Source organism: Hippoglossus stenolepis, chromosome 6 (assembly GCF_022539355.2).
Source record: "Hippoglossus stenolepis isolate QCI-W04-F060 chromosome 6, HSTE1.2, whole genome shotgun sequence".
NCBI lineage: Eukaryota > Metazoa > Chordata > Actinopteri > Pleuronectiformes > Pleuronectidae > Hippoglossus > Hippoglossus stenolepis.
Window position 1 is genome coordinate 20,188,036 of NC_061488.1, and position 228,563 is coordinate 20,416,598.

The 228,563-nt window shown below is 41.0% G+C and overlaps 12 protein-coding genes across 30 annotated transcripts; 5 read left to right on the forward strand and 7 right to left on the reverse strand.

The window, feature by feature from the left end:
* The first annotated feature begins 442 nt into the window (after nt 1-442).
* Nucleotides 443-18,281, forward strand: ano11 (anoctamin 11). 5 transcript variants are annotated; one of them, XM_035160044.2, is made up of 24 exons: nt 443-787; nt 935-1,055; nt 1,527-1,653; nt 1,763-1,956; nt 2,064-2,171; nt 2,875-3,011; nt 3,097-3,154; nt 3,242-3,352; nt 3,459-3,624; nt 4,034-4,124; nt 5,614-5,710; nt 5,812-5,955; nt 6,863-7,000; nt 8,480-8,578; nt 8,787-8,889; nt 9,355-9,466; nt 9,552-9,606; nt 9,769-9,866; nt 13,148-13,284; nt 13,395-13,600; nt 13,678-13,808; nt 14,160-14,250; nt 14,954-15,085; nt 17,176-18,281. In XM_035160044.2, exons 1-24 carry the CDS (start codon nt 564-566, stop codon nt 17,200-17,202), a joined length of 2,907 nt encoding a protein of 968 aa, XP_035015935.2. In that variant the 5' UTR covers nt 443-563; the 3' UTR covers nt 17,203-18,281. The 5 variants fall into 5 exon arrangements, with proteins under 5 accessions (XP_035015935.2, XP_035015934.2, XP_035015937.2 ...); XM_035160043.2 differs by having other exon boundaries at nt 444-787; nt 14,954-15,137; XM_035160046.2 differs by having other exon boundaries at nt 580-787; nt 904-1,055; nt 14,954-15,137.
* A 3,285-nt stretch (nt 18,282-21,566) lies between these two features.
* On the forward strand, nt 21,567-44,493 carry arhgef19 (Rho guanine nucleotide exchange factor (GEF) 19). Its single transcript, XM_035160049.2, has 16 exons — nt 21,567-21,939; nt 35,650-36,328; nt 36,434-36,919; nt 37,664-37,796; nt 37,876-37,961; nt 38,100-38,356; nt 38,483-38,643; nt 38,767-38,919; nt 39,239-39,368; nt 39,555-39,629; nt 39,727-39,816; nt 40,439-40,602; nt 41,580-41,738; nt 41,844-41,923; nt 42,004-42,108; nt 42,292-44,493. The coding sequence occupies exons 2-16, from the start codon at nt 35,671-35,673 to the stop codon at nt 42,444-42,446; spliced, it is 2,892 nt and encodes a 963-aa protein (XP_035015940.1). The 5' UTR covers nt 21,567-21,939; nt 35,650-35,670; the 3' UTR covers nt 42,447-44,493.
* Nucleotides 44,494-44,520: 27 nt separating this feature from the next.
* On the reverse strand, nt 44,521-52,826 carry LOC118111445. 2 transcript variants are annotated; one of them, XM_035160050.2, is made up of 11 exons: nt 51,562-52,826; nt 49,538-49,658; nt 48,817-48,963; nt 48,433-48,519; nt 47,413-47,500; nt 47,181-47,317; nt 46,952-47,098; nt 45,749-45,835; nt 45,412-45,487; nt 45,260-45,336; nt 44,521-44,942 (listed from the first exon to the last, which is right to left on the reverse strand). In XM_035160050.2, the coding sequence occupies exons 1-11, from the start codon at nt 51,654-51,656 to the stop codon at nt 44,811-44,813; spliced, it is 1,194 nt and encodes a 397-aa protein (XP_035015941.1). In that variant the 5' UTR covers nt 51,657-52,826; the 3' UTR covers nt 44,521-44,810. The 2 variants fall into 2 exon arrangements, with proteins under 2 accessions (XP_035015941.1, XP_035015942.1); XM_035160051.1 differs by lacking the exons at nt 49,538-49,658; nt 51,562-52,826 and adding an exon at nt 49,196-49,485.
* A 798-nt stretch (nt 52,827-53,624) lies between these two features.
* Nucleotides 53,625-74,466, reverse strand: ttll10 (tubulin tyrosine ligase-like family, member 10). Its single transcript, XM_035158298.2, has 12 exons — nt 74,212-74,466; nt 73,114-73,452; nt 72,650-72,800; nt 72,306-72,424; nt 71,996-72,116; nt 70,788-70,873; nt 69,277-69,463; nt 68,921-69,092; nt 68,300-68,440; nt 55,733-55,849; nt 55,554-55,647; nt 53,625-54,383 (listed from the first exon to the last, which is right to left on the reverse strand). The coding sequence occupies exons 2-12, from the start codon at nt 73,397-73,399 to the stop codon at nt 53,770-53,772; spliced, it is 2,088 nt and encodes a 695-aa protein (XP_035014189.2). The 5' UTR covers nt 73,400-73,452; nt 74,212-74,466; the 3' UTR covers nt 53,625-53,769.
* Nucleotides 74,467-112,715: 38,249 nt separating this feature from the next.
* On the reverse strand, nt 112,716-156,555 carry mib2 (MIB E3 ubiquitin protein ligase 2). Of its 9 annotated transcripts, none has more exons than XM_047340177.1 (19): nt 156,397-156,555; nt 144,412-144,807; nt 143,455-143,626; nt 134,045-134,151; nt 132,570-132,764; nt 131,985-132,127; nt 130,840-130,947; nt 130,608-130,736; nt 129,814-129,976; nt 129,051-129,184; nt 127,989-128,137; nt 127,308-127,464; nt 125,961-126,115; nt 120,540-120,666; nt 120,131-120,391; nt 116,979-117,157; nt 116,663-116,856; nt 116,486-116,551; nt 112,716-115,517 (listed from the first exon to the last, which is right to left on the reverse strand). In XM_047340177.1, the coding sequence occupies exons 2-19, from the start codon at nt 144,632-144,634 to the stop codon at nt 115,276-115,278; spliced, it is 2,904 nt and encodes a 967-aa protein (XP_047196133.1). In that variant the 5' UTR covers nt 144,635-144,807; nt 156,397-156,555; the 3' UTR covers nt 112,716-115,275. The 9 variants fall into 9 exon arrangements, with proteins under 9 accessions (XP_047196133.1, XP_047196130.1, XP_047196128.1 ...); XM_047340174.1 differs by lacking the exon at nt 156,397-156,555 and adding an exon at nt 155,298-155,551 and having other exon boundaries at nt 129,814-129,964; XM_047340172.1 differs by lacking the exon at nt 156,397-156,555 and adding an exon at nt 155,298-155,543.
* Nucleotides 156,556-160,304: 3,749 nt separating this feature from the next.
* Nucleotides 160,305-164,230, reverse strand: ubiad1 (UbiA prenyltransferase domain containing 1). 2 transcript variants are annotated; one of them, XR_004696983.2, is made up of 4 exons: nt 163,432-164,230; nt 161,889-162,511; nt 160,610-161,159; nt 160,305-160,578 (listed from the first exon to the last, which is right to left on the reverse strand). XR_004696983.2 is itself a non-coding variant. In XM_035158628.2 (3 exons), the coding sequence occupies exons 2-3, from the start codon at nt 162,451-162,453 to the stop codon at nt 160,672-160,674; spliced, it is 1,053 nt and encodes a 350-aa protein (XP_035014519.1). In that variant the 5' UTR covers nt 162,454-162,511; nt 163,432-164,224; the 3' UTR covers nt 160,305-160,671. The 2 variants fall into 2 exon arrangements, 1 of the variants encoding a protein (XP_035014519.1); XM_035158628.2 differs by having other exon boundaries at nt 160,305-161,159; nt 163,432-164,224.
* A 2,039-nt stretch (nt 164,231-166,269) lies between these two features.
* On the forward strand, nt 166,270-174,030 carry mmp23ba (matrix metallopeptidase 23ba). The gene is made up of 8 exons (XM_035158626.2): nt 166,270-166,910; nt 169,737-169,873; nt 170,500-170,639; nt 171,092-171,259; nt 171,399-171,563; nt 172,335-172,445; nt 173,442-173,568; nt 173,664-174,030. The coding sequence occupies exons 1-8, from the start codon at nt 166,776-166,778 to the stop codon at nt 173,836-173,838; spliced, it is 1,158 nt and encodes a 385-aa protein (XP_035014517.1). The 5' UTR covers nt 166,270-166,775; the 3' UTR covers nt 173,839-174,030.
* Nucleotides 174,031-175,082: 1,052 nt separating this feature from the next.
* Nucleotides 175,083-186,653, reverse strand: cdk11b (cyclin-dependent kinase 11B). 4 transcript variants are annotated; one of them, XM_035158625.1, is made up of 21 exons: nt 186,596-186,619; nt 185,850-185,967; nt 185,591-185,721; nt 185,188-185,327; nt 184,857-184,984; nt 184,607-184,751; nt 184,250-184,386; nt 183,837-183,962; nt 183,594-183,692; nt 183,188-183,319; nt 183,025-183,099; nt 182,430-182,653; nt 182,226-182,316; nt 182,015-182,136; nt 181,817-181,922; nt 181,557-181,678; nt 179,568-179,675; nt 179,160-179,276; nt 178,563-178,711; nt 176,201-176,390; nt 175,083-175,664 (listed from the first exon to the last, which is right to left on the reverse strand). In XM_035158625.1, the coding sequence occupies exons 3-21, from the start codon at nt 185,705-185,707 to the stop codon at nt 175,572-175,574; spliced, it is 2,421 nt and encodes an 806-aa protein (XP_035014516.1). In that variant the 5' UTR covers nt 185,708-185,721; nt 185,850-185,967; nt 186,596-186,619; the 3' UTR covers nt 175,083-175,571. The 4 variants fall into 4 exon arrangements, with proteins under 4 accessions (XP_035014516.1, XP_035014513.1, XP_035014514.1 ...); XM_035158622.1 differs by having other exon boundaries at nt 184,250-184,425; XM_035158623.1 differs by lacking the exon at nt 186,596-186,619 and adding an exon at nt 186,081-186,589 and having other exon boundaries at nt 184,250-184,425.
* Nucleotides 186,654-187,661: 1,008 nt separating this feature from the next.
* On the forward strand, nt 187,662-189,797 carry smim1 (small integral membrane protein 1). 2 transcript variants are annotated; one of them, XM_035159053.2, is made up of 3 exons: nt 187,662-187,793; nt 188,192-188,356; nt 188,599-189,797. In XM_035159053.2, the coding sequence occupies exons 2-3, from the start codon at nt 188,253-188,255 to the stop codon at nt 188,720-188,722; spliced, it is 228 nt and encodes a 75-aa protein (XP_035014944.1). In that variant the 5' UTR covers nt 187,662-187,793; nt 188,192-188,252; the 3' UTR covers nt 188,723-189,797. The 2 variants fall into 2 exon arrangements, with proteins under 2 accessions (XP_035014944.1, XP_047196286.1); XM_047340330.1 differs by having other exon boundaries at nt 187,688-187,793; nt 188,177-188,356.
* A 2,767-nt stretch (nt 189,798-192,564) lies between these two features.
* Nucleotides 192,565-196,924, forward strand: szrd1 (SUZ RNA binding domain containing 1). The gene is made up of 4 exons (XM_035159052.2): nt 192,565-192,715; nt 193,987-194,036; nt 195,048-195,308; nt 195,866-196,924. The coding sequence occupies exons 1-4, from the start codon at nt 192,668-192,670 to the stop codon at nt 195,975-195,977; spliced, it is 471 nt and encodes a 156-aa protein (XP_035014943.1). The 5' UTR covers nt 192,565-192,667; the 3' UTR covers nt 195,978-196,924.
* Nucleotides 196,925-199,032: 2,108 nt separating this feature from the next.
* Nucleotides 199,033-216,854, reverse strand: atp13a2 (ATPase cation transporting 13A2). Its single transcript, XM_035160160.2, has 30 exons — nt 216,827-216,854; nt 216,172-216,299; nt 212,337-212,410; nt 211,215-211,382; nt 210,408-210,466; nt 210,225-210,291; nt 210,061-210,140; nt 209,782-209,859; nt 209,623-209,692; nt 209,395-209,529; nt 209,234-209,300; nt 208,336-208,467; nt 207,790-207,951; nt 206,400-206,510; nt 206,155-206,201; nt 205,835-206,023; nt 205,548-205,754; nt 204,494-204,604; nt 204,130-204,286; nt 203,769-203,880; nt 203,538-203,662; nt 203,229-203,407; nt 202,765-202,857; nt 202,531-202,610; nt 201,976-202,128; nt 201,766-201,862; nt 200,932-201,155; nt 200,628-200,779; nt 200,309-200,481; nt 199,033-199,253 (listed from the first exon to the last, which is right to left on the reverse strand). The coding sequence occupies exons 2-30, from the start codon at nt 216,182-216,184 to the stop codon at nt 199,086-199,088; spliced, it is 3,483 nt and encodes a 1,160-aa protein (XP_035016051.1). The 5' UTR covers nt 216,185-216,299; nt 216,827-216,854; the 3' UTR covers nt 199,033-199,085.
* A 2,683-nt stretch (nt 216,855-219,537) lies between these two features.
* LOC118111651 (succinate dehydrogenase [ubiquinone] iron-sulfur subunit, mitochondrial) lies at nt 219,538-223,673 on the reverse strand. Its single transcript, XM_035160434.2, has 8 exons — nt 223,483-223,673; nt 221,896-222,029; nt 221,702-221,787; nt 221,463-221,599; nt 221,150-221,266; nt 220,803-220,904; nt 220,007-220,129; nt 219,538-219,917 (listed from the first exon to the last, which is right to left on the reverse strand). The coding sequence occupies exons 1-8, from the start codon at nt 223,546-223,548 to the stop codon at nt 219,837-219,839; spliced, it is 846 nt and encodes a 281-aa protein (XP_035016325.1). The 5' UTR covers nt 223,549-223,673; the 3' UTR covers nt 219,538-219,836.
* Nucleotides 223,674-228,563: the final 4,890 nt, after the last annotated feature.

Here is a 228,563-nt window from a genome sequence, read left to right on the forward strand (position 1 = left end):
TAATCCCTCGCTCTCGGTCTCTACGTCAGGCCAACACTGTCCAACTTCCCCCTGCCGTCTCCCTTTTCCTCCTCTTCTCTACCTACCTCTCCATACTCTCCTCCTCTTCTCTACCTACCTCTCCATACTCTCCTCCTCTTCTCTACCTACCTCTCCATACTCTCCTCCTCTTCTCTACCTACCTCTCCATACTCTCCTCCTCTTCTCCACCTACCTCTCCATTCTCTCCTCACATCCAGCCCTGTCTTGACTGCAGCAATGCAGTCAAGCGAAAAAGAGGCAAGATGCGGCAGAAAATAAATGATGTGACCTGTGGTGCTGAAGCTTCTCTGAGGAAAAATGTGATTTCTTTCTGCAAATCAGAAAATGGAGCGTAGATGGCTGGCTGGAGATTCTCCTCAATTTATTATTTATGTTAATTGTGTGTACATTTTAAAAACCGAAAATTAAAATAGCTTGTATGGATGAGGGAATACCCATTAACATCAAGGAGATTTCTCCCTCATGTGTTATCCGGCATCTTTCTCTCATCCACTGCCCCCTGACTGACTGCTGCATTATTTATGAGGCGGGGATGTGCGCAGCCGCTAGTGTATGTCCTGAAGTACATTTCCATTCACGCAGGCAGCAAAAGTATCAGCCACTGCCTGTATTCTACGTCCATTACGGTATTTCACAGCTATTTATCAGTGGAGCCAGACGGATGCAGAGATAGAGACGAGGGAGAGAAAAGCACAGGTTGGTGCAAATCCTCAGCAGCAGCAGCCTCATTTTCTCTCCAGCAAAGGTACTGTATCAACCTCTTTTTTTTTTTTATCCTTCCAGTCTCTTTTCCCCAGCATGTCTGGAGTCGTCATGTGTGAAATACTTCAGCAATGAGCACAAATTTCTTCGGCTGTACAGTTTAGGCAATTGTTCAGTTTAACGTGTCCAGACGCATCATGCTGAGGAAGGGAGACAGAGAAGTCCTCCTGGATCTGGACTATGGAGGCGAAGCACAAACCACCGAGAGCTATGGGAGTCTGCAGAACGGAGTCTTCATCCCACCAAGATATGTGAGCACAGTTTTACTATTTTCTCATACTGCTACTTTTATATACAAGTAATGACATAAACTTTGATAATAACTGTACATTGGTTCATACAGCTGCTTCTCTCCCTCATGCCTTCACACCTCAAACATGATGCAGTGAATCTAGAAGGGTTTTCTTCTTAATGTGATATCCACAGGCGGTGTGGTATATTAAAATCATCTTTTGGTGAGATATGACTTCTCTGCACTGAAGGATTGTTTTCATTCAGTCATTCTGTAGAAAATGGTTCTTATCATGTCTCCCTTGACTCTAAGAGGAGGCTTTTATGATGCTGTGCAGTGGCACATGCAGGAATTTATTGTTACACCTCATCCCAAGGAAATTAACCATCCTCATACAGAACAGATGGTTTACTTGCACAAGTGAAATAATCTTTTGCCTGCTGATCTAACTTGTTTTTAATCATGATAACTAAACTGTGGATGCTTTCAGCTTTCAGCAGCAGCTGCTGACGAAGATATGGACGATGACGATCCCATTGACCATCACTGGAATACAAGAAGTAACCAGCCAGTTCCACAGCCGGGGATATACTTCAGAGACGGAAGAACTAAAATTGGTAGGCAGCAGCAGCACTTTCTATTAGCTGTCGTAAGCTCACTGTTTAATGTATGACCGGGTCAGTCCCTATTGAAACTTTTGGCTCTTTATGGTCGATCTGAGTTCAGACTTCGTGCTGGTGTGGGAGGTTCGCTCGCGGAGGAAGAAGCGAGGGAAGGGGAAGAGTGAGGCGACCTGCGAGGAGGGGGAGGCCGTGCCCCCCGAGGAGACCAGCCGCTCTGAGCGAAGGAAGGCCCAGCTGGAACAGTGGAGGGAGAAGTTTGTTCAGAACCTGGAGAGTGCTGGACTGCTCATGGAAAAGGTTCAGTACATCAGATTATTTATCTTAATCATGAGGTTAAAATCTGATCATTGTTTTTATGGACATATTCACTAACAACTTCTCAATGTGGCCTGTCGTCCCTTTAGGAGGAAACAGCGAATGAAAAGAAAACAATACACTTTCTGAAAGTGAATGCTCCCTGGGATGTGATGGTGTGTTATGCTGAGGAACTCTGTCTGAGAGCTCCATTACAGGTCAACACAGCTGTCTAGAACTAAGTATTATTAAATAGTTCTAATCCTTAAAGTTCTCATTACATCACAGCCCACAGCCTCTGATTCTGGCTAAATTTGTTCGGGTCCACCACTTTGATTCCAACTGAAATATGTCAACAACTAATACATAGATTTCCTCCGTTTTTTTCACGACATTCTTTATGCCCACATGAACCGTGTAAACTTTTATTCCAAAAGGCACATTACAAATTCAATTTACTTACATATTTACATGCTGACATGAGCATTTAACTCAAAGTAGAGCTGTAAGCATACAGACCTTTTTTATTCCTCTTCTTACACAAACCCTAGTTTTTGGGATTCAAATGTATGTTAATGCGCAAGAGAATCACAGGGAGCTATGTGTGCACACACTGGATTTATTGTAGAGGATATAGAGTCTTACTGTGTTGGGCGACATCATTGATTGTGAAATCCTCTTCCTAATGACACCGTGAATCCTCCCAGTCCTCGGTTTGTTGTTGCGTCACCGACAGATTAACCTCTGAAGGTGTTTGCGGTTCCCAGTACTCAATGGACATCTCCCATTTGAATGAAATTCTGGCACAACCATGGTTGTCACACAATTAAATGAGATTTTAAGGATTACAACTTCACTGAATATAAGGAATATGTTGATCAAATATTATGAATACTGAATCAGTGTGTGTTGGGCTTCCAGGCACAGCCAAATCTGGATTTAAACACATCTGCTCGGGTACTGAGCAGACTATGCATACCTAATGTAATGACAGAGTCGGTGCCAAACAGGCCACTGGACTATTACACATGTGCATTTCGCAAGTCGAAGATGAGCAGGTGAGTTCACTAACGTCGATCAATAACAGAATCAGCTCACATTGTATTGTAGAACATACAGTAAGAGTGTAACTGGCTTTTACAGATTCCTCGGCTGTGAGGACCAGGAATCCTACTTCACTAATACACAGAGACACCGTGTTGTGAGTATCAGGATTTCCTCCACAACATATTTAATGTATTCAGTGTTTACTTAATCTAATGGAGTGAAAGTTTGTGTTTTATATCAGGTGTATGAGATTCTTACCAAGACGGTTTACGGCAAAAAGAAGAGGTCTGAAGTTGGCGTGGACAGACTGATAAACGAAGGGGCGTACACTGCAGCGTTCCCCCTGCATGAGGTCAGATGTTATTTATCTGCTCTTAAATCTGATGTAAGGTTTTGTGTTGTCCTCCTTCTCTTATCAGTTGCATGTGTATTTTGGGTTGTTTCGTTTTTTCCGTCAGGGCCCTTTTGAACTTCCTAAGTGTGAGATCCGTCCTGATGAACTCAACCAGAGGCAGGTTCTTTACCACTACTGGGCCCGCTGGTTCGAATGGTACAAGTACCAACCTCTGGACCACATCAGGGAGTACTTTGGAGAGAAGATTGCACTCTACTTTGCATGGCTGGGTAAATATACATTCTTATTGAGCCCCATTCAACTTTCCCATAATGATTTTTATCTTGAAACTGCAGAACAGAAAACAAAGTTATACAAATTATTAAAAAAATACAAATATTATGTAAAAAAAAGTATTTGTTTATTGTGACACACCTTCATCACCCTTTATTTTTTAATGCATAATAACCTGATTGGGGAATGAATTATTTTTGTCCTTCGGTCTCAATTTTTCTCCTCCTATTTAACAAAGAGAATAAAATCTCCTCAGCATGACAAACATTGTATTTTTTCTGTGATGCCAACACAACGTCTTGATCAAGGACTCTCCAGCATTAAACAGCAGTGCAGCAGTGTAATGGCACCTTCCCCCTGCATCAGCTGAGAGCTGTGGCCTAATGTAGCTTTATGTCTCTGCAGGTTTCTACACAGCCTGGCTGCTGCCGGCAGCAGTGGTCGGAACTCTAGTCTTTGTTTCTGGAGTCATGTCCATGGGTACCAACACACCAGCGTGAGTCCGCACACACTCTAAACACACATTAAAACACAGTTGATTGAGTGATGGGTTTGATTTAGTTCATCTATCAAGGGCTTTAACTTAAAGGATCTTTGTTGCATATCGTTCTCCCACGCCTGTCTCTCCTCATTTCCTGTCATCTCACTCTCATCATTAAGGCATAAAATGCTCTTCAATTTCTATCATCACCAAATAAACAAGAAGCAATGACAGCTTCTGTGAGTTAGTGATGTTCCCCAAGACATGAAATTACAATCAGTCAAGGACATATCTAGATATCAACTCATAAATATATATTCTTTTATCTCTTGAACGACAACAGCAAATACTTTATATAAAACTTTTTGACCTGTCAGTATCTTTCTCCTTGTAGAAAATACATGTTTTTGGCATCTGGTATCTGTAAGGGATAAAATAAAGAATAGGTTTTTGCTCTTAAAAATTCAAAATGACTTCATAACAATAACATCCTGACTCAATAATCAGACATTTTTCTGCTAAAGCCTTACTTGGTGTGGTATGACCAATACATTAGGGTGGCTAATGTACTATGTACCTGAACTACATGGATACAGATACTTTCCTCAGTCCTGATATCACTAGTAGTGACGTATCATTGTGCACCAAAACCTGGATTTGCAGTCCTTATGTAGCATCTGGCACCATAGCCACAGTGTAGCTCTGAAGTCAACACTCAGGCATGATATCAGTATCGATCTAACCAGGAATAAAACAAATAAGTATAGTTCCTAAAATGTTTGGTCGGAAATTTCTTTCCTCCCACATTATGTCCAACAATCACAATTTTAGAGGCAAATAGTTGAAAACACAGTCTGGTCTGCACAAAAACCAAAACTACTATACAATTCACATGGGGTATGTCTGTGCCTAGTGTTTTATACATTATTCACAGCACTGTGGACTGGCTTCTCTATACTGTGTATATTTAATATTAACTTAGCATCTGTTTTCTTTCTGTGACATCCTGTAGATTTCAGTACTAGACCATTCCTCCCACTATGGTGCATAACACGTGAGGTTAGAGAGCATGAAAGATGAGTCGATACATTAGGAAGGAAAACAATCCAATGGCTTAGATTCATGACGTTCATTAGTTCACACTGTAGATTAAAACCATTGATTAGTGGAGAATGGATGGAGAGAATCCTCCAGCAGCAATAAACTGCAGTCGTCTCATGTGATAATACACAATTAGTGCAGGATAATCACCCCATTGCAAAGTGTGTGTGTGTGTGTGTGTGTGTGTGTGTGTGTGTGTGTGTGTGTGTGTGTGTGTGTGTGTGTGTGTGTGTGTGTGTGTGTGTGTGTGTGTGTGTGTGTGTCCTTCGGCTCTCCCATTAATAATTATGAGTAGATGTGGTTAACCCCACAAATCTTCAAAAATCTGGAAAGAAGCAGTCCTAGACTGAAAGCTTTAGAAAACATTTCCTCAGATGTGACTGATCTGTGTGTCTGTCGGCAGGAAGGAAATCTGTACGAGTGGAGACACTTATCTGATGTGTCCTCTCTGTAACACCTGTAACGCCTGGAACATGTCTGAAATCTGCACCATGGCTAAGGTAAAGAACTGTCAAGACATTTCGCAGGTTAACTAAAGAGTTTTTACTAATTAGAATGTAGACAGACTAAGAGTTAATGTGTGAACCTCTCTGCATTGCAGATGGGCTACTTATTCGACCACCCGGGTACGGTCCTCTTCAGTGTGTTCATGTCGTTCTGGGCCGTAACCTTTCTGGAGTACTGGAAGCGAAAGATGTCCACCCTGGCCCATCACTGGGACTGCATGGACTTCCATGAAGAAGAGGTATCATAACCCTTCCTTTCTTTTTTGAATTCAGTATTAGTGTGGCCACATTTGTCTTATGGTTCTTGGGTAAGTCATGGTAAGGCAGTTGGTAACTGCCAACATCCCAATTGGTAAAACCTCTGGGTTTGTAGACCTTTTCCAAAAGAACTTCACTTAACAAGATTTAACAATGAGTTTTCCACACAGGAAAGTTTAACAGCCACAGAGCAATCTTAAATGCTAGCTCAGTATTTTTCTTACTTACTAACCTAGAAGGGCACATCCCTCCACCAAGGCTGATTGGCTACAAAGATGTCTGCACATATCTTGAGAAATTCACAAAACTGTTGAAAAGCGCCCTATTTTGCAATATTAAAAAAGTGGAAAAGAAAATCCCTGCTCCACTGAGGTGATGTAAGCCTGATGTAAAAATGATCAGAATTCAAAGTCCTGGGTGGCGCTCAAAGCGTGTACCTCCACCAAGGCCCAACAGTCCCCTTAAATTCAATCCAGCTGCACCAAATTCCACACATAGATATCAGCTCTTTCAACCTGCCTGATATTTTTCATCAAGATCAATGAATTATTTACTGGAAAATCTGATTGTCAAAAAGACCTGAATGTATAAAAGAAAAACTAACTTTCATGGTTCTGCTCCAAAATGTATCGAGTTCTTTCTTGACCTGTGTTGCTTCCTCCCCACGAGTCTCATTAAAATCTGTTCTGCAGTTTTTATGTTATCCTGCTGACAAACAAACTTACAGGGGTGAATACATAACCTCCTCCTGATCTTCCATGGACAACAGTTTTTTTTATGTTGCAGTACAGTTGCCTTCTCATTTCGAGCAACCAGGAGTAAACAACACAGGAAAAAAGTCAATTACACGTTACCACTGAGGCTGATGTCATCACTATGTTCCCTCAGGAGCGTCCTCGGCCAGAGTTTGCAGCGAAGGCCCCGACTATGGAGCAGAACCCAGTGACTGGGGTCAAAGAGCCCTACTTTCCAGAAAAAACCAGGCTGACCCGCATGTTCACAGGCTCCATGGTCATCATAATGATGGTGAGACACTGTTACAATGTTTAAAAGACAGCTCTGGAGCTGTTTATGAACTTCAGGCTCATCCGTTTATAGTAGCCATACCGTAAATGGAAGTATTTGGGTTAGCAGAACATTCTTTCATTGTGTCCATCTTAAGACCTAGTTTGATAATAAGAATATTCAACAGTTGTTTATATGAATCTGATATTGGTTGTCAAACTTCTAATCTGATGAATATAATACACCTTGTGTCACTGGATTAATTACTTGTTTTCCAAGAGTCACATGATGTGTTTTTACTGCAACATCCTGATCAGCTCCCACACATGTACTGTGTGTATAAACTCTCATTGTCTTATTGGTATAATCAGTCTCATTATTCTTGGTCTCAGTGAAGAGTCTCAGTGTCTTTTGACTCTTAACATCCTGAAGAGAAAGAGAGGTGGGGTTTACACCTGTGTGCTGTCCCACTGAATCCTAAAGTTGTAACTGAACCCTATTCTAATAATGAATCCAGGTCATTTGCCCACAGGGCTGGATATGATCTGATAATCTCAGCTACACGCTGTCATACTGTATCCAAGATTCACTTCCTCTTGGACAAGAATCTGAGGATCAGTTTTCCCTCAGCCTTTATTTCTGACGACAGTGAAAGAGGTGGGAAGTGGAAGATTCTGCATCAGGGTTATGTAATTTACATTCAGTTTTGTTGAAAAGGGGCAAGGAACTATTTCCTGCTGAAAAAACTAATTGTTACTTTCAGTGGTTCTGATTTACAATCTACAATCTATTTATATGAAGCAATTTCTCTTCCGATGTCAGAAACTGTGAAAACACATGGTTTATTGTGGATCGGCCTTGAAAGCATAAGCACATTGTGCTACTAAGTGCTTTTCATTTAGAGAATCTATTTTATAAATACAGTTTTGGAGATCTGCTGCTGTGGTGTGTGTCTGGGCTGGTGGGAAAAATTCCAACATGTGAGAATTGAGAACTGTCTGCTTGACACGATTTGCTACGAGACAGTCAAAATACAAACATGGGCATCATGAATGAAGATAATACGCATTTATAGCTAATCAGTGCTTCCTGAAAGTGTTTCTGATTGGGCCTCACAAAGCCAACTTACTGCCTGTTGTTTCACGGACTATGAGTCACAATAAAAAGCAAACTTCATATTTATTCACATGAACAGGAGTTGAACAGGAGCACATGTGTGTAGATCCCACTAGCAACCACACTACATTACACATACACACAGAGATCATGTTTCACAAATCTCTTCAGATTCATGCCGATTACAGCAACACACTAGGATCAATACAGTACAGCTCCCTACACCCTCGTGAACTGAGTGTGATAATTAATAATTTACTAGGCAGTGGTGTAAGTAGCACGGTGGGCCACATCATACATAGCAGCCAATGGTGTGCATCTAATAAAAATAAAAATCACCAACTTCATTGTTTAAAATCAATTTCCGTGTGTCTTTCCTCTCAGCTGTGTGTGGTGATGATCTTCCTGGTGACGGTGGTCATGTGCCGCGGTATCATCATTGTGATGATGTTCCACACTGAGAGCCCGGTCCTGCGTACAGAGGTACATCCGAGCCACACATCGTGTCTACCGTGGATGTGTGCATTTAATTTGCTGTATTTTAACCGATGTAGTTCATATGCTATTTTATTTTGAAGGCAGTGTTGTTCTTGTTATGCTACATACATGTACTGTACTGTAGGTCTGTGTGTCAAGGAGCTAGTTTGTGAAGACTGTGTACATTCATCCATGTGTGTGACTTCCTCATCAGGCAGGGACCATAGCCAACATCTCCAGCAGTATCGTGAATCTGGGCCTCATCCTGTTGATGGGCCGGGTCTACACTGCTTTAGCAGAGCAGCTCACTAAATGGGGTAAGAACCATTACTGCTCTGTAATATGATATCAGCATCTCACTGAGGCTAAACCCCTCAACTAAACTCGCTAAAGGTGGAGGATTCTCACAGATCAGATAACATCTTAAATTTGCTATCATCTTGAAATAGTCTATCACTTAGGACAACAAACACACACTGCAGCATGGAGGGTAGCAGACTGCTGAGCACCCTGCGTCACACCCGTCTGTCTTTCTTGTTGTTTTTGGTGCTTATTTCTACAAAGTACAGATGCACCTCATAGCAACCACATCTGGCAGCATTCTGAACGTTGCAACACTGCTATGAAAAGTCAGGGGGAGTTGAGTCACATGATCAGACAGGTTTTAAACAGACCCTGAGGTTAGTTCAGATTATCTGAGAGCGAAAACAAAGGTAACAGTAAAAGTGATATCCAGGGTTTAGTGTCTTTAACACTGTGCATCCTTGTTTTCTTTGTGGCAGAGATGCACAGAACACAAACCCAGTATGACAATGCCTTCATCTTCAAGGTGTTCATCTTCCAGTTTGTCAACTTCTACTCTTCTCCTTTCTACGTGGCTTTCTTTAAAGGAAGGTGAGACTTGAGTCAGGCACAGAGAAAGTAAGAAAACGTTGCGATCAATACGATTTTGAGTGTCTTTCTTTCTGCTTGTGTGCAGGTTTGTTGGTTACCCGACCAACTATGGGACCTTGTTTGGGATGAGAAATGAGGATGTAAGTCTGCTCTTCTACTTTTGGATGATAAATGTCAAAAGAGGATGATTTTATTGATCCTGCAATTGGTTTTTTTGTGTGTTTTTTTTCTTTTTATCTAAGCAGGTAAAAGAAAACTTACATCTATCTGTGTTTGTGTTTCTGTGTGTTTTCATATTGCAGTGTGGTCCTGGGGGTTGTCTCATTGAACTGGCTGAACAACTCTTCATCATCATGGTGGGAAAGCAACTCATCAACAACATCCAGGAGTTCATTATCCCGTATGTTATCATTTTTGTGATGTACCACTATCGGATTTCTGATTGATCTAAACTGTTAAAAATAAAGGTGGGCATATATACATATAAATATATAAGTCCTTATGACATCAGCAGTGTTTTAAGAATAGCAGTTTATATTCAAAATGTCGAGGAGAATTACTATACTACCAACAATCCTCAGGTAGTGACGACTGTGATTGGTGAAGCTTGCTGTTACCATAGAAATGTCTACCAGAACTGCAAAAATCATATCTGCTAGGATCGGCTCGTTCAGTGTTACACTGCGTTCACCACAGAGCGACCATGATTCCACTTTCTAACATGCTGCGTTTTGTTAGAGATGAGGAAAAGAGTCTAAAGGTGAGAGTCACTACAACAATGTTAAATTCAAGAAGAAATACTGCCGTTGGAAAGGGATCATTCGCAACGGTTTATGGGATGCAAAGTTCCTTCACTCTTTAAAAAATATGTACACAGTTTTATACCTTTTTTCCATTTTCCAATATTAGTTTCTTTTGCTCTGAATTTAATGTTTTATGGTCACAACTCATCTCATAGCTGGTCCATGTGGCTCCAGGGTTGCAACTCCCTTCTGAATCGTCAATGGAGAAAATTAATTAACGAAATTTACTTCCAGAACCAGAGCCGTTCTAAAAATGGGCAGCCACTGTTGTGCTCTACTGTTCTTCGATTAAAGATACAAACAAATACAATGGTAGCTACCCAGTGGACAGGATTTGTATTTATTTAACCTTATTAATCATGTTGATCAGTGTTCTGTTTTGTTGTACTGGACCTTCACGGTGTTGTCATGGCTGCTTTTTAAGTGATGCATTAGACTGCTCGACATCCTGACTGCAGCTGTGTCTCTTTGGTGCAGTAATGCTCACCCTGGTTCCTCTGCAGCGCTGGCACAGTGTGTGTGTCCAGACAATAGTACAGAATCTGGGTTGCAGGGGGCTGTAGTCAGTGTTGTGCATGAACGAGTTCAAAAGAACGCGTTCATTGAACACGTTCATTTTTATGAGAACGATGAACTGAACGCAACTTAATGACAAATAATGAATTTGAACGGTGAACACGTTCATATTATCTGAGGTCTAGGTAAAACGTTACGGAGTGTTTTCCTTCTCCTGAGGAGAGACGCTGTCTGAATCGAAATGCTTGCACCATGTCGTTGCTCAGTGCCCGTCAAATGTCCGCGATGTAGCCTAACCTAAACCAACTAACTCGACTTCGCACTACGTTACCCATGATTCATCGCACACACATGTAGTCCAAACAAGCAACGTATTCCAAGACAACAGCTCTCGGTCTCATATAAAAATGGCAAGTGAAAGCAGAGACGCAGACTCAGCGACTACATCCGATGCACATTATTATTATTTGCGGGATTTTTACACACTGTCTGATAAAGATTCCGACAGTAAACATCTCACCTTTCTATGCAAATTGTGTCGTCCTGCGCTGAAAAAGCAAGTCCGGACGTCAGCCTCATCCGCATCTAAGTTAAAACGGCATGTGGAGCTGAAGCATCCAGCTAGCCTAAAAAGTTATCTCCAAGTAATTGAAAGTCAAAAAAAGACCAAGACCCCTGCCAACAGTCCCAAATGACCCAAACCACATTGTCTGCAGCCTTCAAGGGTATGATTTCCCAGCAACAGGTAGACAAACTCGTGCAGGGTATGAATAAATAAACAGGCAAAATTAGCAATAATTTAAAAAAATTTAAAAAATCATTTCTTTTAGGAATTGATACATATGAAGCACAGTTTAAGGCAAGGGGTAGTGATGGATAAAGTTTTCTTTAAAAAACAAGTTAAGTCTTTCATTCTCACTTTCCACCTTAAAACTATGAAATGAACTGAACTATGAACTAGTTCAGAATTTCAATGGTGAACTATGAACGTGAACTATTCATGTTTACTTGTATGAACTGAACTTTGAACTAGTTCATGAGAGGTGTGAACTTGCACAACACTGGCTGTAGTAAACAAAACATGTTGAAGAAAAGTAAGGAAGAGGCTGCTCTTCCAGGTTTTGACCACCAGTGGCACTGTGATGCAAAAAGAGATGTATGAGGGGCAGTGAAAGGGAATGCAACTGACAGCAGAATCGAAAGCTCATGGAAAAACTGATTACAAATGTGTGGTGGTCCAGTGACTCTCCTCTTCTTATCATATTGAAAACACAGATCACACCCAGTCTCATACTGCAGTTGTGCATTTTGAGCTTCTTCCAAGGCATTAGCTATAAATGGCATGTTTAATGTTTAATGAATATAACTGAATAACTATATATATATATAATATATATATAATACTGAAGCCTGCCGCAGTTTGATCGATTAAATGATTGATTGTAGCTGAGTGAGTTGGAGCCAGGTTTTGTCTGCTTGTGTAAGTGGTTTTCAGCTTCTTTTTTTTTTACTGCAGCTGTATCCAGATTTAGGGCCCAAATCCTTTGAGGAACACAGCCCACAGAGTTTTTATGCTATTCACTAACCACTGGCTTAATCTAACCCTGACGTTGGCAGGACTTCCTTCAGGAGGCAGCGTCTTCCTCTTTGGATCAGCGTTCCTATTGTGCTCTCTTGCTTAAACCTGAGAGGATTGCTGCCACAGAGAAGAGAAAATGGGCTCGTTTTAAATAAAACCTATAAAGCCCTCGATGTGTTTCATACCGGCTTTAACTGAAACTGCTTTGACCTGTGACAGATCTGCATGTGAGTGAACATGGAGGACAGGGTTGTTTGTTTGTCTTTGGGATTGGAGATGGAAGGAAGAAGATTGTGCCTTTGTCTCAGTATGAAAACAAATGGAAGCTTGAACATGTGCAGTGAGATTTGAGGCAGATATGTGTTACAGAAAAGCAAGAATCAGCTCCGTTTTAAGGATTAGGCCTCTTAGTTACTGCGACAACAGCTCTAAATGAATCCAGCTTTGAAGAATGAAAAACCCACGTTCATCCCAAATTATTAAAACTGACACAAGTTAACTCAGTTAGCCATGTGATATAAGATCTTCAATATGAGTTCTAGATTTGAATCAGTTTGCAGGGGCAAAGACCAGAAAAGTAATTATAAACGAATGGCAGTGTGAAATAAAAAATATACACATCAAATTAGAATTAGATAGAACAACAGTATCTCTACCAGCTCCAGACCTGTGTTTTGTAAATGAGCCTGACCTCTGATTAACCTGTGTAAACGCTTCATCTCAACACTATGCTCATGTTTATTTCAAATCCGTGATTATACTTTTTTTTCTCTGCTCTGACAGTAAAGTGAAGGCCTGGCGCCAGAAGAGAACTTTGGCCAAGGTTCTGGGGGGTAAGGCATCCCATGAGCCTCGGCGCTGGGAGGAAGATTACAAGCTGGTGGAGTGTGAAGGCCTCTTTGAAGAGTATCTGGAAATGGGTGAGAGTCTGGAACTCTATGTAAAGAATGTGCTGCAGTTTAATCTGCGTGTGCAAATTGTCGGCTGTCTTTCATTGCACAAATATACAAAAACGACTCTTGTGCTGCAGTGCTCCAGTTCGGGTTCATCACCATCTTCGTGGCTGCCTTCCCCCTCGCTCCGCTCTTCGCCCTCCTCAACAACTGGGTGGAAATCCGTTTGGACGCGCACAAGTTTGTGTGCGAGTATCGGAGGCCGGTGGCCGAGCGTGCCCAGAACATCGGAGTGTGGTTCAACATACTGGAAGCCCTGTCGCACTTGTCTGTCATCGCCAATGTAAGATAACAGCATCATCACAGCACATCACTGTTGACCACGTTTGTTCTTTGACTTTATATTTTGTCTCTCTGCAGGCTTTTCTAATAGCCTTCACGTCCGATTTCTTACCTCGTCTGCTCTACCAGTACAAATTCGATAATGAGCTCCACGGATACGTCAACTTTACCTTGGCTTACGCCCCACTTAACTACACTGACAACTGCAGGTATGCTGATTGTTTCAATGAATGTAATCTGAAGTGGGGAAACAATCTCTGGTTTGAAATTCTCAAATATGTTTTGTTTTGTTTTGTGTTACTTTTAGCTAAAACCTTGAAAAGTTCTAAAGAGTCAGGGTTTCAGTTTTTATCATGCTGATTTCATGTAATAGATGTGACCAATAGGGGGTAGCATAACTGATATCTGTTCTGCTGCAGAACACATGCACGCACACACACACACACACACACACACACACACACACACACACACACACACACACACACACACACACACACACACACACACACACACACACACACACCATTACACAGTTTGATGTTACTTTTCTTTTCCAGATATAAAGCGTACAGAGACAACAATGGAAACCACACACTATTCTACTGGGAGCTCCTCGCTGTCAGACTTAGTTTCATCATTGCTTTTGAGGTACAAGGAAGCTACTCAGTCTCTCTGTTATTTTATTGTGCGTTCGAATGATGTTCCTGTTTTTTATTTATTTATTTTATCTTTCATCCACATCTCTCTCTTGTCAGTTGTCCCTTTGTTTTCACGAGTACACTTGAATTTCTGGTCATTTAACCCTCTGTTAGTGTATTTACGTTTTAGTTTTGACTATTTTATGTGATGTTTGCCTATATCGTCAGATCATTTAGTGTTATTTTGTAGATGATGACATTTCCTGTCTTACGATCACTCTCAATTTCTGTGACGCATCAGTTCATCTTCCAATTTCCTGTCGAGCATCTACCTTTGCTTCCTCTTCCTTACAAAGTCCCTCCCATCCGCCTCTGTTCTTTGTTTGAACTGATATGTCTGCTATCTGGTTGACACTGTTATACAAGATACACAAGTATAGCTAAATTCCTACACCTTATTATTTATTTATCATTATCTATGGGAATGGGAATTATCTTGAAATACCAGCTCCAACACAAAAACACATCTTGGAATGTCTACTAGCTCAGCTGGTAGCACAGGGGCCCCACCTCCTGCTGTCCTATTTTATGTAATGTCCAACTACTTGTTTACTAACCATTCAAACTGTAGATACTGTTACAGGACAGGTCTTTTTCCTCAGTCTGATGTGGAGGTCTAATATCTTGTCGTCTGGGTGTCTCCCCTCTTCCAGCACGTGGTGTTCTTTGTGCTGCGAGCCATCGACTGGATCGTACCTGACGTCCCTGAGTCGCTGGAGGTGAAGATCAAGAGGGAGCGCTACCTGGCCAAGCAAGCTCTGGCTGAAAACCAGGAGGCTCTGTTGGTGAGTCGAAACCGAGGGGCTGCCACTGCCTGTGCGGGCACTGCTAGCCCAGGTCAGTAGAAAATGGGACACACACACACAAACAACGCCATGCAACACACACACTATAAATTCAAGGTGTTACTAACCTTCAGTGAATAACCTCACTGTTTTGACGTTGGTAATAAAATACTTATTTCCTTCTATTCAGTTTTATGAGATCTGACCCAGATATCAGAGTCATAAACATGTTTTACAGACAGTATCTATGTGGTCTCTATGGATCCACACAGGCGGTCAATAACACCAGCAGAGTTCACAGGTCACAGGTGTTAAACCCTGACTTATGCTGTTGATTCCCATAAATACATTCCACATTTTAAAGACTTTTAAAAGCTCCCCCACCCACCAGCTCACCTCCTCAGAGTGTTTGTGAAGCACCTGCAGCTGCACTAGCTGCTATAAACCTGCTACACCGCACGCAACATGATCATTAAAGGTAATTTGTGTCGGATCAGAGCCAAATATATTGATGTCAGATGCATTCGATCGTATCCACAGACCGATGGCTGGTGTCTGCTGGCTTGTTTTGAATGTCAGTGTTTAACTGAAGAGTAGGACTCAAATGATTTACCTGAAAAAAATAAAAATCATTGCATTCAAAAAGAGAAGAAAGTCCCATAAAGTGTAGACTCATCTTCGTGTGTGTGTGTGTGTGTGTGTGTGTGTCCCTGTGCTCTGACCCATGCTGTTGTCATGTGTCTCATGTAGTGAATTATGCCAGATGATGGCAGGTGAGTACATCACAAGTAAGTAAATGGAATTCTCTAGGTGGACCTCATTATTTTATCAGATTATATCAACTCTAGTTTAACTCCAGTTAAATTGAATGAAAAGGAGCCGCAGTGATCGGGGATTGGAGCCATGTTGTCAAGGTCTTGCTGAAATAACCCCTCGACCAATCACGAGTCAGTCTCAGCTGTCAATCGTGATAATTCACCCTGTTTTTATAGCATCAAAAAAGCTCACTGGAATGATAGGCTCTTTAACGTACATCAGTGTTATTAGAAATAGTGAAAATGACGGAAGCCATCTTTGAGAAAATATATTTGACATTCACTTTCAATTAGTTTGATCCATGACCCATCCACTAACATGGAGGAGGTGGGATTTATGCCCTATACTGCAGCCTGCCACCAGGTAGCAACAAATATGTTGGTATTCCCTTTATGGAACTGTCTTGTCGTCCACCTTTATTTATAGTCTATGATCCTAAGTCAAAAAAACAACCTTAAGTTGCTTATACTTCAGTTTATGTGATATTTTAAAGGAATAGTTCACTTTTTAGGGAATATAATAATTTGCTTGCCGGTGAAGAGTGAGATGAGAAGACTGATGCTACTCTTATGATTGTCTGTACCAGCTAGCTTAGCTTAGCTTAGTTTAGCGTAGCTGAGCTTTGCTTTGTTTAGCTTAGCGCAGCGAAGCAAAAAGACTGGAAACAGGGACCAGTAACTTCCTGGAGTCTGCTCGTTGGCTGGAAAGAAATTGCAAGCAATAGTCCAACACATAATCCCTTTTAAAATAGTGTTTTTTTTTATCAGATTAAGTTAAAAAAAAACGTGTTGAGTAATGAGCATTTTATGTTCTGCGATGTGGACTATGTTCTTTCTGCACAGAGCCAAGCTAGTGGTTCCCCCCCTTATTCCAGTTTATATAATAAGATAAGCTAGCCAGGCAGAACACACTGTGACTCTAGCTTTATCAGAGATGAGATTGGCATCGATTCTATTTCTCACCCTTGAAAAGAACGTAAATACGTATTATTTATTATTATTCCAATCATGCCTTCAAACTCACAGTAACTAAAGTACATGTTTTATTGCCTGTGTCACTTTTATGACCAGTGTGTGTCACCAGGGTGTAGGATCTTGGTTGCAGGCTGTAATTCAGTAGCATGTTGCAGCAAAGATTGTATGCGTCAGCAGTTTTTTTTGGAACTTCATACCTCTTACAGTGGTTAGTCTGTCAGAACTGATTCTCTCTCCTGTCTCTCTTCTCCTTCCCCATTCCTGCGTTGTCCAAACCCAACTGCACTGCCTCCCCTGAAGCAAGCCACACGTCCTTTGGAAACATGAGTTAGGAGTCTACCATGGAAAAGCCGTGGTGGGAGAGAATATCAGAGGAGTAAGAGACACACCTCTGCATCTGGAAGTCAACTTTTTCCCTGAGTGAAATACTGTCTTCGCACTGGGATTTTGTGTCACAAATGTATACTGCTGCACAGACATTGTGATCAACAGCTATGTAATAGAGGCCAGGTCAGTTTACCCACCTCACTGACATTTTCAGCCACACATTGAAGGTAATATCTTCCCAATCTGTCCCTGATCTAAAAAGAACCATTTATCCACACTGGGTACAGACTACAGCAACTGGGCCTCAGCCTGAAGGGGCTAAAACGTCATAAAATACAATTTAAATGGTTTGATAATTACCTGGCAACTTCAGCATTACTAGAGTAAGATGTTGGAACAAGGGCATTTATTTTTTCTTTTGTCTTGACAAAAATGCACATAAATATAATTTCAATTTACGAGGTAAAACGTTAAAAAATGCAACATTCTCAAAGTAACAGGCACAATTTCTACCACAATGACGCCACATCCATGTCAATATTTTTACTGTGTTTCTACTGGATAATTAAAGTTGCAGCATAGTTAACGCTCTCACACTGTCATTAGGGTTCATCGGGTCGAGCCAGATTTTAACATGACATAGTTTTACCTGCAGCAGTGTGAGTCAGACTCAGACTGAGGTTGAACAGTGAAGGCCATAATGTTAAACGGACACTATGCACTGACGGGGCAATACAGCAGAGGCTGACCAGTAGTGTGGGTCAGACTCCATTAATCTTTACCATAATGCAGTTTGATGGCAATTTTATATAGCAGGAGAAGTTATTTGGTAAATCTGGCATAATGGGGAGGCAAATAATTTTGCATGAAGACTCCCCTGGTATATTAATCAATACAAAAGATGAGCAAATGCATTTGGAAATAGTTGGTTCTTTCCTTCAAAAGATACAAGGGTACAAGCCTGTTTAAAGGTTCAGTGTGTAGAATTTAGTGATATCTGGTGGTGAAGTTGCGTGTTGCAGCTGAATACCCCTCATCTCACCCTCCTCTTCCAAACATGAAAGAAAAAGGTGTTTAGTTTGTCCACTTTGGGCTACTGTGAAAAACATAGTGGCCTCCGTAGAGAGGACCCGCTCCCGATGTAAATATAAAGTATTTAAATATAAAGGTCCCATTCTAGGGTAAAGAAAACAACAATTCGTAAAATTTAGATGATTAAACACTAGTGAAAATATCACTAGGATTATTTAATATAAAATGTCTGCCAGTAGATCCCTTTCACCTAAATCTAACACAGTGGACCTTTAAATAAAAATGATAACAAAGGCTCAAAAGGTGCATTTATAAAAATGATAAAGTACAAATTTGGATGAATGTATTAAAGTGTTTTGAATTCATTACCAGTCCGATTTTTGACCAAGTTCTTCTCCATAGCAACAAAGGTCGAAGCTCATGGCTATCGTATTAAAATGTTTTGCCATGTCAAACCAGATACAAAAAAAATTAACTGTTGACCATAACATAAACATATTATGCTTGCACTATCCAGGAGCATCCTGTGTTTCTGTGTTGAAGAACATGTAGGATTTCATTTTAAAAAGCAGCTTGATTAGACTATGTTACGTGCCTAGTTAAAGCTGATGATCTGTTGTTGTGACTATGGGGTAAAAAATATGCAATTATCTACACCTACATCTGCAATGTATGCACTATGTTCATGCAATGCACATACTGTAAACTGTCCATAAATGCTGAGCATGCCTGTCTTTTTACTTGAATCTGCACAGTCCTCATATGGAGCATTTCAGAGAGTTACCAAGGTACTTACCTGTACAAACAGGAGTGAAACAGTACCTCAGTATAGGACATATTTTGTGTGTGAGCTGTTTTGCATTAAAATAAATCTAGTTTGATGAATGGCTCCTCAGCGTGGGATTCTGAAATACTGGTAGTTACTGTACCCGCTCTGCTGTAGGGATGAACTTGAAATGTTATCGTTCTTCTCCATCTACCTTCTCCACCTTCTTCTGTTCATCTCACCTCTGGATGTACAGTAGCCTCGCTCCCTGCAGGGCACTGATTTATTAGGAGTCAGATACAGACAGGTGTTGGTTAATGATTTCTCTCTTCCTCTCCCTCCTCCCTTCACACCCACCCAAATGGCCTTGGGCAACTCCTGACTTTTATGTAATCTCTTCCTTGTTACCTTTTTCTATCTCTCCTTCCTCTGTCCCTCTCATTTTATCCTTGTCTTGCTTAATTTTTTTTAATTTATGCTCTTTTCCCTTCCCTTTCTCTCTCTTTGCCACTTTCGTCTGCTGGTTGTTATGATTGCTGTGCGTTCCTCTGCCATGGCCTGCAGGAAGAGTGAGTTGGTACTTGTCAGTGTGCACAGGTATGCACCGTGGACACCGGCTGACTCTTTCACCTTCTGGTGGAATATGGAGAGAGATGCAAAACAGACGCCTGAGTCAACCACATGTTAACTGCAGTGAACAAATCAATGCAACATTGCCCATGAGAGAGATTTATTCATAAACACATTGTTACATTTTCATGTATAAAATCATAGAAATCCTGTATTGATCATTTATCAATGATACATAATTATCATCCACCTTTATGCAGATATGGCAAGGTTTTATACTGAAAACAACACAAATTGATTAATATTTAAAGTCCTCTAATAAATACCTGAGAACCTTACAGCCCTGTCAGTTGGTTAGACTTCACAAACTCCTGCTGTAATCTAAACATACAGCTTTATTTTCAACAAGTCAAAGCGTATAAGGCTGAATGTTGCCAAAATGTGTAAACAATAATGACGAAAACATCTACAGTATCTCTATTGGGTGGTGCAACCATAAATAACATGGACTTGATGTTTAGACGGTAATCAAGCTGAGCAACAGAATAAATATGTGGATACTGTCTAACAATGTGGAAGAAGATGATTTTTCCTACAGAAAGGAACTTTATTTATAAAAGGGGGGGTTTGAAATACCGGTGTACAGCCCATCTCTCGTATGACCAATTTGAAATGCAGTGTCCACTGTAAACCAGCCTGTTTGAATGGGCTGTTTGCTTTGCCTGTGGTGATGCTGGCTGCAGGTTTCTTGCTGAAACTGTGAAAGTGACCTGCAGTATTTGTAATTTCGGTAATTGAGTAAAGGCCGACCACAGAAACCTGAAGCTGCTCCACCACTGCTGCTGCACTAAGAGAAACTCACCTGTTTATTCAAAGTGTACAGAGAAGCCTGAACTGGAAAATCATTTGTTGCTGCTGTCGTAGTGAACGTGATCCATGAGGTCACTGACACTGATGATGCAGCTCAGCGCTGGCCGCTGGTTTTTTCAAAGTTTATCAATATTGAATTTGCAATTTGGTCAAATTGTACAAAATTCGACACTGATCTTCCTTGGGTCCAAAACTATACATATGCCAAGTGTGAAGCCGAGACGATGAACAATCTTGAGATATGCAAACCTCATGCACACAGAGATTTATGAAATTAGCGGATTGATCAATTTATTTTACAATTAACATCTTTACCAATGCAAAAAAAGTAAACTTTCAGTAATTTTGCCAGAAAAACATTTTTTCTTAGTAAGAATGTTTTTACAAGAGGAAAACGCCAAAAAGGCATTAAGTGACCTGTTTTCCTCCAGCAAAAGATGGAGACAATTAGACGTCCACCACTTCTGTGTAAACTGCTGTGCTGGGCTATAACTCACCCAACACCACCCACTACCATTCTTTTCATGTTTGAATAGTGAATGTAGCTGATACATCAGGGAGCACTCAAACAGATGAGGGAGTAGCAGCTTCTTTCCATCTTTTCCTATCTCACAGGCAGACTTTCAGTGGAAGCCCCCATGTTGGTGCATGCACATCATCACACACACACACACACACACACACACACACACACACACACACACACACACACACACACACACACACACACAGCCACAGGCAATAATAGATCTGCTCCCACAGTGATGCAAATGCATACATGCACAAAGACGAACATGCTAATGTGCACTTGCACTAGCATGCAAGGATTGGTGCCCTGAATTTGTTTTGGGTGACTTCCCCTCTCACACATTCAAATAACACAAATATACGATACAACACATTTTGTCTGATTAATTAGACCCAACTATTATCATGCAAAGTTTTATTCAGATGAGGAACAAAATCTCTGCTAGCTCACTGTCTCTCTGTCTCAAAGCAGGTGCTGAAATGAGACACTAAATAACTATTAGAGTTAGAGGATGGGCGAGAGGGGGAGGAGAAAGAGAAATGGGAGAGCACCTCCCCAACAGTAGCAGAGAGAGAGCGAGAGAGAGAGAAGGAGGGAGGGAGGGAGGAAGAGGGAACGAGAGGGAAGGGAGAGCAGAGGAGCTTAGAGAGGGGATCTGCATTGTAAGTAGCTCTGAGAGCAGCAAGTGGTGGTGGCCGTTTTTCAACCTGTTTTTGTTTTCTCGAGGAGCAGGAGAACGAGAAGGAGAAGTGTCAGGAAGAAGAACACAGGGTTGAAAAAGTCTTAGCTGTGTTTTTTTTTAAAAGATAGAAAGAAGAAGCTGTAGGAGGAGAAGTGGGAAAGAAGCCAGGAGGAACACAAGGCAGCAATGGATAGAAGAGTGGCTCAGTCTGACCCTGGGATGGCCTGGATTCTCACACTGCTGCTGGCCACCAGCCAGCACACGCACTAGACTGCTAACGCCAATGAGGTACAGTACTGAAAAACAGAAACAGACCTTTCTACACACGAAAATGAAAAATAAAAAGCAGCAAATCTATACACACATTTCACTATATTTCCAATAACGTTATGCTCAGAGTTGGAGGATTTTGCTGCTGGAACGGGAAAGTTGAGTCTCGTTATTGGCCTGAGAGTGCAAATTGTTCTTTGTATGGTGCAACTTGCAGAAAGTAGTGTTGTGCAGCCTGCCAGGTGCATTGCATACATGTGACAACCTACATGCTCCGAAAACAAAGGTAGACTCTGTCTGTGAATGGGAGTCAGTAAACAATACCACCATGAGATGGGTTATCTGCACTCTTGTTTGTCTGGATTCCAGTTTCTTCTCTACCAAACAAACCAGCGATTTAAACACAGCCCTTCAGCCTGACACCGTTCCCACTTTTTCTGCATCACAAAATGTTGCAGCTCAAGTGGATGCATAAATCCTGCCAGTGCGAGGGTTTGCTTCTCTATTAATTTATTCTCCTGGAAGAAGTTGCAGCTTGCATCGCTCGTGTTTCCAGCAGGAAGCTCCCTGAGCTGAGCCTCCAATGTGATGCTTACAGTGCAGCAATGAGTTGTTGCAGAGCAGGGCAGGTAAGTGCTTGTCTGGAGTATGCTGGATGAGGGGTTGTTAAAAACTGTACATGGCTGAAACTTGGCGCCACACACACACACACACACTCTGGGGTATTTTAGCATAAGACTCAAACACCTTCTCTGCCTGTATTTAGAGATGAAGCAAGAGTGTGTGGTAGTCAACTGAGGCCTGCACATGGTTCGGTGTGAATGAGTGTGTTTTCTTTTCCTCTGTCTCCCTCTGTTTGTTTGTTCACTCATGTGAAGCCTCCGGCGGGTCAATTTGTTGACACGGCTTCATGAGAGATAAACAACAACACAGTGATGACATTCAGCAACCAGGGTTTAATTTTTAATACGACACATAAAACTGCTCCCCTCCCCCTTTTCATGTGGAGATTGTGAGACACTTTACGGCTGTCCAGACATATGCTCAACATCAGCAAGAGGGCGAGCTGAGGGGACGTCTGGTGTCCTGATGAGTAAGTTAACTGTCATGTGTGTTGTGGGTATGGATCGTCTGAAAGGTGCATATTTTGGCTGGAGCACAATTAGACAGCAATGGGTGTTTTCTGGATTATCTGATTTACTACGGCATGTCTGACTCGAATGCACCACCTGGATGTTGTGCTAGATGTGTATCAGCATTGAGTCAGGACTTTATTACAGACTGGAGATCCACAGTACAACTCTTCATAACAATACATTTTTAAAAAATCCAGGTTGTTTGATTTCATTTAGCTGTGAATTCATTTTCTGTCCCGCCAGCACTCTGCTGTAGATTTGATGTCACTCTTTAGGCCTCCTCTTATCACTCAAAGATTTATAGCTCACCGCAGGGCCCTTTCCTCCTCCCACTTCCTCCCTCCCCCCACGACTATACGTCTGGAGAGCACCTGCCCCATCACCTGCCATTCAGACATGTCTGTCTGTCTGTCTGTCTGAGTGTCCTTGTTTTTGTTTCTTCTGTAGATCTATAAGCTACATTCACACTACTAAATTTTCTTTTGAAAATGGCGCTTTCAAACTAAAACAATCTCTGAATTGTCACAGATTGCTTGAATAATAACTCGTCTCCTACATGTAAGCATTTGTATTATTGTAAAATACAGAATTTAAGTGAACAACAGCTGTTAGCAAAGAGGGGTCAGCAACACTTTTCATGCTGTGTTCTACACTGGTAGCTCAGGCTAATGCTGGTTGCTTTCTTCTTTCGTGACAGAAAAGACAACGGTTATGATTGTCTACATCATCGTTTCCAAACATCTCAGTTTCTGCCCGTCTATACCATAACACAGCCATGGAGTTTTAAAACTAAGGGCCAGCAGCGTTTCCAAACTTCTCCAATTTTATTGACTCTAAAACTCCAGAGTATTGTGGACGCCAGGTGTATCTGTAGCAGATGCGTGCGTGCATGGAGTGTGTTGCAGGAAAGCGATCCAGGATGCCACACCTTGCCCTCATCCTACCCCTTACCACACACACACACACACACACACACACACACACACACACACACACACACACACACACACACACACACACACACACACACACACACACACACAAGCTCAGCTGCCAATTTGAACGTGACTTGGTGTCTATACTCTGTGTTTTGCACTTACCTGTTTTGGTCGAAACCAGGCTAAAATCATTACAGGCATCATTGACTGAAAGCGACCTGCCCTGTAAACATCAGTGACACTGATATCTTCTGGAGACACAGTCACTTTCCTAGCTTTTTGACTTGTGGCTTAAATAACTGTGGCGCTAATGGCCCGTAATAACAGCCCTCGCTCCTGCACGTGTATCGTCGAGTTGCTTTGTTTGTCTCCTGGCCAGCTTAGTAGTCAATTTCAGAGGAATGAGTTTGCAGAGTCATGCAGGGAATGTGGAAAAGTGTCTCCGTGTGTCAGGGGGGTTTCATCTTGGGGTTGGGCACTTCTAAAGTAGGACATGAACTTGTCTTCAAAACTGGACTGTAGAACAGACCACCTACTGAGGTGCTATTCATGCATTCAGTTAATTAAAATATGATGTTGTGTTTTGCTTCGACTCGTAGATGGAAAACTCTTTGAAAGGCAGGAGTGCACAGGCTTCATTATTTGATATAAATCTGTGTCTCTGGGCTGAATATTGAAGCCCAGATGTGAAGGTTAAAACAGACAAAGTGTTAAAAGTGGAGCCTGGAGCTGCTGTGTGCACATCGCTGCCCTGGCTGCATTGCTGCACACCTGTCTAGCACTGCAGCCCTCCGGTCATTTTACTTGGTGACTTATCCAATACAGCGTGGTCTGTGTTTCACATTTGCACTCATGCAAGATAATCACTTTCTGGCTTAGGAGACATTGCCTCTTCACTGAAATGCATTTTTGTGCCTCTTTGCTCCTCTAAAAAAAAAGACAAACCAGGTGTTACCCCTTCCTTTTTAGGCCATTTCACATTCTCTCTTAATCCATTGCTCTAATACTGTTGGCACTGCTGGTTTTGGGGTCTCAATAGTTTATAGCTTTAGCTGTGGGCTAAGGTAGAATTGTTTCAGGATTGTCTGCTCAATTGGCGTGTTCCACTTTTTCCCCATCGTATTTTCAAAACAACATGCAGGCCGGCAGATTGCTTGTGCATACCTGTCCAGATAATGAAAGCAAGAAGCAGAGGAGGAGGAGGAGGTGGAGGAGGGGGTTTGAGGAGAAACTGCTGGTGCTCAGCTGGGAAAAAGTGGAGCAGAGAGCTAAATAACAGCATGGAAGAGCAGGCGAGTGAACACAAGAGCAGATGAAAGCGAGAGATGCTTCAGCAATTTGACGTAAAGTAGGTCAGCTCGGTGGCAAAGGAATGAAAGTGCTCTGATTGACTATTAGAGTACAGCAAAGCAAGCCACTTAATTTTTTTAATTATTTTATAGCTGAAGAAAAAAATTATGAAACTAAATTACTGCAGATCCATGAATGACACTTTTTATGTTATACCCACTTACTAAAAAACCTCTGGTTCTGATATGATGATGGATCAACAGAAAATGTATCACTTTGAGAAAGGTATCCAAGAATATAGTTTGGCATTTCTGATTTGTAACTTTAACATTTAACAGATAAGGTTGGTTAGATTTAACATTTTCATACCGTCAGCAAATCCCATAAAAAGAACAAAACCAAAGATGCTTTTATTCCGTCTCTTTCCAGCCTGAATGGTTCCCACTGAATATGTGATTCTTTTAAAATAGGTCACAAATATTGAGTTTTGTGTTTTAATAAAGGCTGAGCAATCTCCTAATAAATGGGTGCTGTAGTTTTTAGTAGACAGGATTAAATACTCCATTTGTAGGGGACTATATTCAGCCGCGGAGTGATAAATATTTATGTGTGTTTGATATACTGGAATGAACAACAGTGCCTAGCCTCATGGTAATGACTTAAAAGTCACTCAGTCTATCATTTATGAGTGTTTAAAGCCCCTACAAGGAGTTTTTAACTGGTTATGAAACAGTCCTATTTTACTTTATGACCTACAACAGCAAAATGAGACAATCAGGGAGAAAATTGGCTTTTCCAACTATTCTCAACAACTGTGGTCGGAACAGTTTACCTGCAAGGTCAGAGCAATGATTTATGATGGTCAGGCGAGAAAAGCCTATGTTTAAGTGGAGAGAGAGGAAACAGAAGCGGGGGTAGTGAACCGGGCTACACGCTAGGGTAAAGGCTAACCCGTACAGACCAGCACTCCCGAGTCTCTCCCTCGCCAACTCCACATCTCTTACAAACAAGATGGATGAGATCGGAATGAGAATTACATTACGTCTTTGCTATGCATCCTGCAAACAGCTGTCTGTTACGGTGTGGTTTGATATTCCAGCCAACTTTAAGCCCCTATACATTGAGTGACTTGGTATAGTCTCAGGTGGGATTGTTCCATTTGCCCACCATAAGAGGGGGAAGTATGGATTTCTCGTACCTGTATAAATGTATTAAATACTCAATGGCTGTGGTGTCGCAGTGTTTTCTTAGTTTGTGTCCTGAACTTGCTACATGTGTCTTTTTTTCACGCTCTTTGGACCGAGGTTATTACGACAGGTGACAGTGGAAACACCGCTTGGTCTACAGAGGTGCTAAAATCAACGAAAATTTAAAGTTCAATGTCGGAGGTTTAATATATTTTAGAGAATATCTGTCTATCAAATGAGGCAAATTGAAAAGTTACACACTGCCTCATAATTTTTATTGCATTTTAGATATGTATTATTGGAGACATTGTTGTTTAGCTGTATTTGAAACATAAAATGGTCTCATGTTGAGTTAAAATGGCCTGTGTGTGTGTTTTTGAACATGTTGTTTGAGAAACACACTGTAAATCTTCAGGGTTTAGATATGTAACTAATGTGTTGGATTTAACTTTTCATATGTTCATGGAACCTGCAGAAAAAAATCCTAAATCAGAGCTTCTTTTGTTTTCGAAACTCGTTTCATACGAACAACCGTCGTCTGTCAGAAGCTGCTGATTATGGGATTTTCTGGATTTACTGTGTGTTGGATCCTTGCCCCTCAATCAACTTGGTAGCTTTTGTGACTTATCATAAAGCACCATAATTAGATCAGGTTATTTCCATAAGTTCGTCAATAGCCCCTTTGTGTCTGTACTATCCTGGCTGTTTGTCTCCTCTCCCATGTCAGCTTCTCCTCCTGCAGTTGTTATGGTGGGGCAGTAAAGCAGGGGGAGGGGAGGTTAAAGGTCAAAAAGTCCTGGCGTTTACATGTGAGATGTTCACCATTTTTTCAGACTTTTAAATAAGAGATTGCTGTTTGTCCTTGTTCAGGAAATACCACTGAGTGAGACGAAGCCTCTCTATGTCCTGTCACTTTCAGTTAAGGGCTCATAGCGTCTCAAGCACACACAAACTCACATCAGGTGTGCCTTGTGTTTGTGTGTGTGTGTCTTAGCTTTGTATGATCGTAAGTCAGGTTGTCAGTATGCATCTTCATAGTGTCTCAGAAGGTCGTGGGTAAGTTGCCTGAGGCTGCAGGGGAGGATTAGGTGGTCCCACACCATGTGTAAACATTTGTGTTACCCCTCCCCCCAAATAGCCTCTGGGGTGCTCACCTGTCTCGGTGGGTTGAGGCTGGAAGAGGAACCAATGCCAAGAAACTCCCTGACCTGAATTTACTCGACTATTCTCACACTGCGCAGACATTGTCCCCTTCACATCTGGTGCGCTCTCACTGATTGGAATTCGAGTCTCGCTGAGGAGTTTGTTTTGATTGAGTGACTCAGATGAAGCCCATTAAAATACCAAGATGATATCTGCTGGATTTCCATCCAGGTATTTAAGGTGAAACAAGGTGAAACAAGGTGAACATTTAAAATGTTTTTGCAGGATCAAATTCAAGTCATGTGCATTGCCATCAGCATCTGCAGGAAGAATTCTGATGCTTTTCAATAATTGGCATGACATTGTCGTCAAACAGCTCAACAGACAGAAGGGAGGACACGTGGAATAGAAGTTTTACTGTTTCATAATATTCAAGGCCACATAATTTACCAACAGTAAAAACCTGCCAACCTAACACAAGCACAGGAACGTATTGCATGATATCTGAATTTAAACATCAAGTACCCAGTTGCCCTTTTTATGACAACACGATACTTTACATCACAATAATTCCATGGATAACCATTTAAAGCTGTTTGAGCTTGACGGCAGCAGGTAATTACTGACTGTAAGTGCATACACTGCTCCATCACTCAGTAATCACCAGAGATTGTTAACGTATTCTCTAACACAGATAAATAAAAAACAGACTTTGATTGAACTTTGATTGACTGCAAAAACAACTAAAACTGGTTTCGCAGCACAGAGCACATGGAGCAAAAGTGACGCTGAATGATGTCACGTCTTGTCTCGGCAGACAATGCCAGCACTTGAGTCTGCTGCTTGGCAATTAGTGGTCTGATGTGACTGAGTTAAACTGCGATCTCGCACACACACATGAGCTGGTCGCACCACACTGTCAGGACACCCCAGTCTGTCTGACCAAACACACCGGACTCATGCTCACAGACAGAAAGCGTGCGGGGGAAGGAGCAGACACTCTCATTTTCTAAAGGAGGTTTGGTCATATTGTAAGTTCCACACTGAGCACTGGGATTTGATAGAGTATAAGTAAGATAGATGTACTTTATTGATCCCAATTTGGGAAATTATTGAATATCCATATATATCCAGATTTGAATCCCCAACACCTCAACAGTGCAAATTACTCAGAATGCCCCCGTATAACCCGTTAAGAGCTTATGCTGCAGTTTCATGGTCAAACTAAATTCTGATGTCATTGACACACTGATTGCTATAAGCTACACACTTAAGTTTATGATTGGGTGCTACTTTTTGTCTTGATTTATTTGACAGAAAACAGGAAGTGAGGAATGACATGCAACAAAGGTCTGCAGCCAAAATCAATCATGATATAATGATAATACAGAGTAAGACTTATTTATACAGCCCCTTTGAAAACACAATTACAAGGTGCTAAGTTAATATACAGATACAGATATAAAAAAATTTATAGATGAGAAAACAGTAAAAACAAGATAAGATAAAACATTAAAGATTAAAATAGGTGTTATGGTATGAACTAGATGGAAAAACACCTATAATATGTGTCTTTAAGAAAGATTTAAAAGAGGATAAGGAGTTTGCCAGACGGATCTCCTCAGGGACATTGTTCCACAGAGTGGGAGCTCTGATGGAAGAGACCTGATCACCTCTGGTCCTCAGCCGGGACTGTGAAATGGTAAGCAGGGCCCTCTGAGGGTCCTCAGGTCAGGAAAGTCAGCAATACAATCTTAATATCAATTGTAAAATTTACTGGAAGCCAATGAAGGGAAGCTAACATCTGAGTAAAATGCTCTTTTTTCGTAGCTTAGTGAGAATTCTGGTTGCTGCGTTTTGGAACGAGCTGTAGTTTATGTAGACTCTGTTATTCTGCTTTATGGTATTCATCTTAACCACTAGAGCATCAGGATGACCTGAAAAACATGTTGTCTTTTTTTTTACCTCTGGCACAGGAAGATCATTTCCAACACTTCCTTATCCTGCCTACAAAGCTGGGATGAGCTCGTTTTTTTTCAACTAGGGAAGCAGCACTGAAAAAAGAAAATAATTACCAACTTGAAATAAATACTTAGAATAAACATCTAAATTCGTAAAAACACCTGTAAGTAACTTGTAAGTATAAGTTGAGAAGTGCAAGTTGAACAAACTAAATTAATATGTGTTTTATCAGCCAAAGTATTTTTTTTCAGGTTGGTCCAACAATTTTCTATTTTCATAGTGAATACACCAGTATCTAGATATCTGTAACCTGGTTAATTATCCTGTACATCACCTTGTAGTATTTGAAAAATGTTTTAGGCTTTTAAGACTTTAAAGCTGACATTTTTTGCATCCTTGATTGCCTTGTTGTTGCAACATTCATGTTTGTGCAGCTGAAAAGTAAGTAGGAAGACTGGACACATCTAGGAACTCAAAAAGTTTAGTTTAAGATTATTCTTTTATATCGCACAAAAGGATGGTGTGAAATCTCTGTCCTGCCAAAGCCTGCAGGTTTAATCTCACAAGCTCAGTTTGAGCCTGGAAAACATCCCTCGAGAATAAGAGCAGCAAACTGTGGGGTACTGGTGCAACAGCAACAAAAGAAGTAAGACAATTTAAATACAAGAACCATTGCACGGAAAAATAACCGCCCAGCATTAATAAACCCTGCACCCACTACAAACAGAAACTAAACACACACGGTAAATAATCATAAAACTGAGAAGATAGAAATGTTATCAGTTCGCCTTTGAACATGGACAGCAACACATGACTGATGCAGTTTGTTACATAAATCTGGACCAACGTCTCAAAAGGCTCCTGCACGAGATGTGAATTTTAGTCCGGTGAGTGGCAGCCTGTGACGTCCTACGGTTTGGACCCAGCTTCCAGGCAACAGCACGACTCAACACTGTTATTCCTACTGTGAGTCTGCCATGGCTCAGCACGATTACATGATGAGGCTCCTCATATGCTGTATTTCTGTTATGTGATTGTCCAACTCTCATTTCTGTCTGACTTCTCTACTCTGGACGTGGCGCTGATCCCCAAACTGAACACTGGGTCATAGGAGGCTAAGGTCATTTGAGGCTAAACTATTTATTGGACCAGCATGAAACTGTAGATTTCAGCTAAATCAGAAGTGAGTTTGTTTGTTCTTTCATCGGGGGAGCAGCAGTAGGACACTATATAAGGGCATAAACTAATGCAAAGTACAGCGTCCATATTTCTATAATAATAGTTACTTCAAGTCATTCTTGGTTTTGTTCATGAGGGTTTTATTAACTTTCAGAAGAATTTAAAAGATTGTTTTGTAGTTTAGGTGGAATTGATAGATTTCTTGTTTTTTTCCGTTAGAGTGTCAGAGGCAGACTTGTCCAGGATGTTTGATGTTGATGTTGGAATTGTTGTCTGACAGTCGGCCACACTGAACAAAGCAGACTGCTGTTTCCAACCTAAGAGATCTCATTAGATAACAACCCTGTATCTGATAGATATGACACTTGTACATAATTTAACTGCATCACTGCATGAACATCAAATAGGTAGGAAAATATTTGTTTTGAACTCATTTATTATTAGTAGTGGAGTTGGTTGTGGTGGGTGTGGGTGAACAACAAGTCAAACTGTCACACCAGAGATGACGGTTGGTGTGCACACTCCCACCTGTGGTTTAGTTAGTGAACAAGGACATTTTGGCAAAGTTTTTTTTTTTATGTAAATAAACAGATTGTGGCTAAAGTCACTGTGAACGTTTTCTGAATGAAACCAGATCTTTACATCCACCAAGGAATTTATGCTTTTGCTGCGTTTATTTGTTTGTTTGTTGGTTCGCTCATTCGATAGCAGGATTACACAAAAACTACTGGACAGATCCATGATTTTTCTAGTTTTTTCCACATTTTCCTCGATTTCTCAATAAATAATTTATAGATCTTGATTTGGAATCTGGAATTTATGAGTGTGTGTAAGTTTAATTTAAGTTCAAGTTTAATTCTAGTGAATTAAAATGTGTTTTTATAAGGGGACTGTTGGGTCTTGTTGTACGAACTCTACTGAGTGAAATTGATCAAGTCAGTGAGTAAAAAAAATTGCATACATTTTTGATAATGCTGCAGTCAATATACACATGTAAAGCAAGACTGGATATTTCAGTGGAAAAGAAATACATTGTCTTGAATATTTTACTGATACTTCCAGTATGAACACATTTTCATATATGAACAACATCCTTACTATGTTTACAAAGATGTAATCCAGGCACAAGTTTCATACACATATTTGCTGTTGCAGATTGTTTGTATAGAAACTTAATTTTTATTGGTTGCAGATACTGATAAAATGTCACTCCCTAACATTATAAAAGCTCAAACAGCTCCAACACAGCTCCCCATGACAAACTTCAAGCAAACTTTAATGAACCGATTACACAACATTGACTCTGTAATGAAGCTGAATCAGGAGCAGATTTTATGTTCATATTCATGTGATACACTCCATTAAAGGATTATTCTGAGACCTTTAAGATGAAGAATGTCACAATTAAAAGAAATGCTTCTCATATGGCTGCTGGCAATAAAGTCATGCCAGAGTGCCATTCATTAACTGCTGTACGCAGACATGTCGTCTTAGAGCAGCCTTGTGAAATTACAGGGGGAAACGCTGGCAGCAAAGTCCATAACAGTCATAAATAACAGCCTGCTATGACAAGGGAAATTACACGTCTTTGGAATTGAAACTTTAATAGTGTGATATAATGGTGTCAGTGAGATGAATGTGTAGTACGTGTGATCGGATTCTTTCATGTTTTGATAAATATGGCGGTCAGGCTTATTGTCACTTTCTGGGATCTTGAATGTACTGTATAACAAATTTTCTACAAAGATTAGGTTGATTGATGACGAGTTGGTGGTTTGTGGAGGATTACGTCAACATTCATTCATTATGACAGTATTGAAAGATGAGACACAATACTTTGTCAGCAAATACTCTGTAAACACGGAAGTAATTCATATTTGATCTGATATGACAGACCGGGGAGGGAACAAAGTAAAGTTCATACAATGGTGCGCATCTACAGCAGGACTATACTGTAACCACATCCAAACACCAAAAAGCTTGAGTCATTATGCAGCTGTGGTCTGGATGTGTTTATATGGTTCAGTGGCTGCACTATATGGGTGGATCAGTATAAGCAGTTCCCACACCCTCTCAGGTGTCCTGTGCTCAGGGCAGCCGGGCCCAGGCTCACACATAAAGGCCGCCTTTGTCTGCAGTAGGGAACAGGTAACCATTTGTGCCTGCACTTCCGTGTGTGTGTGTGTGTGTGTGTGTGTGTGTGTGTGTGTGTGTGTGTGTGTGTGTGTGTGTGTGTGTGTGTGTGTGTGTGTGTGTGTGTGTGTGTGTGTGTGTGTGTGTGTGTGTGTGTGTACACCATACATGCAAACATTTGTGTGTTTTTAAGAGAGAAACAGAGCAGTTGGACTGACCGAGCAGCCTACAGTTTCCACAAGAACAGGTGTGGCTTTTCAGTAACCTCATAGTCACATACAGCACAAACAAAGGAAGATAAACCCTCCAGTAAACAAACATATTAATTTATGCTTGTATCCCCTCAAGGGACTGATACTTTACAGGTGCACAGCTTAATACAATGTAATGTGATACTACTTCAATAACTATAATGTAAAATATAACTGTCTCATAAAAAACATGTTACTATTATAAATAAAGTCTAAATTACAATTACAAATGCATCAATTGAATGGTAAATCCATGACCATGAGGCTGTGTGTGTGTGTGTGTGTGTGTGTGTGTGTGTGTGTGTGTGTGTGTACTAATAAATGAAAAGAGACAAGGTGTTAATTATTAACACTCACTCTGGCCCCAAATTGCACACTAGTGTAGTAATTTTGTGTTAGTTGAGAGAATGTAGCAGTTTGCAATGGAATAATGACAAAGTGAAGTTGGCTTAGAAATGTCAGAGTCACTGACTAAAAGCACAAGTTTTAAGTGTAGAGTTGATAAGTAGTTTTCTCTCACAAAGCACCACACAATGGTTCCAGGAGAGCTGTAAAGGGAGAGAAAAAAAGAGGTAAAGAAGCGCTGCGGCCTTGTCAACATCTTACAAAATATTCAAACAGACTTGAAATTGTGGAGGGAGTGGTTCAATGTGAGGAAGCTGATATTTTAAAATGTACGTGCGTACGTACGTGTTCGTGTTGGCTTTTCGCACCCTCTTAACCAATAGAACACATAAATACACCATGACTTGTGATATTCACACAGGAAATCAGCTCTGAAAGTTGCTTATTTTGCTACTTAGCTTAGTGCTTCTCAAAAAGACTTTTCTTAATCCCCATGACAAATACTAAATGTCTCAGCTGCTGGACCTGAAATATCAATGTACACATTTTTATTTCCAAAAAAGAAGAATGGTCCACAGTAGATTATTTTTGTTAATAGGTACTGCTATCTAAACTTATTTCAAAGGTCATTTGGACCTTTGACTGTTGAAAAATGTGAAAAAAAAATAAAAACAATTGAGGCAAACTCCTTTGTGTGTGTATGCACGCATGTGTGTGTGTGTCTGTACTATTCATTTTACCTGGTGTTTACCTGGCAGAAGTTAAGGATTACCTGCTCAGGAAGAAGACTCTGAGCTCCTCTGTTGTGTGTTTAAACAGCCGGTTAGGAGAGCCAACTTTATGACCCACTGCTGGGTTCTAACACACGCTCCCTGTAAATATTCAATCAGGAATGGTGCCTGCTCGCTATCGTGGGCGGACAGGAAGGTAGATCAACAACCAGATTGACAGGTGAGTATAGATCTCAGGTGCAAGGTGAGAGTGCTGAGGATGTGCTCTCTTCCTCTGCCTGTGCATCTGTTGTGGTATTCTGTCTGGAGCTGGTTTGTGTGTTGTGTGTGTGTCGGTGTGTCTGTGTGTGTGTGACAGAAAGATGTTAAATACAGGGGTTGGATGCTGTGTGTAGAGAGGTCTTTAATTAGAGCAGGAAGACACAGCTCAGGAGACACTCTACTCTAGACTTAAGTGTGTGAGATTGTGTGTGTGTGTGTGTGTGTGTGTGTGTGTGTGTGTGTGTGTGTGTGTGTGTGTGTGTGTGTGTGTGTGTGTGTGTGTGTGTGTGTGTGAGGACTGGGTCAGAAACATCCTGCATGTGTCAATAGTTTGAGGGTGTCTGCTCAGTGTGTGTGTGTATCTTGATATATGAATCCCAAAAATGTGCAGAAGCCCTTTTAGAAAGTCAATCCTACACGACCACCGTCGACTGAACATCCACAGACTGTCTAGTTTATTAAACTTACATAAGTCTGATTACTGTTCATTATAACCGTATATATTGTGTAACACTCAGTTGGGTCTGAGGAATCTCCGGCGAGTCTCAGCTAAGTAGCTAGCAGTGAATTGTGTCCAGTCAACCATACCTGATTGCAGGATAAGTGGTTTGCTGCTGTACTGGTTTACACTAAGGCACCGATTTGTTTCTTGTGGAAACATTCCAGTTTACCCCAGTGTGTCCCTAGGCAGTATAATCATATGTCAATTTTTTCGACATGCACATAGCGTAGTAGAAAGAGCAACAAACAAAAACCAAAAGTGATAAAGTGACAGGAGCTAAAACCAAGTGTTTTCTGACGGAGGCTGAAAAGAGAGGCCGCAGTACTGGACGGCACGAGGAAAGTCACGTGTTTTCTGAACATTAGAGCATGTCAACCTTTTCAAGTAATATCCCATGTAAAAATTATTAACCTGAATATGAGCATAATATGTCTTTGTTAATAATCCAAGTTTCTTGTTTGCTGAAGTGACCAAACTCAAATTCAATTTGTCTATATAAACCCGCTTTTGTTTTTTAATCATCACCCTTCTCAGGTTTGGGTCCACACTTCCTCTAGTTAAGTCATAAGGTGAAACAGCAAACTTTATCAGTGTGAAGTGTTGATTGGATCTTGGTGTATAAACTGTACAGTAAATATAAGTTTTTTTTTTTCCCACTCTCCCTCTGCAGCTCCCATGTTTTCGTTCAGCCATGCTCCCTGGGTATGGATTCTCACCTTTTCCTGATTTCCAACCTCACCTTCATGCTTTTCGCTGCGGGGGAGAGAGCCCCAGCATGTGGATCCCTGGCTCAGGAGAGTCCCAGGCTCTGAGCGAGGTCCAGGAGGACAGGCCTCTCCTCCACCCGTGCCATCTCAAGCATGTTGCAGTGTGCCAGGAGGAAACATTGGCTTTTATTGAGCTACAACCACCAGTGACTCCGAAACTAAATGGCCTCAGCTCCCCAAGGCAGGCTGTTATTCCAGATGCACAATGCATAACACACACTCTTTCATTGAATGGTTACAGACACGCACTAAATGAGCTGAATGACATGAAGAACGACTGCCAGAGGACAGACAATGAACATGAAACAACTTTGAATTTAAACTCTCATACAACTGTGGGCGATGGCGAACCTGAGCAGACTGAAAAGCCACAAACTGTCACAACAGTATGTCGTCCTCCCCACACAGCTCTTAGCCTCCCTCTGTCGTTCCCTCTGTCCTCTCTATACACAAACACAGACTCATGGGAATCTCAGTTACCTTGTTCACCATCCTCACCTGAAGGTCCAGGGTGTCAGAGCCCAAACTCCTGCCCGCTACAGAGGAGAACATCACAAGGTTCAGTGAAAGAAAAGTCTATCCGTGAGTGTGCATCTCATTTCATTACTAACAAGATTGACAAGACGCAACAAATTACGATTTAAAAATGCTTTATATGCTCTTCTTAAGGTTTTTTCTGGTTTCCAGGGCGAAAGATGCAGGTTTATTCTCCAGATAGCACGAGTGATGAGTCTCTCAGCAGCCCGATCCTGGACTACATCTTCCCTGGACCTTTTGCTTCTTTTCTGGAGGAGGACCTCAGTGGATTATCCTCCCTGGAGGCTATGTCAAGTCCCTCATCCACAGACGGTGCTACAGATCTCCCAGGCCTCAGTCATGATGATATTTTTAATCTACACACAGAACCACTGCAGATAATAGAGGACTCAATACTGGGGATGAGGGAAGATAGCGGGAGTGTAGAGATGTCCAGTGCCACGACGGGGAGCATTTTGTCACGCAGTCGTCATGGGGACCAAGAGCGGCGACGCTTCTCAGCCTCAGAACTCATATCTAGACTTCAGCTGTCTCAGAGGAAGAACTCCTTCACCCTGAAGCTGGGGAAGTCGCTGTCAGCACGGGTAGCCTCCAGGGACAGACAGAGCTCCAACAGCCTCTGTCCCAACCCTGACTGTGAGTAGACAAAAGATCTAATGTCGTTTCATCATAGGGTCCCATCCACTAACATGGAGGAGGCAGGATTTATGATTAACCCTATACTGCAGCCAGCCACCAGGAGGCGATTGAGATGCTTTGGCTTCATTTTGGGGAGCAGTCATGCCACTCATCTTTACATAAAGTCTATATTACATTAATTGGTAAGATACATAATGGATATATGAATGTTATGTATATATATATATATATATATATCATTTTGCAACATATCCAACAGGCCACATTCTCATTTTAACTTCAGATAAACTCACACACAAAGAAATCACTTTTGTTTTCCCAGCACCTCCATCAGAATCATATTAAAAAGGGATATTGTAATGGTCAGTAATGAAAAAGGGGAGCAATTGCATCAACCATAATATAAAATATAATACATATAATTAGTCAGTAGGAAAGAATTGGCAAAAAAATATGTTGTGGCCATTTGATTGTAAAGAGCTAAAAATGCCTGAAACTACTAGAATATATAAATATATAGCTGCAGCTCGACTTTATTATTAAAAGCTTGGACATTCATATATTTGGTACATGGCTTAAGAAGGCAGGTGAGCACGAAACAACAAACAATATGTCTGAAAATATCCAGACAGGTTTAAACTGAGGTTATTACAGTACAGGGCCTCTTGACCCTTTATTACATGAGGTGTCTTGCTTCATCCCTTCACCTCATCTTCAAGTCCTGCTTCTTATCTTTTTCAGATAAGTCCAACTCCAGGCACCGCAGCTCAGGAGGTTCAAGTAACAGCGCCCCCCACAGTCCTGTAGGACCTGCACCTCCTCTGCCCAGCAGTGACAATGGGATGCCGTTGCAAAGATGGAGCACAAAACTCGGGTAAATACAGACTTCCGTTGTTTCAACACAAAAACGTGCAAAAATCAAAGATCAATGTCATTTCACATTTTCATTACAGAATGCGAAAGAAATCCATCGAAGACGACTTGGCCGCACTTCCAACTGTTGCTAATTCAAATCGGCTGTCAAGGTTGTTACCGAGTTGTAAGTTTGCCTTGAAGAAAGATTTTTTTCAAAGTGTTTGTATTGCATCTATTTAGATTGTCTATCTAGATATTTTCCCCTAACTGTCTTTTCCATAGCCAGTATTTTTATTTATTTCATTCCTGCTTCCTCCTGTAGCGATTCTGTACCAGGAATACAGTGACGTCGCCATCAACAGAGAGATTCAGAGGCAACAGGGGAAGGAGCCGGGCACAGAGGACGAGGGGCTCAGGGACGAGGGGTCTGACGGGGCCCCGTCTCCATCAAACCTGTCTCCATCCAGCTCCTTCCGCTCCTCACGAGGTTCTGCTTTTGCACTCTGGCAGGATATTCCCGATGTACGAACCAGTGGTCAGCTTGACAATTTCAGCAATGAGGAGAGGAAGTTACAAGAGGTGAGTTAAGAGATTTCACATCTTATGATGGATTACATTTGGGTTTTCATTTGTTTTTCTATTGAACTGCTACAGCTGTTCATGCACTGTATGGCAGGCTGACATCCTGCTCCCTCCTCCACTCAGGCAAAGTTTGAGCTGGTGACCTCTGAAGCATCGTACATCCGCAGCCTAACCATCGCTGTGGACCACTTCATGCTGTCGCAGGAGGTTGCCGAGTGTCTTGGAGCTCAGGATAGGCAGTGGCTCTTCTCCAAGCTGCCTGAGGTCAAAGATGTCAGCGAGAGGTGAAATAAATTGCAACTGATATTTAATATATTTCTGCTGTGCTCAGGTCTTTGTTTTAACATCTCAGTGACCAGGTTTTGTTCCCTCATTGACTGTATTTTCTGCTCACTTATTGTATGCAGGTTCCTTCAGCATCTGGAGCGCAGACTGGAGCTCGACATTCTGCGCTTTGATGTGTGCGACATTGTCCTGGATCACTGCCCGGCTCTGCGAAGGGTTTATTTACCTTATGTAACCAACCAGGCCTACCAAGAACAGACATACCAGCGTTTGCTGTGAGTAACTGCCTCCACTGAATGTATAATGAAAACATGAACCAACCAAACTTGAACTTATATGTATATGTATGCAGGCTCTCTCTATCTGTGCACATTCATGGCTGTAATGCAGAAAATCCAATTGTTTCATGCAGTATGTCCAGAATTTCCTCTGAGCGTGTTGTTTTACACCTGCATGACTTAACTTGCACATGATTCATTGAAATGTATGCTTAAGAATTTCTTTTGTCAAAGCAAACAAGGTACTGGAATCTTCAGAGTTTCTCATAAAAGTCATTAAGGTGTTTCTCTAAATGTGCTCGTCCTGTCATCTCAGGCACGACAACCCTCGTTTCCCCGGCATCCTGGCTCGTTTGGAGGAGGACCCCATCTGCCAAAGACTTCCCCTGACCTCTTTTCTAATCCTCCCATTTCAGAGGATCACACGGCTTAAAATGCTGGTGGAGGTACATGATTAAATGTTCACTGCAGGATTCGTGTTCGCACTTGAAACCCAATTATGTGAAACTGTAAATGGGTTAATATTGGGACTGGCCAAGTAATTTGCCCCAGCAGGTTTCCTTCCCTAACAGAACATGACAAGAGCATTTTTTATTCCTCGGCATATCTTCAAAAACGTTCTTATTTTTCAGAATATCTTAAAGAGGACAACACCGGGCTCCCGAGATGAGGACACTGCCACGAAAGCTTTCAATGAGCTGAAAAAGGTGGTGATTATCATCCCTAATAGTCAGTTGGATAAGCTTCAGTATTATGGCTGGTGAGGCACAACAGTAATGACTGTGTTGGTGTGTGTCTTCTTAGATCATCAAAGAATGTAACTCCAGTGTACAGTCGATGAAGAGGATGGAGGAACTGATTCACCTCAATAAGAAAATTAATTTCGAGGGAAAGGTGACTGAAGTCTTTATGCATTGATCTAAAGTCCGGATGGTGAAGAATTAACTTTTTCTGTCTTCCTTTAAAATTGTGAATCAAAGCATCATAGAGCTGTATCATATCGGGGGCATTGTAGGTTTGAAAAAACATATGGAGCCATGGGAGGGAGGTTAATACTCTAAGAAAAAGTATGAATCTGTAAATTTGTCATAATTTGATGGGAAAAAAACTTGGATTTGAGATCTGCAAAAACTACATTAGACTACGACATTAAAAATGAAGATATAGTTAATATATTAGCACAATTTTCTAAATAATGTGTGTTATAAGAATACAAAAAACAATATAGACCTGTGGCAAAAAATGTATAATGTCGGTATTTTGGAGATACCCTTCTTGTCTTATGAAGAGGAGCCAACCTCCCCTGGCCTCACCTGTAGGTCAGACTTTGGTTGCTGAAGCTCAAAAGTTGCTTCCTCCTCCAAACACATTTTATTGGGTCTATTCAAAGTCTGGATGCTAATGATAATGTGATTTGGGGCTAAAAAATGTTTACCCACAATGGCCCATATATGCCACATGTACCATCTTATTGCACTGTGGTTATTGTTAAACAGCTTATTTCCTTTCTTTGTAGATCTTTCCTCTGATCTCTCAGTCTCGCTGGCTGGTGAAACACGGTGAACTCCTGGAGGTGGACACGCAAACAATGAGTATTTCTGGATCCAAGCTGAAGTTACCCACCAAGCCTGTGTACCTGCACCTGTTCAACGACTGTCTCCTGCTGTCCAGGAGGAAGGAGTAAGTGATGTTCAGTCGATGGAAGATATTGAACTGATGATTGAGGACATTCAACAAAATAACAGGGATTCTCTTCATATACAGTATTCTCCCCCTAAGTTACAGGATAGGTTTGGTTTTGTCAGGTCTATTTAATGCAGTGATCACATGCCATATACTTTATGTATGTTCAATAAGTCACTGGGTCTCTTCAAACTGGCAGTGAACTAATCCCTCTGAACCATCCTACAGTCTATGCTCTGAACACTGGTTTAAATAGGTTTAAACCCTCAGTCAATATGGATTTGAAATAAAACAAAAGGTTTCTTTAAATGTTTGTAGAGTTCTCATTTTCTGGTCCAAAGTGTAAAGTCTAGAATAAGTCTATACAATACCCCAAAGGACCATTGATCAACTGTAACTAACATAACAATGCATCACATTATAGAAATAAAGTTGTTTGACATACACTTGTGTTTTTGATGACAGTTAGATGAGAGGACTGATACCATACTCATCATGATTGTAACTAACTAATTGCTAACTGTGGGGCTATAACTAGCAGCCTGTTAGCGTAGCTTTGCATAAGACTGGAAGCATGGGCAAACAGCTTTAGATCTCATTTGTTTACTTCAAGCAGAAACCGAATTGTAGAAGAAACAACATTGTGGTTCTATTGGGGGATTATTTGTTGGACCATTTCTAGGCTGGATGCAAAGACTTCCTGGAGTATTGTTGTCAATGAGGTTGACACAAGATAAAATGGCCTAAGCTAAACTAAGCTAAGCTAATTAGCTGCTGAATGTTCTCTAATTCCATATGAAGGATTAATAATAAGAATTTAAATATTTCCAACTTCGGCCAAGTACGGATCTCAACCTTGTAGCAGACATTGATGCACATCCCCATTGATCTGATGCAAAGACAGTGAAAATGGGCTCAAAGCAACACAACATGGCTCTATTCTAACTATGAAAACAATGGACATCTTTTTGCAGTACCTGGAAGTTCATGGTGTTCGTACATGCCAAGATAGGAGAGCTGAAAGTGAAGGATCTCAGTCAGAAGCTGCAGGGCATCTCGGGCTTCATCTTCCACCTGCAGCTGTGTGAAGGCCAGCAGCTCAAACACCAGATCCTGCTCAAATCCCACACTGAGTGAGTAACAACCCTTCATCCCTTCAATGATAACTTAACTCATATGAAAACAAGATGCTAGCAGATGGTGCTTTAACTGGCTTTGTTGGTTTTGTGGCTTCCAAGGAGCGGGAAGCAGAGATGGATCACGGCAATGTTTCCATCTGATCCTTTGGAAGACATCGAGCAGGCCAATGAGAACGATGGTCAGTAGAGAGCTGCACGTTCATGAACCAGCCTCCAAAGTGCTTTCATTCATCTTTTCTTTCTTTTCTTTTCCTCTCAGATATATCCCAGGTCCAGTGCATCAAAAGCTATCAGGCCCAAGAGCACGATGAGTTAACACTGGAAAAGGCCGACATTCTTCACGCTAAGACCATTACAAGTGATGGTAAGAATTTGGATTAAGTCTTATTCTAGATTAATTGCATTCCACCTTCAACCTGCACCTGAATCCATCTAACTTGTGTCCATAAAAAGTTTGTGTTTTATTTGATTCTCACTGACTGTCTGAACTTAAATAAAAAAGACGTAATGACTTGTTTGATGTCTGAAGCATGTTGTATTTCACCAGGCTGGGTGGAAGGCATCCGACTGTCAGATGGGGAACGGGGCTGGTTCCCCAAAACCTACGTGGAGGAAATCACGAGTCGCAGCGCGCGCCTCCGCAACCTCCGGGAAAATATCCGCATCAAATGTGTCACACAGAAACTGGAGGGAGATGAGTGACCAGTTCAACAGCAGCTCGTCCTGTGTCAGAGGTGCAATTTAGCCGTTTAATTTGAAGGCTTCTGGATCATTCTTTTAATTCTAGATGGATGTGGGAGCCTTATGTAGTTTGCAGGTTCTTTCAAAAGCCAACACTTTTGACTGCTCTTACTAATTTCCTTTACCATGCTAACTATTACAGTACAAAGCTTCTGCTTCTCCATCACAGTTTTACAATAACACAAATTCATACAACATAAGTCTGTTGACAACAGTTCACATTAAGATATTTTAGCAGTTTGCCACTCTGTATTTCCTAAACCTTTTATGAGCTTTTGCTTTGTGCATGCTGTCTGTGAAGGCATTTTAATACCATTCAAAATCAGAGAAAAAAATATAGTATCTCTATTATAAATGTGGAGTACACTGTGCATGAATGCACATTAAGTAGAATGCATCCTAATCACATCTAAAGATAAATGTGTTCATGTCAGACGAGATCAACTCTTATCAGTAGCATGAGGTTAATTTAGCATCTGTGACTTTTCTTGTGCAGTAAACTGATCTCTGTGAGGTGCAGGACATTTATTCATGTATTATTACCACAGTAGAAAGTTACCTGAGGCAGATCCTGCTGCTGAGCTTCATCACACACATCACAGGCTTCTTATCTTTGGTCTTTGTTCTGCTGCTTTCATTTCAGTACACTACACAACAGTAGCACTACAGCGCACCAGTTAGTTTCCCTCCATGTGTTAAAGACGTGGATTGTCAAAATAAGCCTTAATATTTATTAAAAAGGACAACGCCGTCCCCGTATGTACTGTAAATGGTGTGTAGTAACAGTAATCCGGCCTGCATGAACACTCACAATTGGGTTAGGGTTAGTTTTTTGTTTTTTTTACTGAAGCAGTAATGTCTGACTGTCTCTTTAGAAGGCTGCACTACACAAATACTTTCAATGTTCCAATAGGATGTTAAAGTAAATATTTTTAAAACTCCATGAAAGAACCAAAGCACAACAATAAATTGATCTTACTGACAAGAATTGTCTATCAGAGCTTATTCTCCTGCTTCATAAAGTTACTACTGGGACTTCACACCATCCTACTGTTGTAAATACCGACTAGAGTATTAAATATATATTAATCTGCCACTGAATATAGTCCCCGACAAATTCACTGTTTACTCAGGTTGAAGTTCCCAGCTATTTTAGTGATTTATGAAATATTTTTTTAGATATATGCTCATGACCTGTCTGTTTTTAAAGGCATTGAGCCCCTGGCAGGATATAATGGGCTTGGTGCTGAAATACACATTCTGGCTTGAGGAACTGAAAAAGTAAAAACATTTACCACCACATTGTGGAATTTGAGCTTTTCATGGAATTTGCTCACCGCAGAAGAATACTTAATTAAAATAGCACGAGCCTTGTCATTTAAAGTAAAAAACAACAATACCAAATTCAAAATGTGCAAATGTAGCTTCAAAAGTACAGATCAATTTAGCAGCAGTTCAGTGAAGCTTGATGTTATTGCATTACACTAATAAAACACAAAACAATAGCACTGAGTTGAATTAAGGCCTTTATATCATTAGTGTTAAAATCCCCACATGATCAATAGTGCAGTGTAACTGTGCTGAATCTGTCGTTAATGAACCACTATAATCAGCATTCAAATGTAAACTCTACCAGTAGCACATGAAATGTTTATAACCCAACGTTTTTTTCTTTATCTAAGTTGTTAGTTGTAATTTAAGTGGTTGCTATGGCTGCGTGTGTATTTATACTCCTCTAGCTGGATGTTCTCTAAGGAGATTCTTGATGTAAATGTACTTTTCTGTAGATGGCCACATGTATAAAGAGTAGAAAATTGTTCATTTACTTTTTTTAACAGTAATTTATATATAAAAAAGATATCATGACATTCCATAGTTATAAACTTTGCATTCGGAGTGATTTCTAATACCACAGTGAATAAAGATACTGTGATACACTGGATGTTTACTGGATATCTCAACACTACTGTAAATGTTTAACCACTGAAATAAAAACACTTCCATTCTACGTTGTGTTGAAGTAATGAATTTGAACTCTTTTTTAAAACAGTTTATTCTGCAAAAGTAATGTTCATCAGTTCTGTTTCTGTTAAAACCAATACAGCTCTACAATGTCTACATCTGGTCAGAATCCAGGTCATGGCCTCATTTCCGTTTGTCCCCACATGAAAGAACTAAGTATCTTTTCAGTTCCTCTGTGACGAAACCTCATGCATCAAAATTAGGGCATCTTCATCTCAACTCTGTGGCAGAAATTATATGTAAAAGTAATATGTACAAGCTATCTACACAGTTAGTTCCAGTGAACTTTTACTCTCTGGTGAGTCAGCTGCGTCCATTGATGTGACATTGGTCGGCGGTCATTATCGGCTCCTGGGACTCCTTCCTGCTCCTATGCAGCTTTGGCAGGATTGGAGGTGCAGCCTGAATCACAGGGATGTGGCTGCTTCTGTCCGGCTGCAGATCAGAGACAAAAACCTTGTTGATGCGAGGTGGCTTCACAGACATCACCTTGGTGCATTTGTATTGCAACTTCAGAAGGTACTCTTTTATCCTGAATCAAGGAACAGGGCTAAAATTGAAAAAGAATAACCCAAAAATGTCCTTGATCCCCAACAAAGTTGCCAAACTAAAACCAGTGGTTGCCCAGGAGCTAGAAACTTTGCAGCATGTGTCAGAAAATGGCCTTAAAGCAGCTTAAAATAAGTATTAATCTATTCTTTTGTATGTTCAGCTCTCTCCTGCAGTATATATAATATATTTTACAGTCTAACCTGTTGTAGTTGAAAAATCCAGTTCTGATAATCCTCCAGACAGGTGCAAGAGACCTGCAGGGGCTCCACCAGATCACCTGAAACAAAACACAGATTATATGAAATAACTGAAATAAATATAGAGAAAAAAGTCACAGGTTTGTACAGATTACCTGTCAGCTCAAACTCCAGCTGTCCGGGCAAGGCTGAGCGCTCCACTGCTCTGATGCTGTGTCGAGGCAACCTGCCCTGTAATGGAGACGACCAGAGGAAAATAAAATGTGCAGGAATTATTCAACTGATCGTACAGTCAGTATCACTTCATCTTATCTGCAGACTCATTTAGTGATGACTCAGGCAGCAGGTTTGAGTTACATAATGTTCTACCCCTGATATATGTCATGTGTCAAAATAACAAGCACTGTGTAATGACTACTGGGACACGCAGTAATGCCACAGTGGTGGAGGAGGCGTTACTATGGATTTTCCCATAGAGTCATTTTACACTACCTCATATCTTATATTCAGCCGCTTGTTGTCAACTGACAGCAGCAGGACGTCTTGAGGGAAGAGAACCATCAGTCTTTCTTGGCGTCCCTGAGAGAACAAGGCCACTGTTACTGGTGCAGCTGTCTACAGTTAATACCACTGCAGAAGAACTGTGACACATAAACACATCAGATATTCTCCCTTCATGAATACTCATGTTTATTTACCATATGCACACGTAATACAACTTGTATCAAATCTGTACTATTCATACAATATTCTATTGAAACTTTAGTAATAATAATAATAGTTGGAGGGGGCAGGAAATACAAAATACTGTAAACAATATATATATATATATATATATATACTGATAGTTAGCTTACAACCAATCTCATTGTCTGACTCTCATTGTTTTTTCATTTGTCAAAACTACTAAAATAAGACCTAAGTTATGATCATATAATAATAATGAATTATCCTCGGAAAAACAACAAACATTGTCATGTTAATATGAATACAGTTACCATCAAATAAATAAGACTGTAGGTTCATATTTAAATTGAGGCCTGACTTTGTTAGAAGGTTTTTTTTATGTCAGAAAACTTGCAGAGGGTTCAGACGGAGCCACATGTTTACCCACATCATATACAAAAGAAATGAAGGGGCTTGTGGGAGATTTAGATTTTCAAATACACAGACAAGACGTCTTGTTGTAAGTGGCGCTGCTATATGATTTCTTACATTTTGTTTTATGTGGAGCCTTAATTCAAAGCTGACAAAAGACTTGTGTTTAGGTATCTATTACTTCATACTTCCTGCTTTCATTACCTGTGTCCATGCAACCTTTTCTTACAGAGCGTGAATAGACTGGACGTCAACTACTTCTTTACTTCTGTCTAATATAATGATAATAAAGTGTAAAATAAAAAGTGGAAGTGAAAACATGGGGCTGTTTTTTCTGTCAAACCACATACGTTCATATCTTCCACAAGACTGATTCATTCTGTAATTCTTCTTATGATTCAATGAAACTCAAACACAAAATTTATTTTGTGATAAGCTTGTAGTTATAGTGAGAGTATTGGCTTCTAATAGGATGTTGTGGTCATGAGAAGAAACAAGTACATGAACCAACTACACACAAAGGTCCTCTCTGGTCAGAGATGTTTAGTTGAACTAATATAGAGCAGATTATCCCAACAGAGTGAGAGTAGTGATTACCTGTCTCTGTGAGTTGACGATATGGATGATCGATATGTATCCTGGCTGACCCATGTGCTGTATGGGTGAACCCTCCCACTGCCATATTGGAGCTTGTAGTAAGTATTTGAGCAGTTCTTCTCTTTTCCAGAGCATATCACACGGTAACTACAGGAGAAATGAGTGAACAATTCAAAACTACAAATCAACCACTATCACAGTGATAACCAGATATAGAAGAGGGGATTACTAGATAGGAGAGGGCGCAGTGAGAGGGACTCATGGGTTGTGTCATTGACTTGTATCTCCTGTCTTCTATTTGCTGCGTCCATGTCTGTAACGCTGCAGCACTGTCACATAGGAACACCTTTGAATCCACCATTGGTCCTGGATTAAAAGAGGGAACAAAAATAGATCAAGCTCAGCATTTCTACATTGCGTCGCTGTGTTTCAACTGAATTAGGTAATTTCCACTGATTCACCGCTGATCTCAAACATGTGAGGTGAATGTGACGTGTCGGCCTCCAGGGAGACAGCCTGGAAGGTGAGGCCAGAAAGAGGAAGGATGCCCTGCAAGACAAGAAAAGACAAAAATAATTCATGTCATTGAGCTTCAGTTTAGGAAATCAGCATAAAACCAACATTAATGACTCTGGTGACAGTCTAATACGAGGGATCCCTTTCCCAGGACGGACAAAACTGCAGTAGATGTCAAGTGTAACAGCAACATCAACAAAATACCATTATAGTATAATATAATGGAGAAGAATATCAATGTTTAAAATATTTATACAAAAGTAAAAGTCTTACAGAGATTGAGGGAGGAGCAATGACAATTGAAATGATGGCGGTATTTATAGTAAAAGTGGTGTTCAGTATATGGACAATGTTTCTAGTTGTAATCTTAATCATAATCCACAATCAGATGCCACCACTGCTCACATTCACAAATGGAATTACATTTAATCATTCTTCCTTCTTCCATATGTGCACATTTCAATATATTGAACATACAAAGCTCAATTTAAAGTTTAAGACTCGCACCTAAAAATCACATGTACCGTGTAATCTCTCGTGTGTCTCTAGAGATTAGTCAGGTCTGAGATTCTGATTATGACAATTTGTCTAACGTATGAAGAAAAAGAAGTTTCAAGAGAAAACCTACAGTGTGGTGTTTTAAAGACGCAGGCATTTTACATTATTGTTAGGACTCCACCACCTCTGGGCAGTTTGAACAATTTGCTTCTTGAGAAGATTTCTGCTAAAAAAAAGTTAATGTTGCAGCTGGAAAAGGAGCAAATGAGAACAGAGTCTGTAGATGTAAAAACATCTGCAGAGATTCAGAACTTCACATTTTACATTAACGGACATTTGATCTGTTGTTAGAAACAGAGGCAGACAGCTGTGCTGCCAAGAGCGAATTGACTTGTGAGTTTTTGTTCAATATACAGGACTTGTTTGACATTTGTGAAGAGTTGTCTCCCTGAAGTCATAGAATATACCTGATAGATGAAGTCCTGTCGAGAGTGGTCCAGAGACAGGATCAGCAGGTGAAATGAGAACAGCACCAGGAAGTGTTCGCTGGTTTCCTGCGGAGACAAAAGAGCCCATGATTTCCTCACGTTTAAAACTGTTTCATCAACTTTGTGTTTATTCCTCTTCTGTTCACATCGATAAAATTAAGATATTTTACCATATGTCAAAAAAACATAGAGGTTTAACGTTCAGTTTTAGGGGGTGTATGCAGACCTAAATCCGGCCATACTAATTGCATCCAACAACAGAAACTATAACTATCTTCGAGTGATTTTTAGGATATGTTGCATGAGTAGATTATAGGATCTTCGAGTCTTCATTTCTCAGCTGACTGGGATGTGCCATGTTACCTGTGTGTAGCTGTTGTAGAGAGACACCAGAGAGGAGTGGGTAACCTCTCCATACATGTGGGCTGGTTGACCCTCCCAGCCTCTGATTGGCTGCTGGGAATAAATCCTATGGTGCAGCTCATCTCTGCTCCTGCCCCACAGCACCACCTGCAAACACAAAACTCTGTCAGTCCATACATACTGAATATTATCAGTTTTTTATTTGTTCATGATGAGACTTAAAGCTACTGTCACATATTACTGCCTCCATCAGTGTGTGTGTGCGTGTGTGTCCACATGTTTCAACATTACAGTGGCTCATGCATTACACAGTGTTTCACTGTTTCAGTAATTGTTGTTTAACAAAAATGTCACATAATCAGGGGAATTTGATATATACATTTGAAAACAACTGCAGGCTGATTGGATGCTTCATCATCGAAGTGGAACGACGTGTGAAACCTCAGGTTTTTGTGTGCCCTCTTTATTTCCTGTGAAGTTTGAATCACACCAAACACAAAAATGTGGCATCTCTCGCATTTGTCATGGAAATTCCCACAGTGTGTGTGTATGTGTACAGACTGGGTCTGGCCTACACACAAATAACTGCACCAAGTGGAAACTGTTGCTATTCATGTGAGGCACCTCTCACCACACTTAAACACCAAGCAGAGTGCTGTGAGAGTGTCTGACTGTGAAAAGTGCACAACATGCAAGCAGAGACACACACACACACAGTGACCTCTTGCTCCGGGTGTCGTACTGAAGGGTAGCGTGGCGGCGGTAGTGGCGGCGGCTGTGGCTGCTGCTCATCTCTGCTGCTTCTCCTCAACTGCAGCCTGGTTTCTCCCAGACTCCACACCCTGAAAGAACACATATGTGTATAAGAACATTTCACCAGACGTCACCGTCAGTGCAGCAGCACTAAACCCTCAGTGGCTCACTGCTTACTTTATTTTGTATGTGGTCAGTTTTTAGACACACATGACTCAGGCTGACTGCAGGCTTTAAAGTGTGAGAACTGTAATTATGAGTCGCTTGTTTGTTTGCATCTCCAGATGGTGTGAGCCTGGGCTGGATGCAGCCCTCAGTCAGCTCCAAGGAAAAATACAGCAGAGAAGATGCAACTATTTCAATGACCTGCCCTGACCCTCAAGCAGCAGCAGCCAGACATAATCTGCTTACAGTAGTCACAGCCGAGACAGACCCACCTGCTGACCCTTCACCACCATATTCTGTTGCCTGTTTCCATTGCAAACATAAGCTTTGCCTCAATTATCCCAGTGTCACCACGAACTAATGCTAAGCAGGTTTTTAAACTGTGGTGGATTTACTTACACAGAAAAGGGGCAATAAAAAGCAGTTTCAAAACGGAAACAAAATCATAGAAGTTATTTTACTAAATATGTTCTGTTTTATAATTTGCCATTATTAAAGTGGGACACAGTATTTCTGAGTCGGTTTATATGGAATCATATGGTGCTCTCTCTAATTTCTCCTTTGGACAACATCTTTCTCTGTTTGGGGTTCATGTTGATCGCTTTTATCACAGGGCAAAATATCAAAAACCTCAATGACAAGCACCAGATCAATCATGACTATAGATATAGACTGATCTGTCTTCGCTTTAATTTATTAAAACATTTGGATGTACATCTATCTATCTATCTATCTATCTATCTATCTATCTATCTATCTATCTATCTATCTATCTATCTATCTATCTATCTATCTATCTATACCACAGAAAACTTTCCAGGCTAATTTAGTGACATGATGACACTGCTGAAGTCTGTCTATAAATGTCCTGTACACACAAGTGCCTCCTTTTTTGCAAACTAACCATTACCATATATGGAAATGAGACTCACAGAAAAATGTGATCTCAATTATGAGTAAAGTCTGAATAAGTCTGAACTCAAGTCTGAATAAAGCACATCTTCATCTGTATGTGTGGCCTGTGACCACAAGTATGAATCCTTACACAGCCACACACACGGACCAGTAGCCACTGTTGTAATTAGCCTCAGTTAATCCCTGGGCCTGAGAACCAGTGGAGATCTGTCCCGCCCCGACTCTGTATTAAAGCCCTCCACGCTGCAGCCATTGTCTTATAGTAATCTGCTAATCACATCAGTGCAGCATCACCGAGTTCCCAAGTTCATGTTGACTAAATAGGAGCCAATTATTTTGGCTGGCTTGTTGTTGTGCTGGGTGCTGACGGGTGAAAATCATGTCGATGTGACCTGTTGTTCTGCAGGTGTTTTCATGATGGTTTGTAATTGAACCTTTTCTTCACCACAGAACCTGGAGGTTTTCTGTCAGAGAGCACATCCTGTTACCGTGTGACAACAAGTACATCCTGGTGTCACTGCAGCTTTGATAAAGGTTACACAGCGGCTTACACTCCTTTTTTTTGTTACATTTTCACCTCCACAACGTGACAACGTAACGTAATCACATGTTAGAGAACACCACAGAGGTTAGAGAGAAGCTGCTGCAGGATGGTGCTCTGTTCACTTCAGAGACAGTCACTGCTTCCTCCTTCGGAACATGCATTAAAACCACATTTTAACAAACCAATCCAATCCACTTTCTCTAAAGCTGTGAACATGGCTTCATTCACATTTTGGATGAATGCTCTTGTTGTTTCCATTGTAACTTTGTTCCAGGATCAAAGTGCTGTCATGAGAGTATCCATTTCCTACCAGTACTTTTCTACTTCTGAACATTTCTGTAGCTTTGAACTGTGAACTTGTGTCTTACCCTAAGTTGTCTCCAGAGAGTTCCAGGAGCTCGATCTCATCGGGGCCCACCTCGTCCACTCCAGTATGCCTCTGGGTCACACTGCAGCATCCCATGATGGACGAGGAGTTTGTCCCTCTCAGCTTCTTCTCAGCTTCTAGTCCACACACTGAGCACCATCTGCCCGGGCAATCATCCTCACACGTGTGTTTGTGTGTGAGCGAGAGCCACGCTAAAACCAAAGAGATAACATTAAAACGGGGGCTGGTTGGGTCCAAAAGAGGATATTGTGGGAGGAGGAGGGGGGTTGCTGCTTAAGCTCCAGTTCCCCCTTTTTGCCAGCCTGTAGTGTCTGATTCCACAGACACCCAGTGTCTGATGTTTCTGAGTTTTTGTTGAGCTGTGGCGTAGTAGTTAAAGTTGTTCCTTCCTTCCTGTCAGTTGGCTGTCTGCACAGAGCTGAGCAGCTTCCTCACTTTGACGCTCTGAACTCACACAGGGAACGGGCTGATGCTTCAGCAGGACAAGAAACAAAAGAGACGGAGAGAGAAAACATCCCTTGAGCAGCTTGTCTTTTAAACTCTCGGATGCTCTCAGCCTCCTCATTGAGAAACATGGATGAAGCAAGCATCCTGTCACGAGAGCTGGGAGCATACCTGCCTGTGTTTACATGCACGGAGCCCTGGGTCTGGACAGATAATTATGAGTTATGAAATGGTAAGAGGTAAACGGCTGCAGTCAAAACAACAAGGCACAACAACTGCAGAGCGGAGCCTCACGTTGATCTTACTGGTTAGAATTAGACGGTGGGAGGGTTTGTACAAAACCATGTCTGAGTGAGCTGCTGTTCTCCTGTGTCTGGAAGTGACACAAGCTTGATGCAACATGACGGATGTTTTTTTCCTTTTGATGCTGTTGGTCATGTGGTTCAGTTACAGAAAATAAATACGGGAAGAAAAGCCTTTTTACCTCTGCCGAGGAGGTCGTTTTTTTTAAATATGTGTTTGTTTGTTTGTCTGTTAGTTAGCATGATTACACAAAATCTACTGGATGGATTATCACGAAACAGAAGGTACTCTATGGATTACGAAAGAAGCCATTCAATTTTATTGTGGATCCAGATAAGGGTGCAGATCAAGAAATTGTTATAACTGATATTTATGAGTGTATGTAACTCGGTGAAGATCCAAATAAAACACTGGATGTAATGAGTTTAAAGTTGCATTGTGTAGAATTTAGTGACATAAAGTGGTGAAGTTGCATGTGGCAGCTGAACATCCCTCACCTCATCCTCCCCTTCCAAACATGAAAGAGAACCTGTGGTAACCTTCAGTTTTCATAAAAACTCAAAGGGTGTTTAGTTTTTCCCGTCTGGGCTACTACAAGAAACATGGCGGCCTCCATAGAGAGGACCTGCTCCCGATGTAAATATAAAGTATTTAAATATAAAGGGCCCATTCTAGGATAAATAAAACAACAATTTGTATAATTTAGATGAAAAACACTCACTAGGATGTTTTATATTAAATTTCTGTCGATAGATCCCTTTCACCTAAATCTTACACACTGGACCTTTAAATGTGGTTTCATTAGAGGACTGTGGGCTTGGAGGAGGTTTGTGCTCCACTGATGCCATTCTAGTTTGTTTGATTGTGAGCAGCGTTACACAAAAACTACTGTACACATTACCACAAAACTTTGTGGAATCATATTGTATACATTAGGAAAGAACCCATTACATTTTGGTGCAGATCCCAATTATCTAAGATTTATTTTCACGTTATTTAACATTGTGAGATAGAGCAGGTTTTTTGGGGGGTGTTTTCACCAATTGACCAGGGAATAATTCATGGATCTACATGAAAAAATCAGGAAACTAATATCTATAAGTGTGTAAAATTTGTTGCAGCTTGAATTTAAGGGGACTGTTGGCCCTCGGCACCTTGGAGGTAATCTCTCCACGGCTTTTCCAGTTTAAAGTTGAATTAAAGTTGAATTAAAGTTGAATTAAAGTTGAATTAAAGTTGAATTAAAGTTGAATTAAAGTCTTTATGGCGTAGTCCCTACAAAAAAAAATAAACGTATTGAAGACAAAATTTGTTTCTTTATTGTCACAGTAAGCATTTCTTGGCATTTCTCTGAAAATAAAAGCACCATGTGGGCGAGGTGTCAATTGTTTTTAGCTGTTTGGATCACTGCTATTTGCATTTATGTTCACACTTCCTCTTTTCATTCTAACACTAAACTCTTTGTATCCTCTCCGAGCTTCTCTTCACCGGGTTCCTCTCCTCTTTCACATTTGTTTACACACTCAGGAAGTCCAGATAGAGGAGCAGACTGTGTTGTTTTCTGAGAGCCGCAGACGGAGACCCCTTCAATTAGCTCTGATGATGACGGTGACATGATGACCTGCGTCTTCACGTCACCTGTGGCCTTCAAATGGTGATGCAGAGTACATTTGCTGAGCTTGAGCTGGAGCTGAGGCTTCAGGGTTTTACTCCTGACACTCTGTGTGCTGTAGTTGCTGCTGTGTGGATGTGAAGCTCTCTGCGCTGATGATGAGGAGGAGGTAGGATGATGGCCGGACTTTGAACTGCCCCGTCCTGCACCACTCTCGGAGACATTTTTACCCTCCAATCCTGACTTGCACCTTCTGGGTTCAGCCTTTTGTGTCTTGTTGGTGGTTTTCTGGAGGGTTTCACTGTTTGTGTCGTTCTTGTTGCAGGCCGGCCTTGAATCAGGAGGAAAAACTCCGTTGTAGAGAAGCACAAACTCTCTCTGGCTGGCCAAAGGAAGGATTCTCTGCCTGAGACGACACTTGTTGAAGATCTCCAGAGTTAAATCTAGAGAAAAGCATCACAGCAAATAAAAGAAAAAACTGTTAACCGATACACAAATTAGAAAAATGTAACGTTGATTAAAGGAACTGTGACTGTGTCATGCAAACAATGAAATAATGAGGCTGTCTTCGGTTGACTTTGTGATGGCCTCAAGGGGGGTCTCTATCTTTTCCTTGTGTTTTGGTTGTGTATTCTTTGTTTCAGGATATTTAAACGTATAAGAGCTGAGACCAGGGGTGTGTTCGAATAGTCAATTTTGCTTAGGAACCTGAATGAAATAACTGAAGTATTTCAGTGGCTGCCATGAAAAGAGCTGTTTGAATTCTCTAAATGATTAGGTAATCAATGCTTCCTATCTTATCTCCATTAGAATAGGAGACACTGGACTATCCTTTAAGAAAGGAAAGGAGGAAATGCCATCCCACAATTCATTGCAGCAACAACATTTAAAGCATCATAGTTGCACCTGGACAGACCCACGTAAATATATAAAAAGAGAACAACTGTTTCATTCTCCTGACACAATCCAGTTCCAGATTATCTAAGCTCCTGATTTCTTCTCTGTGGCATCTGTCCAGTCAGGACTCACAGTGAACAACAAGCACACTGAAATTCTATGTCACAATATCATCAGCAATACTAAATAATAAAGTCATTCCAATCCCTCTTGTGGAATACATGAAACTAACCATTTTCTTTACTTGTGTAACGTATATTCCTCATGTTATTATATTATTATAATGTTTGGATCCTTTTGTTTTCATTTTCAAAAAAATCTATTTTGTTAATGCTTCCTGTGAATATGGTTCAATTATTAGATGTTTCCTCTGTAAACTGAAAACATCTTTTATTACCAGGTGCCATTCTGTTTTTGACAGGAAACCAGAATTATTTGTCACTTCACCATAAAGTGAGTACATATTTTATGTCGTAAATAAACTTAGGTTTTCTCTGCACACTGGTTCGTCTGACATATTCCATCGGGTTGAAGGAATAGTGGTTAGGAAAGGAGAATATTTTGACTTTCTGACCGCAGACCTGGTGAGAGGTGCAGCACACCTGAGCAGGCTGTTCTCAGGAGGCCATAAGGCAGGTCTGCAAGACTCGGGCTGGTAACAACATGGCTATCTGCTACACGTGAGTTTCTGGTGCTGACGTTAGGTCTGAGCTCACCCAGCATCTCCACGACTGCGCTGGGTATCACCTCCCTCAGCACCTCACAGTTTGTGTGCAGAGCTGGATTACAATTCATTTCCAACAGCCACACCTGTTAGCACCACATGGAGACATCATTAAGACACATGTTGGACACTGACCCCCGTTTGGACATTTACCAGCACCTCCTCACCCACCTTGAAGTCCTCGTCGACCATGAAGTCGCAGCCAATCAAGTCAAAGAAACCCAGACGGCAGTCTAACTTGGATTTGACTGCAAAGAAACACTGAGTCATGATCCGCTGCATGTGCTTCTGATGCATGGGGAGGAAGAAAACAGTCAAGCCATTGTTCATTAGGCTTCACAGAGACACACAGCATAGCGGCCATTTTGGAGATCTACAGCTTCATATTTGAAATGTTGCATTTCTTCATTTATTTGGCGGGTCTTTTTTAATGACTCACATGACTGGACTCGTGTTAATATAACTCATAGGTACACACCAGAGAGAACACTGTTGCGTCAAAGAGAACACACACATCCAAGATAACTAAGCAGCTAGTCTGACATCATAGCACCAGGCTTTCCAACAAGCCACGCCCCCAAATATTGACTGTTGCTATAGCATGGTAGCTACCTTAGGAAGCCATGGGTTCTTGCAGCTTCATGTCACTCTGCACCACTTGCAGTTGCTGTGATGCACATGCTGGTTAGAAATTTTTGTCTGACTTTTACCAGCGCTGCAAAACATCACCATGTCATGACCTTAAAATATTGTGGGAGGCGAGTCAGCTGCAATCAGACCATGCAGTTGTTCTCCTTCAGCTGCAGCACCTGGGTGCATAAAAAGTACATAAAATAGCCGAAAAACTATCGTTGTTAAACTTTATTCAACAATTCATGACATAGTAAACACAGAACATGTGCAAACTGCATCATCGTATAACATCTGTCAAAACCACACATGTTCTGATAAGACAAGCTGGAGGTTTACTTTGCATTTCTTCTTCACCCCTTTAAAAAGTCCTCTCATAATTTGTCATTAGGAATTACAGATTTTGTATTGCTGCAGCCGGAGAACTGTACTGTGATCACTCTGCAAGGGCTAAACGAGGAGCTGCCTTTGGGCAATCAAAAACACACATTCATTTTTAACATCTGCTGTGGAGAAAGGTCACTTTGCTGAAAATCTTTGTTCAAAAGCCTTCCAAATGTGTGAGCAACGACAATTAAAATGGAAATGGGAATCTGTGGGGGACTAAGGGCTAAAACTTATCCAAGTTACACTACTTTCATTCTGGTAATCTGGTAACAAGATTCTTGATTAAAAGGTTTGGAAGGCGTTGCACAGTCTGGAGAAGAACCTGCTGATGGCGCTGGATCTTGATGGTGGTGTCACAAGCAGATCTTCAATGACGAGACAATATATTTGTCCAGTGTTAGGTCTTCCATTTCCAATTCTGACAGCACGCTTACAACCCGTGCCACTTTTTGCAGATTTTTTTGAACGGCTTTGTCAAGTTGTTTCATCATTTTTGGGGTGATCTCAAATCTTGTCCTTGATTTAGAGCCATATGTTTTGAGTAGGCGGCTCGATGATGGTGTTTGGTGATCTGAGTGTTCGACAACTTTGCTTTAGCAAAAGATCTCGAAACAGCTTCAGAACAATTATCTGATGGGTAATTTCCTTCCTTCCACTGTTGGTTCTTGCTCTTCTCTGTATTCTTCACTGAATTCAGGAGTGGTCTGCTTTCTGAGCCAGACTTCCCGTTATCAGGTCACCGAAGGCAGACTGGCCCTGTCCGGGCCCTCTGACACAGCTTTCTAAACTATGTGTTATCACCGTGGAGTAGAGTTTCTGACTGTGTGGCAAGCCACCACCTCATTACTCCAAGGAAACACCACACAATGGCAAGGATGTCAACTGATATTATAGCACATGGCGGACAAACCGTTATGCTTGTGCAAATGGTTGTGAGGCTTTTGGTCTTGGTCTCATCTTAAATCTCATCTATCTATGTGATTGCTGAGGATATTATTCAGCTCGTTGGTTAACTTTCGGGGGTTTCACCACAGAAAATATCATCCATCATTGGACCCATTCTGCCCCTGCTGTATCTCACCAACACTTATTGGAAGCAAATCAATATCACTCGTAACAGATTGCATTGACTGCCTACTGAAACCTTGTCAAAGGCCGGGTTGTAAAGGCTGTCAAAGTATGACCAGTTCAGTCTGCCCACAATACGACAAATGGGCGGCTTGGGCAAACTGCTTTGCAACGATTGTCCTAATCCTTTAGACACTTTCTTCAGAGAGGTGTGCTCTGGGCTATTTCTGGATCATCTTTGTTTTGCGACATGATTTCATCCACAATCACCTCAGCAACGTCATCTGCAACATTCTTAATCTCAAGTGGAGCCAGATTCCAACTGATCATAATCTGATGGGATATTTCAACGTTAGTAGATTCTGTGTATTGAAGACCTCCTCCTTAATGATCTCCTGGACAGTTGTGGATGTTGCAGACAGAAGACTTCCCTGTCTTCTGAGATTGTCTTCTGGGATGAGGATGATGACTGACTGTCATCTTCATTGACCAGTTTGTGAACCTTCTTTTTGCTCTTAGAAGGTGCACACATACGTTTCAGATTCCTCATAGTCCCTTGATCATTTTACCGGCCTGTTGAATCATACCTTGTAGTCTTTTGGAGGTGTGACACGAGGAGTAGTTGCCTTCACTGTCACGCCCATGGAAAGGACAGAGTTGACACACTCTGCAATCTCTTTAGCAGTCAACTGGGTCAAATTCTCTGAACACAGATTGATTCATCTGGAGCGTCAAAGAGCCTGAGCAAAAACCTGAGGAAGTGTGTTGCCCAAAGAGCAAATCACACTCTTCTCAGACACAGGCACAGCTGTGCTCAAGATCCTTTGGGATGGATTGTGTCATCAAAATGACAATTTCAGCAGTTTCTCTCCGAGTATGGTCATTGTGGCCACATCAGGTTGCCTTTTTTAGAAAGATTCCTTCCATTGTTCTGATGTCATGCCTTGGAAAAGGACGTCACAATGGGCAGGAATGCCTGTCGATGTCCATCTTCATGTTTCTGATATTGTTTTCAATACTTCTCTTATTGGCTTAGTTTTAAAAATCGTACTATTCCTGTCGGAAGTGCTCTCTCTGTTCTCCGTGTACTACCCCTACCATACACTGATCAACTAGGACAAAGGAGATATCAGAAATGAGATTATAGCACACACCAAAGGGAACACACACACCAAAGAGAACTTGGTGCTAAAGCCTGGTGCTATGATGTCAGACTAGCTGCTTAGTTCTCTTTGATGTGTGTGTACACACCATAGGTACACACCAGAGAGAACACTGTTGCGTCAAAGAGAACACACACATCCAAGATAACTAAGCAGCTAGTCTGACATCATAGCACCAGGCTTTCCAACAAGCCACGCCCCAAATATTGACTGTTACTATGGTAGCGGTAGCTACCTTGGGAAGCCATGGGTTCTTTTTGACTTCATGTCCTCTGCAACACTGATTTAACATGATGCATGCTGGTTAGAAATTTTGTCTGACTTTTACCAGCGCTGCAAAACATCACCATGTCACATGACCTTAAAATATTACAGAGATGGAGTCAGCTGCAATCCCAGACCGTGCAGTTGTGCTCCTTCAGCTGCAGCACCTGGGTGCATAAAAAGTACATAAAATAGCCCGAAACTATCGTTGTTAAACTTTATTCAACATTCAACGGCACCAGTAAACACCAGAACATGTGCAAACTGCATCATCATTATAACATCTGCTCAAACCACGCATGTTCACAGTAAGACAAGCTGGAGGGTTTTACTTTACAGGAAATTTGTGCTTCACCCCTTTAAAAGTCCTCTCATAATTTGTCATTAGGGTACAGATTTTATTGCAGCCGGAGGAACTGTACTGTGATCACTCTGCAAGGACTCGGCAAGGAGCTGCCTTTGGGCAATCAAAAACACACATTCATTTTTTAACATCTGCTGTGGAGAAAGAGTCACTTTGCTGAAAATCTTTCATTCAAAAACCTTCAAATGTCGCAGGCAACGACAATTAAAATGAAATAGGAACAATGGGGGACTAAGACAAAACATCCAAGTTACACACTTTCATTCTGGTAATCTGGTAACAAGATTCTTGATTAAAAAGGTTTGGAGAAGGCGTTGCACAGTCTGGAGAAGAACCTGCTGATGGCGCTGGATCTTGATGGTGGTGTCACAAACAGTCTTTGACGACAGAGACAATGTTGTCCAGTGTTGGGTCTTCCATTTCCAATTCTGACAGCACACTTACAACCCGTGCCACTTTTTGCTGATTTTTGAAAGCGGCTTTGTCAAGTTGTTTCATCATTTTAGGGTGATCTCAAAATCTTCATCCTTGATTTCGACCCATATGTTTTGTTAGGCTCGATGATGGTGTTTGAGTGATCTGAGGTGTTCGACAACTTTGCTTTAGCAGAATCCTCGAAACCAGCTTCAGAACAATTATCCTGATGGTAATTTCCTTCCTTCACTGTTGGTTCTTGCTCTTCTCTGTATTCTTCACTGAATTCCAGGAGTGGTCACCTTGCTTTCTGAGCCAGACCCGTTACCAGGTGCAGAAGGCAGACTGGCCCCACCCGATCAGGCCCTCTGACACAGCTTTCTAAACTATGTGTTATCACCGTGGAAGTGAGAGTTTCTGACTGTGTGTGAAACCACCACCTCTCATTACTCAAGAACACCACAATAGCAAGGATGTCAGCTGATATTATAGCACGTGGCGGACAAAGCGTTATGCTTGTGCCGTGGATTTCGGCAGGGGCTTTGGTCGTGAGTCATCTTAAATCTCATCCTATCTATGTGATTGCTGAGGATATTCAGCTCGTTGGTTAACTCGAGGTTTCACCACTGAAAATATCATCCATCCATTGAGACCCATTCTGCCCCTGCTGTATCTCACCAACTGCTGTTGGAAGCAGAGCGTCAATATCACTTTCGTAACAGATTGCATTGACTGCCTACCCAAAAGCCTTATCAAGGCAGGTTGTAAAGGCTGTCAAAGTACTTGTTATTCAGTCTGCCCACAATACGACAAATGGACGCTTGGGCAAACTGCTTTGTGATTGTCCTAATCTTCAGACACTTTCTTCAGAGAGGTGTGCTCTGGAGGCTGTTCTGGATCATCTTTGTTTTGCGACATGATTTCATCCACAATCACCTCAGCAACGTCATCTGCAACATTTCTTAATCTCAGAGGTAGGCCAGATTCCAACTGATCATAATCATAATTAGGATATTTCAACGTTAGTAGGTCTGTGTATTGAGAGACCTCCTCATGTGATCTCTGGACAGTTGTGGATATTTGCAGACAGAAGACTTTCCTGTCTTCACAGAGATTGTCTTCTGGGATGAGGATGATGACTGACCTGTCATCTTCATTGACCAGTTTGTAGACCTTCTTTTGCTCTTAGAAGGGGTGCACACATACGTTTCAGATTCCTCATGAGTCCCTTGATCATTTTGCCGGCCTGTTGAATCATACCTTGTAGTCTTTTTGGAGGTGTGACACGAGAATGGGTGCCTTCACACTGTCACGCCCATGGAAAGGGACAGAGTTGACACACTCTGCAATCTCTTTGTGATCAACTGGGTCAAATTCTCTGAACTACAAGATTGATTTCATCTGGAGCGTCAAGAGCCTGAGCAAAAACCTGAGGGAGTGTGTTGCCCAAAGGCAAATCACACTCTTCTCGAACACAGAGCACAACTGTGCTCTCAAGATCCTTTAGGATGGATTGTGTCATCAAAATGACCCAATTTCCAGCAGTTTCTCTCCGAGTATGGTCATTGTGGCCACATCAGGTTTGCCTTTTTTGAAGATTCCATTGTTCTGATGTCATGCTTGGAAAAGGGCGTCACAATGGGCAGAATGCTGTCGATGTCAGCTTCATGTTTCTGATATTGTTTTCAATACTTCTCTTATTGGCTTAGTTTTTAAAAATCATTACTATTCCTGTCGGAAGTGCTCTCTCTGTTCTCCGTGTACTACCTACGATACGCCTGATCAACTAGGACAAAGGAGATATCAGAAATGAGATTATAGCACACACCAAAGGGAACACACACACCAAAGGGAACTTGGTGCACAAAGCCTGAGTGCTATGATGTCAGACTAGCTGCTTAGTTCTCTTTGATGTGTGTGTACACACCATGAGTACACACCAAATGCTATTGCGTCCAAAAAGGCACACACATCCAAGATAACTAAGCAGCTAGTCAGCATCATAGCACCAGGCTTTCCAACAAGCCACGCCCCCAAATATTGACTGTTGCTATAGCAGCGGTAGCTACCTTGGGAAGCCATGGTTCTTTTGACTTCATGTCCTCTGCCGCACTGATTTAACGTGATGCATGCTGGTTGAAATTTTGTCTGACTTTTACCAGCTGCAAACATCACCATGTCACATGACCTTAAAATATTGACAGGAGGCAAGTCTCAGCTGCAATCAGACCGTGCAGTTGTTCTCCTTCAGCTGCAGCACCTGGTGCATAAAGTACATAAAATGGCCAGAAACTATCGTTTGTTAAAGCTTTATTCAACATTCAATGACCATAAACAACACCCAGACATAGCTGCAAACTTCCATCATCATTATAACATCTGTCAAACATGTTCACAGTAGAGACAAGCTGGAGGTTTTGCTACATTTCTTCTTCACCCCCTTTAAAGTCCTCTCATGGCATTTGTCATTAGGGTACAGATTTTATTGCAGCCGGGAGGAACTGTACTGTGATCACTCTGCAAGGACTCCGGCAAGGAGCTGCCTTTGGGCAATCAAAACACACATTCATTTTTAACATCTGCTGTGGAGAAAGAGTCACTTTGCTGAAAATCTTTGTTTCAAAAGCCTTCAAATGTAGGCAGAGCAATTAAAATGGAAATGGGAATCTGTGGGGAGACAAGACTAAAAACTTATCAAGTTACACACTTTCATTCTGGTAATCTGGTAACAAGATTCTTGATTAAAAAGGTTTGGAGGCGTTGCACAGTCTGAAGAACCTGCTGATAGCGCTCTGGATCTTGATGGTGGTCACAGCAGATCTTTGGCCGACAGAGACAATATATTTGTCCAGTGTTGGGTCTTCCATTTTCCAATTCTGACAGCACACTTACAACCCGTGCCACTTTTTAGATTGCACAAAGCGGCTGTGTCAAGTTGTTTCATCATTTTTGGGGTGATCTCAAAATCTTCATCCTTGATTTAAAACCCATATGTTTTCGATGGCAGCTCGATGATGGTGTTTGGTGATCTGAGTGTTAAACGCTTTGCTTTGGCAAAGATCCTCGAAACCAGCTTCAGAACAATTATCTGATGGGTAATTTCCTTCCTTCCACTGGTAGTTCTTGCTCTTCTCTGTATTCTTCACTGAATTCAGGAGTGGTCACCTTACTTTCTGAGCCAGACCCGTTACCAGGTGCGAAGGCAGACTGGCCCCACCGATCAGGCCCTCTGACACAGCTTTTCTAAACTATGTGTTATCACCGTGGAAGTGAAGTTTCTGACTAATGTGAAGCCACCACCTCATTACTCCAAGGAAACACCACACAATGGCAAGGATGTCAGCTGATATTATAGCACGTGGCGGACAAACCGTTATGCTTGTGCACCGTGGTGTGGGCTTTTGGTCTTGAGGTCATCTTAAATCTCATCCTATCTGTCGATTGCCAGGGGATATTCAGCTCGTTGGTTAACTCGGAGTTTCACCACTGAAAATATCATCCATCCATTGAGACCCATTCTGCCCCTGCTGTATCTCCACCAACTGCTGTTGGGAAGCAGAGCGTCAATATCACTCGTAACAGGTGCATTGACTGCCTACCCAAAACCTTGTCAAAGGCCGGAGTTGTAAAGGCTGTCAAAGCCTTGTTATTCCAGTCTGCCCACAATACGACAAATGGACGGCAGGCAAACTGCTTTGCAGAGATTGTCTAATCCTTTCAGACACTTTCTTCAGAGAGGTGTATGGGCTGTTTCTGGATCATCTTTGTTTTGCGACATGATTTCATCCACAATCACCTCAGCAACGTCATCTGCAACATTCTTAATCTCAGAAGTGGAGCCAGATTCCAACTGATCATAATCATGATCGGATATTTCAGCGTTAGTAGATTCTGTGTATTGAGAGACCTCCTCCTTAATGATCTCCTGGACAGTTGTGGATGTTGCAGACAGAAGACTTTCCTGTCTTCTGATTGTCTTCTGGGATGAGGATGATGACTGACTGTCATCTTCATTGACATCCAGTTTGTAGACCTTCTTTTGCTCTTAGAAGGTGCACACATCGTTTCAGATTCCTCATGAGTCCTTGTCCCATTTTGCCGGCCTGTTGAATCCATACCTTGTAGTCTTTTGGAGGTGTGACACGAGGAGTAGTTGCCCTTGCACATCACGCCCATGGAAAGGACAGAGTTGACACACACTCTGCAATCTCTTTGTGATCCAACTGGGTCAAATTCTCTGAACTTACAAGATTGATTTCATCTGGAACGTCAAAGAGCCTGAGCAAAAACCTGAGGAAGTGTGTTGCCCAAAGAGCAAATCACACTCTTCTCCAGACACAGGCACAGCTGTGCTCTCAAGATCCTTTAGGATGGATTGTGTCATCAAAATGACAATTTCCAGCAGTTTCTCTCCGAGTATGGTCATTGTAAGCCACATCAGGTTGCCTTTTTGAAGATTCCATTGTTCTGATGTCATGCCTTGGAAAAAGGGCGTCACAATGGGCAGAATGCTGTCGATGTCCATCTTCATGTTTCTGATATTGTTTTTCAATACTTCTCTTATTGGCTTAGTTTTAAAATACGTACTATTCCTGTGAGTGCTCTCTCTGTTCTCCGTGCTACCCCTACCATACACTGATCAACTAGGACAAAGGAGATATCAGAAATGAGATTATAGCACACACCAAAGGGAACACACACACCAAAGGAAACTTGGTGCCTAAGCCTGGTATATGATGTCAGACTAGCTGTAGTTCTCTTTGATGTGTGTGCTTTTCACCATAGACTATATATATAATGGACGTAGAGTCGTGGCGTACCCGTTGGTTTCTGAAGAGTAGAAAATTAGGCTAGTAGTAGGCGTTCACCGGCGCCATCTTGCGGTGGCTCCTCCCTAGTTCCTGGCTAACCAATAAATGGGCAAGAGGAGGAGCGGCAGTGAAGACTGACAGCTGAGCCACGCCCGCAGGCTCAACGTTACCTGGTTAGCTCCAGGCTAAGGAGCTAGGCTACATGCTACCCACATGACTGCTAACCGGCTAAGCTGCGGTGTTGTTGCTTTCAGGATATTCGCGATGTTTACAACGAACTCACTAGAGGTAAGTAACCTTGAAACTACAACAACAAAACCTATTGCTTTATCTATTATCATAATCATTTGCTTAAATGCCTCAAGTGTTTTTAATATGTAATTGTTATAAAAGGTACGTTTATTTAACACGTGTAATGAACAGATTGAAGCAAATTAACTACACTACCACAGTGAAGTGTTTGGTTGTGACTTGATTTTTAATAAGTTAATATGAATACGCTACATGTGTAAGTTGCATGTGATATTAACTATATGTTTCCTGATATTGTGATACAGCCAATTATAACCAACATTACTATTGCCACCTTGTTTATTTAGCCTGTTATGGAATTTACAGTGAATTAGACAGTTTAGATATGATTATAATCTCCACACACCACTGTTGGTTCTCATATTTATTATATAATTATGTTTTCACACTGAAAGTGGAGAGACTTGATGTGGACTATTATCAACAGCTCTGTGGGAGATTATCACCTTGAATATTACAGATGAGTGAAAGACATTTTATCTATTTGTACAATGTTTTATTTCTTTCAAGTACATTACATTTCATTTAGCTGATGCTTTATCCAAAGCGACTTACAATATGTGCATTTAACCATGAGGTACAAACCCAGAGCCCAGTACATTGGTTCTGTCTGAAATCCTGGTGCTTCCACCTGCTGAACACAGAATAAACTGCCAGAACCAGTCTTTGCTGGAACATACACAACATAAAACATCAGCACATGGTAGTTTCTTCTTTTCATTAGATAGACACTGCAGCACCTGATGCCTCAGCATCCACTGTGGCAGCAGCAACATGGTGGAGATCGGCATTCAGGCTGAATCAAACATGAGGGCGACCTGCACTTATTCATCTGCACAACACTTCATGTTTTCCTCCTTAACTAAAGATGGCCTGCAACTGTTTAGAGTTGGCAGTCATTGCTAAGTGTCATGGATAATAGGTTAATTTCTATATTCATTATGGTTGGTTAAAATGAACACTTATCAGAACAATGTTTATCTTTTACTTTCTGATTTAATTACACTTTAGATAAAAAAACAGTGTTTTATTTTTGTTCTTTATAGAGACAAAACACAGTCAGCACTCAGTCAACCACGTCGTCATAATAAAATGACAGGAAACACAAAAGTATGGCATTATTGTAGTGTTACTTATGAACAAGTTTGTATCCTTATTTTCTGTGGATATTCAACTGTGTATTTGAATATGGTTTTGGATTAAACAGTGCACTACGAAGACAATGATTGTACAGTATGGAGTTCTTCCACATTAACAGTATTGCATTTATAATTTAATGCATTATGTATTATATGCAATACTTTACTTTGATTGTTTGTAAGTTATGAAAACAGGTCTGTACCTGGAGTCATTAAAAGTGATGACCCTCAGTGTTCAGTCTGGTTGGATTCCAGTTGTGTCTCATGTTGGACATCCACAGGTGCAGGCTGTCTGAGTCACCCCTAGAAGGAACATTCAACACAAATACAGATATGTAAAGTCATACATGTACTGAGTTAACTCCTGTGGTTTTACATGGTAAAAATAAAAGTTTATTACTTCAAAGTTCATCAGATCATAATCATTTCAGCTTAGGAAATGAGTGGTGGACATCAGCCTCAGGTTCTCTATGTGAATGTCTATTCTAGTAAAGTTACACTTCCTATAGTTATTTATGTGACAAAAAATACATTATTCTGCATGTCCACTTATTTAACAATAATTCAGTAGAATACTGCCTAAGATTAACGATGTAAAAACTGAATGTGGCAGACAGGTTTAGTTTTTCACTAACCGTTACAACACATCAACACCAATACTCTGAATAAGAGCTTTAGGAGACGTAATGCTACTTTAAACAGCTACTCCTTAAAATACAGATGTGACTTTAAATATCACGTTCCAGTTGATCACAGTAAATCTGTTTCTGCAGAATAATAATCTGTGTAACGTAGTCAAGTCAAATGGGTTGTGGCATTGAAACAACTTTACATAACATTACATAACATTAGATATCTTACGTGGTGGAGCTTATTCTCTAAACACACACGGTCGCCTGTCTCGGTTCATGTCGGTAATAACCGTACGGTCCGTTAACATCGCCATCACTGCTGGTATCTTGCCTGCAGGCCCCTGGCCAGAGCTAAGCTAACAAGCCAGGTAGAACACCGATACCTGCTCATCACTACCTAACACTAACACATACTAAAATGACTTTACTTACCACAGAAAGCAGGAGCGCAGGCGTCTTTAAGTTCTCCGTCCGGGAACAAGCCGGGCATCAAACCGTATTATTCATCCGATATGTAGGTGAAACCTCCCTGCAGACTCAGGTCCTGTTCGGTGACGGGGGGTTAGCCTGTTAGCCTGTTAGCTCAGGTGCAAGCCGAGGCAGGCAGCAAGGCTAGGAGCTGGGTCATGAGCTAACGGTGGCGTCACCTGTCCGTAAGTGATAATTATTCATAATATCAAACCTCTATATAATTTAAGCAGGTGAGTTAGAAAAAAAATTCCCCTCCAGAGTTGTCATGGAAGGAAGAGCTAAGTGATTGGGACTAAAACCGTTTTTGAACCATGCTGTAAAACAGGTTTAATTCTGCTCTAAAGTCGGGCTTTTTAACATGGGAGTCAATGGGAATTGACTCCTTCTTGGAGCCAGCCTCAAGTGGCCACCCAGTGAACTGCAGCTTTTTGCACTTCCGTATTGGCCTCATCGCTCAGCCCGGGATGTTGCCCCTTGATATAACTGCAATATATAGTTTTTTGGCCACTTGGGGGCAGCAGAACAACTATATAATATATAATATATCCCCTTATAAAGTTATCATTTATTAACTAAGGCTAATGGCGTTTTTTATTCATATGTATTTTGTGGAGCACTTGTTAGGTGAACATAGTGTCTTTCAATTAATTGTAATGGCCTACGTTATTGTCTTCATTAGGTGACATCAGTCTTTCTTTGTGGTGTGTGTGTGTGTGTGTGTGTGTGTGTGTGTGTGTGTGTGTGTGTGTGTGCAGAAGATTCTCATCCTAACTTTGTGAAGCAGCAGCAGGTTTTATGTAGAACTGCACAGACTCATTTCAAAGTCTGTCACTGTCAGGGATTGAGGATTTATTCTGACATGTGCCACTGATACTAAACAGCACGCTGTTTAATGTACGACTCATCGGATTAAAAAAACAAACAGTTAGTGTGATACTTCATTTCAGTAAGAGGATGATTCATCCTCAGACAGCGATGAAATCACCCAAACCAAACCACAATCTCAATTAGCTGCGAGCACTAGCAGTCATCATTAAAATGGTAATTGGTCCCTGAGAGCTCCATCACACAGCAGCAACTCACTGCGAAGATGCCCAGCACCCAGTCCCTGGGCAGACCCTTGGCAACCCCAAAGCAGTCGTTGATGTAGGCGTTGAAGCTCTCCATGGACCACACGGTGTCCTCCTTCAGCTGGCTGTACAGGGGGTTCTTCTTCTGCATGTACTGGAGACGGACAGCAGGGGGACCACAGACACACAGAGCAGAGGCAGAGAGATAGATGGTGACAGAACTGCATTTGATTTAAACAGCCTGACTGGAAGTAATGGAGGCGAGCGCTGCTTTTATTCACTATTATCATGATGAATTTAGTCTTTTTTGTGTAAACATTAGAAATCCTTTAGACCAAACACATGAAATAATGTCCCCTGAAATTACGACCCAGAAAATCACACTGTGAATGACTGACAGAAAACTTTCAAAATCCCCAAATGAACTCAGTGTAGTGTCAATAGTTACATTGGTACTCTGTGTTTTTTTTCCAGTGCAGATAACCACTTAACGTTTTTTGCCCATGTTCTAATCTACTTTGATGGGATGAATCATTAAGACATTGTAAGTGCCTGATTTACAAAAAAGACTCAATCTAACATCACTGCAGATCATCTCAAATTCTTGATTTGCGCTTGGTTCCGTTGCGTGTACCTGATTGGTCAGGTGGGCAGAGAGGTTGTTGGAGCTGGGGTCGTAGAGGTCACAGGTCAGTCGCACATAACCATGGCGAAAGAAGACCAGGTAAGGTGCAGTGCAGGCGATCAGGAGGTAAGAGCGAACGTCAAACTTCTTCCCCTTTAGGAGGAGAGGACTCTTGATGTAACTGAGGGCAACAATGGCAGGTTAGCTTCAAGACAGTAAGAACGACAGTACATCCACATTCTGTGGCATGCACATTTGCAATTGTGGAGATTTGTATTTCATTTTAAATTTAATTTCCGAGTCTGTCGGTGCTTGTTAAAACTTCTCCAAACTTTTCATTTAATTTTGAAGCTAAGTTCACCCACTGTTGGACAATGCGAGCCTGAGCCTGGCAGTGATGCAGCTTCCTGTCGGCCTGACTGTCGTCCATGTGCTGCAGCTTCAGTCTGAGGGCGGCTAAGTCCTCCTGGCTCTTCAGCAGAAAGATCCCTCTGCCCTGGTTCAGACCCGTCGGTTTACAGATCCACATGCGACTCTCGTTGTTCCTCTCACCTGCTTACAGTCACACAGATACAAAAGGTAAATGCTACTCTAAATCTGTGCTGTTTTAGGTTTTTCTGTTCTGCTCTGTACAATTTTTGAATGTTGTGTTGTGTTTGGTTATAAAGTATTTTTTGTGAAAAGGTAACAATATAGCATTTTTTTATTCTGTGAATAATCTTTATTCCGTATGTGGAATCACCCTCTATTTCCCAACATTTGTGCTGGTAAAAATCCCACAATGCAATTCTTCCCCTTTGAAAATTAGCATTATGGAGTAGTGAAACATTAAGTATATATATATATTTATATAATAACACTGACAGGGGACACTCGATGTCTAATGAGTATTTTATGATTTTATTGTCATCTACGTGATGCCATTTCAGATATCATTAAAAGTAATGACATTTTTAATCTTGTGTGAATGTGTGTGTGTGTGTGTGTGTGTGTGTGTGTGTGTGTGTGTGTGTGTGTGTGTGTGTGTGTGTGTGTGTGTGTGTGTGTGTGTGTGTATCAAGTGATAGCTTTTGCAAATAACAGTAATCTTATGAATGCAGGACTTGTAACAACTGAAGTTTCATGATGGCAGTGGCTATATTATATTGAAAATACTCAACAGGAGAATTATCAAGCGATTTTAGTGTGTCCAGTATTTATTTCCTTCATGGTTGTGTTGTTTTTTTGTTTCTTTTTGTTTCCTTTACTTTTCTCCTTTCTTCTCCGCCGTAGATTCATCCATCACTTAGAGATCTAACCCACCTGTCCATCTTTCTCCTGTTTACTTAGTGATAACCATGTTTGTCATAACCTGCACACCACTGGTCATAATGCTGTGCTATCAGTTGTTACAAACAACACAGAATCAGGTAAATCATTTAATAACCAGTCTGTAATATAATGAAAATCATTTTTAGGTTTCCGTGTTACAATCTTAAAGGTATTATTATTTGTCTCAGTTCAGATCAGAGCTGCAGTGACTCTGCATCCAGATCCTGCTGAGCGTCTCTCCTTGTGTTTGTGTCTCAGCCCTGCCCTCTGCTGACTCATCTCTATGGAAACAGCATGTTCCCTAGGTGATTTTATCAGGGCCTTATGGGAGGTGAAGTGCATTATTTTCCAACGTCCTCAACCTCTTGATTAAACAATCACCAAGGCAACTGTTGTCTTAACACTGCTGAGCGCATACTGCTTCTTTTCATTGTTGGATGCAGTATAGGTCATGTTTGATTGGGAGTCTTCAAACAAAACATATCGAACTGAAGTGGTGTTGTGTTGTTGTTGCATCAGGATGTGTTGCATGTTAATGTGGGTGGGATGTGTTTGGGTGTTTTACCCTCCTGCTGGGCAAAGAAAGCTTCCCTCTCCTCCCTCACATCCATGCGGTAGGTGATGGGAATGAACTCCTCCATCTTCAGCCTCCTGTGAAGTACAACGCAACCAGGAGAGTGAATGTCTACATGTCCTCAGCTAGTTGTCTAGTCAGACCTGCCAGGTTTTTTTTTTTAAATACACCAGATTACTACAGATTACTTTACAAATTTGAACAGTTATGTTGCCAGTGATTTGAAATCCCAGGTGTAATGTAATTAAAAGACTGGAAGCCAGTGGCTGAAGGTAGGAAAAAAACATAACGCTACAGTATGTTTATGTGCAGAGGAAATTCAAAGTATAAATGGGCTAAAATATACAGAACCACTGCTATTATTGCCGACACACTCTATTATATGCAGCACACAGGTGATGAACACAAGGTGATGAACACAAATGTACAGTTTCCAGGTTTAGGTCAAGTTTATTTTTCAATGAATAAATGTCAGCAGTCATATTTTTGGCTGAATTTTCTGATAAATTTATATTTTCAGGTATTAGGGAAATTTTATCACAATCTGTTCTCTAATCTCATCTCTCATTAATCATTTTAGAGATGCCCAAATGTTTTCTATACTTACATTATATATTTAGCATACAGACATGACAATGTTGTCAGTCTCTAATTTCAACTCTAATATCTGATTCTATTTTTCAAAATGTCAAACTATTCCTTTAAAATATATAGAAATATCCTGCTTTTGAAAAATAATTTGTGTCTGGTTTGTTTTATTCCACTATAAAAGTTCGGGTCACATCATTTTTTTTTCAACTCTACCTCCTTCTTGCTTATAAACAAAAACACCCAAACAAATGTTAGGTATTTAAGTCATATTTCCTGTGTTAAAGGTGTGTGTTAGTGACTGAAGAACTTTATATAGTTGACATATTAAAAACTTTAAACCGTGCTTGTGTGACTCAGATGTGTAGACCTAATTCCTGATTAGGCAATTTGCCTGTGTTTATTAAATAGTATCACAAGCTGATACGTGTTTCAATGTTTGCAGAGTCAGGCAGAGCCGACTCTCCATGGTGGTACCAGATGGTTGCTAAGAGATCTGAGCCACAACTGTCGGTCCTGTGAATCGACGGTTACATCTGTCTGCTTTTAATAGATACAAGGTGTCTGGATAAGAGAGACGAACGCAGCAGGGAGACAGGGACACACTTCACCTCAGTCCTTGACCGTGGCTGACTTTGCTGCTGACTCGCTCATATTCCCGCAGACTGCTGAGGAGGCCGATCTTAGTGGTGAGCACCTTGTTGTTAGGAATCTGGTAGAGCAACTGTTCACCTGGAAACAACACGTGAGGATTTCTTTATGTGAACAAAAGGCCATACACCTATTTCTACCAAAAGCAAAATGAGAGCAGGAATAGAAAGAGGAATGAAACATCAGATATATTTTTCAACTACAGATATATGGGGGTAGTAGATATATTTAAACACTTTAATTAAGATTCTGTCCTAGGCACTCTTATACCTTCTCTAAAGTTGCAGTAGTTGGCTGGTGATTTGGTTTCACACCACTTGAGTTTGAAATCCTCCCTGTGCTTGTTGTAAATCCTCTTCCACCCTCTGCTCTCAAAGTAACTGCTCACGCTGAAGGAAAAACCCCAGAGGAAATCAATCACACTTCAGCTCACACAACAGAGGAAACTAAAAACTGAAACTAAACTGAACACATAACATAGACATTTGTTTTAACTGTGTCTCTCTTTATTAATGATCAACCTTCTTAAGGTTTCCATCACAATCACAGGAAAACCTTTCATATGATATTTTTTTTAATGTGAAAAATCTAGCACTTCATATTTTTCTATTTACATTTCGGCCCCATTGGTTCCACCTAAGAAGAAGAAAGGACCAGGCCCCCGGGGCTCATCTCGATGCCGCTCTCTGTCCTTGTCTGGATAGGAGCAAATTGACAAGCCCCTGGGAGAGGACCTACGGAGACATCGCTGCACTGAGCCAGCACCTGTTATTTTTACATACACAAACACACAGAAAACAAGCAGGAATACAGTTAGCTATACACTTGCATAAGCTCTATCACGCGTACATGTCAGTATATGGTGTTAATACACTGACATTGTTGAACACTTACAATACACTGCAGAATAATACAAATTTACAAAAAAGAAATCAGTGGATTACAACAGTTTTTCATTAGCTTCAGGTGGTTTCTGAAGATTTACAGATGTTTAGATTTGTATATTTATGTGTAAAAACAGATAACACAGTTTGGACAGGATCTCAATTACAAATCTCTATTTATGTCCCACACACACCTGACCCTCGAGCTCGGCCCTCCCGGTTGACGCTCATGTGGGAAAACTTCTTTCTCTGCCTCTCCTCCCTCTGGACCTGCTCCAGTCCACCCGCTGATGTCACTTCCTGCGTTCCACTGTGCTCAACTGACGAACATACCTCTTGCCTCAGGTTTGCCGGCTCTGCAAGCTGGTCGTCCTGGCAGGGAACCTCCACTTCCTCTGTCTGCACTCCATCTTGTTTCTTCTCCAGCCCCATGTCTCTCCGGCCCTCAGTGCACGACTCCACCCAGGACTCAGACGACATGAGCAGCTTGTTAGTGATGGCTAGAAATGTTCCACCAGGGGAGGAGAGTAGACCTGTGTTAGTGTGTGAGAAAATGGGATTAGGTATGAGATCTGTTTTACCTTTAGTCACAATATGCTGAGGATTTGATGATGTGTGGAAAGGAAGGGTAACAGTTTACTCTTCATTAATAACGCTGTACACAATTAATGAGATGATACATGATATTATTTTTAAACTATGATGAACTCATTGCTCTGTGTGGCAATGTGGGTCAGTTCAATGCCTTGGTTCAGACTGAAATATCTAAACAACAATTGGATGTTGTCACTGTGTTAGTCTAGTTGTTAAGGCTCATATCAGATTACCTCAATCTCCATGGTTACTGATTCTGTCTACAAGCCATCCATCCATTATCTATACCGCTTATCCTTTGAGGGTCGCGGGGGGAGACAGAGCCAATTGGGTAAAAGACGTGAGAGTATACGCTTGACAGATTGCCAGTGTATCACAGGGCCAACATACAAAGGCAAACAACAATTCACACTCATGATCACACCTACAGTCAATTTCTCCAATTAATCTAACCCCAACCTGCATGTCTTTGGACTGTGGGAAGAGGGAGAACATGCAAACACACAGAGAAAAGCCCTGTCTGACCCAGGATTCAAACCGGGAACCTGCCCCCTAATGTAACATTTGGCAATAACATTTTTTAAAGATGTCATGTTAAGAACATGTAGCATCTGGAAACAAATGCAGTGTAATGTGATAGAAAGCAGGAGTTGAACTATGACCTTGTTGTAGCTACATTTGGAAGCAAATGGATTTACCTGCCACTCCAGTGTCACACACGTGCACCGTCTGACTTCATGAAAAACCTACTCAGTCCACTCTCTTTCCGCCATGTGTGCTCAACCTTGTAGTCCATCTGCAGACAAGCAGCAAACCGACGGACTTGACAGAGACTGAAATCACTCGGCCTGTCTGCAGTTGAGCCCACTGCAGTCTTCTGCGCACTAGACCAGAGTAAACAGTCAGCGGTTACCCGGGTAACGGGGCCTTAGCAACAGTTGCCCCTTGCGCACTGAATCTTACAACAGCTCAAGACGAGCTAACTACGATTATGTGTCCCACCCCACCTCTGAGTTTAGCTTCATACAATATTAATTGCCTGTAAGCCTCTGTTGTATGAACCCGATGGTAACATGAGAGTGGAGTGTCAATCAAAATGGATTTGCCAGTTTTCCACGGTATTATATCCTGACACAAAAGGTAAAGTAATATTTTCTGCCGGCTCAGAAATAATTGTTCCGCAAACAGAAAAAAAATCTTACCAGGCGACATATTTTAATATTATTAAAAAACTATGAGTTATAAGTGCAAAACGCCTAAATAAATTCCACGTTCATCTGACCACTTGTTAAAGCCTCTAGACATTATTTTACTGTCAACCCTGATTTATTTTGAAATCCATTCATCAGGTCGAATCATTCTTGGATTTTATTTAGCAGACATTATCATTACTCATTCTGTCTACTGCCAAATCCTGTAGCAAGTATGCAGTTGAGCAACATAGTATTTGTCTGCTCGCATGGCAAATCCACTAATCACCTTCTGTCTCAGTGATTTGACTCAGGAGGAAACACCCAGGCACAGCCATGGTCGGCATCGGCAATTATGCATAATCTCCCCTCTTCCTCCCAACTGCCTGATAATTGACAGGGGCGGGTGCCTCTAAGACCCAGCATCTATGCATCTGTATAATTACACATGCAGTCTGGTCACCCTGAACTGAGATGTATGCATTATACATCTCAGTTTGATGTAGATAAAGTGCATCATGTCTAGCAGAGTGTATTTGGAAAATGTTTGGAGCAGCGAGTCAAAGTCTGGAGTCACTCTGGAGCTGGTCTTTTAATCCTGACAAGAACTGAGTCCCACTGACACTTAAAATGCAATGTGAAGACCACAGGAGAACATGGTTTGAGTCATATTTAGTCATATTTAGTTGCCCCATCACTAATAGGCTCATATCGGATGGGGACACAGGTTACCAACCATGTCCCGTAAACTGCTAATGAGTCCGTATTACTCTTTTCCTCCATAGTTCAGATAAAAGAACAAATGCAGCTGTCATCACAACCTGCAGCATGTGTTATCACACATTTCACATGTACCAGAAGGAAGCAGCTGTCACCCGACAGTCTCGTCAGTTCAGTCATTTACACACACACACATGGCTGTAAACGTCCCATGTACTTTTGGCGCAAAATGGCAGCGATAACCAAGAGCTGCTAGGCAATAACGTGAGTCCAGCACCGACACCCCAGTAGCTGGAAGCAGGCCTCCAGTATTCCTGTTGAACAGAGCTTTGTATGGAGCCAGTGTCAACCACACCTTGATAAAACGCTGCCATCTGATAGACACAGTGTGCAAAGTGCTGCGTAGGTGGACAAAGAGAACAGGCTTGTTTTACAGCCCTGTCAACCTCATGGTTCACCATCTGCCAAGAGGCTGAGTGTGTGTGTGTGTGTGTGTGTGTGTGTGTGTGTGTGTGTGTGTGTGTGTGTGTGTGTGTGTGTGTGTGTGTGTGTGTGTGTGTGTGTGTGTGTGTGTGTGTGTGTGTGTGTGTGTGTGTGAAAACGCATGTATAAATGTGTAAATGTACATGCCTGTGTAATTTGTGTGTCTGTGTTCCTATTGTTGTGCTACCTTTCTTCTTATTTGCGTTTTGTTAATGACTGTTATTTTGTTTCGGCCTTTCTTCTTTTTACACAAAATCCCCACATCACGTCACATCATAGGTTTTTCCATGTGGAGGCAGGGGAATGAAAATGTACAAGGCTTTTCATAAGGTTTATGTGTTTTATCAGAGAAACAAAACTTATATTCAGTAATGTGAAATTAAATGAAACACATAGAAATGAAATGTGTGTGTGTGTGTGTGTGTGCTAGTCCGGTTATCTCAGGGCGGTGACACCATAAGGTGTGTGTGTGTCTTTGGAGACTCGCCTATTCCCATGTCATCTCAACTGCCGTCTGTACCAGGAAGTGCTTAGCAATTACAGGGATGCAGCCTGCAGCAATGGTGTCCCTGCACAACCCATTATTTGCAGGGATTCTCCTTGTCAAGGTGTTATAGCGGAAGAAATGGAGTTAAGTTACAATGTAAAGAAAGGGCCATTTAAAGAGGGTCTCTCTCTCACTCCCCTGCTATTCATGATTTCCTTATAGAATTACACCAATAAAGCAGAGAGGGTTGTAGAGGCGGGGGGGAACACCATGTTCCCAGGGTGTGTACTCACTCACTCTCGCTGGAGATGGAGACACGAAGCCAAGACTGACTTTAACATGGGAAAATGTACAAGCATGTTTTTTAAGCCAGATAAACAGCTGTTGTGCTAAATAAAGGTGGTGCCGTTATTGTCTTTATACATCATTAGGTCAGACTTGTATTATACGTATTATTCTATCAACATGGCGTCTGTGTGCGATATTTGTTGACTGAACACATCCACAGGTCATCATCAGTCTTTAACACCAGAGCCTGACTGAGAGTTCATGGCAGTGACATTGGGAACATCTTAAAAGACGTAGTTTGAGTCATATAAATGTAATGAAATGGCTCTTAAACAAAGACTTCATGTGATCCATGTAACTTGGGTGCATCTCGTCATCATCACAAAGGGAGGGAAAGGGTTTAGCCTCTGTGGTTTCTCTAAATGCAGGGAAACATGCAAGGTGCTTGTTTTCTGGTGATCCAAGGCAACCTCCTGGACTAACGTCACTCATGATGATGGTTACACCCTCCAGAGCAACGAAAAGACACGGTGGAAAATGACTCACCAATCACACTGCAGCAGACAATAGTATGACAGAGTAGGGAGAGCAGGAATAACAGCAGCAGTTGGTGAGATTCTCCAGGTTCAGTCTTAAAATACACCAACTAAGGAGAAGTGTGCTTGAAGCGAGGAGTGCAGAGACCGCTTCACTGACCAGTACTTCAGAAGTCAGTCAAGGAAACCAATACCACTGACACACAGTCTAGGTATTCAAACTGCTTGAGGTGACCTGGGCTATGGCGGTTATTCTGCTGAATATTTAGGCCTCAGTTAATGGGACACAAGCAGTAACAATACATATAGAGATATAGCCAGAGATAGTGAAACTCATCATACTAGTTCTAAAAGAAAAATCGTATTTTAACCTGTGCAAATTACCATACATGCGTCAATTAGCATCAAAACTATTTAACCATTAATCCTATGCATTCTTACTCCTAGTAACTACCAGCTGCAGGCCACCATATGTCTGTGTACCTGAGTTAAGTCCATTCAGCTACTAAGGAATTTATCAGCAGAAGGACCTGTTTAAAATGAAATCAGATACAATACAAACACACTGGGAAGAGTAATACCTCCTCTAATGTTCCTGGGTTTGTGTCTGTATGTCAACTAAGCCACAGCGCAGTGCTCTAACAACACAAACTGAACACGTGTGAACTTTACATGGCACACTTTTAATAATAAAATGCTCATCTATATTTATAGGGTATCAATTTAATGATTGGTAGGAATCTGATTACTTATTTTCAGCACACTGAAGTATTACTGACGGACAAATGTTGTTAAATGCAAAAGCGTAAAAAAACATAATATGTAGAAATATATTTAAGTACAGATATATATATATCAGCAGATGTCTATCAACAGATAAAATGTCAGAAACAAATGATTAAAATTAAACTAAACTAAACCTTTGATCTGTACTTTGACTTTTCAGTTGGGTCCATGTCCCATTTGCTAACATGGTTTGGGTGGTGTTTATGACATATACTACTGCCAGCCACCAGGGGGCAATCAAGAAGCTTTGCTTTCACTTTTGGGGTGCTGTCATGTCGGCCATCTTTATACACAGTCCATGCTGTTGGCACATTTATAAACTAAATGTTAGCAAGCTAACATTGCTAACAGGTGGGGAATATTTCAGTGTCTAGGGAACAACTTTGTAGTCATACATACAACAATAAATATCTGCATCACTTTTTAATTTGTTTTATACAATATAACACAATTTATGAAAAGTTAGTTAATGCTAAATGATCATGTAACATCTACAATAATGTTCTGAAAGGATACATAAAGACAAGACAACATCTGAAGAGAGGCTCAGGGCTGAGTCTAACAGCAGAGGCAGACATCTGGAGTAGCAGTTTTGTGTGTAAGTAAAAAACTAAACCAGTTATTTGTTATTTGTTGTTGTTCTGTTATAGACTGGCCTAAAATCCACACAAGTGTGTGTGTGTGCGGGTGCGTGTGCGTGTGCGTGTGTGTGTGTGTGATTTCTTATGTCATCTACTTCTGTTCAAACACTGAGCTGACAATGGCCGACTGATTATATTGCATCATAACAGTGATCGAGTCTTCAGGTACCAAATGTTGCCTTTCAGAAATAACAGAAAAGAGCTGAACACAAAATATACAAAAGATGGCGCCTACAAAGTACCACATCTGACCACTTTCTGTAAGAGGGGGTGGTGGATGGAGTGTGTAAAACTATAACACTACTCAGGGGCCCCAGGTTTGAGAGGAGGCCTAGTCATTCTCTTCATAAGTATCTCATAATACTATGTCATAGTGTATTCTGAATGTATCTGAAAATGGTTAAATGTTTGTGCACGTTTCTAATATGCTCAGATTGTTTAGTTATTTAAGTCCTAATGTGAAATGATGCTGCATTTTGACGCTGGTGTGCAAGTGTGGGGATGGACTGTTGGCAGCATAGTATAACACCTCTTTTACACCAGAATTATCAGTATATGTGGGCTTTTTAAATGCGGGTAAACTCTCTAAAAAGGTGATTGGCATCTTTCCCATTGCCAGTAGCGGCAAAACTGACGCGCTCTTTCACATGGCTATCAAATTAGTACATTCACCTGGGTGGTTCGTGTCTATCACTGCCATCTGGAGTCAGAGCTGATGAACCCACATCTACTGCAGAGTCATTTGACCTGGGAGTGAATGCAGACACAAATCCAGATGTTGGAGGGTGTTCGTGTGTTTTTGACCAGTGGAAAAGGGGCTTGAGTGTCACGCAGGACACGGGTTGCAGTGGTGCCTCTACCTCAAACCTGGAGTTAGTCCTGGCTGCTGCACTGTGGCTCCTCACTGCTCATTAACAGGATGGGACGGATGCAGTTGACATATTTACCCGATCTGCACGTACTTCAGCTCCAACCCATTGCTTTGTGATTAACCATTAAAGGAGTTCCCCGCATACAACAGCCTGTCACTTTGAATGTACATCAGCACTCAGGTATGTCACAGCCGTTTAAGGTTGGTTGTGCAGCTGTTCCACCCCAGTGACAAACCCTCCTCAGTGAACCTGGCCTCCTGATCCACAGCCGGCAGTGCTGCAGGAATCTGGTCTGACTGCACCAAGCATGCACAGACCAGCGCAGGAATCCTCTACAGGCTCTGCGCCAGCCAGGAATGTGATTCAGTAGTGTTACGTCACCAAAGGGGGAACTAACTAATTACAGTTACCTCCTGTTACTATCCAGTATTTGAAGCGGTTGCATTATCATTTTATTGATACATGCTTTAACTTGTATGTCTCCATTTGCTGCTCTGTCAAACCATGTGCATCACAAAGTAAATAACCCTTTTAAGAGATTACTTCATGAAAAATGAAACAAATATTCTCTAGCAATTTAAGAATAGAATAAGTGACATTTTTCATTATAAAAGGGTTGATGGTTTTATATCGGTTGAAGGGTTGAAAACAGAAAAAGAAAAACCTCTCCAACCAGGCAACATTGATGCTTAACTTAATGCTGGTAAAACCAAATAAGCCATACACTTGGCAATACCTGAATAATGAGTTTCTTTTAATCACAGATTATATAAAGACTTCAGAATTGTAATTTATCCTAGAAGTTTACATAAATTAGTCAAACCTTACTTTCAATCATTTCATATTACACAGAAAAGACCATGTGTGTGTGAATGGTTGTTGAGCTTAATATTATGTGACTCAAATTTATTTTACTGTAAATTATGAAGAATGTTTGAACCACATAAAGCAAGTGCTGAACTTATAATAACACACATGTATCTTCTTTACTTGCACTGAACAAGGATTAAACCAAAGACCTTAAAATAAAGCTTCACAACCCAATTGGTTTTAGTTATGTTTATGTTTGAGCCATATAAATATAGTTGTTTAAATTTGGACTCATCATAGAAGAAGATGTGCATGTGGTTCTGTTTTTTTTTTCAAATGTCCCAGTAAGTCAGACCAGTTTCACTTTGAGCCAGCAACACCAGGGCCCTAAAACTGATTTCAGACGTCTCACTGATGTGTGTTTCTCCACGTGTGACAAAATGTCTTTTGTTAGACATGGATAGACTCATGTCTATTTGCAATCAACTAATATATAACCAACATGAAAAAGAAGGGACACTTATTTATCTTTTTTTTATTCTTTGCAGAGTTTGATGCTTAAAAACAATATTAAAGTAGGAAGGGGAAAACAGCAGCTGCAACAGGACACAAATATTTCTCCCTGTCATTAGTTTTTCCGGCAGAGAAAAATCTTGTTTGTTAACTGACAAATGGCCCACTGGTGTGAAACAGGTTTATATTAATAACTTAAAGGATAATTTGCCAGAGTTAAGTGTATTTATTTCTTCTTTCATATAAAAAAATACCACAAACATTCTGAATATTTAGGACTTTGCTGTAAAGGATGTGATGTTTCTGGGACTTTGGTCATTTCTTGAGCCTGAATGTGAAAACACAATGATGTCTTCCTCCCCAGCATCAATGAGGCTTGGGGCTGATTAAGTTAAACGGCTAAATGGTTTTTGTGTTTGTGCTCCAACTGATAAAATCAGAGGTGCGTTTAACCAGTCAACTGAACCCATGAACTAACAGGTCTATTTAAACACCACGTTGGCTCTGTGTGTGAGTCACTGTGAGAGGGAAAGAGCAGTGCTTTGAAAAAAAAATCCCATGTAATTTAACCAGTGACCAAACAGAGTGAGTGCATGGATCTCAGTTGCACTGTACCCACTGTAAGTCGCCTGGTTCCTGGCAGTGAAAACACGCCTTGTGCTTCTCGGTTTATCAAGTTAGCCTACTGTGTGCGGCTATAGACTGGGACACAATGAGGGCTTAGCAGGTGGGGGGAACTCATGGGTAAATTGAGGCATTTAAAAAGAAGCTCTGTTCAGTGGTAACCTGATCCACACCTGACTGGGCCTCGACATTCCGGTCTGTCGGAGGGAAGAGTTCACAATCATCAGAAGCTGCAACAAAGGGCCAGAGCACGGGAGATGTGGAAAAGAAAGTTTGTAAAAACTTCTTAGGGAAGAGAAAATGAACCGGACAGACATTTCAAATTTTATCCAACTTTATTTAATCTTTTTGTTTACATTACATCATATCACAAAACTTGTGCACATTGTTGTACTTTACCTGAAAGCTCCTAGAAGGAATTTATTTATTGTGGTTAGAGGAATAGGGATCTTTTAACAGATAAAGGTATTTTCTATTAGACATTTATTTTTACATGGCTTTATTAACACTTATTAACACATTAACACTCCTGCTGCTCCACGGTGCAGACTTCATCAATAAAGCCTATTGTAAGTAGAGCGGTTGTAACCTGGACTGCTGCTCAGTGAAGAAACTCTGACTCAAGTCACATGGAAGAAACCCCCATAATCAATCACTCTTCCAGTGCGAGGATCATAGTTCCATAGTCATCGTCATTTGGCCCGATCTGCCACTACTGTCAATATGTTCATGTGCTTCCCTGGACTGCCCTTTGTCAATACGCTGCACGTCAGTTGCAGGAAAAGCGACAGAGGGGGAAGTAAGAGAGCAGAAGGTAATGCCATTTAATGGACGGCATTACCAGACAGTATTAGACACCAATTATTACATCTAACCATGTCTGGTAAGACGCCTATCAACAGGCTGGAAGGATGACCTCTGAGCTTTCACCTGTGCAAGGAGGAAGAACAAAGTGCCGCAGGAAACAGAGCAGTGTGTAGCAGAGACAGAGTGAAATGAGCAGTTCCTCTTTTTATTGCAATCACAGATGCTGTAACGTACTAAGCTGTACTTTCATCCATTCATCCATTTAAATTACAACCCTTCATGCACAGCGAGAATAAAAGGCGAGAGTACACAGATCGAGGAGAGAAGCAGAGTAAGCTTGGTAAACTCTGTTCCAATCTTTCTACATTATTGCATTAAAACACAAATATGTGACGCCAACGCAAATGTCTCTGTGGCTTGGATAATGGAGCTGGGTGGGCAAATAAAGGTGCGGCTCCATGTTTGCGGGGTAATTCTCCCTCCTTAAACAAATATTAGGTTTCTGCTCGCCTAAGTCTATTATTTGCCTTTGTTTCTTTTGTCTGTTGAAAGGCTGAACGCATTAAATTAGCATTTCTGCATTTCTGACTTCTCAATGTCCTCAGTTAAATCATATTTAATCTCCATTGTTTTAAATCAACAGTGCAACGGAATCAGTGCAAGTTTTACATTTCTACATATTTAATTGTACAAGCTGAAGTTCTTTTTTGAGGTAAGAACTCTGTTTAGTGTCTGCCTGAAGCATTAACGTATCTGTCAACCGTCTTAGAAAAGCCTCAGAAACCAGAGAGGAGGCAAAAGCGGCTGTAGCGGTTTTTCTTCTTCTTCCTCTTTAACCAGTAAAGCGCTCTCAGGTGAGCTCATGTGTCAGTTTCAAGATGTGCCACGCAAGTAAGTCTAGTTGGACCAATCAATGCTACACAACACAAAGACCAACAGTGTTGAGGGGAGGGAACAAGGAAACAAGGCCTCGCAGGACCGGTGGAACCATCAACTGACTGCTACTCTTTGGGTGCGGTGGGGTTGCCATAAAAGTAAAAAAAAAAGACAGGGAAGTAAGTAAAGAAGTAAAAAAAAAAGCATGAAAGCTGGCCTTTAGGGCTATCACTGTGTAAAAGATCGGTTTGTAACAGAAATCCATCTCTTTCAAAAGAATTTACTCCAGAGAGGAAACTTAAGTTCGAGTGACAAACTTGACAATATTTTCCAAGCTTTCAACCTCAGAAAACAGAGCTAACCATGTGATTACTGCCAGTGACAACATCAAAAAGAGAATTACAGATTTGAACAGTTTGGGATTAAAAGATACATTTCAATGGGCATCTACCCAAGAGTCACGCCGGAGACCAAGGAGTCACCCAGGAAACATCGTTACCAGACAGTGTTAGAACAACAGTTGTACAATCCAGCACTGTAAGGTAAGATGGATCCTGAGAGCCATTTCTGCCGCTCAAGCACCTGAGCCGTCCCAGGGCCCCCGCCAGGGGCACGCCGCTTCTAACATTGCAACGGTGGTTTGTCCTGTGCAGGCCGCAGATGACTATCATCATCATTACCAGGCAGTATTAGAGAAAGTGATGATATCCAATGCTGCCTCGTAAGATGGAGATAATCACCCAAACACAAAAACATCTTGTAACTAAACCCACTGAGGTGAACAGCACTTACTGATACTAGGCTGAGATACCTTTGCCTCTGGAACATAATGTGATATCAGTGCCCATTATTAAAGGTTAATGAATAAATCAATGTGATATCTGCTGAGGCAGACTGAGGTGAGAGCAGTACACCAAACTTACATATCTTTGTCTGAAAGAAAAAAGGGAACTCAGCCTTAAGTAATATGTGGTTTGAAAAGCAGAATATGATTGTAAATAAGAGTGTGGAAGTCCATATTTGGAGACCACCTCTCTGTAGTATAATTACTGAGTCCTTGTTGTGGCTGAGGTTTTTAGCTTAAACTTGCTGTCACAGAAGACTGGGCCACAGTAGTTGTTAATGATTGCCCAAACCTGTTCCAACTAGTCTAAATCTACGGCACGGCAAGTCTGGGAGGGCTGCATTTCACACAATACATGGCGGTTACTAATTTTAAACACAGCACATCACATCACATAGGTGCAAACCAAAATGCCACCAAGTCAAACGCATGCCTCAGGCTGTTTCTGCTCCTGTATCCCAGCGGATGGGAAACTGTGTTTTTCTGCTGCAACATCTCATCTTGGCTCTAATAAAGCTATACCGTCAAATTCTTTTTAAAATATATATATATTTTTTCAGTTTTTCGTTGGTGGACCTCTCAGGCCGTTGGCTTTGTTTGCTGAGTGATGAAAGGCTGATGGAATGCTGCTCAGCTCGACCTGAGGCTACACCATGTATGCAGAAGGTCACTGAAACAGCCCTCGTTTACTGAATAACGTGGATCATTCACAGGTACACTGCGTGAAAACCCACACCCCAAACGGATGCTTTAACATTATTATTCAATTACTTAAACATTAAAGAAATATTTTATCCACTTATCCGTCCAAAATCTGTATATTATCCTGTATATTTCATCACATAAGCCATTGGTTTTAGTGGAGAGTTCCCTTTTTCTTTCAAACAAAGATTTGATTAAGTGTAAAATTTTGTTTAAAAAGAACATTCTTCTCTTCTTAAAAGCACATGACAAAATTCTTTCAGAACAGAAGCCTCCTGATGATAAGGTGAGATCTTATTGTGTTCGGTAAGAAAGAACAGGTTTCCAGTCATCCTGAAAGCAATGCAAAAGTAGAGCACAAGCACGAGGGGGAGGGAGAAGGAGAGAGAAAGAAAAGAGATTATAAGGGAGGGAAAAGTTCAGGGAAAGAAGGTGGAGAAGGAAAATGGAGAATGCACCTGTAACCTTACCGTCATGAAAGGTACCCCAAGGAAAGAATGTAACAAAACCAAAGTAAAGTGAGTATATTTGGAGGGAGGGGGCTGGAAAAAGAAAGAGAGAGGAAAAAAAAGGATCTTGAATTTCCAGCCCGCTGCCTGAGAATGCTCCGTCTTCCTCCCGGTCAGTCAGGCCCCATGAAATGAGAAAGCCAAGCAGACCTGCTCTCCCAGACTCTATTTAGTTAATCATCAGCATTATAAACCAGATCTGCAGGCCCTCTGAGGAAGAAAAGAGGGAGAGAGAGAGAAAGAAAGAGTGAAAAAAAGATTAGCCCAGAAAATTCTAAAGAGAAAGATCAAAGTGGAGCACGTCCTGTGTTACCTTTCGAAATGTCTGACCCCTGCGTCCAACAAACTTCCTCTCACTTTGTCCTTCCTTTAGTCCAAATATCTCTTCCTCTGCTCCCTCTCAAGGTTATACACTTCAGACCTTTCCTCGTTCATTTACATGCAGCGGGAGCTTCAGCCACTGACGGCTGCCCGTGCTTTTTGCCTGTTGGAAGTGAGGCGTGATCAGGTAACTCTGCCCTCTGTGCTGGAATGTGACTCCACTGTGAAGTGAACAACCCGATAGGCAAACTGGCCTGGCCCTTAATCAATAGTTGCTCTCTTTGTGAGAAAACAATGGTGGGGGGAAACCCAAAACCTTATTTAACTGCGGACGTTATCTCAGCGCCACCTAACTGGGCCCTCAGACCACTGAGGGCCATATTCAGGCTATGATAGTGATAATCACCACATCCGTCTGCACCTACCTTTTTCATGAATGTATACTGTAGTTATAATTTACACATTAAAGCTAGGAGTTCCTCCCTCTCTTTTCCTGTTACTCAACCTTTGTGGTTTGTTAAATTTTAAATAAGGATTAAAATATTCAACAGGTTTGATTATCAAAAGGGGTTTGAACTTTTGTTGTCATGTGCCAATTTTTTTTTTTAAATTAGAGTTAGACTTAAATTTAGCTGCCTATCCATGGCTCCTCCTTTTTACTGGTTGCTTCAGTGGTTTAAAAAAAGTTGAATTATTCATAATACTATGAATAATTATATATTAACATGTCGTCGCGTCCCTGGAGGCACAAAATGTTACATTACGTTTACCAAAGTTGATTAAATGTGGAATAAATCCAAAAAGAGGAAATAATTTTTTTAATATATATTATATTTCCTTATTATCGTGGCTTTTTGAGGAAAAAAGCAAACAGCTTTGTTCAAACATTAGCATACCATTAAACGGCCCATAATGCTGGGTCATTCCTCCTATCAGCTGCATCAAACTGCAGCTTTAACTTCACCTCTCACCCTATGAGGTGATAAGAGCAACAGTTCCCCTTCCTCTCAACCCTGCAACTGGAAACAGGAACAAACAGCGTTAAAACCGCTCCACCATTTCATCTGGTCTCAAATCCCGGGTTCTGCTGAAATTCTACTCTGCACTTCCCGCCCCCGTCGTCACACTCTGGCAGAGTGACTCGCGCTCATGTGACTCGCAGCTATTCAGGTTTATGAAAGAAACGAACAAATGTTTCTCTTTCCACCAATCACAATCCTCCACCTCGCTCTGGGGCCGCCGCCGTACAGTATGCGGTCGACATTTTCCCTCCATTTTCCCTCCTTCTTCCCAGACTGCATCCCGTGTTCATCATCTTAAAAAATATCTAACTCAGTACCATATACCCGCCTCTATCCAGTCGAAACTCTCTGCTCTGATAATTCCAACACTGCCGTCTGTCTAGACTCGCAGCAAAACCTCTGAGGCGAGGAAAACAGACGAGCAGACATTTTATGTCCGACAGAGATCCACTTCATTATCCACTTCCTTTTTTTCATTCTAAAAGTGCACAAAACTGTCCCTGTTCTATCAAATATCTATCCTAAAATGCTAATAGAGAAAAGCAGAAACAGGTTGACAGTGGAAATAAAAACTCTGAACAGGTAACTAAGGCTTTACAGTTCAACAGGTTGTGAAGAAAATTAGTTCTGAACTAATTTAATTATTACATAACAATAATGTTTGTTAAACTAGTGTGTTGCTGTTGATAGATTATAAATTCGTAAAACTGTTTCATACCGTAATTTGGTGGATGTCTCCTCGTAAAGCGTATTTGAGCGCTCTAAAAGAAGAAGGAGTCAGCCGCTGTCTTCATATCCTTTGACAAGTCTGGCAGTTTGCCTGTACCTGCCCCAACTGGTCGATCCAGTTTAGGAATGAGCGTTGGCTTCTATTGTTTCCTGTTCTTTCTCTGTGGTTAAATGGAACTGGAATTCGATACACATTATTTTCGCTTCCCATCGAAACTACCTATACCCTGCTAGACCCGCTCGCAATCGCCGAGGGCTTCGTACAATGATCTAATTTGTCTGTCGCACATTTCCTGATCTTAGCCGCTGAACAAATGTCCTCAAAGTTTTTTTAACTATGCCACCGCTATTCAACAGGTCATGACGACAGCTCGAGCCTCAAAGATGGAGAACGAAGACAAAGGAGGGATCACGTTTGTGAATTTACCCCGTCTTTTTTCCCAGGTGTGGTCGCCGAGCCATAAACCCAAGACAAGAGGAAGCATTGTATGAGGGCTCTTGACGCCCCGTTGGCTGGTCTTCCTCTTTCCTGCTCCCGCTGAAGGACAGTCGACCTCTGGAGTGGTGGTTAGGAGGAGAAAAGCCGTCCCTCTCAGGTCGATGCGGTTGTAGACAAAACCCGGAACAAAACCAACCAGTTTGAAGAGCGTCAGCTATCTTCCTGCTGCCCGAGCGGAACTTATCTTTTTTTTCCAGGTGCTCTTGTCAGCGGTGTTAGGCGGTTAAGCTCCTCGAGTAGACAGAGACTGAATTTGTAAAGGGCTTGGTTTACATGTAGCCTGACCCCCCCCCTCCCGCGTTCCCCCACAGGTGTAATTTTCAGGTCGCAGCCAATGTCCTTAGCCTCTGGCGCTCACAGGTGTGTCCCCCATGCAGCCTTCAGCCAATGGTGGTTGAGACCAAACCCAAATCCCCCCCACCCGACTCCCACCTCACCGGTTCGCTCACCTCCACCCTCCTGATCAGCCCCCAGGTACCTTGTTGTGTGTTTTTTTATGATGTCAGCTCAGGCTTCTGTGGGAACAACCTCCTCTGCTCCTATTACTACACAGACAACAGCAAAACCACCATCATCCTTAACTGTAGAACACACCCATCCTGTCCAAGCCGAGAAAATAAATCATGAGGCCCGACATGCACCATGGGGGCCTAGCTACTCAAAAATACTGTCTGTAAAACTGTGAGGTATTTTCACATGCACAAACCTTCACCTGCTTCTCAGCTGTATAGCTCCGCCATAACCTGAAATACCTGCCCTTTGCTCTCAAGCCTTCCCTCTCTTTGTGTTCACACACCTTTTTTTTCCTGACAATAATCTGACTGAGTTACAGCGAGAGCGGCAGGTGAACAAAGTGCAGGTGAATAAAAGTTAAGAAAGATCCACCAGCACAGTGATGTCAGTCTGAGGTGGGGGAGCAGCAACAAGTGGGGTGGGGTGGGGGGGGTTCTTGGCCCCCTCGGGGCAAACAGGGGCCCAGTCCAGAGCCTGCATGGCCAGGGCTTGGCTGGATGCTGGGCAAGGCAGCCACTTTCGGTCTTGAGGTGTAATTGTCGGGATTAGTCTCTCACAATGAGCACAATGCCAGAACCGTATCCTGTTTCAGCAGGGGCGTGGCAAGGGTTGCTGCGGAGCTACCTGGCAAAGATGGAGGACAGCGATTGTTTGAATTTGTAAGTCATAAAACAAACAGCAGTCGGGAAAATACTGGGCCAAACAACCATAAATCACCCATTATCCACCAATCAAATAGTTCAACCTTTAATTCTAGGAAAGTCATTACAATAAAGCTTTGGTTCAAATGACACTGTGGATAATGAGCTGATTCACAGTGAATGGTTAGTTCCTCAACAGAATATACCTTATCCACACTGCAGAACAAAACAAAATAAAAGAATGAAACAGTCAAAACCACCAATCTTCTAGATATGAGTTATATTTGAGGCCACAAAATAGATTCAAGTGAAGTTTGTATTTTTATTAAACAGAGTTTTGCTTCATTTAACACTCAACCAGACCGCCAGACTTAGACTTAGTAAGTAGTGACAGAAATCATATGCGTGAGCGTTAAAGGTAACCTATTCGTTTTTTTGTCTGTCACTGCGTCAAACCTGAGTGAAGCTCAGTCTCTTCAAAGGGACAGGTTGGTAAATGGCTCTGTGCTGAAAGCTTTGCCTTGTTTAGGTTTTTCATTTGCAAACCAAATGAGATGTGGAGTGAAGCACAGGGGCCTGACCTGAACTTATTTGGGTACTGATGGCTATCTGGCCTGCAGGTCACGCAAGGCAGGATATGCATATATGCATCGGCAGCACTGACCCAACGGATACATTACTACTACAAACACACAGGAGCCAACACATATGCTCACATACACACGCTCAAGCTCTGCCTAACAATACTCTTATGCAAGGATTTATATATATATATAAAAAACCTAATGAGGAAACATAAAGGAAATAATGTAGGAAAAAAGTTTAAACAATTTCATAGTTTGGGCTTTCTTAACAATAATAATCTTTGCTTTCAGTGAAGCATGAATTATCACCCAATGCCACAAGTCTTGTCACGTGCAACCTTTAGACTCACGCTATACATCTCTTGGATTTATTTTGATATTGGACTGAGAAATGTGGATAGTTTTGACCATAAACACATCTAAAAGACTGACTACATGCTGCCCTTCACACAGTGGTGGAAGACATATATCCCTGCTTAAGTAAAAGTAACATTGATAAAATAGAAATTACACAATTAAAATATAAACACTTCAAAGTGTACTTGTATTAATGTACTTACTTTCCACCGCTGCCTATACAAGAGGGGTAGGGACGAAATATATGATGTTCATGAGTAATTCAGGTGCACACATTTTTTATTTGAAAACATAAAATGATTAAATTGTTCACACAAACTGGGAAAATAAAACTCCATGACATCTCCCTGCTCTATACAATAAACCTCACTGTATTTTAACTGATTTGTTGTTGTCACACTTTTACTTTCTTACCTTTTCAGTTTGAAATTTGAAACTGAGGTTTGAACTATGGGGACAAACCTGTGACATGTACAATCTTGCTCACTAGAAAACAGTTAACGTCATTAACGGACACACAACAGGACAGTTTGACAGGTTCGTATGTATCTCGTTTGTACAGTAACAGCCAACGTGGGGATCACGGTCTGGATCCATGCCACAGCTCCGTCAACGGCGAGAAGAAAGACAGTGACGAATGTTTTTTTGATCTTTCCCCGTGCGCTGTTGCAGAAACCTCCACTTATCTTCGTTCAGTATCCAAGGTTACTAGTAAAGCTGGACATGAATCTCCCCTCAGCCCTTTAACGGAAGTCATGATGCAGCTTTTATGGTGCTTAGCAAGCTGAGAATGACATTATAAGAGGTGACCTTGGAGGGTTCACTTCAAACAGAAGACAGTGAGAGTGTAACCTCTTTAATCATCAAACACGTGAAAGATAAAGGAATAAATCATTTAACTTGGACGTATCAGTCAATCCCTCAGCATGCTGTGTCTTTATGTGTCCATCTGTATGTTAAAGTATGACTTAATCATTATTTTATTCAATCACTGGTGGTATTTTCACCTGGTTTTGTTACAGTTTTCCTTTTAATAACTCCAGAAATCTCTGTGTGTCTGAATGTGGCTCGCATATCTCAAGAACTGTGCATCTTATTGGCTTCACACTTTGTATGTGTATTGTTAAAGGCCTAATGAAGTGCAGTGTCAACTTTGGTGTGATTTGGACACGTGATATGTTCAACAGCAACACGTTAACAACAATGACAGCTGATTTTTCAGTTCTGGGTTCTGGGTAGAGCTTACCTTAACTTTGAATAAACAGGTGAACAGCTCTTCGTGCAGCAGCGGTGGTGCAGCTTCAGTGCTCTGCGGAGTCCTGCAGTCGGTCTTTACTTACTGCCACAAAATTACTGCAGGTCACTTTCACAGTTTCGGAGAGGAAGCTGCAACCAGCGATACCACATATCATTTTTCACTCTCTCTATCTCCTTTGCTAATTTTATGAATGTGTGACATTATACCTGTGAATAAGACTTTGCTATATTGATTGTCTGAAGTGAGTTACACGCCTCAGCAAGTAGTTTCATACAGATCATCTGACATGAACAGAAACCAGGTGAAGCATGCAAAGCAAGGTATTCAATGAAAGAAATAAAGAATTTAAATGTGGCATCATTTAGGATATAGTGTAAAGCACTAAATATACAATTTGTGTTAAAATGGCTACAATACCATATTAAATTGTCTTAAGCTACTCTCACATAACAAACCTGTTTATGTGCATGAATATTAAACTATTGTAATGTTTCATATTTGGTTCAGAACAAAACTGGATAAAGTAAATTTAGAGCCTGCTAGCCTTAACTAGAGATCCGTGTCCAAGCACTTTTGAGATCATGGCAGAACTAAGCCCAAAACAACAACAACAAATAAACAACAATGGGCTTTTAATACTTAAAACTGTTGTCTGACTGTTGTTTTCTACACTCACCCACACAGTGTTTGAATTTAGGACAGTTTCGAACCTGATAGAAAGAGTGAATCTACCTTAATGTAACAGTGTGCCGCTGGTTTACAGCCTGTATGAGTCTGTACACAGGGACATGGTGTTGCTTTGAGATAAATGCTAAAGTCAGTGTAGTACTTTAGAAACCATATTAGTTTTAGTGTTTAATATACACTTGCTCAACATCTCATTAACAGACTGAGACAAAACAAATCAGAGATATGAGAGAAAAACTGTCTCAAGACAGCTGGGCATGTTTTACCCAAATTATTCTATATACTGTATATATATATATACATATATCTATATGTATGCTGTAGTATCTGGAATATTTTTGTTCTTTATATAAACACTTAAGATATACCCTATCACATATTCTGACGCTGTCCTCTGAACAGACACAAAGCATTGTGAATGCAATTTACACAGATTCTGATTATTAAAGCAGTGAATGTTGCATGTAATGGACGAGTCACAGCACTCAGATGGGGCTGTGTTTGCATGTCCTGAAGTAAATAGACACCTCGTACTGTAAACCAGGCAGCTCATGAAACTGATCCTGAACACTACCCAGTGTGTTATAACAAATTCATCAGTGATGAATAATGGATAACAATCTTTCCATGCTCTGTGAAAACTCATAGACGTGGTGAGAAGCCATCAACAGATGATATTCTCATAGGTTTTCCCCAAATTAGAGGCCTCATCTCTCAATATGCAGCATCTGTCTGCTGAGTCCTCTCTGTTGTTTTATCCACCTGTCTCCTCCACACTGCCCTTCTGCTCAGGTGACTGTGGGATAATTACAGAGATTTACTTTGTCTATGAGGAAATTGGAGGACTTAGCCCAGGTGTGATGTATAAAGGCCCCTCATTACACTGATCAGCACTCAACCACTGATTTTTACCAAGTCTCTCGCCAATTAGCTCCCTGTCTGCCTCACTACCGGGACGGCACAGCCCCACACCACGTTACTGTATAGTAGAATGCAGATATATGAATTACATCACTTTTATAGGAGTTTGGATTTTTCCTGTATTGCAATATTTAAAATTGTATTATATTCAAGTTTTGGCTGGTGATGTGAGGTGATTCAAGTCTGATTTAGTTTCACAAAAGCCAGAGAATCCTCAGGGGAGCAGCGTGCACACCAGCGGTCCAGAAGCCACAGCCGTGCTCTGACTTGCCGCCTGCCACCAGCAGCGGGTAATTGGCCCCCGAAGGATTTAGGGTGGGATGGTGTGTGTGGATGGTGCGGTCGTATCCCATAATCTCCGATGGGGCACGTTGCCATAGAGAGACAGAGCGAGGCATACCAATTATTATTGCATCTTATTCCACAACACACCTGTTTGGCTCATCTGCTAGGTCGGAGCCAAACTGCTGCTGTGATGAGTCTGACATTCAGGACAAGGAACAAGACAAATTTACTAATATTCAATAATTCAATAATATATACACATCAAAAGCCACATAAACTTGCCCATGTTTATTAGTAAGGATATATAAATGTACAATAAACATCCCAAAACATTACAAATACAATCATATACATCGCTTTTCACTTTAGCAATATATGTTTTTGAGAAAAGTTGTTGTGTTAGGTTTATGTTTTCCTCCAACATTTCTCAGCTGATTATTTCTGTTAAAACATAATAGAATACCTACAGAGTTATGTGCTGGTTCAAAGCTTAAATCAGAGAAGGAGGTTGGTCATAGTTAAATGCGGATGTCTTCTGGGATGCCTACATATCCTCCAACACACTCTGTAAACAGCACAGTGCTCTGTGCATGGCACTAAATGTTGGCTCTGAATCACATTTTACTGTGAAAACTAGTGAAGTAATATTTCTGTTTACATTAACCTTTGTTTGTATTCCATTTTCAAGGATTAACATATGATATCCTAGAAGCTAAAACTATAAATATGTTTAAACAATGTAATATCTGCTTCTGCTTCTTTTCTACTGTGAACAAAACACTGAAAGTATAAAAAGACTGACTGAGGGGAACACATGGATCAGGAGAAACAAATTCACTTAAAAATACAAATACCAGCATAGTGAGGAGGCAGCTATGACAAAATGTATCAGAGATACGACACTCAATGAACAATTTAATCTTGTCACTCAAAGATGTATTTCCTTAAAGACAGCACTGACTCAAAATGTTATGTACTTCTTCCGGAATTGTGCACAAAAAATGAGGAAGATGTTGGTTGATGCAACTATAGATATAGTCCAGTTATAATCAGTGACCCGACTCTAGTTTTAGGTCATTAGGAAAGTGAAAGGAAAGTTGTTTATAATCGTATGTAGTGTTTCAGAGGCAAAAAACAATACTTGACACTATTCAGATCATGTGCAATGCATGATGGCAGTTGAAATGTTGAGTGGTGTGGTTCAGAGTATAACCAGTGTACCGTTTGTAATGGTTTTCTCCAGAGAACAGAGCTAAATTAAACATTAGTTCTGTATAGTTAATGATTTGAAACACATGATGTATCTTTGGCTGCAACAATAAAAGATGCATTGTCACTGCCAACGGCAAAAACTTCTTTGTGTATTTCTGTATGGAACCCTGTCCTCCTTAAACATCCATGTGCACACATCTTACACAAACACTGACACACACACACAGACACACACACACAGTCACTGTCAAACACACCTGCAGAGCTGCTGGCCCGGGTCGAGTTTCAGTCATTCACAGCCGAGACGTTGCAGTTTGTTTAGGAAATGAGCTTAAATGCCGACCTCAAGGTCATCATTCATTGTGACCGACTCTAAATAGCATGTCAGCCTTTGCGTGCCTCGTGGTCGAATATGGCATTGTCAGGCTGTGAACGGTGTGTGTGTGTGTGTGTGTGTGTGTGTGTGTGTGTGTGTGTGTGTGTGTGTGTGTGTGTGTGTGTGTGTGTGTGTGTGTGTGTGTGTCTGTGTGTTCATTGAGGGCATTATGAGGTGCTATGATAGCATACCGTCTCCAAACACACCTGCCTGTTTCTTCCATAAGACTTTCTGTAGGGTAATTAGCTCACTGTCTAACGTGTTTACTGAGGCATTAGCATGTGCAGAATGACAATGATTTTCAGAGAAAGGGCTATAGGCCTTAGCTCGTGTGTGTATGTTGAATTCATACAGGCATGAAAACATATGAAAGGCACAGACAGAGAGAGAGTGTACCATTACATGAGCCATTTGACTCCTCCGGGCAGGAAACGTTATTCTGTGAAGCTGAAGCTGTACAGCTGAGGATCATTTGAGTCAATTTCACACTTATTAGATTAGTGGAAAGGCTTATGATAGACAAAAGTAATATTTACAGTTACATTTACATTAAATAGGAACTCCTGTCTCCTCCAGATCAGTCCAGAGAAAGGTTCTTGCTCCAGAACAATTTGTAGGAGAATCAAAACTGGTTTAGAAACGCTTCTGTAGGATCATAGTTTCATTGTAAGAAACATGGCTGATGAGTCTGGTTTGGTCTCTTTGTGTATCAGGCAACGTGTCACTACTTTCCCTTTTCACTGAAAGTCTGTTTTGCAATCTTTGCTCATGATGCTAAAAGATGACAGAGTCACCATGTTGTTCTTCTAGCTCACAAACACACAACGGACAGGAAGTCCACTGCACATGTTTTCACTGTCGAGAAACATTGCAAGTAATGTCCTCTCACTGATTCGCTCAGTGGCTTCTTATCTGAATGAATGCTGCCACAGTGTCATGAATGGCTCGTACCGGACCAAACTCCGCCCTGAAAGTTCCTGAGTGCAACCTCTGAAGCAGGGGCCATTTCAGGGAAGGGAGGAGGAACTAAATTGACTTAGTTCTTCTGAAATGCAGGTCAAGTTCCTAACAAAAAAGTACCCGGAAAGGGGCCTGTGGTGGAAAAGGGCTACAGGATGTTATATCAAAGAGAAGAAAGTTAACCCAAAATAAAGCATCACAAGACTTTAGATCTAAGACTGCTCACCACTATTCACACTAAGAACCTGCTCTTTGTATCAATGCCCCGAACTACCAAGAATTTCATCTGTGAAAAGATTCCTGCTGGATCCCAGTGTCAGCCTGACATCACATCTCTGTCCTCAAGGGTTTTATCAGTGGAAATATACAAGTCTCTTTACACAATGCAGAGAGGTGGTTTCATACTTCATACATCAACCATTTAGCATTTTTTTTTGTGAATAACTATTTTATCTCTTTGAAAGATAAAAAGATAAAAGAACTAGAATAGCCGCTCTGTCGCCAACAGGTGCAGTTTCAGTCTACATAATCTTTTTCCAGACTCATATGAGGTAACCCTGACCTTTGACCACTGAAATCGAATCAGTGTCCAAGTGACAACAGGTCCAAAAATTTGAAATTCTCTAAAGGCCAAAAAGATGTTCTCTGAGGCCACCGTGACCTGGACCTTTAACCGCCCAAATCTAATCTGTGAGTCTAAGTCAACATTTGTGCAATAAAGGTTTCCTTTAGATGTTCACAAGGCAAAAAGATGGTTTTGTGAGCTTGACCTTTGACCCTAGACAACCAAAATTCTAATGATATTACCCTGAAATCAAGTGAATTTTGGTGCCAGATGTGATTCATTTCCCAATGGGTGTTCTTGATGTGTCACATTTAAAAGTACATGTGACATTGACTTTTGACCTTCGACCACTAAAATGTAATCAGTTCATCTTTGAGTCTAAGTGAACGTTTGTACCAAATCTGAAGAAATTGCCCCTGTAGGTGTATATGAGATATTGTGTTCACAACAATCCAACGCTGGACAGATGGACAACCTGGCTCTCCCAGCACTGAGACATAAAAATCACTATTCGGTTAAAAAGGTCACAAGTGGAAATATTCAACCACTACAAGAGGTCCAAGTTCACATTACTGTAATTGAAGGAGATCTGAATTTTTAAAATATTTTTAAGGACATCAGCAATAAGAACTAGTGGATGTGGGAGTGCGATGGATTTTTTTTTATATTACTTCATTACTTGTACTTTTATTATCACCATCAATAGATGTATGACATCTTCTATAAATGCTGTAATCCTATACTCTATATACTGTGTTAAAAATCTCCCCAAACACTGTACAGCTAATCATAGGACACAACTGTATAACCCACAATATAGAGGTTTTTATAGTATCAATGCTTTATAACTTTATATTTTTGCATCCTTCAGTGTAATGCTCCATCTCTCTGTGTGTTCCTGCTGGTTGATATGAGGCCGTGACAGAGAGGGTGTTCACTGTGTGCTAGATAATGACTGATCTCTCCCACTGAGTGTATCATGGGCTCTGGCTGCAGGATAACAGCAGCTCCTGCTAATGATGCAAGACATGTTTTTGATGTGGAGGCTCTCCAGGGAGGCAGGGTTCAGGTGAAGCCAGAGTCGGAAAGCAGCCCAGTGGGACCAGTTACCAAGAAACACTGCCCACCAGCCCCCTCCCAACACCCTCACCTGTACACTGCACCTCTCCACTTCCTCTGTGTGTGTCGGGGCGAAGGCTGGGCCAAAAGTAAAATCATACACTTTATCAGACATTTTAAAATGCCTGAAGAAAATTGGAAGTAGGTCAATAAACTTAAATCTACTGTAGTTAAACAAGGATGTTTTTTTTTTTTTAAATCAACATATAAACTGAAATATCAGGGGGTCTGTTACCATATCAATATCACCACATTTCCCAGAACTCTCCCCAGCTCTTCCTGCATCATTTACTTAACTGAAAACAATCACAATGTCAGGGCAGATTTTCCAGTCGCTTTTTACTGAAGAACAACGCCCTCTTTACTCTATGCATGGTGAAGGAACTACTGCAGAGTCATTCTAAACCTGCCTGTTTGGGCTGATCTCCTGTGTTAATGGTCCAGAGCTACTTCTGAATGATTCCTTGTCATTCGTGAGTCCTCCTCAAACAGTTCTACAATATATTGTCACTCTTTATTGTTTGTGTGCTGGATGTTGTGTGCAGAGATTTTTTATAAACTGTCTATGGTGCAGAGTGAAGTTAGAAAACGTTATGTTTGTCCTAACTGGTTTATCTGCAGTGAAGATTCAATAATCAATATTTTTCATTAACTGAAACTGAATTTGCTTCATTACTGTTCATGTGTGTGATTTACATATACATTTTAATTATTTACTATACTGGTGTTTTTTTTTTCATACATTGCATGTCAACAATTTCAGAGTTCTGTTTAGCAATTGACACAATCTTCCGACCTTTAGATCCAAGATCCCAACATTTCAAAATAAAAGCTTTGTAATTCAGCTGAATACAAAACAACAGATCAAACATTGAGCTTTAACTTTGAGGACAAATTGCCGAACAAGAAGTGACTCTGTGAATGTTGTTGCCATGATGGAGATCAGCACCTGCAACACCCGTGAACGTCTGTGTCAGTCCGACATGGCGAAACAAAACTCAGAAACCTGCAGCCTACTGTTGACCGCAGGCTGCCAGTTACTGAGTTTATCTGAGGACATAGAGGAAGACATGTTCAACTCGGTCCGAAGACTGAAGGCACACTGCCCTGCCCCCACTGAATCCACCTGTTTATCCCAATCCTATTAATAATGAACATATTGTGTGTCCAAATCGCAACACTGCACTTCCTTGGGCCACTAAGGACACACAGGTGTGAAGTCAATAAAATGAACAGTTCGTGAGATATGAGGTCCACTTTTACACTCAGACAGACTTTTGTGGAATTAGAAGAAGGACGCAAATGGGACTGCACATCTGATCCGACTGCGCACAATATTAAATACAATGAAAAAGAAAATGGAAGCTGTCAAACGTGTCCCTCGTGTTCAAGTTTGTTCCTCATCATCCAGAACAACTGTCAGATATAACTCAACGTTTCCACCTGGAGAAAATCGTCATTGTGAGAAACCTGCTGCATCAGGCTAAATGCTGCCGATTCAAACACAACAGGTGACACTAACTGCATGCATGACATTGTTAGCTTGTTCTTTCCTATTTAACTTTCACTTGTTTATTGTTCCTCAGAAGAAGATGCATTTGTGCACAGAGATCTTCCACGAACCAGATTTTTTTCAACACAAAAGATACGTGCATTGCACACAGAACTATGACAAACCACTTTTCGGGTCTTCTCATGATTTCAGCTTACAAAACTAACTTGAAAGAATTGTTTCCCATCAAGGCCAGTTGGCAGTAAATTACCGCTGAGAAATGTAAGACCGTTGCAATTAAGTGAGATTTATAGCTTGGAGAAATTTACTGCTCTATGTAACGCTGATAGCCAAAATGTACATCAGACCTCAGCAGCGAGCAGGGCAGAGAGATACCAGGACAGTCAACCTTCCCACTCAAAAGACATAAATATTCATAGGGAGGAGAATATCAGGCGGAGATCTTAAACATATACAGTATGATTCAAGATATTTAAAAAGAAAATCGATTAAAGGTGTTATAGTCCTCACCTCATCCGACCTGCAATGGGAAACAGAGAAGGAGAGCACTGATTTCTTGAAGTTATCCTTAAAAGAAAGTGTTACTGAGAGTTCTACAGGTTTTACCTATGCAGATAAAGTTAATGACTTTGGTTCTTTTGTTCCTCATGCAGACAATGCTCAGGTTCCTCAAATATAAAACTATGACAAAGGTGGTTGAGTGGTTATTTTAAAGGGAACTGATTTCCCAGCTTCGCTGATTAGATCATAGATCTTTCCAGTCTTGATGACCACTCACACACACATTCATACAGTGCATCTATGTGGAGCCCTTTTTTATACATCAATTATACATTTCGGTCATGGGCAATTTGGGTTTTTTCTTGCCCAAGGACACTTCGGCACGCGGAATGGGGGAGACGGGGATCAAACCGACAACCCTCTTTACCTCCTGAGCCTCAGCCGCCAGGAGCTCAACTAGTTACAATAACTCACAGAAATACACCTGCTTTATAACACATAGAGCATGTGTACAAAGGCTGTGTTGTTGAGTGGTTATGAGCCAATCGTATGTAGTAACTTCAGCCTCAGTGGAAAACCATCAGTGCAATGTAATGTGATGGCAAAATCCCTGAATTGCAGGTTGCTATGAAGGGGTGAATAGAAGTGAGGTTAAAAAATGAAAACTCCTATACAGGCATCCTACTCTGGAAAATCCCAGATCAGCTTCGACCTTGAGTAGCCCTGAGTCTGTGCTGAATTTGTATGCAGGTAAATGATCGGCAGATTTCATTCTTTTGTATGAATCAGGCAGAAACGCGTATCAAAGTCCACAGGCCTAAACATTACCTAAGCCACTCTGTTACGCAGAGCCGTCACTGTAAAGAGCTACACATTAACACATTCAACACACTGGCCCTTCTCAAAGCTCAGCCAGGCTTTTACAACCCTCCAACACACCCTTTGGATTTGGGTGCCGCTCTGTCAACACTGTAGTCTCCAGACGCCAGGAACATTGGTTTGTCTCGTTCTCCCAGCCAATCACAGAGCGGCAGCTAGGTGCAACGCAGTCCCATGAGAGCCTATAGCAGAGCAGGAGCCATGGAGACCAGCTGTTCGTTGGACGGTGATGGGCAAGGAAGTGTTGAGGGTGCAGGTAGAGTGTAGACACTGAGCTGCTGGTGCAGGTGTTTTACAGTCAGTAAACTTTGCATAGTTTACAGAGTCTAATCCGCGAGCCATTCAGGAAGTGGCTCTGAATCAACATTGTGGAAGTTAGCTGTGCAGTAGAAATATATCACAAGCTGCATATAAACGGCTTGAATTTACAAATGCATCCTAATCACCTGCCTTCATCTATTCTTTATACCTCTGAAGAAGACTGAAGCCAACAAAACCGACGTCTGTACATTTCCCATGAGTCAAACCTCCCTCCTCTGTTTCCACAGTCTGTCTCCTATCAGGTCGGAGGCTACAGACACTCAATAGATGTGGGAACACCTTCAGCTTTAACCCCAGCTGACCTACCTCTTGATGAATATGGCCTCTGCCCTCGCAGATCACCCAACCTCTCCGTCTATTCAAGAGGGAGAATCTTCAAACACAACGCCTTAAGTCCTGTCTCCTCTTGAAAAGGGTCAGAATGGGAAACTTGTTCTGTCCAGCTTGATTCTGCTCATCCTGGGCTGTGAGACAGACTGTATTTAACTGGGAACTGGGAAAAAACCAAAGATGCTGGCAGCTGTGATGTGTGTTGAGAGGAATGCACCGGTGTTATCACTCACTGAGTTATGCAAGAACGATTCGGTGGAAACCTTTGCCTGGTACAGTGTTAGGCCTCAGCCCTCCTTTTGCAAAGGGGAAATTCACACACACACACACACACACACACACACACACACACAGTCAGAGCCAAGCAGATCCTGCCCTAAGGATTTTCTAATTACCCTCAGTGAAGGGAGGCAGTCCGACACACACAGAGCTGACTGCCTGGGTTATCACACACACAAACACAATGACTCCCCGACTTCTTCCAAATGTCCTATTTTTAGCTTTCATCTCTAACTTTTTTTTCCGAGAGGGCATTAGGTGTATGGGAGGCACGGTGAATATAAACCTTGTTTAACTGAAACTTTGTACCCTGAGCCAAAATGTAAAAAAATTATACAGAAAAAAAACGATGCACTGCCAGCTTCTTCTCCTGCTCAGAGGAAATGATCTGCAGAGGCCTCAGAAAAACTAGTGCTTGATCTAAACAAACAGACGTCTTTACATTTTCAAGTAAACGCTCTTAAATGGAAAAAAGGAAAAATATCAAACGGGGGTCTTTATTGACTGTATGCAAACTGAAACGTAAATGTCAATTGCCTCAGACACATGTTCAGTATTTTTTGGGATATTTTAACTTTTTATTTTGTGTCTAGCGTGGCTGGATTTACAGGTTGGGAGGCCTCAGGGTAAAAATTGCCTGTGGATCGATTCCTTCCTTGTCTTAATGTCTGCGGTAATTTGATTAAAACAACTGGAGTCAAAAAAATGATCCATGTGACAATTAAATGTACAGTCTAATAAGGAGAACAGTTATAGAAGATCATATTCCCTCCTGAAGGCAGCTCTACAACAACATATGATCAGGATGCAGGATGTGTTTACACACAACTAGTTCACACACGCCTCAAATCAAACAACCTGCATTACCCTGAGAAGTGTTTGAAGACTGTTGAGGACCACAACAGTCACAGAAATAGTCATAAAGTATTTTATGAATTATTAGTTAATTCTACGATATAAAAAGGCAATTGTTTATACATAGATTTTTTAACAATTGACTAAGTTATTGTCTTATTATCTGGGTTCAAATCAGGTGCGAGTATAATCATCATCATCATCGACATCAGACGGCTCTCCGTAGAGAAGCAGTTCCAACCATCACATGAAAGAAGTTAGTGTGACATGTTCCATAATTCAGAGTGGCCTCAAAGGATGTAATAAAAATGGAAATGGCCCCTGATTGGACAAAGGTTCCTGACCCCTGGTATAACAACGCTGTTAATTTCTAACACAGCTGCACTGGTCTTTTCTCTCCCTCTCTCTCCTGTAAACATTCAGGGGGGCCAAATGATTCCACATGGTCCGCAGGTAGAACACAGTGCGGTAACAAGCTGCAGCCTCAGGCCGCAGAGCTGAATGGAGTGACAGTAAGGTGAGGAAGACTGGTATCGGATGAACACATGAAAGAGGGAGGTTGCTGGATTTAAGGCCTTTTTTGTCTTTGGTCGTTCAAAGGAGACAGCTGTCGACTGCACAAGGCCCGACTCCATTCATGTGGGGGGGACCGCAGACAGGGACCACGCCAGTGCGCGCACACACACACACACACACACACACACACACACACACACACACACACACACACACACACACACACACACACACACACACAGTTCAAAGAAAGGTGTGTGTGTAACCTGTTCCATCAGATTCACACTATTATTATAAACACAGGACATTACCATATTTACATTAATGGGACCAACGTTTCTGTTCACATAACCTGATGTATTACTCATGGAGAGGTTGTGAAAGAACTACAATACCTGACGCACAGTGCATCTCTTCAGTAGCTCTCTGGTTTTGTACTTCTTGTATTCAGACATGCTCTGCACTTTAAAGGAACGCTTCAAAATTTAGGGAAATGCCCATGTTTGTTATTCTGTCTTGTGTAAGAGGATTTAAATGGCTTTCATCTCTGTGTGTCTAGAACCGACAACATGTTAGCTTAGCTAGCTTAGCACAAAGACCGGCGGCAGCTACATTAATTACATGGTATGTCTTGATTATTTTTGGAAAATTAATTTGTATGGTCACTCACAGCTGGAACTACAGTATAAGAATCATTCATCCAGGAGCTGTTGATGTTGTTTCTAAAGGCTGTTTCATTCAAGTCCGAATTCATCTGTATCATCATGGAGATAAAATTAAAGGTAGGGTCGGTAATATGTTTCTGCAACACGATTTCTCTTATTTGTTGAAATCATCCTCACATGCTGAAAGCTATCAATAAATAAAGTTAATAAACTGTGTCTGTGGCCCTCAGAGGACTGTAATGGACACGACCAATTATTTGACTTGAACCAAATAAAATGATTGGCTGACGTACCTCTCTGTCACTTACTGTACCTACCTGCCTGGCTGCCTGAACACAACCTGCCCGTGTTCACACTGCACATGACCGGAGTCTCCAAAACTCGGAAAGACATACACCACTGAAGCAGAGAAGAGAACAGAAGTCAGTGAGCGGGTATCGGAAAAGTTGTCTTCTATCAGTTGTCACACAGTGTGCGTTCATATGGGCGTAACTTTCATTAGAGGTCCCATGGGAGGCGATGGGATGTATTGGTTGCATTTTCTCAAAGTGTGGCCTGCTCTTGCTAGCTTCTCTAGGATCACCAATCACTAATCAAACTAATGTGGATTAAACACACTTTAGGACAGTCTGCATGGTGTTGCCAAGAAAAATGTTGGAAGAATCAAAAAAGAGCCTGAGAGAGAAAGTTTTTTGTGTTGCACTATATATGCTGCACATGGATCAAAAAACAAAAAAACTCCAAATAAAGCATTATATTTCCTTGGCAAAGTTTTTGATTGACACGTGATCTCAGTGTAGTACCGATGTAAAACATTTTTTAAGAAAATTGGAAAACTAAGAATTAACTTAATTTAGCATTCAAATGGTCACACTTATTATGTGAGGGTGATGCAAACATTACAATTTAATGTCCATTACTCAGTGTGTTTTCAGATTCCATATACCATTATATATTTTGATAATGAAAAACTGAACATGGAATAACGAGACCTGTTTTGATTCAGTAGAAGCAAAGTTTCACCAGGTGAACAGATAACTCCTGGTACTGAAAGTCAAATCTCTCTCTTTTTTGCCTACAGCTATTTTTTTCATTGACGTCTGAGCTGCGTCATGGCTGCACCATGTCTTCAGTTGATATTTGCATCAGAGGCAAATCAGTCAGTCGGCCTGTACGAGTGGGGGAGACTGTGCCTATTAGCAGAGCTGCAGCTACAGAGCAGATCACACTGTAAAAGCCATATGTTTTGTAGCAGAAACATAAAAGGTAAAGCAGCTTAAAGGGAATTTGTAGTCACAGCTCTGGAAAAAGCTGTAGTAATATGTAATACAGTTTATAATACACTTCTAAAAACATTTTTTATTGTTGTTTTTTTGTGTTAGGAAACATTCACTTTTTCTCCTAAGTGGATCCTCGAGTGGTGGGCCACACTCAAACTCCCCTACTCCCAAAGACTTCACTTGTATTTTCCTATGCAAATAACTTTGCATTGACTGTTCGGATGCTGCAACGGCTGCAGGAGACAAGGCTGCTCTCTCGTGCTCGGGTCTCTTCCTGATGTCTTTTGTTCAAGTCAAACCAAGATGCAAAACCTGCTTCAACAGCAGCAGGAAAAGCTAAGACAACACCCTCTGTCTCCTACAGTTTTTTGAGAGGAAACCGACTGAGATGATCAGTTAAAACTATGCAGATTTGGTTGTGGGAGGGGGGAAAGGAATGAAAAAATTGTTTTAATAATAAAATGAATAATAATAATATCTTTATTTGTATAGCACTTTTCAATGCAGGTAACAAAGTGCTTTACAACCAACAATATGAAATTCACAAAGTGTTCCTGGCTCATAGGGAGATAAAAGGTCGGAAATATAGGGCGGGGCCAGCCCATGCCTGGCTTTAAATATATTTAAAAGAATTTTAAAATCTATCCTAAAATAAACAGGCAGCCATTGCAAGGATGCTAAAAAAGGGGTGATATGGTTGCATTTTGGGGATTTTGTTAAAAGCTAAGCGGCAGCATTCTGGACTAACTGTGGACGTGGATTGATTTCTGAGTAAGACCAATATAAAGGGAGTTACAGTTAAGAAGATAAGAAATAAGGGCATGAATGATTTTTTTCCAGGTCTGTGAGAGATAAAAGATTTAACCATTGCAATGTTTCTTAAATGAAAAAACACGATTGCACAACCTTCTTAAAGTGAGGTTTGAAGCTCAGGATTCAGTCAGAGACCACGCACAGATGTCTAGTTGAGGACTTGGTAAATGGTGCTAGTTCACCAAGGTTTGCCGTGATATCATCCATGCTGGAGGTGGGACCAAAGACAATTACATGGGATTTGGAGAGGTTCAGTTGGATAAAGTTGTTTTCCATCCAGTGTTTTATTTCTGCGTGGCACTTGTGGAGAGTTGCCATGTTTGATTGGAATGTAGAGATGTGTGTCATCAGTGAAAATGGACATTATGTTTACAGATGATGTTACCAAGGGGGAGCATATAGATAGAAAATAGAATGGGACCTAGGATTGAACCCTGTGGGACACCATACTGCACGTTTGAGGGGGGTGAGACTGAGCCGGTCATAGTCATTGAGAAACTTTGGTTGGAAAGGTGTGACCTGAACCAGTTTAAGGGTATGAGGGTGACCCCTGCCCACTTCTAGTAGAGTCACTGGTCACTGCGACTCCCCCCCTCTGCCAGGTAGCCTGGGTTACTGAGCATAACAATAGGCTGCAGGGGTTGTTTTTATGGGAACATCTAGGAGATGAGAAGACAGAGTTTTTAGGGGAATGTAAATTACATTACCAATATTCACTTTTCTGCTAGTGAAGACCAGAGTAGATTTTTGGGGTTATTTTGCTTGTTAGTTTGGCAAAGTTATAATGAGTTATGTAAATGCAATGAAATTATATTATAGTTTTTTCATGTGGTATTATGAGATGTGGATTCCTTAAATATTTAACAATTTAGAATGTTTTTTTTGTTTTGGAAGGATATGACGATGATGAACTTAGAAAATATTTCAATAGATGTGGAAAGTTTATTGAAGCTGAGGAGGGGAACAAAACTAAAAGCCTATGGGAATTCCCTTTGTTATTTAAGTAGGCTGTTGGACCTAAAGTTGTCCGGTATTGTTTAGTGTGATTTTGGTGTTGTGTTTTCTTTGTGTATTGTTTTTGTCTGTTTTTGATGAGTTATGCTAAGGCTCTGTTGTTAAAGATAGAAAAATAAAATCCTGATGAGTAATTTTCTGATATTATTTATGGTTTTCAAAAACTCGACAGACTGGACTTTAAACCTCCTGCGTGTATATAATTGTTTAAGTAATCTCCAAAGAAAAGGCATCACATGTTATCTGGGTCTCATCAGGCGTTAACTAACCTGCTTCCCATCCAATTTACCCATCTGCTGCGGTGAGTCTCTCTACATATGGCCTGTATTCTCCTATAGGAAATGTAATGACCACCTTCTTAACAAATCCGCTGCAGCAGAGGCCTCTGGGCCGAGGCAACAGCAGGTTGACTACAATGAGGGTGGGATGGAGGAGGGGGGCCCACCAGTCGTAGCATGGGCAGGCCATTGAAGTGTTAAGCAGGTACACAAAGGTGGGGCTGGTCTGAAGGGAGTTAAAAAAGAAGGCTATACATTAAAACATGGCTGTTCAGGTGATTCACTGTCACACAGAGGCATATGAAGTGGAATAAATAGTGGAAATGTATTTTATAGCAGATACGAAGTCACATGAAACATGATCTGGTGCTGGAAAACACACAAAGAAACTGGTTCTTGTTACACCTCTCCCATAACAACTGTAATATCATGAGCGAAAACACGACAGACTAAAATTAGGCCGTGTGCGTGTACCCAGAGAGGGGAGCGGAGCTCGGCCGATGTTGCATCAGTGGGAATCCCATCATAGCAACCAGGTGGCTGTCGTCAGCCTGGGAGGCTGCAGACAGAGGCAGAGACGGAGAAAAACAAGATGCTCTCTCTTCATCTCACCTCCCAGAGTGAACATCAGCTCATCATTTCAAATTCAACACACACACAAGCTCCTATATTATTCATATCGATTGTACATGTGTTTTCTATTTTAAATCTCATTGTGACACAGCAAAGCAGAACAAAGAACAATAAACCTGAAGGTCCTTAATCATTAACCACCGATGACAAAGAAGTGACTGTGGCAGCCAATAGTCAGGCCATTAATGTTAATATCACTCACTATCATCAGGATAAAAAGACATTTCTGTTCTATCTTTCCTCTTTTATACACATCAGCAAAACAATGAACGTGAATCAGGACCTTTCTCATCTGAGTTATAACATATAATGTGTCATGTGTTATTCATGTGTCATCATCAAGTAATGGGATGATTTACATTTTCAAAAATCAGTCTGTATAGTTGCTGTAGTTACCTCAGCCATGGAGGTTATGTTTTCACCCCTGTTGGTGGAAGGATTTCGTATGTGTCAGGGAAGAATCCATTCGATTTTGATGTTAATGCTCCAAAAACCCATATCTTACATTTCCCATAATTCATTAGTTTCTTTCATTATAGCCTGTATGTCTAAAATGTCCATTTCAGTAATGACCACACTTCCAGTTGGTAACACAGGCTGAATTAACTGTATTATCTACAAATTGTGATCAAACATAACCATGGTGACATCATTACAGTGTGTTTGTGTTTGTTCATGATGTAAAAAAAATCATGGAAAAGAAATTCCACAGGGTGGAAAAAGTGGCACAATGAAGCACACAACTGACAAATATAGAGCTGTATTAAAATATCATCTTAGATTACGAAACAAGTTTGGTTGAGGTGATAACTAAATTCCCAGAAATCTCAATAACTGTCATCAGTCACAGTAAGTGTTGAATAATAAGCATTGGTTCATGATGTAATCTGTCACATTATTCTTCTATTATAATTCTTTTTTGCTGTTATATGTTGTGTGGCAAAAATCTAAATGAAGTGTTGTTGTGATAAACTGAAATTATTCATAATAAATATTTGTATGAGATAAATAATGTCAAAGACACAGACAATGGTTTGACAGAGTGTCAGAAAAAGTCAAAGGAGCTCAGTGTTTCTGCTTGAAGCTGTTGATTGTGTGTTGGAGGGGTGGAGGAGTGGAGGAGTGGAGGAGGGGAGGAGGGAGAGGCACATCTTCCTTCCTTTGTCCGTCCCGTCCTCCTCCTTTTGTCACATTTTATTGAGTGACTGAAATTATCTGATCTTGCAACTCAACTTTTTTCTCCTGAAACCAGCATCTGCTTTCAGACATTTTAGAGCAGTAAGATGATCCGGAGGGAACCGCCGGCCGCTGCATTCATCAAACAATAACGTAACAACAACGCCGTCTCCCCCCAGCCTAACAACCCAGTTTCACCACACAAACCCCATCAGCAAATCCTCTGCAACTGCTCAACTGCCGGCGATCTTTTCGTTTTCGGAAAAGCCAATGATGCGGTGCAACTTGTTGATGGAACAACAGGTGTGTAGTGACAGTGTAAACAAAGCCACCTCATCTTGAATTGCTGGTTTCTTTTGTCCTGCACGAGAGTCGATTCTATAAAGCCCTAAGCTGCGAAAAAAAAAAGAAAACAAATCCCAGGAGCTCATGGTGCTTTCCTCCAAAACACCTGATTACTGTATAAAGTTCAGATGACGAAGAGGAGCAAAGGCTGCTGGGACAGTATTTTGTCAATGTGATGTCAGGACACCACACCATGTAACATACAGCTCATTGTAATGTCTTTAGTCTTTAACTTAATTCAGTTTGTTTACATCTATTAACTGGAATGGCACCCAGCAGAGCTCGTACCTCAGCCAAGGCCCAACAGTCTCCTTATATCCAATCAAGCTGCACCAAATGTCACACACTCATAGACATCAGTCCCTAAATATATCAGACTTTTTTCCATCAAGATCCATGAATTATTCCCTGCATGGGAAAACAGTGAAAATTCCCTATGTCACAATGTTAAAGAAAGCGGAATTTTATTTTTTCCAGAATCTGCTCCCTGATCCGGATCCTCTTTAATGGAATCTTTCCTGACACATTCTGTCACCAGATTCCACAGAAATCCATCATATAGTTTTTGCATAATGTTGCTAACAAACCAACAATACAACAACCAAACAGACAGGAGTGAAAACATAGCATCACTGTCATCAGAGTAAGTCGACGCTCCAGATATGGAAGCTGTTATTCAAACAAGTGAATCTGATCATCATTATTGCATCAAGCTCATGAACTCTTAGCACAACACAATCAGGACACAGAGGTTTCTGTGTTTGAACGATGTTGGCTGGGGATGGAAATGTTTGCTGCATTTTCTGAAACGTGAAATGTTTGACAAGAGTGTCTGGCAAACTGCAGCGGTGGAAAATAAACAGAATTTATCAGATAGACAGTTAACAAGACTGGAGAGATAATAATGGAGCGATAACAGTCACCAGTAACCAGGCAATAGTGTAATCATAGGAAATCTCTGAGCCGTGTATGTAGCTTCAATAATCATTGACTTTATTTAAGGCTCGGTGTGAAGCATTTAGTGACATCTAGCGGTGGAGTTGCATATTGAACCTAACTGAGTGGCCTCCCCCTCGAGGCCGACAGGAGAAGCTACAGTGGCTCTCAGGTGATGTAAGAACATGAAAGCTCCTCTCAAGGAGCCAGTGTCTGGTTTGTCCATTGTAGAAACAAATCTGTGTGAGATTCATAAAACTTAACTCAATGGTTTCTGCTTATTATCTTTATATTTACGGTGCAGGAGCAAATGACAGAACAGCAACAGGAAAATAAAACCTAGAAGTTTCAAATAAACCCTCTAATCTGCAATATCATCTAATATCATGCAGAGAAGACCTCTCTCCTTTATAAATCAGAAAACAATTGACCCCTGTGAAATTATAGGAACATAAGCTATAATATGAGAGCAATGGAAAACAACCAGACCCTGTCCAAATGTTTCAACACACACTTTTAAAATACGTGACTCTTTATGATCTGTTTTCTAACCTGAGCGAGACTCTGTTGTTTTTTCACTTGAACAAAGCTGAACTGTTGACCTGTCAACGAGTGTAACTTTATTCAACTAAATCTAAACCTACTTTTATAAAATCCAGGGATTGTCTTTTCGTCTTTCAGTGAGTGAGAGGTCAGCTCCAGCAGGATGAAAACACATCAACTAAAAACCAAGCAGGAAACAAGAGTTTTAATCTGAAGGGGGTAAAAGCTGATGTGACTGTGCTCGGCAGTTAATGTTGAAACAGAGATATGAGAAAGGTATTGGAGAAAAATTAGTTACTGTGTCAGTAGGAGGAGGAAGCCTCAGCTCACATGGAGATCAGGGAGCAGTTCTGTTAACAAGTGCGCCCCCTGGAGTAAAGGCTACACAGTGCTGATCCTCCCTGATAACCAACTGTTAAAATCCAATGCAAATTCATGTGAAAATACAGAGAGTGGCTGATAACAGTCTTGTGGGGTAATTGAGTAAATTGCCTCGTTGGTCTTGTAGATCCAGCTACTCATTTGCCTGAGTCAGTTTTCTGACGCTAGCCAAACTCCATTCACAAAATGCACAAATGTAATCATAGTAAAACACACATAGTATAAAATTCACAGAAGCTGAATAAAACATACCAAAACATGACAATGATTAAATTGTTACATTGAGGACATTGAGGCTGCAGCCCTGAAACTGCAGCCTCAATGTCCTCCAGCTCCCCCTACAGGCCACTAAGGAAACTTTCATGAACACATATCTGGATGTGCAGGTGTTGTGGAGAAAATCACAAAGGAAATTACACAAAGACAAACTCAGACAATATTCAAATTCACTCCATAGAAATGCATTCACACAATTCTAACAATAACATATTCATGGAGTGTGTGTGTGTGTGTGTGTGTGTGTGTGTGCGTGCGTGTGCGTGCGTGTGTGTGCGTGTGTGTGCGTGTGCGTGTGCCTGTGCGTGTGTGTGATCTGAATGTCTGTCTGTTTTTTTTGTATCACTAGATGGCGCTCTCATCCCATCATGGTGTGGATAACATACATTCGACCTGCAAACAGCACAAGCTCAGAACGTAAATGTTTAGTGTCAGACAACTGGAGGTTATATTGTGTCAAAATGCATAAACATCACAAAGAGATCAATAGAAACAGCTGAAAACAGTAGAGCAGTATAAAAGAACATACATGTACACAGAATGTACACAGTGATACATACATGTAGATGGATACTGGAGTGTAAACTATGAACACATTTGAAAGCATGATAATATTCACAACCCTGGATAATAGTTTGAAATAGTTCAGTAGCCTATGTCAAAAATTTTGGAAAAATTGTTAACAGCTGCAGTAACATTTTGAAGTTTTAAGTCAAAATCAAATTGATTTGAATGTTTGGGTATTTTAACATTTTCATATAATTGTAAGGAGGAAACTTCATTTTTAATTTCAATGTCATATTTCAAAAGTGAAAATGAAGGTCAGGGGGTTTGCATTGATTTATTTCGCTGCCAATCACACCTACAATTACATCATGTAGCTATTTTGATCTGTGTGCATATAAGTGGAGATATACAGGCCAGTACATTGGTCATGAAAAGATACTGTGTCACTCTGATGGATAAACACAAATATGTGTAAGATAAAGAAATACACAAGTTCTTTGCTGAATAAAAACAGTTCAATAAACAATGTGCTGACACAATTTCATACATATGCTGTGTATCAGAACAACCTATTAATAAAGGTCATATATATATATATATATATATATATATATATATATAAACAGGACATTGGTGGTAGGACACAGTGGCTCTGTGCTTGTTCCCAGTGTTCAGAGCTCTCTTCCTGTCCTCAGAGAGGACGTCACTGCTAAAGCGCTGAGTCATATGCCAAAGCCATCTGAGCCCTAAGACAATTAGGACTGAGAAGTGGCACGCAGCAGCAGGAGACTGCTGCACAAATACCAGTCTGTCTAAATGGGTTAGTGAAATCACAACCTGCTCGCCTGCTGTTTACCTGCACTGTGGAGAAACGCACGAGGAGGGAGTGACTTCCAAAGAGGTCAAGAAATGTTAAGATAATACTTTACACTGTAAATTACAAACAAAATCCCCAAATCGTCACATCAGCATATTCATTTATTTCTCCCAAAATGTCATTATGGAAAGTTTGAATTTATTTTTTCAAACTTCCTAAATTTGAACACCACTAAAATATTATCACAAAATGTTTGGGACATCATGTTAATAATTAATGTCAAAGAAATTAATATAAACCACTGTTAATAATGTGAATGTCAATAAGTTCCATGTTAACCATGTCACGTCCATATTGTAACTACCTGCCTTAAATAAACCACTAAGATATTCAGCTGTCATCAAAGTAAAGAGACAACACTGATGTTGTGGAGAATCAAATGTATAATATGAATATGATGTTTTCAGGTGGGTCAGGGGGTAAAGGGGAGGAAGCAATTCATGAGTCAAAGCTTTTTTTATTTCACGTGACTCGTCTGCAGTGGGACGACATTTATAAAATCATTTCAAAATAGCTTCAAAATTACAATTACAAACTCGACACCAGGTCCTTAGAAAACAGTTCCATATTTATTGCAAAATATTTTTGTACAGAATACAACTGAAAAAACACCAACAGAGGAGGAATGGACAGTAAGGCCAACATCAGAACTCCAAGAGCTGAACTGTACAAACACCAATAGTAACGTTTGCTGCTTTTATCGTGTGTTTATACATAAATTGTTTCCCGCCGTTGCAGCAGCCTCTTTAAGGGGGAGGGAAAAAAAGAACTCAAACGTCTTCCCCCTTTTTCTAAAACATTATTGCCTTTTGCCTGTGAATCCATCATCTTAGAACACCAGTGGACAGATCCTTAAAATGGTGCCATTTCTGTAAGAAACTCGTTGCTCGACTGATGTCTCACAAAATATAAATATATATACATCTATAGATACATATAGATATATATATATACTTGTAAAAAGCTCCAAACAATATGGGACTGATCATATTTTGGAAGTGAGCGTAGGGTCACCTGTCACTGAGAGCATGAGGAGGTTGGGAGCACTACAGCTAACGCCATTAGCTCAGCCGCTAATGTCAGTACTGTAACCAGGTGTGCTGAGTTGCGTAACGAAACATTGACGTTTAAAGTTTGCTTTTAGTTTACTTCACACTGCTGGAATTACAGAACCCTCGCTTGAGCTTAGCAGGGTTTTTTTTTAAGATAAATTCGGGCGTACATGCCCATGCACATCCTCATGCGATTTGGCACTGATGTAAAAGTTCTTTCCTCAAAATAAACCTTGTGGTAAACACATTACTCCTTCTCCTAAACCTTTTCTTTTACACATAAAAAGGCAGAGTGAGACAGGATACATTTTTTTCCCCCTCGACATTCAAATGTACATCTTTAACATTGGCTCTCCCAAAATTTGGGATCTAACAAAGACCAAAAAGAAAAGAAAAAAAACTCCTGTCTGCTGGAGCTTATTATAGAAAATTAAAATTAAATAAAAGATTAAAATACAAATTTTTTTCTCATATGCATAAGCCCTTCAAGAAAACACACCAAGACAGAAAGGATGAGGATGATGTACAATCCAGAACTCCAGAGGAGAAAGGAAGGGAACAGGGTTTATACTGAATTGACTCGACTAAGAACAAGGAACCACAGATGCAACACAACAGTGTCATGTTTTTGCCCTTCTGATTCTTTATCTTACAATACGTCTGGTGGATAAATAACAGAAACTTGAGCGCCCTCCTTGAAAGTGTGAACTTGGATCTCACAGGGGTCTCAACATCAGTCAGATGACAGACAGACAGACAGACTGTGGTCAGACTAACACAATTCTTTCTGTCCAAAATAAAACAGAGTTAGAGCTGAGTGGTGCTTCTGGGATGTTTTAAGGACATTTATTTTGTATTGTTTTGAAGTAGAATGCAGGAGAATGTCAGTCTGTTGCAGAAACTCATCTGCAAACATTCAATTCACTAATGAGAGAAAACAATAGTTATGGGTTTATAAAAAGGGTTTTTTCCACCATCTACAGGGTTAGTTATCAATTACCTTTTCCTTCAGTGACCCTCCACTAAAATGACCTGACAAACTGTGTGTGTGTGTGTGTGTGTGTGTGTGTGTGTGTGTGTGTGTGTGTGTGTGTTAGGGGGTCTTTAACCTTTCATGGATATCACAAGTGCTTTCAATAATTTGATACCCTGAGTAGAGGACATAGGCTTGGGGTGAATTTCAGTAGAAACAATAATATTTTTGCCAAGCAAACACCAACTGAGAAAAGGACATTACCAAGTAAAACCACCTGTCACACATAAATAAAAACCTGCACTTATCGGTACATTAAAAACCACAAATGTAACCAGAGAGAAATAAAAACAACGACAACAACGACAAATCACCCATGACGACACAGTCATTTCCAGCTTTACAATATGCATATACTCATGCATATATAGTGTGTATTTCCCCTTGCATACAGGCGAGTGGTTGGGGACTATAAAGAGAGCCTTTAGTTATACCAACTCCCTCTGCAGAGACTAACACTGATTATTAAGCGATTGATACAAATGAGAGCAAACATAATTCACAGGACAGGCCGAGGGGGCGCGGACACGGGACTGATTCTGTGCAGCTTTGTAAACAGAAGGGGCCAGACAGCCAGAGAGGATGATGGGTAACAGACATCCACTTAAAGCAGCAAAGAGAGGACAGATTACAGGTGGTGGAAAAGAAGATGCTGAGGACATTTTTCTCCCAGCTTCGCATTGTCTGCTTCCTGTTGAGCTTGACGGATGATCAGTACTGACGGCAAAAAATTTAGTTAAAGTGATCGACGTGTTCCTGCCCGTGCTGCTCAGGAGGGAAACTACAGAGAATGTAACAAACAGTGGATGATGTAACACAGCGTCTTATAGTAAAGCATCATGGGCAGAGTGCGCATTTGATTACGTGTGGTGGGCATGAGCAGGAGGGTGCGACAGGCAGATACAGGTCGCTGGGTCTTCAAGCGGTAACAGCTGCCCCCTCCCACCCCCAACCCCCACCCATACATCTTTCCAATCCCCTACCGACATCCTCTTTGGGTCGTGTAAGAGCTACAGAGGAGCTCAGACGAACAACTGGATCCGCTCGCGGATGGTTTGCCGGCAGATGGGGCAGGTCTTGAGCGCAGCGCTGCAGTCGATGCAGGAGGCGTGTCCGCACTGGAAGACCAGCTTGATCTGGTTGTCGATACAGATGGGGCAGGTGATCCGCTCCTCCATCTGCCGGTAGCGGGACTGCAGCTGCTCCAGCAGGTTGTGCTGCTCCGAGTTCTCATTTCCAGGACTGCAGTCTACCTCTGTTTGGTCTGTGTGTGTAAAGGATTGTAATGTAAATGTCAATTAAGGACTGGATTTACAGACTTAGACAATAACTGTAGATTACTGCCCTGCTCTTTCACCGAGCTACTGGGTCATATATGGCTGGGTACTATGGAAACTATAGCATGACTCAAACATTTTTCATTAGTGTCTTGCTCTTGACATAGAGGTGCTTTAATCTACCATCCAAAGCTGTGTCTCACTGATACCTGATCAGGACCAGTCCTCTCTGCGATGTACACATTGTGGAAAACTACAAGGGCCCTCTTAGAGTATATGTCCGTCGAGCTTAATACCCTATCTCACCATGTCAGAGAAGCTTTTCCCATTCATTATCTGTGGCCCCCGCCACAGTTTAATTTGTCCTGCCACAGCTTTATAATGAACCAATGAAAAAAAATTTAAGAAGAGATCTGAGGCTTGGTGTTTGGCTCTGGTGCTGCATTGTATCTGCAGCACAATTTGCCATGTGCTGGCGCTATGTCCATAAAGTTGTTACCATCCAAGCAGTCAGTCAGACCTCAGAGTTTTAGCTGCAGTTGTGGCTATACAGTTCTCACTCAGTCACCCAGAATCTGTTAAATCTGCTACCACTATGGATTGAGAATAACATTTCTGGATCCGTCCAATTATTTGGATCCGTGCCTAAATTGGATGGTTTCTTCCCTGGGCCATGTCCCAGCCCTCCCCAAAATTACATGGAAATCAATGAAAGAGTTTTTGAGTAATCCTACAAACAAATGAAGATCAAAACTTAAACTCCTTGGCAGAGGTCATAAACACAAAAATGGTGACTTTAAAACTTTAAATCACTAAAAAAAAACTCACGAATGAACATTAGATCAGTAACAATTACAGGACTGAATGCAAAAGTTAAACCTGGTTGGAGGGAAACAGTGAAACATGTAAGACAGTACATGCAGTTACATTCCAACATAAAAATGCTTAGTCTTACCTTGTCTAATTTTCTTTGTGATTGTGACTTGGCATTTGATGCATTTCTTCATCCGATGGGCGCATTCTGTTTGGACAAGGACCAGGTCAGCAAAGACACACACATGAACTCTGAAGGCAGATCAATATGATAAAAAAAGCATGCGTTTGTACAGATCCATGTTTCTCAATAACGCACCTTCACAGGCCACGCTGTGCTGGCAGGGGCAGAAGAGAACCAGCAGAGCCAGCTCGGAGCAGATGAGGCATTCGCTGGGCCCCGGTGGCGTGGGAAGAACCAGGTTGGTCATGGTGTTGGGCGTAGTGTGGACCCTCCGCAGGCTCGCACTGCTCAAGCCCTGTCCAGATGTGATGGCCTGCAGACGCTGCAACCTGATGGACAACACAACACTCACTGTAACAACGCATAAAACCCAGTACAATTTTTTACACATCACATTGTCAATGGAATATACTGTATATGAGAAAATATGTATGAAGAATCTGACAACTACCTGTGCTTCTCTGAGAAGCTCTTGATGAGCTGCAGCATTGTGCTGTCAGCCACAAGGTCCAGAGGACTCTTGCCCTTGTGGTTGGCATAGTTGATGTCAGACCCTTCCTGTGCTAGAAAACAGGCCAAAGCTGCCCCGACGCTCAGCTCCGTATTCCCCAGAAGACCTGAAGCGCTCAGCTGTGGATCCACACAACGAGGAAGGGAAGAGAGAACGAAAGAGAATAAACAGAAGAAGGCAGAAGTCGTCAAAACACACGCTCAATAAGACCAAGCACTCATGCAAATGCTGACTAGAAAACTTTGTCAACAACGATGTAAACAACAAAGCGGTCACTGAAATAAAACCAGTGCAATCCAGCTAATGCCGATACATAACCCCAAATCTAATCATCACTGATAAAAACTCATCTGCTGACAGTGGTCGAAACAGCTCTGAGCACTTAAGTCTGACCACCTTCAAGGCTGTGTGTGTGTGTGTGTGTGTGTGTGTGTGTGTGTGTGTGTGTGTGTGTGTGTGTGTGTGTGTGTGTGTGTGTGTGTGGGTCGGTTTGGCAGGTTCCCAGGACGTTGAGTGGAGCTGCAGTGTTTGCGGTCATGTAGACTGGAAAGGACATTCTTCATCAGTGCAATGATATTAACACTAACTGAGTAATAACAGTATTTAAAGTGCAGCACAGATCAGAGAGTCAAGGTCTATTAATGATGAAAACCAAACAAGAGTATATGTCTCTCAACAGCATGAAGGAGGTTTATTAATTAAAATTCTGATCCTCATTACAGTGTGGACACAGTTACAATGTGAACATATTATGTACAAATCCCTTAGCGGGTGTTAAAAGCTGCTCTAATCAATATACTTATATTAAGAACAGGTCAGATGACTGCATGTAATAATGAGAGCATGAATCCACAGAGGATTATCAGATCTACGGAGCATCTCTCAGCTCATTGTTTTGGTTTTACAGTCCACAACTTTTGCTGTTTTGATTCAGTCTCACCGCTCCCAGCAGCAGGTGAGACTCTGATAAACCTAGTGTACACTACCAGCCTCGCAGATGCTTCTTTCAGAAAAGCTAAACAGATCTCAAACTTACTTATATGACTTCAAATGAATGTTATTATAATGCTGCTTTGTGTTATTTGCTTTATAAGGTGATGATGTGTCCCTGATGTGTTGACAGCTCGTTGCTCTGTCTCGAGGTGGGAAAGATAATCAATAATTTCAGTGTAATGTTACCAAACTCCAGTGAAGAGTCACATGCAGCTTCGGTTTCATAAAAGCTCTTCATGCGCTTTATAAACATGAATAACTTTATCCTCGCTTGTGATAATAAAAATTGGAATTGCCATAGGTTTTTTTTTTTTATGTGCAGCAGTGATGCATGGAATTCTCTCTCCACAGATAGACTATAGAGATAAAAAACTGAACACCAACAAAGACTAGATGGAATCCTGAGGACTCAATCAGATATGTCTGTGCCTGTGGGAGTAAATAATACCACATGACTTCTTTTAAAATCCCTGGATTAATTGGTCTTTTTCTTAGATCATGACATCCTTTGGGGAAAAGTGGCACAATGTGTGTTTACACTGTACTCAGTTTACATTTATCATATATCTTAACTGGAGGGCCATCTTTGCCATATCAATATTGTCACTGTAAAGATGTTTTCAAACATGCACTGAACTCTGAATAATCTCCTAAATTATCCAGAGGGACTGTATGTGAGAACGCAAATTGATGTCCGAGGCTCTGGACAATATCTGGAGGTTTTCTTCCCAGACATTCTCGGTAGAATCTACAGAGAATACCGCAGGATGTTGAGGATTCACCGTGAGTGAGTGTTCGTGATGATTAGGTTTCTATCACGCAACAGACGCAAAAACGGACAAAAACAAGAACAATACAAACATCTCAGGAAGGAAAAGAGGGGCCATATATGAAGAAGATGCCAAAGAAGACGTCAACTTGGAAAAACAGTGAGATTCAAGGCCTTTTGGTAGTAAGGACCAACGCCTGTATCAATGTGCTGTAAACAATAACGTGATCTCCCCAATGGAATTTACACATTATGTCCTGCGTCCTGCATGATCTACTCAGATGCTCGTAGAATCTCCTGCTGCATTCTTCATATATGAAATGCAAAACTCAGCACAACGTCTGGAGCCCATTATTCTGACATATGTCTGAATAAATACCTACATACATTTTTTTGCCTGTGCATCCTTTAAAAACTTGTAATTAAAGGTACATTTTATCTCTAAGAAAATAAATCCTTAATAAATACAGTAAAATAATTTAATCCATTTGGTTACTTAGCTTTTTGATTCTTTTCTCTTGTTCCCCCAAGAAACATTCGTTGCTTCTTGCTTATATACCACCGCAGTGCACTCTTATCTGATTACTTTCTCCTAAATTAAGCCCTCTCCGTTATCCTGTTTACACAATACTCTTAAATTAACCATCTCTTTAAGTCTTCCCACCTGACTCACTCCATTCATTCCATCGTGTACCTGGCAACTAGCTCCTTTATCCTAGATTAAACCCCCAAGACGATAAGCAAATAACACTGACACTCATTCCCTCAGGTTTTGTTTACCATTCCCTCCTTGTGCTTTATTTGCTTATTTACCTGACTCTTAAGCTGTATTTACCTCCTTAATACTGTATTAATCCCTCCTCCTAGCTTCAGTCTTAATTTACCGATCTTAGGTGTCTATTTATTCTATCTTGACTCTTCTTTGAATGTTATTTTGTTCTCTTCCTTTCGTAACCGTCTTTATTTACCCACTGACTAGTCTGTATTTAGACACTTCTTCCTGTGGGATCTTTTAAAAGTTTTGTTATGTCATTTTTAAGTCCCAGCATTACCCAGAATTCAGCATTAATGAGTTATAGGCAAGTAATGACTCTTGCCCATTATGAGTTGAGTAATTTAAGTAAATACAGAATAAGGCCTGTTAACAATCCTGAAAAAATAATAATAGTAATAGCTACTGAAAGTAATATGAATGATAGAATGTTCCAGCTATAGTTGATTTAATAAATTGCTCCCCTTAAAATAAATATCAATTCTTTAAAAACAGAAACATATGTTTAAACAACAGGTCAACAATATGCTACTTCCCAGCCATCCTGTCGGTTCTCACCCTGCAGTAGAGCGACGTGGAGGAACAGCCCTCACTGCTCTCCTCTGTGCTGCTGGTTCCCACAGTGGGGCTGAGCATAACGTTGGCCAGCTGTGGGCGGAGGAGGGCAACGTGCATGGCCGTGTCGCCGTCCTCGTCCTCCATGTTGACGTCCGCCCCCTCGGCCACCAGAAGCTGCACCAGCTCGGTGTGACCCTGTGTCACTGCCAGCTGCAGTGGCGTCTGGTTGCGGTTGTTGCGGATGTTGATGTCGCAGCGTCCCTGTGGAAGAGGTGGTATGGAATAAAGGATATTGAAATTCCCTACTAGGAACGTGTGCCAGAAATTCAAAATGAAAAAAGCAGTGAAGAAAAGATGTCTGGACATATGAGCTTTAAAGGACTCTGTTTTGCTCCTGTCCTCGGCTCACCTCCTTGACGAGCATCTCAGCAACATCTCTGTGGTTGTTGAGGGCGGCCAGATGCAGTGCGGAGAAGCCATCTTCCTTCTTAACGTCCACCAGCTGCCGTGCTCTGCCGAGGATCTTCTCTGTGGCCCTGCCGCCGGGTCAAACAACACAAGACTCAATTAGCCAGTTTGCAAAACAGCCCTCATGACTCATGGCCCTAATTAACAACAGTTATATCTTTAATAGCTGCCCCGGTGCTTTTTACAATCTCCAAAAAAAAAATACTTTAAAAGCTGCTGAAGGTAACAATTCAACTGTAATTGAACGTGATAAGCTTTCATGACAGGTTAATTCGTCACCTATTAGTCTGGTATTATGCCCACAATCCTGATTAGACAAAGGGACATTGACTGCAACCACACAAGTTCAGACAGTACAACAGGAACACAACATAAACTTCTCAGAATACGAGGCTTATCCTGTGTCACAGCGTACTTGACATGAGCTTGGACAGAGATGCAGCTGTTGCAGAACTGGTAACAAGTGGATCTAACAAGAAAACACTGAGACACAACAGGCAGACAGTTGTCACTAAATGTAGTCACCTGACCTGACCTCCTGATGAACGACTGTCCGTGGTGAAAAGAGCCAGCCCTTTCTGTTGCACTCCTCTAGTGTCCTCTAAGTGTTCCATGTAAATTGTTGCTTTAAACTCTAAATAATAATATATCACTGCCATCCTCGTAGTTTGCCATTATATTCAGACATTAGATCAGACATTTAATCTTAATCTCTTCTCTTACTTAAATCAGATTGTGTCCTGTTCTCTTTAAAGTGAAACTTGCCAAAGGAGAAAAAGGTCAGTTGCAGTGCATCATGAGGCCACATTCAGTAAAGTGAGACTATGAGAACTTTGTTTTCTCTGATTTATGCAACTGGCTGATGCTGCAGTGCGAGGTAGGGCTGCACTGTTGAGCTGTCCTCTGCTCCGTCGCTGAGTTTGTTTGATGACGTGTGAAATTGAAGCCGACAGCCTCAGAGGCTGCACAGCAAGCTGCCTCGTCACCATGGAGGCTTCAGTGTGAGGTGAACTAAACTTTCTATGAACATTAGATTTATTTTAGTATTAGCTCTACTGGGGTTAACTGCTTGTAAACACTGGTGTTGCACAAATTAAACTATAATTATCTAAATGAAAAAAAGAAGGAACAGCACATAAGCGATGCTATTGGTCTTCTACTTAAGGTTCACTTTTTGACTTCCATCACTGAATAGGAAGACAGCTTCTTTCAAATAAATAAAAAACAAGAGTATGTAAATGTATTGCTCAATATCTAGAGTACAGAAAACCTGCACACCAGCAACTATTGAGCTACCAGTAAATGTGATATCCATCCAAAAATACAACCCAAGCTATTTTATGGCCAATACAACAATAAAAAGCTTATTAATATAAAATGAAATATAATCAATAAATAAACAATATACATACTGGGGAGCAAAGAATGTCAAGAAAACAATTATTCAGTCTTAAGCTAACCTTACAGCTGGGGAACAGATGATTGACCTAAAATGTTTGTTTTTGTTCACTTTTTATTTTAGTTTAAGTTCGTTATACTTATGATGTACATGGTTGATTAAACTATCAACTATATGCATTGGAGGAAGACCTGTGCCAATAAGTACCCTCTACCTGTTATTTTAAATTATAACATAAAATTAAAACTCTGCTATGACCCAAATGAATAATATGATACGGTTTTGAAATCACTCATTCACACACACTGTGTTGGAGGTCATTGGTACTTGCTATGCAACTCAGTGTGTGTGTGTGTGTGTGTGTGTGTGTGTGTGTGTGTGTGTGTGTGTGTGTGTGTGTGTGTGTGTGTGTGTGTGTGTGTGTGTGTGTGTGTGTGTGTCTGCAAGTGTGTGTATCTGCAAGTGTGTGTTGTGAAGGTAATGAAAGGGGGAATATTGCCCCTGCATCTGAGTCGTCTCCAACGCACCTTAATTAACTTAAAGAGCAGCTCGCCCTGGCTACTCGGGAGAAGCCTCTCAGATTAGATAACAGCCGCGTCAGCTGTGTCAGCGCTGTACCCACAATGCCTCACTCCTCTGGATTATTTCCATAATCATTACTCCAGCGTGTTCATGAATATTCAGACCTGGGCTGACGTTTTGAGGCAGTTTTGTGCAAACATGCCTTCGCAAAAAACAGCCAGAGGGCATCCTGGGTAGACTGCTAATGACTTTTGTGGAGACTGATGTCATCATTCGGTTATTTTTGGAGTTAACATCACTATTTGATAGAACTCTGATAAAATCTGAAGAAATGTACCAATTCTACGCCTATAAATGACAAAAACAATGAAAATAAAGAATTTTCATTTTGTGTATAATTATAGTGAGTATGTTGTGGAATTAGAAGAAATTGTAGGGGTCAAAGTGCTTCTGGTGAAAGTGAGGAGAAAACAAAGCTGCAATGAGGAGTTGAGATTACAGGAAAAGAGGGAGAATCCAGCCAAGTAAACTTACAGTAAACAGACTAACCATCCTCTACATCTATTTGCTTCTTCTGTCATGTCGGAAAAAAATCTGGCCGCTTGCCTCGTTTCATTTCTTTCCCAGGACTGTTAGTGAACTTGGCCTCTAGACCCTTTTTTCCATTTCCCCACAATAAATAAATAATCTAATAAACAAAACATTTTCAACTTTCTGTCAGAAAAAAACAACAGAGGGTCACAGCTGCTGACAGGAGCTCCAGAGTAGCGTCAGACATAAAATATATACTTTATGGATGGTCTTTCTACTCTCAAAGCAACCATCAATTTAGGTACCGCAGGGGGAAAAAAAATCATCCTTAAACCCCTTAAAAATACTATTAATCTTTAATTCACTCTACAGAGGTTAAAGTAACCCTCAATCTAAAGTCTGGATCGATTCAACTGCAGCTTATGGTTTGTATTAAAGCCAAAACAAACTAGGAAAACACACAGCGACTCCACTGGACCTGGACTGTATCAGTGTAATGTGAGGCCGGCTTAATGATATATGAATGAACTGCTGAACCAAGCTGGTCCTGAACACTGTAAATCCTCTGTGGTTCTACTTTTGGCTCGGCAGCTGATGTCAGGCTAAATGAATGCTGGGGAGCGTGGCCTAAACTCAGCACCGCACATATGACACTAGCCAGAACAGATTGGATGTTAATAAATGACCGTCCACTGCGGCCTCCATTCCCTTCCTTTTTCCTCTCTCGCAGTTATTGCTTGCCGAATGTATTTCCTGCTCTGTCCGACATTCGCACATGTGCTCATGTACAAGGCTGTCCTGAGATTGTATTTTTCGTGGGATCATTTCTAGAAGGGTGGCTGACAGTAGGAGTGATGAGGACATGTAGGTCACTGGAAGGAGAAGATAGGATATCAGATTCTTTACGGCTTTCTTTTGATGAGAAATGACGTGTGTGTGACTCATTTTTGACTGGTTTAGTATTTGACAGTTGGCGCACGTTGAGTGGAGGGTCTGCAAGCAAATGGACCAACTGTGGTAATCTACTCTGTTGACGAGAACAGCGATCCCTTCCTCTTTGAAATTTAAACTTCCAGGATATTATGCATCAAATGACATAAAAGACCTTAAATGTCTCAGACTGAAACCTTAGTGATGTGGCGTCACTACAGGGCAGAAATAGTATATTAAGAGGTATTATGAGGCAGATGTATTCCTTTTTCTTCCTTTCCTTCATGGCCCCTTGGCCAGGGACAATTCTCCATTACAGGGCTATGTTATAAGTTGGGAAGGAAAGTTCATATCAGGTAGTAAAAGCCCTGGAGCCAAGGACCAGACCAGTCAGGCGGACTCTGTACACAGTAAAAAATATCAACTCTAAGAGATCCTTCAAACTTTTAAGAAGACTTAGTATTTTACTTATTTTTTCAAACAGGTATAAAAAAAAAAGATATTTTCTTGATACATCCTACTTTGAACTCTGTCTAGATATCTTCGCACGTGATCAAATCAGCTCTGGTCAGTTGCAGTCATGCATATATAAGATCAATGATGATGTCTGAGCAGTTATTTGATGACGCACATTGCAAACAGTCAATAATTATCATACCTAAGACAAACTGAACAGACTGGTTTAAAATGACGGGTCATGGGATTGGAAAAGTATGAATTACATAACTTGTACAGTACTAAATTTATCAATAACATGATTTCGTAACATAGTCACAGTACTAATGAGAACTGTGATAAAACCCCCCAAAAAAGGTAACCACTGATCCTCCATGTTTAGTTTTTTCAACATTTCCAGGCTACTCAGGGTGTGTGGGAGCTGATGTGAAAAAATGCACAGAGGCACACACTGATACACTCAAAAGGAGCCAGACATAACAGTCGTGTTTGAGGAATCAAACCTTATCATTGTGAGAATGTTCAGTTAAGTACTGCGTTTTTCAGCCAGGCTGGGTCAGTGCCTCGATGAGGATCAGCGTCAATCAGCGTAAAATCAACACTGTGGAACCTTGGAGGCAAGCTTGATGTTTGGCCTCAAGCACCTTGGTGAGGATTAAAATGGCCTGAGCTGATCTTTCCCCAATTTCCTCATGGTGTTAATGACAGATGTAGGGAGGAATGAAACGTATGGAGCCATGTGGGGGGTAATTGGGTTAAAATCAATCAATCAAAAAGTGCTTTCCTTCTGACTCTCACCGTGACAAAGCAGTTATACAACCTATAGTTGAGTCATTCTTTCCTGGGAAATAATTTGTTACACACTGTTAAGAATTTGTTTTGATTTTTTGTCCACTCAAGGATCCCAAATCTGCATTGCCGAGAAATAGCTGGACTAAATGTATTTTGGGAGAAAATTTGAAGGACAAGTCAACGTGCTGGGTGCAAAAGTAAAGGTTGCTGCATTTTTACCGGATATTGAACGCCAGCCTGCTGACACCAGCAGAAGCTGTGTGGGAGATGAGCTCTCCATTTGTACTGATAGTGCAGAGAGCTGACCTTTGAGTCCTCATTCAAACACGCAGGAGAGATTCCCACACAAGCCCATAGCAATCAGTTCCATTGCTCCCATTAGACGCAGGCACATGAGAACAACTGAGCTGATAATTAAGAAAAAAGACGTGAGACTATTTACTAGGTCTTATTGTTAATCTCTACCAAGTGACAACCACAAAGACTGAAAGTTAAAGCCTTTACAAAAGTATACCATAAGATCCAGTTCTGGATATTAGCTCCAAGGGAACTTCAATTGTGTTAAAGTGTTTGACAAAACATCGCTAGCCTCTTGAAAAATAGAAAGTCAATTCGTTTTGACTTTGGATGTCATCACTTATTTTCACTTCGTCTAGTACGTGTGGGGCATGTGGATCCATGTCTGAGCTTCAAAAGCTGATATTTTAGATTCCATCTTTTATTTCTACTCACAGTTTGTTTCCTTTTAGAGAAGCATGGTGCAGGAGGTTGAAGCCTCTGTGGTTCTGCTGAGTGAAGTCAATGCTGGGCACCACAACCAGGATCTCAATGATTTGGCGGAAATCTTTCGCAATGGCGTCGTGAAGAGGCGTGTCCCCATATGAATCCTGTTTGGGGAGGGGGGAAAAAAAGGTTGTTCAACACATAAAAATTGGTGCTGCAGGTTTATAGACCTTTTCTTAATACATGCTGTAACATGAAAACAAAATGCCCCCCCAAAAAAAAAATCACAATTCTGTTATAACGGCAATTATATGAATTACAGTAACTTAAGTCGACTTGAGCATCATTAACCTCTACAGAATAATATCCTGTAATTCAAAAAGGTTCTAATTAGTAAACTTAAATGAGTTTAGTCTCTAAATAGTACACACACACATTAACAGACACTCTGCACACGAACAATTTCTGTGCCGACGTGTTTTTGGCTGAGTAGCTACACAACTCAAGCAGAAAAAGAAGAGTTATGAATTCGGGGCTTGGTTGGAGGCGTGTAAGACAAAATGCCCTAAAAGAGAAACTAAACTGCCTTAATGAGGCTGAGGGATGAAGTGAAACAGGGCCACAGTCAAACACCATAAATTCATGTGTGTTTACAACTGCTTGAAAAAAGCAATGCGTGAGTGGTTTATGACATGTGTCGAATAAATGACTGACACTGGCACAGAAGCTTGTTTATTGCTGCCCAGACTTACACCCAGTTTTTTACGCTCAATCTCTGGCTACACGTCACTCTCTATTCAGTCCTGATGGGCCAGAGAGGAGTGGGACAAAGGTTTGCTCTCTCTTATCACACATGACACAAAAGTGAACAAACATTTCATCAGGTCATGTTTACAAAGACAATCGTTTGATGTCCTCTACAAACTACACCAGCACAGACTGGTTATTACTTGTACTTATTGCCTCATTGCAGAATTAATCAACACTACCACAACATTGATATAGTTAAATAAGATAAACAAAAGAAAAGAAAAGAATAATACAAATACCGCAATAGCCCTGAACCACTGAAATTCAGTGACTACTGATCAAAAGTAGAGGAATTCTGCCTTTAAGAGGCCAAAAACATGTTTTAAGAGGCCATCATGACCTTGACCTTTGACCACCAAAATCTAATCAGTTAATGTGTCCAAGTGAACATTTGTGCCAAATTTGAAAGAACTCTCTTGAGGTGTTCCTGTGAAATCACATTCACAAGGCAAAACATGTGTTTTGACCGTGACCTTTCAACACTAAATCTGATCCAAACGTTTAAATGGAGTAGCATCAAGTATTAAGCATCCTAAATCCTCTCACCTGGAGATTGACGTCAGCTGAATGTTCAGTCAGCACCCGCACCACATCAGTGAAGCCCTTGTTGACAGCGATGTGGAGCGCCGTGCACATGGAGTTGTTCAGGAGGTTGACGTTTGCCCCCTTGCTCAACAGCAGCCGAGCGATCTCTGCCTGATTACTACACAAAAAGACACAAAAAGACCCACATGCAGATTAATCCTCATTGTCCTTCATTTACGTTGAGTGATTCAACCTGTCCAAACAGTGTTTTGAATTAAGGTAATTTAAAGCAGTATATAAAAGAATCTCACGTGTTTGTTGTGTAAACCTACCAGGAGCCACACAAAGCTCCAGGGTTGCGTGCTAAGGCTGACATTTTGTTTGTATGGCGCAAGACGTCGGCATTACAAAGTTATTTTGAACAAGTATAAATTCCCACAGAGATTTTATCAGATGCGGAGATTCTGAGCATGTGCTCATCTTGTGAGGAGGGGAGGAGATATTGCTGACTGATTAGGCAACACTTAAGTGCTGTCCCTGGTGTAAATGGATTATCACATAACATGGTAGGAGAGCTCTGCTGAACAAGTGGGAGTGTGTGAGTGTGTCTGTGTGTTACCATGGCAGTTTTGTATTCTGAAAATGCATGTATAAAAAAACCTGAGCATACAGTATGTATATGTGTGTGTGTGTCCTCCTCACCCAAAGGCAGTGTAGTGCAATGCCGTGTCTCCATCTTCATCCTTGACCTCGACGGAGCTGTTGGCCTGCAGCAGGGCCTTCACCACCTCCATGTGGCCTTGGTGAGCAGCGACCTGCAGTGCAGTCTTGCCCTGGTTCTTTATATCCACCTGCCAGAGACACAAACGTGGTCGAAGATTCATTTCAGACGAGGGAGCCTCAGAACACTAACAGAGCTGAGCACAGACCGGCTGGAGATAATCTGAGCATGAACAGCCAGCAGCGTCATACACATGATACATAATCTGAGCATGTTGTGTAACCATTAACATGGAGATGCAGAAATGCAGTTGAGAACACAAGTGAAATTTACTTTGATTTCCTTTTGCAACAAGATATTACTTTTCTTACTCATTTTTTAATAGAAACACATCTCATATAATATTCTACTCTATATAATGTGTTTATATAACTGTCATATTACAATGTAATTCCACAGAAGTTAAGTAAATAATTTTTATGGTGGCTGTTGAAAAAGAAAACTTTGTCCCTCCCTTATTTTCCTATTATCATTACTATTCAACCTCAGTCTTGACTAAACAAGCCGATGACATAATGAGAATCAGTTTCATAAATTATTAATGGACACAGTTATCCTCATCATGTCCAGTACTAAATTATTCATCTAATTTCCATATTTATAGGTGTAAATATCATAAATTAACAACCCAAAAAAACAAGAAGCTGTTGACTCTTGTGTGTGTAAATCTTATTATATGGGAGTCCATGACCTAGGAGAGTGATACAATATACAGCACCATATTCACAACAACAAAGAGTGGAGAGACAACTGCTTCACCCTACGTTTTGGTGCTGGGTTGTTGGAGAGGTGTGCAATGTGAACATTTAAATTTATTTCAGTCTTTTACTTTATCTGACAGAGCCAGCAAAGGCCAGTGTATCCTATGTCACCAAGTTACTTTAACCCCCTAAATTCCCCACCCCCAGTCTTGGTGTCCTGGTGGAAGGAGCTCTTGGAACGGGCAGTGGACTGCAGCAAAGAGAAGGGAGTGCTGCACTAACCTTGTCAGGATATTTCTGCACCAATTCCCTCACTTTGTTGGCACTGCCATGTGCTGCCTCAATGACCAAGCGGCTGGGATTGTCCTGCTCTGTAGACTGAGACAGCAGCTTCTCCAACACTGAGATGACAGTACCTGCACACAGACGTAGTCAGATGGAGAGGAGATGGGATAAAAGGAGAAGAAAAGGGGAGAGAGAAGAGTGAAAAAGTGATTAACTAACTTAATCAGTCTAATTGGAACCACATGATTAGAAATGTTGTCACAAAGACTTGCAGAGGCCAAAACAGCACAACAGATTCACACTGGTTAATCTTTCAAGGCTGAGCCAAATGCAAAAACCACAGGAATGAGTCAAAATGTCCCCCCATGCAGTGCAATTGGACCACACACACATGCACACACATCACTCTGTTGACAAGCTCCCATCTGCTGAGGTGAACACATGCACAGGAAAGGTTTAGTCATGATTAAGAGACCGCTAAGAAGTTCTGACATGATGACAAATGTCTGCTGTGCGGCCAGAGCATCTCGCTGTCAACATGCAGGATCATGACATGCCACAGAGAAGAACATTTCAATAAATGGACACCCTGTCCACCGGTCGCTGAAAAAAGACACAGCAGCAGCCTGTATGTGAAAGCATGCATGAGGCGAAGGAAGAGTAGAGCTGAAGGCAGGGGAAGATGAGTGAATGCACGCAGAGGGTAAAGCCGAAGCTGGAGTGTTACAGATGAGCCCCCTCGTCCCGGCAGAGGTCTTACTTCCAGATTCGTTGGGGTTCTCGGCCGTCATGAGGTTGGCGTCCACCTCCACGGGCTGGGCCGAGAGGCACGCTGGATTGAACGTCCATGTCTGACCTCCGAATGCCACCCGAAGGTCACCATCAGCATATACTTTCAACACCTTCCCGACCTGGCCAAGCACCTAGGACAAAAAACAGTAAGTGAGGTGGATGGGGCATGGGTGGGTGAGACAGGGACCAAGAAAAAAAAAAACAATGGAAAAACTAATCCAGCAGAAACTACTTCTTTCTACACCTCTTCAATTTTAGGCAAATTACCAGACTGTAATCAAGGAAACAAATCGGAACTTGACAACTTCCAGGTGTACTGTCAATTTTGGTGAAATAGGGTGTTTATTTTAGCAAGTTGTTGACAACAAGTAACCTGAGGACACCCGGATATAGAAGTAGGCAGAAGTCATTGTTTTGTAAAAGTAAATATTGGTTACGAAAAATCAAGAGTAACAACCACATCCTAAATAAAGCAATAAATGTTTTCTGTTTAATTTTGAGTTAGTTCAATAAACTTTCAGGAATAAAATACTAAATCTTATTATTTATGGTTTGTTATTGCTTACAAATACATTTTTGAATATCAAAACCTGTTATGGTGCATTATTCCTGCAGCAAAACTGCAATTATTTGTAACTGTTTTTCAATCACCAGTGTGCTGTGTCTATCTGAATGTGAAATTGTAATGCATCGTCTCTAATCTGAAGTATTGTCTCATCAGTCATGCTGCATTCAAAGAGTTATCAGGCTAAATGAGCGTACAGGAGCCATGCTGTCTGTCCACTCTCCATGGCCAGCCTGCAGTCTCTTCACACTCTCCATGTCCTCCAACACTCGGACTTGTTCACCGACTCCAAACGTGTTCACCTGGGAGAAAGACAGACGGACAAACTATTGACACACAGACAAAGTTGAGGAGCTATTAAAATCAACTAAAGATGTACTGATTAAGTAACTACACTGTCTCTATCCTTTAGTAGAAACTTATCTGTACCTTGGTCAGGGCCCCAGGATGGAAAGTCCAGCGGATGTTGTTGCTGTACTGGACTCTGACATCTCCTCGGTCAGTGATTCTATGGACAGTCCCGATCCGACAAATGTACTGCAAACACAAATAGACTGTTTCACCCCGGGTGTCCCTCTCTGCATGTCTGTGACCTTAATGTTCCCTTTAGCAGCTGTGATTTGAGAGTTGGATGTTCTGTTTCTGTTCACTCCACTGCATGCCAACATCAAACTGAGCTACTTATATAATACAGATATTCTATATGCCAGGTTCAAAAGCCATGTGTGAGGCCATGTTTTCCTAAAGCACAAAAAATACATGCATGCACTCAGTTTATTATGTTGTTGGAAAAAACTGGTATAACAGGTTTGAATTTAACAGGTTTCAATGATAAAATTGTGGTCACTTGAGTTAGGTTTGTTTAATGTATTATCTCCATCAAGGAGGTTATGTTTTCATCCCTGTTGGTTTGTATTGTTGGTTGGTTTGTATGATTGCAAGCAAGATCACACAAAAACAACAAAACAGATTTCCACAAAACTTGGTTGAAGGATGCGGAATGGGTCAGGGAAGAACCCACAAAATGTTGGTGTGGATCCGGATCAGAGGACAGATTGAGGATTCTTTTTCATCAGTTTAACATTGCCACATAGAGCATTTTTCAACATTAGAGTATATGAGTATGTGAAATTTAGAGCAGCTAGATTGAACTCAAGGGAACTGTCCTGAGTGCCAGTCTAGTCCTTGAGATCTGTCTCAAACTTCACTGGGATCAAACTGTGCCAAACTGAATTGATTGAATACAGTTTAGAAAGGCAAACAAATTAATGAATTAAGAGTCTGAATACTTGCAATTAGCACTTTTAGTTGTATATCTAAAAACACAATTTCACTGTGTCATGATGAGTTACTGAGTTTAGATAGGTGGGAAGAAATGGCAGATTAATCCATTTAAAATGAAATCTACAATCAAGTGGAACAAAAGTGAAGGGGTCTGAATACTTTCTGAAGCCACTGTACACTTTGTACTTGTGCATTATAGAACAGTTCAACAGGGAGTTATGTGATGCTGTCAATTGTTTCATCTGAATTGTGTTATTTGTCTTTGTGTCTTGAAGGAAACAGTTTAGTACCTCTGCCATTTTGGGGTTCCACCCTCCGTGGCCCTCCTGCATCTGTCGCAGGATGTCCACCTCCAAGAGACACTTGACCTTGTCTCCCTGCTGGAAGGAGTGGCCATCAGCACTCTCCTGGCGCTGCAGCTCTGCGTGCTCTCCTGGATGGACAAGTGTCAGCATCAAACTCAGACCCCAACTCATGGGGGCTTTTCAAAACTAAGAGTGACAATAGTTTAAAACTAGTATTTATCGCTGTGTTGTCTCAGGACATTGCAGTGATAAAAAAAAGAATTACTGTTAGTACTTTACAGCTGTCACCCAATAATTAAGTAAATTAGAGGGTAGTTTTATACTTATCACAACGTAGTGATATTACAGACTATGATCTGATTATGCATGAAAGCAAATATCCTTTGATTTACTTCTAATTTTGAAATGTGAACCACAGAACTGAGAAATTAATGACTAAGTGTCTCAGGAGTGCAAACTTAGATAAAATAGACTAAAATATAAAAGAATAGAATAAAATGAAATAAAATAGACTAATATATAAAAGAATAGAATAAAATGAAATAAAATAGACTTATAAAATAGTCTTACCGAGCTTTGGTAGGTGGTCTTTGTAATAGAAGCCTCCTTGGCCGTCAGACACATATTTCAGGTCTACCTTGCCCTTGTGGCCCATTCGGTAGACATTGGTGGTGCCGTTAGACCAGGTGACACTGGCCACGCTGCGACCAGACTCTGTATCCCAGCCACGAATATCCACTACCTTCCCAACCTTACCCTCCCCGCCTACACACACATAAATGCACACAGATAAATATGCAAGAACCAATAGCATATCAGCTCGTTAAAGAAAATCATGGTTAGAGAAAGATAAAGTGGATTTTGTTATGTTTGTGAGAACATTTCAACAGAGTGAACACGCAGTGACAGAGACAATATTTAAACATCAGGTAAGAATGGAAGACAGAGACATGTGAGACAAATGAGATGACACAGAGAAACATGCCTCAGTCACTCTCATGTTACCTACAACACAGCTACCCTTCTCAAATCAAAAATACAAAATCATCAAAAAGAAAAATCAGAAGCAGAATCACCATTAAACAATAACATAGTTCCAAGCCACATTATTAGTGTCCATGCTGTTTAAAGGATGGTTAGAGATCCATACATCAGGTTTTAATGAGAAGAACCCTAAAGTCACTGAAGTCCTCAAGCTGCCTCAGTAAGCACACCAACTAATCCAGTGACCCGTAAGACTACATGGTGGGATGGGGGTCTGTGAGCATCCTCAGAGCGTCCCGAATGCACTTATCGCAAACGCCATTTGAGCCTGATGAGTGACTTGACCTAACCCCGGGGCGTTGATTTTCAAAGACACTAAAGGGACATTTTGACTCATTCGCTCCAGCCCAGAAAAGGGACCATTACTATTCTCAGAGACAACCACGACCCCAGACCAGGAATCATAAAGACATATTAACATTCTCCCTCTCCCTAAAGGGAACATTCAAGGGTTTAAATTTAGTCCACGGATGTGGAAGATTGTTTTTTTCAATTACTATTTAAACAATTTCAAACATCACCATGTGTGGGCTGTTTGTATCTGATAGGCGACAAATTTCTCAAAACACTGCAGACTCACAGCTTATCACATGATAAAAAAATGCAGACGAAAACATAATTCAAGGCAAGAAATAATCTCCAGTCTCTGCCTTCTTATTACTTGCACCGCAGACAATAGTGACTAAATGAAGGGGGTTCTCAGTTTGTGCAACCTAACAGGTCTGAACAAAGAAAAACAAGGACACACAGAGACGGGCACATCTGTGGAACAGACTCAAATAAGTCACTGGCAATATAAGTGCATGCAGACACATACTAATTGAACATTTCATGGGTTAATGAGACGTGAGGTTACAGTGTTGGTATGGGTTATGGATAGTGGAACACTTTGAAGAGGCACAGCTCCATACTCAGGAAGGTAGGGGGGCTTTTGAGTTGGCAATGGCAGTGCGACCCCCCCCCACCAACAGACGACACACACACACACACACACCACTCACCGTCTTGGTTGCCCCAGTCCCAGTCAGGTCCTCGAACGACTTTAACCCCCTGGAAGATTCCTTTGAGGATGATCCGTGGGAGGTTCTGCCTCGGTGCCAAGCTTACTCTGTGATTTAAAGAGCATGGACATACAGCTGAAAAAAACTGACTACACACCATCTGAGAAAAAATTAAGACATGACACTTTGATTTAGGGCTGTTGCAATATCGGATTTACACTTAACGATTATCTTGGCCAAAAGAATTCACAACAATATAGTGATATCTAGGTTTGAAAAACAACAATAATGGAATCGGTCAATTGACGTTTTAACATTGTTTTAAGTATGTTTTATGTAGTTTAGCAAATTCATGACACTCAATTATTCCAAAACTACTAATAGAAATTACTAATACCAAGTGGGGTTGTGCAGACAGATGCTGATGGTCAGAGCAATACTATTTACACAAATTTCCCCATTATGATAAAGGGGAAGTGGATTGATTTACACAATGTTATCATATGATTTTTATTAACACAATATCAATAACTCATGTGATAATTGTCTATTATTATTATATTATGATTATGAGTTTAAATGATGCTGAGTTGTTTAATTTGTTGTCCTTAATTCTAAATGTTGTTTTTTATTATTTGTCTTGTTTTTATTTGTACTCTTTGTGAAGCACTTTGTAGTAGCTGTTTATGAAAGTGCAATATAAATATCATATTTTGATTTGATATTGATTATTATTATCAATATTAGGATGTTGCGACAGTCCTACATTGATTAAGTATGCATATACTGTTAAAGCATTTTATGTCTTAGAAAACACGATAGAAAACACAAATATGCACAGTTGGAATACCAATTATTGAGGTATAAAAAATGTGTCGGCCAAATAACATTAATAAAGCATTTAAACCTTATGAGATACAAATCAAGGAAAAACATTATTTCTGACCAATGAACATGGTATATTTGAACATGAACTTGATCCATAAATCAAATCAACAAAATGCTGTTGTCTGACTTAATTCAATAGACAGATTATAATTAAAAAGCCAATTAAAATAGATATGGTGGAACCTTCCTAAAGAACACACATGTGATGAGGCTTGAGCATATTATAGCATACTATACATGTCTGCTGTGATCTCCTGACAACAAAAAGGTACATTGTGGAGTTACTAGCACAATTAGCACAATCAACAATGGGCTGAATGTCATGAAAACCAAATCCTTTGACTTCCAGTCTCATATCAAAGTATAATACTGATAGGTCTCCTGGCTCCAAAGGTGATCTCTTATAAGTTTTTTGAATGATGTCTATTCTGTGGTCGTTCTTCCAAAAATGGCCAGGAGATAAGCAGGATATCAAACTTGAGACAAGGTTTTTGACTGAAAAACTAAAATACACTAAGGAAACATTCCACACCAGTGTCAACACCTCACTTTTTACTGAAGTGCAATCATAGAGTCATTTCCTAAAATGTGACATACCTTATGGTAAAGATTTGATCAGATCTTGGTGCAAAGGAGCTGCCTATTCCCATACTTTTTTGAAGAAATCAAACCCCAGCTTCCTTTTTTGGATGAAGTCAAAATCATATAGACGAAGAAGATGAGCCTCGTAAGAGCCGTAGTCCTCAGGCTTTGCTGCCTCCTTGTCTCTCTAACACCAGGTTAATGCTGTAGTATCATCTACCTTCATCCTTCTTCACTGGCAAGTTTTCTCAGGTTCCTGGGTGCTACAGTGGAAAACAGTCGTACGCTTGGCTCTTTGAGTCAACTAACAGGAAGTCTCCTGTGTGAGACTGACCTTCGACAGGTCTGTTCTGAGAAGAGAGCACAGAGCTTTGAGACTAATCCCTTGACAGCAGAGAATCAGAAAGCAGGCTACCTCAGGGCAGGTCAAAGAGCATGAATGTCTGTGAATGTATTTATGTCAATATCTACTGTATATAAGATGGAAACACTGCACATGTAGAAACAGTACAAAAGGTTTGTGCGTACATTAGTCTGCACTGCTATAGTGTATCTGTGGTTTTAGAGCTTTTCAAGGAATTCAGGATATGTATATATGGTTCAATTGTGATAAAGACAACTATATCAAACTTGGTTAACAGACTTCCTGAATTCATAGTTTTATGGTCCATGGAGATACTGTGCACATCTATACCAATTTCCTGATGGCAAAAATAATATTTAATTCAGCATTGAAGAATTAAAACCATACCAGAGAACGCTCTATGACAGGAGAACTACTACAGCAAGAGAAAACTATTCCTAAAACTTGACTAAAAAATATTTCATGAGTAAAGTGGATGTAAACTGACAGATGGCCCAAATTCACATAAAAAATACATGACCTTGGGGTTTGTTGTGTTGTTTGGTAGTGAAGCTACTCTGAAAAACAAAACAGCTCTTTCAAGGGATTAAGATTTCTAATCCTACATGAGCATGTCACCTCTGCTCCCAGACAGGATCAAGACAAGAGGCCTACACCAACTGACACAACAGCCAGGTCAACAGTCAGCCAAGGGTTAGCGTGAGTCTCTGAAACAAACTAAGTGGGATACACAGATTAACCTTTGTTATGCAGGAACTAAAAGGACCAAGAAATTATCGAGAACATTTTATTTTTCACGAGAAAGGTGACAGGGATTTATGGAATTATAACAGGTGTAGGTATCATAGTTTTTTAGCTCAAGTACAACGGCTGTGGTTTAAAATATCTGCCCTGTTTACCCTCTACTTAAAGGCCTAGTGGAAACTTGACAACTGTGAAAACACAAATCCAGACTAAGTCTACTTGGTGAGACATAAAATAACTTAATACATTGACTTGTCATCTGCACCAACTTTGTTTTAGTCCACATCTTGCATACAACGAAACCCTTTTCAAAATACATTTATAAAGACAGCAGTTTTGTGGTGGGAGTGGAAACAAGAGTAAAATCTACAGATTTTCCAATTCCACTTCCCCCACTAGAAACAAGTTTTTGCAAATTCCAGTCACTTCTTTTTTTTTTTTTACAGAGAAAGCGCTGGAAACCCCTGCAGGAAAGTTGTAGCGACGGGTATGATATACTTTGAACACAAACTGTTGAGGTCAGGTTTAGCATTGTATCTTGATAAGCAAAGGAAGGATTAGACTGATAGGTTTCCTAGAAAGTGCACGTGTGTTGTTTGTGAGTTGAAGAGCTGATTAACAAACTGCATACCAACCACCCACTTGTAAACATATGGTACACACATATGCCCTGAGCACTGTCAGCATGCACACACACATCTATGTACTACAAGACTTAAACCACATGCACAAAAAGAAAACACTGAACACAGTTAACAAGCAGCGACAGCACCTCTCTGCATTTGAATCCGAATAATTAGGTTTCAAATATAGTTTATTTAAAAGTCATATTTTAAAAAATGAGGAAATATACAACAGTCCCTTAATAACAGCTTAATGCTTTAGGAACAGCACATAAAACCTGCACCTTGATTTACTTCCCATCTGACACCTGTTGTCTAATATGTCTTCTAGGAAACTGGAAATGTTAACATGCTAATCTGCACATCTGAGAATGTTAGCATGCTAATCCCGTGAAATCCGTTGTAATTACAATGGAACACTCGTGCACAGTACATCCAGATCATGTCTTGCACTGTGTCTGTGATGGTGCCGCTCCGGTGTCGGCTTACTGCAGCAGTTTATTTTGTTGACAACTTCCTATTGCTCCCTCGGGACACTAATAAAGTTTCTGCCTACAGTTTGGCTGTAAACTACAAATAGATCTACCCTGCTTTTGTTGCCATTAAAGTCTCACACATGTTTGGTCCACATGAAAGCGGTTCCCTTTTAACTATGCTGAGCCCAAATCAGTCTCCTCACATAAATCACTGCTGGCACCACAATAACTCCCACTCATTATGAAGCCAAGTTAAATTTGCCTTTCCAGGCAAATATCAGGGTGTCTCATGACTGCCAGATAATAAATCAGTCTTTTGAAAATGCTGTCAGTGAAATATGGGTCAGTGTAGTGGGGAAATAAAGAAGTGCTGTGTGTTCGGTATCACATACTGTACAGTGCTCCTCTCTTTAACTCATCTGATGAGAAAATAAGTGACTTTCATGTGATGTTCTCCCAGATGTACACGCTGTCCCAGTGCCGGGCAACAATCACAACTCTTTTCACTAAAATTAGACAAAGATGTATTTGATAAAAGAAAGAATGCAGAGATACTATGAATAGACCATTTCATGTTAAAATGGTATGCAGCAAATTGTGACTTATATTGATAAAAAATGTATTGTTTGATTTATTTATATTTGTTGAGCTGGAAAATGTGCAAGCATTGACTTGTTTCTTTACTATCAGGGAAGTTCAACACTGGCTGCTGTTAAATGCAATTGCATGAAAGAAAATCTAACGAATTTAGTTGTTATTAGGGCCCGAGCACCGACAGTGCTATTGCTTTTCTTTTGATTATTCAGGCAAATGAATTGCATTTTTGACGGCTTGAACATACTCGAAAACTCAAACTTTGCGGGTGTGCAGGCCTGATGAAAATGTACGTATTCTGGAGTAATTCGAAAATGGGCGTAGCAAAATGGCTCAACAGCGCCCCCTAAAACGCAGCAATTCCGTTTAACCAATCTTCACAAAATTCGGTACACGCGTTTATTATGACCGAACGAAAGAAAAAAGTCAGAGGCACCAATTTAATTAACGCAACAGGAAGTCGGCCATTTTGGATTTTGAAAATTTTAAATTTGGTGAGTGTCTTCTTAACAAGATGGAGATTAAAACAACCTCTATTTTTGAGTTTTCGCCACACGGTGTGAGCGTGGCGGGGCATCAAAGTTTGATGGGTCGCCATTAAAACACAAGGTTGTTGTATCTCGGACATACATGGTCCAATTGACCACTGATTCAGGAAGTTGGCCATTTTTAATTAAGTGGTCATTTTTGACCATTTAAACATGTATTTTGATTGACTCCTCCTCGAGCTTTCATCAGATCAACTTTAAAGTATTATTAGTAGTATTATGAGTATTATCTCAACAACATGGAGATTAAAACTAACTCAAAGTTTTAGTGTACGTCACACGGTGTGACCGTGGTGTGGCGTCTTAAGTTTGATGATTCGCCAGAAAAGAGGGATTTATTATAACTCATCTGTGCATTGTCCAATCAGCCTTAAACCTCTTTCACACGATCACAGTCCTGCCCTGATCAGATCCATCTGTCAATATTGACTCATCGTTACAGCGCCACCTGCTGGCAACAGGAAGTGACATGTTTTATACTTTGATGAACTGCTCCTGGCTGCTTTACAATATACAGTTCAAATGACCTCAGACAAGCTATAAGACCATGGTCAGAATTGTGATTTCATCAAACAGTGTAAACATTAAGGTGCGGCGAAGGTTGATCCTTCGCCAAAGGAGACGAAGTTGTCATAACTCCACTGTGCATTGTCCAATCAGCACCAACATTCTGTCACATGATCAGAGTCCATGCCCGAACAGCTCCATATGTCAACATTAAGTCACAGTCATAGCACCACCTATTGATTCACTGTGAAAAGGATGTTAAACTCCACTGTGCATTGCCCCAAAAATCTCACCTATGATCAGAGTCCCGACCTGAACTGATCTATTAGTCTGTATGTAGTGATACCGCCACCTACTGGCAACTGGAAGTAAGCCTCGTTTTACAACTTTAATCAATTTACATAAATTTTTCACTGTGTGGTCTGCACTTGATGGCGTGGACCGTAATACGTGATAAGTATCGTTTCGCCCCCGGTCCCTGTCCACTCTCCCCCGCAGCCGCATCAGGTCCCGAGTTCGCAAGTGCTCAGGCCTGCACAGTGCTGCTCGCAGCCCTAGTTATATTATATTATATTATATATTATCGTACAAAATGTCATTGTAATTACACTTCCAGAGGGTGTATAACTGCAATTTAATTAAAGGGTATAATAGGAATATTGAGCAGCAGAATGAGCAATCCTGTAGCCAAGTGGCAAAAAATATTGAAAATCATGATGAGATTTATGTAAATGAGTTCTTAACACTGCTGTCGTGACCAAATATGGAACTTGTCCTCTTACAGTGGTCAGTGATGAACACCAAGCCAACATCCGATACACTGTCTCAAAAGTCACAAAGGCTCTGAAGTGATGTTTGACGACTTCATTCACATCATGACTGAATGACTTCAGCGGAGTCACAGTCTTTTATGCCACTTATGAGCATCAATATACCATTCATGTTTCAGACACCATGAAAATATTCTCACTGAGAGACAAAGTGGAGAGAGGCCCAGTGTGTTAGCAGTGACGTCAATTCATTCAAAATGTCTGCAGATCAGATGCCTGAATTGTTCGCAAATTTTGTTTTTCAATATAATTCATATTAAATTAAACTAATTTAGGGGTGACATAATTTTGAAACGCAATATTCATCCATTTAAGAAATGTAGCACTCAATCTCCTATATAGACTTTTAAATATCAATCTTGACTATTCTATAAAGATAAACAGTTTTAAAATGTGCTATGTTACTGTAATTTCATCCACATTTTACTTCACTCTTATTAACTCCACTGAGCAGGAGGACACTTACAATAGAATAGGTCCCTAGTGTTGAACTACCAAACAACAGCATGACTGAGTCTTTAAAATACTTTTGGCTGTGTTATTAACACACTACGCATTTAAATTGGAGCTCTGGTATTAACACGCCTCAATCCTCAAGAAGGGAATCTCTGTTGAGTTATTTTTAGTTGTCTAAGTTTAGCTTCATCTCACTCAGATGCTATGAACCACCCCAATTCAAGTGGGATTAAAACGGCCTCTAAATAACGCAGATTAAAGATTAAACCAACATCAATGATCAAACAAATCAATTTCTATTTATTGATTACTATCTTAAAACTGAAATTGTATAGTATAAATTATATAAAAAGATTAAAAAAATGTTCCAAATTCAGCAAAATGAAAATTGACTCGTCAGTGAGACCAAGCCAGTGTTTGTGCAGTGTCGACAGACGCAAAGCAATGACCTGTTGGGAGGGTCACATTTATAAATGTGTTTGCTCCACCAATAAAATATCACCTTAATGAAGGACACTGCTGAGCCAAACAACATTTGGGCCTTAATGATAAATCAATACTGAGGAGGGCGATGAAATGAGACTCTACCTCCTGTCAGAATGGTAAACTGTGCTATTCTGTCTCACTGGAAGAGGGCCGGGGTTTCATTAAAAGTCAAAATCTGCTGCTCCTCTTCCACCCTCGTCCACGCAGTACACAATCAAATGAGGCCACAACCAAAATCTAAAATTAGATTCTACTGAAGATGTTTTTCTGTTTAGCGAAGACGTGATCACAGAAAAATTTAAGCATGAAGTGATAGAACAGAGATGGCAAAGATACTAGGTTCAAGTCACGACCAGGAAATATTTTGGAGGTAGAACAATTCATTTGATTCACTGATGCATGAGGTGAACTGTTTCAATACGCACTAAAACTGTGAATTCGTTGTTCTGTCTGTGACACTGCTGTCATTGTCAGACATTTGCAGATTTTTCCCATATGGACTTTAATGAATAAACTCTTTATGCTCATCCTGACCGATTTAAATAGTGGTTTTTAAGCTCTTGAGAAAAAAACCTCATGGCTGACTTCAATATTTAGTTGTATTGAAGCGACAAGTCATGATTCACACACACACACACACACACACACACACACACACACACACACACACACACACACACACACACACACACACACACACACACACACACACACACACACACACACACACACACACACACACACACACACACACACACACACACACACACACACCTATTCACAGCCTTCACTGAACATCAGACACAGGAAAATAAATGCTACTGCGTTGAAACCCGGACCAGGCTAAACTATAGAAGAAATCTGGGTCATACATATCACCTCGTTAAAATGAGAACAGGCTATCCAGCTGACATTCAGACAGTGCCTAAAGCCATTTGGAGCTTTACTGTGAACTGATGCAGAAGAGTAGATTCTGAAGAGGAGAACTCACTCCATTAAATCTGCATACGTAGGAGACTTGGAATCAGCTCACTAAACATTAAGCCATAACAAGGCCAGGCATGTTTTGACCAAGCTGAGATAAACAACATTAACAACACCTTTTGGTTCTTAGCCACATCCTGCTCACCGTAGTTATTAATAATATAACTGTGCTGCTTATGTATATGAGGTCTATGGTGCAGTTAGAAAACGTTACGTTCACCCTACCATGTTTTTCATAAAATTAAGCTGATTTTTCTTTATTACTGTTCACATGTGTGGTTTATTTAAAAGTTTGAATGATTTTCTGAACTGCTGTAATTTTTTAATACATTGCATGTCGACTATTTCAGAGGTCTGACAAATTTTCAGACCCAAATTCACAACTTTTCAAAATAAAAGCTCTGAAATTTGAAACAACACATTGAAACAAACATTGTGCTTTCACTTTGAAGACAAATTGCCAAACAGGAAATGATTCCATGAATGTTGTTGCTATGACATTTTTATTTTGTTGCGTATGGTGAAATAAAAATCATCAAATTATCACAATGATCTGGCGACGATTTCGACTGAAAGTCTGACCCACTTTCCGACGACTTTATCTGAGGACTTAGAGAAAGGACACAGTCTGCAGACCGAAAGCACACTGCCCCGCCCCACTGACGGGCTAAAGCTATAGTCAGTAAAAGTGCTTTTCTGTTTTTAGTTAGAATGGACTGTGTTTGACACAAATTAAGTGAATCATGATGTAATCACCTAGAAAATTGGCTTTTGGTTAAAATTTGTATTTTGTAAACAAAGCTGAAATAAAAAAACAGGAGCCCAAAGCACCACATCTCCTCAACTCCTCTCTAATCCCTTCAAAATAAAATACCTGTTTGTTGTATCAAAGGGTCAACGCTGATTATTTGACCAGAGTCCAAGACCCTGCCCATGACATTTACACTGCAGGCTAATATATGAGTGTATGTAGTAGTGGCAAAGTCATTAATTTAAAACTGCAGTGTATTGAAAATGAAACCAGAAATGCTCCATCTGGTCAGTTAACTGAGGAAGACAAGCTGACAAGAGCTGATTACCAGATTACCAGAAGAAATTTAGCAGAGGGTATAGGAATGAACAAAAGTGGAAAATGTGATGATATTGCCATGAAAGCCTTGCCTGAACCGAATGTCGCCGGAATTAAGGCAACAGCACAAATAAAGGCTTACCTCCTATGAGTTGAATTGGATGTGAAGAAAGCAAGTTAAGTCGAGCAGAGATGTTGTAATAGACGACATCATAATTAGAAATCAAATGAGGATCAACGGTGGCAGCGCAGTACTCACGGCTGGGAGTGTGCCGTCTCGTAGCGCTCGAAAGCGTGGTTCAAGTCGTGCTTGTTGTTCATGTAACACTGGGTGCAGAGGTCGTAGTCGAAGCACACCTTGCACTTCCATCGCATTCCCATGATGCCATGCTTCTTGCAGCTGTCACAGATGATGTTGGAGTGACGCACGCCTGGAAAGGTAGAAGAGGTGGTTGAACATATGTTCCTATTTCTATGTCTTTCTATTTCATTTCTGTTGCTAAGAAATACATTCTTCCAACAACATCTACTTCCGGTACTGCAACTCACATTTGCAAGTTACATATCTTGTGTCTCACAAAAACGCTAATATCGCGAGAAGTAGAAGAACTGAGGCATAAACAGCATGACAAAAATACCACGACCTCAGTTCCTCATCTCTTATCCTCTATTTCTTTCGCTCCATTAATTGAAGCTTCTGAGGCAGAAAAATGTCACATTAAATGGAGCAAAATGCTAAGAGTCCAGCATTAATGTTTGTGTCATTCAAGTCAAAAATAGGACTGGATGGGCTGATGACAAGAAATGGCACCAGGCTTACTCAAACTGGGCATTGTGAAGGCTGCATGAGCCACCAACGCCATGACCAACAGACACAAGCAAGTGAGATAAACATGTGGACACAGCTTTTCAACAAAAACATGACCATCGCAGCTGATGGACAAGTGAATTAGGAAAACTTTAACATCTAGGAGGTGGGATTCTAAAGGCTTAACAACATACTGCACTTTTTTGGGGGTCCTTGCCTTCAGAAACTGCCACTTCTACACTATCAATATCTGATAAAGGGTCTGTGTTGCTGGCAACATTGAATTACATTGCAACAATATTGAATACACTGTAACACCTGTTGGTGTTCCCTGTGGACAGAAACACAAAGTGCAAAGTGGCTAACACCAAAAAATACATTCAATTGATGATTGGATTGAGTGCTTACCAATTTGAGCATTATCATAAAGCAGCAGGTCGTAGGCACCCTGGTAGCCTGTGCGGTAGTTGGTCCTTGTGCCACTGTCCCATTGTACCACCACTGTCTTGTCCGGTGTAGTAGTACTGCCTTGTCGACCGATCTCCACCACAGTGCCCACGTGGCCCTCGCCATCATCCTGGTTTCCCCATTTCCAGTCCAGGCCGCGCACCACACGCATACCCACCTCCATGCTGCCTCTGCTGGGGCCTAGCCTGGGAGCTGAGCGCAATGGGTGGGGCCTGGCAGCACTGTCACTCCGGCTGCTGCGCCTCTGGGGCTTATGAGGGGCGGGACCGGCTCGCACCGACGATATTGCGCGTAGGGACGGCACCAGGGGTGTTTCCGGGAACAGATCAGGGGAGACTGGAGATAAAAGAAGAAAAAAGTTCAATGAAAAACACAGCAACAAATCACGGTACAATACTAGTATTTATGAAGTCAATAAATGGCTGTAACAAAGTTAAAAAATATAAAAGTGGATTAACTTTTTTTACTGAGTCAAAACAAACAGCTGATCCTTGTCCAGAGTTCATGTCACATCTTCAAATAAGCTTCAGTGGGACCATTCCACTGCTTTTAAACAAGGTAATCAAACAACCAGGGTGTTGCTTCTTCGTGTCTATCAGTGGCTGCTGAGGGGACTCATAAAGCAACATGCCATACGTCTCCATTTCTGAGCAGTGTTTTCTCTGCTGGTGGATCTTGCACTGGAGGCCTCGCTGCGTGTCATGGCACACTTCTGGAGAGAGCAGCTGGACTCGACTGCAACGCCCTAGTGAGCTAATCACGCCCTGACCTGACACAGACATGCACACACACACACACACAGGTGCACACACACACACACGTGCACACACACACGCGCACACGCACACACACACACACACACACCTATTAACAGACAGCCCATTGGCCACATTCATGCACTAATCATAACACACAGCTACTTAAACATAACCCTATACTTGAGGTGTAAGCTGTAAACACTTAAGAGATCCTAAAGGAAACAAAACAAACAAATTGACATGAATCTGGAATGCTCAGCACTGTACAACTCCGATAACATTTTGTATGAACCTTCCTTGATCTCATAAAAAAAGTCAAAATCTCATCACAGGGACAGATGTACAAGAACTGACACATTCACACCCGTGACTGATGACTGCAGTGTTTGAACAAATTCCTCCAGGCGCTAATACAGGAAGGAAGCAGCATTTACAGTGGGGGAAGCTTGAGTCAGCAATATACTCAGAAAAATGAACTTTTGCAGAGGAACCTGAGCAGCAGGATTCATCCAATCACACGCATTAATCAGAAATATACACTGGTACACTTTCATACACTGCACCTCCAACACTACGATTATAAAGAAGGTTTAAAAGTAATTGCTATAGCTAATGCTGTTTGTGTATAATCATACAATACAAGTTGTAGATAACATTTGTTCATATGCACTACCAACAATATAACTACAGCTTTAAATGACAGAGAGAACAAAATGTATCCACATTGTGTGTTCATGCTTCTTTCCTTTACAACTGATATCTTATATGCATCAAGAAGAGGACAAGCAATATAGATTTTTTAGAAAATCTTTCAGAAAACCTCTGTTAAACTATAAGTTAATACACACAGGCACACATCCTACTTGCTGTCACCAATCAGTGTTAAGACAGACTCACACTCACAGCTCCTGCTTTGAATTAACACCCCATACAAACAATACCACCCTATGTGTTGCAGTGAAGATGAAGAAAATTGACTTTTTAAAAACCTATTTGTTTTGATTGTACTTTTACAATCAGTAGCAGCACCTGGACTACAGCACCAGACTGTATTTCAACATAAAACAAGTAATAACAGAAAACAGTCTAAAGTCACACAACAGCCTGCACCCTGAAATCACGTCTCGTGCTTGCCAAAGGGGTCATACATTTGACCACATTCCCTAGCAGATGGTGGTGATAATCCATCATGCCCCTGTTTACAAGAACCACAGATCTAAATTAGAAGGACAATGAAGACACTTAAGCCTTTAGTGTGGACAGAGAAAATCGAGTAAATCATCTATAAATGCTGGTGTAGACACAATCTTTCAACACAATCCACTTTTGTGTGAAACAAATCCTAGAATCTTTCTTAACACCCTCCATTTGTCAGGTACTTTTCACTCAGTATGACAGCTCAGTGAAAGGGTTTATTAAAAAAAAAATCTTTCAATAACAGGGTGGACAGATGTCTGTAATGTAGCTGAGATTACACTCGCATGCTTATCAAGATTACAATTTCATTTAGGTATTAAAGGCATCTGCTTACGCATGAAAACATATGGGATGTAGGGGATCAGAGGAGGGAAAGCATGCTGCTTATGCTCCTTTTACTGTCCAAAACGACAGCTTAGCCTCTTTCATGCGCTGGAATAATATCCCAGCCAGTCATTTACCATATCAGCGTGCAAACAGAGACGCTGTCACAGACACACAGATCCCAGCATGCTGGGTGTGGATGGATGCAGGAAATGCCAAGTTGATCTAGATCTGCCGAGAACAGAGAATTCAATCACGATGAATTTTCTCAGTGACCGAAACTAGGGAGGAGAACATTCTGTTCGAAAGGTACAGCATGCTGAAAACAAAAATTCATGATAAAACCGATTAACAAACTTGCACTCTGGGTTGGGGAACTGTAGACATAAATAAATTCTACCTACCACCTACATTTTAAACTGCTATACCGATACAGACCCACCGCCTCCCACTCTGTTGCTCCCACACGTTGTGCTCCAGAGAGGATTCAGGTTGAACACACTGACATCATGATTAAATAGACCAGGGGATGAATTTATACCCACACAACAAGTTCCTATCACACATCTACAGGGAAACCACTTCATACTGTCAGCTTTATCTTTTTCCTCTGTACATAATAAAGCAGCTGCGCTAGCTTTACAGAACACTACTCAGCACCTTTTTAAGTACAGAATATTAAAGGTTAACTGTAAAAAAAAAAAAAAGACTTTCAGAAGTTTTTCAAGAAATTTTAGGAGCTAAGTTCTAAACGTTTTTTAATGCAGAAGTGAAAACAACTCTATTCTGTAGCCTGACGTAACAATGAGCGCTGCTACTTCAATTTTTGTATTTGCACTTCTATGTTGACTTAGGCATTTCCATATCTTGTGTTTAACGTCACAGGCCAAATTCCAGGGCTGTGCCGATGGACCAGACAGCAACAATTTGTAATGGATCTTTTTATAGTTCACTAATGATCGGGCGGACATTAAATGCAGGACTGAAAATCACTCAAATCACCAATAGTGAAGATTACAAATCATGTGACTTAAAAGACATGAAAGAGCACTTATGTATAAATAAATCAGCATCAGAAAAACATCCAATCCTGGTTATGGTCTAATTTTTTTTCTTTTAATAAATGATAGTAACCAATTCAAATAAAATTCCATCTGTTAATAGCAGTTTAATACCAATAGCAGTTTACTTATTGAATTATTTGAGACATCTGCCACAGGCTGCAGAGACTAAACTAATTCAACATAAATGTATGTCTGTCTCAAGTACATTTTGTAATTTGTCACCAAACCCATTTTCTGGTATATTTTGGATACTACATCAGATCCTGATGTATAAACTATAGGACAGAACTAGTCAAACATTTCCTCTTCTATATGATTCAGAGCCATTATGTACTTTTCAATGTGAAAGTCACGGTTGACAAACAGCTGGCAAATGAAAAAAGTTTAAAAAACAGAGAAAGGTTGGAAGCTTCATAAAGATGAGCCATTAAAATGGTATGAAAAGGTTTTGTCTGTTGTTTATAAACACACAAAATTGACATTTTAGCCACAGCTTTACAAATATTTGGTTCTATTTTTATACTTTCCAGGTGTCTGTTGTCGGCTTATTTCAACAATGCAGGTTAACAGCTTTATACAACAGGTGCAGCTGAAAGTGAGCATGGTTCCTCCAGAGGTTGACTATCCAGCATACATTCAATCTTCTTTTCTGTGTGTCTGTGTGTGTGTGTGTGTCCGTGTGTGCGTGTTAAAGGCAGCCATGACCAGGCCACCTGTGTTGCTGAAATGTCGCTGCCATTCTGCGACCAAGGGTTGAGAGAGGCAGGATTACAGCTCTCTGCCTGCAATAACAGATGGACTGGATTCCGTCATCCACACTGCTGAGGGCCAATCACACAAACAACCAGGCGTGTGGCCACAACACTAATGCACACCATAACAATACATATTGCTCACACTCAAAATATTTGCTCTGGAATATTATGTCATTTCCATTAAATATGTTTATTATGGTTCCAAAGATTCAGCTTAAAGGCCTTTTTGAATTGTATCCTTTCCCCATTTGTGCTCTACATCAGTCTGCCATTGTGTTATAGAGCAGATCAGCATGTTTCCTCTCAGCTGAGGGAACGTAAGTCGGTGGATCTGTGTGAGTGAGTTAGTGGGTAGTGGTGATTTCAAATTCTACAGGTGCACGACGGAAACAATAGTTGGTTTGAAGTGACCACATATAACACGTTTAAGAATCAATACAACACTGTAACACATGTCCCTGCAGGCCAGTGTTACATAAGACTCAGGCGCACAGGCCAGGAACCAGACAAACTACCTACAGACTTGGATGATTTCACTGAGGTCGGGACACACACATCGACTGTGAAGCAGATAAGCATATTCGCAGCTCTTTATCAAACCTACAGCCAGACCCAGCGCAGCACTGTAATAATTGTCACTGTGCAGTTTCAAAATGGAAAATGAGTCAAGAGTATTATTATTGGCAGAACCAGTGCAATTAGACATGTGCTACTGCCTGAGGCCTACTTGGGGCTGTGTGTCCTGTGACACGTGGTCTAACTGGATTGTATCCCCACTCTAATGTCTAATAAGAATAGGCTGCTTGCCTGTGTTGTTTTTCGCAGTAGCCACTGGGCTCTAAATGCTTAGCAAAGTGTAATCTAAACATAGGCTTCTGTGACTTTAGCCTCATCAACCTTAATATCAGCCTGCTGCAACTGGTTCATGTCTGAAACATCTGGTGGCCGGGGGACTTTCAGGAAAATCAATAAGGACCCTGAGTAAATAACACATTTACAAAGATTTCTTCAGAGTGAGCAAATAATACATTTCAGGCTTTTGCTTGGTCTGCCTATCTTTTCTCAAATCCCACTAAGCAAAGCGATATCAATATCTCCATTAAGAAAAGCAGCCTTTGAGTGTTGAATGTGGGAAATAATTCACAATGATCACATATAACTACTGAAACAAATCCACAGTGTACTAGATTCTCATCCTTACACAACTTGACGCTCGCAACAATATTCAAAAAGACAACTTAATACCAGCAGAACCGTACCTATATATCACTATACCCCTGCAGCCTTTCATGAAGACACTTGCAGCACAGTGAAGCCTGTTCCCTTACTGGACACTTACTTTACATTAAACACTGCTGAAATTATCATATCAACTCATTGTAAATGATCATACTCACTCCCCATGATCTTCAGCCCACTTTTGAACATGCTGGCTGCTGTTACGATTCCAGTTTGATGTATCACCGCGAGCCTCGCTCTGCCGCTATCCCAGGTCAACCTGCAGGATCATCTGAAAACCCTGAGTGCTACGAAACGGTCATCCTGCTAACAGGGGAGTGAACCCTTTTTTGGCACATTCTTACTATTTGGTTTCTTTTGAACTTTGCTCTTGAACATGCAGGACTTTTTCTTCCTCCGCTTTTTTTTGTCAGGCAAATGTTGCTCAATTAAGACTGGATAAGCCTACTGCATTATCTGAACAAAAAACCACTCTCACCAGCTGGCTGAGTTAGGTAACGAAATGACTTACAACAGAGAAGTTGTGATCCTATGAGGGGATTGTGTTTCAGGAAAAGACTTTACTTTTTATAAACATGAGGCATTGTTCCGTCACATAATCGTTGCTGTGTGGGAGCTTTGATCATCTGCAGTGTTTGTTAGGCTTCTCTTGTAAGATGAGCATGATTCACTTAACTCAAAGTGCAAACTGACCTCAAGTCAAACGTCAAGTCAAAAGTCAATATTGAATCACATGTTGGTACTTACGTATTAAGCTCCCCTAACTTCATCTGAGGTAAACATTAAAAGCATTCAGTTTTATCTGGCAATCCTGGGATAGGATCATTTCAATCAGTGCTCGAGAGATGAATTTGATGATTCAATTTGAAAAATGTTTACAGTATTCTCAGCAACACAAACGTCCTTAAATGAAGCCTTCACCTACACAATGTGATTAAAGTCTGTTTTTTTTATACTGATCCTTACTTTGCTGTGGCCATTCTCAATCTGAATTCAGTACTACTTAGCACTAAATGTTGTAAAGCTACTAGTAAACCCAAATGCCTCTAACCTCTGCAATGCACATGCTGTGATTAAGCTGCCAACAATCAAAGGTCCATACACTGAAACACAAAACGACCTGCAGGACAGGTAGAACAACCATTTATGTGCCTGTTTGTCACCAGTCAGTCACACAAAAAGCAATAAGCAGCAGCCAGGCAAGCAAGGTGTTACCAGCCCGGCTGCTTGGCACATCTACTAGCTTTACTTCAGATTGCAATGACATGTTGCACAACAGTGGTAACCAGCCATGGACACGGGTACACACGTGTTGGCTTTGCACGAGATATCAGAAAACTTGTCCACTGATGACAAAGAAGCAGCCACATTTCACTGAAAATAGATGGACTCATCCTTTTTCTGAAATGCTACTTGAATTTATTTTCAAAGAGAACAAAAATTGTCAAGAAGAATATATTCTGCTCTTTGTTCAAATATTAACAGCATCAACAATTCATGAAAAAAGACTGAAACTACCCAAACAGATAATGCATGCTTGATAAAGCATGTCCTGTTTAGCTGGTTTACCTGTTGGTATAGTGATGTGCAGCTGAGCGAATAAAGACACCAACAAAAATAGGGAAGGAGAGGTAGCAGCTCCTACCTCCTGCTACATAAATGCAACAGAGGATGGACAAAAAAATATGCTACCATCGTGCCACCAAAAGCTTCACCAGCAAAAAAAAAAGAAGAAGCCTCCTCAGGGCTGAAGCCGTGTTCTAACGTCCTCCTTGAATGAACTGACCGAGCAGGAGGAGGGGATGCAGGGGGCAGAGGAGGAGGGCAGCCAGGCCGGTATTCCAGAGACGTGATATACAGCCGCGAGTAGTGTCCGGCTGTAAAGGCAAACAGCCGAGCTGTAGACGATCAAAGCAGGAGGAGGAAGAGGAGAGAGCCCTGCTGCTGGAGGATGCAGCCAGCATTTAGTCCTTTGTGCGTTGTGTCAGCAAGGATTACCAGCGTGTAGGAGGAGGAGAGGAACAGAAAGGAGAGGAGAGGAGAGGGAGGAGGATGGCCAGCGAGAGCGGCTGCCCAACGAGCTCTGCATTCAGGTCGACGTTCTCCGGCTCTCGCATAAAAACAGGCCAATGGGCTTTGCTCGGCATAGGACTCCCCTGATGCTGAAGTCAATCACCGGGGGGACGTGAGCTTCAGCGACACTCATTTGAAGCCAACACACTGTGTTTATGGATCAGTATGTACGAAAACATGCGCATCACGCTCCACATAAGGATGTGCAGCCCTCTCTTTCATAGCCCACAGGGACACCATTCGCTCCACTGCCAATGAGCAGACAAGCAGAGGGGAGGGGGGAAGGGCATACGTTTCAGGGGGAGGGTCTGCATGTTGTTATTTTTTTGGGGGGGTGGGGGCTTAGCAAAAAAAGAAAAGGGGTGGGGTTGGAGGATGTTTGATGAATGGGCACCTGCCATGATGCTCATTTTCAGTGGCAAACTGGTCTGTGCCACTGCTGTTGCTGATGAGCTAGCAATACCAACCTCTGTGTGTGTGTGTGTGTGTGTGTGTGTGTGTGTGTGTGTGTGTGTGTGTGTGTGTGTGTGTGTGTGTGTGTGTGTGTGTGTGTGGGGTATTACTGTGCATGTTGAGCGATGTTTTTATGTCTTAAGGTTAGGATAAGGTTGGTTTTAGGTTAGGTTAGCCTAGTAGTAGTATTGTTTTCCCAATGCTTCTCTAACCTTGAACAACACTATTTACTGAGGCCACAGCTCTGGGAGACATCCACAATATGGTTCCAAAAAAAGTCCAGGCAAACGGCATTCTGTTGATGCCGCACACACATATGAATGTACAGCTGGCACTGCCAGGGAGTGAATAGCCCATGAATGGGAGAATGAATGGGGGCTTAGGAAGTGGTTGAGACATAGGCTTATAATGAAGTTTATTACAGCACTCTCCCTAGTAAACAAAGCTGCTACTGTCCATGTAATAGACTTGTTGGTCTAGATCATATAAAAGGAAGCATTCATGCACACAGCTCCTCCTCCAATAAACACAGACACAGACACAGACACACACACACACAAACATGGTAGTCATCAGACCAAAGAGACTAGGGGGACTATTGAAATATGGGCATGTTGCAGCCTGGAAAAACTGATCATCATGTGTCTGATTATTCTGCAGGTAATTGATTATATTAAAAAAGACAGGAGGCAACTGCAAACATGTGTAAAGCTAAAAAATCCTCTCATATAAAGTAAAATACTCTGGTCTTGTGTACTTGATCGAAACGTCCTCATTACTAAGGCAAAAGCCCAAACATCGCTGCATTGTGAATTCTAATCTAGCACCATGATGACATGTCACCCTTTACCTCATTAATATATTAGTCTATAAAACACTGTACTAGAACCAGATCAATTCAACAGTTGCCCAATTTCCTTTGACAAAAATATTGGTATCAGTGCATGATACATGTATTTTATAATAAACAATAAAAAAAAATTAAAGACAATGTGCATTCATGTTTACATTGTACTTATATAGATAAACACGTGGCCGCCTGTTCAGGGTTTACATATGTAATGTGAGGGTGGATGGATGGCCCACACAAGCCACAATTATATTTCTTTGTCATAATGGTTTGATAAGGACATCCTTCGAACTGACAATCGACAGTTTCTGAATTTTTTTACTGCTTTATATCGGAATCGACATCTGTCCAGAAAAATCCATATGGGCCAGTTGGACACAGTTTAAGGGTAAAACGCACCAATGGTTCCAAATCTGGACCTGCGACTACAGCATGTTAAACTGCTGCCATGAATAACAACATTTATTCTGAAAGAAATCAATGACTTTGATTCACTCTATATCACAGCAGATGACTCTCTCAGGACAGCTTTATACATTGCAACTCAAACTGTCACCTAAAGTCTGTTAAACTATTACAGACTTGTGGGCAGAAGGCTATTGGTCTGACCAGCTGGGAAGTTAATGGTAGGGGAAAAAGAACATTACAGTCTCCCCTCTGGCCATGAGGCAAAGCTCAGGGTGAAGGATATAGATGAAACCCTCCTTTCCTGCATGTACTTAATTTGATATTCTATTGGGTAACTAACAGTGGACAAATGTACAGGATGAGAATGTCTCTGGCAGCATCAGATGTCTGACCATTGACAGTCTGACAATGCATCACATTGACTTGAAATTATTCCAACTCTAATATTGTCATACAACAACACAGCTCAGTTGTTTAGAAAAGTATCTGCAATGGTCTAATTCAACCAAAGATATTAATGTAACAGATTCTGCAGTATTAATCAAAACTGTTGGCACGCTTTTATTATCATGTTTTAGATGTAATACTGACCAACCTCATGAAGAGCACAGCACAGCAACTCACTGGTCAACTACACTTGTAATATGCAAGCATAAGATCATGTTTTGATTCACCAAAACCTGCATTCAGTTTTCAACAGGCCAGTGAGAGTCATCCAGTAGAGTTATAACAGATGGGTGGAGGTTTGATTGATTACATAATGTATGACTGAATCAATACGATCGGTTGCCCACTTGTACCGATCCTTATGCAACATTTCATTTTGCTTCATACAAGTGCTCCAGGTTGATTTTCCTCTGGCCGAGTTGTTTATACTCCAAGAGGAATTATAACATATCCTGCTGCAAAGTTTAACATTACAAAAATATACACATTTTATTTAAATATACAAAAGAATATATATACTAATACTCAAACAATACATGCTACTGTGAAACCTGTTATTGCACTGTGGTGATTTAGATCCAACTGTCAAGCTCTTACATTTCAATATCACATCAGTCTGTTCACCAGAAGTCTGTCTGATGTTTTGCCATCAAGACCCATGAATTATTCTCTGAGAGATCAAAGAAAATGTTGATTGAATCAATGTTAACAATAGTTTTCTGGATCTGCCCATTTATCCAGATCAAAACCAAAATGTAATGGATTCTTCTTTGGCCTATGTCTCATCCTTCCACAACATTTTATAGAAATCTAGTTAGTTGTTTCTATGTAATCTTGCTTACAAACAAACAAACAAACAAATCAACCAACAAACAAAGGGTCAGGGGTGAAAACATAACCTCCATAAAGAAGCATTTTGAAGCCGGCTATGATCCACAAACTGAATATTTTAACTCTGTATTAAAATTATAATATCTCTAAGAAAGGATGCCATAAAACAACGAAGTCTGGAGAAACTATGTATTTTGCCTCGCAAATGCTGACAGACACAACTTGCGTACCAAGAATCTATGGGAAAAGAGCTGTTCAGAAAACCAAGCACTCAAATACAATCAAACAAAAAGAGCTCTCGAGAAATTAGTACAATTTTTTTTTTTTAAGCTAGCAGTTGCACAAGCTGCCTCGATATTCCCAACAGATGGATGACCACAGGGGCAAAGCTTTCCCATAACTTAAGCCAAGTGTTAAAGCGTCTTACCGTGACCATTTCCACTCAAAACTTCCCCCATTTCTTCTCAAGTCGCAATCAGCTGATCACCTCTGTTTCTCTGAGCCACTAGTCATCTCTGTGATGTAACCCGGGGAGCACTTCAGGCTTGATTACTGTGATTTAGATGTGTGGAGCCAAGCAGGGACAACAACAAGAACAGAGAGAAACGGCAAATGACTGAAACTTTGCTCCCCGGAGTGGGTGTGGCTGGGAGCAATCCTGACTATGTCCAGCAGCAGCAGCAGCTGGGCTCCGCTTCATCACTGTAGCACGATGATGAGCAGAGGGATGACAGCTGAAAAGGCTCCTGTAACAGCTACAGGACTTTAATGTCACAGCCCTGCAACACATGTGAGCTCAGCAACAACCCAAGGAAACAGCTAGTGCTTCCATCATTGTGCGGCATTTACTCCCATAATGCTTCATTCGGTGTGAAACACTGTTCTCGCCGTGTAATGTACAGACTGACAAACCTGACCAGAGCTGTCGGTGCAGTAGAACAACCGACACCTCCCACTGATCAGCTAGCCTGACTTAGCTTCCTAGCTAGTCAAACCACAAAGCCCGGACACTTTCGGTTTTCTCGTGTGGGTTACACCAAACCTCGTTCAAAATGTTGGTAATTTAATCACTTGGGTCTCTGGGAAGAGCAACCACACGGTGTAAAAGAGAAGAGCTGTGATTAATCGGTCTGATAAACACATACACTAACCAATCAGAAGCAGTAAAGGACAGCTGCTAACATTCACAGCTGACGTGAACAGGCTTCCTTATCACCAGCTTCCTATCAGCCACCGTAACGTTCATCTGTGACTGACGGGCGAACGAACTGGACACGTTGGGTGTCAGCAGCAGGGAAGTGCAACATGGCAGCTCACATGTAAACACATCAGCAGTCTGTAAAGTGCCGCAGCTTACAGACAAAAGAGACGCTGCGTTCAAATTGGCGAAATTGTGAGCGGAGCGCTGCGTGACTCTCCGGTGACAGAGTGATAGTGCTTTAGCTGGTGTCACATTGACGCTAGCTAGCTAACTCGCGTCTGTCCATCGCTGTGAACACCGCTGGTCCTGTTCTGTAGCCACTTACCAGACCTCCGTCCGGACTGCTCAGTCCGCGCGGAGCTGTGACTCCGTGTCGCCGTCCGCCACCAGCGCCGACATGACGAGTTTCAGCTCGGTAAGTATTTACAGCGCGGAGCCGTCCCGCAGCGCAGCCATGACAACACGCCCATGTGTGGCGTCACTGCTGATGCTGCCTTCACGTGCTCCCCGTAACAACCACAACATTTCCTGAACTCAAACCCGGTTGGTTTCGACCTGGTTTCAATGTGACCTGATGCAGAAAACAAGACAGTGAAGTAATGACACACGGTCACATTATGCATCTTCATCGCAATGCAAATTAAAGCACATGTGGATTTCTGTTACTGTGGAATTCTCTTTTTGTTTTGTAAAATTGCTTTAGATTGGCACTGATATGAACAAAATTAATTAATGAAACTATTACACTAAAATGTCATTTTGCACGAGTGTCCTCTTGCACAATATCTGTATAACGTATACCAATTATATCATATTGTATCATTCCACATGTGTACCTCCTATTGTGAATTGTACCCCTCTGATCTGTTATACACCACTCTCCTTGTTGTACCTTGAGATCCTCGGCCAGAGGTTTGCTTCCTGTCCCAGACTACCAGCTGAAATCTAAAAGTGACAAAGGATTTGCAGTCAGGGCCCAAATCTGAAATGATTTGCCTATCGGCTGACTCAATCATTTCTTCTTAGCCCCTCCCTAAGACATACTCTCATCAGAGAGTGTTTCATAATTTTTGTTGAATTCTAAAAAATGTATCTAATTTTAGATACATTTTTTAATAATAATAATAAGAAGAAGAAGAAGAAGAAGAAGAAGAAGAGGAAAATAATACCCCTAAAATATTTGCTCAAAAAGTGTGCAAAATAATAATCACCATTTCAGCAGTGTTTTCTTTTCAAAAACAGCAAACAGACGTGTGACAATTTCCCACTTTTCCCCACTTGTATTAAGGTCTTTGTTGGACCCATGGTGGCCCAACAGTCAACTATCTATTTGTGTCATAGCATAGCAGTTTTTTTTAAACTGACTGGCTTGTATATGGCAGTACTATAAAAGCCATGTGGCCCGCTCAGTAGATCAGGCATCATTACCTCTATGCCTTTTTAAACTAAACTCTTTCCCATTTTAGAACGTAGGACAAGATGGAGAATATCCCTTGTAAGTTCTACCGCACTAATTAATGCCAACCACCACTTGATGTTATCGGATGTCAGAGACCACCAGCGGTGTCAGGGACATGTCTTCAGTTGTGTACCTTAGTGTCATCAGGTGTGTCATCCTTTTAATCACAAGACACCCTCTTCTAAGGCAGGCCCACCACCGGTTGATCCGACCTGGGTGCATGCCCCTTGCATCTTGGGGACCACTTGGGATCTTTCCTCCTGATCCAGAGCCATTGGCTCAGCAATCAGGGTTTGTCCATGGATCCCCAGATCTTTGATTAACCTGATGGTGGATGTTGCAAGGAAACCCCTGCAGCCAACCTCCACAGGGCAAACTAATGCTTTCCAGCCATGTTGCGCTGCCTCAAATGCCATGTCTGCATACAGCAGCCTTCTCCGCTCATTCGCTTCATCAACATTATCCTCCCAGGGTACTGTCAACTCTATGAAGTAGACAACGTCCAGGGTGTCGGACCAGAGTACCAGCTCAGGTCTTAAGGTGGTAGTGGCAATATGTGATGGGACTGTAAGCTGCTGGTCAGTGGAGGAGGCCCTCTCTGTCCCTGTTCCCCCACACGGACAAATGTTGTCCTTTGAACTTCGTTTGATGTTTTTGATGGCAAAGCAGTGGTAGCAGTTCTCTTTGTTTCTATTGTTGCTGCAAGGCATGACTACCTGGTTGTGTCTCCATGTATACCTACCTTGGGAGAGACTTATTTTACAACCAGTGAAGATGTGCCTGAGGGTAGCTTCAGTTGAGCATAGTGGGCAGGATGGATCTTCGTTCAGCCACTGCTGTAGGTTTTTGGGTGAGGGAAGGACGTCATAGATTGCTCTAAGCAGGAAGCTAATCCAGCTTGCTTCCATTCCCCACAGGTCCTTCCAGCTGATCTTTCTTATTTGTTATGCTCTCCCATTTCATCCACTGTCCCTGTCTGGCTTGACCCTTTGCACATCTTGCTGCCTCTTCCTGAAGCCGGATTTCCAGGACTTCCAATTTTGGCCACTCTGAAGGACTTGCCTTGTTCCACAGGGGTCTACTCTGACCTAGGCCCAAACCTCCTCTATGTGTCCCTCTCTATCTTATATCTCATAATAAGAAATATGTTTAAAAAAACAAACAAAGATTTATAATAAATAAAGTGTAACAGGGTTTAACAACTAAACTACTATTTTATTAACAGCTGTGGTAACAATACTATTTCATAGCATGATCATATTAATATCACATCTATATTCTGAATACACAGACAAAGGCTGAGTATGAACTCATTCGAATTTTGATTCAGTATTTACAGAACATACGAGGTGGGAGTGGCAGGCTCCTGTTACCAAGTCATCCTCCCGACATGTCTTAGAGCTGTGGGTGGAAACCAAAGCACACACAGACCAGCCACAGAGATGCAGAGGGAAGTCAGATAATTATGACGCCTGGGGGGCAACTTATTAGTAAAATTCAATTAAAGTCTACACACTCGAACACTGTACCTAATTCGAAATGTCCAAAGGCTAAAATGTTTTCTCTGCACCTACATAGAAGAATGGGACAAACTGCAAGGAATGTATAAACATCTATAAAAAGGGTTAAATCTGGATGCTGCAAAAGATGTGGCATCTATGCTTTGTTGTATTTCTTTGGAGGGTTTTGGGCGTATGTTAACAAAATGACAAAATCAATCTTGTGGTCTAATGGATGTTGTGATATAGTAGAGAAAACCAGCTTGATCAAAATACTGGCAACAGCCTGACAGAGACACAGACAAGACAGTGGAGGTTCGAATAAATCAACAAACCCACCAGTTACATTAGGGTGCATAAATAGGGACGTTAACAATAATTCCACAAAGCACATAACAGCTGTCCATGTTGATTTAACGGTTGTCAAATATCGCCTCCTGCTGACAAAAACACCACTATGCATATTCAATTTTTGATATAATTTATAATTAGAAATTATAAATGCTGCAACTTTGATGGATATTTATCTCATGAGATATTTGACATATCCTAGCAATACAGACCATGTCATCCATAGAAAGTCAATTAAAGACAAAACTTTTCAGTGCAAAATGAATAATATTTTTAATATATGAATAACAAATTATCTATATAATATTAAAAAATATTAGGTGAAGGAGTAATGTTGCTTGTCAACTTACAAGGAACTTGTAATAAAAAAATAAAATACTATTATATCTGCTGTATTCTACTACTATATCTGTAGTGTTTGCTCTTGGTGTCTGGACACACATGAAACTATGAAGTGTTTTCTGTAGCAATATGTCGTAACTATGTATTCTGTCAATGGTCAAAGCCAACTTTGTATTTCTCATTTCACATACAAGAGGAATGTTTCTATAGGAGAATGTATGCTGCTCTGATAGTGTCCACAGCTGCAGGTAGTAACTCGATGACCTGGCCTTCATTTTTGTTACAATGATACAGTTCTCCACATTAATGGAGTTCACCCTGCAATCCATATTCCATCAAACATTTTGAATGGAGATGTTGTAATATAACAATTCTATAGCTTTAAGATATGTATTCTGGTCTTCTCGAATGTAACCTCATGTCAATATTCCAAAGAAACTGTCATATGTGTTTTGTTTTAAAGAAACACTATCTTCCTTGATCCAGAATGATGACATGGAACATCAGCAGCAGTGAGTTTTATTACAATCTCATAAAGGTATATTTGGCTCAGAAAGAAAGAAAATGTCAATGAACAGTATGTACCGTACAGAGTACAATGTTAAAAATAACGTTTTATTGAGGAAGTATCAATGTTACATATTGTGTCTTTAAAATTATGGCAACTGTTGGTTTATTGTCTGTCCTTACCTATGAAAATGTTGTCCACCTCTACAAATAACACCAACATTTCTTAATTTTACCAACATGTGGCTTAATACTGAAAAAAAAAAAAAGATTAGGCTTTCAGTGTCACAGACGAGGACCTAAACTAAATCTCTGCTCGACGTATAAATTAGACAATAAATTAAAGCCAGTGAAAGTCTTCAGATAGCTTTGTACAAATACAAGGAGAGACATAAACTAGTCTGTGTTAAAACAACAAAATTGAAATATCAAACCTAGAGAATCACAGTAATGGCAAGCTACCAGGAGGTGCCAGGATGATTCCAAACACATAGAAAAGTCCCATGAGGAGGTTGAGCTTGGCCGTCTTCTGGGGGATCTTGGCGTAGTATCGGCTGCGGAACTGCCTCTCCAAGGGGAAGGCCATTGGCAGCGTGAGCAGAGGCAGCGCCATGCTGATGGTGTAACGGGTGGCGAGGATGCAGAAAAGCACATAGGGGACGAAGAGCAGGAGGTTGTAGAGGACATAGGAGAGCGTAGGACCTATGAGGATGGCCAGGGTGACGATGCCTGCCTGCTTGTCAGAGTCCATGTCTCTGGTGTTGTTGCTATGGAGGATGGCTTCTGTGTTGAGCGCCAGCGGGACGGCGTACACTAGCGGCAGCACTGAAAGGTATCCGACCTGTACTGCGTGGGCAAACATGACTGCCAGAGGGCCGAAGGTGATGAGGATTACCACGTCCCCAAGTGCCACGTACTTGAGGCCGATGCCTGGGGAAAAGAGCAAACAGAGGCGATATTTGACTATTTCATTAGTGGTCGTCCACACCTTATCATCAAATACCCAAGAGGGGTAGAAGGGTAGCATCTGTTTTTACAAATTATTGATTAGCATCTGACGTCATCGGATGATGATGATAAAATGATGTCATCAGGGTTATTTACTCAGACTTGCAAAAGCTCCTCCAGGGCTACAATAGACAACCATACAAGTGTTTTCATAGGGTGAGTATTACTTCCCATGAGAACTAAACCAACATTTGTTTCACTTCTTGGATGAAATCTAGTAAACTGTCATGTGAATCACGAAGTGAGCATTAAAACAAGAAGCACAGTTCTGTATTTTGTTAAATAAAATGTTGACGCTGATGGAAGGTGTGCACTATACACCTCTGAGCTAAGTGTATTGACATTTCAAATCAAAGGGTCAAAACTAGACCATCTTTTGTATACATTGCATTTTTGTACCCACACATTTTGTGTACGTCACACATGCAAGAAAAATATTAACTTTTTGAGCATCAAACTCAAGTTGGTGTTTTTCAAAGAGCAACATTTTTCTGGCAAAAGGAGCCATTAACATGCAATATTGCAGAGTGTATTTTAAATAAAATATGTATGCCTCTCCATGTGTGAGTGAATGTGTGTGTGCTTTTGGTGACTGAGGTGGCTTATCAACTGAGGCAGCAATCCAAGAGATACAAGTTTTGATTTACTCACCTCCAGTGTATAAAAATGAGCTGGATAGTCCCCCAAAGTAAATAAGAGCTAGATGTTCCAGTCTGAGTGTGGACAGGAAGTAGAGCAGGGTGGCACACAGACACCCCAAAGAATATAACAACGCTCCAAACATGACAACATCCTGCGGTGCCAGAATTTCATCCACTAGAGTCCTATCGTCACTCTTCTTGTGGTCAATCCCTTTGGAGAAGTCATAGTAGGTGTTCACAAGGTTGCCTGCCCCGTGGACTACAAGGACGGCCACCGCACACACCATCAGGATGACCAAGTCCACAGAGCCATCAAGTTTGTACGCCAGGGCGCTGCCGAGGGCCACTGGCGTGAGCGAGGCGCTGAAACTCCACGGTCTCAGCGCCAGCACGTATGCGGCACACTTAAGCCTGACATGTGAGGCGACGCGGGCCATCTTCGACTTGTGGTTTGTGGCTCCTGGAGGGTGATTGGTCATGTTATTCATGCCAGTCTGCCATTGTAGGTCATTGTGACCATTAGATCCAGCCAGAGATAATGTCTCTGCCCTGCTTTGTATCGGCTCTTTGGCCATTTCTGTGCAAGGTGTCTACAGAAGCAGTGATGTTCCCAGATGCCAGAGTTTGATGTTCCTGCAGGAATAAAAACAAATTACAGCAGCTAGGTTAGGAACTAGAATTAAGACATATGATCACATCATACCTGTTTTATCATTTTCACATTGGCCCCCAGTTTATTTTTGGGATGGATTTTAAGATTGTATTGATAACTTTTAAGCCTTTTCTAGGCTGAAAACTAGTGGGACAGCCCCAATCAGAAATTCCCTAAGGAAACAAAGCCGTCTGAGAGGGTGTGTTCTTTTCAGTCTTTTCTAAAAACAAAATATTTTCAGACGAAATGTTCCTTATTTACTTGGGATGCCCGGCTATTATTGGTCTCTCTTATTATTTTATTATTCCTTCTGAATTTTAACCATTTGTTTCCCTGTGGTACAGCACTTGGTACTTTGAGCTGAAAAGTCCTCCCTATAAATAAAGTTATCATTGTTATTATTTAATCAGAAGAGACACGAGATGGTTGACAGTGCATTGGAAACACAAAGTATGCCACACAAACTCTTACTGCACATAGTCTGACCATTTAAGAGAGGACGTTTGTTTTTGGCCACTGACCAATTCACTCAAACACAAAGTGCACACAGTTTAATAGTTACATGTCCAATTGCTGCAGCAGAAGTGGTAATCAGGTGGTCCCCAGCAGACCCAGGGGTTACAGAGAGCGAGACCGTTTCTAACAGTAAAAGTCATGTGGGTGGTTTCTGAGCTGAACTGACATTGGCTCGTTGGTAATCTTATTATAACACACGTGGGATTAAACTATTACACATCTCCCGCTCTCACACAGTGGGAAATACAAGGTGGAGGCACCAGATAAGGACACCGATCCGCGGGAGGTGCAAACAACCCCTGGCTAGCTGTTGAGATTATGGGATTAGAGCTAACACGCTAGCCGCAGAGCTAATGTTCTGTGTGCGGGGACAGCAGCTACTTACCAGCTATGTCCTCCGTGTCCGACACCACCCGGGCTCCTCTCTGCTTGCAAACATGTTTCTGTGGCCCGCAGAGTCCGCTCCGTGTCTCAGCGTACGTGTCAACTTGGAGGATACTTGACTGGCTGGCCACTGCTGTACATGACGGGCGCCATTTCCTCCGCTGCAAGTGCACCGTCGCACACAGGTTCGAAGGAAACGCATCATCGCTCGCACAAGGTTCCGGCTTGTGTTTTACTCCGGGAAATAAAAAGTACTAAACATGAAAACATTAAATATAACGATAGAAAGTGTATAATCTCAGAGAAGAGTCATGTTTCATACCACATTGGACTTTATAGACCACAGAACCATAAAATGAAGGCAAAATTAAATACACCACAGGACACGGAATATAAAGAAGTGGGGGAACTGGTCAGTTGTAACACTTGCTACAAATACAAAAAAGTAATGCACATCATCAACATGCAATTGGTAAATCCAGTCAAGTACAGGAACACAAAGCAAAAAAAAAAAGAGATGGAAAAACAAATAAAAAACTATATATAAATACAAATGAGGTAAATTAGAGTACCCCAAGATTCCTCACATTTGCATTGACGTTATTTGGTTTCAGTTTCCCAATGTGCATGACTGAGACACATTCATGCAGCCACTTACCAAAGCACGGTGGAGTTGATGGCCTACAGACTGAATATAATATTTCTTGCTATTATTTTGTAATTAAACATTGGAGTGGAGAGAAATAACATGTGGGGTTCCTCAAGGCTCCACACATGGAACCTCTTTTTTTTTTTATTGAATCAAGTATTTACTCATTACTTACACTCCACAAATACTTTTATTATTTTAGTTATTGTTATTCTACGTACAACTCTATTTTATTTATATTCAAATCCATTCATGTATTGTCTTATGTTAATTTTACAATTTGTTATGATGCCTTTTAGATATTATGTATTAAGTATTAAGAATTGCCTGGTTGTTGAAATTTGCTATACAAATAAAATTACCTCATCTTGCCTTACAATAGGAGTTTAATCTAACAAAAATCCTGCTGTAGTAAATCCAATACAAGGAGTCAAGTAAAATAATGAAAAGGGCCCTGTGGAATCAGTTTATAATTAAATCTAGTTTTCCACATTGTTCATAGTCCAACGTAGGGTTGAGGGTGGCAGGGTCAGTGGACAGATGATGTATGTTGTTGTGGACAATGGTGGAATACAGCTATGTCATTTAAAAGATGATCTGGACCTTCCAAGAAGAGCTGCATAGCATCATGGGAACAGAGAGGACTGGTTGGGATTAGGACACAGTTCTGGATACAACCTAATTTCCTTTGCCAGTAATTAAACAAGCTATTGACCAGAATTGAGAATAAATGTATTTGGCCAAAGCTGAACCATAACACAACCACGTGGCTACCAAAAGTGAATCTGTTGAGAGTGTCTGAGGCAGAATTGCTTCGCTTGAAAACATGCCGTTTGATGCCAGAAGTTTAGAAGTTTTATTAAACCATGCAACAGTTCTTCTGGGATGCTTTAAATTAACATGAAACCACCCATTTTGAAAATGTAGCTAGAGCTAATGATCTATTTTTACAGCAAACATTTTGACTCCATAGTCATAGTAGGAAAGGACTTGTGTTACTGAGAACGTTTTCTATGACTTGTTCTGATGCATCATGACAGCATGACTACTTCACACTACTGTGTTGATCATGCATTCTTAATAATCAGAATTAATCTGTGCAGGCAATATTTTAATACATCTATATGCAACTTCACCACTAGATGTCACTAAATTCTACACATTGAACCTTTAATTCCACCTGCACCTTGAATAATGTTAAGCAGCATGCTGGGATAATTTTCACTTCAAATTCTGTTTTGATGCCCTAGTGAAGAATGTTGTACTTTCACCACCAGACAATCTCTAAATTCAAGTCGTTATTATCAATTGCTGATTCTCAAACTTGTATCTGCTTTTGTATCATCTCGCCTTGATTGCTGTAATGCACTTTACTCCAGTTTCAGCCAGAGCTCCCTATATCTTCAATTAATACAAAACACTGCTGCCCAGCTTTTCACTGAGACATGACCACATTACATATGTGCTTTCTTCTCCACACTGGCTCCCTGTTAAATTTCATAATGATTTTAAATTACAACTGCTCCCTTTTAAGGCCTTAAATGTCCTTGCACCACGATACCTTTCAGACCTTTCAGACCTATTGACCTGCCTTCTTGACCACTAAGATCCACAGATTTAATTCATTTTTTCGTCCTTGTAAAGCAGTCTGTAACATTGTTAACAAAAGTGCCACATAAATAAAAGTTTATTATCAAAGTTAATTAATGAAATGGTAAATGGAAACACTTGTCTTTGCATGCATCAATTGCAGAAAAAGACTGCACCTAAAATACCAAATTTGTGCAAAAGATGCTTTCAGTATGAAATGTTTACTGTTTGTACTTTGTACAATCCATCACCCAACCATGGGCCCCAGTGTCACTTCTGCATATGGCATAACTCCAAACTATAATTCAGCTTTTCCATTCCAGAGAGCGTCATGTGTATACTCACCTGCAATGTTCCTGTCACCCTGTCCTCACTGAACAAAATAAACACTAACAAATCACAGAGGGAGGCTATGCAACTCGAGCGCTTTGACATTTTACAAAACTCTAAACAATAAATTGTTTGGAAAAACGCTGAAGCTGAATTTCCATTTAGTTGAAGACCTGGAATGTAAAAAGTGGATTTTGTTTGGAGCCCTGGGTTGTTTGGAGTTTGGGGAGATGGTTCACACCCTGACCATTCTCCCTCCATCCAAAGGCCTCTTTGTCTGTGTTCTTCCCTCCTGCAGAAAATGTGTGTGCATGCCATATACTGAAGTACCTTTCCCTTTCCCGCAGCAGCGCTATTACATAAACCTCTGAAAGCCATGTTCAAAATGAACCATCTGATTCCGCTTTAGCTCTTCTCCAGCGGTTGCAGCAAGTGGTTTTTGATCGACAGAGCGCGTTTGGTTTTCATTAGATCGTCTCGACGCTGACCCCCTGCCCCCTCTGGAGTAATGTGAAACCAGCCCTCTGGCAGACGCGCTGTGCGGCCGGAAAGGAGCCGAGCGGAGCTGCTGCAGACTGCGCTGCCTCCACCACCCGGTCCGCAGGCTGCGCCGCTGCCGCAGAGCCCCGCACATTGGTCCGCGCAGCGACACACTGCCGAAACGTGCGATGGCAGAGAAGTAGTGTTCCTACATGCTGAACCTGTGCAGTCTTCGCTGAGGAGATCTTTTTTTTTTTAATTGTTATTACTTTTCCTGGAGGTGTGATATCGCAGCCATGGGGAGCTGTCAGACTCCCAGAAGTTTACGCAGAGGCAGCCGGGGCTTCGCTCCTGTGCTGGCCGCGGCGCTGCTCACTCTTCTGTCCGCAGGGATGCAACAAACCACAGCGTTTCCCTCCCGGAGGTTCGAGGTATGACCACTCCATCACATGCATGTCACCGCAGCTCCAACACCACAATGTGCGCTTTCTTATCATCAAGTTGTGTAGGTGAGCTTCCGTTTTCTTGATCATCTCAGGAAAGTTCAACACCAAACTCCATTCAAAATGTTATGACTTATGATTTATTATTTCTTTTCTGCAAAACGACACACCAGTAATGCTTCTGGTTGAAATGCTTTTGAATAACCAAAGGTCACTTTCAAATTCGGCATAGACAGTATTGTTATCTCATGAGGCAACCCTTATCTAAAAGGGTAAATGATTTGTAAATGTACGAGTTAATTACGTTTTTTTAATTACTAGTTTCTATGATTATAATAGCAATATAATATAAACTTGTAATTGAAAACTATGTATAAAGTTAATAACTTCCTGTCCACTATCCCTCACTAAGACACCAATAGTATACTATATAATTTAAGTTGTATGTAAGAAAAAGGTAGTGGATCCTTTATACCCCAAATTCTCCCAAGTATGCACGGATTAATAACCTGCTTCATCATATGCAAGTGTGGTCTTCAGTATAGAGATAAACAGGTTTCAGGATATTCACAGGTAAAACGAGAATAATAAATTTACTCACATTATTTTCTTTTGCTGTTATTGAGTAAAAGTCTTTAGCTTTTAAAGACTTTTAATAAGAACCCACTTACTATGCAACTTACATCACTTCTCTGGTTTCCTTAAACGTATTATCAGATTCAATCACTTACACTTGAGCAAACGCATTACATTCAATTAATGTTGGTTCTCTTTTAGAAGTTGGATGAATCATATAATTAGGTTAGGAATGGAATGGATCCCGGTGCACTGATAAGCGCGTTAAATCCACACGACTTCAATCACTGCCACCCACCACTCTCTCACATTATATGTCAATCAAGCCAGGCTGCTTGTGAGGATTATATAACTGACTTAGATAAGCTTGTGGCAGGCTGGTGAATAAAGAGGTCAAAATGCAGCCAAAGAGCATTTTAATGAGTTCTCTTGTATCTGTACTGAAACTAATGCACTGATATATAGGAATCCTCAGGGTCAGCACTTACTGGCTTTAAAGTTTGGTTTAACACCCCTGTTTCTGCCTTCATGGCTTATTCATCTGTATTTGTGCCACAGTGTGAGATGAGACTTGCAGTCAAAGACACAGGAAGAACTGAGCTGGCTTTACTGCAGTAAACACCTCATGAATCACTGCACACAAAACAGTGGCAGCTGAGGTCAGGAAAGCAACTTCTGTCTAAAATAATGACCTTTACGTACAATGCAATATAGAAGCATTATGTCAGCAAGAGAGGCAAGAGACGTCATCCAGTGCAGCAGCAGTGTCGGAGCGTCTGCCAGACGGCCAGCCCCTGCTTCTCTATTTTGGTAAGGAAATGAAGGAAGTACGGCATCTACTTGTCTTGACTGGGCAAAGCAGGATCAGGAACCATACCAGGATATGGTGTAGAATACAAAGTGGTTGGGGTGGCTTTGATATTTTCTCTACGTCTACAGGATCTTTTCCCCCCATGCAGTAGGAAAATGCTGGGGCGTGGGTTTTAAAGGCTCTGCTTCTTCTCCTGTTTATCAGATTTATCTTACGACGCCTAGGCTCTGAACCACTGCCTTAAAAGTACCACTGCATTGCTTTTCATCCCAGTGTATTAGTCAGACTGAAAAGTGCACCAATACACCTGAGCAAAAGCTCTGTACACTGGGGGGGATTTTTTTTTTCATCACGGAAAACATTGTGGGACATGACCCTCACAAATCCACTGTCCAAATGGGTTTGGGGAGGACGTTTTAGATGCTGTTGTGAAGTCTGACACATACTTTTCTGAAGCATGGCCAACTCTTGGATGTGTCCTGAATTCTAAAAAGGACATTTCCAACACTGTTAAGACAATTCAGCAAGTGTAGTTTGAAGCATATTGAGGCTTTTACTCTTACTGAACCCTGTGTGTCATTGGCAGGCTCTGTATAGACATGTATTCTCATCAGTCTCAAGTACATGATGTTAGGGTTGAAGTAGGAAAAGTGCTCATTTCAGAGAAATCTTGATTCAGGGTATGTGGACGGTTGCATGTAGCAGTTTTTCACTTTTGATGGATTTGTCTTTGAATTCACCACTGAGGACAGACGGTCTTCCTGCACGAGCACACAATGGGCTCCTTGGTTTGAATCACGGCTCGACTTCAAGTGTTGGAAAGTGGATTTACTACTTAAACCCATCTCCATAAAGAGTTATAGATTTTATCAACTGGTGCAAGCACTATTATGGAGTTCTGCAGCCAAGACAAACCACAACTATACTTCAGTCACAGAATATTTATGAAAGCCTTTCAAAGCTATGAAAATAGTGCAGAATCCAGGTGTGATTATTTTGAGTCACTGTCGCCCATCCCCAAAGGGTCATCCGGTACAACCTATCCGTGAAAAGGATCGTATTTAATGTTTGGAAAGTACTTTTACTGCTGATCACTTCCCTTTTCCAAGAGATGGAATGCCCTTGCATGAAAATAACTTTCACAAGCAAAATGCTGAAATTATAGCAGTTGAGCACAGTTTTAGCTGTCAAGATAACAAATGTAGTCTAATGCCTGCAGCTACAAAAGTCAAACTTTTTCCAAGACATGTAATAAGCAAAGAATTTAACGTATCTCATTGGATTCCTTGCAAAAGCCTAACCGAGGAGTGAGACTGCATCCTCTTTCAATTAGAGCACAGAACCAGTTTCAGATGTCACAGATGTTCAGTTCCTAAACTTCACTTTACGGTGCGAGCTGATTAATTAAAGGTTTTTCTTTGTCCAAGGAAGAAGCTTACACCACTGCCTTACTCATCGGGATCCGCAAAGAGGCCCGGTCACAAGTGCTTCACCTCTCCAGGAACAAGCGCTACACCCTCACGCCGGAGCAGCTCAAATGGGACAAGTTTAAGCTGACATACAAGTATTGGTTTGAAACTCTTTCTGTAGTCAGCAAAGCAGGAAAGTGCAGCTTTAGGGAGAGGGGAACAAAAGGTAGACAAATACTTCTGGGAAAAAACAAACAAACAAAAAGTTCCACTGAAGGTTGTCCGACCACCACAAGTTCATAGTGCATCTTCTGACAGAACCCTACTTGCATTTGAAAGAGGGGGAATTATAAAGCCCAACCTTTGGATGGTGCACTAGCTGTTTGGAGAAGTTCCAGTGACATTTAATTCTTTCTGGAGCTGTAAAAAGAGGATCTTACAAACCTAAAAGTCCTTTAGAAGAGTTTAGACTGAGCTAGAGAGTTTTGATCATGATGTCCTGCAATCTTAATGGAAGATTCAACTGACAGGTCAGCAGATAAAAAGTAAATCGATCCTGAATTAGTCGTCTTCATCTCTTCCATATTACAAACAAATCCATATTAGTCTAACTCTAGCTGATACATCAGTGAGTATGAAGTCACACAAATGGAGCTGTACGTGCTTGTGGGATTTCTGGTCTGTCTGAACAGTAGCCGTTGAGTTTTGGCAGATTGCTCTGCTGTAGAGGGATGTGTGTCGAGACCAGTATTAACTACCCAATGCTGTTGTGTCTGAGCAGGTTGCTCTCCTTCCCAACAAACCTGATAAATGCCAGCGACACGCGCCGAGGGATCGCAAGGGCTTTTGGCATGTGGAGTGACGTCTCGCCGTTCAGCTTCAGAGAGGTGCCAGCTGACCAAGAAGCAGACATTAAGATTGGTGGGTACTCCGCATGTGGCTGTATCAGCCCGCAACAGATGTTCCTTGGCTTCGAGTTCCAGACTTCTGCTTTGTCGTTACTGTTTTTCTGTCTGCGCTGTCGTCGCTGAAATGCCTTGGCCTCCAAATTCATTAAATCACGCCACCGCAACTATATTACCAAGCTTATATTTAGCATGATTCATTATTCTAAATGAAAAAAAATAAAAGCTTAACAACTTCTATGCATGTCAACCCATGGAGAAGACGTCTAAATTAAGTTAATCTGTCCCGTTGGGTGCTAACGCTGTAGTCCTGCATAAATTCTCAGCGACAGTGAAAGGAATGGTCGTCATAAACCTCTGTCTTTAGTAATTCATCATCCCCCTGCTGTAGTCCACACACAGCAGAAGTAATGGAGTGAGGGTTTCCCTCCACGGCTCTGAGGTATGCGTCTGTCTCTGTTTTGGCAGGCTTCTACCCCGTCAACCACACAGACTGTCTGCAGTCCTATTTGCACCATTGTTTCGACGGCATCACGGGAGAATTGGCTCACGCATTCTTCCCGCCAACAGGCGAGATCCACTTTGACGACCATGAATACTGGATTCTTGGAAACATGCGCTTCAGCTGGAAGAAAGGTATGTGTCTTTATCATGTTTGTCGAAACCGCTGATATTTAATCCAGAAGGTGATGGAGGCAGCAGACCCTGAACTGGACAACTCGTGGGGGGGGATGGGTCAACATAAAGAGAAAATAATCACATATCTCTGTTGCAGGAGTCTGGCTCACAGATCTTGTCCACGTGGCAAGTCATGAAATTGGACATGCCCTGGGACTCATGCACTCCTTGGACCCGAAAGCGATAATGCACCTGAATGCAACTCTGACAGGGCGCAAGCTAATCACACAGGATGAGGTGTGGGGTGTGCACCGTCTCTACGGTATGTTCATATATCCGATGTTTCTTACAGAAGACAAATGAGGAAGTTCTTTGTAGACAATTGTAAATAACTCTTAGGCCGTAGTCAGTCATCCAAGACAAAGATCTAGAGGTAGTCAGTCAAAGGCAAACTTATTGGGTCTCTTAATATATTAAGCAATTCCTCCAAAAGGTGAATAACTAAAACCTCATAATACCAAGTGATAGGACTGATGGGCCGACCTGACAGCGACTGCTTGTTTTATCCAGAGGAGTCTGGTATCGATGCAGCACCAGGGAAGCTTCATCCCATTCGGACTAAAAGAACCAGTGCCCAGTGTGACAACGTCTACAACAGTTCAACAGAGCAAATCAATAGAAGAACGTTGGTGCTGTCATGAGGGACCCTTTACACCATCTTCACCTGTGTTTGTCATAAAAGATTTCAAGCTAGGATAAGTCAGAGTCCATCATGTATTCAGCAAAGTCTGGTCCCAACATTGAAAGAATTCATCTAGATCCTCTTATGACGAACTAGTGGTACAAAACCAGCGATCCATCTTTGGTCACAACCGACCAGAATGTAGACCACAGTCTTTGACGACTGACACTTAAAGCCAACGTGGCATTAATGAATACTATATAAACTACTCATGAGTCATGATTTGTGTATTAATAGTGAGTCATTTTCATTGGAATAAAAAGCAGAACAGGGATCCAGATTCTTTAGTTGCTTACTGAGAGCTGCTGTCTGATCCTCCTCCTCCTCAGTCAATCTCCTCCTCTCTTCCAGGATGTTTGGACCGGTTATTTATCTGTCCAGCCTGGGCTCGGAAAGGCTATTGCGACAGCAAGCGCAAGCTGATGCAGAAGCACTGCCCCTCCAGCTGTGATTTCTGTTACGGTAAGACACAGCAGCAGCAAAAAACAGCAGCGGTCCAAGGGAAAAAAAAGAGAAAGTTTTCTCTCAATTGAGCAGCACAAGGAGCTGCTGTGAACCGTTTGCCAATGGAGCAACGGGAGCCAACAGGTCCAGCCATGCAGAGATGTGATGGGGGCTTTCAAGAATTTCATTTGAAAGGAAATTGCTCTTACTACTGAAGGAGTGTGCGTTTAGTTCTGGAGAATAGCAGCATCCCAGAACACAAACAGAGCAGAGAGGGTACCTGTTGTTTCCTGTGTCTCTATGAGTACTGATAACACATCTGCAATTTAACAGCCTAAGCCTCTTCAGGCTTATTTGTGGTGTTCTGGTGCTGAGCCCTCTGCTGCACAACAGGAAGTGGCTCCTTTAAACCGTCACAGCTCGCGGATTGTTGTGGCCGTCTGAGATTTTTGTCAGCAACAAGGGACAGTGTGGAGAGAGGCAAGAGGATACGATTCCTGGCTCGCAGTAATCTGTTCCTCATTGTTGATTGGGAGATGTTGTACGGCTGTGGAAAATTCCTGAGTCAGTCCAAACCCGCTGGAATTTCAGACTGTGGCTTGAGGGTTAGAGACACACAAGGTCAATTTGGATTTTTGTGGCATTAACGAGAGCGACTGTTTTTAAGCAGAATTTGACTTGATCAGAAAGCAGACTGTTGTGTTTGTCAGGGACCAGATGGGAGAGATTATGACGATAAGGCAGTCACGGCACCAGCAGGTCAGGGGTTGTGAAAAGTAAACGTGATAAGGTTTGCATCGAAATTTTGACCGTAATCGATTTCAGTGGTGTTTTTCAGCGTGACAATTCCAGATTATGAGATGCACTGAGATATATTGTAAAATATCTCTCTTAGCTCCTTTACTTCAGCACAGTAGTCTTAGATGATCAATGCATGGACAGGAAAATTGTTAGATCAATAAAGTTATGAATTTTTTTGTATTTTTTGAGGATTTCCTCTCAATCTTCTTCCAGAATTCCCGTTCCCCACAGTGGCTCCCACACCGACTCCACCAAGGACCAAACACAAGTTAGTTGTTGAAGGCAAGAAGCTGACTTTTCGTTGTGGGAAGAAAATAGCATCAAAGAAAGGCAAAGTATAGTGAGTATTCCTCTGGGATCTTCGCCTACTTGCAGCAATGCTACAGTACAATTTCTCTCTGCACTGTCTGATACTGTCTCAAACCCTCCTTCCAGCTGGTACAAAGACGGGGAGCTGCTGGAATTCTCTCACCCAAACTACATCTCGCTGACAGACGACCACATCACCATAGTGGCCAACGCCATCAACGAAGGCACATACACCTGCATTGTGAAGAAAAAAGACAAAGTCCTCACTAACTACTCCTGGAGGGTACGCGTGCGCTTCTGAAAGCCGCGCCGCACGTTGAACAGGACACATTCACATACGTGGTCACCAGGAGACCTCATTCTCTAGGGTACATAGTTCTTTTTATTTTTTAAGAAAATGTTTTCCTGAATCTACCACACACAAACACAACTGTCTTGTCATTGTGTAAATGTGTTTTCATATGTTCAAATAATAAATGATCCGTGACCTGTAGTCTTTTTGTGAAAATACTACCTGACAGTGAAAAGCCAGTGATGACAGACCTTTTATTTGGGGATGAATAATACTTGCGGCCCTCGTCAGCGGACGATGTCCGCTCTGCCTTCATCGAGCCTGGACCTCTTCAAAGATCTTCCTGCTAAGACAGTCATGGCATGCAAAGTCACCCAGGGGTTCAAGGGTCTCCCTTAAGAAAAGGGGGCTAATTTGCTGGATAGAGCTTAATTTAAATCAAGATCAGATTCTAGAAATAGGTTCTAAGAAAATACAAACTAAAAAAGTGCCCATGTCCCTAATGTGTTTCTTTTCAGCTTTACAGAAGCCCTTTGCGTCGATGCATGCCATTTGAGTAATTTACACACTAACCAAACTAAGCTAATAAAGCCAGAATAAGCAATGTTGTCTACAGCCTTTAGAACAATTTGGACCTTCGACCGCATATGGAACACCTCAGACGTCTAGCTTACTTTACTAGCCTCGCAGTGAAGCCAGCAGTCTGTCTCCAGAGGCCCAGCAGTCAGCTCCACTAGCAGCTCTCCTTCCGAGCTTATTCAACACATCAGGTGTAATAATCTGCAGAAGGGCTCCGCTGGGGTCTGGGGATAGATAAAACTGATTAATGAACATTTCCATTCAGTGCTGGCTCTAGAAGTCCAAAGACCAGGGTATTGTTGCGCGTGTATTCCAGCGAAGGCAGCGAGCAGTCTTGCAGGCAACGAAACTGTGCTGTTTATTTTTCTTCGGCTCGAAATCAAAGAATTTATTGGTTTAATACTGAAGCTGCAGAGCCATTTAAAAACAAAGGCAGAGCAAATTCTGGGCCTCTTTTCCCCTGAAAGAACAAAGTACTGAGACAAAGTGTGCAGTGCAAAGAATGACATCACTTTTGGACAGCGACTATTAAATTGGGTTCAAGGCTTCTTTCTTTTTTTTTTTTTTTTTTAAAGCTCGACTTCCCTGGATTTTTTTTCCTCCCGTGGCAGTGTGCGGTTGTGTTTACATAGCTTGTAGAGAGTTTATAAATACGGGGAAAATGGCAGACCAAACAAAGTTTCAAGCTTTATTTCTAACAAAAACATCGTCCCGCTGTCATCAAGTGAGCTGACAGGCCCAAGTAAATTTTTAACATTATGCTGGAGGGAAAACACAGCCAATTCTGCATCATTATACAGTAGCTCAGGCAGCCAGGAAATGCCAACCATTTATAAAATCAGCTCCTCTCTCATGAAGTATAAAAGGGAAAATAAAAATAAAAGTCAAACATGAGAGCTGAAGTTCTGACAGATTTATCGTTGTCTTCTGTTTATGAGCTAAAATGACCATTTGTGAAATGGTAAAATGGCTTGAAAATACAGAGAAGTGGCTTAAAAGTGGAGGGGAAAATTCTATATTTTTCGAGCCACCAGTCTTGCTGTGAGACAGTCCTGACTCTTTGGTGAGAGTTGTAATGGATCAGACATTAATCCAAAAAGTCCCAGAACTCTTTGCTCCCCCTCTTCCTCAGTTCGACAGCCAGGTGTCGTGCAATCCTGGGCTCAGAATTTGAGGCTGAATCCTGGACCGACTGCCGACACTCCCTGGTTGCTGGTTGTCAGGTGAAAGCCTGTGTCCTTTAGGTCATCGTCACCCTGAAGACAAAGTGGAAACAAAGTTAACTTTCATCATAGTCTCATTTCTCACGTGTGTTGTTCAACTGATAAATACAATACTGATTAACTTTGGAAAACCAGAATAGACCCTATTTAGACATTTAGATTGTATTCCATTGTATGCACGAACATGTTTATCATTAATATTGTTATTATTCTTCCTTGGTTTTGAGTGTTGATGGTCTCTTACACAAGCTGTTCCACATGATGAGAATAAAACTGAGGTTAAACATGAGAAACTTTGGCAAATTTATTGATAAGACAAAAAATATCACCTGTAACTTCCACTGAAAAAAATATCAGCATCATCAGCCTTTATAAAAATAAACTTCAGGGTGGGTAGGACCACTGCTGAAAACATTAAGATCTAAAGTGTGCTCATCATGGAAAACACAAGGAGGAAATACGCGGACACAAAGCAGAAGCCTGTAGGTCTGTAATCTATTTAACACAGGCGGCGTTCGGAAAGCCTGGTAGCTGTATGTAATGGAGAAAGTGGAGCCTAATGTCCTTACCAGTTGAGCATAGCCCAGGCCTCCCTCGGGTGGACGGGGACTGGTGCCTCTCTTCACCCTCTGCTGCTCGCTCTTGGCCGGCCAGGTGGGGAACATGGACGGTTCAATGGGCAGTGGCGTCTCTCTGAAGTACTCGTGCTTCAGTGCCTCATCGGACACAATCCTCTTACTGGGGCAGTAAGTAAGAAATCTGGAAAACAGTCGGTGATCAGGTTCCTATTGAGATTCTAATACACTGAAGAAACATTTCAGTAAAGAATCACATGCCACCAGGAAGCTCAGACTGTCTGCACATTGTAGGTGGGCTCAAGCGCGGAGGTGATGTCTATCCGGGCCAGGGGGCACATGGGGCCGATGCTGGCATTTGAAGGGGATAATCTACCACTTGTGTCTGACTTATTGTTTGTTTTGAAATTCCAAGAATGTCTGCTTCTTCCTGCACCTGTGGGTTTGATCCTCCCCAGAGCTCTGCTGATTTTTATCTGAAGCATACAGACTTGTTTATACCTAGAAAAAGGCGATGAATCACTTAGTAGAAGGGAAAACCAGTAATATTCCGCATCTTTAGGCTCAGGATTAAAATCTAAATCTCTTTTCTATCAAATCTTATTAGAGTTTGAAGAAGATCAGAAGGGCTCAGGCAGGATACTCAATGCCTTGACCTTCAAACACTTTGCTACACAGAGGGGTGTGATATTCCAAACAGCTCTGTGATGTCTACCTGCCAACCTAAACCGCCAAGCGTCTTTTACACAGTTGTCTGAGGTTTTTCAAAGAGTAATTTTACGTGTTGACCTCCTGCAGTGTGAATGTGTCCCTGAGTAAATGCTTCATGAGTCTTCTGACAGCTGGAAAGCTTCAGCAGCGTTGGCCATGCGCCAAACTTCCATTGAACCATGATCCCTCTGGCAGCACAGTGGACATGTTGTTACCGTCCTCTGCAGCTGTGAGGAGAAGCCAGTGGTATGGTTTTGTCATTTACAGGTGCAGGCAGAAAAAGCTCTGTGGGTGGGTTAAGATCTGAGAGAGGCAAATGTGGAGAAACGCATCTCTGCTCTTTGGAGCTGTTAAACTATTCTGATCTCTGGAATGTGCAAGATAGAATTATAAAGCTGTTATTCTCTATGTTTAAAAATGATTTTCCCCATTAAATGTGAGCTTTCTAAAACATTTTCCTGTAGCGTGGAGCATCACCATGGTGAGTGTGTATGTGTGTGCGTGTTGGAGAAACAGAACAGGAGGATGGAAAGGGACTGCTGCTATGGTATGCTGATGAATTACCAATCCACTACCATTGTCATGTTTGAAGTCAACTTGCCAGAAATGCACTGACTGAATAAGAAGCTCTGGAAAGACAGAGAATGCGACAGAGTAGCACCGCGCTCATCCAAGTAAGGCAATTTCCAGTGTTGGCATGATGCTGATTGTTACGGATATTAGTGTTTGATATTTGCTTTTCACTGACCTGTGATAATATTAGATTCTAATGGACGGAAAATACTGCCATAAAATATTTTTTATATAATGCATACATGGATATTTCATTTTTTTTCCATTATTGATCCTTGATAGACCAGACCCTTAACGCATTAAGAACCCTAAACTCCTTGGAATTCTTTTTTAAAACCAACAGTCTATAAACTTGCAAAGACCCCACTCCCTTTCTTCCGCTACCTCAAACCAGTCTCCTAAGCTGCTTTCAGACATGCACTGCACTTTCTCCAGAGGAGGTGCATGTGCGAACGCAAATGTCAGAGTGAGAGCCTCCTGGTGTTAGGTCCTGGCTCTGCCTGCTGCACCTGACTGTTCCACCTCTCAACTTTATAATGCAGAGGATTTGTTGCTGTTGTGATCGCGTCTGTGCAGAGAACCTCCCGCTGTGTTGTGTGTGTGAAAGGCAAACTGCAGGTAAAGTCCAGACCCAATTCTCCAGACTTTACCCACAAATCATGTCTTAAAACAGTTTTATCTAAAACGCGACTTTAAAAACTTTTTGCAGGCTAGGAGCGCTAAGAAACAAACTACATTACTCATCATGCATTTTGCCTTTCCTACGAGTAATTCAACAAATCAAGATGCATTTCATTAGTCACATTTCTTAAAAACGATGACATTATGATGAGACAAACGTTTCATCTGGCTCGTAAGGGACAAGCACGCAAACGTCACAGCCGTCTTAAAAGGTATATAAACACGTCGCATCCGGCCTTAATTAGTTAAAAATCCAAATCTGTCAGTAGTTGGGGTCAGTTGGGTCAACACCGGCAGCAACTGGCACACAGCTGGAATACCATGCTGAGCCTCATTGTGGTGCAGTAAAGAGGCAGTGTTGTGTGGAATAAGACAGTCTTTAAGAACCTACTTGTTCATGAGGTCAAAGCCCTGGTCTGAGAGCAGTGCTCCAAATCGCTTTCGCAGGTTGTTGTAGGGATACTCTGTGAAAGTCATCTTCTTCACAGCGGGCAGCTCGTTGTAGCCGGGCCAGATCTTCTCACTCGGTGACCCCAGATCCTACAGGCAACACAGACGAGCCAGCAGACAAACTATGAGTGCGAGGACACATGCATTTGAGATATTTCCATTTTGGCTGAGTAGTTCATCAACCACAGACATGTGGTAATCTACCAGTCCCAAGTACATTTCAATACGTTAATTCATCACTGGTGACGACTGTAGGATGACATAGTCGCAGTGACATCAGTCCACACACAGGGCTGTCACGCCTAATGCAGATCACCTACTGAAAATTATTCAGCTAACTGATGAGCTTCTGGGTTAAATAACTTCATCAGCTGCACTGACATTTACCAACAGCACCACCCTGTGGTGCATTGCAGAACTGCAGGTTGGTATGCAGACATAGGACACACAAAAGTTCAACAGGCAGTTAACAGAAGAGCTGCATATACTTTATGGTGAGGATATATTTCATTTTATGACGGAAAATGGCGGCATTTACCTTAAAAATCTTGTTAATTTGGTCAATTTCAGATTTTCCAGGGAACAGAGGCTTCTGGGTCAGGAGCTCGCCAAATATGCAGCCCACTGACCACATGTCCACAGCTGTGGAGTACTCCTGCGGAGAGAAGAACAAACACAGTGGCAGTCCACAGAAACATAAAATCCTCAGTCTTCCTGGCAGATTTCTATGTTTGAGATCGTCTTGCATGTAAAACTGAATGTGCCCTGACAGGCTGCTGGACATCTGTCACCTGGGTTTGTAAATGATACACTATAAAACTCAAATGGTGTTTCTCGGTATTTAGCATCTTTAAATCAAATGCTTAATGTCTCTAGCTTAAACCAATGCATAGGCATTTCATCTGCTCCTGTGATGTGGGGAGGTAGTGTGAACTTGAATTCTCACCTTGGCTCCAAGCAGCAAATCTGGCGACCGGTACCACAGGGTCACCACTACAGGCGTGTACGGCTTCAGGGGGGAACCGTACTCCCGCGCCAAACCAAAGTCGCCAATCTACAGGAGAAGACAGATGGAGGGAAAAAATTACTTTTAAGACAATTTATGTTGAGTAGAAGATCAAGGCCTCTGCTTTATTGATGTTCCTCTAGAGGGGAGTATTTTGTTAAAGGGAGACTTCACCGAAAAATGTACTCATTATCTACTCACCACTATGCCGATGGAGGGGTGGGTGAAGTGTTTGAGTCCACAAAACACATTAGGATTGTCAGGGGCTAAAAACATGGAGTAAATTACCTCGTTTCGGGTTCGAATATGAATGTCGGGGCTTGCGGACCCTTGGATGACACCACATGAGCAGTATGGAGGCATGTTGTGTTTTTTCTGTCGTTTTATTACGTCTGAAGTGTAGGTCACCATTGAGTTCAATTGTATTGGATTCTGCTGCAACAAAGTTTACTTCTGAGACTCCAGAAGTGTTTTGTGGACTCAAACACTTCACCCACCCCTCCATCGGCATAGTAGTGAGTAGAGGAGTGAATTTCTTATTTTTCGGTGAACTATCCCTTTGAGCCCTTGAGCTTTCATAGAAAATGAAATGACAGCACCACACAGGATACAACTTTAATTTGAAAAGATGTATGATGGATTGTGATTTTTATTTGCTACTGTCATCTTCCATTAAATTCACACTAATAAATGTCTGTCTGAACCTAGTTTATTTACACATGGACCCAGCCTGTTGGACATTTTGTCAGAAGTTCATGCTCTAATTGACTTTTAGTAATCATAGGCTGTTTGTGCAACTGGACTGTGCCGCGACTAGCTTGGAGGAAAGTTGTGCATCATCGACAGACGAAGTAAAGGAAACCCTTTTTTTGAGTTTGTGTATTGGTACATCTATATATATTATAATTCCCTTGCTGGACGCGGGGAAGTTTCCTAACTACCCCAGTGCTTGTAAAACAATTCTATCTATATCTCTATTTAATACTGTAGGATTAAATACTCCAACTGTAAATTTCATTTTCAGACTTACTTACTGCCCTTTCACAGCAATATATAAACTAAAATATGTGTTTGGGTAGGAAAGTCCACTTCGTTTTATGATCATGAACCTAAAATCATGTTGATGCTTTAAGTTTTACATTGACTGCTGAAGCAAAGAATGAAAAAAAGTTAGGACTACAATAACAGATATTGGAAACACCAAAACTCCACATCAAACTTTAAGACCGTTTAGGTCGTCCTCCTGAAGTGGAAAAGGAAAAATGTAACATTTGATATCAAGAAGGATTAGCACAGTACTAGCACAGAGGGCATCCAAAGCACTAGAACATATTAGTAGAGGTGTTTTATCTGCAACCCTAGATCTACTCAAGGTTTCCTGATGAACTTATTCTACAGTTAGTATACAGTAGGTGTAAAGTACATGTATTATACATTTTAATTTGTTGTCTATTAATTGCAATAGTGAGGATTAAGTAATGTAACTATATGTCTAAACACAGGGTAGATGAACTTATTCATGCTTTACACAGTATATTAATCTGTAATGTTTACTGTATTCCAAGGCAACCAGCAGTCTGCCTGATCTCCCACATTTTCCTACATTTCCCAGAAAGCCATAGGAAATTTGAAATCAGTCTAATCAAACGTGGAGGAGTGGACATATTATTCTATGTTCAGAACCTAATTGTCCCAGATATCTGTGAGAAAGACTAAAACCAATGATGTAAACGTGAACTAAAAGAAAATCGGCAGTGAATGTAGAACTACTTCACTTTAAATTACATAATTGCAGAATTAGATTTTGCTACAGACCCTTAGCTCCTTAAGTTGCTCTCTAGGATCTCAGGAAGAGTAGCTGTTGACAAGGTAACAACTAACGGAGATCTAATTAAACCATATCAATGGGATCCACAGTCCTAAACATACCTTGAGGATTCCCTTGTGGCTCAGCAGCAGATTGGACGTCTTCAGGTCACGGTGCAGAATCCAGTTGTCATGGAGATGTCGGACTCCTCGAAGCAGCTGAATCATCAGAGTCTTTACTTCACCTAAAAAAAAGGGTCATGATTTAAAATAACTTTTTTGAGATGCAAGAGAGACCTTCACTGCTAAAGGTCACATCTACATCTGCAAGAGAGAACATATTTCTATCAGATGGACCACAGCTCAATCACGTCTAAAATCACCTGGTAGGAAGGGCTGCTTCATGGTTTCCATCAGACTCTTCAGGTCATGTTCTACATAGTTCATCACGATGTAGATCTTGTCCATATTGCTTCCAACAACTATTTCCTGGTGTAGGGAAAGAGTAGATACGATTATTTTCTGGAACAGCATCAATAAAAGCATTGGTGCCTATATAAGAATTTTCTAAGTCTTCTCACCCTCACGGTGACGATGTTTGGGTGTTGAGCTTTCAGAATGGTATTGATTTCTCTTAAAGAGGTTATGGGGAAGCCCTCCTTCTCCTTCTCCATCTTCAGCCTTTTCAGGGCCACAATCTCATCTGCAAACATTAGACCGCATTGACTGTCTCTTCAAACAACAAGACTGATAATCGTCAATGCAAATCTATCTGCTCAGTTATTCTCATACCTGTCTTTTTGTCCTTGGCTCTGTACACTACACCATAGGTTCCCTCCTCTATTCGGTTCAGACACTGGAACTCCTCAACACTGCGACAACCCTGAAAACAAACAAACCAACAATATAACTGACTGAAGACTTCTACATACACTCACTTGTATTAGGGGATTACATACACATGGGGGATGTGGTTTGTGCTAATTTGGTGCTGACCTGTAAAGCAGGCAGATACTTTGGCAGCTCCTTCTTCAGCTCCACAGGTGAAATTGGGGGAGAGTCTGGGATGTAATTCTCTTCGGGAGTGGGGGAGCGTGAGTGAGTCTGAGACTGAGGAGTGGGGTCACCGTCACCTGCTTCATCCTCATCCTCCTCCTCATCATCATCCTCCATGTCTTCTCCACTTTCCTCTGAGTCGTGGTCAAAACGGGACTCAGGCACTGCAAGGTGAAGGCTTAAGTTCGTTTGTTTTTTCCCGCTTAGTGATATACAGCTTATAAATATGAATAATATTCTGAAAGCTTAGCATTTTGTGTCTTTAGCCACTAATCACAATTCAAAATGTAAGCGTGACTGTAAAATTTAACAATAACAAACAAAAATGTCACAATATGGATACCTTAGTAATCTGAAAAAAGATTCCTGTACTTTTCACTGTTGTAATCCAAAAATATTTTGGGTTTTCTAGTGTAAACCCCAAAATTAAAAGACCCGTCAACATGTCTTCCCCACAGAAGACATTGGGCAAATTACAGAAAGTTGTGGACATCGCAGTTTCAGCCACAGAATCATTTCTCAGCTTCAGACCCACCTGCAGGGATGTGATTTCCATTTTCCCTCTCCTCTTCGAAGTCCTCCTCCGACTGCTCGTCCTCACTCACATCCTCTGTAAAGGAGGAAGCTGCTGTGTTAAACCTGAGATACTGTCAAAGTAAGAGAAGTCATAATAGTAGAGCAGTTTAAAAATGTTTTACCTGCACTCTGCTCAGACCTTTCTGAGCCTGTGACTGACTCCCCTTCATCCCCCTCTTCTTCCGCACCCTCACTCTGGCTGCTGGACTCCTCTTCATCTTCGTCATCCTCTTCCTCAGAGCCTGATCCTGACGCTAAACAAGAATGAGATGATTGGAGCACAACTGTTATATAATCGGAAGAAATGTAACTGTAAAACTGTCATGTCATCATGATATTGGTTCTGGTGGTTATGTATCGACACCTTCTTGTACAGTTAAAAGCTTTGCTGTCAACATTCTAAAGAAGTAGCGATGTCACTACAGATATTGAACATAAATTACTGTGAGATTGCTGTAGAGCGCAAATTGGTCTTTGCATGTGCTGTCATTTGTTCGCTCTAGAAGTGTAGATTAGATGGTCCATTACCTATGGAGGATTCTGCACTGCTGGTCTTCCTTTCACTGTCACTGATGTCCTGAAGGTCTGCGAGCAGGTCTTTGCCATCCGGCTTCTCATCCTTCAATGCTGCAGAGAAAAGGTAGTGTGAGCTATGCTGAAATGTGATCTCAGAGAATCATACCAAAAAACAATGAAAGGGTACATTTACAGCTAAGAAATATGAGGAAATAGAGATTTTTTTAACAGACTGAGATATAATGGTAAACTCACTTGCACTCGTCCGTTGTTCGCTGTGTTCTGTTCTGTTTTGGGGAAGGCGGGTGGGACTGCGGCTGCGGTGAGTTTGTTTTGTCTTATCATCATAGTCATCAGGGAGCATCCTGTGGTGAGACGGCACTGTGGAAATGAAAGTCTCTATTATTCACTGCTGTAGACACCACCTTAGAGTCCATGTGTTAGGTGTTCAGTAAACTGACAATGAATGCTGTGGATTTTGTGCTTAAATGAACATTTCCACATTTTGGGAAATATGTTGTCTTATATGTATTCTTGAGTGTGTGCATTAGCTACAGAGTTGGAGTCAGGAAGTGTTTTTAGATAAAGACTGATGACAGCTAGCTTGGCTCTATGCAAAGTGTAAAAAGCCCCTGTTGTCCAGCACGTGTCTGGGTTAGCTCACTGACCTTCTCGTCGACCCCCTCTTTCTTTGCGTCGCTCCTCTGCCCTCCTCTCTCGTTCCTTGAGCTCTCGTTGCTCTTTCTGCTGTTCTCGCAGCTTTCTATCCCGTTCACGCTGGCGCTCCTGCTGCTCCAGGCGGTCCCTGTGGTCCAAAAAAAACCCAGGAGATTCCACTCGAGGTCTGTTCAGATAACCAAAGGTCCAGTTTTGTCATTGTTTGCTGTATTTTTTGTTTGGGTTGATAAAATTTGACACAATTAGTTTATGGTCGTGAAATTGCTCTGATGGCTTCACAGCTATACTCAGTGATTGACATATTGTCCCATCTGAATTTGTGGTTCCTCTCTAGGGTCAACACTCACCTCTCTCTTCGAGAATGAGCTCTGGCCTGTTCCCTTCGTTTCTGTCTCTCCCAGTCTCGCCGGGCTTTGTCCTCCTCCCACAGACGCTTCCTGCGCTCACTCTCTCGCTCTTTTTCTTTGTCTTTCGGTCGGACATGTTTAACTACTGTAGAAGCAAAAATCATGAGTCGAAAAACACCCCCAAAAACAGTTCAAAATGTGTTTCATTCAGCTTCAAAACAATGTGTTTTTATTAAACTATATCTCATACCTCCTTCATCAGAGTGACTACGGTGACGTCTCTTATCTTTTCTCTTTTCCTCCTTTCTGTGGTGAGATTTGTCTTTCCTCGCTATCTGCTGTGGAGGCTTGATAGCTAATGAGTCATCTTCCTCTCCTCTGCAAATAAATGAAATACTGTGAGACTCTGACAAGCCAGTGGTACTGTCTTGTATATCATTTCCAAAGGATGACAAAACATTAAATTATTACATTTAATTATTACATGTATACTTGCCTACACCATAAAAATACAATTTCCTGACTTTTCATTCAACAACAATAAGTTTACTCATGTTAAGTTTTCAAAAGATTCCTAGCACCTGTCCTCTGTCGAGTCTTCCCGTGTGTACGGGGAATTACGAATTGTTATTTCCATTCTTTGATCCTGTAGTTCTCCTTCCTCCGGAGTGTCTCGTTTGGATTCCCGATCATCCGCCTGTGGAACAAGGCTCTGTGTGAACTGTGCGAAACAAAAAGAGCAGAAGTTTAGGCTGCAGCTACAGTTAATTATTAAATATATCCTCAGATAATGATTATGGTGCAAAAGCTAAGTTAATTATCCAATATGCTATTTGTAATCATTTATATTAATAACTCATCACATTGACCTGTATCATTAAATTACAATAATTATAAGTCACAGCTATGATAAAAGATCATTTTTAATATTGACTCAACGTGTACGTGTCATATGGGTCTTAGATTAACTTTGAAATACTTTACATTTTTCTGGCGCTTGGGGTCTGTTTTCTCTTCTAATTCTCTTCTACGTTTCTTCTCAAGTAGGATTTCGTCAAGAGTTTTAACTTTCCAGGTCTCCTTTTCGTCCCCCATCAGCATCCACTCTGCACCGCCTGGTCCACATCAAAACACACAAACACAACACAGGTGTTCTTTACATGTGGTCTCAGCTCAGTCACATGTGAATAGTAAATAAAGAAATGTGGTTATAACAGATCGAGGACAGAGAAGAAGCATCTACCTGTCAGTCATTGCTATGTTTTTCTTTTCACCTGGTGTACTTGGATCTTTTTTACTAACTAGATCAACTGTTTATATTCCATTTCACTTTTTCTGTTAGTCGTGCATGTTCCAAACACCTTTACGGACAAAAACCACAGTGACATAAGATCATTTAAAACAGATGCACACGCCGCAGACAACCAGTCCCGACGACAGCAAAACGATTTATTAAAACGTCACTTCTACTCACATATTTATGTCTTAATTATATCACAGTTTCACCAATGCATCGTTGCACCGACAACGAACTGGGGCTCGAAGCTCACCGTGTTTACATTACGACGTGATTCTGGCGGTCATTTGTGTTTAGCTGCAGTGCAGCAAAAGACTACAGCGCGTGTTAGCTGACAGGCTAATCAATGAGACACGTAGAGCCTGCTAACGTTATACAGCTGTTAATTACGTAATGGTTGAGTTTAAACCAGCACATGAAGCAAAATGGTCGGTAGCTACTTTTAAACCCGCTGTGTGTTGTTAAGTCCAACGTGATGCTAACGTATTAGCTAACGAGCGGCTAAAACTAGCACGGGGTACAGTTGCTAAACAACTCCCGCAGCTAACTAGACGGGTTTAAAAAGAATCATTAGAGTAGCGGTTTGGGGAATGAACTACAGAACATCTATCCGTTTCCGAAAGGCTCATTAAAAGCCCAGATACAGTAAAAGGTGAAGTTATCCACGGCGCATTGAAAACGGTTCAACAAACCTGAAGTATGCGCAGCGGTATTATGGCACACACCGGAAGTGTTTATGCGATGGTAACGTTTGGAAAACGTCCGGTGTGAAACAACGACGTCCTATAATATGATATAATATAATTTTATAATAATTGGGTTTTCCCATTTCAACCAAAATTGTTATTTTACGTTCAAAGGCATTGCTAATTTAAATTGAAGTATTTTGATTTGGCAGGAGACATTTTATCTGCTGTGAACTAATCACTGTCACAGCAACACTCAGGAAAACCCTTGGCTCTGAACACTTCTGATTACTTCTTAACTACCATGTATTCCCAACCCTGTTTCCATGGTGATGTGGGATAATGATGCCGCAGAGTTCCACAGGATATTTTTTCTGTCATTCTTAATACCCTTTATTTTAGTTCATTCATTTTTTGCCACAGGTTTTGTGAAGCCCTTTGTAACCTTGTTTAGATAAGTGCTATACAAAAAGAGTTATTGTTATTTTATTCTTTGTCTATATTATATTATATATAGCAACTCTCAAAATCTCAGTGCAGTGTCTACCTGTCCATGAGGGGGCAGCAGTGTCCAACAATGATGTTGAGCCATAAGCTCCACAGATCCTTCCAGAGTTAGTCAGAGTTACAACTGTGCAGCAAAACCCAAACACACACACAGACCAGTGCTGAGGTCTATGGGTCTCACAGAATGTTCCATGTGAGGCCCTAAGCCCTGGAGGCAGCTTCCTACTCCCCTAACACTGGTGGAAAAGTTAATATGTAAACTGCAACTGTATGCTTGATGCTTATCACAGTAATTATTTTGTCCTGATAGTTAAAATAAAAAGTCAGAAGTCAGTTTATCGCTTCATATTCTTGGCAGTACTTTTAAACATATTATGGTGCAGAGGAAGGAGAACCAGGAAATGTATGAAATTGCTTTACAGTCCACTATCTGCCCAGGATGTGATGAAACCGGAGACTATCCACTGATTGAATTGGTCTTTATCACTGAGTAGGAGTCATATAAGCCGGTGAATGTCAACAGTTGGAAAACAACCAATGAATTTATGACAGAGTGACCTCAGTAAACACATGTACTGAGGCCAAGGTCTCTTACCGAGCAGGAGGAATGGCTCCAACAGTCTCAGTGTCCGTCGTGGTTTTAAAAGAGCTGGAGACCAGAGCTTTCTGTGCAGAGCGTGGACTGTTTCTGACTCAGGTGAGTACAAACTCAGTTTATTTTCATGTGGGGACATGAACTGAATTCTTCTTTGAGTGGGAATCATCAAATCACTGCCTTTTGAATCAGATTATTTCCGTCACATGGTCTGATTAAACAATTGATTTTCTCTAAATATTTTAAATGTAAAAGGTAATAAACACATGTGATAGAACTTTAAATACAATATGATGTATATTAAGAAGATTATTAATACACTTGTAAAAGTTGTCATATGTTGCCTTTATTTTGTAAAATTACTTAATATTAGAATTAAATATTCAGCTTTCCTTGTTGTAACGATGCCTTAAAAACACTTTATGTTCTGCAGAGTTGTCCATGTTTTGTTGCACACAGTCGACTTGTCATCCTCACTGTGTCAGAGTTCATGTGTCCAGGCTGAGCAGTGAAGCAGTGAGTGAACAGTGATTCCAGCATAAAACTCTGAGGAGAGGAAGGATGTCCGACATGGAACCCGCCAGAACCGGCAGTGTGCAGTATGATCGCTGGAACGAGGACAACGTCAACATGAATGTGGAGGCATCACAGTCCACTGGGATGAGGTGAAACATGAGGACGTCTGACATAAAGATCCAAAAGTTTATATATCAGAGAGAATATTCTGATGCCATTGAGGAATCAATATATACAGTTATAGGAAGATGTGTGTGAGATAAATCAGATACTGAGACAAGTCAGGACTTAACTGGCTGGGTGGGGTTCTGGAAAACCTTTATAGTCAAACTTAAGTCAGAAAAGTCAATTTTACTCTGTGTCTCTTCCTCCACTTCTCTTACACTCACAGGATCTACAACAGAGTGTGTGTCGGCAGCACTGGAGTAGCAGTGAAGACAGCAGGAGCTCTGGCTGCACTGGTGTTCATCTACATCATAGGATACGCGACAGGGTACTACGTCCATAGGTGCTGATGGTGGAGCCCAGCAAGGAGAGAAAAGCACTCGCACATTGTAGATTAAACCACAAATTTAAGAAGACCACGATGACGATAAGGCATCTTTATTCAAAAAAGCAATCAATCCAAGTGTGTTCAAAAGTCAGTGATCATTTCAGTCTTATTGTTAATACACAAACTCAAGTCACACAGAACTCTGCAAGTAAATCTTCATCAGTTTAGTCTAGTTTTTGTCATTCATTATCCTCATGTCATTTTTTAAATACAGTTAAAGTAATGTAAACATTATTTTTGTAATAATGTCTAATCTGAAAAATATGTTTATTAATTAAGCTGCAGTGCTGCAACCATGAATCCACGAACTGTCAAATCAAAATCAAATTGTGTCTTTCTGGTTTTGTGTCATAATTGAATTGCATTCAGGGGATATGTTGTATTATCTGGTTCACAAAGAGTCAGTGCAGTGACAGCAACAGTGATGGCGGAGGAGAATCTGATTTGGCTGTACGACCTCTGATTTGCTTCTTCCCATTATGTAACTATTACATGAAACTCTTTATTTGATTTTATTCCCCTCCAAATGATATCCCTCTGAGAAGCCTCTTCATCCACTGATAACTGGTGGAAGGATGTAGCTGCTGGCCAAAGACATAGATTACCCTGGTTTAGGGGCTTGGAGTAATTCCCTAGTTATTTATTAACTTCTTCAGTTGTCTGAGGCTCTGAATCCAGGTCATTAAAAGTTCATCAATCTACTTTTCCAAACTCTCTTTTTCTTTCGTCAGACAAATCCTCTGCTGCTCAGAGAGTGATGCCAACACGTCTGATTGATGAAACTGATTTGTTCTGCAATGAAAGCTCACTTTTGGATTTCAAATAAATCTACTACTTTTCTTTGATGCATTTTATTTTTCCACAGCAGAGTCTGATCTATATTTGCCACTAAGGGTGTCCACTGACATTGTGGACAAATGGAGTTGGATCTTCAGAGTTTGTTCTTTACCTTATGGCCTTAATCTGAGTCTTTATAAAATGTATTACAAAGACAATTTTAAAGGATAATTAAAATGTTCTATGTAATGGACCTTGGACCTGTGAGGATGATTTCCTGTCTCTGTGCACCCTGAAAGCAGAACTGTGTCCTATAAAAACTGCTGCACACACTTCCATTCAAACTAAAATTAACATTCATTCTCTGCAGATGAATCCAAGTATTTCTATTTTTGTCATTAGGAGAAAAGGTCAGCTACACACCAGATATCTCATTAGCTGAGTCCTGATTCTTTACCAACACCAATCACCAATATGTACCACAGTAATACAATAGTATCCTTATAATCGCCTTAACTTGCCTAACGTATCTATATCCTTTGATGGGTCACTGTGGAGCGGGTGCCAATCCCAGCTGATATTGGGTGAGAGACAGGGTACACCCCTGACACAAAGAGACACACATTCACACTTTAACACCTATGGTCCATTTAGTGTCCCAAATAAGCCAACCCCAATCTGCATGTCTCTGGACTGTGGGAGGAAGCTGGAGTGACATGACAACTCCACCGGGAACCTTCTTTCTGTGATGCAACAGTCCAATACCATGCCGACCCTTGTTTTATGTAAGATAGGAAATTATACAAGAAATACAAGTGTTATTAATCCTACTGGCAATGTGCCTATAGGCAAATGATATATTCATTGTAGAAATAGTCTTTCTAGCAGTCACTGAACATCTAACAGACGTGGTGTTTTCATGTACGTTATTTTGTACAGGTAAGACTAAGGTCTATTCCAGGATGGCAGAGGAAAGAGAGTGGAGGTGAAGCTTACTATGATCAGTGTCCATGTCTTCTTTAAAGACCAGCAAGCAGGTTCAATTCAAAAACGGATCTCTGGTCATCTCTCTGATCTGTACAGTGTAACCAGTTGATCATGAAAACATTAACATTAATATCTACATTCAATAATGAAACAGAATCATCTTGGACATGTATATCACTTAGGTCTTTGAATACATTTTGATATCAGTCAGCATCAGCTCCTGTGTCCGGTCCAAATCTCAATGAGATATTTTTTTTGTTTATTTCTCAACTTTTTAAAAGATAAGATAATATATATTTGTAGAAAAAATAAATCTAAATAGATAATTTGCAACATACGTGAAAGGAAAAAACATAACAACATAAATATTCAGAAACATAGATTAACATTTAATTTTCCGTCCCAAAAGGAGTAGTTAGATTCAACATGCTTGTCTTGTCTTGTTCTAAACCTATTCTTTACCACCCTGTCTCCCAATGTTAAAGAAAGTGAAAAACAAATCCTGGATCTGCCCCATGCATCTTAATTTACCCATACTGCATCCTTCCATCAAGTTGCATGAAATCTGTTCTTTTGTTTTTGTGTAATCTTGCTCCCAAACACATGGAATCAAATCTGCATGAGAAGGTTTAATTTAAAGCAGACATAATTCCAGTAGTAATAAAGTCTGATGGAGCCATACTGTGCTGCCCTCATGTGTCCAAACAGAAAAAAGTCTGTCCTCAACAGAGTTAACACAGAAACTGCTTGAGACAACATACGGCAGGGATGCTCCTGAAGCTGCCGTCTGTTACAGCACATCAGACACAAATCAGTGAAGATGCCTCAGAGTGTGTGTGGTTCTCTGCTGCTGCTCCTGGTGCGTCGTCTGCAGATCACTGATATGGTGGTTACTGTAAAAAGTGAGAGAACGTTAACTTGCCACACTATGTACACTCACAGGATCATCTTCCATGTACTGTAAACAAATAAAACATATTTTCAAACACAGCACTGGATTCATGATGATTTTGCAGACTGTCTAATAAAACCCATAATAAGCACCAAAGGCACATGTGTAGTTTGAAGAGCTTCTGTATGCCCTTTCAGACATTTCTCTACTGTTGTAAAACTGAGAAGAAAGTTTAGAAATAAATAAACCTAATGTAAAACGGACACTTATTTATACCGTACCCAATTCTGTATAATTCCTGCCTTGAACTTAATATTGTCATCCTGAAAATGACTTAACAAACATAAAAATCCATAAAGCTCAACCCAAGCTAAGATGAATTAGTTCTCAGTACCAAAAACTACAATAGCACTAGTGGAGTTTTTAGCTCCGCAAAGGAACAACAGTGTCCTCCTTGGATTCAATTGAGCTGCATTTCACACACTCACAGACAACAGCTCCCTAAACATGCCTGTTTTCTTTTCAAGATCAAAATATTGTTATCTGGTAAGATGGTGCTAAGGTTGAAAAATCTCTCAATGTCAAAGAAAGTGAACAAAAAATCCTGGATCTGCCCTTAAATGTACCCATACTGCATCCTTCATCAAGTTTCATGGAAATCTGTTATTTTGTTTTTGTAACAAAACACACACACGCACACACACACACACACACAGAAATGACTGATAATCCTTATGCACTTTCTCTATAAAGCTGAGCCATAACCCTAAACCAAAAATATACGTATAAAATAAACATACATGAACCATATAAAGTTAACACCTATAATAATCAAATATTGAAAACAAATCATGAAAATGAACACAAACTAATAAATATCTCCTACATCTGCTCTGCCCAGTTAAGGTAAAATCTTAAAGTGACACATTACTTTTGCAATGCTTTTTCTTCATTCATCTAATTGGATTATTTTATAATAATTATTTGTGTCGTGATGTTGGGTCAAAAATAAATCCCTTCTTGCTGTGTTGCATATCACTCCGCTGGTTCCGTGATGTGCACGTGAGTTCCCTCCGTGATCAGCTGTGGGGGGTGGGGGGGGGATCCGTCCGTGTGACGTCACGGGCCGCAGACAGCCGGGGGGCGGGTCGCTGCGAGCAGGAGCAGCCCGGGAGGAGTGAGGGGGACTCGGGAGGAGTCAGGGGGGAACGGCCGCCTCTTCCACCACAGCGTGTCTGAGCAAAATGAAACATGGATGAGGAGGTCGCAGAAAGTTGGGAGGAAGCGGCGGACAGTGGGGTAAATACCGAGGCGCTCCGTGCAGCTCCACCGCGGAGCTGCCGATCGCGTTGCTGTCCACTTTGTTTCCACTCTGGCGCGTTCAGAAGTTCGCGTTACGTTGATTTTCCGCGTTCACGACTCCCACGGGCCAACAATGTGGCTAATGCTAACGCGCTAGCTCTGCGAAACTTGGGGAGCTAACGTCAAGTAGCTGGCGAGCGAGACGGGTTCAACACAAACAAGCTGCGGGACGATTGTTATTTCTCCCTGACTTCACACGAAGTGGCGTTAATGTGCCCGTTTACTGGCTGAACAACACACACGAGCTGAGCCAAGTGAAGTTAACGACCAGCTAGTGGCAATGCTAAGGCGTCAGCTAATGCTAGGCTAACTGTGGAGTACATGGCTAACGTGGAAAAACTGTCAATTGGATATTGATTTTCTAACCCCCCCACACGAGATCATCCACTATAGTCTCATTCGGTTGTGAAAACATTAAGATGTAGAACTGTTATTTGAAGAAAATGTCAACTGGAACACTGTTTCCTAGAAATCCGACCAGGCGGCTGACGGCGACTCTTCGCACCGCGGATCACTTTGCGATGTCCACATTTTGTGAAGAAGATGAGTAACTTCACAGGATCGTCGGCCTTCACGTATCAGATTTTAACATGGACCCTGATTTAACCTGCTCATATCGAAATGCTAGCAGGCGGGATGCCGGCGTGCTGAACTAACTTGTTGGCTTCCTGTTAGGTTACAAGGCCATGTAGTTGGTGGGCAACATTATCGGCCATGTTACCAACTCGTAGCAGAGCAGCGAGGTAGTTCTCTGGCCACACAGGCAAGCTGTTACCCTCCAGGTAACATTCCTTTAGACACTAGCAGTCATGGCGGTGGTCTGGCGGACCATCACCAGCTCACGACGACAACAACGTGGCTCTGAGAAGAAGTGAACGTCATCAGCTAGTCCCCCTCGAGGTCCAGATCACTGATCTGTGACTTTGGTTAGTTGGTGTGAAACGTGAATAAAAAGCAACCTCAGCGAACCCCTTCTTAGAAAGTTTCTGTGTCAACATCTGCCGGCTAATGTTGGCTAGCTGAGCGGGTCTCTTCTGACTTGGCAGCTCCCCGACACATGTATAAATAGCTCGTAACTGAATCCTGCTCTTCCAGCCGCTCGACTACTTGCTTCATACCTGCAGAACTTTTCTTCGCATCCACACTCAACGTGAGCTGGTTGTTTGTTTCCACGAATACATGTCTGAGTTATTTTCTCACTCCCACAGGAAATGGAAAAACGGTTGGAAGAGAAGATCAGGATCAACCAGAAAGAAAGGTAAACCCACATTTCTAATACTTTTTTAAAGGGTTATTTCACCTTTCTTTCAAAACTAATGTGTTGCTTATGATTAGCTTAGTTTATTTCTCAAGTTTTTAAATGATACAATTTTTTAGGTAGATAGATAATCCGCAACATACGTGTTAGGAAAAAACACGTCTAACCCTATTCTTTATTAAATCATCACACAAAATCATATAACTCCACTCTCCCCCTTGTGTCCATCCAGCCACTTCATCGCTGTAGTCGCCGTGTCTTCTTATGTGCATCATAATGCTTTCAATTCATCTTCTGGTTTTCTGTACCTCTCATAAAAGATGTCTTTGTACATCTTATCAAACTGGGTTTTCCTCTGTTTGATTTCTTCCCTCGGCCCATTCCATAAAATAATTCTTACTTGTCTTTTTACGTACCTACCTGACCACACACTAAGAGTTTTTACAAACTACTATGAGCCACTCTTCAGTTCACTATGCATGTGATCTCTGAAGAACTAATAATGCACTGGTTCGTTCATATGGTGGCTGATACTGGCTTTATTAGGTAGATTGGATACTGGTCTGACTTGACTGATGGATGTAACAGTCTCCAGTTACATTCATGCATTCCCAGTTTTAGCCTCGCAGTAATTCCTGTCCTCATAACTTAAAAATGTACACAAAAACGTTTCATGCCGAGTAATATGCAGTTTTTTTCACAATGGAAACACTGGCAAATGATTCTGTATTGATACTGTACCTTTAGTTGAGGTATTGCTATTAGGAGGGGAATAAATTGGATTGTTGCATCCCAATTCTTCATAAAAATATTTTTGTCAATTGTTAAACTAAGCTTGCCTGAAGAACACATACTAACTATTCCTTTACCACATGTTATATTGATGAGCAAGAAAAAACTGAATCAGTCCTGAATGTGTTGGGGTTTCTTTCACATGTCTTTTGGTCATGTATGTATCTTCTAAGCTACTGACTCCCCGTCTTTAATGATGTGGCCTTGTCCTCCCTCCAGGGAGTCCAGTAACAATTCTCCGCCAAAGACAACCATGATGATACAGGACGACTCTCTACCAGCGGGGCCCCCACCTCAGATACGCATTTTGAAGCGGCCGACGAATAACGGGGCACTGGGATCCCCCTTGAATCAGAACAGACCTACACCGCAGGTCAAGTCTCTGGCTCAGCGAGAGGCGGAGTACGCAGAGGCAAGGAAGAGAATCCTGGGCAGCGCCTGCCCAGAGGAGACGCCTCAAGACAAGCCCAACACTGACAGGTAACATTCCACAAATATTGACAGGCTGAGAACTGTTTGCTAGGTGACAGCAGTAAACACCTTAAGTATTTAAATGTTTTTTATCTCCAAAACACAATGCCATCCTATACTCTGATTTCATAGCAGTTTTTTTGTATTTACCATTAGATTTGGCATTTTATACAATTTTTTTTTAACTCAATGATAACATTTATAATACAATTAGACTCCTAGAAACAAAACAGCTGTTTCCTAAGTGAAAGAACTGTATGTAAACACCTATGGGCTTAAATAAGGCCAATTATGTTAGCAACACATGCTAACAATCAGCTAAAACTCTTTAAAATGTGTTTAAATGCAGTTCTGAAGCTAACTGTCCTAAAACCAAGATGGAGCTCTGTAACTAATGAGAGACTGCAGGGATCCTTTAATTAGGACAGTTCAGGAGAAAGACTCATGGAACACAAACATGCTGCTGAAACCTGCCAACGGGACTCGTGAGCACTTTCTCTCTGGCTGCTGGCATTTGGAAAAGACTGCTGTCACTAATTTATTCCTCTTTCCTCTCTTTCTGACAGGCCAGGACGCAATAACTCTACAATGCCTTTAGAGGACACCCGATCAACCAATCACACTGTCCGACAGCCAGCCGGTCCAGACGGCACCCATGGCTTCCGACAGCACAGATAAGTGGGCCTCAGCCATCGAGAGGAGAGAGTTCAGGGGCCTCCTGCGAGCAAAGACACATTGTATTCTTAAACTTCCTTCAGTTCTATGATATCAGAGGAGCAGTGAATTACAGAGGGGCACTGCTGCTCCACTCCTCCCACCAGCAGTCGTGTGGAACTGCCAGGGAGCGAGGAACTCCAGGACGAAGTCAAACATGCTCTTTTCTCTCTCCCAATCCCGTCTGTTTGACACTGTGATTATGGACATATTCTGGACTCACTGTGATGATCCCTTTAAGAGACGCCTCTCACCTCCATCTCGCTCCTCCTTCAGTGCCCGGCGGCTCCTTCTCAGGATGCCTGCAAGGCAGAAGCAAAGACTTTACAGGAGACGTGATGGGCCATAGCAAAATGAGATGAGCTGGTGCTTGTGCAGCAGCTTCTCCCCAGCAATAATACCACACATCCCATCTCAAACTATTCATGGTTTTTAGTTTTTCAGATGTTGGTTCACATTTATTTTTTATCTTTTTAAGGATGACCAAGTGCAGATTAAAGTATTTAATTATTATTCACCACAAAAACAGCAATTATGAAGAATTTTTAAAATAAACAGGAGTAGCTGCAGTTTGTATTGAATAGACATATAGATATAGATAGCATTCAAAGTTTCGCAATTTGTGTTAAAATGATTGTAAAATGCCACATTTAGGTTTTTACACAGTTTGAATGCAGACTCCAGGGCTGCAGCTTGTGGTGTCAGATCTCCCACAGTGAACTCACCCCGAATGCTGAGTATTTAATTGCTACCTATTCAGTAACTGAGCTGTTAGCATTATCAGTGCACCCCTTAATGTGTATATTGCCATTTGTTTTTAAAAAACTGAGTGTAAGGGTCATGTGTGTCTAGTTGTATGTCTGACATGTTATGTTTACGGTTTTTGTTTTTTAATTAAGCTTTACAGCTGTCTTCTTTTGACTGTCACTTCATTATTTCTATTTAAAAGCAAAAAAAAAAAAAGGATTGTGGATCTAGGTCCATTTTTAAGTAGCTTTTCTGCCCTTTTGTATGAGATTGCAGCAATGTCAGCAGTATTTTAATCAAAATGAACCAAAAGCCCATTTAAAAATCAACCTGTACATGTTTCAGGTAAATCGGATGTCATTATTTGAAGGTGTTGTTGGCAGCAAGTCAAGGGAAGTTCAGGCGGGGGAAATTAATTCACTGCTGTACTTCAATGGCCGATTCATTGCGTCTGAACCTTGTCGTCGGCGCGCTCGTCTGATCGCGTCCTTCGCTGACGTACAGTATGTAGGAACTCAGGTGCAAGTGATTGAGACTGAATGAATGAAATGAACGAAGATTGTATTTTTCCAGCAGGTTTGATTGCGCAAAAAGCAAATGTCCATATTTGAGTTTGGGTCTGCACTTTGTTCGAAGAAGTGCTCTGTGAACTTGAAACAGTGTTCACGTCCCAAGATGAATATGTTTTATTTTTGTCTTAAGTGTTGGCAACTTGGTCACAATATGAAACGGTAACACCCACTTTGCTCTCGTGTTCAGCACCTGATGGTCCACTCCTGAAATGTAGACACAGCTGGATGTGAACCAGAGAAGTAGCAGTTAGATCACTTTCCGCTGTGCCCCGATAGACATGACTAGATTTTCCACATTTACTTGTTCAAATGGAGAGATCTCTATAAAGCCATATTCAGCGATGCACATCATCAGTAGAAAAGTAATAAGAATGGTTGAATTCAGCGTGTGCCTCCTGTATCATGTCTTTACTTTGCGGTTGTTGATTTTTATTAGGGTAGTTCAAGAAAGTGAATATATTTGAGGGAGATTTCACGATCCTGGTTAAGAGATTTTTAGTTGAGGAAGTCTAGCAGGAGACAGACTGGTCCGGCTGAGCTCTGAGTGAGAACACAAACTGCCTGTAAATACTGATTTAATAAAATGATTTGCCAAAAAACTATCTGCTGCATGTGGTGATGCTTGCTCTTTAAAGGAGTTTCATTTCTGTAGTTGAAAGTAGTGCCAGTGGATCCATGTCTGGTGTTACTGCTGATATTTAGAAAATCTTTTGAAAAACTACTCACCAACTACTCTGGGAATGAAACAGAAATCTCAACCCACACAACTAAAACCAGAACTATACCCAGACAGGAGGTGAGAGAAAATATATATGGTTTGGGTAGCATGACCCTTTTATATACAACATGCAAACCAACCATTAAAGTCTACTAATAATCACAATGATCATTGATTGGAAATATGAACAAAATTCAAGACACACTGTGGTATAAATACATAAAAATAGTTTTTAGAGGTAAACACAACTTTGCATTGTTGGTCAAATTGTGGTTGCAGCTCAGACCTCTGCACCGTTGATCGACTCTGCTGACCGACAGTCAACTCTCTCTTACTGCCAACATTACTGCAACAACGCGCTCCTGTAGATACATCAGGAGAATACGTCCCCTTCTCACTCAGGAGGCGGCATAGGTTCTGGTCCAGGCTCTGGTCATCTCACACCTGCAACTCCCTCCTGGCTGGTCTGCCTGCTAGTGCCATCCGACCTCTGCAGCTCATCCAGAATGCAGCAGCTCGACTGGTCTTTAACCTACTTAAATTCACTCATGCTCCTCCGCTCCCTTCACTGGTTACCAGTGGCTGCCTGCATCCATTTCAAAACACTAGTACTTGTGTACCGTGCTGTGAACGGTACACAAGTACTAGTGTTTCGGGTCCAGTCTACATCCAGGACATGGTCAAACCTTACACCCCAGCCCGTCCACTCCGCTCTTCATCTGCCAATCGGCTTGCTGCTCCCTCACTGCGAGCTAGCCACTCAACAAAATCACAGCTGTTTGCTGTCCTGGCTCCTTAATGGCGGAACGAGCTCCCCATTGACATCAGGACAGCAGAAAGTCTACAGATCTTCTGCTGGAGACTAAAGTCTCTTCCGACTATACCTTGAAGAAATTTGTATTTTGTTGTTCTGGGTTTGTACCCTCATGGTTGAATGCACTTATTGTAAGTCGCTTTGGATACAAGCATCAGGTAAATGAAATGTAATGTACAAATTTATTGACTGTCAAGTGTCCATCAGAGGGGAAGCGGATGCTAGGACAAGCAGATGAGTGTGTCATCTGTGGGAAACAGTGTCTGATTGAGGGGCGGCCATGATGGCGAGTTAGACAGGAGGATGTGCAGACGTTTGTAATGTTTCTTGGACGGACGCCACCCACGCAGCAACCGAAGACAGTTCAGGAGACCCAAGTCAATCAGCACCTGGATGAAGATAAAACAGTAAATGTACAGTTAAGGGCTTCGGTACCATAGAGACAATCCATCAAGAGTTTATTTGTTACTGGTGCAAATAAACAATGAACCTTTTTTTTTACTACAGATATTTTAACTTGTCAGAGCCTGGACTTATGGAGCCGATACCAATGTAAAACAGGAGTAAAACATGTTTGATACCAATAAATATTCAAACAAATATTAGGAAATGTTTCCTAAGATGTCGCTATGTAACCTTAATGACTAAGAAATGTAATTGAGGCTTGATATTTTATAGTTTAGCCATAAACAGATTTTCATAAAAAGGCTCTGCTCTTTTAGGTGGTGCTGGAAAACTCAGACGTTTGCGCGGGGAAAACTAATCTAATCATTTCCTTTTATATATAAATTATATAACAGATTTTCCATGACACAAGAAAAGGAGTATGACGGTACAAGGAAATAGCTTATACACTCACAAGACAAACCAGTGGAACATGGCGTGGGTGGGGGGTTTCTATATGAAACAATGTGACCATAGGAACATTTGTATGCAAGTGATGTTACCCCAACACAAACTGGGCTCCATCACATAAATACACTTTTTTAAAAAGGTAGAAATTCCTTACACAGAAAAGACACGACCAGGCCTGAAACACTGAATCCGGCCAAGACACAATTTTATTAGAAAAAGAGGAGGGCATGTTGTGAGCCCCCCTTTCCGCTTAAAGAGGTTCAGGAAATTCTCCAGTTAATTATTTAAGTTTAAAAATTAAAAGTGTTTTGTTGCCAGGTATGTTACCTATCTCTAAACACTGAACAAACATGAACCTTAGTGTGTATCAAGTAACAATTACAACAAAAAGTGTCATAGATCCTAATGTTCAGGAGGATAGAAGATCACTCATGGAAAAAGCAAGAAGCACCTTAACCTTATAATGGTATCTATAAATGTGAATCTGGAATGATGAACTCTGAGGAAGTTCTAACTGGGGGAAGCAGACTACAGTGGGAGACATGGTGTTGAAGACAACAATCGTCAAAAGTTTCACGACCACACTCACCTCCACAACAAAACAGACGAGGAAGTTGAGAGCAGCCACAGCGACGATAAGCATTTTGTAGTTCATATCAGAGATGTCGTACAGTGACAGTAGGTGGCCAACCCAAGGCCCAGGGTGCAACACCAGCCAAGTCATCACGGAGAAGAGGGTGATGAGCAGACAGAGGAAGATCACTGGGAATATGAGATGGAAAAAAAAATCTATTCGTTTTTCATTATAGTCACATTATATTTGATTATCCAATTTTTTGGCACTGCTCTGAACACACACCCTTCCAACCCCCCAAAACCCTCCTGTTTGCTCATTACTGATGACTCACCATTGTAGTAGAGAGGTTTTTTGTGGGGGTAGCCCTTTGTGACCACCACAGCCATGATGATGTACTGGAAACCAGACAAAGCAAACACACTGGTGTCCTCCATGTTGGGTAGATTGTCTATTCCGAACACTGTTGAGTTGAGTGGGATATACCTAAAATGATACAACAGATTTGTGTACAGATTTGTATAAACATAATTTGTGAACAGGATTCTCATTTTTTCCTAAATCTGAGACGGTTGATAAGGAAAAATGTTTTGTTTGAATGTTCTGATGGGAAATAAAAACAACTTTTTTCAACTGACCAGTCCTGTGTGGTGGTGATGAAGAGTGCAGCCAGCTGGCCCAGGATGATCATGCAGCTGTGGATGAAGAGGCTGCCGAGGACGGGCAGGGCCATAAGGTTGGCTGGGGGTCTGCAGGGATGCAGCTGGTTGCTGGGGCCCCCTTTTCCCATCACGATGGCCAGAGTGGTCACCAGAGCAATGTCAAAGTACAGGAACTGCAGGTCAGCCACAGATGTGTTCATCTGGACAAACACAGTAAGAAGTTACATGTTACAAGGTCCGCTAACCCTGCCTACTGAGAACTGCATGCCTGTCGCGGGAACGCGCACAGTTACAGCTGAAATCACTGATATTATGACAAGGTCTGATGGAAAAATGTGGCCTTGTCTACACTGCTGCTGATATTTGTCTGAACAGGTATTTTCCCCTCAGTTTTCAAAAAAGTTTTCTCTGCCCACACAACCTTTGATTTACGAAATATTTATGTCGAGACAAGAACACAAAAATTACTACAAACGCTCCGGCAAGCATGCCAGACCAGTAGGTGGCGTATTCATCAAAAATCTGTCAGCCAAAACAACTTGCTCGAACAAGTCATCACCTTTGGTAGTTCCATTCCTCCCGAGTATCAAACTGGGCAGTGATCCAACACACTAAACTGTCTAGTGGGGCTGTATTTGTTATGTGTGTTGTTGTTTTTTCGCAGGCCAAAACAGAATTTTTCTTGTAGTGCGATGTTTTTTCAGTGTTTTGTGTCAGATCAGTAATCTGCTGATCCAAGTTTTGGCGGACCCACCAGGACCTGAGCAGAGAAACATGGCTGCTTCCACAGTGAGGATTGCTGCTACTCACTGTGTGAAGGATGAGGACGGAGCAGAACTGAATGAGGCTGTACAGGGCCATGTATCTGAAGAGACCGAAGGAGGTGACCAGAGAACACCGGCCCTCTCTGCAGAGACAAGAAGCCAAAATGTGTTGTTATTTCTTACACTAAAGATACTGTACCACAAACATCACGAGTTATGTTGGTTTTCAAAGAAGTCATCAGCAACACTTCCTCACCTGATGAGCAGCGGCACACAGCTGATGTTTTCGTTTCTGGAAGTGAAAGGTGAAGCAATCGAGGCTTCGGCTTCAGACAAGGAAACCCCCACATCAGCAGCTCTCAGGGCTCCACAGTCATTGGCCCCGTCCCCACACATGCCCACCCGGTAGCTGCAGTAACAGAAGAGGAGCATTATAAATTCAGTAAGAGCTGGTGTCTTATTTAAAGTCAGGTAATAGCGAATTAGTGTTTGCCACAGTGGCATGTCACGGACATAATGGAGTATGATTGTTTTTCTACAGTGGCTTTAGTATTCAGACAACAGAAATGTGTACATGCTGTGTTGTAAATTCAGTTTTAAATAAATACAATTGCATTTTTTTGCTCATCAATCAACACCTAATAAACATGACAGAGTAAAAACATGTTTTTACATTTTCTTTTTTTATAAAAAAAAATCATTAATAATTACTGCAATAACTTGTGATCATCTGCATCCTGCTAGCTTTAATTACTCTTAGGGGTTGTCTATGACTTGATTGGAGTAAACTGTTCATGATGTTTGAACTCACTCTAGATTCTGCAGCTCCTTCACCAGCTGGGTTTTCTGGTCAGGAGTCATGCGTGCAAATACTGTGGTTCGCATCAAAACCTGAAAAGCCGGCACATCAAGACAAAGTAGAGTAATGTCTTTGTTTTGACCAAACTATAATGTAATTTAATCATTCTTCAGGTCACAGCTTGGCCAATGCTTAGCACGGCCCATTCTCAGAATATTTCTGCTAGGATTACACATCTTACATTACCTTTGGCAAATACTCCGGGAAGTGGTCACAAAGCGCAGCAAAGGACTTGCCATTAATTGCCAAGTGATAACCAGACCCCCCTTGGTACAGGCCCTGAGAGGAGAGGGAAGAATATCAGTAACAGCAACTAAAATTCATCCTGACAGTATAAAAACACAAGTTATGATTGTGGTTTTATGTGCTAATGAGACAACTCCTTAATTATCAAATATGAAAAAGCGGATTAGTAAAAACTGATTTCCAGAGTTTGGCCACTGAGGAAAAGACCTTGATTCCTACTCAGTCTGACATGATGAAGGTCATCCACTCTAACATTCATCACAGAGAAGCATAGTTATGGCTACAGTCAGGGACAGAAAGTCTCAAGAAAGTCCCATGAACAGTGATTCTTCCCAGATGCTGACAACTGTCTTAAACAGCGTGAGGACCAGTGCATCACAGTGTTGTGTCTGAGCAGGACTAACCCAAGTGTTGATCTCTACTGAGATTTGTGCAGCAGTTGTCACATCGTCTTCCAGGGTGAACCTTAGGGTGGGCATGGACTGGGCAGTTTGGGGGGTGGCATTGACGAATATCACCCTGTCGTCAGATCCCACCATCCGGCAGCTTTTTGCTACATTTACTGCTGTTAAAATATTGTCACCTGTGTGGACAAAACATAATGATCAATACAAAAGAAATCATATGTAATTGAGGAAACAATAGTAAATATGTATAGTAATAACTTCATATCTTAAAAATGAGTATACTCTGAGTAACAGAATTTCTCTCACCAGTGACCATGACGCTGCGAAGTTGTGCCTGTCTCAGGATGTTGATAACATCGGCACTATCTGGCTTCACCAAGTTCTTCATCATTAGCAAACCCAAGAACTGCATGTCCTTCTCTACCTCCTCTCTGTGGAGAGACACAAGAGCATCAACACACAGCTCATCTTTTATTGCTTAAAGAAAGCAAATTAAAATGTCTATGAAGAAGCCAGAGATACAGACTGGGTTCTCACCGTTTAATGGTCCTCGGGTCAGTGTTGTTATCTAAGGGTTTATAGCCAAGTGCAAGAACCCTGAGGCCTTCACTGGAGAAGCTGCGTAGTTTACTGGAGAACTGTGCCGGCACTATAAACAGAAAGAATCTTATTGCATATAAATGTCACATAAAAATAAAGACACAAAGAAAATATATTGCTATACTCTACATTTAGAGAAAGCTTGTTTGCTATTGATGATAAATGATTAAAATGTTGTACTAGTCTTCTATATATATTTAAGCTTTAAAAGGACTAGTTCACTTAAACATGAGAAGTAAAACATTTAGTAAGGATCTCACTTAAAGCTTATTTAGTTATTATTATTATAAAGTGTGACCTGTTTCTGCTCGACAGAGGCTCGCCACCATCTCAGGGGATCCTTTAATGAAAGCGAGGGCTGAGTGACCCCCACCGACCACAGTGACCACACTCATCCTCTGCTGGGCCGAGGAGAAGGGAAATCTCTGAACAAGAGCCACCGCCTCGCTGGTGGACTGAAAAATGAACAATAAAAAGGAAAGAGAAGAGAAAAAACTTTGCATAACTGAAAACTTTTAGTTTTAAATATTTCCTTGGACTATTAACAATACAAGTGTGAAGCTGAAAAAATGAACAGTTATTGAGATATGTGTTTGTTCACTTGAGTAACACATAACTCCCAATTGTTGAGTTTATAGGGGACTGTTGCTGGGGACACTCACTGTTCCTTGAGCTTGGAGCTGTTGAGTCGGAGGTCTCATAACAGCCAAAACTTTGTAGCCTCCAAACTCTGCATCCAGCACCTTCCCATCTCCCTCAGGCTCCTGGTGGGTCTGGAAATTATACAAAAATACTGATGTTTAATAATGTTATAATGGAAATTGGCTGTGAGAAGAGATTTCACAATAAGAAAATGAACCGTTTGAAGAGTGCAAAATCATGACGTGTTTTTTATTATGTCCCAGAGGTGTGAACAAGAGGGAAACTTTAAAAGCTTTATTATGTTTAAACGGAAAAAGGAAATTGTGTTTTTACATTTTTTTGTGAGATTTCAATTTTTGTTAATTGTCAAACCTCAATTCTGTTGTAGTACTGACAAAATGTGTTTGTAGCACCGACTATCCAAAATGAACAATTGCGCAAAAGCTGGCATTAAAGAAACACTATGCATTGTTTTTTTTACCTTAAAATAGCAGCTTCAATATTAGTTTAATGGTACATCGACTTAAAATAGGGTGAATGGTGCTGCTTAAAAACCAGCTCCTCACCCTAAACGCTTGTTCTTGCATGTTTATGTAACTTTAGCAATCAGGTACAATCTCCAGCAAGAAGTAGTCCAGTGGGACTATACACAGTTAGAGCTCCAGGACACAGATTGAGTTTTTTCTCTATGTGAAAACTACATTATCAGACACGGAGCCTGACAGAATCAATCACAATGTGTGGCTGCAGAGGGCATGTTGCTCAGTAAGAGTTTACATAGTGTTTCTTTAAATGTCTGGTTAGATTCAATGTCTTCATGGTCACTTAATGGTTTTCCAGTTATACATTTAGGCAACATTCTTGAACTGCTCCTCATCTTTAGACCCTAACATTTGCTTCTTTCATTAAATGATGAATTCGTTTCACTAAATGAAACTTTTATTTTGTAATTGTAACCAAAATGTATAGTTCATTACTGGAGTATTACTAGCAAAGACAGTTATTGTATGCAAACTGTTATCTAAAGCCTTCAAATGATATCCAGTAAATAATATGAGCTTTGCCCTATCATACCCAACCAGTGGACTCAACCATCTTGAGCTCCAGAGGGTCTCCAATGGGCTGACCTTGCATCAGCGTCACAGTATGACAGCAGGCCAGGCCTGAGAGCATGGGCCCTGGGGCCAGGAATCTGGGTTCTGGGACCAGCTCTGAGAAACCGGATGGTCCCCCCTCCATCACTCCCCACACATCCAGGCCCTCCTCCGTGAGAGTTCCTGTCTGATAAAAAAAAAATCACACTGATGCCATGACTGTTCTCAACATACACAGTAAACTTCAGTTGATGGATTCATCCTCACCTTGTCAAAGCAAAAGATGGAGACCTTGCCACAGACATTAATGCGAGGTGGACTAATGCAGAAGATGCCCTGTTTCTTCAGTCTTTGCTGGGCGTAGATGGTGCCAGCGGTGATGGCCGCAGGCAGAGCAGGAGGCACTGCAATGGTCACGATATCCAGGCACCTGATCACTAAATACCCCCAAGACACCTAAACACAGATCACAAGTCAGTGACATCACATTATTTGTTGTTCTCGTCCAGTAAAAAAATTATCACAATTTACTGTCAAATAAAGACAGACAAGAAAACTGTTTACAGTCCATTGTAGCTTACACTTACATTGGCTCTGAAGAGGACCACGAAGTTGTAAATGGTGCCAATAAAAGCTGAAACAGAGGAGAACAATGTTGATTTTTTTTTATTAATGTTCAATAAACGTTTGGTCAAAGGCTTGAAATAAATAAACTGGGAAATTCAGCTGCAGAGTTGCTTGTTCTTTTAATTGCACATGTTATTACAGTTACCTTTAACTCTTTCCTTCATTCTTGAAACAAAATTAATCAAGTTGCTATTAAAGTTCTTACCCAAAAAGCCCAAAATGAGCAGGAATTTAATAGCATCTTGGTAGAAGCGGAAGTTGATTGGCTGAGGATACAAAATGGAGCTGACCAGGTTTCCTTTGGCTGTGAAAAACCCTGAGGATGAGAGAGAAGACAGACAAATGTTACCTCTAGAAGAGGTCCTACCAAACAAGGAGGCTGGGGCCGTGGCCACAGAAGATGTGAAACTGCCTGAGACTACTGTAAAGAAACATGAGGGAAATTTGAGTGGAGAGGAAGTGATACTATATTAAATGAAGTCTCCCATGGGAAGGATTCAACAGCTTTTCTGAAAGTTGAAACTAAGATTGATAGTCTCTTCTGTCAGAACCAATTGAGAAACTTGAGTCTAATCATCGAGAGGTCAGCAGACCTGGTATTGACATCTGTCCTGAGTAATCCGATCACAAGTGGTCAGCGCTAAGTACAGGTCTCAGATATTCTCAGATGTCCTGGGACACATGTGGCCACATTCTTTTCACTGTATGAATGCAAATGTGTCCTGGGCAAATATGAGGAACAGCCTACCCAGCTGGTGACCTCTGACCCAGTACAGGCTCACAATCAATTAAAACAGTTTTACGCTTCTCAGAGTCCATCGTTATATTGTTTGTTGCCACAATATCAACACTGATCCCCACATAAGGATTGATAATTTATTCTAATTCTTAGCAGAACTGCATGCTGTGTATTTCTCACTCTCTCACTCATGCTGACACACACACCTAAACATTGTCAGCTGACACACCAGTAAACTCAGACTGGGTGAAAACAACATTTGGTCTGCGTGAACCCAAATGACATGTGTGATTGTTTGCATACAGAAAGGGGGAAAGTGAGAAGTGGTCACAATTTATTGCCAAGTGTGAACTAACTACTTTTTTGTAATCTGATCTCAGAGGACAGCTGTTAATACCAGGTCTGATTTGCGCCTCCAGAGCTTAAAGTGTGTAATATAGAGTTCTGACAACCATTTTGATTATAGTTCCTTCCTCATAATTCATTTGCAAAGCTGATTTCTTTAAACATTTTGAAACAACAATTGTTCTCATTAATGCTTCTTTAATCAATATCTCCTTGTTTCCTGCCTTTTTTTGGCATATTACTGCCACCTGTTGATAAGTAGAACAAGAAAGCAGCAGCAGGCATGTATAAAGCATGATCCGCGAGCATGTCTGACTTCATGTGTGTGTAAGAGACGACAAAATAATGCCCCACTAATAAAAACATTGCTCCATAGCGTTACTAGTGGCCAAACACTCACCAAAGTTCATTTAACCTAAAAAATAATGGCCACTAAATTATATACGGTTTAACCAGTAACTGATATCTCACTAAAACGTTACTGCCTCAGGTCATCAGTTTCACTACTCACCAGTGCTCGTCACCACAGCAATAGCACCTCCACTTCCCGCCCTGCCACCTTTGGCCTGAATGAGCTGGGTACCACAGAAGAGTGTGTGTCTGCGCTCAGTCTCTGAGCTGTACCTTCCCTCACCAGCCGGCAGTGGGGTTTTTAGCACCGGGACACTTTCACCTTGACACAGAGACAGATGACAGGTTCATACACCAGTAACATGACCAGTTGATTTTGCAACAGTTACTGTATGCTTTTACTTTTGTTGCAGAAAAGAACAAGACATTTCTAAATAAATCCCAAGCACAGAACGAAAACTGCAACACTCAAGCAAAGTAAAAAAAAAAAAGTCAGGTGAAACTATTTTATAAAGCGATTTTCTCCTCAATAACAGAATTTATATTTGTTTAGTTACTGTGTGATTTCTGAAAGAGTGTCAGGGGCCTAGTGGTTAGAGGAGAAAATGAACACAAAGAGGAGAAAATGATCTTATATCTGAAGTTATAAAACATAGTGGCTCCAGTTATATTGTGCCTGGTGCTGGCGTTGAGGGTTGATGATCACCTGTGAGCATGCTCTCGTTCACCAGACACTCCCCAGCCAGCAGGGCAGCATCACATGGAAGCAGCAAACCTTCCTGAGGGATGATTAAACAGTCCCCGGGGACCAGCTCCACTGAGCTCACACACTCCTCCACTGAGAAACATACAACTTAGAATTAATGTCCTTTTAGAGAGTTCTGGATTTAATACAGAATGACTGGGCAGAAACCTGATTCATCCCCTGGCTCAGCTCATGTTAAAAAGAGAGCTAGAACAAATATGGATGTGTTGATATGACTGTATGTTTGTTTTGGAGGATAAAGTTTGTCGTGCTGTTGAACTGTAAAGCAGCATGTTAAAACATATCTCATATAGAAACTGACAACTGAATCTCAGAGATAATTCTGATAGAACACCTGAAATTCTACTTCAAACTTTCAGTACTGAGGAAAGGGGGAACTAAAACATTAGTGGTTCAAGGTGCAACTACATACCAGCTATTACTGTCTAACATCTAAAACAACACCTGGAACAGTGTCAGTTAACAAATCAAAGCAAATTATCGTTATTATTATTATTATTATTATTATTATTATTATATGAAGCCAGCGTTTCCAACAGAATTCCTTAAATCTTTGGTAGTAGCAAGGGTGTATGTGCGCACATACAAAGGTCACCCTCATGTGCAATAGATTCGGAGGGACAGGTACACAGACTAGAGAGTGAAAGACAAGTTCTCGCACAAGAGAGAAAACTACATTGATACCTCTTGCAGGTTCGCACTGCAGCTGAAACTGAGGTCTGACTGTCTGCATGCCAAGTAACTTTATGGACGATAACACAATGACCCTAAATAAACAGCCATATCCACACGCATCATTTTTTGAAACAAGAATTTGACATGCAAAATTTACACTCACCTCCGGAGTTTCTGCGTATCGTAACATTTGTGACTAACTGGGCCATGTTGTGAAGAGTGATGCTTTGCTGTGGGGTAAGGTAGCATAACATTCATATACTTCATATTAGCATTAAAAACATATAAATAATAATCATATTAAGTATTCCACTAGAGACTCACCTTACGCGTCTCATAAAGAGAGATGCTGATAGAGAGAATGGATAACAATAAAATACACATGGCGTAGTAATAATAATCGTCAATCATCCACAGGGTGATACTGAAGAATTGGAACACATAGAAAGGGTTGAGGACCTAAAGAAGCAGATAGAGAGCAAGAGACAATATTTATATTTTGAATAAAATACTTTTTCAAACCATCTGAAAAAGAAGGGATTTCCATCTCACCTCCTCAAACAGCAATTTTATATAAGGTTTCACAGGCACATCAATAAGGTTGGACCCATAAATGAGTCTCCTGAAAGAATTCATGTTGTGTCACTAGTCAGCAGTTTCCAATGAGATTAAACAACCTGCTCATTTCTCCATTTGTGCAGCTCTACCTACCTGAAGCTCTGCTCCAGGTGGCTCAGGCCCTTTTGGAAGTCATACAGGTCCTTGCAGGTCCAGTCCTCATTGAGGACACTGCAGACAAAGATGGAAATGCTCAACATTGTTGTGGAAAAACAACAATGGCTGAAGCAAAAATTGTCTATGTTTACTATTTTCTAGAGTTGAATTTAACTGAAATCGTCAATGTCAAGCATCTGAGAATTTCCACCCAAATATGCAGCATGAATCCAGTTTCCCTTTCTCTCTGTGTTTCTGCTTTTCCTGTTTCAATACCTAACACGAAAGAAAGCTCCCTTCCTGTCCAGCCAGACGTAGCGCAGCCCTTCAAACAGGTAGTAGCGTAGCAGCGTTTTCTGTAACATGATAGAGGGAAATATCAGTCTGGGAGAGAAGAACACGCTCCACTTTATTCTGAAAAACACACGCTTGTTCCTTACCTTCTCCTGGTACAGCTGAGCTGTATCTCTCCACTCAGTGACCTCGTGCTCTCCCAACAACTCCAAACTAAATGGGAAAAACATGACGTAATTAACAGTTAAACCTGTTACTCAGATTCAGTCAATGCATTGTGATGAGAGGCTGAAGATGATGCTGTCAGAGAATAGAAACATGAAGCTAACCTGTCATCCTCCATCTCCTCTGTAAGGACATCCACGACATGCTGCTGACCAAAAATGTCCTGAGGGAGAAGAGTATATAAATGTGTCTGTGAGAGCTGGAAACAAGGCACTGACCAACCAAGATAGCAAGCAGAAAAAACATGCTACAGACACAGTCCCTTTTTCCTTCTGGTACTAACATCTATGTTGGGTGATTAGACGTCATTAGAAAGAGAGAGATTTAAAGCAAAGTGTAAAACCAAGTCACAGATAAAATATATTCTTCATATTCGGAGGAAGATTTGAATCCTCATTTCCATGAACACGTATGAATCAAACAGATGGTAGGCAAATAAATATAATAACACTACATATGAGATATGTAATATATTTTGAACGCAAACCTTTCAAATTGAAGCTGGTAATTTCCCAATTTCTTTTCTTCATACAAAAACTACAAGTACACAGTGTTTTCTGTGTAATTTATATGTTGCCAGTGTGGAAAGAAATCTGCAACAGCATTACTGGAAACTAAAACTCATCATCTTCTTCTTTCAAGGTTGGAGCAGTACTTAAAATGAAGATGACATTCACCCACAACATTTAAATATACAGTATTACTACACAGACTGGACTGAGAAACTAACAATTCAGAGCATGTTTTATAACAGATAGGACTGCTCAGTCTAATCATTTATGACCAGGCTTCATCTATTAGGGGCCTTAATGCAGGAAAATGTGGGACAATGTGACTCGCAGGTGAGGTGCAAGTCAAATCTAGACAAACGTAGGATCTGTGGTAATAACAGAAGTATTATATTTTCTCACTCTTATTAGCAGAACATGAGCTAAAGCCAGAGGGCAGGAGCTGCAGCGTGCGAGGACGCCGAGCCGTGGGCGCCAGTGGATCACTATTAAGAGGACACCCAAGGACAGCACGGCAGCCAGGTGACACATCCACACCCGCCAGCGCACAAACTTATACCCCTGGATGTCCTGGTAAGGAAAAGGAGTCAGACAGTCCATTCAGATTCAAACAGCGTTTCAGTTCAGAGTGAAAAGGTTATTTCCATAGACCTGTTAGCATATCAGCTCACATGTTACATGATAAAAAAAAAACTACTGCCTCAAGCCAGATTTGAGCAGTGGCTTGTTTGCTTTTAACAGTAAGACACCTAACGTTTAAAACCACTGGTTCTTGTCTTTATATAGAACAAGGTTATGTATACTTCTCTATAGATCTGCAGGTGATGGGTGTCAGTGGAAGCTTTCACACCACATCAGACAAACACATCACCATAACTGGGTTTTTTTTTTCATTTCCATCTGTCAGCTGTGATTCTTCAATTGCATTTTCTGTATCTCTCCGTTTGTCTTGCCTTTTGACAAATTTTTTGTCTTCAATAAATAACAGTTTAACAGCTTAGAATTACTTCAGCCGTTCCCTTTATAACTGTGCAAACATTCTGCTGCCCTGAAGCCACGCCACTGCCTCTGACGTGAACAGTGAGAACCAAGGTTTCTGTCGCTGAGAAGGGAACGGAGGACTTCTCATTAATTACACTGATATGGCATCACCCTGTGTAATGTTTACAATGCACATAATTGACATTCGGTCTAGTAATGAAAGTAACTGTGTGCTGTTGAACCTAGTCCACACATGCAAAAAGATTGATCGGATATCTAACATCTCTTAACACCAAAATTTGACGTGCAAGTTTTATAAATGCAGTTAAACCCACAAAAAGAAAAAGTCAATAGACTCCTTTAACAAAAATGATTCTCATCCAAATCTTACCCTATCACATCATCATGAAAGAGATTATTTCACACATAAACCAGCCCCCTACAAAAAGAACGATGAGCCGTTCTTTTGAGCGGCTCTTGGAAAGGAATGGAGCCATAGGATGCAACTCCTTTCAAAGAGCCAAATCTCCCATCTCAACTTACCATGTCGTCAGGGGAGAGAAGGCGGTCTCGTGGACTGGGTGAGGGGAGTCCGGTCTGCGGCTCCACCACACTACCTACAAAACAAGTTTAAGGGTCGTTAACATCAACCGTCCCTCTGATACAACACTTACATAAACCAGGAAGCACAACACACCTACTGAGTCAATATTGAAACGGATGGCTAAGCTCTAGTTTTATCAAAGCTGCAAGCTGTTTCAGATCATGTCTTATATATGAACTTTATGATAAAGGAAAATGGAGGTGAACTCATTCTTTGTCATCTGTGTTGTCAGACAACCATTTAACTTTACAGCACTACATTGATGCTCTAGGTCAGTGTGGTTAAAACAGTAGTAGTTTCATTGAAAAACTTCATGTAAAAGAAACAAATGCAATGAAAGTATGTACTGCTGTACAGATGGTTTGCATTTCGAGTTTTTAGTATAATTCACTTTTATCAAATTGATAATAGTGTTATGCAGAGCTGATGTCTTTATCTCTAAACCTTGAACAAGTGATTCTTTTCATTGCATATTATTAGTTTTTATCTGGTTGGTTTATTTTTAATATATAAATAAAAGCCATAAAGACTAAAGTAGGTAAAAAAAAAAACTGTGTCTTCATCTATCTGCTTGTGATGCAGGTCAAGTGAGCTCATACAGAAATGTCCAGAGTAACTGGTGGATTTAAAGAGACACACACACACACACACACACACACACACACACACACACACACACACACACACACACACAGTATATATGTCATAAAGTGTTGTTCGTTTGCCTTGTTCTTGCTTCTCATTAACTGTGTCGATAACTCAGGAGATAAAATGAAGTGAAGTCCGGTGGTAAAGCTCGTAGCACTTCCGGTTCCAAAGAAAGTACATGTTCATGTCCGAACACTCAGGAGGAAAAACCTGAACTCAACATCAACACGACACCGCCGGTTTAAAATAAATATATTCCAGAAAGGTTGAAGTTATCTGGAGGATAAATGTCAGGGCAGAACTTTGTATCTACAGTCACTGGAGCCGCCGCTGCGGCTGAGACTCAACCTGCGGTTCTTCTACTGCTCCTCCAACTTCTGTCTCTCACCTGAGAACAGCGCCCCCTGCGTCTCATGCCTGACACACGCCTGATGAGTACCTGCCAAATAGTGCTCCACCACTAACTGAAAACTGACTTCAGTGAGCTGCGTTGTCACCTTAAAGACTTTTAAACTGATGGAAGGGCCTGGATTGGATACAATCTAGGAAATGAGGCAACGTTATGATAATGCATATTTGGAAAGTCATACTTTCTTAAGATTACAGTCTAACATCCAAATATTAAAAAGTATTATTAGATATAGACACAAATCAGAAACAACAAGATTGCTTATAATCAAGTAGTTTAAATGTCTCAAACACTCCTTTGTGATTATGTGATTGTTCCCCAACAACATTACAATTTCACAAACACATGGATTTATAATAACCACTGACATAAAGTTCAGTGTGTGTACAAGTTGTGATACAGGTAAATCAGCTGTAGACATACTGTATATACAAACTGTGTAATGCATATTTAAAACACTGCACTATCACTTTTTTTGTAACACAAGTAACACAACCAGCTCTGACAATGAATAAACCAACGTACACAGCTTGTCAACAAAGAAATGTGGAAAGAAAAGGCATTTACTGTCCTAAAATGTACAGGGTGTATAAAAACAGAGATGGATGGTGATGGTATAAGATCCATGTCAGTTTGTTTAATCTGACAGGAGAGGTAGCCACTTAGTATAGTTCAATACACTCCTTATCATCAATAAATATTGTAATATAAAAGCTCTATTTTTTGTAAAGGACACAATGTCTGTTCATATGCTTAATTTTTGTATTTACGTCATAACCTGCTGGTACTTGTTGTGCTAGATAGACATGAAGCCACACAGTACATTAACTGTTTCATCTGTTTTGTTATTGTGCACATGATTGAACTGAGTCAAGTGGAGGTTTATGGAGGCTGAGTAATGCTGCATTCACATGCTCCTTTGACTCTACTATTCCCCGAACTGGGAGGTTGTTCCTCAGATTTGGGTGATGTTCATGTGCTTTTAGTGGAAATGATACGGAGGCTACAAAATAAAAAGATGTGTTGTATTTTATTTCTCAGAACAAGTTGAGAACAAGTTTTTTTATTTTTTTTTATATGACTTGTTATCAGAGTGAATAAATACTCTCACAACATGGACAGCGATAAACCGTTCCATCCTATCATTAGAAATTAAATGTTGGTTAAAATTTTCTAAGAAACCATGTTTAATTAATTAAATTAAACACAATTAGCTAACAATATCCAACATTTACTTTTTTCTGCCATTTTCTGCATATATGAGGTAAAAAAAAAAACTACTTTTGACTTTCCAGGTTGTTACGATTTGAGGGGTTGTTCGTGTGAATTATTTTACTTTTCAGATTATGCCAACATCACTCGAATGCAATTTTCTACAGCATATTATTGGTAATCCCTATAAAATGTTGATTAATACGTTCGCCATTTGCTGTGCCAGATTATTTGGAACACACCAAAACACACATGAATCTGCTCACTGGTCCACATGACATGTACACATCTTTTGCTTTTGTATTGATACTACTGTTGCTTTTTTGTTCTTGTTATTATTATTTGGCTTAACACGTTATTGTTAATATGATGACACTCATAGGTAGTCATATTATTTTCTTTTCAACAAAATTTAGAAATAGGCTGCAAAATAAGCCTACTGGGTTTTCTGCCTCCCCCTGCACTATTTATTATTTGTCATTTTTCTGTGTTTTTTTATTTAATTGGTTTTAAATTTAAAAAAAATCTAAATGACTTATTTGAAACCACTTGTATTTGACAGTAATCCACCCCATGCACAGCAGCAAGTGTATTGTTAATGTATTTTAAATTTCAACTGGTTTCGAGTAACCAGTTCATTCACATACCACATCTAAATAGACCCAGAGTCCGGACATCAGCATAATGGAGCTTTAAGTTACCCTTTGTCCCAGGCATCAATCAATACCCCTGTTGAAATCCACAAGCAATTATCATGCATTTCAAAATAAGACTTTATGAGCCCTGCTCTGTTCAATGAGCAGATCTGATCAAGCTGGAGAAAATCTGTTTCAGTTTCATCCTAAATATAACACTATTAAACCAAATAAAACTTTCTGTGTCGTCAAAAAAGGGAAATGACTTAGAACAGATACGAAGACATGAGCTAGTCATCTGAGCTGAGGATGCAAAAAACATGTCCCCTACACACTCATCTGTTTGGTGTGTGGCTCTGTTAAATCCTAGTGTGTGTGACTGTGTTACATTTGTCATGGCAGCAAAAGTAAAGATAAATAAGAGAAGCACTTAAACAAGTAGTGACAGCTGCAACATACATGTACTGACTGCAGACTGATAGATCCTGGACACTTCTCAGACAGATATACTCACGTAAAACATTTGAGATCTGCTCTCCTGTCAATACTTCTATATTGAGAATATATCACATGACTGTGTATGGACAGCCTGATGTGTTGTGAAGGGTTTGAAGCATCAGTTCACCCTCAGCTCTTAAACAAACCTTTATATATATGTTAACACTGGAGGTTGCTGAGTTATAAAGAAGAGTAGTAAGAGGAAGTGGAAGTTTTAATTTCCCTCTGTGAACTGTTATCAACTCGAACACAGGACAGGTTGTTCAGAGCCTTTTTTAGCCAAATGTTAGCAAACACATCTGTGTAGCTCAAAGGTTATTTCGCGTTTTTGTGGATGAAACGGCTCGTGAGCAGAGATTTGAATGATCTTACCACGTCTGTCCATGTTTGTGGTCACGACGGCAGCCTCCACATTATCCTGTTGTGTGAATGAGAAGCTTCTTCTTCACACTGAGCTTCTGAGAAACATGTATCTGTCCCGATCTGTGAAGTACTCCTCTCTACGGAAAGCCAAGGAGACCAAAACAGTCACAAGCGCGCCCACGTGTGGAGACACCACCAGGCTGATCAACATTTTGTCACTGATCCATTCAGCTGCTTTTTGAACTGTGTCCAAGGATTATATGTTGTGTAAATCGAATCTTAGTGTTAGATATGACTGTAATCATTAAAAAATGTATGTTTGCGAATTATAGCATTGACTTTATCATGAACCCAATTATTCTGGATGGTAAAATTCACATCCATAATTGGATCTGAAATGTATCCATTTATTTTACCTCAAAGAATGCCTGTAGGTAGAGAACGTATTTACAATATAGCCAAGTACAGAAAATACACAAGAAATTAAGAAGTGAACACATGAAGAAAAAGTATAATTTGCCAAATAGCAAAACAAACGCAAAAGTAAAAGCCTTAGGAATATACACACAACATAAAATTGTCTGGAGGTAAAATTAAGTGAGATTTTAAAAAACTAGGGCTGCGAGCAGCACTATGCAGACCCGAGCACTTGCGATATCGGGACCTGATGCGGCCGCCGGGGGGGGCGAACAGGGACCGGGCGAAACAGCTCCGTGTTGCATGCGTTTTGTGCATCACGGGAAGGATAAACATGTCACTTCCTGCGTCTGTCACGCGGCGCTGGACCACCCCCACTAGTCACACAGTACGGTCCATGCCATCAAGTGTAGACCACTAGGGAAAAATTTAATGTAAATCGAATTAAAGTTGTAAGACGAGGTTTACCTCCTTTTGGCAGTAGGTGGTGCTATCACTATCACTACATACAGACTAATAGATCTGTTCAGGTTAAAAACACTCTCTTGTCTCTCTTCGGACCGTATAAATCTTTTACCTTTGCAACAGTCGAAGACATCGAAGGAATCTGTGAGCACTGACACTGTGACATTAAAGCAAATTAGCATCAAAGTATAAAACATATCACTTCCATGACACACATTTTTAATAACTTTTAATCTCCTTAAAGTTGATCTGATGAAAGCTCTAGGAGGACCCAAAAATGGCCACTTAATTCAAAATGGCCGACTTCCTGTTCGGTCTAGCATATCGATCCAAGTGGGTTTTTGGTTCGTAATGAAATGACACTACCGATTTTTGTACATGTCGGTCAATCATGGCGCTAGGGCTGCTATTTAGGGGGCGCTATTCAGCTATTTTGCCATGCCTCTTCCTTAAAACCATATGAATGTCTTTGTTGAAAGTTGAAGCCACGCCACTAAAACGTTGTTCGACAAAAACTCACAGTTTCCATAAGACTTCATCGTCAATGTCTTGAGGCCCTTCTGACAACATTTGAGATGGTTGTAGTCAAAGGACGAGGAGGTGTACTTTAAAGTGGAAGAAGTCCAAAAAACCAGGGCACTGTGATTTTAAGTCATGATTTCTGAGTAGATGTCATCAGGCTGGAACTCTTGTCATGTATGTCCAGTTTGGAGTCAATTGGACCATGTATGTCCGAGATACAACGACCTTGTGTTTTGATGGTGATTCATCCAAATTTGAGGCCACGCCACGATCACACTGTGCGACGAAAACCTAAAATTTGAGTTAGTTTTAATCTCCAAGGAGTCAAGATGACACTCACTGAATTTGAAGTTGATCTGATAAAAGCTCTATGAGGAGTTCGTTAAAATACACAACGTGTAAAACGGCCAAAATGGCCACAAAATCCAAAATGGCCAACTTCCTGTTGCATTAATCAAATTTCGTGAAGATGGGTTAAACCAGACGGAATTGCTGCGTTTTAGGGGGCGCTGTTGAGCCATTTTGCCACGCCCATTTCGAATTACTCCAGAATACGTACATTTTCATTGGGCTTGACGCACCAGCGAAGTTTGATGAGTTTTCGAGTATATTCAAGCCGTCAATAATGCGATTAATTTTCCTGAATAATCAAACGAAAAGCAATAGCAATCCCAGTCTTCCCCATCTGCATGCCAAGGGGTCCTTATTTGACATTAACCTGGATATCAGTAATTTTTTAACACAACACTACCATGTATATGTTTTTTGAACCTACCATATTTTTTATGTTACTATTGCATGTTAATACTCAGGAATTCAGGATGAGGTGATCAGATGTCTCTTTGCTACTTAATCCAGTCAAGCAAACCTGCCTTTGTGTTTACATCTTGGAAATTTCTGTAGGAAGTTGGGAAGACTTTTTTGTTGTATGCCGGATATTATGTCTCAAATGGAGGCTCTATTACCGATTCAGTATATTTAAGAAAAAGATTAGAAACATTATCTTAGGACCAGCTCACCTGAATGGAATGCAGCCATCATTGTTGTTTTGTTGTGCTTTTCTTGCTTACAAAACATGTTATGCATTCACAGGCTGGGGGAAGAGGGCTCTTTTCACAGAAGACATTTTGTCATGTCACACTAAAAAGACACACATATAAAGTAATTGATAGCTAAATTAAATTTAGCTGCTCTGGCTTAATGTCACACTTGAACTTAGCAATTATTGATGTTATTAGCAATGCCTGTATTTTTTCTCCACTGTTAAAACTATAATTCCCACTGGGAAGGCAGCCTGGTATGTAACCACACAACTACATCTTCTCTCAAGGCTATATGATCGTACCTTGTTCTTATTGTGACAACATTATTGCTCTGACAACATTCAAATTGTCTTGCAATGACAAAGTAAGGTTTGTGGTATGATGTTGTAATTAGACAGCCCATTCATAATCTTTGAGATACGTTAGTGTCTTGTTATGATAGCTGTTCATTTTCATGTGGATCCATTTAATCCTTTCTACCCAGAGTCAGTTTGCAGTGGTGGCAGGTTGAAGCAGGGTAATCCAGACAACTCTCTCCAGCAACATCTTTCCCCTCGGGGACCCCAGGGCGTTCCAAGGGCCTCTCACCTGGTGGCTGTGCCCAGAAAACCTCCAATAGGAAAATCAGCTCAACCTGCAGAGCTCCTAATTTATTTACTCCTCTATCTATTTTAAGTGTAAACCCAGCCACCTTATAGAGGAAACTGATTTCTGCTCTATGTATTCACAATCCCATTCCATCACAGCTCATGACCATAGGTGAGGGTTGGTTTAAAGAAGAATTGGTACATTAGTGGGGCCTTTTGGACATAGAAACTGTCTCATTACATCCTTCAGTATTTTGTTTATTGTAATGTAATTTGCAAAGACAATTGACAAAGTGTACTGTGTTCTTTCCTCATTCAAAAACATAGGTTGGACTTCCATAATGAGCTCAGCACATCTTTAATGAACACATATACAAATATTTACAGCCTGAATAAGATATTTGTGAGTAATAACAGATCTTTTTTTCCCCCAATGCACACAAATAGCAGATATGTGGTCCATGTTCCATCACTCAAAATATTTAGCTTGAGACTCCATCACCTTTTTCTAACACTAACACTTTCCTGTTTCCTTCTGCCTCACAATCACACTCATTAAAATGATGAAAGGTGCTTTTCTGCTCTTCTCTTGTTAACTTATATTGAGGTATTCTTCGTGGATCTTTAGTGAGCATGGTTTTCACAATGCTGCTGCTTTCTTCTCTTTGTAAGTCGCCATCATTTTCTTGATCTCTGCAATGGCCTTTCCTGGGTTGAGTCCCTGTGGAGCAGTGTGTCAAACAGTGTGTCAAACAGACAAACTGAAATTCTATTAACTCTATATTACTGTATGTGTGTGTATATATATACCTTGGGACAAGTCTTAGTGCAGTTCATGATGGTGTGGCAGCGGTAGAGAGAGAAGGGGTCCTGAAGTTTAGACAGACGTTCCTCAGTGAATTCATCACGGGAGTCAATCATCCAACGATACGCCTGTGGGACAGTAACAGTGTGTTGTTTACTCCATCGGGAAAATATTATCAATTTAAATTAACCACATATCTAATATTCAGTTCATGACACAATATCATGTTAAACTCGTTACTAAAGTTGTGTTTGCCTGGACTGTAAATTGTGGAATATTGCCAATGTTACCTTCCAATATTTGATATGAACATAACAATTCTAGGTCAGAACTGGTAAAACTAATGAAAGCTGTGTTAGTTTTTCTAAACTGGTATTTTATTCTTGTAAACACATTTAAATAGTCTATTATTGGGACACAAATCTCATAGTTAAATGTGTCTTATGCTGCTTTCTGACATGCACTGAAATTATCCAGAGTCGGTTGCTCAGGCCATTCTCCGGAGATTTTTGTGCCAGCTCCCTAGAAAAATGTCCGGAGAATGTCCGAGTGAGCCCCTGTAAGAATACAGCAGGAAAATGGGAAGAATTCACTTCGGGCGAGTGGTTGATGATGTTTCCAACACACGATAAGATGCAAAACTGAAATAAAAAGCCCCAAAAACCTAACAAATGACCTTACAAAACAAACAGGATGTAAAAGAGTGTGTGAAATGCAAAGTCCGGAGAATTGTCAATTGTTGCACATTTTCCGGAGTTAGTGTCTGAAAAGATAGATGTTCTGAGACTGTCTTCAACCCACCTGCATCAGGACGGCAGGTCCCAGGTATTTGTCTCCGTTCCACCAGTAGCTGGGACAGCTGGTGCTGCAGCAAGCACAGAGGATGCATTCATAGAGGCCGTCCTGTTGGGTAAAGTACCACAGCTTACTCTGAGTCTCTGTGGTGTTTGACAACACGCCATAATGCTATCGTAACAAATGTGGTTCTGCTACATTTCCTTGTGAATGTAACACACCAGACAAGTGAATGAAAGACAGGTCAGCACATCTGTTATCTGCCAGGGCCAAGATATGACAACCTGCACAATGGCTGCCGAGGGGCGTGTAACCTTCTGTCTTTCTCACAGTAGAAAAGCTGGTTTATTCACCAGTTTTTGTCTGTCCTCCACCGACTGGAAATACTGCTCCTTCCCTTCTTGAGCTTCATCCTTCTTTTTCAGGTAGGGCTCAATGGATTTGTATTGCGCATAAAAGTTGCTCATATCCTGGTGGAAATTTTACAAAAAAAGTCATGACCGACATTCAAACATACAATGTTCTAAATATGAAATATTCCTTTTAAAATTCATGACATTTTTACACGTCAGTCGTCATTATGCTCTGATGTTAATGACAATCTGCTAGAGCAATTTCAAATATGCCCATTGAATATAACTCTGTTTCTCCTCTTGCAGTACTTACAGGCACCAGATCTTTGACCACATACATGTGTGGAAGTGGGTAAATCTTGGTTGGTTTGCTTGTGTTTGTGTCGATCTTATTAAGACACGCCAGCGTGTTGCCTCCATTAATGTTCATGGCACATGAGCCGCAAATACCTGAGGAAACACACAGTCAGTGGGTCACTGACATCTGAAACAAAGGGTCATGTCTCCATGTTTCATTTGCTTTTTTAAATGCAGGTGATTTTAGTTTCTTACCCTCACGGCACGAGCGTCTGAATGTGAGCGTGGGGTCCATCTCATTCTTAATCTTAATGAGGGCATCCAGAACCATTGGGCCACATCTGTATTAAGAGGAAGACGTCAATAAGTTATGACATGTGCTACACTATCATTAAAAAACTAAAATCCAGCTTAGTAATGTTCTAATAATAGACCTGGTCATGATTTACCTGTTTAGATCAATTTCATAAGTCTGCATTCGGGGTTTGTCTCCGGCGCTGTCGGGGTCCCAGCGGTAAATCTGGAACTTCTTGATTCTGGGTTCAGTAGCCGGAGCAGCTGCTGTCTGAACGCACCGCCCCATCTAGATCACAGATAATGAACAGAAGCCGTACATAAGACTCAAACCCAAGTATCAATTAAGAGTTATGTACAAAAAACATCACAATGTTACCACGCTGCAAGTCATACAAACTAACTCCACATCGACACAGCACCTACAGTCAAACACAAATATCCATATACTCTATACGGCTGCACATGTTGTATAATGTAAGAATTTGGACAAATTGCACAACCTTTATCATTAACAGTCTTGTAAAAAGAACTTCCATTTTTATTTTATATAGTATAAATATGTTATGAGATTTTATTGTAGCTTTTATTACTATAAATATGCAATTATTTATAATATTGTGTGTATTTCCTTATTATCACTCTACTTAATTTTTCTCCTTTCCCTGCTACTTCCTTGTGCTTCTGTGTAAATTGCTTCCTCTATGGAGGATAAATAAAGGTACATTACATATCATATCATATCTTATCTTAAGGCTAAAATTAAGCACATATCCTGTCACACTAGACTATTTTACTTGTAGTGTTACTTCAAATTATATAAACACCAATGACACTTAATTTCTATTGCTCATTTCTAAAAGAACCCAAAATGAAGTGACAAACACAAAAGAACAGCATGAGATCCGAATACCCAATTAATAAAATCTTTCTTTTGAAAGCTTTACAAAAAAACACATACAATCATTATTAAAAATCATGATGTTTAAAACGTCTGAAAATAAAACAGAATAATGGAGGCTCACTGTGATGACATTACTAAGTATTATTACACGTTATTATATGGCCAGTTATTGAGTAGAATCATAGACAATTTATATACACTGCGTCCTAGTGTATATAAATACTGTGTACTCTGTTTGCATAAGACGGTATTGAGTCTCCCCCTAGTGGTAGGTTGGATGAACTGGCATGACAGTGTTACATCACTGTGATATCTCTGATTACCTAACTGACTTTACAGGACAATGAAAGACGTACTTTAACACAATAAGATCGATATTTCTGCAAAAATGAAAGAAGTATAAAGATATTTAGGAGGCTTAACTGCTTAAATAAAAGATCCAGATCTGCTTCATCAGTCTTTAACATGAGGGAGGAGCTGCACCACAGCTCAGCTCATATCCAATGGAGAGGTTAGCTATTCAACAAGCATTGTGATGTATTCATTGTGGAATGTAAACGAACACTTCTATTAAATTACTTCACAGATCAGTGTGTTTGCTGTATGTCCTCTGGCATTCACACACACACACACACACACACACACGGGGTGTGGGAGCAGGGTGTGTTACCACAGGTCGTTCACAGTGTCACACACTCTTTTAGATGATGATACAGTGCAGTGTAGCCTACAATAAGATAGATGGTCCATACATTAACACTAGAACACCAGTTGTTAACACAACATTTCTCAGAGTTGCCATCAGGTATGAGTTTGTTGTGAATGATGTTGTACTCACCACCATGAAGCCACAGCTCCTGGCAACCAGAAGATTTCGACTCAGGGAGACACAGATCGCCGACATGTTGGAGACTGGATGTGTTTGTGTCACTAACACTGCCACAGGAACACAATACAGACACACACACACACTCACACACTCAGCTGCCTGTTGTCTATACTAACCTCTGTGACGTGAAGCCCCGCCCTCTGCCTGCGTCACCAACGTTGCCTTCACGATCTACCGCTGAGCTCACAACTAACACACATGTAGCCTGTAAACAACAGTTCTGCCGCCGGAGTGGAGCGACAGCTAAATTAAATCTGGTCATTAATATTGAACCAGTCATTTGTTTTATCACTATTTTTATAGAACTAGGTTGTAAATGAATACGTCGTCTATACGCGCATAGTGTCTGCTGTCCGACAGCACTTGAAGGCACCATATGTAAGAGTCTCTTTCACAACTCTCATTGCTGTGAACCAGGGTCAGTTACATACACATATACATCACTTAACATACAGTACCATGCTGTAAGTGTGATTCAGTAGCTGGGAAATGATCATACAAATTCTTTCTTATTTCCCAGTTGTTCTTATTTGATGACAGAACTTAATAGATAACGATAACAATAATAATATGCTGGCATGTTCCAGATTTGTATATGCTCTACAATGACCTCTGAGTTAAAATTTTACTCTCATTTCTTTGGAAAGCACTTCTTGTTTAAAGGGATAATTCAGCCAAGAATGAAGATTAACTCAGTATCTACTCAAACACTCCACCCACCCCTTCATCAGCACAGTGGTGAGTAGATATTGACTGAATTTTTTTTGGGGGGGCTGAACTATCCCTTTGAGCCTAAGAAATTCTGATTCTGATTATGTTTAGTACTAGTAGTAGTAGTAGTATAATCTTTTTCAAAATCAGTCATAATTTCTTCATTCATCTTCTCATTTCACTTATAAGCGTTGGTCCAAGTGACAGGTCTCTGATGGGATTTTATGATCCTCTGCTGCTGTGTTCAGACAAACTTGCCAGATAGATATGTGATGATGAACCCAAGTAACAGATAAACCCTTTGAACAAACACCTGAAACTGAGTATCACTCGTATCTGAATTGAGCGTTTATCAAATGTTTTTAATAATAAACAATTCCTCCATGAGGACAAACGAGGAATCTGTTCTGAAGAAAAAGGCTGTGAGGAAAAGTAAAAATAAACCCAAATGCACCCTTGTGTACACATTACTCGTCCACTCATGATGTCATGTAAAAACTCTTTTATTATCCTACTTAAAGATGCAGTAGGATTTGTGCTGCTCCATAGTAAAGAATGACCGCTATATATCTGCAGGGATCAATAAGGTTGCTGACCAGTACCAGTGACTCAGTGATTACATGACTCTCTGGGAGATTTGTGGCCCACAGCACAGAGGCCCAACCCAGCGGAGTTTCAAGACATTCAGAAAATAATAATGTTATTGTTCTTAGGGCTGCATATAACAATTATTGTAAATATCAATTCATTATCAATAAATATCAGTTATCAATTATTTCTTGATTAATCAATTATTCATTTTGTCTATAAAATATAAGAAATGGTGCAAATGTTTTCCACAGCCCAAGGTGACATCTTCGATAGTCTATTTTATTTCTATTAAAATTTCATAGTGAGGCTATTCAATCAGGCTGTGTGTGGTAGGGCTAGAAAGTGAGAAAGTGGAGTTTATTGTTACATTTTTCTACTCCACAAAAATGGCAAAGAATATAAATGCTACCTTAAGATAGACAGTATAAGTACACAGAATGTGCTTAACAACACTCTGCAGTTACACAGAGGAAAAATAGAGGAAAAAACAGGAGCAGATGCAAAAACATTGAAGGGGCTACATGTACGTTTTTGCTATTGCGACACTACCAACGTAGCTGTTTAATAGCTGTTTTTTTAGGAATCCAGCAGAAATTCCGCATCAAATCAAATTTCATTCTTTTACTTTAAAGATTTTTTACAGGGTTGGAAAGCAGCAACAGTGTTCACCCTTGGGTTGCTTCTTCTTTCCTCCAACTAAATTTAGCATGCTAACTGGCTAGCCCCGGCCCAGTCATCTCATCACTTTCCAATTGGGGTGTCCAGTTTACCCTGAAGGTGAAGTGCACAGAGGGAACATTGTAACCTTTAATATTGTAAAGGCAACAGTGGCTCAAGCCTTTGGCAAGTGACTATCACCATCTGCTCAAGAATTTACATATGAGACAATTAACAAGGTACAATTACAAATGACTCATTCATTTGATTAATATGTATCTCTATAGAAAAAATGTTGTCTATAACTACATTGTTACGCATTAATTTATAGGGTTTACATAATTACAAAGGAACTGTATCTTTGAATCAGATGAATCCAGTTTTAGTTTGGTGTGATAATAAACCAAGCTGATTTAAAGTAGGCCAAATCCACAGTGCTGTCAGGCGTGATAATAACCACATAGTTATTAATATCTGCTTCTTTTCCTCCCAGCTACAACTGAACATGAAACGGAGATGTGAAGATTAGTGATTGTATTGACGCAGAGGCCAAAGTTCGTGACTCGTTTGGAGGAGGAGGATGTGAACCTGAAACAGATCTGCCTGAAAGCTGCTGAACACAGACGAACTTTCCTTGAATCTATAAGGTGAAGGCGGAATGACTTTCCACTCTCCTTAATCCTCAGGGTAACTGGTATGTTATTGTCTGCGATCGCTCTTAGCTGTAAGTAGCTGTTAAACAAAAACCCCAGAGGGCGGCAGTGAGTGTCGCTGCCACAGTGGAGGCAGTCGAGGTGTTAATTGTGTTTTTATTTTCCTGGCAGGTAGGCAGGAGCAGTGTTTGGGGAAGGATTCTGAGCTTTCATCCCTGACTGGATCAAACTCACAGCCACAGGTAAACCCATGTCAGACCTGTCACGGGTTGTCACACTTTGACCACAGGAGGAATGCAGAGGATTGTGGGAGATGGTCGTCTTCATAATTGATATAATGTACATTATGTTTGAAAATGTGGGTTTGTTTTTTTCCACACAGGTCACTGGGTTGGCCCTGTTGACAGTAGGAGTGTACTCTGCCAGGAAGGCCACAGCGGAGACAGGGCGCTACTTCAAGGCTCGTCTCTGTAAGCCCACACCAGTCTGAGCGGCCTCCAGGTGGTTAACAGCTGCAATGGCCATGAAACAGCCAATCAAGGTCCACCTAAGGGGCGGATCCAAGCATGGAGCTAGGGTTTTTGCCCTGTCCTTATAATAAATACGACAATTTGTTAAGAATTCTTTTTCGAAGCTATTTGCAGTAAACAATGGGATTGAACAAGGAACAATTTTCAAAATCTATTAAATTATGTGTGTCTTTGCTCAAAACTATAGAGTTAACAGTAGGCCTAAACAAGGAATGACTTACAGTAATTGTGCATGTTACTGTGGCCATTTTATGGCCCCTGATTTAGAAAAGTCCTCAATCTGCCACTGGTCAACCTAGATCCAAATTTTCATGTTGTTATTATTTATTGTGTGTTCTTTAAAAATCCAGCTCACATCATTCACACTGGAATGAGATATGCTTGAATAATAATGAGGTAGTTTTTGATGTAAATATAAAAATGCTTTCTACATAGGGATTATTTGATTTATTCAGATATTTTGTCATTTTTAAGCACCACATTAAAGAGAAGTGAAGCCTGTAACAGCAAGAATGCATTAAATGTATTTATTTTCTGACAAGAAATAGCATGTATTTAAGTATATGTGTATTTACAGTGCACCATCTGCAGCACATACTGATAATCCTGCCAAATGAACTGCATTGGAGAGAATTTCAGAATAACATAAAATAGCAAAATCATAAAAAACTTTGCAAAACATTTTATGGCTCAGACAACAAAACAATAAACAAGGGACATTCACTGAATCTTTTGAGCATCTTATGGACTGCCCCTCTTGTGTTCCTCCTTAACATTTGTGCATTTCCTTTTTATATTCTTTGTTTCTTATCTTTTCTGAACAGGTCTTTTCCCATTACCTTTCAGAAACTCTCCCTGTTCATTCAGGGATGGACTATGTCATCATGACAGGTGGAGATGTGGCACCCATGGGGCATTATGCTGTTACTGCGATGCACAATCTGTTTGAGTGGGCTAGCTCCAGCAGGCGAGGGTCCAGGGCACTTTAAATTGCTGCTTTAACACTCACTGAATTAGCACTCTAATTCTAGCTATTAAATGTTGACTCTGACCGTTCAGTAATGTAGACATGTTACATACAGCAAATAATTTCACTTAACCCTTACATTATTGGCCTCAGATAAAAAGGCAGTTTTTAAGGTAATTGGCTTTGCTCTTTTCAACTGCAGCCTCTTGCAGTTTGCAGATGGAGCCACTGCGTTCAGTGAGTTCAGCTGCATTGCCATACATATGGTGATGATGCCCTGTGGTTTCATCACATATCCATGAGTCATGAGTTTTGCATTGCAGGAGAAAGTCTGCGAGGACCTCGGAGCTACCTTCGATGCAGTCCTCTACTGCTCCGGGGAGGAGAGCAACAAGTTGATGTCTTTCATTATTCACTGTGCATGGCTGCGCTTGAAAAGGTCATCGCCATGACTGAAAAGGTCACTGGCCAGGTCCTAGTAGTCTCATGCTGATTTTGGCCAGTAACCAGCCAGAAAAGTTCAACTGTACCATTAAAATGGCATTAATGACATATAAAACTATGCATTACCAGGTCTGGAGAAGAGGGGAAACATTGTTGCACAAATTTGCAAACTTGTGCTGGGTCCTACCACTCCAGGGAGACAGTGAGTATACGGATATTATTTAAATAACGTCTAACGTCTTCTGCGCCATAGCAGAGGTGAATTACCACTGCACAGGAGAGCATTCGTCCCAAGAGGTTGCCTTGCAAGCTCAAGTTGCATAATTGTGTGTTTAATGTCTTCAGTCCTGAAACCAAATTGATATCTGTATAACCTATTGCTTTCATGAAATGGTCTTTTAGTCCTAATGAAGTAGTGCACACCCAAGCAGAGTGCACCGACGAGTTCAAACCAGATAATCAATGATAGGAAGCGAT

Bases quoted from the DNA above. Each gene is read 5' to 3' on its own strand.
- mmp23ba (XM_035158626.2), top strand. From the start codon at position 166,776: ATGGGGAGCTGTCAGACTCCCAGAAGTTTACGCAGAGGCAGCCGGGGC. The intron at 166,911-169,736 runs GTATGACCACTC...TCTTTGTCCAAG, and splicing joins TTCCCTCCCGGAGGTTCGAG to GAAGAAGCTTACACCACTGC. The intron at 171,260-171,398 runs GTATGTGTCTTT...TCTCTGTTGCAG, and splicing joins GCGCTTCAGCTGGAAGAAAG to GAGTCTGGCTCACAGATCTT.
- LOC118111651 (XM_035160434.2), bottom strand. From the start codon at position 223,548: ATGTCGGCGATCTGTGTCTCCCTGAGTCGAAATCTTCTGGTTGCCAGG. The intron at 221,788-221,895 runs GTAAATCATGAC...CTCTTAATACAG, and splicing joins TATGAAATTGATCTAAACAG to ATGTGGCCCAATGGTTCTGG. The intron at 221,600-221,701 runs GTAAGAAACTAA...GTGTTTCCTCAG, and splicing joins CAGACGCTCGTGCCGTGAGG to GTATTTGCGGCTCATGTGCC.
- mib2 (XM_047340172.1), bottom strand. From the start codon at position 155,328: ATGGGGGAAGTTTTGAGTGGAAATGGTCACG. The intron at 127,465-127,988 runs GTGAGGAGGACA...CTTTTTGTGTAG, and splicing joins TTGCACTACACTGCCTTTGG to TAATCAGGCAGAGATCGCTC. The intron at 126,116-127,307 runs GTGAGAGGATTT...CTCCCCAAACAG, and splicing joins CAGCTGACGTCAATCTCCAG to GATTCATATGGGGACACGCC.
- szrd1 (XM_035159052.2), top strand. From the start codon at position 192,668: ATGGATGAGGAGGTCGCAGAAAGTTGGGAGGAAGCGGCGGACAGTGGG. The intron at 192,716-193,986 runs GTAAATACCGAG...TCACTCCCACAG, and splicing joins AGGAAGCGGCGGACAGTGGG to GAAATGGAAAAACGGTTGGA. The intron at 194,037-195,047 runs GTAAACCCACAT...TCCTCCCTCCAG, and splicing joins AGGATCAACCAGAAAGAAAG to GGAGTCCAGTAACAATTCTC.
- ttll10 (XM_035158298.2), bottom strand. From the start codon at position 73,399: ATGTCGTCTGAGTCCTGGGTGGAGTCGTGCACTGAGGGCCGGAGAGAC. The intron at 72,425-72,649 runs GTAAATAGAAAA...TTTTTCCTTCAG, and splicing joins GGAACCAATGGGGCCGAAAT to CGTGAGCAGTTACTTTGAGA. The intron at 55,850-68,299 runs GTGAGTTGCTGC...CCCATGCATCAG, and splicing joins GGGTGCTGGGCATCTTCGCA to AAGCACATGCAGCGGATCAT.
- LOC118111445 (XM_035160050.2), bottom strand. From the start codon at position 51,656: ATGGGATGCTGCAGTGTGACCCAGAGGCATACTGGAGTGGACGAGGTG. The intron at 45,337-45,411 runs GTAATCTGTACA...GTTTTGTTTCAG, and splicing joins GCTGGAGTTTGAGCTGACAG to GTGATCTGGTGGAGCCCCTG. The intron at 44,943-45,259 runs GTTAGACTGTAA...TCTGATCTGCAG, and splicing joins GGATTTTTCAACTACAACAG to CCGGACAGAAGCAGCCACAT.
- ano11 (XM_035160043.2), top strand. From the start codon at position 564: ATGAGGCGGGGATGTGCGCAGCCGCTAGTGTATGTCCTGAAGTACATT. The intron at 2,172-2,874 runs GTCAACACAGCT...TTGGGCTTCCAG, and splicing joins GTCTGAGAGCTCCATTACAG to GCACAGCCAAATCTGGATTT. The intron at 13,809-14,159 runs GTATGCTGATTG...TTTCTTTTCCAG, and splicing joins AACTACACTGACAACTGCAG to ATATAAAGCGTACAGAGACA.
- cdk11b (XM_035158624.1), bottom strand. From the start codon at position 185,707: ATGCTGATGGGGGACGAAAAGGAGACCTGGAAAGTTAAAACTCTTGAC. The intron at 182,654-183,024 runs GTGGGTCTGAAG...TTCACCTTGCAG, and splicing joins TGGAAATCACATCCCTGCAG to TGCCTGAGTCCCGTTTTGAC. The intron at 175,665-176,200 runs GTAAGGACATTA...CTTTGTCTTCAG, and splicing joins GCCTGGGCTATGCTCAACTG to GGTGACGATGACCTAAAGGA.
- atp13a2 (XM_035160160.2), bottom strand. The intron at 207,952-208,335 runs GTGATCATCAAC...CTCTGTGTCAAG, and splicing joins GAACGAGAGCATGCTCACAG to GTGAAAGTGTCCCGGTGCTA. The intron at 203,881-204,129 runs GTCACACTTTAT...TTCTGTTTATAG, and splicing joins CCTCTGTCGAGCAGAAACAG to TGCCGGCACAGTTCTCCAGT.
- ubiad1 (XM_035158628.2), bottom strand. From the start codon at position 162,453: ATGGCCAAAGAGCCGATACAAAGCAGGGCAGAGACATTATCTCTGGCT. The intron at 161,160-161,888 runs GTGAGTAAATCA...TCTTTTCCCCAG, and splicing joins CTCATTTTTATACACTGGAG to GCATCGGCCTCAAGTACGTG.
- smim1 (XM_035159053.2), top strand. From the start codon at position 188,253: ATGTCCGACATGGAACCCGCCAGAACCGGCAGTGTGCAGTATGATCGC. The intron at 188,357-188,598 runs GTGAAACATGAG...TTACACTCACAG, and splicing joins TCACAGTCCACTGGGATGAG to GATCTACAACAGAGTGTGTG.
- arhgef19 (XM_035160049.2), top strand. From the start codon at position 35,671: ATGCTCCCTGGGTATGGATTCTCACCTTTTCCTGATTTCCAACCTCAC. The intron at 39,369-39,554 runs GTACATGATTAA...CTTATTTTTCAG, and splicing joins GGCTTAAAATGCTGGTGGAG to AATATCTTAAAGAGGACAAC. The intron at 41,739-41,843 runs GTGAGTAACAAC...GTGGCTTCCAAG, and splicing joins CTGCTCAAATCCCACACTGA to GAGCGGGAAGCAGAGATGGA.